Source organism: Leptonotus elevatus, chromosome 16 (genome assembly GCF_054856555.1).
Source record: "Leptonotus elevatus isolate MCC_2025b chromosome 16, RoL_Lele_1.0, whole genome shotgun sequence".
NCBI classification, from domain to species: domain Eukaryota; kingdom Metazoa; phylum Chordata; class Actinopteri; order Syngnathiformes; family Syngnathidae; genus Leptonotus; species Leptonotus elevatus.
Window position 1 is genome coordinate 18,225,026 of NC_141254.1, and position 256,955 is coordinate 18,481,980.

The window sequence follows — 256,955 nt, forward strand, 5'->3', positions numbered from 1 at the left end:
ACACTTCCAGCCAGAGTCGTGAGGCCGTCAGGAGACCCGAGGAAGGACCAAAGGAAAGAAAGGAAAGCGAAATCCAGCAGCGACCAGACATTTTGTCAGATTTTTATTTAGTGGGATTTTACAGAAGTGTGGAGCTGCCAATGTGGTGTAAACATTTTTGCCTGGCGAGTATGTGCAAACGTATTTAAATAAGTTCAAACGTATGTGCAAATACGTTCAAACCTCCTCTCAAATTGGCTACGTTCGAACATATGAGTAGCCTTCATTCAAACGTACTTTGTATTTTTAGGCTAAATGCCACAAACATATAATATTTTCCCATAATGCCACGGGGCATTACTACATGCGCAAGTCAATACCCCGTGGCATTATGGGAAAAAAATGCCGAACCTAAATCGTCCACTGCAGACATAATAATAATAAATCATAAAAGTTATGAATAGACAATGTATTTAATTACATTTTTGAACTTATTGGTACAAAATCCACTTGTGCATGTAATAACCCTGTTGGCATTATGGGAAAATATATTTGTAGCATTTAGCCTACATTCAAACGTGGAGTATGTTCCAACATATTTGCGAGTACGTGCAGAAGTATTAAAATGCGTACTCTGTATTTAAATATGTTCGAACGTGAAAAGAAGAAAGAAAAAAATATATATGTTCAAACGTACTTGCCAGTCAAAACTGTTTACTCCAAATTGGCAGTTCCACGCTTCTGTGGAGTTGATTAAAAATTTAGGATTTTCTTTGCATAGGCTGGAAAATGGTAATCATGAAGGGAGACATTTATTTTTCTTGCGTCCTCTAAACTACACGGTTTGTAAATATGGAGAAGTGAGCGTCTCTTTGGGGAAAACACAACTGGAGGCTATTTAAAAAAAAAAAAAAAATTATTGGCTTATTCTTGAAAATGACACTTAAATCTAAACAAAATTTCCTAAAATATTTTAATGTCAGATGGAGACAATATTGCTCACTTCAATACGGTTCACATTTACTAAATTTGATCAACAGAAGTCTTCAATTTTGCATTTATATTTCAAATTGTGGGGCACTTATGACCTTATTTAGCCTTTTAACAGCAATTTCAAAACTCACCGAGATCATTGATTTTCATCCATTTAAAATAAATCTCATCTAACGTCTTTATTTAATTGAGTCCGTTCGGGGCCAGTTTGCAATCACAACATTGCAAATGATGGAAAATGCCAGCGAATCATTTAGCATGATCAATTCCGGTTGCCCTTGGCGACTTGCCCCCCCGAACCGCATCCCGCGCCACTACAATCCCCCTGCCAGTTTTGTTCCAGGAAGTGACTATCCCCGCAGCGGGGGCTCGCGCAAGATGAATTGCATAAAAGGGGATAATGGATTCAGGAAATAGGCGGAAGCCGAATTTCAGGTTGGACTGCTGCAGGGCCGAGACGCGCTCAGCGTGATCGCGGGGCGTCTCGGAAGCAGGGATGAAGCCGGCGAGCCGCTTTTTATTCCTTCGTCGCTTGCTATTCTGCCGTGAAGATGCTCTCAAACTCTGCCATGCTGAGAAACTTCACACGCGCGAGGGGAATCTTTCCCTCGACGTGTCCTGCGTTGTGATTCAAAGCAGCCGTTGGGAAGACATTTTTGACAATCAGCTGAGCTTCGCCGTCTTGTTTCATGGCCGATCCCTGCCTGCAAATTACCTGGCCTGCGAATGAAGATTGACATGTTGCTAAGATACCCCGACAGAGTTGTTAAGGCAGAGGAAAAAAAAGGGGGGAGGGGGGGAGTGAGGGGGGGGGGGCAGAAGACGCGGCGGATAGGATTGCTGCCACAAAGCAGACGCGAGGTGAAAGATTGTAAATGTCACGCTCTCAATAATGCCTCAATCAATAACGATAAATCGCAAGGCGTTAATCGAGCCTGTTCTTGATAAGCGAGTTGGGAAATGAGCCGACGTGACGTGTTTGTGTTCGGCTTCGAGTAGCGATTGGTGGTGCACGTGTCAAAAAGGCTTAGTCAAGGTTGACCTTTGAGGGGTCAAATTCAACGTTTAATTTTCTCTCTCCGTCTCTCTCTCTTTGCATCTCGCTTCCTCTCTCTCTGTCCCTCTCCCCCCCTCCCTCCCCCTCTCTCTCTCTCTCTCTCTCGATCTCTTGCTTTTTGCATCTCTCTAACTCTCTTTCTGTCCCTCTCCCTCCTTCCCTCTCTCTCTCTCTCTCTCTCTCTCTCTCTCTCTCTCTCTCTCTCTCTCAATCTCTCGCTCTTTGCATCTCTCTACCTCTCTTTCTGTCCCTCTCTCCCTTTCTCCCTCCTTCCCTCTCTCCCTCTCTCTCTCTCTCTCTCTCTCTCTCTCGATCTCTTGCTTTTTGCGTCTCTCTCTCTCTCTCTCTCCCCTGATCTCTCACTCTTTGGATCTGTCTTCCTCTCTCTGTCCCTCTCTCTCTCTCCCTCTCCCCCTCTCTCTCTCTCTCTCTCTCTCTCTCTCTCTCTCTCTCTCGATCTCTTGCTTTTTGCGTCTCTCTCTCTCTCTCTCTCTCTCTCTCCCCTGATCTCTCACTCTTTGGATCTGTCTTCCTCTCTCTGTCCCTCTCTCTCTCTCTCTCTCTGTCCCTCTCTCTCTCTCTCTCTGTCTCTCTCTCTCTCTCTCTCTTTCTCTCTCTCTCTCTCTCTCTCTCTCTCTCTCTCTCTCTCTCTCAATCTCTCGCTCTTTGCATCTCTCTTCCTCTCTCTTTCCCTCTCCCTCCCTCCCTCCCTCTCTCTCTCTCTCTCTCTCTCGATCTCTTGGTTTTTGCGTCTCTCTCTCTCTCTCTCTCTCTCTCTCTCCCCTGATCTCTCACTCTTTAGATCTGTCTTCCTCTCTCTGTCCCTCTCTCTCTCTGTCCCTCTCTCTCTCTCTCTCTCTCTCTCTCTCTCTCTCTCTCTCTCTCTCTCTCTCCCTTTTGTGTTAAAAGAAAGACAAAAAAAGTGAACTGATGACCACAGAATGCGTTAATGGCAAGCCTGAAATAACCGAAGAAGGTTTCAACTTTTTACCGTAGTGAAAATTTCACAACCAATGATGTGTCTTATCAATTTCTTAAAAAAGAAATAGATTTATTTAGCTTTTCGGAAAAATGGTTTTGTTCAGAAGAACATATTTAGCGTTCGAGGGCGGTATGCAACAAGACCTTTTTTCACTTTATCAATAATAATGTCATTATAATTGTGTTTCCTTTTGATTTCATTATCACCATTTTTTTGTGCCGTGGAGGAATGCCGCCATTTTAAACACCCCAGCTCCCAAATATGGTTCCATGGCTAAAAGTAAAGTGATCTGAGGGAGAGAAAAAAGAGAGAGAGAATGCATAATCCAAACGAGCGTGCATAATTTCCCACCTCTTCATATTTTGAATACTTCATCGGACTTAGTATGTGTGTGCGTGTGCGTGTGCGGGTGCGTGTGTGTGTGTGTGTGTGTGCGTGTGTGTGTGTGTGTGTGTGTGGCACATTCACCCATGGAAGAATTTATGTAAAAATTGCGAACACTCTTGACAGGCAGTGAGCGGTGGCTGGCACGAAGGCGTAGCGTCACCTTCCCCCGCCGTGGCAGCGTGGTGCGAAGGCACCTGTTGCCTCTCTCCAAGCAGCTTGACAGGGGTTTGACTCGAGGTGAGAGATGCTGCCTTTTGATTAGCTTGAAATAACTCCCGAGTCTCCCCGCCGTTTCTCCATCTTCCTCTTCCTTAAGGAAAAAAAACCTCATGAGTCATAATTTGCCATTAAATCCAAAACAATCTGACGACATGTCACACATTGTCGTTGGACAAAGGCCTCACATATTGACGCAAGATTTGAGCTCATCAGATTGTCTCGAAGCGCAGCAAATAATCCCTCAGTTGGGTCTGATTTAGCAACACCTGTTGATAATCAGCCATGACGTGCAGATATTAGGACTGTGACAAAACCACTTATGTCAAAACGTGCGTCTAACCCCAATTATACAGGCACCATTAACATCCATGTACTGCAATCAAAAAGGCTTCCTGTGAAAGTGGAGCAGTTGTTTGTATATGGGAAAGAGGCTTATATATATATATATTTTTTTTTATATTAAACATTTTTTTTTTCCTTCAATTTTTTTCTTTTGTTGTACATTTTCACCTGACTGGAAATCTGACCGCTGTAGCCTTGCAGTGTTATGTTAGCCTGGCAAGCCACACCCACTTTATTTTTCAAAGAAAGTGGGTGTGGACAGGCGGCCATAGAAAACAGGCCGGCCAATCAAATTCGTCTATTTGCGTGACGTCGTCATCGGTGAGCAACGTCACTCTTCAAGTTTTTCCCGCAACAACGACATAAGTCATTCACGACTGTCTCTCTTCGGCTAATAGCCATGTTGGATTTTTACTCTGTTTCCACGAAAAAAAAAAAAAAAAGACTTCAATGAGTCGCTTTTCTTTTATTTATTTTTTATTTTTTTCTCTAAAGAGCTCAGTATTGTTCATTCGGAAATGTCATCATCATTGCTCTTTATTTAATTATTTAATTTTTTTATTTTTTTATTTTATATATATATATATATATATATATATATATATATATATATATATATATATATATATATATATATATATATATTTTTGTATGTGGGTGAGAATGTGTATGTGCGTGCGTGCGTGCGTGTGTGAGTCACTTTTCTGACGTCACGTCTGCTCTTCACTCATTGGTTCATTCCGCTGTCTGTTAGCTCAGGTTTGCCCCGCCTCCAAAAATGCGACTGATAGGACAAGGCTCACTAAAAGCCGCGAGTGAATCCGGATTTCCAAGCTAGTTTTTTATTTATTTATTTTTTGTTATGTCAATACTGCGTGAAAATAGGTTCGATTGAGTGACTCAATTTCATCCCACTGCACTTTGTAGTCAGCTCAACATTTTTTATTTCATTACTGATGTCTCTCAGACCTGTGAAATGTTTGGGAAGATGACATAACCACAGTTGTTAGCTTTTGTTAAGTGTTTACTCTTGTCATGGGTTCAGCGTCAGCGCAGACATTGATGGACGCCCGCGCGTAACGTTGTAATCCAGTGGTATCTAAACTAAGGCCCGGGGGCCATTTGCAGCCCGCCATCCATTTTTTTTAGCGGCCCACAACATATACTCAAAATGACATTTAAAAGAGATGGTGTTGAAAAACTAGCCACCACTACTACTACTAAATTGATATATATACTGTATACTGTCGAACCTTTCTAGATATTCAAAAATCAAAAATAAACAATGACTAAAATAACAACACAATTTGTCTTCAAAACGCTGTGGTGAAGAAAGATGATTAAACATTTAAAAGCAAAAATTTCTGCTCTGTGTCAAGGTCCAATTTATAAACATGAATGGAACCACAAGTAATTGATTTAAAAATGGTTATGTTACTACAGTTTTTGTTCTTAATTTGGAGATGGGAATTGGTCGCTTTTCAATGCAGGGGTGAAACCAGTCGGGTGGGATACAGGGCCAAGGCCACCCCAAAATCTTTTAAAACCCTTTAACTAACCTTTTCTCAAAATAACTACAAAATATAAACAATATATAATTTCTTGCTGGACTGATTCATTTCAGTGTGTAATAAATTTAAGAATTTCAAATTTCGGCCATTGCAGAATGCGGGCGCCCCCCCCCCCCCCCCCCCCCCCCGTTCAAGTCAATGACAAAATAATAATTGAGCTATTTTTTATTTATTTAAATGTGTTAAATTAGCGATTTATGTTATTTCCTGAAAAGTATTGTTTTTGAAAATGCGGCCCAATAGCGATGATATCATACTTCTTCCTATTTAAGCCGTTTTGCTTACAGCCCATCAGTGGGCTTTTTTCTCACGCACACTGACAATGTGTGCGCCTTTTCCGAAACATCAAAAAACAACATATATGCCGCCAGAATGAAATGTCATCTCCTCAGTTGCACATGCTCATCTGCAACAATCTCAGATCACACCCACAACGGCATCACAGACACTTTACACAAGAGCTACTTAAGCTGCCAAATGTCAAACAATTTCCTCTAATAAACATGCAAATTTATGCACCTAGGTGCTCCAAAACCTCATCTCGCCGATAAGAGCGGAGCGACTGTTTGTGGTGGTTTATTGTTGTCGAATATGCAAACTCGCATTGGACTGTAAGCACGGAACACAAAATGTTCATTACGTAAGGAGAGGATTTCATAAAGAAATGCCATTTAAGATGATATATGTGCAAATATGAACGGCAAACATACTGCTTTTGTGTCAATGGCTCACTTCCAAGTTCTAATTTCACAATCATTTTCCCGTAGGAAATAACATCCACCGGTAAGTCGTTTATTTTTTTTTTCCAGTCAGCTAACTGTCATAAAATCCTTATTAAACGGACGGGCAATGTGTGTCGCGTGAAAATTGCTTCGCACCAAAGTCAGCGGTCGACTTCAGCGCGCCACAATATGAATGACAACAAATGCTATAGCTAGCATAAAAAGCTATTTGCTGAAAAGAAATAACTAATAATAACGGGTCTGTTTAAGCTTTTTTGTGTTTTTTTTCCTGTTATTCTCTAACATACCACAAGATGGCGCCAAAGCCCTGGCTAATAGGAAAGTAGTAATTGGCATCAAGGAAGTATGTGCGATCTTTCTATGTCTGTCAAGTTAGCTTTAGCCTGGGTTGTAAGTGTGTTTTATGGAGATACATATACACCACTTGTGCATGATTTGGCTTTTGAGTAGCTTAGAGTTGCTAATGGATTTAGCGGAAATGGCGGGGCTTGACTGTTTATGACTGTATTGTAATATTGCCTGTCTACATGTGTTGCTGTGTGTTTGTGCTCAAATATCTACTGCACTGAAAAAATGAGTGATATTTACTTGAAAAGGCCTCGTAAACTCAGAAATTCGAAGTACATTTTACAAGGAGTTTAACTACAATTTCTGATGTGAAAAAACTTTACTGGATTTGTTCAAGTTAATATCAATCCCCATTTTTTTTCAGTGTGTCTAAGGGGACATAACCACCGCAAAACTCATGCTATTTATTAGCCTGACGATATTTTACTGGATAGAGCAGCTGGAGTCTTACTTACTTTGCCAAAAGTTCCATTTCTGATTCTATGGTTTTCATCACACTTTTTCCATTCGTCATCCTTGGTAACTCAAAAGAAGCAAAATAGGCTTTGGACATTTTTTTTTATTTTTTATTTTTTTTACAGCTGCTTCCAGTTGATTTTGGTTTAATTCCACATTCTGGACTTTAGCGGGTCCACTGTTCAATTAGTAATCCATTATGTAAGAGTAAAAAAAAAAAAAAAAAGTCCATGTAAAGTCCTAAAGGCATATCAGCGATTACTGCAGACTTAAATTTAATAGTCATTTCTAATTCATTATGTGAAAGAAAACGCAATTTGTCAATGCCACGAGCCAATTTGATAGCGCCGCTCAATGTCTTACACGCTTTCATATGTTGAACACCCACACAGCTAATTATTTTAGCCGCCACGTGACTTTTGAAAGTGCCAGTATCACATCATTCACACGTGCTGCGGTGTCGACAAGGAAGTTGTGCAAAACTCACACAAACACACACGCACACGCACACAACACACACACAGTAGCCCGCACGAGGCACATAGAGCAAGTCCTGCACGCCGTCCTCCTCATTAAGGTGGAGCTTTTTTGCAGCTCCGGCCTGGATATTGTGGCCATCTCTAACAAACAACATCAGTCAGCCGTCATTCTTTTCATCTCACTCACGGTGTGCGACATAAGTGCACACTAAGTTCTTAAGCGAGCGTGGGCGTCGATGGCTGCAACAGCTTGTGACCAGTCGGGATGCTGGAATGTTCGGTGTGTGCGTTTACGCGTGACACGCATTAGGATTTTTAATTAAAGAGATGAGATTTTCGTTCGGATTGAAGAATTCATGAAGGTGGAATCTCAGAAGTAATCAAAAGTTTTTTTTAAGGTTGTGCGATTTTGAAGCGTGTTTTGAGGGGGGGGGGGGAAATGCCTCAAAAGTTGCAGGAAAAGCATCTCGTGAGACCTTAGCTCAGTGAGCATGTCAAGGAAATGAAATATATATATATATATTAGGCGTGTGAATTGCCTAGTACCTGGCGATTCGATTTGCATCACGATTCATAGGTCACGATTCGATTCGATACTGATACGAATCTATAAATTGATTATTGTGATTTTTTTAAAACTCAATTTCAGAAAATACTAATCAGTAAACTTGTACATGTACACTGTAAGATTTGTATGAACATTTATTTATTTATCTAAAAACGCAGACTTATAACCGAGCGACTGCATTTAGCAAAAAGGTTGCAGTCTGTTTCGTGTCTGAACAGCACGGAAATCAAATATTAAGGCTTAACGTTCCATTAAAATAACATTCTTCCATGCTTAATGTGGGAATCCTAACCCTAAGTAAGACGTTTTGTTGAATATTTCCATAAAAAAATTGATGTTTAAAAAAATCGATCCGGCCGCATATCGAATCGATTCGAGAATTGCGCGCTGTAATATCGCGATATATTGCCGAATCGATTTTTTCTAACACCCCCAATATATATATATATAGTGTTTTTTTTATGCAAACATATCATACGGGAAATCAAAAAAATTCTACTTTCCATCATACTTCTACATACACCGACAGATTAGTGTACGTTTGAACAAATAAACCGCTGTAAAGGAATATAATAACACAGCATCTGATTTTGAGTTTGCAGTTTTCTCAAGTCTGCAACACCTGCATTCAATCTTCATTCTTCTATTCAAACTTTTAAATGACTTTCTTTTTTAGAAAACTCGAGGACTTCACATTTGTTTTCATTTTGTGTTAAGGACATTCCAAAAAAGGGGAAACCTTTAAATGTCCTCCAAAAGTAAACACACCAGCAAAAGTGCCATTTCTACCGTCTAAAATGGGAAGCGAAACAAAAAAACTCGTATATTCACTGCATGTGTGTTTTACGGGCACGCAAGCAAGAGAACGAGCGTGAGCGCTATTACGCTATGTATGAAGGAAGGTTCTCAGTGTGCAAACAGAGAAAAAAAAAAAGCATCTCGAGTCGATCTATACACAAATAGATGAGAGAGCGCAACGTTTGCTTGCCGATAGGATTTCCCCCAAATGGTCTCCACAAAGTTGTAAGCTTTGAATTGTTCAAAACGTGTCGCTAAACTGAAGACTTAAAAATGTCGCCCAGCCTCTGATTGACGGAGTCAAATTTGATGGTCCCCTCGGGTCTCCTGACGGCGGTGTTCGGTTTAGGTGAACGGTATGAGATTTTTTCTTTTTTGGTGAGCTAACAAATACACGCACGCACGCACACACGCACGCACGCACATACACATACTCACCCACACCCACACAAAAAAAAATAAAAATAAAATATATATATATATAAAAAAAAAAAAAAAGAGCAATGATGATGACATTTCCGAATGAACAATACTGAGCTCTTTATAGAAAAAAAAAAGAAAAAAAAAAAGAAAAAAAATTTGATGGTCCCATTTTGCACCATTACAAAAGTCATCAAACTATAAGGCCCCGCCCACACAAAAGCCAGTTTCAATGCATCCTCACAAGTTTCTTACCGTTTAGGCCGTTCGTCCACACGATGGCGCCGTTTCGGAGCTTGAAAGCGATCACTTTTGAAAGCCATGTTTTGTTCTGTAGATTGCAATAAAGTCTTCTTCTACTACACTTTCCGTTAACTCCCTGCGGGCTGCGCCACAGCGCCACCCCAGACTTGGCATGCGCATTACAGCCTCGTCAAACTCGTCCTCCGCGTCTCGAAACGCTTCTGTGTGTTCGAGATGACTTTTTGAGGAACCAAGCCGGCCTTTGCTTCCGGTCGGGACGGGGGGGGGGGGGGGGGGCCTAAATCGTTGGCCCCCCCCCCATTTCAATTAGCATCCTCGCAAAAGTGGTTGTTGTGCATCCGCAATTCAGCAATCTTGGGCAGCCATCTGTTTACTGTGTTGAGTGCCCAACGAAAGCCCGTTCACGCAAAATGGGAGTGCGACGGATAAAAAGAGCGTCTGAGTGCATCTGAAAGGCTCTCCAGAACCACTTTGAATCGCTGCGCATGGGACGAGACCGCGTTTGCCTTCGCTCGCTTCAACGGTACGCGCCCGACCCCCCGGCAAATCGCAAGGACTTAGCCGCCGATGATTTAGTTCAACCGTCAGCGCAGACTTAATGGGATATTATTCAAACGGCAAGACGGGGGGGGGTCAAAGGCAGCTCGCATCACAAGGTGTTGAAAGCCTGCGCGCGGAAAGGGAAAAAAAAAAAATGTTGGTGGAATGGAATAAAAAAGGAGAAAATGCGAAGTGCGCAGGAGCACGCTCCGATTTCTGCTTGACTGCGTGTTTGTGAAGTGTTGTGATGTTAATAAGCAGGGGTTCGACAGGCTGACCCGTTTCACCTGCTGAGCGAGCTTCAGCTGCTCAGAGGCCAAATTGCATCGCCTTTGGAGTTGTTAACGCTGTGTTTTTATTACATTTTTTAGCACCTTCCTTTCAGCAGCAATATTTGATTCACAAAAGCGCTGCAGTCTTAGTTAGCGGCTGTGAATTTCAAATAAAACTGTAAAAAAATCAATCAATCCAATGTGAGTGCCGTCACTTTCTGCATGCTTTGAATGCGCAATGGCTTGCGTTTTATCTTGGTGACCTTTTGGTTTGTCATCTTCTGGCAGGGATGGAATATGAGCTTGGTGTCTCTTCTTTTCTTTTTTTTTCGTAGGTGCTTTAAAAAAAAAAAAATACTCTAAATTCATAGTCCTGCAATGCAGGTTAAGTTGTGAATTGCTAAAAAAAAAAAAATGTCACTACTGTTATGTAATTGTATAACAGTCCAGTTTCCATGTTTCTCTCCACCAACACACCTGATTCATGCTCAGGCTTCTGCAAGGCTTGCTGATGAGCTGATCGTTGGATTCAGCTGTGTTGGAGGAGGGAGACGTGGAAGACTCTCAAGGACCGGACTTGGGCACCTCTGCTGTATAATCATGGATTATTATTATTATTATTATTATTATTATTATTATTATTATTAATATAATTATTATTATTATTATTATTATTATTATTATTATTGTTGTTATTATTACATAGCAATCCACATTCCGCAGAATGATGCAAGACTTAAACATTAGCCATGTGTTTAAAAATAGCACGATGTAATATCGTGCTCCATAAAAAAAAAATGCAAGACTTGTCTCAGGTCCTCGCAGAGGATGACTGCGAGTACTGCAATATGATCTTTTGTGTTGCTACTTATATATCGTAACTTAAGTGAATATACTGTTTAAGCATTATAGAAAATGGTGTTCGCCATTATGCGTTAGCATTAGCATTAAACTAGCAGGCCAAACCCTTCAGGCCATATCCCACATGGATGTTGCGGATTTCACGTCAGGATTCGTTCAAGGTCGGTAAACGTTCTGTAAACAGTCTTAATGGTTCTCTTAACCGTCTTAATATATATATTTTTTTTAATTATTATTATTGCAAGGAAATTTCGAAAAACCATTAAGGCTGTTTTGAGAACTATTAAAACTGTTTACAGAAACGTATTAATGGTTCTCTAAACAATCTTAATGGTTTTTCAAAATTTCTTTGCTACAAGAAAAAACGTTTTCCGTGTATTTTTCTTACATTTTTGGGTTGATTTTATGACCTTGTTTCTTCAGCTCCACTATAGTCAAGCACTTAAATGTTTCATCAAGGCCTTTGATACATTTATTGACTATTCCTGTGTGCTCAAATGGCTTTAAAAAAAAAAAAAAAAAATGCAATTTACTCTTATTTTTCTGAAAATCAAACTGATTACATTTTGTGGCGGCAACATTGTGTTTGGATAAAAGATCCGAGTATCAACATTTATAACCATAAAGCGGAAAAACTGCACGACAAAATAATAGCCAAATACAATATTTATGAATTTCCGATACAGACCCAAACGAGCAAAATCAAGTGAGATAAATAGATGAAGGTGTGGGTGAAGAGAAGAATTGCAGACAAATTCCAAATGCTAAAAGACGTTGTTAACTGGAGCGGCGGGGGAGAAAGCGAAAGGGGAACGAGGAGAAAGAAGTTGGCAGACAAGGCAGGCGGAGAGCAGCGATGAATGCTGAGGGTTCGGGAACGGCAGGCGCGCAAATAAGCAGGCTGACTATCAGCCGTGCAATTATTCACTTGCGCAGACAAGGATTCATTTAGTGGACCAAACTGCTGAAAACCGCTTAGAATACACAATGATGACGCCTGGAAACATCTCCCGCCAAATACTGACTGGACTTGATCTGGATTTAATGAAGCATGGAAATGGATTGGTGGGGGGGGGGGGGGGCTCATTAGTCATACGGATTTACATGTTTCAATTGTATTTGTTTTTATTTTCAACATTTGTCCGTTTGGTGATGCTTATGTCACAGAAAAAATGTGCTGGTTTTGATAAATATGTTCCTTGCAGATATAATGAGCCAATGGTGTGTGTGTGTGTGGGGGGGGGGGGGGGGGCACACACACATATTTACACATAAACAGGGTTGTCAGCTAAATTAGAGATGATAGATGAACTATTATGAGATTGCTATCCAGACCAATTTAAAGAGTTGCGTAAGAATTAGGGATGATACTTTTCATAGATGGGATGTTCTTTGAAATGTTCCAATCATGACATTCATTTAAAGAAGTGCCTTTCATTATTGTTATATTCCAAAAGGGGGGGGGGGGTGAAATACAGTTGAAAGACCTCATTTGATATATGGATGAATAGCACTTCGACTTCATCGAAAAGGTTAAAACGTCCCCCGAGAGAGAGAGACGGACGGACGGCGAGGGTGATGGAGACGGAAGTCAAAAGTTGCGAAATATCTTTCAGCTCAGCTCATTCACATCTGGGTCAGTTGCCACCCAGACTGAACGTTCCGCTCTGCTTCACTGCGCACCCGAGGTGCAGGCAGAAGTAGGCTACGGGCTTCTTGTGAAAAGTTGAGACTGAGATACAGTTTGTCCTTAAAGTTGCGGTGAATAATTGGAAGTGTCCCCAAAGGCCAAGCGGGGCTGCAGGCAGACAAGAGTCCTCACTTTCTTTCAGGTCGGTTCAGGTTTTTATAAGAGTTTGGATTTAAGATTACATTTGGAGTTAGGACCATCTCATTTTAATGCCCGTTCATTTCCCCGCTGTGCCGGAAGTTAACCCAAAGAAAAAATTAATTTATAGGGATAGACCGGCCGATAATCAGCGCCGATATTTGGCATTTTGACAGATATCGGCATTTGCCTTTTTACAAATCTGAAAGCCGATAAAGCTGGTGTCTCACTGAGCGGTGAATGTTTGCGAAAGTAGCGAATTTCGGGGTTTTAATCAGCATCTGGAAGATGTTTTGACTTGTCGCAGAGACATTTCGAACATGTTCAGTTTTTTACTGTCCGTGAAAATCTTTTGAAACCTTTTACGAACGCTGACGAAAATCCCACATTAGCGACATTCGCATTTATTTGTCGCTCAGTGAGATACAAAGAACTTTATTTTTTTGGGATTTATTTAAATTCCTACTTTTTGAATTAAAAAAAATAATGCTGACACTGGGAACTCCCCACACTTTTTATTTTTAAAAACTAAAAAAAAAAGTTAAATAAAGAAATTGAATTGAAAAATGTTGCAAAGCTTTATTTACAGTGGAAAACATTAGGGAACTATTTACTTGCTTCGTTATGAATTTAGCTTAACACATGCTGATTTTTGGTATAATTTTTAAACAAAGCTGTCAATTCTTTACATGTTTAAAAGTAAAAGAAAAAACAATTTTTAAATTTTTTTATTTTGAGCCTAATATTTTCACTTTTACTGCAAACAAATATCGGTTTAAAATATCGGTTATCGGTCTCCTTGACTGCTAATAATCAGTATCGGCCTTGAAAAATCCGTATTGTCTATCACTACTAATTTGCTTCCGACTGGCGAATTTTCAAGCAAGCAACAGAGCAGAGTTGCTTTTTTTTTTGTGTTTCGGTCACTACTGTATGTGAGCAAAGCATCCCACTGTGATGGCGTGAAACTCGGGAGCACAGGTCATCTCTTACAGATGCACCCCCCCCCCCCCCCCCCAGCCTCCAAGTCCTGCTGCCAGGAGCAATGGACACGCTCCGTCCCTCCCCCCGATGCCCTGGGGATCGCACTCCCCATTGAGCAACAAGCCCATGTTGACTTAGAAAAAGACATCGGTGGCGGGTGCAGAACGAAATCTTTTATTTCGGAATTTTACTGAACCTGATCCTGTTCATTTTCCGTTCCCACTGTTAACAAACTAGCATCTTGAGTTTGTCCTCACGTGGAGCTCACGCGGTCTTGAACACCTCTCGACTTGTCGCACTTCCCTCCGTTGAGGATCCAAACTTGGCAACGTCTGCGCCGACTGTCAGATTATGTGCCGCGCAACGCCGGGGACTTGGCTCAGAAGACTAATAACTGTCAACTCGCTTCAGACGAAGCCGCGGTGCTAATTTCATTATAGACACACAAGCCTTTTGTCCCCAATCCGATATTTCTATTATTAGAACATACTAAACATTTTTCTTCTATCCACTCTATTCTCAGCCTTTTGTGCACTTATGCTAAACATCTCCGGGATCCGGCATCTTCTTTAGAATTTGATCGCACCGTTGCCTTGTAGAAGCGAGAGTTGATCGACTCCAGCAGAAAAGCTGAACTGATTTTTATTACAGATTTCAAAAGAGGTGCAAAGGAGACGCTGACTCCAAGGACACCTCATCTCACACTCTTGGATTCCATTACTTAAATATAACGCCGGGGGGGGGGGAATCCTATTGCTAGGGATGGAATCCATCTTGAGACAATTGCACTGTTTTAAATCACCTTTCAAGACCCTTTTTTGATGATTTTCCCTTTTACATATTTATGGAAGTCTTTCTGTTTTGGAACCGGCATCCCTCGATCAAGCATTCCCGATGGCCAAAGGAGGCTGGAAACGGAGAGCGGAGGCCTTTAATTGAACAGCAAGTCATTCATAATTTAGCAGGCAGCTAAACATTGATCTATAGCTTTTAAAGCAGATAAACAGGAGTGCCAACATTCTGATATCAGCACAATGTTTGCTTGCCGATAGAAGTGGAAACATTTGGGGGAGTTTGGGGGGAGAGTTTTCCGAAGTTTCTTTTTCAATTCTGTAGTTAGTAGAGCCGAAATAGGAACTATTTTTAAACCCGTCATGAGTCTGTGATCCTGCCTTGGGTTCTTACCCAGTAGCTGTCAGGGATGGGCGGAGCCTCCTGCAGGCATCGGGTTCTCCTTGCAATCAACTTAGGTTTCTAAGCGTTTTTTGTTTTGCTTCTATTTTTATAACGGTATTTGTATATCATTTTTTTCTTGTGCTCCTTTTGTTAACGGCTGAGTCTGTCTGTTATTTGTCTTTCTTGTGCTTTTTATATGTCTTTTCCCTCTAGTGCAGTTTGGAATCTGTTCCTTTTCACTCGACTTCCACCCAGTTGCTTCAGGGGTGCCCCAAGGCTCTTTCCTGGGGCCCTTGCTTTTTTTTTTTTTTGTCTACCTCCTCTCCCTGACACTCTTGTCATTGAGGTTTTATTTTTCTGTATATATATATATTCTGTAATTATTTTGCCACCAACTCTTAGTTTTGTGCTTTAGTGTTCCAAATGTGATCGAATGTGCCGTAAGAAAAGCAAATTCCGTTTTTTTTTTTGGGGGGGGGGGCATATTCTGTGCAATGTACAGTTGTCTTCAAATGGATTGGTGTTGAAGCTGCTTACAGATCTGGCACCAAAAGTGAAGTGTGGGAGCTTCTGGCTGCACTTGATGGTTTCATGGTGGGTGGTACTTGTACAGCGTTGCAGTTTCACTTGAATTTGTAATCCAAATCTTAGAACATCTTGGTAATGGCTCTCCTGTGATCCTCTTTTTTGGCACTACAGTTTTGTTCCATCATCTCAGGCTTGACCGGATGATTGTGGATGCTAGGAACATATTGGTTGCCAAGTTTCTAGTCCTATATCCCTTTTTTTGTTAGTCATTACACACACAAAAAAAAGAGGTGAATATTTCGGATAGAAGTTGAATTCATCAGATTTATTGATTCCGAAAAAAAAAATCTGCAAACTTTTCACACTATCGGGATGGAGCATAATTAAAGGACTTCTATGAATGATGTGGACTTTATTGTTGATTTATAATTTTCTTGAAGTCGCTACGTCTCGTTGCAAACGAGTTGCCAGCTGGTGAATGAATAAAAGAAGACACGCCGCTCCTGCTTCTTTATTCAGATCCACACCCAAGATTCAATCGATTCTTCGTTGGCTCAACTCTCCACAAAGTTTCAAGTGATAACCCTAAAAAAAAAAAAACGAGCACAGAAAACGCTCACGTCCAAAAACATTACCGCCTTGGCGGAGGTAATACAAAACCCCTTCCATCTGACTCGGCTCCCAATCAGTTTCTACTCCACGCCCTCCAAATTGTTCGGTCGAACCAATTAGACCGGACAGGTTTCTCCCTTTGTGTCCTTTCGGATATAAACAGCTGCCTCTCAACTAAGCGGCTCCAACATTTACACCAATTAGCTGAGCCGAAGAAAATGGCTGCAAGAGCGCGTGTACAAACCTCCGCAAGGGTGTAATGGCCATTAAGGAGAATTCATAACATTTAAGGCACAAGTGCTTTTCGAGCCTCGATTGGCTGTTTTAATTGTCCAAAGTGGTGATGCTGCCTAAATTTTGTTGAAGAAAAAAAAAATGCTTTTAATGAACATTTGTAGCGACTATAGCTTATTTACAGTATGACACGCACTGGTCACTTTGTTAGGGACACTCGCACAAGTTATGACATCCAGTATAAGTTATCTAAGAAATTAACGTTATTATGGCCATTATTCTTTTTCTTTTTGTGCTAATTGTTTTGGCAAGTTTTGATGGGCATATTTAGTAAAATAATTTTTAACCCCACCACAGTTCCAGTATGTTACAATATAATATACTAAATGTAATTTTATAACATCATTCTTTCTGTTAGAGAGGATAGTAATAGTAAATGCTTAAAATAGTATGTTTATGTTTTAATTACAAAAAGTCGACTATCAAATAACTTTTTAGCCATGAAAAGGTAGAATTGTCAAATTTTAAAATTGTTTAACATATGACATTATCACAATATTAGTTACATTTTAAATATTGATTTTCTCCCCCCTAAATGTAATCATATTTTCATTCATTCACTTTACTTTTTATTCAGAAAAAAGGCCTATTTTATATTTAAACTACTTTACATTTAATTAAAGTACCATTCAAAATATAAAATACTGTCCAGCATCATTATAAGAGATTTTTTTTATTTTGAAAAATAATTAATTTGATTGTAAATGTGTAAAATATAATTTAAAGAAACAGTGGGGGGGGGGGGGGGTGCTCTATCATAGCAACAGCAGGGGCCACAATTCCGAACTGTGTGAAAAAGTGCCGAGGCTGTGTCGTTTGCATATTGATTTCTGTCGGAAGTCTTCTCCATCTCAGTAAACCTCTGTAATTACATTCCAACAGAGGGAGGAATTAAAGTCACTTCCGTCTATTTGGGATGATGGATCCGACAGCGAGCAGTTATATAGTCCTCATGTCTGCAGACAAACACACATAAATCGCCACCTGTGTCTGTGCTGCTCGGAAGGCTGTGTAATTAAACATTGTTATGTGAGAAAGTGAACGAATCTGTAGTCTGCGAAGGTGCCCGTCGAGATGCGGCTGATGGCGGAAAATGTCGGCGGGAGGATGATTTAGCGGGCCGGGCCGGCCGTATGGAATCTGGGGGGATTCAGTCACAACAGCGAGGAGAAAATGAGAATCATTTGGAAGATTCCTAAATGATTCTGCCCGTTCTCGGCTCCGTGACACATTGATGGAGCGGAGACGGCGGCCGTGAATGAAGAAAACGGCACCGATTGGAGAAATGTCTTGCTGGTGTCCCTGAAATGTCATTTCTTCTTTCTCAGTGAGGTCTTGGGATTACTTTATATTAAGGCATCGCTAAGGAACTTTCAGTTGATGTTGATTATGGCGGCACCATATGGACAAAAGCGGTAATGTTATGTCTGCGGCAAGACCACATTTCCCATGAGGGCAAGCGTATTGCGCCTGTGTGAATGTCCGTTTTTACAATTATTATTGCGTAAGACCAAACCGTATTTGAATACAATTATCACAGTCCGTTGGTTTGCATGTGAGATATATGTGTGCTGACTGACTTGTTTTTTTATTTATTTTTTTCGTCAGCAGACGAGAGAGACCTACGGGAGCCAATTAGAGGGTGTAATGTTAGATATGACAAAAGGGAGTCGGTTTTGGTCATGCCCACTCGTCTCTGCCTTGTAGTAGCCGCTAGCTTTTATAGCCAAACAGAGGTTTAATAAGAGAGGTGTCTGGCGCTCCCATCTCCTCTCTCCGACACACAGGAAGCACAGTGGTCACAGAGTTTGGGTTCCGATGAGGTCAGCGCCCCCCGCGGGCTCAGCTGCAAGGGAGAAAAGACGGCGAAAATAAGCTAACAGGAGACTCGGAGAGCTGCGGCGCGAGTTACGGAGCGACAGCCGGCTGCTTCCCCAAACCCGCATGGAATAACCAGATATGAGATCGGACGACGCGTTTGCCCCCGTTATGACATCCATCCTTTGAGCAGGACCACGACTGGAACTCGCACACGCAAAATCAATCTGCAGGGGGGGATTTTGTTGGGAGGGAAATTGAAACGAGCATTTTGAATTCCCTCAGGAATTGCATTTGAAAGGCCAAAGCGCGGTGCTTTCTTCATTTGTTTTTTTTAGTTGCTTGGTCGGAGCATTTTATTTATATCAAGCATTTATTTTCACACCGTTTTCGTTTGAAGAATTTGCATGTAAAAAAAAAAAAAAGAGAAAAAGAAGCCACGCTGGAGTCTTGTGGTGTGTCAGCGTTGCTCATGTGTGCTTCTTATTGTATAATTATAAAAGAACCTAAAAAGGTAGATGCATTTGGTAAAAGAAGTGCGTTTGCTCAATCTTGGTTTGTTGCTTATATTGTGGCAGAACACAACGTTCTGTCGGTTTTCAAATTTGAAAAGTGCCATTAAAACAATCAGCATTAAAGATGGCTGGCGGCGAAAGAACCAATTTTCCACTCAAATCGATCTTATTGGGTTAGGACTAAACTAAACAACGACATTTGATTGCATTGTAACCAAGACTTGTGACTAAAAAAATTGCAGATTTTTGGAGGACTATTTGCAGAATCCGGTGGTCAAAGCAGCCTCCAAACAAGAAACTAAATTGCTCCAGCTACTCTTATTGTTGTCGTTGCCAAGGTAACTTTTCTCATATTATGTAAGTTTCCCAAATTTGAAATCCTGAGAACGCAGTGGCGAACCGCTGCCAGCTTTTCTGCCAGTCCATCCTCAAAGATTTCACTTCTTCGTTGTTCGATTGATATAAATCAATGAATATCGCAATTGATACTTGTTTTGATGTACAATCATTTCAATCAAATTCAGTTATTTATCGAATGCGTCAAAGTCCAATTTGCAATTTTTATTTTCTTTAGAACCTTTGGTTTTGAGTTTCTTTTGTTTGGTTTTAGAGCACATGTTGCCTTCAAGGAGCGTAAGGTACTGAGAGTTCTCTGAGCCAGTGTTTTGTACATGGCATGTATAATTTATTAGCAGGCAAAAATGTTTCATTTGAAATGCCGAAATGGAACTCATGTTGTCACGTTGCTTAGTCGACATCTGCCGACAACGCAATAACTGCTTTCGACATTTCGGACTCCCAAATCGTACCACAAATGCAGCTTGCGACCTTCAGTGTTGCAATGAATAACATATCGTCATTTTTATCTCCATGATTATTTTGGACTTTTTTTTTCAACGTAGCTACTATTAGCATCTCCGGCTGTGCCGTTTGATGTACCCAACCAACGAATGCAAAACATGGCATATTTATAAAGCGCATCTCGTTTTCCCTTCCAGCGCTGTCCTTCAAACAATGTTGGACAACGTGAGAAATGAGCGACAATGACGAGGTCAGCCAATCACCGTCACTTTTATTGATTCTTGCGACAACCTTGAAAAAAAAAAAAGAGCAGATGATTAAAAGTTAACGTCATTTCTACGGCTAATTTCCTGGTTTCAATGCAAAGTGTCAAGAGAATGTTCTGATGACATTGTGAGCTTTGTGAAGTGTTTTGTTTTTTCAGTATGTCTGCTTGAAAATGTGCTAAATTGGTCTCATAATAATTATGCATATGGTGCGTTCTTATGAAGCATGTTGAAACACAGAAAACAGAAAAAAACGTTTTAACCTTTTTTTATTTATTTTTTTATTGGCCAGTGAAGATATAACAGCAACCCCCATAGAGACCATGTAAATATGCCCACTGGGAACAAAACAGTGATTATATAAGATCAATCTGATTGGGAGCTCATAATTGGATGCTTTGTGCAGGGATTCGCAGCCATTGTAAGATCATTAGGTGTGCCTTGGGAAATTACACTTTTTTTACGTTTTTGCATAACATTTCATCACAAAACACTATTTATTTACTAAAAATAATGTACACTCTAAAAACATGTTGGGTCAACTATGGGTCAAAAATGGACCGATCCTCTACTTGGGTCAACTTGACCCAACTTTGAGTCAAGTAATGGGTCTTTTAGTGTGAAACAACTCTTGGTCAGATCCTTTACTTGGCTCAAATTTTTTTATCATTTTGTATAATACAACCAAGAAAATGGACCGGTCCATTTTTTTAATCCATAGTTTTGACCCAACTGTTTTTAGAGCGTACCTTTGTTCAGCTATCTATGGCATTGACATATAGTGACACTCGATGGCAGAAGGTACATTAAGGCTTTATTTCCACCTGTTGCCATTTGTTAACAAAATAATCGGTGAGATTTCACTCTGTTAGTATATGTTTAAGCAAATTGAAATCTCTGAGTCTCCAAAGTGAGCTACGATAAAAAAAAAAATTGCATATTTCATTCAGGATGTTTAAACGTGATGATCAACGCTGCTATTATTAGGTGAAATGAAAATAAAATATGAAATAACCCCAATTTCAAATTAAATCCAGCAAATAGCGATCTCCATTTGCCATCTGAGCAATCTGATTGGACGTTAGTACTTCATTTAAAGTCACAGCAAGACAAAAACGTGAGCGATTAGCGATTAGTCGATGTCATTGCGAAGTCGACAAATCAACAAGTGTTTACGTCCCAAAAGCTTCTCGTTTGTCAGTTTGTCACATCATTCTGTATAAAATTCAACCTTTATATAGAATGCCATTTCAAATATGTGCCTTAAATCTGTTCCTTTGTCACTTGACCTTGGTCGCTGAACATCTCATAAAGACGCGGGTGACTTCAGGATACAAAAATTTGCCTGGTGCTTTCGAATGTGCGGCCAAGCAATCGGACAAAGCACCATTTCACTCACCAGGATGGGAACAACACAAAGCTCAAAGTGTCTTATAAAACGGCCCGCGTAGGCTGCAGTTGTCATGAGTAACTGTCTCTCCAAAAAAGGACATTGGTGCCTTTACAGCCCTTTGAATCTCGTACAATCGCCCGCTCGCTTTGAGTGTGACATAAATGCCGTCAGGAATCCGTTAGAGGTTTTTCAGGTGAACTTCCTGCTGTCTGCCTGCTCGGATGACACATTGTACGAAAAGGAAATGGCAGCAAAATAAGTGTGAAAGCATCGGCGCCACTTGCTGACCTTTTGGAGATGAATGTTTTCTTTTTGACTGGCTTGTTTTTGGGTGTCTTTTAGCAAAGTCAGCAGTGCCGGCACGAAAGGTTAACGTTAACTTTTGCTTTGTTTGTTTTCACATGAAATATGATTTCCTGTTGTCGTTCTCTGGTTTACAAGAAATGTACGCACCAAAACACTCTTAAGTGTTTAAAATAAGTGCATAAAGCTACAATCTTAAACATGTTTTGTTAGTTGAGTCACCGTGAGTGCAAGCTAGCAACCAATGTTAGCACATGTTAGAGTAGATAATTTTTGTATTCTACTCTTTGCGTGTTCAATTAACTGAATGGTGAGATTCTGGTGAAGAAGTCCCTTTGCAAAGGTATCATTAAAACAGAAGCTTCTGATGACAAAAACTGACGACACTCAAATCGTGGTCTGTTCAAAAGTGTACCCCTCCTCCTCCTGCACATCATTATTTATTGACAAGTGGGTGAATACGAAAAGTCTCCTCCCATCAGCAAGTTCAGCAAGTTCCCAGGAATACAAATCAGATTAGAGAAAAACAATAATACATCAGCCTGTTTCTTCCGACCGACGGAGACCGGTACTAGACTACACTCCCTTCTAGATAACAGTGGAAGAGAAACCCGTTGCCCTTTTCTTCTCAGGCGAAAGAGACAGATAAGAATGCAATAGACAATTCTATTCATTGAGCTACACAGCTATAACTAAATCCAAAACGGCTAAAATATAAATTGAAACTGAAAAACAATGTTAATAATTCAACACACACTACCTCTAAAATTCACTCACTGCTCATCTAAAAGAGATATCAACACATTTAGAAATATTTTTATGTTATTTATGTTTTTGTCCTTATGGAAAGTAATTTGGTGACCACCGTCACTAGCGAAGCGGTGCCAGCTAGCTTGCGTGCTAGCTGTGTGTCGTAACCTCAAAAATGGATGCCAAATTGCCAATACGCTTTCCTCTTTATTCGGCTATTGTTGTTCGTCTTCCGTACAAAGTGAATTGGAGGAGTTGCGGTCTAAATCTGAATTATAACACTCGCGGAAGCCAACAGGGACACAAGGATTTAGCATACCCGCATTACGCAGTTAACATGCCGCGACTTTCCCCAAACGTGCAATTTTTTCCCAGCTTGGCCTTTTGTCCCGTACTCCCTAAAGTATTTCGATTACCCTAAAGGCCACGAGCTGGCTCTCATGACATTTATCAATCAAGCAGGTCAGCGCCAACAGAGAAAAAGTGGAGTTGCACAGCAAAAAGAGCACTTAGCCCGGATAAACAGGCGGCTGGCCCCATGGATCACTGCACCGCTAAGCCAAGCCACCAGCCACCAGGCACCAGGAGAGGAGCTGCGACATGGAGGAAGGGGGAGGAGGAGGGGGGGGGGGGGGGGGGGGCAGGGAGAAATTCTGGAGTCTGTGTGTGACTGACTTGGAGGCAGGCTTTGGGGGGAAACACAGGCCTGGTCAAAATGTCATCAGCGTGCCAGCTTATAGCAGCTTGAAAGGCTTTGGACTTGTGATATTTATCCTGTGGGCTTTTGGTAGTGAGGTGGACTGGGAGAGGAAATATCTATAATTTCATGGTGTCTTCAGGGGAAATCTGATTTCAGACGGCTGGCAGTCTGATAAATGGGGAAGTGCCGTCTTGCAAGCCCTTCCTGCAGAGAGGCCACGGGTGTCCTGTATGTCAAATTTGCGTCCGTTTACAAGCAACGTTTTTTTTTTTTGTGTGTTTCACCACTAGAGGGAAGCACTTTAGAATTAGCTGCTCTGAATGACTGGATTGGATTGGATTGGATTACCCCCTGGGCTGCGCACCCGGCATGTATTATATCCTTCAAAAACACTTGTTGGAGTTAAAGAAGGTCAGCGATGGTTTCATCTCTGCGACTCGTCCAAACCGGTCCCGCTGTGCCTTCACTCGTTTCTTTTCTGGGAATTACCGCCCCAACATCCTCGCCATCCCGCCATGAATTTTTAACAAGGAAATCGTATCCTATTAATTCAATACAGCCCGCTAAAATTCAATATGCTGTTTAAACAATTTGATTTCTCTGCCCATCATTTATCTGTGTTTATATTTAATGCGATTCCTCGCGCAGACACCCGAGGGGCGACAGAGGAGAGGAGGAAAGAGAGAAAACTGTCGGAGAGAAGAAGTTCTCATTTGGTGACGCAACCCGAGTCCCACAAAGGCTGCGTTCGCACTCGCTCATTATAACTGAACTCAAGTTTTCCCCTTTTGATGCCGTTCTTGATACTCAGGTGTGAAAATTCACACATACCTTCCACACTTCCATACTTGTGTACTTGAACTTGTAGATATTGCAACACCTTCCTTTATGTTTTTGCTCCCCTCTCATATCTGCAACGCGGAGTGCGTCCTCGTCAGAAAACATGCGCGCGCTTAATAAAATGATTGGATCAGCTTTGAAGCATAGAATTGTTGGCGAGTTTTGAAAGATGGGATCAAACGGAGACAGTTTTCGGTTCCATTAAGTCACGTCATAAAATCCATTCATCTGCTTATTCCCATCAGATGGAGATAATGACGGGCGACGGGAGGGCCTACTTTTATGCCAGGATATTCCTTCCTTCCAGGATATTCCATTTTTAGTATGGTTTAGTCAAGAGGTTAGATTTAAGGCCTTTTCACACTGCACTTAGTGAGAAGGAGTTGAAACTTGAAATGACGCTTTCCACAAAATGCTAACGTAGCAGCCTAGGAAGAAAAAAATTCAAAAGAGAGAGAGAGAGAGAGAGAGAGAGAGAGAGAGAGAGAGAGAGAGAGAGAGAGAGAGAAAGAGAGAGATTTTGCCGCTGCTCAGACCACACATTGTCTATCGATCATTGTTGCAAAACAAAGGTCAAGGTCAAGCTTTATTTATATAGCACATTTAAAATACAGTGACACTGCCCAAAGTGCTGCACATGTTCAAAATGCTACGATAGAAGCAATTACAAATTAAAATTGTAAAAAGGAGCTGCCCAGTTCAGCTAGCATACATTTAACTCATTTGCTCCCAAGAACGTATAAAAACATTCTATTTAAAAAATTGCCATGGTACCAAAAACTATATATATATATATATATATATATATATATATATATATATATATATATATATATATGTTATTATAAAATATTTAAAATATAAAAATGAAATAAACACATTATTTTTGTGGTGGCTAATCCACAGATTTGTGTCTCATAGGAAAGTAGTAATTGGGGTCAAGGAAGTATTACGTGATACAGCTTATGACTTGCTTCTTTTTTCTTTCTATTCACGACAGGTCTAGAGATAGTTATCGTAGTATTTGATTGGAATCTTAATTTTCTTCTGCCAAAAAATGTCAATAACAAGATGACAAAAAAGCAGACATGTAAGCCACATATGGCGCTCTATTGAAATTGGTGTGCGGACACCTGATATTCGACACAAAAGGGAACAGCGCACAATGCGCACGAACAAAGGCCTTGATATCGCGTTACACAACGAGTCACCTCCGCACGGACGCACAACATCCTTTCCCCTCAATTGTCACACAATCCCAGCATATCATTTACTTTCAACAAATCTCCAGGTCAATTGCAAAGTGTGAAGTTGCAGGGGGGGGGGGTTGCAGGGGGGGCACCCACCCACCCGGGCACCCGCACAATCGCAGGCTTTGATGCGAGCCACGGCTGTAATGATTACGGCTTTTGCTCATCTCATTTCCTTGATTGAAGCTGTAGTGCCGCATCAATAATTCATTCTCATGTATATTTCAGAGCTTCAAATCATGTTTTTAGGTTTCAGTTTGATCAGTCAATTCCAAACACATGTACACCTTTGCCAGGCCTTCTGTTCTGATGCTAATTCTATTTGGGACCCGGGCCCTCTCTGCAAGGCTGATTTCCCAACTGCACGGCATCCGCCCGATCTGACTGAGCGCGCTTCTTCTCTTCTGTCGCCGTCTTGAAATGTGAAATGCTTCTTTAAATGTAACACCAACATTCACAGAGAACATTTTGTCACTTGCAAGATGGAGGAGTGCGCCTTAATAGCGAAAAAGGAGCAACATTTTTGAACGGAATGTTACATCCCATTTACACTCGAAAAATGATCAAGCACTTCATGCTTTTATTACATTTGACAGAGCCATAAAGAATTGAAACTTGTAAAATGGGATTTTCCATATTAAATATGTGGCAGGAGTTAGGCGGAACCTTGTACACTGTAAAAAAAATAAAAATAAAAAAGTGGTTTGAACTCAAAACAAGTCAATTCTAAGTTGATCAATTACTAAATATTTAAAGTTTTCCTGTTGTGAAAATTGGCTTTCCCACATTTCACGACCATGAAATGAGTTTACATAATGTAAAGATATAAGTATTGTGCTAACACTGTTGCCATAAATTGTTCCAATGTAAATGACGGTTTTAGCCCCCCCCCCCCCCCCCACAGCACCCTTCAACTATTAGCATTACGTGTGGACCGATAGCTTTGTGATTTTTTTTTTTACCAAATTGTGACATCGGAGGTTTCGGCCCGACACCAGTAATATGAAGTGGTACCTGTATTATTTATTTATTTATGTACGATCAGGAAGTAGAAATTTAAAAAATACAAAATTGCCATTAATTGCATGCAATTTTAGGAAAAAATGCTATATTGGGATATATACCAGTAGGTTTTACTTTCAAATAATCCGATCATAGTTTTTGGGTGAAATTTGATGTAAAAGTACTAATAGTATTGGTACTTGGTATCGGCATCAGACAGCGACAACTCAAGAGTTTACTTGTCCTGGCGTTGGTCTGAAAAATGTGGTATTGAACATCCCCAATTATTATTAGTTATTTTCTTTTATTATTTGATTGTATGGTGTACTGTACCTTCAAAAAAAAAGAATGATATCTGCTGGATCAGGCTTAAGTATCTACAAAATCGTATCCATTTACTTCGCATCGGATAAGATTTGACCCGATATCAACTTTATCATTTCAGCACCTTCAACGTGTGGATTCAAACCAAAAATGCTTTCAAGAAACACTTCCTCATTGTAACAGTCTGCGTCGTTTCACATAAATAAAACAAATCAATGCCGATGGAAACACATTTCCTCAAACGCTGGCACCCTCTCTAATAGATGCCATGCCTCAATTAATCACTGGTTTACAAATAAATAAGTGCAACAAAATAACAGGTGGCGCAACGAGGTAGCTGTAATTACCTTTACTCTGACTGATGCCGCCATGTGTTTGGTGTTCGACTTCATTGCGTTACCACATTCCACGCCACCTGAAAAGCAGGACGCAGCGAGAGAGAACGTGCCGCGTCACGCAGCAAGGGGGCGATGCTGAGCAAAAATGGGGCTTTTGAGATACGAGTTGCTGTTAGAATTTGCTTTATTTAAAAAATAAAAATAAAAAAGAGCAATGATGATGACATTACCGAATGAACAATACTGAGCTCTTTAGAAAAAAATAAGAAAAAAAATAATAATAAAAATAAATTAAATAATTTGCTTTACCTTCTAGGAGCAACAATTTGAGATGGATGGATGGATAGTATACTGTCAATGAAACAAACATGATTCATGCTTCTCCTCTGGAGAGGGACTTTCCTGCGTGTGTGTGCGTGTGTGCGTGTGTGTCCAAGGTTCTACCCGACTGGCCAAGTCGCCGGGTACAGAACGGTCATTCTGTCAGCACAGATGGACAGGAAAAAGCCCAGGGGGGGGGGGGGGGGGGGCAAGTGCCACACCGCAAGCTCTGCATTCTGCATCGTGCGCGCGCATGTGTTTGCGTGTAACGCTCGCGGGCGCAATGCTCCGACTTGTGTGTGTCGTCGGCAGGCGCCAAGCCCCGCCCCTTGGCCCTCGCATGCAACAAATGGCATCCCGATCTGCTTGGGTTGCCCTCCAACACGCCAGATCGCAAAGACGCGTACGCACGCACTCATGGAGATCATCTCAAGTGTCAGCGGACGCTGTGATCTCCCGTCACAATTGTAATATGAAGTGAAAAGATAAGAAACATAGCAGGGAAGGCGCGCTTGTGCGCCATCGCAGTAACGCGGCAGAAGCGCCACGCTGCTAATCCCACAACAGGCAATTAGATGCGCAACAATCTAATAACGCAATTTTTCACAGACCGGGCCGCGACTCCTCTGGTCGTTTATCCTTTTATTTTCATGGTTTCATTTTCTTTGGCACGTGTGATTGTGCGGAGTGTGAGTCTTTCGAAAGATACGCTGTTCTATGCCTTTTTTGATACGCAAATATGTTTAAGAACACTGATTTAAAAATTCCTTCAGGTTGATGCGAATGGTAAAATACAATATATGCTAAATTGCTCACAACATGTATATAGTGTCATGATGAATAGAAGCCCCACTGCCAGTCTGAAGGTGGGATTCCCCTTTTCCACATGATTGTTATCATTCATCACGCTTCCAATTTGGTTGTCTTGTTAATTGTCTTGCGATCGCCGGTTATGCCGCCATCCGTTGCTTGTGAACGTTCAACAAGAGTGTTGTCAGTGAAGTTTTGTTTCACAGATTAATTTGCTCCCATCTAAACTTTGTATTTTTATTTTTATTTTTTTGTTATTTTTATTATTTATTTATTTATTTATTTATTTTTATTTTATTTTATTTTTTTTGTTTTTGTTTTTATTTTTATTTATTTTTTGTTTTTTTTGTTTTTTTATTATTTTTTATTTTTTATTATTTATTTTAATTTTAATTTTAATTTTTATTTTTATTTTTATTTTTATTTTTATTTTTATTTTTATTTTTATTTTTATTTTTATTTTTATTTTTATTTTTATTTTTATTTTTATTTTTATTTTTATTTTTATTTTTATTTTTTTTTGTTTTTTTATTATTTTTTATTTTGTATTATTTATTTTAATTTTAATTTTAATTGTAATTGTAATTTTTATTTTTATTTTTATTTTTATTTTTATTTTTATTTTTATTTTTATTTTTATTTTTATTTTTATTAAAAAAAAAAACATTTTTTATTTTTTATTTATTTTTTTTAATTTTGTTATTTTTATTTTTATTTTTATTTTGTTATTTTTATTTATATATATATATTCCTGTACAGCACTTTGTATGCAGCAAATGGTGGTTTTAAAGTTCTGTATGAATAAAATTGAGTAGCGTTAAGAATTGTATTGACCTTAACCTTTGCTTAATGTTGAAAAAACACACACACACACACACACACACAAAGAACAGTACAAGCAAGCGAAACCGGACACGCACACACATTTGTATATTATGGATCAACCGTCCACAGACAAAAATAATGAGAAGATATTGCCATTTGACTGTCACGGAAGGTAATTACCATATTTGCGCACGTCGTGGCCCGGTTATTCGGCAGCTGCATTATTCGCTCGACTGACTGGCAGCTCATCAAGTGGGCTGCGTTCACGCCCACAACAGTGCAAAAACTTCGACGAGCCCGTCTCAATGAAGAGTTAACAGCGAGACTTGCGCTGGCACGAATGCGGAGCGCTTGTTATTATTTCTATAAGTAAAAGCTTCCGGCTCGCCAACATCTTACCCCAAAGACCTTTTAGTACACTTTTTGAGCGAATCATTTCTTGAAGCCAAGATGTGGAAATTCAGCAAACACGTTGCGTTTGAGCGCTTTTGTTGGCCTTTGTAATGCGGGAATCAGCGGAGATGCCAAGCGATTCCCGAGCACAATAAAACACAACAAAACAGTGTCAAGAACATATCAGCACGTTCTCGCAATGCTTCCATCCGACCGATGCTGGTCGGGTGAGGCCAATTTCGACTTCTTAAAATAACATTTGTTCAAAGGCCCCAAATACTTTTGCCCTATTGTGTCCAATAAGCGTACTTGCAAGAAAACGGTTTCACTCCATTTTTGTTGTTCAGTATTGACATTGGACATTTCAATGTTCTGCCAACTTGTGCTTAAGCTCAAAAAATGTTTGGCTTCTCCGTTATTTTCTTCTTTGGCCGTTATGGAACCGAGCAGTCGATGGCAAGAGGATTGATTGATGACTAAAATGATCACTTCCAAAATGATGGCTAAGCCCCGCCCCGCCTGACACCGCGCTAAGCATTTGTTTCCTATTGAAATCACTCCACGCCAAACGGTAACGTGGCCTTATTTTTTTAGACCGTTCACACTATTGACATGGAAATCACACTCAAACTCATACAAAAAGCTTTACCTTCACTGAAAGACCTTGTGATTTTTTTTCTCTCTCCCTTCAAAGCTCTACAATGTTCGCTTTGAATACTAACTTTTATATTGAGCGCCTGCTGAAAAGCGGCACATGAGCTTACGGAAAATGCAAGCATTCTATATGATATGTTTTCCTCCCAAAAAATCTAAGAACATTCTTAAATATCGTAGTTATGGCTCAAATAATATGCTTGTGTGTGCGCGACAGAAACAATTAATACAGCCTTTGAACATACAGATTTTTTTTGGGGGGGGGGGGGGAACATAAATAATTCATAATTTTTTAGCTTTAAACTACGTTTCTGCCAGTGAGCTGACAAGCGTTTGGCGTTTCATGCTTGGGGGCTGCACTCGCCTCAGGCTGCTGGCGGGTTCCATTCAAAACCATTTTGTGTCAAGTGTGCAGATTCAGTCACATGGCCGATACAACTCAGAAACCTTCTGCTTCATTCTGTGTTGTAAACTTTCTGCCTAAAGTACATTGAGCCATTGCCAAGGTCCCGAAAACGTATTTATACGTTTTTTTAACGTTTATTTTCTGCTAGCTAGAGCATACAGAAGGCTTTGATGCAGCCTCTGACCTGAAGAGGTCGCTTAAAGCAATGGTAGTTATTACAAAAAACGGCCATCAGGTGGCAGCAGAGTATAAGAGATCAACCAGGGCCATGTTGCAACAAGCTCTTTTTCCCAGTGTTTTCAACAAGTTTGTGAATAATGATGAAACTTAGCTATATTCAAATGCTAATTGCTTCAAAACTGACGAAAGAAGAATCTTTTGATAGATTCCATGTTTTTATAGCAATAGAACGCAATACTCTGTGGGATTTGCAAAATCGGTCAAAATCCAGTAAAACAGCTGGGAGCAAAGGGGGTTGCTTCAGTGAAAATGGCTGCCAGTGAATGAGTTAATTAGCATAGCTACTGCATGAATCATGGGAAACGTAGTTCTACTGCTGCGGTCGCTGTTTCGCAAGCCGAGCTTTTCTGCCGGCATATTTAACAATGTCACAATGCGGGAATGGCGCGAGGTCAACGGCACAGCCAGCTTCCAATAGCTGCCGGGACTGAGCAAAAAAAAAAAAAAAAAAAAAGGTTGGATCATGGTGAGTGCATTGCTAGTTTAGCGCTGTTGAACTGGCAGCCAAGATAGCATTTAGCATTTACTTTACAAAGACAAATGAATGTCTATTAGTAGATATCAGCTTTTCCTCCTCAAAATAGAAAATTCCGTGTTCTCCTGGTGTTCGGTTTAGGTGAACGGTATGAGATTTTTTTCTAATAGGTTTTCTGGTGAGCTAACAAATACACGCACGCATGCACGCACGCACATACACATACTCACCCACACACACACACACAAAAAAATAAAATTAAAAAATAATAATAATAAAAAATAAAAGAGCAATGATGATGACATTTCCGAATGAACAATACTGAGCTCTTAAAAAAAAAAAAAAAAAAAAAAAAAAAAAAATCCGTGTTGACGTGTGAACCACAAACACACACAGAGATGGCATCTGTTAAAGTCAAAGAGTCAAAGAGAATCAACATATAGTGTCGTGTCTGGAATCTGTCCCTGTTACGAATGCTGCCTTCATCTTCTTGACATTGCCAGCTGAACATCTCCTTCATCTCTTATCTCACCCCCCCCCCCCCTTCTTTCTTTTTTCTATTTTTTTTTATTTCGACAGACCCCAAACGCACAAAAGTCGCCACATCCCCCCTGAGAGCATTTCTCACAACTTTGCAAACACTCCTCGTTTTGATGTGTGTGTGCATTTGTGGAGTGTCTTTTTGATGACGCGGTGCGTTTCGCTGATCAAGGGCACTCGCGGCGAGGACAGTAAAGGTGAACGGATAAACACACATGCGCGCGCGCGCCCGCTTTTGAGTTGCGTGCCAAAACACCTGCGCGTTTGAAAAAGAGGCAGCAGCACAAAGCTCTCCTCTTCTGCGGCCGCGAGGTGACACCGCATTGTTTTCTCTCTCTTTTCCTTCCCCTGAGCATTTGGGTTGGGAATAAGAACGAGAGCGTGCCCAAGTGGCCCGGTGATTGCTTTCAATCTAACGAACCGCATTGATCCGATTGCCCTTCGCACTCGTTGACCGAGGAAGCACATTGTACGAACAAGCGAAGCGTGGAGAGTCTCTGTCGCCGAAATACACAGCTGCAGCCGATCAAAACATTGCCTCTGAAAATATCAATTTCCTCTCTATGGTGATGTTCTTCTTCCTTGACAATTGCACCATGTTTTTGTGGTTCATAGGTGTGACCGGTTCATTGTTTAAAAAAAAAAAAATGTTCGATACCGGACTCATACTCAGTACGAATACTCAACTCTTGAGTAGTCACCGATACCATTACTAAATATCAATACCACTGATACATAACATTCCCAAAATAAACAATGACAGATCGTTTTAAAGAAAGATCGATATGTCCCCAAAATAGCCTTTTTTCCTTAAAATTGCATGAAATGAAATGTCCAATTTGGCAGGACAGCCTGTAACTGCATATGTTCGCATGCTTGAACAGACTTGACGCCTTGCGTCGATAGCATTAGCTCGATCTGCCATGCATTCAAATGGCAAGTTGCAAGAAGCAAAGCGACGTTTTTCGCTGTGTGAGGAAGACAAAGCGAGCGTGTTTGCACTGTAAACATGTTGACGTATCAACAGGGCGTCTGCTTCCTTCTGTCTTTGTGCCGGCGGAGCTGACTTCCAAATGAATCACACACGATGAGATGATTCATCTGCTTATTGTCTCCGCTCTCCGTCGACCGGAGACATCCGTCTGTCCTGTCCTCATCGACGGTCTCCTCGTCTTCCTCTTTTACGTTTGAAAGCGAAAAAGTGCGAATGTTCAAATTTCCGTTTTGTAGGCTACGAGAGTTTTAATATTGTTTCCCCACAAGTCTATCAAAATTCGTATATAATAAATAAAAAATAAAAAAAAAAAGTCTATCAAAATTCATAACAAGCCCAGACGAATAGATGACTCCGCAGGTATGTTACAAAAGTGCCAAGTTGACATTCAAGGCCAAGGCGACGTAATTAAACATGTCTGCTGTCATGGGACTCGGAACACGTTCCACTAACCTTTTCTTATAGCGCGTCTGTCAAAGTCCATACATGAACATGAATGCCTCTGATGTAATTAACTTTTCTATTAGCACGTTGGCCTCAGAGGCAGACCGAGCCTCGTTTTGAAAAAAAAATAAAAAAAAACGAAGAGGTCCTTACATTTTCAACCTCATTAATGATCCGGCGCTAATTAAAATGCAGACTTTGACGCGGGTGATCTTTCTTAAATTCTGATGCTTTTTTTACGGCGAACGTGAACTCATTTCATTTTTGAAGCAAAGCAGAAAAGCAGATGTTGTTCATCATTTAAAACCAAGATTAGTTTTCAAACTTATAAATGAATTATTTTAACATGAATAATATCCTCTTCATTGGGTTACATAAGGTTTGAGGAGGAAGTGTTTGCAAACATGGTTGCCACCATAAACAAAAAGCGGATTAACTCCTCCAGTGGATACAAAAATAGTTCACCGTTCTGATGTTTGCATATTAACAATGAAATATGTTTCCGGGTATTCTTGATCAAAGGTTATTAGGTGTGATTATCTCACGATCTATACTATCTTCTACTGACAATTTATTGAGTAATCAGATTCTAAATTTCTCTGAAGGATTTTACATAGTATCTTCGGGTTTTGGAAGGATCCAGATGGACGTGCATGGTCTAGACTTGAGACAAATTCTTCTGTCATATTTTTTTTTTTAAACGGATCAAATTTGGAAAGTTCCACTATCCGCGTCGTCATAGGAAACGAACCAGATTGGATTTGTTACTTCCACACATCAATGCTAAGTAAGTGACTTGTATGCATGGGTTGCTATGGCAACAACATAGTCATCCGGTGATGCCACATACAGTACAAGCATGAACGTGTAAATAGTGTGAAAAATACAAACCCCGTCTTGCCTTTACTGCTAATTGGAAAGCTTTAAGCCAAAGATTCATCTTGTTGCTTTCAGTGGCAGAGTTCAGTTAAGTTGTCACTCGGTGTGTGGCCGACTTGAGATTTGCTTGCCTGTGTTTTCTGAAGACCTCCACCATGTTGGGTGCAAGTAATGTAAACACGGCTCCAATATGCGATTTGGAATCTGATTTCCAACCACTTCCCCATATGGTTTTTGAATTCGGATGAATGCGATTTTAGTCGATAATAACAAAAATCAACAAGGCCTTGGAGAACTGAACTGAAGTCTGCTCTCTTGCAAACAATAGAGAAATGAAATGACACAATTCTTAATGATGAAAACCCATCCACATGTGCACATCATTTTTATAATTTTTTTATTTAAATTTTTTTTTAATCTGGAGAGCTCAGTTCATTCGGCAATTTTACCGATTTGACATCATTTTTATCTTTATGGTCAACAGACATCACGTCATCATCTTTTATCCCCCCCACCCCGCATAAAACCTTTACACCAGCGCTGCTGGGCTTCTTACCTTTTATGCCAGGGTCAGCTCAATTGCATCAGCGAATGCCAAATGAAAAATCTATATTTTATTATTCCTAGCGCAAATCCAAAAGGCCAAGTATTATCATATTAATTCAAATGACGGCAGCGTGGGAGAGTCGTGAAAAGTGTTGCCGGGGTACACGCTAATAACGACGTTATTTCGTAGTCATCAGTGAAGCAAAAGCAAAGCCGGTGAAATCATGCAATCATGGATAGGATAACATGCTAAAAACATGTCATCTACTTTTTACTTTCCACGATGACCGATACATTCATCATTCATGCGTCCATCCGTCCATTTTTCGATCCTGCTCACGTGGTTCACGGTCACGGGGGAGCCGCAGGCTGCCCCAGTTGACTTTAGGCGGACTACAAGCCGCCGGACTGGTTGTCAGCCAATCTCAGGCCTCGCATACTTTAGAGTCAGACGACCTTTCACACCATCACCAAGGGGGGGGAGCTGAACCAATGTCGGGCGAGTGACCCGCCGCACCAGCAATGACCTCCCGAACATCGACTTCGGAAAAAATGCAATTGTGTATTTTCTCACGTTTTCCTAAGCAGCCACAGTGTAAGTTCTGTTCCAGTTCCACTTATTTGTCCATAAGTGAAAAAGCCACAGAAAATGAAAACACCTAAAAAGGCACCTGCCAGGTTGGTGACACAAAGTAGGCGGCATTAGACCAGATAAAAGCAGGTCTAAGTTGTGGTGCAGGTGGATGCTTGTCGCAAATGGACATGTGATCGGGGATGGAAGGTGGTCTCCCAAGCGCCTACTTCAGTGGTTCTCAGGTACCCCGATTCAGCCCTGTTTTCCATATCTCCCACAATCAACACAGGTGTTTCAAACGATCAGCTCATCAGCAAGCTCTGCATGAAGCCTGATAACGACCCTCAGCTGTGTTGGCTGTTGCGACATGGAACACCGGCCTGGGTAGGGGTACTCGAGGGCCGGGGCTGAGAACCAGCAAAGGAAAGCAAGTCGGATTTGAATTTGAATTGCAGAAATGAAACTTATTCTCATCACATATCAATGAGAATGATAAAAAAAAAAAAAAAAAAAAAAAAAGAAGAAGAAAAAAAAAAAAGAGAATGAATAAGTGTATTCCAAAACGTTTGAGCAGCCATTTTAAAGACTTAAAGCAAAGTATTCTGGGAAATGAAGTGCTGTTATAATACAGTATTGGAGCTGGAAGGGTTTTCAAAAACCGTTCACATTTTGTTTGCATTCCAATTTGGGGCATTTGATTATGAAATGTTACCAAAGAAAAGCTTGTTTCCTACTTTCCTAAAATCTTACTCACATCTCTCGAGAACCGGTGTAAAGACTGCATGTTGGCAAGCTAGCCTCTTCTTCTTGGAATAATCCCAAAATGACTCGACAGTCGCATACCGTACAGATCAGATCAAATTGCTCGGACAACACAATCACACATTTAATCGCCTTTGAGTTGCGACGCCATGTTGTTGTCTCCTTCTTGGCATTGCCGCGTCTTACACACGCCGACCATTCATTCTCCGTCAATGGTGAAGCGACAACGGGCGGCGTTCATTTGAGGACGGACAAACTCGCACTATTGATGCCATCGTGTCTCGGCTCGTCGAGTCGTCCCCCACTTCCTCCCTCTTCTCTTTCCACTCTTGGTAATCCTGTCATTGTTGCGGCAAACACTTTTTGTGTTTCCGACATAATTGGATGACGCGCCGCCGTCCAGACGGGATTGGCACAACAATTGTTAGCCGTCACTCTCCTTTTTTTTACAGACAACTCGACTTTGTGTCCATGCGAAGAAAAGGGAAGCAATGAATGCCTTCTCTAAAACGTAAAAAGTGACGATTTTCAAAAGAGAAATGTCCCGTTTCGAATGAAAAGCGCATTTGCTCGACTAGAATCTTGAAAATTGATACGGCGTCTGGTGTCATTATCACAAACGCGATCGTTGAGGCTGAACATATTTTTTTTATATATATTTGGTTCAGAGACGTTTATTTTCCGTCGATTTCAAATGAGATGCTTGAGACAGCTGAGCTCAAAATTGAAATCATTATGTCGGCTCCACAGCGGTGTTATTTTCACCTCAGTTTGTCCTGCGACCATTCATTTTGGAGTTCTCCGCTTGCCGACGATCATCCCTCGGCGCATCAGAAGCCAGATCGCCTTCCATTTTGAATATCAGATCCAAAAAAGGCTTCTTTGTAACTAACGTCTGTCGGTCACAATTTGGAACGATTTCATCACTCCAAAAAGTTTTTTCAAAGATGACTGAGGCCTTTGATTTCAAATCATTTTCACACAGTGGTGTGAAAAAAACAACTGGATATCCTCAAAAGTTACAAAGTTGGCGAGTAGAGCTATAAGTTGAGTCCTGTACAGCGGACTCTGTTTGCCAATTCTTGATAGATTTGCTGAGAGACAAGAACCGTGTCACCCGATCCGAGATGCTTGAGGTAGTAGAGGTCAAAGTTCAAGAGCCAACCTTTCCTTTATCAATCAGATTTAGGCTGTTTTTTTGCTAACATTTGTATGCTAGGCTACTTTCCAGCAACAGCGCTTACTTGATCAAACTTACTTCTTTGAATACATAACCACAATCCCCACTCAAAAAGCTAATACAATAATCCGGACGATATCTCCCGTCGCTTTTTTTCCGACTTTTCCAACAATTTTCAAATCCGCACCTCCGTCCACACGCCGGCCTTCAGTTCTGACAGCCGCCCTTTTTTGCGCCGTCATCTGTCAAGTTGACGGAGGCTTATGGAAACACAAACGTCGACAATCTATTGTGTAAATATCATTATACTTTGTGTCTGATCTTTTTTGTTTAGAGTGTCAGTGGCCTCCATTTTGGCGGCGGCGGCGCTCATTAATTGGGGATCCATTCGAGCCCGAAAGAGGAAGCCAGTTAAGGAATGTTTCGACTTGAGGGTTTCCTGAATGGCATTTCAAATGTCAGCAGCGCGCAGCCCATGAAAGGCTCTTCATCTGTAGTAATTAGATGAATATTTAAGTGGCGCATTATCTGTTCCTGGCAGACAAAAAACAGGCGAAATAGACGGGCTCGCCGCATTTATCACGGACGCTGGGAATCATTACCGCTATTGTTTGTTTGTGTTTTTCCCCCCATTACTCAAAAGGTGACAGTCCTCTTGTTGTCATTTACACACTTTTCTGGAACAATGCGGTCATTTAGCTTCCCATAGTCAACAACACCTCCACTTTTCAAATGTCAGTTCCCGACGCCCTTTTTCAAATGCTTTTTATGCTAGATTAATATTGCGCGGGCTGTATTTCCGCTAATAATTACCGTCCCTCCAAGAAGACGCTTTGCCATAATTAGTCAAGAGTATGTCATCGCCAAAATAAAGGCCTGCCTCTAAATAGAAGGTTCCCCTTTCACCTTCAGAAAAAAACTATGGAACATGGTAGTTGCTCGTCATATTATGATTTTAGTAGTTTATTTATTTAGTCGTAAATGCTGAGCCCATTTGAAGTCTGTTTTACCCAAAACGGCTGCATCAAATCACACAAACAGTCTCAAATGACCAGAGCGGTGAACTAAGAGGAGTTTCAATACTACTTCATAAAAGGCAACCCTTTACATTAAATAGCAAAACAATTGATCCAGAATGCATATGCATAATCATCCGTGGTGGTAATATTTAACAAATCATACCCAATTGTGATTGTGTATGCTCATTGTAAAGACAATATTGCTATGATGCACACACTTTTTTCCCAATCTCTATTTGACCTCAGACATCCAGTGATTATTATTTGTCATCCGTCACCAGGGGAAAGGATAGCGGTTAGCGACATGCACTTATTAATATTTAGGGATGGAGTGGGGGGGGGGGGGGGGGGGTTGGAGGGACCGGCCTTTGTGAAATACCCGATGGCCAGTCTGCCCCTGATTTATAACACAATAATCAAACGAATCTAATCTATCTGCAAAAAAATAAATAAAAAATAAAACATCAAAATAACATGAATAAAATAAATATAAATCAGGCAAACTCTGTCTTCTCAAATATTAGCCGTCCTGTTTTGTCGCAGGTCAAATCGACCCGTTTGAAAATTTTTGAGAAAAAATAAATAAATAAAAGCACTGTGCTGGCTTCTGTTTTTCATGTTTGTTTATATTTCGTATTGAAAAAAAAAATGCAATGGGTTATGTGATAAAAAAAATAAAAAAAATGTAAACAGAGTGTCACATTGACCCAGCCTCAAAAACGTACAAAAAATGAATCCGCTTTGTGTCGTTGTGCAGTTTTTAAGCCTGCGCTATGAATGCGAAAGATTAATGTTCCTCGTTAGCGTGTATCGTTTACATGAGGTAGCAAAATAATCATGCCTGACAACGGCGGAGTCGAGTCTAGTGGGTTTAAATGAGATGATGGGAAACAACTTGAGCTCAAATTTGTGTTTATATTCTTCCGACAAAACTGCCCCAATTCTCATTTGAGGAACTAAAACCACCCTCAGCCGCTATTTGTGAAAATAAGGTATACAAATAATATATTTATAATTTTTTTTATTGTTTGTATTTCCCAAAATGTATTGACTTGGATGGTCCACTGTCTCCCGATATTATCAGTGACCTTTTAGGTAAACGAGGATTTCGATGTTGTTATTTCTGTCCTCTAATTAATTTTGTTTTTTGATTGAATCTAATTGATGTTGTGCTTGTTTTTCACTGTGCGCGGCCTTTGCCATTACAAAGCACTCCTTTCTAATTGGTTGCAATTCAATTGGGAAATAAAAGGGCTTTAATAAATCTGACCTTTTGTGTGCGCGTGTCTGTGTGCGCGCATGTGTGTGTGTGTGTTAATTGAGAAAAACAATTGCAGTTAGGGGCGATATTGAAGCGCTGCTAATTTTCACTCAAATCAATATAATGAACACAATCAGCCAATGCAAAAATAGTCGCAGACACCGCAAATGGTTACATAACATATTTCAGAGAGAAACATTTTGCAATAATGCAGTTCATGAAAACTGGAAAGTGATGCTTCAAGATGACAAGGACACATTTACTTAATTAACTCAAGGCGATGTTACTAATAAAGAAAGGGAGGAGAATTCTCGCTTCCATCCTCGTGTCATGGTGAGCACAATAATGTTGCCTGTAGGGAGTTGCTACCATACTGGAGGTCTTCATGAACGGAGCTTAGCACAAAATAAGAAGAATTTTCACATTGTGCTCGGGATTCTGCATTGCTGGGGCCCTCGTTCATCATCAGTGTTTAGAATTCAAGGGGGCGCCACACAAGCTGGAAGAAGCGCTGATGTGTTGTCAGGCGGCAACTCGGCAAATGAGAGCCGGCGACGTAGACCGGGGGAATAAACACTGTGTGAATAAGTAATCACTTGATAAGATCGGCTTCAATGAGACGAGCGCTCATCCCCCCCCCCCCCCCCCCCCCGCTGAGCTTCCTTCTATCCCGAGACCACGCGGGTTTTCACGCGCCGAGAAATAAATTAATAAGTACAAACTGTGAGCACGGGGGTCAATGTCTGAGAATGTTTTGCATACCCCATGATGAGACGCTGGCGCCGGCTGGCGAGCGCTCGGCCCCCGGGTAGGGCGCTTCGTGTGACGGTTAGCAACGTTGTGTACTCGCGCATGTTTACGTTTTGTGATAACACGCCTGCTCGGACGCAGCAGGATGACAGACGCTTGCATTGATTCCAAGTAACACTGACGGGAGGCTCGTTTTTTTTAGAAAGGACAGTCTTACATGGTAGAAAGGAGAGCCCGATTCCAATTTCATGCATTTTTCTGATGTATAGAAAGACACCAAAATGAAAGGTTCCATAGTGTTTACAATCAGAATCAGCTTTAAAATATATATATAAAAAAATATATATATATAAAAAAATAAAAAAAAGAGCAATGATGATGACATTTCCGAATGAACAATACTGAGCTCTTTATAAAAAAAAAAGAAAAAAAAAAGAGGGGGCACAGCATGAACCTGGAAAAAAAAACGGCACGTATAGATAGCCACAACAGAACTCTTATCTTTGCAGGTGGGCAATAAGTAAGTAAAAATGCCCCAGATGGCACCCCATAACATATTGTCTCATTGCCATGGAGACGGCTTCGGTTGCCTATTCAGGAAAACAAAGCACCGGAGAAATGAGGGTTAACCATTTTTCAAAGGCCATGTTGTGCAATAGGCTTTGCTTTGTCATTTCAATGTCCTTAAAAAAAAAAAAAAAAAAAGGAACACACAACTCTATTCAGCATCATCTGGCTCTCAATATCTGCCTCATTGTTATTCATCTTTATGGTGCTCCAATAGGACATAATACCCTTTTTTTTTTTTATCTTCATTTTGAACAAACGACAAAAATGCAATGGGGAAGAAAACCCAATAACTCAGCAACCCAGTCTAATAATAACATTTCCTGTATTATAACTGTATTATTGTGTTAAGGTTACAGTAACTAGTGCTGGTTAGTAGCAGGTCGAATGTGCCCCATCAACCAGGCCAGCTCAGTAAAACTGGCCGAGCACCACCACTGAGCACCGCTGCTGGAATCGCCATTAATTGCTTGAGAGGGGAAAGTAATTACCTCAGGTAATTATTACTGTGAGTAGAGTGAGGAAACTCGACGCGCGTTTCCGGTTGCCTCCCCTGCAGAGGGAAGTTGCCAGATTCGGCCTTTTAACGCAGTTTAATTACAAGGAAAGAGTCCCCGCTTTGAGCTCTCCTGCCTCAAGGGCCAATCACGTGCACGTATCCTGCTGAGCACACAGATTAACACGCCCGCCGGACACTTCATTAGGTACACCCGCATAATGAGTTATTCATAGTACTATAAAATTGTGCTTTTACAAATAAGATCGTATGCGTTTATAGTTGTCATACGCTTGTTAACATAAACGTGGGAACGTCTTCTCATCATCATCTTTTAGTGATTGATACAGTAGTTTCATAATAATACATCAAATTGAGTTAAAATTAAAAAAGATCTACTGTACTGTAAAAAACGAGTGTGATATTGATTTGCGTTGAGGTCATTTTTCTGCCACTAGATTTATAAGATGTTGGTTTCATACTCTTGTTAACATAAACGTGGGAACATCTTCTCATCATCATCTTTTAGTGATTGATACAGTAGTTTCATAATAATACATCAAATTGAGTTAAAATTAAAAAAGATCTACTGTACTGTAAAAAAACGAGTGTGATATTGATTTGCGTTGAGGTCATTTTTCTGCCACTAGATGGCATAATTGCATTTATAAGATGTTGGTTTCATACTCTTGTTAACATAAACGTGGGAACATCTTCTCATCATCATCTTTTAGTGATTGGTACAGTAGTTTCATAATAATACATCAAATTGAGTTAAAATTAAAAAAGATCTACTGTACTGTAAAAAATGAGTGTGATATTGATTTGCGTTGAGGTCATTTTTCTGCCACTAGATGGCATAATTGCAATTATAAGATGTTGGTGGCAGCTCCGTGCATTTTTCTTTTCATATTAATATTTAACATGAACTTGTGAAATTTTGCGCATTTAAAAAATTGCAAAATACAACTTTTGACCCCCGTCGTCACAAATATATGCATTATTACAGTCATCCCTGCTAAATGTTGACATGGTTGAGTCTGCTGCGTTGCGACGGGAATTCCCCCCAGTACAGGGTTTTCCAAGTAAGATAAAAACGAGTGGCGTTAAAAGAAATTTTAATGAACTCAAAATGAACGCACCCATTTTAAAGACAGAGCCATCCTCAACTCTCAATCAGCGCGGCTGTGCGTGTGCGTGGGAACGCCAGTCGATGTGTCACTTAAAGGGTTTTTAATTGCGGGGCGGCGTCCTTCGCCATAAAGCAAATGGCACTTGTGAAGAAGAACGAACTTGGGCGCTGTGAAAGGGGATCAAGGTTGCGTAATGACAGCCCAGTGCGCACGCTACCTGCTGTGCAGCAAACATGCCAGTCAAGCGGCAGGTGGTCAGCAGCCTGCAAGGACTTGACTTCTGCAAGCGTGCAAAGGTGCAAAACCGCACGCACACACATCGAATTGTTATTTAAAGCAAGCAAAGATGAAAGTGCGATCCAAAATAAGGTCGAATGATATGGAGGACCAAAACTGCCAAAATTAAAAGTAAATAAATGGATAAAAGTGAAAATAAAAACGGATATAAAATTATAAATAAATACAAAAAAATTCTACAAATGTAAATAAAAACAACAAAATATATATAAAACCCTAAATAAATGAATACACATAAAAAAATAAAAATTAAATAAAAAACGAGATTCAAAAAATTTAAATAAATTTAAAAATAAATGTTGAAATACATTTAAAAAAATAAATATAATTAAATATCAGTCAATAAATAAAAACGCTGTGCTCTCACACGTAATAATCTTCCTTCTGCGCACCTTCTTGGGAAATGGATCTTGCCAGAGGCCAGCCCTTCTCTAAGAGAACTTCCCGCTATTATTATTATTACTTTTTAAATGTGCTAATGTGCTTGATGAGTACACTTTGCCAAGTCAAAATCAATGTCATCAATAACCCGCGACACACATGACTGAGGGGGAAAAGAAGAGAGAGAATTTGAGAGGATTGCACTTTTTGTGTTGTTGAGAAATGGGCGCGATGCGGGAGAAAACGGATGGAAGAAGCGGCGGCAGCTGCGGGAGGCCGTGCGCAAATATGAGGAGTCGTGCTGGGTAATATTCTGCTGATAGAAGCAAACTGTCGTCTTTGCATCCCGGGGAGCGGAGTCTGCTTCTGGCCATCCTCGAGTAAGTCAAGAGAAGAAGCGTGCGCTTGCGTGCCGATTCACCGCGTGCACTGTATGCACTTTAATTAACGGAGGAATGACAACAGGAAGGTAGCTCTATTTACGGTGACATGAGGAGTCCATAATGAAGGATGTAAGTGGATGAGGAGAAAATACTAATAATCACAAGTGTTGTTGTTTTAATTAATTTCTTTACACGGCAGTCGTCTTGCCAGCCAAGCAATAATTAGGCGGACGTATACAGTTACTAGTACTCAAAACTAATTACACCGACAGGAGAGGTGCTGCTTGAGCAAGAGGATATTCGGTGAGAATCTAGATTGAGGATGGACCGATACCACTCGTACTTTTGGCCGATACAGATACCTTGAAATAAGGCAGAGTATTGGCCCGATACCGATAACGGATAACGGTGATGTTCGATCTCTTGGTTTTAATTTATAATGCTCCTTTTGTTGTGCTTTTTGGATTATGTTGGATATTTATTTGAAATGTCGTCGGGCAGAGAGAGGTTCGAGAAGGGGTAGACAGAGAAAATAGAAAAATAACAGAAAACTAACACGACAACAGTAGAGGAAAACTATTAGGGGTAAGTCGGAATTGAGATCAGCCCCAATTTCGTAAATTTGGGGAATTGGCAGATCCTTTAAAATAAATGCACCAAATACTAATAGGCTTTTCATTTTTTATTGAAGAGAACTACTTCATATGCAGTTACAACAACCCGTTTGTATGTTTTACAGTAAAACACGATTGGAACATTGAAGTTTTATACTGCTTGTTATGAAGAAAAAAAAAATCAGGTCAGACTTTTTAAAGATCGCTAAAAGCATTTTTAAATCCGAGCTATAATTTTTTTAATATTTTTTTACAGCGTACTTACTATAAGGCAGTGGCAAGCGTGACCGCTATTAATGCAGTCTTCAATAAAATCATATGTCCTCTATTATACAATACCTTAGTTCTACTGTTTTGGTCTTAAATTCCTGTATAATTTGTCCTGTTTTCCTCACGGACAAAAGCCCCAAAACAAAACAAAAAACTATAGCTAATCCTCACCATCTAATGGTAGTTTACTCTACTTTATATTCGTAATGTATGAGCATTGAACCTTTTTTTTTTTTCATTTATTAATTGCAGCTATCTACACTGAAGTGAGATTATTCATGCCATTTATAAAAGCATGCACATATATTTGCTTCCATGCTTGCCTGCGCATAAGTCAGATTAAAATATAGCAATTCCTAACATTAACATTTCCTACTGGCCTGCTTAAAAGCGGCTTATTCAACGCAGGAATGGTGCTATTTAAAAAAAAAAATACAAAATGCAATCAGCCATTGTTAGATTATGAAAGCGGCAAAGCATTGAAATGTATATTAATGCTCTTCATATGGGTTTTTGATCCCTCACATTAACCGGCCAATTTATCTGCTGTACTGTACAAGCTGCTTTTCAAATGACTCTTCAGACAGAAATTATAAGCAGCGTGTTAATATGCAGCCCGTTCACTTAGCGGATTTTGCATAACGCACCGAATTCCACCCAGGTAAGCAAGCGCCTGGTTTGGGATTCACCCAACAACCCGTTTTTTGGTTTTACTGCATGCTGTGGATATAAAAATGAAAACAATTTCAAGTGTATCTTCCCCCATTGCAGTTGTTTGGGATACGAGTCATGATTTATTCAGTTCAGCAGCCCTGCACAAACCTTTTAAGGTTTTCAAGTACCGCCTCCAACATGACATCAGAGCAAGCGCACTTCCTGAAATTCTTCCGTTCCGTTCCTCCTTTGCGGCTTATAAAATTCAACCTTGCGGCCATTTTTTCGTGCCCAACGCCGTCCAGCTGTGCAAATAGGTTTGTTTTCTAACTTTTTTTTGTATTTTTCTAGGCTCTTCACTGGTACATCCAATCCAACGATCAAAGCCTTTCTCACATTAAATCGAATTCACAGAGCGTCACTAAACTTCAAAAATATCAAAAGTGTCAAAGTCACTGCTGTGCAGAAAATGCATCTTTTCACAAAAAGCTCGTTTTCTCCTTATCTTTTCAATTTTCGCTCAATGTCACTCAAACGATTTTCAAATGGTGATTACTAAAAAACGGAATAAGGTAGAAACTAAATACTTGTTTTCTAATGAAATTATGGAACGCGTCTTTGTCACTGGCCGTTCCAAATGTTTCAAAGTGCGAATGCTTAACATGATATGGTTCATCTCTGCTAAAGCGATTACTATCTCCTTATTTGAAAATCCGACCGAAAAGTATTGACACCAAAAAAAAAATTCTAACGTTTTTTTTTTTATACGTTGCCCTAATTACGCTGTCATAAAAAAGGCAAAGTTACAGCGCCTGTAAAAAAATAAGTAAATAAAGCACACTTCGAAGCTAATTTCCCCCAACATCACTTCCTGAATCTTCGCTTGAGTCTTTGTTCATGTTTACATGCGTATCGCAATGCATATTCATGTCAATATCATTTATTGTGCGTTCAAGTTGATGTCGCATCAGATGCAGTTGGAATGAATTTCTAGGCCGAAACATATGCAGATGAGACGTACGTTGCACGCCTGCGGTTGCGCCGTTCTGGCTGATTAAGCCAATTTAAAAATAGCACGCGGCCCGTTTTTCTTTTTTTTTAATCTTTTTTTTTTTTTATTAGCCACTCTCGAGCACACAAACAAACAGATCGGCGACTAAAAAATGAAGCCGGGTAGTCTTTGGGCGAGTTGGCGTGACGGCGCTTGACTTTGCCGCGCACTTCCTTTCATCACTCAGCCGTTCTGGTGACTTATCAAGGAGACTGTGATCTGCCGCAGCTCAGACTTTTATTTTGATGTGCCCATTAAGGCCTTTAAGTGTGTCATGAGCGATAATTGGCTCCGTCTTTGTGTATAGGTCTCAGGCAGATGTTCATAATTTGCTCCCAGCCCGCCGCCGCCGCCGCCGCCGCCGCCGCCGCCGCCGCTCTGTCCTGAATGTATTATTCTCAGATTAGCCTAATAAAGGGGAAGAATTTAAATGTACCTGCATTCATCACTTTTAAGTCATCTCAAGCATGATTTGCATGGAGATTCACATTCATACATTATACATCGAAGAAGTCGACTAGCTTACACTTTCGAGGTGAATATGAAATGAGAGTAAACTGATTTTGTGTCACTCTCACACTGAATATTTCATGAAAAGCAGCGTATTCCCGATTCGTATTTTGCACGAGCTCCTGTTTTTCATCGCAGCATGTGTATGAATTCACAATAAAGCAAACAATGTTACGTGAAGCGGCTGTTTAGCACAAGCGCCGTAGCATCCGGTCCGGTCTCGGTTGAACGCGACGCGCTCCCTTTTGGCGTTCGTTCAAACAAACACACGCTAGTAACGAAGCAGAGTTCGATGCTAATTTAAGGCTAACAATAGCCCGCCGGTATGAGGACATTTCCATATTGTCGTTAATAATGATGAAAGACCTCTCGGGTTTGATTAAGGGTTTTCTTTTCTTACAGTGTGCTTGGATGTAAATAGATGAGCGGAGGAGGTGTCGCATTTCTCAGAAAGTTTTACATTTTTATTACCAGTAACTTCACATTTCAGTGCCAGAAGGGAAACAAGTGTTGCCATTTTTTGTCCTCCCGTGTAGTTAGTTTCACTTTTTGGGGGAATAAATATATAATTTACACACTCCTGCGCAATGGAATAATGCAATTCAGTGTTGACAAAAATGATGACGCAATCATGTTTATTGTGTTATAGTAGAAAATAGAAATGCACTGTATTAAGCTTTAAGCTATGCATTCTTGCATTTATGTGCTTTTGGCAATGAAAATTGTCTTTATGTCCTCCTAATAAAATATATATGCAAATTGAACATTATTTTGTCAGTTGGATCAGCCTAGTAGACTTAATAGTCTTTTAGAAATAGTAACTTTTCGTGACTTAGTTAGTAGTCAGAACCAATAGTGATCATTTGAAATGTTGTTTGAATGCATTGTAGAAGCATTGAACATCGGGGTGTGCCAAAAAATCGATTCATCATCATTCTCAAAGATTCTCATTTAGTACGATTCAGAATCGATTTTAAATGTCCCCAAATCAATTTAAAAAATATATATATTTTATACTGTTTTACCCTTGTTTGTGTGTGCCTTTATTGGGAGCACTGTTCATGTTGTACCCCTAATTGAACACACCGTAACTTCATTTTACCAGGTAACTTAGTAACTTTGAGTAACTTAGTAAGTTAGTAGTGAGAAAACCACTTGTGTTCATTCATAATGTTTGAATGAAATGTAGAAAGATTTAGCACTGTAACTTAATTTAACCAGGTATTTTAACCAAATAACTTAGTAACTTTCAGTAACTTAGTAGTCACAAAACCATGTGTTCTTTTGAAATTTTGTTTAAATGAAATGTAGAAACATTGAACACACTGTAACGTAATTTAACAAAGTAACCAGGTAATTTAATCAGGAGACTTTCAGTAACTTAGTAGTAGTCAGAGAACCACTAGTGTACATTTGAAATTTTGTTTGAGTGAAATGTAGAAACGGTTAACATACTGTTATGTAATTTAACCAGGTGTCTTTCGATAATTTAGTAACTTTCGGTAACTTAGTAACTTAGTATTCATAGATCCAATAGTGTTCATTTGAAATTTTGTTTGAATGAAATGTAAAAATGTTTAGCAGACTGTAACATAATTTAACCAGGTAATTTAACAAGGTAACTTTCAGTAACTTTGTAACTTAGTAGTTACAGAACAAATAGTATTCATTTCAAATTCAGTTTGAATGAAATGTAGAAACGTTCAACACAATGTGAACGTAATGTAATTTAATCGTGGAATTTTAACCAGATAACTTTGGGTAACTTTAGTAACTTAGTTTTCAGAGAACCAACAGTGATCATTTGAAATTGTGTTTAAATGAAATGTTTGAATAAAATGTAGGAACGTGTAGCACACCGTAACGTAATTTAACCAGGTAACTTTCAGTGACTTAGTAAGATAGTAGTCAGAAAACCAATAGTGTTTATTTGAAACGTTTGAACGAAAGATGGAAACTTTGAAGACCCCGTTGAAGAGCGCACGCCACATTTTCACGAGGAGCTGAAGCGGCAGCCATTTGTATCTGGAACGATCACGCAAATAAGTCTGTTATCGTTTGCTTTGCGTTTGGTTGAGCGTACTGACAGAATTCCCAAGCTTGACTGGAGTCCAGTGGTTTCCAGTGGTCCCAGTTCATTTTGGGGAAATGAGCTCAAACATGGAAATGATTGCTGTTTTTCCTTGTACAAATTTTCAGTAAAGCTCTCCTGGGCTGCCCTATCAATTTACAGCAAGGCAGCTTAGCTCAGGTTATTTCAAGCATGACCAGCAAAGTAGCGCACAATGGAGTCAATTCTGCACAAAAAAAAGACAGCTGGGAATAGCAACGCACGCACACACGCACACACACACACGAAGCACACATTCACTTTGGTGAAAGTTGGCTCGCCTCATAAGTTCACACGAGGAGCAAATAAGAAAATCATTGGAAAGCGTCCCAAATGATTGCGCCATAACTATCGCTGATGAAGTGGTTGACTCGTAAAGGCGGAACGTAAATCGACTTGATTTTGACAAAAAGGGGCTATTACAACAACGTTCATCTCACAGCTTGCTCTCATGTATTGATGCGCCCCCCCCCCCCTCCCCCCGCGCATCATTTTCAAAGCTTTCATTTGGATGCGAGTGTTTTATTGGAGCGCCTCCGATTGGAAAGTAACAAAGTGGTTGGAGTTGGATGCTCATTAAAGGGCAACACCAAATTAAGTAGTTCCTCTTGGTTCACTTTTTAAAGAGTTTAATGATTAAATTACAATCTCTGCGTTATTACTGTTTGGAAGCTTTGTTATTGAGGAGTTCGTTGCTATCTGACAATGGACTTCAATTAGTTCCTGTTATTTCCATCATAAAAGCCTTTCATGATTCTGATGCAATCCGCGTGTGCGTGCACACGATTCAGCTCCCCAACTCAAATTGAAAAGTGACTTTTCTGCTAAATGGTCCAATATTCATCAGGCCCTTTACTTTAGCAAAGTATAGTTGACTTGAGGTTATCGCTGCCAAAGGAGGCGACACCATTTGTTCTTACCAAGCGTTTGTTTATTCTTGCAAATGAGATGAAGTTCAGACTACAATTTATCAACAATTTATGAATAAACTTTCCAAAGGGTTCACAATTCTCCCGTCATATTAACTGTAACGCTTTATTCAGAAAAAAGTTTACGATGAAGATTACCTTTCTAATTCATAACTTGCTTTTCAAGATTATTTTGTTTATGTAGTATCCCCAAGCAGCTTATTACTATAAGAGTTTTTTTTTTATTTTTTGTTATTAATATTATTATCATTTTGAAAGGCTTTATGCTTTCGACCAAACTTCACTTCACTGTGTACTTATACCACTTAAATACCACACTACACCAAAATTAAATGCATTTTTTACACATCGAATTCATATTTATTTATGTCTTGGTCACATTTAACCAAATGCCTTAAACATATTGTAAGAAAAGTGGGAGACAAATGAATTAACAGAAACACTACAAAAAAATGTGTTTTATATCATTTTGTTTATTCGCCAGTGACATTACCTCCTTCAAACCAAAAAACATATAAATACGTTTTTTTATACTTTGTCCTGCACTCCCAAAAACGTATTTATACATTTTTTTATGAGTTTTTTTTTATGCTAGAGCATACAGAAGGCTTTGATAAAGCTTCTGACAGGAATGATAATTATTACAAAAATGGCCAGCAGTTGGCAGCAGAGTATAAGAGATCAAACAGGGCCATGTTGCAGCAAGCTCTTTTTGTCACCAGGAATGTAAATATTGATGAAACTTAGCTATATTGTAATGCTGATTGCCGCAAAACGGAAAAACAGATTCAAATATTATTTTTTTCCTGATGAAAGAAGAGACTCTAACCTTTCTTTTGGCAGGTTCCATATTTTTACAGCAACGGAAAACAATATTCTGTAGGCCTTTCAAGATCAGTCAAAATCCAGTAAAACAGCCGAGAGCGAAGGGGGTTGCTTCGGTGAAAATGGCTGGGAATCACTGAGTAAAACAAAAAACAAAAATGTCTCTTCTATCAGTGAGCATTCGTCGTTCATGTCAAAGTAGAAGTAATAGCAAGATGCTCACTGTTTTGAAAAATGCACTGCTGTAATCCTCGAAGTCTTTGAACATGCCAATTTGTCAGCCCTCTATTGATAAAACACGTGTCACCATTCTTTTGTTTTTTACATATTTTCTCCTCCCAGCAGGTCGCCGCGCTCCGACCACCGCGCGCCGACCGACCGACGAGCCGCAGAGACTTTGCGGCGGGGGCGGAGAATGGATGAGCAAGACAAAAAAAAAGCAGGTGAGGATTGCGAAAAGACGAGTGATGAATGAAGGCAGACTTGACGAAGGGGGTTCGAGCCGCGGGACGGCTGCGAAATGGGCTGAGAAGGGTGAAAATAGGTGAGGGGAGATGAATGGCCGTCACCCGAGTGCAAAAAGGGGACTTATTGATAACGCATAAATAATGACGAAAGCCTGCTGACGGGGACAATATGGATAACGTAGTGAAAATGAAAGCACGGGAGCAAAAGATCAAATGTCGGTCCAAAGGAAGGACGGCGCTGATGTATGAATGCCGGCTTTATTATTAGAACATCTTCATCATCCTTTGTCTCACTTTCGCCTCATTTCTTTTGCTCCTCTCTCGTGACATTTCCTTCAGTCACTTTCTATCAGTTCAACACAATATCGCGGGGCAGCGCATTATGGCCGCCATTGTCTGTATTACTGTAACTGCCTCCCCACTGATAACAGTAATCAATTACATCTCCCAGTGTCATTAAGTACTTTAATACCACTGCGCTTTTTTTTGGTCTCACTGTTTCAAGCACCCCATTATTCTCTTCGGCTCTCTCTTCTTTTTTTCTTTTTCTCTCGCCGGCTTGATGAAGCCATTTCTGTTTGAAATCCGCTCCCTTACGTCACCATATTTGAAAATATTATATAATGAATATTCTGATGAAGAGAAGCTGGTAGAATCGAGTTTGTGTTTTGATAGCTCCAATTTATGAGATGTATTGAATTTTAGCTGGTCAAGTCATTCATTGATCCATTTTCTGTATTTATCCTGTTTAGGTTCACGGCTCAGTTGGAGCGTATTGACTTGGCAAGAGACAAGGTAAGCCCTGAGCTGAGATTTGAACCCAGAACCTTTTGGTTGTTAGGCATGCTAACCATACAAAACAACTCATGTTAATGGTTGTAGCAATTTGTCAGTTGTACTCTAAATGCATAACGCAGCACATGTTGCTAACTCGTGCCCTTAGCATTTTTGTGCTTACCATATTTTTTTTCTCGTTTTAATAATTATAACATTATCTTTTGGGGAAGCCCATTTTTACTGCCTGCCTGCCAGTCTGTCTATCAAAGTTTGGTATGGATTAGGATCATAAGTGCAGGGTGTACTGAACAAAACAATGTATTACCAAAAACAAAAATGTTAGCCAGGGCAGGCAACTGAGGAAAAAATGAAAGATCAACAAACGCAAAAAAACAAACACACAAAGTAGCACCAAGAAACAAAACACTCACCACTAAAAGTATCACAAACAGAGGAGACGACGAGCAACTGATTTGTAGACGCAAGGAAACTGGTCTGACGAAAACAAGTGGACAAAACACTCAATCTGGTCAAAACCAAATCAACAAATCATGACACTTTCCACCAAGTGACTTGATTGCTATTTTCTTCCTAACTACAGTATTTACTCGGGGTGAAACCATAAGTCAACTTGACTACTCTGCATCAACGTTTAGCTTGTGATAGTGGTAGCATAATCGCTAATCAAGTCTTTTTAGCATCTCGTCTTCCATTCCACAATTTTGCCAAAGACTCGTCTCCGCGTGCGACCCGACAAAGCTAACAGTCTTCAAACGTCTGCAGTTCTCAGAAAGAACGACGGTAAGATGGTTGTGGCTGTGAATAGCGGTTAGCTTGGCTAGCTTTGGCTAGCTTTGGCTAGCTTTGGCTTGTTCCATTGCTGCTGGTCTGAAAATATTCATATCAGGCTACTGGCTGTGAATAGCGGTTAGCTTGGCTAGCTTGGCTAGCTTTGGCTAGCTTTGGCTTGTTCCATTGCTGCTGGTCTGAAAATATTCATATCAGGCTACTGGCTGTGAATAGCGGTTAGCTTGGCTAGCTTTGGCTAGCTTTGGCTTGTTCCATTGCTGCTGGTCTGAAAATATTCATATCAGGCTACTGGCTGTGAATAGCGGTTAGCTTGGCTAGCTTGGCTAGCTTTGGCTAGCTTTGGCTTGTTCCATTGCTGCTGGTCTGAAAATATTCATATCAGGCTACTTTTCTTTCTTCCTTCCTTGTTACAGGGCATCGAATGAAGAACCTTGATAAACATTTTTGATACATTGATGTGAATATATCGTCCGCAACATTGTACATTTTGACTACATAGTTAAAAATGGTTTGATGACTTAAATTTAGACTGGAGTCGACATTATTTGTTCCATTACGGCAGTTCCGATAAGGGCAGATTTATTAGGTTTAATACTCATTTATCGTCCGCCGTCCGTTTTTTATGAAATGATCTTACGTACATCATTTGGTCTGGAAATGAGCTGCTGTTCTTATCTGTTCTGGTCCATGACACAATCTCGGGAAGCGGAAAAAGCCACCTCTAATCGCAGGCTGACCTGTGATGACATTTCCTTTTTGCTGAGTCACAAATGCCCAAAGTAATATTCCCGAAGACAACGGCTGACCTGGAATAAACCAAGCGAGGAATTTTGAAAAGTTTCAAGTATCAGGCTTGTTGTCACTGTCGCGTCTTTAACATTGAAAGCAATACACTAATAATGTGAATCCTTTCAAGGTATTCCATCCTTTCACATCAACTCTGAATCATTTTTTTTATGGTTAACCGTGAGAAACACTTCATCTTGCTCTGAATGCTTTTCGTTCACCCCTCCTGCAGCACAGCATGGCTACGGCAAAGGTCGTTTTTTTATCCTTGCGCCGCGTTTACGGCAGCAGCTGGTCCCGGCTGGACAAAGCGCAGGTATTTTCCCCCGCTTCTGTGCACAAAATGTGAGCGCCGATCGTACAACGAGGGCCTGTAAAGTCAGCCAGCCTGATGAGCGGGGACGTTTGCCAGCGCCTCCAAACACTCGAAGCCGAGCGCGGTCATCTGGACGGCTGTCATAAAGCAAAGGTTTATCGCAGGTCGGAGACTTGGAAATGCATGGCGACACCTCCGTCTTAAAGAAATATTAGAAGGGATTTGATGAGGCTCAAAAGTTAAAGGGTCCCCCGCGGGGAACGGACGTCCAAGGGTGGCGCGTTAAGAATTCGCCGGTGACGGAACGGCATAAAAGTTTTATGGCCATGGGTATGTTTTATGGATCCAGATTGCACCAATTTGTCTAATTTTCACTCAGTGTCAAAGATACAGGTAGATGGCGACAAAACGTCGGCTTAATAACTTCATTTGAGGTTTTTTTTTTTATCCTAAAATGGCTTACCTTAACCAGAAACCGTGTTATAAATGTCACAAATGGTTAATGATGAAAATCCGCGAAACAATGAACATACAATAATTGAACCACGAAGTAGCGAGGCAACACTATAGTTGGATAATAGAAGTTTGCTCATTATTATTTTTCAACTCTTTTCTCCATCAGAGAAGCCATTGTGTTTCTTTTCAGGATAGCCATTAACAAAGGTGTGCCACAAGGCTCATCTTTAGGTCCTCTTTCATTCTCTATATTTATCCATTTTATTTATTTATTTATTTATCAATAACCTCTCAAAAAGTCTGTTCTGACTGTCAAATTCATCTTTACACTGATGACACAGTAATATTTTTAAATTTCAAAATCATTATTATCGCCATCTCTGGCCGCATGCTCAAAGAGATTCAACATTTTGGAAAAGCTGCCTGGATGACATTGACAGTAAAAGAGAATTTTTAGGAAAGTGAAAACATCACTCTTTGGTTATTCTTGAATTGTGGTTGTACTTCTGCTTAGATTGAACTTATTTGCATTCAAAATGTTTTTTTATATTTATGTCTGTTTAGACAGCATTTTTTATTACAATACAGTTTGATTGAATCATTATTCAAGTCCAAATTTTCCTTTTCCTGTATCACAGTGTGACTGTTCAAATGTTCTTATATTAAACCCCCTGCTTTGTTTTCTCTCTCTCTTTAATTAACACTTATCCCTGCACCGCACTCCTGTTAGTCATGACTTGGAGAGCCAAGTATTTTTGGTACTTGGTATAAAAAGTTTGACAACCGCTTCTTAATACCAAGAAGCTACTCTGCTCATTTCCTTTTTCCAATTAAGTCAAGTAAGTTACCTACAGTGACTCATGCATTTCCAAAAACAACAATGCTAGCCCATTAATGCTAACGCCCGAGGCTAGACCTCGCCAAGTTTGAAGTTTAGTTGAGCAGCAGAAAATGTCTCTTTCCTCTTTGTCATAAACACGGCTCGGGAACGTGTCCTCATTTCACACGCCGCGTTTGCGTCCTTAAACGCGAAGCCACCGTCGGAGCAAAGCTAATGCACAAATAATGACCTTCGATCCAGACGTTATTATAATGCGACGTGGCGCTGCCGAGTGGATGCAGAGCAGACTGAAATGCGCAGGTTGATACTTTGGATGGATTGGACACATGAAAAGGAAGAATTGGACAAAGGGTTATATTCAGATGGGATTTTGCTCGTTTTCGTTTATGAGGAAGCTTTTACCGATGACAACAATATCAGCTGACAATCGGATATTTCTTCCCGTTTAACCGTTTCCCTCCCGCATGTCGTACTTGAACAGCGAGTCTACACAATAACAACTTTTATGCTTGAATATTACAGCGCAAGCTTGAGTACATTTGACTGCATAACATTTGAAAGCTGTCTTCTCTAATAACAATTTACAATCCAACCTGAAAAAAAATGTCACAGTTCGGCATTCCATTCCTATTTTTTGGAGTATCTCTTGAATTCAAAATACGAGCAGCTGCGTTTGGCCGTAAACACACCCCAAAAAACATCAAACTCGCTAAAACTAAACTAACTTTAGCAGCGGAAGGCAGAAGGTCAACGTGTGTGGGCGGAACCTCCTTCCCGAACGCGCTCGCTTTGCTCCCAGCCACCGATTCGCTTACCATCACAAATCGAACAGCAGCGGTGTTTGATTTGTGATGGCCCACACAATATTGTGTTCTATTGCTAAAAAAAAAAAACATGGAACCTACCAAAAGAAAGATTAGTCTCTTCTTTCATCAGGAAAAAAATACATTTGTATCTGTATTAGAATATATCTAAGTTTCATCATTATTCACAAATCTGTTGAAAACAGTGGGGAAAAGAGCTTGTTGCAACATGGGCCTGGTTGATCTCTTATACTCTGCTGCCACCTTCTGGACGTTTTTTGTAATCCCTACCATTGCTTCAACCATTCTCTTTAGGTCAGAGGCTGCATCAAAGCCAAAAAATAAATAAGTAAATAAATATATATATATATATATATATATATATATATATATATATATTTTTTTTTACGTGTTTTTGGGACCATGGCAATATTTAAAATAGGACTTTTTTTATACATGTTTGGGAGCAAATGAGTTAAGAGTGTTGTTAAAAAGCATTTGAAATGCTATTAAAGTATTTTGGGATGATAATTTGTGCTATATTTATGGTTTAAATTGCAATCACTTTTAGGCCGTTCACGAGTGAGCTACGGTAAACACATTTTAAAAATTAAAATACAAGACACTAGAACTTTACTCAAATCAAATAAACAATAAATTCTCACCAGGAACTATTTATAACAAATTTAATTGCGAGTCATTCTTTTTCTGTTATTACTGTAGCTAATGCTAAATGCTATCTTGATTGACAGTTAAGCTATAAATAACTCACCATTATCCAATCTTTTTTTGCTCGGTCCTGGAAGTTATCGAAAAGTGCCTATGAAGTTTACCTCGCACCGGTCCCGCATTATAACAATGGAAATATGCCGGCAGAAAAGCTGCGCTTATGTTTTCCGGCTGGGATATTTTCCTCCCGGCCTGGAGGATCACAAGGACGGCGAGCGGCGAACGCTCGCGTCCCCGCCTCCTCCGGTGTGTGCACTCGCTGCGGCGGGAATTAACAGCTTCACCGCGGCTCATCAACTGCACCAAACACGTGGGCCGAGGAGTGCGGGGGCAGCGAGCGAGACGTCACAAAATAAAGCGTAAACCAGGGAGCGCGTGTCCAATTCCAGTCTTGTGCATCACGAGGATGTAAAAGAGAATGGTAGAAAGCAACAAGGGGGCATGAAGACAACAGAAAATAACAATTAGAGGCCGCTGAGTCCGATTGGCCACGGAGCCCAAATCTTCATTTTGGGGACCAAACAAATTGCTCTGCATTCAAGTTTGAGAGCAATGTTTTGTTATTTTTATCCTGCCTATTGTTCATGGGCCAACCCATTAAGTTATTATGATTATTATGATTATTATAATTATTAGAACTGTCAAAATTAGTAATAAGTAATCGATTATCAAATTAATCGACAAAACCAAAGGAACTATTTTATTAATCAAGTAATTTTTTTATTTAAAATTGTCCAATTTCAGCATATCAACAGTATTTGCTCACTGATTTCTGTAGTCCTTCATGAAAGAATAGTGATTATCTTCTATATTTAATCAAAATAAGACATTTGAAAACATCTATTTTTTATTTTGGTTATGACCAAACCGGTTACATCAACGGTAACATCAAACCCCCTTTTTTTTATTTTTATCACTATACGAATACGAAGTATGAAATAAACAATCACTGGTTAACAAACAATAATCAGGGAATTTTATTTTCTTTAATACACTTTTAATGCAAAATTAAAATGAATCCGATTAGTCAATTAATCAATTGAATGATTGATAGATTAATCCATTCTAAAAATATTTGATATTGACAGCACTAATAACTACTTATTATATTATTATTATTATTAATATTATTATTATTATTATTATTATTGTACAACTTACAGGCTTGGCAAATAATAATAATAATAATAATAATAATAATTATTATTATTATTATTATTATTATTATTAATATTATTATTGTTATTATTGTTGTTGTACAACTTACAGGCATGGCAAATAATAATAATAATAATAATAATAATGCTAATAATAATAATAATTATTATTATTATTATTTGCCAAGCCTGTAAGTTGTACAATAATAATAATAATAATAATAATAATATTTGTTGAACTGCGTCATACATGAGGGCCGTTTGACTTTTTGATCAAGGTCCATTTGTTCTTATCTTGTGTCGTTCCCTTATATTTCTCCTTTTCTTTTTCTGAGTAGGAGGACGGTAGCATCTCTTTAAAAAAAAAAAAAAAAAAAGTCTGAAAGAGCTGACAATGCCTTGAGTGTCAGCAGGCAGCCAAGGTAGCTCCCGTGAGTTATTGCGTCTTGATCATAGAGCTTTAGCGGCGAGCAAACCCACACCGTGTGGTGCCCCGATCGGATCAACCATCTCTGCCAGCCTCATCATTTACTGACTATATTATCAGCCCTCTCTGACCTTTTTTTTTAACAGCAGCCTTCACCTCCTGGGCGGTCCCAGACCCGACACCTTGACTTCAGGCTTCTCTTGAAGGTTCCGTGTTCTTTGCTTGACCTTATACGAGCGCGCAAAAAAAACCTCTAACATATGATTTAGTCACTTGTCAGTGTGTGTTTGTGCCAGGCAGAATCCATCGGGCTCAATTTCAAATGGCCAATGAGAAAATTGCACATTTCAGGCTACAAAAGGCTGTCGGAAGAAAAAAATGTCTGCTGAGAGACGGCCGCTCAGTGGATACGAGAATACAAATGCATTTGTTGTCAGTATAAAGGTTTGTCATTGTGATCCACTTAGCTGTAAAGTGTCATGAAATTCGGTTAAAGGAGCTGCATAGTTTCTTACTAATAGAAACAAAAAAAATACATCCAATTCAATTAGTACCTTCCTAAAATAGAAAACTTATATTTTTAGGTAAGGCAAAAAAATCTCTACATATTGTGTGAAGTCTTGAGTAGAGAAACAGGATTAACTCATTCACTGCCATTGACGGCTATAGACGTTAAAAATTCATTTGAACTATTTCTATTAGTAGTAACATAAGTCGTTTTCCCACTTTTGTTAACAAGAGTATGAAAACCTATATATATATATATATATATATATATATATATATATATATATATATATATATATATATATATAATTTGTGATTAATTGTGAGTTAACTATTCAAGTCATGCAATTAATTACAATTAAAAAAATGTAATCGCCTGACGCGATTAAAAAAAGAGAGAAAAGATTATTAAAAATGAGGGGCGTCGGGCGATTAATTTTTTTAATCATAATTAATCACATGACTTCACTCGTTAACTCACAATTAATCACAATTTTTATATCTGTTTTAAATGTACAATAAAACAAATCTAGGTTTTCATACTCTTGTTAACAAAAGTGGAAAAAAAAAAGGTTAAACTAATAGCAATCGTTCAAATGAATTTTTGACGTCTTTAGCCGTCAATGGCAGTGAACGAGTCAACGTCTATCCCCACTGACGAGTATGAGGCCCCCCAGGATGTGACGTGACGTCACTCGCATTGACTGCAGCTGACGGTTGAACGTAAGCAAACAAGATGGACGCAGGGAACCGATTCAAATCTGTTGCATTCACTCTCTGGAACTTGACTTCACGTTAGCTCTCCTCCCTCTCCTCATCTCCTCCAAGTTGCGCTCCTCGCTAACGGAACCCCTGCCGGGCTCCATGCTCGAGGCAAGGCGGTAACTTTTTGCAGCTGCAGATGAAGCAAAGTAAACAAGATGGAGGCCAATCCAATAGCAATTGATGTTGTCTGGAAAAAAACATCTTAAAAGAAAGGAATAACGAGAGAGTGTAAATCGGAGCTGATGCAAATGGCGGATGACTCTTTTAATTCAAATCATAATAATGAGTCATAACGATAAACATGCTAATTCCGTTATTTCAGTACTGTAACTCTAATGACCAATTATTTAATTTTATATATTTTTTTCAATTAACACATTTTCACAATAACTATCTGCTTAGCCAATTTGAACTCGGCCGCTGACCAAAACAGCAGCACCTTCCGAATCTCGCAAACCGTCTCTCAGGTTAATTGCGGGAATGCTTCCGGCATTTTGCCAAGAAACAACTCCCGCGGAATACAAATCGGATTTACACCGTCCAAACTTGCTTCCAAAAATTCACGCATTCCGGGGTTCTTAAACGATGAATGTCGGATCTTATCGGGCAATCTGCTTTTTGAGCGGACATGTTCGCGTTCCGTTGAGCTCATCGCGTGTGCTTACATAACCAAAGAGGAGAACTATTGGCGATACGCATGAAAATATGCGTGAGCGCCCCGGATCACCTGTCGATCAATACGGCTGCCGCAAAGAATTTAATAAATGTAAATCCCAATATTAAACTGCAATGTTGTGCAAAGTAGTTAAGATAGAAAGCAAAAATAACAGCTTAGCTCAAATAAACAGAGGATGATTATTCATTCAGGGCTGTTCGGCATTATCAGGAGACAAGGACGCACGCACGCACATTTGAATCCATAATGAAGGTGTTTGAAACAAAGCGGGCGCACATCAATGCAAGTACAAAGCAAAGCTATCAGTGTCGGATGAGGGTGCTCCATTTTGTCGTTCCGTTTCATGATTTTGTGAACAGACACTTTTTTTTTTTTCCACCTCTCTCATCGATGTGCGCACGCTCGCTTACACGCATTTGATCATACGTCGCTTTGTAAACCGCGAATTCAGGGAAGGCCATTACAAAAATAACGAGATGATCAAAATCAATTAAAAAAAATGGTGCTGCAGAAACATGAATATTGCAGAGTGCACATCAAATTAAAACGATGATTGTAAGTGAGCAGCTGGAGAAAAAAAAAAAAAAACGCTTACAAAGATGCTACCGCAGCATCAATATTGCAATTAGACAAGAGAGTGTCCCAAATATACAAATAGCTTCAAATGTTACATGGAGTCAAATGATTGCAGTGTCTTTTATATCAAAAATAATTGCTAGAGCGATTTTTAGCTGCGTATGCACTGTATTGTTTTTTGTTTTAATTTCAACTCATAATATATATATATATATATATATATATATATATATATATATATATATATATATATATATATATATATATATATATATTAGGGGTGTGAATTGCCCAGTACCTGGCGATTCAATTCGTATCACGATTCATAGGTCACGATTCGATTCGATACCGATTAATCTATAAATTGAATATTGCGATTATTTGATTTTTTTTTACTCAAATTCAGAAAATACTCATCAGTAAACTTGTACATGTACACTGTAAGATTTGTATGAAAATGTGGGTTTTTTCTCTGAAAATTCAGGCTTAGAACCGAGCCGCTGCATTTAACAAACGGGTTGCAGTCTGTTTCGTGTTTGAACAGCACTGAAATCAAATATTAAGGCTTAATGTTCCATTAATATAACATTCTTCCATCTTTAATGTGTGAATCCTAACCCTAAGTAAGACGTTTTGTTGAATATTTCCATAAAAAAAAATTATGTTTAAAAATCGATTCGGCCGAAAATCGAATCGATTTAAGAATTGCGTGCTGTAATATCGCAATATATTGCCGAATCGATTTTTTCTAACAGCCCTAATACTATATATATATATATATATATATATATATATATATATATATATATATATATATATATAAGGGCCTTGTCCAAATATGTGACGCTTACAGATTGATCACGTAATGTGTCTCAATACTTTTGTCCATCCGAGCATCATTCCCAGTCCAAACCCTTCATGTCAATAGCAGTCCTTTGTGTACAAGCTTATTGAGAAAATGGCAACCCCCCAATCCCCCCCCCCCCCCATTAAAATATCAACACATCAAGTGGTCTTTTGGGAAGCCGGTGAGCGTGCAAACGAAGTGAACAGCAGTGTGAAGCGATTCCTTTTTGGCAACGGCTTCAAAGTCACAACAAGTAAAAATACAAATGGTCTCTCTTTCTTACTTAGGTCATAAATTTGCAGACGTGGCAACATATCTTTTTTTTTTGTTGTTGCTGATCACACACAGTTAAATAAATACATCAATCCAGGAAGTATTTTCAAAAAAACACACTCAACCTACTTTGAGCCACGTAGCATCATTCGGATGCGATTATGACACTCGTGGCAATTAGTCACAAAGTTAATTGACTCGACGATGCACGCATCATTACATTTCGCAATCATTGCAACAACTGGAGTTTTTCATCCCAAAACAAACAAATTAATTTGCATTTGTGTAATGTCTTTACTAATGAATGATCAGGCTCGGAGGACGGCGCTGGTAGATCGTCGTCGTGTCAACATCAATGAGTACACGGTAACACGTTTCTGTAAAATCCACGGTACAAAATGACAGCGAGTGTTTAACTGTACGCAGCAATGCATTATGGGAAAAACAAAAGTATGCATGTGGATTGCAGGTTAATACTGTAAAGATTGCCGGATGAGTTACGCAGCAAAATCCAGCCCTTTTTATCCATCTCAGGGGGGCGGCCATTTTGTCGCGTGCTGTCGACTGAAAATGACCTCGCAGCTGCTCAGGTGTCAGCTAACAACCAATCACAGCTCACCTGCTTTGCTGTGATTGGGCGTTGCCCGAGTCAACTGTGATGTCATCTTCTGTCGACAGCGAGCGACAAAATGGCCGCCCCCCCTGAGATGGATAAAAAACGGCTGGAGTTTGCCGCTTAATTCAAATTCCACAAATGTAATATTAATCAGAATGTCATGTTTTCGACAAGAAACGTTGACTTCCCCTCTAAAAATGTTGCAGACTAAACAAACCAACAAATGAAGAGGAAGCGATGACACATTTAATCACACGTTTCTATTTCTGCTCTCCAGACGATGACGAATCTTTCTCAGAATTCTTTTTTTTTTTTGAAAGGCTTGTTTTGTCAGTCAAAAGGTCTCCGACGGCGGTTTATCGTCCACCTGTATTGTTTTCATGCAACTGACCTCGCATTCTTACCTAACACTTGCTCACTCACGTGAAACGCACGCACACAAACTTTTGATCGATTTACTTTTGACGGACAAGAGTTTACACAATTATGGAATTCACTTGGAAGTTCAACTAATACAAATATGTGCTTGAGTTTTCAATGAATAATTGTACTCACTATGGTGGACAATTTCTTTACATTTAGAAGAAATGACTAGAAATGATCAATTAGAAGAATGGAAAATGACCATTCATTTGTGCAATTTGAAGGAAAATTCCTTTTAAAATGATCTATGATTGTTTTTAAGGGGGTACTTTTTACGTATCAAAAGTACTTTTTTTTGACTATTACAAATTGTATCTACCTCACCCCGAGCGTTTCAGAAAATGGATGAATAGATGTGTCGCGAATAATTGCTCTAATTATTAAGCAGCTTGCAAGTATTCGCGTTTGCTGTCGAAGTTGCTTTTGGAATTTTTTTCTCATCTAAATCCAACAAATCAAAGGTGATAATCCTTTATCCTATATGATAAATATGAATAAACTTTATTAAGAATGTCGTGTCCTATTATGTGTTTATGATGAGCCTTGACTCAAGTGGACTGAAACCTCGAGATTGTCATTAGTCAAGAAGACTTTCGATGGATTTTTATGTTCGCTTCACGCATCTGTGGCCATCTTGAGTTTAGGCAATTTAATGAGTCATTCCGTCCAACTTCCTCTTGGCGGCGTGTGTGAAAGGTGACATTATTATTATTTATTTTTTTTTTCCTTTTTTTTTTTCTTCTTTAAGAGCTCAGTATTGTTCATTCGGAAATGTCATCATCATTGCTCTTTTATTTTTTATTTTTTTTATATATATATATATATATATATATTTTTTTTTTTGTGTGTGTGTGTGTGTGGGTGAGTATGTGTATGTGCGTGCGTGCGTGCGTGCGTGTATTTGTTAGCTCACCAGAAAACCTATTAGAAAAAATCTCATACCGTTCACCTAAACCGAACACCAGGAGACCCGAGGAAGGACCAAAGAAAACCAAGGAAGGTGAAATCCAGCACCGACCAGACACCCCCCACCAGAACTCCTCCCCAGCCCAAGAAACATCCAGACCTTGACAGGGACCGAAAAGTTATTTGTTGTTATTGAGTTGGAAATGAAGCCGACCATCCCTGCAAGCTGACAAATCCAACTGCGCCTTTTTTTTTGTTTGGGTTCCTTTAATATGACGAGGATTTGCATTTTCACAACATTCACGTTGCCTCTAAGATGAACTGCAAATTTGTAGACAAAGAACTGCAAATCTGTAAAGCAACTGTAAGACAGTCGTGTTTTTTTTTTTTTTTTTTACCTCAAGCGCTGAGAAATTCTTACTTTCTGGCTTTTATTTTTCCTTCCCGCCTTTCTAAATGTCAGCGTTGCCAGATCAGTGTGCCGCCGTTCCACCCCTGAACACTCAGACGGAATTGAGGGGAGCCAAGAGGAACCGGAACAATTTGGCCTGATAGCGCACCCTCTGCTCAACATTGCTAAGCGACCACCGTGAACTCAATTTCGTGAGCCTTGCCTTGCCTTACCTGCAGGGCTGCGACTGGCGTGCGTGCGTGTGCGTGCGTGCGCGCGCGCCAGGTGCGCGTGTGTGTCGAGACTGACCCCTCGACTGCATCATTCCACAATCTGGCCAAGTTTTGCTCTGCTGAGGTTCAGTAAGCTCTTTAAGTGCACACGCGCGAATGTGCGTGCGCGTGTACACGGTCCTGCGGTTCTGCATGAGTGAGAGGTCTCTGGCCCGACTTGGTAGCTCAGCTGTGGGCAGTCACATTCATATTAGGAATAAATTACAAATGATGGCGCTTGTCATTCTGTTGCTGCTGGCGGCTGCGTGATTCACGTCGCGGGTAGAAAAGCGCTTTTTTTTTTCCCACCCTTTTTATTACTGAAACCAGAATTGCGAGATAAACTACTGTATTTACTTTGAAAAATAGCTTCGACTTCCTGGGCTGATGTTGTTGATGATGTACAGTAGAAAAGCCCTGAAGTCATAGAGTAGAAATGCATTTTATCGCTATGCAGATTGGTTCATCAGATGTCTGCCAGCCTTTAGGTCAGAGGTCAGCTAGCGAAAATCTGTTAAAAGAGCCATTTTAGGCCCGATAATTCATACACAAAACATTTGAACATTGAGATGACCAAAGCAGTGTGCTCGTGTGACACTCATGTACTGACGGCCCAAGAGCTCGTTCGAGCTGCGCCACGAAAAAAAAAATATGCAGCAACCAATGCTTTGACATTTGTTTTCGATTTTTTTTCTCCCATACTTACATACATTTTTAGACTTTTCTGACTTTCTGTCAAATTTCTGACATTTTTGGCAATTTTATGGACATGTAATGTAATATATATATATATATTCTGACTTTTTTGACAATTCCAAAGATACTTTTTGGTGATTTTCTGCCTTTTTTTTTGTTTTGCGCATTTTATGGTTACTTTTTGAACATTTTGTTTTCTGCATTTTCTATTTTTGGCATTTGACATTTTATGGTCATTTTCAGCTTTTCCTCTTTCTTTTTGGACATTTAACAAATTAACACTTGCCCTTAACCTTTAACCTTTCATCTCTCTCTTTTTCTGACAAATTTTGACTGTGACATTTTTTGAATATTTAATATTTAATTAATTTAATTGTTAATTCATTTGAATAATATTTTATCTAAAAAATAAAAACATTTTTTTTTTTAGAGAGAGAGATTGACATGAAGCAACAGGAGAGAGACTAAAGAGCCACAAGAGAGCGGCAGGTTGCAGACCCCTGCTTTAAGTCATTACCTTGGCACGCTTCTAGCATAGCATAGCATAGCATAGCATAGCATAGGTTTTGCTTTTTATTTGGCTTTTTTTTTTGCCTTCTCTTTTTGTGCCTCATTTTCTCAACAGTTTGTTTGTATTAGGTCCCTGTTTCTTGTAACTATGTTTTGGGTTGGTAATGCTGGAATGTCAGTTCCGTTTGCGGTTACTATGTCCCTTATGGCGATTAACGTTGTCAGCTGCTATGCAGTTATTATGCCACTCCTGTTTTTCTAGTCATTCTCATCATGTAGGTTTTTTTTTCTAGCCAGAGATACTGAATGAGACTTTTGTCAGTACGTCGAGATTCCTTCGCCAAGGTTTTCTCGAAGCACGTCGAGGTTGACTTTTTTTTTAGAGGTCGTCTGAATCCAGCCCTGCTCTATTGATGTAAATGAGGAAAGATGATTTGAGATACAATCGCTTTAAATTACGAGTGTGATCATAGATGGCACTGCTTTACTTTGTTGAACATATTTTTGGCAGTTTTCCATTGTCTTCCGTGACGTGCTTTTTTTTGCCTGCACGCCGTCAAACTTGGCATTTTTCTCATTTTTGAGGGCAGCGGGAAAAAAAAATATGGTGTTGTTAAGGTGTCCTTGGCTGTCATAATACATATTCATTTTGACTTTCCACTTTTCATTCCTCAAATCACTTTATAACGACTTGCCTCCATGAGCTGGACCACGTCTTTTTGGCACGTCAATTGTCTTCTCTCTCGCACTGCAGATAAAGCATCAAAAAGCCATTTCTATTCATTTCATATAAACACCCTAACTGCTCATCATATTGCATTCAGAATTTCCTCTTTCAGACTTCAGCCCCCCCCCCCCCAGCCCCCCCCCGCCCTCACATCACAGTGTGCTCAGCAAATTAAAGCACTGCGAGCCCTCCATTTAGCGCTTGATCTTGACTTGCTACGCCGTCACTGGCATCGCTTAACTGAATATGGCAATCTAAGGCGGAAATGTTACTTAAATGGACTGGCTAATAATTTATTCCAGGCTGCCAGGAAACAGTTGGCGCATTCACTCCTGGCGAGATCCCTTCAGACCAGCGCTTGAATGTACTGTCCGCAGTCCAAACACAGACGGACACAGGAAGGGGAGAGGAAATAGATTGAAAATGTATCGCTCACGTCAAGCTGGTGCGTGTTTTATTATCAGTCTGCACAAACAAATGAAAGGACGACCGTCTTTTTTTAACCAGAGGAACAAACAGCGCCGCAAGGTCTCCCCAGCTTTAGATGTTCTGTATTTAAATCACCTACAAAATAAATAGTGTATAATTCGCAAAACTCGTTGTTTTTGCCCAAAATAAGTCCACCGCGAGTTTATATGTCAGTAATTGCAGCAGGCGGGCCCACATGAATCCAACCACTGCATGTTATTTATCATAAATGTGCTCCTGATTGGCTTGTTATCGTCTGCGCAATTGCTGGGGAACACGCGCCAATGTCGGAATAACCAGCCGCGCATAACGTGACATTTCGCCAGCAAGGAAAACATGCAGAAAGTGGCAGTTGTGACCTTTTTACTTTTCAAATGTATGCTTTTAAATTGTTACTTACCTGCTCAGTAAGTAATGGCATTAAAAAAAAAAGTTAAAATGCAAGATGGGTGCAACTGCGTTTCCAATAGTCACATGCAACATAAATTGCGTTGTAATTACGACTTCTTTCAACCTCCGATTACTACTGTGCAGATTTTAAAAAGTGTATTTAGTGCAAGTTGGCATCGAAACTGGATTTTTAGCGCCATTCAGGCGAGATGAAAAAGAGATACGGCCATTTTTTTCCCCCCACCTTTTTCATACAGTCTGCACCCGTTGCCATGGCGGCAGGGCTGACCTGCATGAAGAGATTAGTGGGCGTCGTCTTGGTGAGGCGAGGAGAAGAACATTTGAGAAAGTTGCTGTTATTATTTGGGAGAGTTGTACTTTCTGCTGTCACAAGCAATTTCCGTGCTCTTCGCGTTCCCACGCAGCAAACGCCCACTCGCAAAGCGGCTCTGAATAAACCGTTTTGATTGGCCGAGTCGTGTCACTTGGAAGGAGCTGCAATGCATGTGATTGGTCTGTGTGTAAATATAGTATGGATTTACGAGGGTCGTGACAAAATCAGGTTTTAATACTTAAGGGGTGGTAACAAAAACGGATTTGGATCAGGAACGTGGTTTTGACTTGATGATCTGAATCCTTGAATTGTATCGCACCCAACAATAACCACCGGCCGTTTTACCAGGCACCAAAATACGACCAAGTGTTACACATTGTAGATTAGCGGCCTCTGTCGGCCATGTTAAATAGCAAAAAAAAATTACAAAACGGAAGACCGACTCGAACCCAGATCGTCTGGTCGAAAGACTAACGTCTATCTTACTGAGCTAACAGTCCAGTAATGATCGTAGTGTTCATTTTTAGTGTTGACATTGATGTCAAATCACTGTCGGACTAATGGTGTGGGTTAGCATTAGCATTTCAGCCTTTGAGGTTGGACAGGACACGTTACGTCTTTACAAGCGTGGACACGCTCGGTTGAGATTAGGAAAAGGCAGAGTGAGGTTGCAGATCGTTAGAAAACACGAAGTCAACACTGTAACGGTCACTGGCCAAATAGCTCAGTCAGATAAACACTCGTTTTCCGGCCACACAGACCGGGTTCGAGTCTCACTTTTGGATTTTTGCGCTATTATTGCGCCGATAGAAGTCGCTAAACTAAAATTTGGCACCTTTTCAAAACGACCAATGTGGTCGTCTTTATTGGAGGACTGTCTCATCGCATCGGGATCGAGATCGAGATCTTTTATGTGTGATGCACATCAGGTATAAATTGGTCAATTGATTAGACGTTGCTGATGATTTGTTGTTTTTTGTTGTTATTCATCAACCTTTCGTCTCTTTTTCTGACAACTTAAGAATGTGAATTTTTTTTGAATATTTAATTACTCTTTTTTTATATATATATATATATATATATATATATATATATATATATATATATATATATATATATATATATATATATATATAAAATGTTTTAATTCATTTGGAGAATATTTTATCAAAAAAATAAAAATGTCAAGAAATATATAAATTTTTCTAGGGGATTTGTTGTTTATTTGAATGTAATTAACTTGGATAGGCACATAGTTGCATGTTCCCAAATTGCCAACAGGGCATTTGATGACCAGTTGTTGTATCCCGACATGTGAAAATCCACCTAAGCCTATCTGCCTGATCATCCATTAATGTTTGGCCATTTTTTTTGTTTTACGTTGCAATTTGAATGCGTGCGAGGGTACTTTTGACAAAATAACAGGTTGTCCATTTTTTGGCATGCTGACATCCCACAGTGACATTTTTACAAAAGGGCCCCCGGTTGAATGGAATACTTTCATGACAGCTTTGGCCTGTTTCGACTTCACACTAAAAACCATTCATGTGGTTGTCTTCTTGGCAAAACAACCAGCGGGTTAACTCATTTTGTGAGATGACCTGCCAAAAAGCACATCTCCTATTAAAAAGATAGTTATTTGTGGATTATGCGGACGGCAAAAAAAAAAGGCCAATAAATGACAAAGGCTAAATTTACAGAGTCCTGACGGTAAGGTTTAAATGTGCATCCGTTGCATCTTCTTGCTAATTAAACCCAACCATGTTGCATTTGGGATTGCTGGGAGATTCAGATTTATATTCACACAAGTTTATTAATTCCATGAGACAGCGCAATTTGGTTCGAACAGCTTGCGCACGTGATGGATACTAGCATACCGTAACATATAAGGCATAAATATAGATTTTAAAAAGCACCATAAATAACAGTGGAATAATAATACAAAAAAGGATTAATAGGCTTGTTCAGCATTCAGTATTTCTTGCCAATTTTGGGGGTGCTCAAGCGCCGCCGAAATTGAATCCCAGGACCCCAGAAAATTTAGAGGTGATCTTTTTTTTTTTTTTTCATGTACGTCCTTTTTAAACAAGCGAGAGAAGTTTATTGACATACAGCACTCTGTTGAAATGTAATATTTTAACATCAAGCCAATTGCATAGCCTTCAAATGAATGCCTTATTCATAAAGTCAGGGTACATTGATTTGCCTAAATTCCATCAATATTTGCCTAAATTCCATCAATAGTAAAGTGTGACTTTTCTTAACTGGAGATTTGAAACAAAATGAGAGGTTTTCTCATGTACAGTTGAGTCGACGGGATTTTTCTCATGAGGAAATTACAAACTCAGAGTGTTCTATTCGAAAGTAAACAACAAAACATGGCTGACGACTAAATATCCAAATGTTCGATGTTTTAGTACTTTTTGCACAACATGCTCTTCTCTAAGAATCTGAACGGCAAAATTCGCAAAAGGTCTGGTTTTTTTTGTTTTTTTTTCTTCATTTATTTCCAATACCAACATCCACGTATACGCCTTGTGATGCTTCCAGTCCCTTCTGGAGTTTTGTTGCAAACCTCTTGATGACATTTTAAGATCAGCGAGCGCTTGTCTCTTAAGAACATCCCTGTTTGAAGGCTGGCAATGGCGATGGCCTGTTGATACATTCGTAAGTGTCATCTTGGTCTCATGTCAAAATGGAACCGGCCTGATCAAGACGACTGTTTGAATAAATACCAAATATGGTTGAGCTCGAAAATGTATTGTTTGATTCATCCATTTTGTTTTAGAGGTTGACCGAGTAAGACGACACATTGGGCAGGTTTAGATATGGAACGTTGCCAACAAGACGCCCTCCTCAGGTTATTGAATCGGTGGAGGCTGGCTGGTGTCTGCGGATCTCACGTGGCTTCGTCTGTCCTTCCTTCCTTTTCTCGGTCTCTCCTTTGGTCTCTTGAGGCCTCCCTGATTTTATGTTTTTTGGATTTGTTGGGGTCTGGATGTTTCTTGGGCTGGGGAGGAGTTCTGGTGGGGGGTGTCTGGTCGGTGCTGGATTTCACCTTCCTTGGTTTTCTTCGGTCCCCTCGGGTCTCCTGGTGTTCGGTTTAGGTGAACGGTATGAGATTTTTTCTAATAGGTTTTCTGGTGAGCTAACAAATACACGCACGCACGCACGCACGCACGCACGCACATACACATACTCACCCACACACACACACACACAAAAAAAAATAATATATATATATATATATATATATTTAAAAAAATAAAAATAAAAAAAAGAGCAATGATGATGACATTTCCGAATGAACAATACTGAGCTCTTTAAAAAAAAAAAAAAAAAAAAAAGACGCCATCCTCTACAATCTACCTGGTATTTTTTTTGTCATTTAACCAACTCTTATGGACGGAGGCAATCGTTCAAAGTGCCGCTGCGTTTTGGACGCCTTTGTGTTTTTCCCGGCGAGCCTCTCCTTGCGGCATGGCAGCCCGCTAGGCCGCCGCTGCTCTCTGTGGCACTTAATGGTTGCCAAAAAATGGAGGCCAAAGGTCATTTATACTACAGACGCAGTGGGAGGGTGCATACGCGCGCAGGTGTCTGCGCGAGAAGCCCCCTGCGTCATCGCCGGAGCTTGGAATCCATTTTGGGGCTGGTGGGCTATCCCTTTCTTCACATTGTTTTTCTTGATCTTTGCAGAAGAAAATGCACTCATTTTGTTGCTTATTTTCTGCCTGCACTTAATGCATCTTTTTAATGGACGGTCATGTGCGCCTGCATGGCGGGGACTTAACTAACACCTGCTGCACTCGCTGTGGTTTGAAATCAGTCATTTCATGCTTTTCATCCGTTCCATATCACAGTTTGACTCATTGGCAATGCTAACGATGCTTCTTTGATTGGAGCCTTTTGCCAAACGGGAAGCAGGAGAGCAACGCGCGCACGCACGCACACGCGCGCACGCACGCACAAAAAGGATCATCATCACACTGGATTCACTCGCCTGCAAAATCTTGGCAACAAAAGCATATTTGCCCAGATGTCACTTTGCAAACTTCTTAGCTTCACCAGATGTCATCAATTCAACGTGTGAAGGAAGTGTAATACCGAAATAGACTGCATAAATACGTTCTTTTGTTTTTGCGCCCCCCCCCCCCCCTCTATGCAGATATCACCATATTGAACTTTGTACAATTCACTTATTGATGGTAATTTCGGTAAATTTGAACAAAAGTGAACATAGACCACATCAGTGTCTTTTATTTTTGTATACTGGTTGAGATGCAATATCTTAGTCAAGATGGCGGCAAAAATTTAAAAATTAATACATAATAATGATAATGATTACTGTTTACCAGAAACGGTAGGCAACTATGAAATATATAAAAATAAGATCATATTTAAAAATAATAATAATTATAAATTCAACAAGTCTGTAGAAAACAGAGTATTGATACTTAAGCTCTGTCTGATAGATCTCAATGTGTGAAACTAATGGGGGTGTCCAGTCAGACTATGTGCCTGTTACCAAGGGTGTCCCTCAGGGGTCAATTCTAAGTCCTGTGCTTATTACTCTTTTTATTTTATTTGTATTTAACAATATAGTGTCTCCAGACCTTATTTTCTATTGTGTAGCTGATACTGTTCCAAAAATAAAAGACATACAAATCTTGCAACTGTCTTAATGTGAGCAAAATGTAAATAAAAAGCGCTACTGTTTCAAAGTGTGAAATTTATTCCGGTCCCAATTTGTTTTCTGCAAGGCTTAGAACTACTACTACAGGCACGCAAGAGAAAAAAAAATGTGGAGTGTAAAAGGTGAAACGATTCATGTTGTGTCTTACCCTGTTCCATCGCAGCATGGTGGGCCGCTCTCAGCTTGGTAAAATGTCAGCCCAAATTAGATGCACCGATGAGCAATGGTCTCAGCCAGGAGCAGGTGGTGGTTACTTGAACCTTTGGGAGGGGGGGTTCGCTTCATGTCTGTGAGTATGGGACGGGGGGGGCATGGAATTGGTCTATTTGCCATCTGGAGCACCAGGACCATCCCAGGTGAGGCGGAAACCTCAATGTGCTGTTTGTATCAGTCCACACATTGGCTTCCATCCTGAAACCAAAACACTTTTTGGAGCCCAACCTCGAGCCTCTTTGCCATGCCCCTAGTGAGGGTACACACCAATTCGGAGGGTGTGAAATGAGCCATTACAAGGTGTGCCGCAGCCCTCCCCAGTAATGCCAAGTGACCCAAATTCAAGAGATCAGAAGGCCAAGCGCAGTTTTTTCATACAGAAAAATGTTATAGATGGATCCATGTCAAACCAGGAAGAACTTGATCATATGTATTTGAGCAAACAGAGGGACATTTGTCTCAACCTGTCTTTCTGTACAGGGAATTTTGGAGGAATTGCAACCTTGCAGAAGTGCTGACTAAAAATCGAACTAACACATTTTTGCATTACTCCAGGATAAAAAAAAAACAAAAATTTGTAACTAGCAAAACCAATAGTGAAAAGGCATTCAAAGGCTGTGAAGTGAATTCCAAGGGAGTTGTTGACTATATAATCACCAATTATAGGAGCATTTTAGCTAATAAGAAGATGGAAGAAAATCTTGAAAGATTCTTAAAAAGGTACTACAATCGCATCAATGGGAAATCAAGGAAAATTTTGTGAGGGCTAAAGCCCCCCGAGCCCTGGTGTAGCGCCATCCCTGGAGGACAGGCGCAATAACAACAATGGGGAAAAATAAATAAATAATGGCTTTAGAAAATTGTCATCCTGGTGGAGAAAATTACCCTTTTTTTTTTCTTTTAAAATAAGGTCAAAATACATAATAATAATAATAATAATAATAATATACAGTATGATCCGGGTAATACATGTTCACTTTTAGGCCACTCAAGGACACCTTACAGACGTTCAAATAATAAACAGCAACATTGACTTCTTTACATGAACCAAGGAAAGTGCAATACGATGGTTTCGCATTTCTTTTTTTACGACTCGCGATTGTCATTGTATAGACCTGACATGAAAGAGAAACCAGTCAAGTCGCTGTAATTGTGTGTGATTGAAAAGAAGCTGGGATGTGATCATTGTATATACCGTACAGTCTGTGGGGTACTTCAAAAAGAGCGCAGCTAATTTGATAAATAATGCATAGGGTTCTGTTCCAGGCTATCTCCAAGTCAAGCTAATGATGCAATTAAAGGCAAAGGCTTCATACAGTATGTATGGCGAGTGGAAATAAACACTGCAAATGTTTATATCTAAATATATCTTTTTAGTAATACTAATCTCGTGCCCCCCGCTGTTCTTTCACTTCCCGTGTTATGCGGCCTTTTCCTCTTAAGACTTAAGAGTGTTTTTTTTTCCAAAGGGATCTTTACTGCTTCACAACCCCTGACCTCCCATTCGCCCATACATTCGCTTGCTAGCCCACTCCAATCCTCGCCCAACCTCACCTCTCCACCCCCAACAATTGTTCTTGCCGGGAAATCTTCTAAGCCGGTTTGCTTGTCACCATTAATCCATTACAGTCCTTGAACCGGAAGAGTTGAGATCAACGTAGTCACCGAGCGTATGAGTTAGTTGGTCTGTTTTGCATTCTCTGCTCATTCTTCATGTATACTCCAAAACAAAAAATCTCCATCTCACATAGTAGTGCATTAAAAATACATTTAAAGAAATTAAAATGACATTAATTTGCTTGAGTGGTCCTGACAACAGGTGAGTTTTTCGTAAACCGTAGCAAAGCAGCCTCGTCCTGTTTGTCAGTCAGTGTTCTTTCTCCGTGTCAAAAAAAAGACACAAAAGTCTCACTTTAACGCTCAATCACACAGGTGAAAAAAACAACACGGAGGCGAGGAGCGAGCAAAGAACGCGGCCGTCCAACTGCTTTCCTGACGCCTGTCTGGTGGATTCACCGAGGCGGACAACAGCCCCACAGGGTCACTGGTGACGAGGGGTTGAATACCAATGTGGCCAAATTAGTGGCAAGTTTTTTTTATCCTGCAAAAAATTGTGTCGTACTGCATTGTGAGTCACGCATCGGATTCATGCCATTCATTTATTGCTTGGGTTTGTTTTAAAGAAAAAAGAAGAAGAAGAAGAAGAGAGAAGCTTGAAAAAATGATGGAATATTTAATTGCAATATTAAGGAATTGAACAACATTTGAAAATGTGAATGAAGCAGCAAAACCCACCCATGTTTATCCACCTCACGGGGCGGCCATTTTGCCACTTGCTGTCGACTGGAAATGACATCACAGTTGAGTCGTGATTGGTTGTTACTGAGCAAATGTGATGTCATTTTTACAGTTGCCAGCAAGTGGCAAAATGGCCGCCCTCACCAACTTACATTGAGTTTTTGTGTTTATAAAAGGTAATTTTTCCTCATTATCTACTTGTACGTGTCCAAAAGCTGTCAATTTTTTCTGATTTTATAAAGTATCTTGCTTTTTCAATAGTTGGTTTTATTTTGTTTCGCTTCTATATCCTTTGTAACCTCCCTGGCATGTTCTATGAAGTTGTTTATGTTGTATACAATGTCTATATTAACATTTTCTGTATTTTTTTTTGTAGTCGGTTAAATAAAGTTCCATGTTTTAATTTTTTTTTGTTGGATATAGGGCGGCATGGCTCAGTGTCAGAGTGGCCGTCTCCCAACGCAAAGGTTGTGGTCCTCACCGCTGATGACCAAGTTGAAGTGAGCTGGACACTGAATCTTCTTTTGCCGCTCGTGAGTCCTGGCACTGGTGTATTAATTTGAACGGGTCAATGTGATGTGTTGAAAAGCGCTATGAGCACCATATGGTGTAGAAAGTGCTATACACAGTACAGTAAGCTCAGAACATTTACATTTAAATTCCTATTCCACAAACAGAATATTAAACATGCCATGTTTGGATTAGTGGGGCCACGTAGAACATATTAAGGTTTTTAAAATTGGTTTAAAATGCCCCGATCAAATATTATTTCCTCATCATAGTTTAAGTTCATAGATGCTGGTTGCTGGATAAACCCTTGTTTTGAATTTTAGGGAGACATTACAGTATTTTTTTATGGAGGACAAAAAAAATGCAAAAATAAATACGGATATTAAAAATATAATTGACAAATTAGATTAAAAATATATATATAAATGGAAATAAAATCAACAGCAAAAACATATTTAAAAAATAAACCCTTGTTTTGAATTTTAGGGAGACATTACAGTATTTTTTTTATGGAGGACAAAAAAAATGCAAAAATAAATACGGATATTAAAAATATAATTGACAAATTAGATTAAAAAATATATATATAAATGGAAATAAAATCAACAGCAAAAACATATTTAAAAAATAAACCCTTGTTTTGAATTTTAGGGAGACATTACAGTATTTTTTTTATGGAGGACAAAAAAAATGCAAAAATAAATACGGATATTAAAAATATAATTGACAAATTAGATTAAAAAATATATATATAAATGGAAATAAAATCAACAGCAAAAACATATTTAAAAAATAAACCCTTGTTTTGAATTTTAGGGAGACATTACAGTATTTTTTTTATGGAGGACAAAAAAAATGCAAAAATAAATACGGATATTAAAAATATAATTGACAAATTAGATTAAAAAAAATATATATAAATGGAAATAAAATCAACAGCAAAAACATATTTAAAAAATAAACCCTTGTTTTGAATTTTAGGGAGACATTACAGTATTTTTTTTATGGAGGACAAAAAAAATGCAAAAATAAATACGGATATTAAAAATATAATTGACAAATTAGATTAAAAAAATATATATATAAATGGAAATAAAATCAACAGCAAAAACATATTTTAAAAAAGTAAAAATAAATACAAAAATAAAAATGGTCCTCCATATTTTTTCCCGACATATTTAAAACAAAAATAGAAGCTCTTGAAAAAAAATGTGTCATTTTAATTGTTTACAGCGGAGTGTCGGGCTCGGAGCCCCTCCCTCGCAGCCCCCTTCTCCCTCTTGCCGATTGGCTAAAAGCTCACGTCAATCACAGCCGTGTGGGCGGGACTTGGTCGACTCCCTCCCGCTCCACACTGCGAGCGGGGCAAGGCAGCAAGCAGTACATCTTCAGTTTACCGGAGGACGGCAGTCGTCGGTCGGCGAAGGCTCACTGTCTCCACAACTGAACCTCGCCGCTGTGCCTCAGCTCCTGTAAACAAAGCAACATAACCACCGCCACAAAAAAAAAGCCGCGCAGTTTTGGGGGTCGTTTTCTAAAACCTCGCTCGACTTCAAGGACTCGGTTAAAAAGTGTACCTGGAAACGGAGCGGGTCCGGTTGAGGGGAGCTACGAGGCGGACAAACTACCGAGCGAGCACCAGGTGCGAGACAACCAGAAGACAGGATGAATCTCAACAGTCGTGCCATCTTCACCCTCTACGCTGTTTATGGGATTCTTCTTAAAGGTAAGCTTTTGTTTTCGAGTTCTGGGCGGCGTGTGTTTTGCGCGCACCTTGCATGCTAACAGGGGCGAGACGAAGAAGGGTCAAGCGCTTTTCTGTATGCGTGTACATGTGTGTGTGTGTGTGTGTGTAAGTGAGGAGGGGGCACCCTGGGGGTCTTCTCACTATAGTGGCCAGGAATGAGTAAGGTGTTTCTCAAATATACCACAAGGGCGCCTCTTCTTCTTCTTCTTCTTCTTCTTCTTCTTCCTCCGCATCTCCCGCCAGTGGCAATAAAAACATGAACGCGTGCCTAGGAAGAGGAACAAGGGAGGCGGACACACCTCAACGTGATCCATGCAGCCCCCCCACCCCACCCCACCCCCAACTTCCACCCACCCCATCCCTCAATGGGTGTTTGTGGACATGCAGCTTTCTGATGAGTCACTGCTGCGATGCAGCTGATGCATTTTTGATCAACGGATGTATGTTTTTGTTTGTTTAGAGGTGCCTTTTATGTGGGTGGGGGTGGGGGGGGGGTGGAGTTGCAGGAACAGGTGCACCACCCCTCATTTCGCCATATTGTGTTCTGTGTGAACTGAATACTTGGAGGTATAGTGAGGTTGGAGGTCAAGGTCACATGGTTTAAAACGCCTACAGCGGGGGTGCATGCATGCATACTGATGTTTTAAATGAGAAGCCCCGCACGTGATGTGGTTTTTTTATTTTTTATTTTTTTATTTTTTTTGGTGCTTGCTGCTCTTTTTGTGCATGATGCACACAAGACATCAAGCCCAGCACACCAAACACATAACATATCAACTCCAACAATCCAGAGTCTTATACCCCAAACCAGATGGCTGTTGTAGTGCCAAGACTGACCTGTGAGAGGCAGCACAATGCTGCAGGTCAGCTAGACTGCCAGTTAATACAAAGAAGAAGAAATGGGGAAAAAATTGTTAGCTTAACTGGTAACTACAACTAGCTGGGTCTCGCGTTCTGTCCGATGACAGTGTGAGCTTCAGGTCACATCCTTATTAGCTATTTCTGACCTTGGTGTTCTTTTGCTATTTTAAATATTTCATAGTCGAGGTGCAGCGATTAATCAAATATAGGAGTAATCAATTGTGATTTTCGAGAATTGATTATTCTTATAGCGAACTGGTTTCATTTTAAATTGTCCAAATCCTTGGAATTTCAGCCTCTGGGTTTTGGCAACAACCTCACGATACAATGCGTATCGCGATTCAGGGGTCACGATGTGATATGTATCGCGATACACGTGCATCCCTACAAGGCTTTAAAGCAATACGTATCCAAATATTTGACATTACATACATTTTTATGAAAACTGTCATACGTGTATCTAAATGATTTTGTCATTATGATGGATGGCAATTTTTTTTTGTTCTTCTAATGTTTGTGGCACTTCCGGTTTACCAACCAACGGGAAACTTTATGAATGAATGCGTAATATTAATATTGATTCTGACGGCTCCGTATCGATATGTATATTGTAAAGAGGCCCACAATGAATGATATTTTTCTTTTCACTATTAAATATTTTTAGATTTTTTTGTAGTCCCCAATGAAAACACGCTGATTACCTTTTGTGTTGTTGCTTTTACTTTGGTAAACAATGAGATACATTTGAATCATTTTCTAACTTATTATGGACCAAATCGGTAACAGAATCATAATTATATTTTTTATTCAATTTCGAATAATGTCCTGTTTTTGAATAAAGGGATGCAAATTAAAACATGTTTTATAAAAAAACACACAAAAAAAACCAGATTCAGATGTGGCCTGTGTCCGTTTTCTAAGCAGAACGGAGAGGGGGGAAAAAATACACTTTTAACACACCCCACAACACAGAAGAAGTACTCAAGATAATCTTTTAAAGGCATCAGAGAATTGGGCCAAACTCGGTTCGGTTTATCGGTATGTTTGTACCCCACTTTAGAAGAAATGCTGCTGAATAATTGTTAGCTTTTGTTTGATTGTTGCATCATATTTGATGATACTTACGGACCTGGTGGACTGACATGCTCCTTGATAGGACAAATGTCCTCCATTTCTGTTTTATAGCTTTTGCTGTAGAACAGAACCTTGTGGAGTTTTCACCTGTGGGGGTGGGGACAGGGATGACGATGGTCCATCTTAAGTTTGCCATATTTTGTCGCCGGTTGCTAAGCGACTGAACTGGAAGTGTCCTGGTACCTTTTCCCAGTTGTTTGGATTTGAAGTAGGAGTTTTTTTTTTTTTTTTGCAATCTGTATTTGTCACCTTAACAAAGAAAAAGCCCTGGCTTGTGATTAAGGGCTATATAAATAAACTTGACTTGACGGGCTTTTACTGAGGAGGCGGCGGAGACGATGAGCAGCAGCAAGAAAAAGGGAGTTCAGGCTCCTCCGTGAGCTGCAGCTATTTGGAGACCGCTTCGAGGTGTACTTCAGGCTTATTCAAGTTTTTTTTCCCCTCACTAGAACATACAACAGCGCCAAATGCTCTTGCTGTTTTTATTTTGAAATCACCACCACAATCTCGCCCATTCGGATGTGGTGTCAGATGTTGCGACCGCTTAGCGTCTGATTTCAGTCTGGGTGGCATTGTCGTGGACGACCACAGTACGACTTGCTGCCTATGAACTAATTTGCTCCCAAATACGTATACAAAAAACGTTCTATTTTAAATATTGCTATGGTCACAAAAAGCGTATTTATACATTTATGTTTTTTTTTTATGCTAGCGCTTTGATGCAGCCTCTCAACTGCAGAGAACAGGTGAAGCGATGGTAGTAATTACAAAAAAACAGCAGGTGGCAGCAGAGTATAAGAGATCCATCAGCGCAATGTTGCAAAAAAGGCTTTCCCCCCCACTGTTATAAACAGATTTGTGAATCATGATGAAACTTAGCTATATCCTATTCTATATTTTTTTTCCCCTGACTCAAATCTTTCTTTTGGAAGGTTCCATGGTTTTATAGCAATAGAACACAATATTCTGTGGGCCTTGCAAAATCAGTCAAAATTTAATTAATTTTAATCCAGTAAAACAGCCGGGAGCGAAGGGGGTTGCTTCAGTCAAAATGGCTGCCAGTGATTGAGTTAAAGGCACTGACACCACTTTATTTTCTGTATAGTTAATGTTTTGTGTTTAGATGTCTTAAAAGTGTGTGGGAGGGGTAAACACCCCCAATTGTAGGCTTTCTCCATATTATGGATTGTGACAGCAGCTTTCCATATTTTACATATCGGTTGTAAAATATCAGAATGATTGCAATTATGATGGCAGGTCTGAGGGCCTTCAGACAGTTTTTTTGACCACAGTGGCCAGTGAGAAAGCAATAGATTTAAAAACACAAGCGTGACGGTGATGCCAAAATATTGCATATTTCTTATATTCCAGTATCGATGTGCAGATATCCAATACTGGTACTGTCACTGTATGATGAGAACCAATTTGTTGACTTTGTGGCTGGTGATGCTATTTTAAGACTACGGTATTTGGATTTGGTTTGCCCACGTATTCCCTTCATCATATTCGATCTTCTTCCTATACTTCATGACGCGATGTATCATGATACTGCAAAATGTGTTGACAATAGGGTCTGATAAATTAATTTGTGATTCCCTCACCATTATGGCAAATACCTCTCCACTGTTGTAGTCTGTTAAATAAATGAAATCTGATGATTATTTATTCATGAGCTGGTTTCCGTAGGAGGTTAAGGCCTTGCTCACTTTGTGATCGTTAAACATGGAAGTGGGACCTTTTTCCCCATCAGGTGTATTTTTAATATTTGTAAATTCAAAGTGCCATACTAAGTACACCAGAATAACAGTTGTACTTGTTTAAAAAAAAAAAAAAAAAGTAATTTTATAGTAGGCCAGCTCTTAATGCTATTGTGGACCATTTATGGCCTACAAGCCATAGGTTGACCAACCCTTTTGTTAAGTATGTATTGCACGCCCGAGGTGTTTCCTATTTGATTCTATATTAATCTTTAAGATCCCCAAAGGGCAGCACACATTATGTTCAGTAGACTGTGTGTGTGTGTGTGTTTACATCTAATCCTGCGAAATGTGTGCTGTGTTTGCATAGCATTAGCTTCGGGAAGACCGAAGCAATTGAGAGCAGAGTGCACGTCGGTCTTTTTTTCATATGATGCCGGCGCACGCACACACGCACACGCTCGCACGACTGCGTCACACGGTCTCGGCAACCGTGAAGAGGATAATGCTAGGCTGCTTGATTTCAACAGTCATTTCCCAGCGCAAGGCCTATTATTGTATAGGTCGCACGCAGCAGGCAGGTCAGCCTCCTCCTGAATGGAGTCGATATCACTGAAGTCACATACGAGCTCGCCGCCGCCGCCGCATACGGCAGCTGGCGTGGAGATTTCCACAGATTACATCTGTGCAGGTGGAAATGCAAATGTGTATTTATAAAAAAAAATTGTGTGTGTGTGGGGGGGGGGGGGGTGTGTGGGGATTGTTGCTGTCGTTGGCGCTTTCGTCCGGCATGTGCCCACGAGCCGGAGAAAAGCGCCTGTTATGCAAATGCGCCTCTTACGCAAGAGCCCGGGGCTGTGAGCGGCTGGCGTAGCAGAGGGCAACGGCGGAAGACGAGCTGATGTCAGAACAATATGGGGAGCGGAGCTGTGTGGAGGAGGAATGTGCAATCTCCCGACGGTGCGAGTGCAACGACCGCACTCTGCGCGTTGTTTTGGATTCGTAGTTTATCTCGTATGCTCGCCAATCCGTCTGTTTCGAACCCTGATCTCGTTATTTGGCGTCGGAGCCCCCGCCGAGGCATGTTTATCCCCTCAGCGAGTCTTAAGCTGCTGAAGGCTGACCCTCCATCCCTCTGCGCCTTCGTCCATTCCTCCCTCGCTCTCGTCCGCCGGTCCTGGCGCTGGCGCTTTGCAGCGGCAGCGTGGGAAAGCTTCTGATAACAAGCGGCCTTGTGTGTGTGTGTGTGTGTGTGTTTGTGTGTTTGCAGAGCCACTGATTACATGGCAGAAACAACTCTCTCTCTCTCTTCCCCTCCCACTTGTGCATCCGTTATCACGGCCGTGCTGTGACAGGTACAGCATATAAGGTGCTCTGTACCTTGTGTTGATGCCATAAAGCCTCAAAGCTTGGAATCGTCGGCGGAGCAGCGCCGGACCGCTGCGGCGGCGGCGGCGGCGCGCGCACGCATGCACAGAGCCCCACTGTGGATTCACTGCTGCTCTGCCAAAGGATTTCCCCCCCTGATCAAAGCCCGTCTTTTTGTTAGTCCAGGTGTTAAAAAAGTTGAAACAGAGAGGAGGAAGTGGCTGCAAGGGATTGTGGTAGGATTCAGAAGCTACAAGCTCTTCCTGGCACAGCAGAAATGCTACCAGGGCAGAAGTGCTGTGCAATTTCACACCTGTGGTCGATTCTCTCTCTCTCCTCAGTTGACGAGTTTATCTTTGCTTAGGTTTCCTTTCACACGGCTGGAACCAACAAGGGCCAACAGCCTCAATGTGAACATTGAGTCTTTGTTAAAGGCGGTGTCACCGGGTTGACGTTGGCATGATACTGAGGTGAGGGCACACCTCAATTGACACGTCCTGATTTAGGATATTTATTTACAGTGAACTCCCATATATCACAGTTCTGAGAGATTACTATTAGGGGCGCACCGATCGATCGATCGATCGATTCATCGTCCCCGATTTCCTTAATTTCGTGGGATCGGTGATCGGCCGATCCATTAAAAATAAACTGATCTCCCTCCTTAAAGGTCTGAAAAAGTCAGTCGTGCTCCTTTGCTGAGATGACTAATAGGTTTTTTATTTTTATTTAAGAAAACTACTTTATGTGCAGTTAAAACAACACGTTTGTATTATTTCACAGATATTTTCCAATAAAAAAAGATTGCGACACTGAAAGCGTATGCTGCTTGTTATGAAAAAAATCGGGATCGGCAAAAATCACAATCGGCAGGTCAGACTGTTTAAAAGATCGGTGATCGGCCGGGAAATTGTGATCCGCGCACCCCCTTAATTACTGCAGCTACCGACATTCTGTGGCGTCCACTGTATTTGGGTTCGCCAACTGATTGCCCTGTCAGCCGCCATAGTGAAAGGTTAGACTGAGTAGGTATGTATATAGTGGATGGGCAAATGTAGTTTACACTAGAGTTAGACTGATACGTTTTTTCAGGGTTGATACCGATGCCGATTATTAGTAGTCAAGGAGGCCAATAACCGATATTTTCAATTTGATTTACTTCCTGTGTCAGCGAATGACGAATAGTAATTACTGGATGTCAGTCAGCCGGTGCCCCATCCATCCATCCATCCATCCATCCATCCATCCATCCATCCATCCATCCATCCATCCATCCATCCATCCATCCATCTCTGTACTTATCCTCTTCAAGGCTAGTGCAATCTACATGAAAGTTAGCCATGAGTGTGCCTCTAAGCTACCAACGACACGGCAACTTCAATTTAGTTCAGTGCCGCGTATTTTCTTAAGTGGTATCCAGAACACAAGTCAATACTTGGGCAATTTCTCAAAATAGTAAGTTCAGAAAATGGAAACATGGGAAGGCTCTGTTTTCCGTTATGCTTCTTCAGTTATGATCCCCGAGTTTGTTCACTGAACTCCGATACCGAGGGCTTCAGCGCTTCTTGGCAAGTATTCCCTGCAAATACAAGACTCTGGAGTAATTGGTGGTATGATGGCAATGACGCTCCGTCATGGCTGGTTATGGTAATCACAGTACAATAGAAGCATGCTCGTCATCAAACATCCAATTAGGTTGTCGGGCTTACATTCAAACAGCATGCTGCATTTTTCAGCAAATCATTTAAGTCTGATTAATTGTATATTACTAAAGCACAGTGACGAGATTGCTTATGCTGTGTACTAATGCCTCCCTGGCTGCGAATGCATGTTATTCGTGATTGAAATTCACCAGGAAAAAACATCTTTGTCTGGAATATATTGTGGCTTATTTCCTTTCCAAATTGGCAGTGCAGCTCTGCCTCATATTCTTCAGTTAAAGTGTGTGAGAGAAGACGGTAATGAAGCAGTGAGTTTTCAGCCCCAATAGGGAGCAAGCTTTGTTTATTTTATTGTAAACAATCCTGTTCTTCTTATATAAACCAACACGCTAATTGGATGGGATTCATCTTAACTTTAATGTACAAGTGACTTTTGTTACCATTGTCACATTTTGCTGGTATTCTAAAAATGAACTAATAAGAAATCATACATAAGGTTAAGCACTATATTATGCTCAAACTAGCGACTGATACATGGCTGCCTGCCTGGGAATCTTGTTAAGTGGGGACTCCAAAATAGTCAACAAGCCACGGACAAATACAAAATAGGGGACCGACGAAACTGAAAGCCAGCCTTCAGTGTTTTTGGGATTGAAGATTTTTAAGATTTCTGTCCATTTTTTGGTGTTGATTGAATATTGACTAGTTTGAATTCTATTGAATTAGAACATGGCTTCAGATATGCGATTGCAGCATTGCCCTTCTCAAGATAGGAGTTCAGAACCGTTAGAGTGAGGTTTGCCCCCTTGCTGATAAATCATACGGACACAAAGTCGTTTTGTGTCTCTTGACGTGTGAACATGTCTGGGTGTAAACACGCATGTGATGTCTCTATTAGCGTCAAATTGGAGGGGATTAGCATGTGGCTAATCTCACACTCCAGTCTTCTGCTTAGAGAAATAAAGATTAAGGAAGATTGAAAAGGGAAGTAAGTCGTCGAGCTCCTATGAGGATTTTTGTATGTTCTTCCTCCCCAAACTCGCTTGCAAAGGAGCAAACGAATGAAGTGGGCTAATGTAGCGTGCAGTTGAACCCAACGTGCTCTCCAGGTTCATGTATCGCGCTCCTTCTTAACAAGCCTTATCCTTGATAATGTTCTTTTCATGTTATGTGCCCTTTCATCTGACAGCTCCTTTTCATACAAATCCCCGCGGGCCACAGTCGAGAGACTCGCTCGCACCAAGTCACAGTAATCATTTTCTCGAGCCCGGATAAAGATACGGTCACAACGTGGCCCTGCCTCCCTCCCTTTTGCTCTGCCGCCCCGTCGCCAATATTGTTTGGGGACTCCGCGTCGGCGCCTGACAGAAATGAATTCGGCCCGTATTGCTGCGCAGGCAGCCGGCGCCTTGATGTTATGTGTGCGCCACAACGCGCCGATAAATGCAGCTGCACACTTTGCAGGTTGTAGACACGGCGGCGAGAGGGACGCAGGACAAATCCTCTTTTGTTTGGAATTACATTCGCTCGGATGTAATGGACTGTAGGGTGCTACTGTTTTGTCCACATCTTCTCAGTCATCCTGAGGTGGCGAGGAGAGTGCGCTCATCGCAAATTCATGGATGCTGAACGTTAGAGAAAATGGAAAAGAAGCAGGCTTTTCTCTCCGACTAAAACTCCGAGGCCTATAAATATGTGCACGGCACAAATTTTCCCCCTCTCCTCCTCTCTAGTGCTTCATTGTCTAAATTGTTGAAGGGAGCATCCATTCAGTGTCTAAACAGGAAATGAAGCCAAATCCGCACATAATCCCAAGGTTCCCACCACCTCCCCAACCTCACGGCGCCAATATTCATCTTTACTAATCGCGGCTGTAATTCAACAAACTAATTCCTAAAATGAGAAGCATCCATCTTTACGCTGACGCTGATTTCCCCCTCGTGGCGGCGAGGCAATGGATATCCAGTCATGTATATTATTTTACTTTAAATTTGCTTCTAAATGAATGTACAGTAGCTGTGTTGGTGATGTATGCAAATGTCATTGCATATGCATATGTTAGCCCTCGCTAAATGTTGTGGCCCTCGTAATATATTACAAAATAGGGATTTAGAGCTTAATTGCCCAACAAGTTCCGACACATTATTAAAATGGAGTTATGGCATGATACTAATTGAAAAGTGGGATTCATGGCACAATCTGCGCTTGTTTTAGCCTGGAAGTAGCAAAAGCTAATTGAAATATAATTCCCCTAAGACACATGTTCATGTTAATTGACTTTCTGTGTGTGTGCGTGTGTGTTTCCGTGTCTGTGTGTAGTTGAGTGGGTGTGGTGTTTTTTTTTTTGTTTTTTTTTGTTGTAGCCTGAAGTAAGTTGCTAGTCGCTTGTCTAATCAACAGCTGGAGCTCCCTGCTATTCCCTTCCCCCTCTCCACCCATTTTTTAATTCAACCTTCGAAAGCTATTAGGCTCTGTTTTGCATGTGGCACATTTCTGTGCACACGTTAATGTAATGAAATGATCCCGTTATAATGTGTTCAAATCAGATTCAGCCTATCCCTCCCGGCTCCGCTCTTGGTCCTCCATTTTTTCAATGGCTCAGCCTAAACGGTGGGAAAGTGCCCAACATTGGAGTTTCGGACTAGTTTACTATGAGTTAGGGACTCTTTGTCTACTACTTAGAATTACAGACTGCAATTAAGGGATTTAATTTTGTGAGACACGGGTGTGATATTTCATCAAAGTGAAAAGGTTTTCCACCAATCACCACCCACTATTGCTGTTCTCCAGTATTCACTTGACATGGGAGGATATTTGATGGGCTACTAGTCGAAGTATGCAAAATAATGTACTACTTGAACCCTGTCCCTGTTTTGTTCAAAGCTGATGAATGGACTGTTGATTCATTTTGTCTTGAAGCAATTGATGCAATAATGGAGTGCGCTACTTGGCCGCAACCTGCGGAGGAGCTATACATTCAGTCTCAATTAGTTTACAGTCTAAAGGAGATTAACATGACATCAGTTATAGGAAGTAGATTTTTATCCACGCGGACCTCCCTCCGCTGGGCAGCTTTACTTTTCTCAACACAGAGCTGGCATCGAAGCAAGCATTTACAGCACTCGGAGAGAATAAGACAGCCAAGTGCACTTCAAGATGACATCTTCCACAAGCGCGTCCTCCTTCATAATGTGAGAAGACCACATCCGCTTACATGCTGAACTGATGCCATGTTCACCAAGTCAGTGTTCAGTTAGTTTGGTACTTTGGTCTGGACCAAAGTACCAACATACGCCCACACACTTGTGAATGGAGGCAGGCCACAGGGAGACAGCGGTTCTGACTTGGACTGTTATAAATTGGTGATTTCCTTGTTTTTTTTTGCCTTTTTATTTTATTTTAACTATGCTCCATATCTTTGGTCTGGGCAGAGTTCACACTTGAGCTGATATGTTACACAGCAAAACGCGCCAGAGTTCAATGGTAAGTTGACTGAGATCACCTCGCCGAGATTTTTCGGCAGAGTACGGATGATGGCGTTGCAACACACCATCACAGCAATCATACCAGAGTTTGCTGTAACCACAAACCAAACACGACGCGTGAACACAAACAAGTCAACAACCTGACCCCGTTTAAATGCTAGCTACCCGCTACCTCTTTACTCATGTGCGTTGCTCAGGAACGAACCTCTGCTTTCTCAGCACTTTGTCTCTTTGTGTTTGAACGAGTTGATTTTGTCCGCTACAAAAAGTGATTACTATGTTTACATCTGACTATTCAGGATGGAAATCGAAACGGTGAGGTTAAAGTGTAGTGTGCCAAACATGTAGAGCGTGGAGTCAAGTGAGAACATTTAAAAACCAAAACAAATGAACTGAGACTCTTTAGTTCTGGCGAGCAATCGCCTCCATAATGTGCCTTGGAGCATCCACGTTATACTCTGTGTCCAAATGTCATCCCTTCTGCACCATCTGTCTTTTTTTGACACATTGCAAATCCATTATAAGGATCCTCAACATGATTCCTCCTAATTTGAAGTAGTGCACTCCCCCGGTGCTTACTGCCCGTGTTGGATCCCGTGGCTTGTTTTGTATTTGGCAGTCACGTCTCCCGAATACGTTTTGTGCAAAATGAATCGTCCGTAGTAAAAAGTAAAAAGGCAGGCCAAGCCTCAATTTCATTTTAGGACTTGCCATGCTTTCGAATAGGTTAAGGATGATGATATATCTTGCTTCTTTAAATTTGTGTAAACCCACCGTCAATTGTTCGCATATTAGCATGCTGCTTGAACACAGCAAGACACACAAACTACTGAGTCTCACCAGGGTTCGGCTCAGTAGTTTTATAGCTAACTCATCCCCACTTCTAATCAAAATGACTCTCCAACCCGAAACCTCCTGCTGAGGAAACAAATAAGCTATTATGGGTTTAAATGGTCTCCAATTACAACTAATTTCGATGCTTATCTTAAAGATATTTGCTTTTCTCTCCTGCTTTGCTTCAGTTGAGTAGCACAAGAATTGTGATATGGATCATAACCAGACAGACTTGTTAAGAGACAACATATGCATTCTTATTACAGAGCAGAAGGCTTTCTGTTTTTCGTCAACTCTCATCTTTAGGACGAAGAAGCACAGTTTCTTCTTTATCTTCATCATTACCGTCTATCTCGCAATGTACTCAATTACTCAAGCCATCACTCCAATAGCCTCTAGTCTAAACAAATGTGTATGGAGACCAAAGTGAGTGATGCATTTGTAACTTGAGTCCAATCCCGTACTGGTTGGTAACAATCCAGAAAGTTTTATGTCGATCAATTTTTGGGGTTTACGTAACAGAGTTAGCCGATTTATTCCCCCCCCCCCCCAGCCCTAGTATGCTGTAGTACATTCTCATTCTTTCGGGGGATATAATGACAAAAGTTAGCATGTCGGATTTCTTTAGATTCAGATTTATAATGTGGGCCCTTTTATGTTAAAAGGTGAACCATGTTCATTCAAGAATATTTCATTTACGAGTACAATTAAACAATTCGGAGCATTCCATTTACAGTATTTAGATAGATTTAATCTTCTCTTTTGACACCTGCATTTCCCATTGGGCACAAGCTACAAGCTACGTTTTGTAACAGGAGCTTAGACCATTAAAAGCAAACGTTTTGCAGTGGCGTCATTTGTACAGACAGACAGACAGATATGCTGCCTAGTGACAGCTACTCCCGCTAGCCTGCTATACAGTACACATATCCATGCAGTTCAAATGGACCAGCTAATGCTAATCTGTGCTAATCCCCTGAGAAGCACCCATGGAGCAAAATTATCACACCACTCTGTCGTTGGGATGGATCAAGAAGTAGGGGAAAGGGAACATTGCGAATGACAACATATTCAAAGCAAATTCAATCGCAGCAGCTTGTTTGTACAAATCCTCACACCAGTGGTCACTTTTTAATGCCAGCTCTTAACACATGTTACGCAGCGATAGACCTAAAACAGTTGCACTCGCCTTGTAATTATTAGCATGCTCTGTGGGACTAAGCAATGGTCCTAAATCCTTGTTTTAAGCGTACAGGTCATCTTAATCCTGACCTTTATTTAAAGTGTAACCATACATTTGGACTCCAGTAGGTTCTCATTTTATCTTGCCTTAGTCTAGACAATTTTTAAGAAGGCAACCCAAGGAGAAAACCTTCACACCACCTAATCCTTTCAACACCTTTAACCTCAAAAGGATTATGATTGTTTGCCTGAAGATTCTCTACTTGCGTAGCCCTGACAGATTTAATTTGTATTTATCGGCCTTTTGGTAAACCATGAATTCATTTAGCATCCTCAGAGAGAGCATGGAAATACTCATTGTAGATATTTTCTGCATATGATTCCTTCAATACAGAGTATGAAGTATAAAGTATAAAGTGCCCCGTGGCTTATTGCACATGGCAGCAAGTAATAAATTGAAGATGTATGACAAAAGTCGGAAAAATGTACTGTCAGCAGGATTCACATCCTGCACATCCATACAGATTCCGCTCTAGAGATATCTAATGAGCTTTCACACAAACTGCCTTTGGTCCTTACGTCCAATATTGAGTAATATTATTGTAACAGTTTCTCAATCATACTTTTCTGAATCACCGATGCAGCTTGCAATAGATATTACAGCTAACTGTGTTTTGCACATTTTTTTTCAAAATATAGTGGAACCCCCATGATAATGTATGAAAGGAATACAGCAAAAGTGTTTGTTTTTTAAATTGTATGGGGTGGCATGGTTCAGTGGTAGAGCGGTCGGCTCCCATCCGTGAGGTTTTGGGTTCGATCCCTCACCCCTGGTGACCTTGTCGAAGTGTCCTTGAGCAAGACATGGAACCCCGATTTGCTCCCAGTGGACCTGGTCGCGCCCTGCATGGCAGCAGCCAGCAACCGGTGTGTGAATGTGTGCATGAATGGGTGAATGTGAGGCGTTGTAAAGCGCTTTGGGCACCATATGGTGTGGTTAAAGCGCTATATAAAAAGCCGTCCATTTATTTATATATAAATGAGCGGTCCCTCGCAGATATTCACCGATTGCGGGCGATCTTGAAATGCATCCCACGCGACAAAACAAGGATTCACTCTCTGTCCAGTTTTGCTGATGGCTACTTGTTATGGAAAGAAGCGAACACGCCTCAGATGAATAACAACAGGCAAAAGTCGAAGGCAGCGTGATGCATCCGAGACGCTGATGGGCTGTCTCGAGATGTCTCGTAAGTCTAAGTTGTTTCCCGCGGCTTGTCTGGGATGCTTTCAAGACATCGACCTGGCCGCAGCCCAGCCCAGCCCGAGCTTCCCTGTGATGAGATGTGATGAGACGGCGATGGGGCTAACGGCAAATATCGCATGCTGGAGTGTCATCAAGGTGTGGAGGGATGAGAGATGTGGTGGTTTTGTTTGGGGTAACAGGGAGGCATCTGGGGACAAAGGGGCTTTAAAGGAGTTCACATCTGCTCCTTTCACCACAAAATATGAATTTGGAAGTGAGGCAAGTGACCCCACAGTGTTTGAAAGGAAAATAGTGAGTTAAAAACGGCTCAGAGGGGAAAACAAGGAGCCTAAAAACAACAGTAGCCAAGCATGAAATATTGAGTAAATGAGCCTTGACATTGCTTCAACACAATCTCTAAAATATGAATAATGCATCCAAAGCAGTTGGGATAATTTATTATGCATGGAGATATGATCATAGATAAAGAGCAACGCTGAAGAATTGACACCTGAGTATTTTATTTGAGAAGTGGTTGGAAAACAAACATCAGTGTGTCATTTTGTTGTTGCTTTTATATCCCCAGCTGCATCTCCCAACACGAAGACTGGTTTTCATTAGGTCTTCCTTTTTCACTTATTCTCGGCATGTTTGTCTCTCTCCATCTTTCTGTGACACTCCGGTGCCTCTGTCCTCCCTCTCTGTGTTTCATTTCTGCCTTACCCCCCCTGACACCTCGCCCCGGGGCTTTCATCTTGGCGGGGCGCTCTCTCTATGAGAATCCTCCAATTGGCAGACAAGCGCCCTTGTCAGACTCCATTCATTGCACTTGCATAGATATGAAAAGCGTTTGAACGAGCACCGCCGAGTCTTGCGGCGCGGCAGAAAGTGCACGCCGTTGCAAACGCTGCAAAAGCAGATCTCGCAGACTCATTTAAAAAGGCACTAAAGTTCGGAAGCCCCTCTTGTTGACATTCTTGCAGGCAAGATGCTCCCAACAGTTTAGAAATGGCCATTTATTCATCATGGGAATGGCTTGGACAAATTGAAACGACAAATGTCCAAAGGAAAGAAAAAATGCTGTTTGTTGAACTTTGTGTTTCGCAATCTTATGATGAATAAAAAGTTGCATGCTTGCTGCGATCTCAGAAGCTGCTTGTCTCGCTGTATAATTTCACAGTGAGATACATCACTTGGTAATCGGTTTGTGCGTGTGCACGCTCTCTGGTTTTAATCAATCACACGGTGCAGATGTCGCACATGTTTTAAAATACTTGGGAGGCTCATGCATATGCCTTTCTGTTGACGTGTCTGTGCGCGCACCGATAATTGCAACCCCATGAAGCCTTTAACGCCAAGATTAATTATTGATGAAGCATTTGCCCCCATTCTAGCCTCTTCAGCCACTTAGAAGCATTCAGAGTTAGTTTCAGAAGAATATACATTAGTGAGCCAGAACATCTCTTCCGGGCTGTAAATATCTAATTTCGTTGTTGCTCTTTCTGATCCAAATATGAATAAAGTGAGGGGGGGGGGGAGTAGCTTGATCTTCCCCTGCCAGTTAGGGCAGAGAAACTAAGTGGCTTAAAAAAGAGCCCATGTCATGGTGAGTGAGTGTTCGACATCCAATGTACAATGATCTGAGCCCCTAGGATACAGACTCTGAAAATATATAAAGTGCCTGCTTTATAGACCATGACACATAATTTCCTCTCTACACGACGGCGCACACGGCGTTTCCATCAGAATGCACCCATGCCGTTCTGATGGAACTCACCAGCGATATTCTCTGCATCTTGTACACTGGCTGTAACCCGTCCTGTGGCTTTATTTTTTTGCTAAAGGTTATATCATCCAAATGACTCATCTGTCAGCCAATGTTAATATTATACAGCATGTAGCAAGTATATGCGGCGGACAGTAAAGATCCTGGAGGTTAACAGTTTTTCGACAACTGCCAGAATATTTTCAAGTTTGAGTTGGGGCTGATTATTGATCATTCTGTTTGTTAAGGAAATTATTCTTTATTCATCACAAATTGAAAACGGCTGAGGCAAAAGCAGGAGTGTCAGCTAGTTTGCAGTGTAAAGAAGACCATGTGATTAGAATTACTCTACTCTTAAAGAAAAAAAAAGAAAAAAGAAAAAAAAGAAGAAAAAAAAGAATTACTCTACTCGATAAACAACTTTGGCATTGAAACAGGATTTGAGAAGAATCAGAATAATCATTATTCTTTTAACAGTCTATCAAGGAAATTTACCTCAATGTACTGGGATTATCACAAAAGATTTTGAGCAGGATTTTCTTTTTTTCTTCAAATAATTTGTTATTCACAAATACAGTACTGTATGCTTTAAAAACAAAATTTGGGCTTGTCATCTTGTTAAGACTAAGCTGTCTTCAAAATTGAATGTAAACAGGAAGAGGGCACAAGTGTAGCATTTTTCCCATACCAACTGTATCTCGTGTGAATGGAATGGGGTTCCCAAGTCTGGCAAGTTAGCACATCAATAAGGCTGCACACTGAAAATTGTTAAACAAGTTGGGAGCTATTTTGTTTTCAAATTTGCTTGTAAATTTCAGTGAGTAAATTTAGTTTTCAGCCTCAAGATTTACAATCTTTACAGTTAACTGTTATTTAAAATGTTGTCTTTTCAATCATTGAGGTTTAGTGAGATTTCATTTGATAAAACGTCTAAAAACATTAGACTCACCACATTGAAAACCAATATCTAAAAATAATAGAAAAAAATGAATGCTGAATGCTTAAACCCTTCATCTTAAAAAAAATGCACATTTGCACACACTACAGGAAGACTGTGAGATGTAAAACGGCCAATCTCTTGCCTGCTTTGCTCATTTGAATTCTAAAATTCTTGGCTTTAGGATTCGCTAGGGTTTAGTTTAGTTTTTTTTTATCTCGGCTGCGTTAATTAACCGCAAAATGTGCTACCAAGTACCCCAAAAAGTAAAATATTCAAGCTGTCACTCTCGTCCTACTCCTGCTGCCACGATGCCTTTTAAATATGGCGCCGCGACACTCGGCGTGCCATTGTGTGCTTAATTGTGCTCCGTTCCGCAGGTCACAGAGACACGTTTTAACATAACGGCTTCATAAACCTTTACAACAGACAGTGATGCTGATTTCGGCGCCTGCCGAACAGCTGCAGGTAGGCTCGTAATCCTGACTTTGCCTCGCTGCTCCTCGCTCATCATCCGAAAGGGGAAAACGTGACTTGTTTACGGTGTTCCATCAGTCAGATCATTCAGAGGGCTAATTGGGGCTAGCGCTCCCATTAGCTGTCTGCCCGCATCTGCTTTGTCGGGAGCCAGACTGATCAATGCTCAGCCTGACTTACTGTAGACACTCAGACGGATGTACTTTCAAGAAGTATCTGCTTTATCGCGCGTGGTTTTATTTCAACACTTGAACCCTTTCTGCACACAACTTTTTGTATGACAACGGAAATGAATAATAATGCAGTTTTCTTTCTGTGATTTGAAACGGTTGATAAACAGTTTGTGAACCCCCCCCCCCCTGGATTCACTTGGCATTGCGCTCTTCTTTTGTTGACCCGAGTGGTTTGATATATTAGCCAAATGAGTAAAATAGTGGACAGAATCTACTGCCAAACTCTCCTTTTGTTGATAAGTAAATATGCAATCGACCAAGCTGCAGCACACCAGCAAGTAGGAAAATGTGCTCCTAAGGGTGCAAATTATCCTTCGTCATGCTGGGAAATGAAGACATTGGTAATCGGTTGCATCTGTTTACTGCCTTATAGTTAAGTCACCGTTCAACCTGATTGTTTTACTTCGCAATTGGTGCCAAACAAGGTTGGGATCGTTTTTGCCTGTGGCGACTTTGTTGGTTTGGTGGGTACAAGAGCTCGAATATTGTGTTTGCAGCTGCCCAAACAAAATGCAGCAGCTGGGAAAATTGACAGGTTTGGGTGCTTTCACCATAGCACGCGCTTTAATGCAGACGTCCATCCATTATTCCAAGCACTTTGCCTCTTTTGTAAGGTTCTTTTGGACAATTGTGAACCTAAGGTATGAACCCGTCAGCTGATTTTGATCAGATGTGACTTATCTTCTCAAATTAATCGGCAAACTCTTTTAATAATTCAGTACTTGTTTATAGCCATTGTTTATGTTAAAATTAACTCAATCCCCTGATTTCATCCTCTCGACGGTAATTAGTCACTGATTTTTGTTGATTGTATTTTGTGTTTTAATAAAAATTAAGACATTTGCAAACATCTTTTGAAAACAATGACGGAACCAGTAACTGAGCCAGTTTTGAAAATATATCAAAGACAAGACGTATATAATAGAATAACTTCAATAGATCTGGAAGCACCCTGACACCGAGACGAATGGGAAACTCTGAGAGTCAAGCCGCTCTCCCTTCACGGTTTTGTAGCGTAAGAAGGAATCTGGCTCTTCCCACAGTCTTGGCAAACTCCGTCTTCCCAAATCCTTCTCCCACTAACTCTGTTGTCCTGCCAACGGTGAGTAAAAGCGCACAAGTGCATTATGGGCCGGTCATGCATGAGTAACAAGAGGCCCCTCTGAACTGCTGCGTGTGTTTTTACCCTCTACTTTTCGCCTGCTTAGAAACGTAGTGATTATGCAGCGGTCCAAAGTGGCCCTAAGTGGCCCTTCGCACCGCAATTATCACGCACGCCAACATGAGGGTGTACATGCGAAAACGCACACTTGAGCGTTCATTAGACGCGAGGATCTGAGCGTCACGAATACTCCCGCCCCCCCTCCCGCCGCAGCTTCTCCCTCACCTTCCGCACTTCTGCATTTCCACAAATAACCCATCTGTAGCAGTCAGGCTTTAACCGTAAAACACATTTTTACGTGGGAACATGTTGTGCTACGTTTCTGCCGCTGTGGGCAAGCCAAGACAAACCTGCCGGCGTTGGTGTAAACCAAAGTGTGACAATATTCCGCATGCCAGTGAGATATGATTTTGCGCCGTACCTGGCAGCTGTGTGGATGCAGCGTTGTGAGGATTATGGTGATGCAGTTAGAACAATCTGTGTTGATCTCGCAAAGCGGCAGACGCAAAGCCTTTGGTCCAGTGTGCCTTAGCAAAGCTTTGAAAACCTGCACACTGTTTGCTTTTTTTAATGCGTCGTCACTATCAATTTGATCTATATACATGTTCTTACAGTGGGCCACGAATGACCTTGTAAAGGTTACAAGATTTTCAAACTAATATCGGCTTTGCGCTATTCCTAAGAAAAGTGTTTATTTGTATTTCTGCTGTCAAAAATAAAAGCATTAACTCTGGAGATTAATTTTAATTCTTTAAAGCGTTAACAAAAATGAACTCTGTTAACTCTAGAGACTGATATGGGTTTTTTTCAGGGCCGATACCAACTATTACTAATCAAAGAGACCGATAACCGATATTTGGAGCCGATGTTCAATTTCAGTGAAACGGAAAAAAATATTGGCGTATTTTTTGTTGTAATGATTTAAAGCATATATTTACTGAACATTTTTTCAGATTTGCTAAATGTCTTCTTCTTTTTTTTTTTTTTTTTATCTTAGACAATCGTCAAATGTGTTTTAAAATTCTAACAAAAACTTCAGAGAGCGTCCAAGAGTCATAAGTCATCCATCCATCCATCTATCCATTTTCTGTACCGCTTGTCCTCACAAGGGTCGCGGGGGTTGCTGGAGCCTATCCCAGCTGGCTTCGGGCAGTAGGCGGGGTTACACCCCGAACTGGTTGCCAGCCAATCGCAGGGCACACAGAGACGAACAACCATACTCACAATCACACCTATGGACAATTTGGAGTGTCCAATTCACCTGCCATGCATGTTTTTGGAATGTGGGAGGAAACCGGAGTACCCGGAGAAAAGCCACGCAAGCACGGGGAGAACATGCAAACTCCACCCAGGAAGGCCGAAGCCCGGACTTGATCTCACAACCTTTGCACTGGGAGGCGGACGTGCTAACCAGTGAGCCACCGTGCCGCAGTCATAAGTCAAGTCAAGTTTATTTGTATAGCCCTTAATCATACAAGAGTCTCAAAGGGCTTCACTTGCCCTCCGTTGACAAATATCAACGACATCGCCTAATCAAACCACAAGAGGGCAAGAAAAAAAAACACCAGGTGAACCCCAAGTATGTCTGAAAAACTAAATAAAAACCTAAACAAGTAAATGTCATAGCTCTGTATAGTTTTCTACAATAAGGGGGGGGGGGGGGGGGGCTCACAAACACACTCCCATGACCTTGGCTGATGTGGATCATTCCAGTGTTTTGGTCACATACGGGTCAGATGGAATCGGTGCGCTTTCACTCTCACGCAGGAACATGATCAAGGTCATGTGTAACGCATTCGGCATGCTGAGGTGTTTGCTGAAGATACGTCACTCCAGCCAAGCCATCCTCCTTTTTTCCTTCTCATGATTTGTTTGCGTGTGTTGCATGCGGAACTTGTGGCATAATATCGCTTTATTTCATTTGTTGAACGTAAGCGGGGAGCATCATCATTTATGCAGTTTTTTCCACATGAAAACCTTTATCAACTGCACAAGGAATGTTTTTACACAGCACAGCTGTCCCAAGTATACTTTAAATAGAAGGTAATTGCTGAATAATTGGAGCACAAAAGAAGTACATCATTTTGTAATAGAACTAGCATGCATTAAAAACAATCAACCTTTCAATACGCCTGACTAACAGAAAGTGGGCTACTTTGTTTTTGGATATCTCCGGACAGTTTAACGCTATTCATTTGTCATTGTCTTTTCAGCAACATGCTATTTAAGATAACATCTGCTTGCTCTAATTACTTTTTATTTGCTAATTAATTAATGTATTGCTCATATACCCATACTATACTGAGCACTAGATTATTTCATATTTTGCAGTCTGTTCCATTTTTCCCCCCCATTGCCGTCTTCACACTTTCTGTTTAGTGTCAGTGGTACGCTTCTGTGGTGCCGTCGCAGAAAAGAAACGCAAGAGGTGTACACCCTGGATTGGTTGCGAGCCCATTGCAGGGCATGTATAAACCCAAACTATTCTGAGGCAAATATAGTGTTTTTTTTATGGGCTTGTTTTGTGTGAATTTTGAGGCTTATTACATTTGAGAAAATTTAGATTGACGAAGCGTTTTGTAGCATTTGACTTCAGAGGTTCCTCGGGTACAAACAAATTGGACGTCGACCAGCTTGCGAGTACATTTTGCGTTTGACCTTCGAGATTCCTCTGTAGTTTACTTTGTGGCGTTAACTCATAGGCAACAGCATCTAAAAGTTAGAGTTTTAATTTGATTGAACTCATCACAAGCCTTTAAATTGATTCTATGCTGCCATGTTTTAACTGTGACTTTGTGGGTGGTAATTGTGAGAGCAGCTCCGCCTTGACTGCTGGTTTGTGCTCGCGCTCATTCTCTCGCTGTGTGCCTGCGGATTCGACTGCGTTATGTCATGTTCACCTGCAGGGTGTGCAGGCTTCGAGATAGTGCGTGCTTTAATTGAGTAATAGTCGCACACAATGATTGCAATCATATTAAACAAAAGATTGCAACACAAAACCAACAATGGAGGAATTGGTGTGTGCATGTGTTTGTTTGTGTGTGTGTGTGTGTGTGCGTGCCCATATTGAGTGTCATTAATCAAGCGGAGTTTTATTGTTTTCAGCATCTAGCCCAAGTCTACACATTAACATTTTAATGCCATTACCGTCCTATTAATCTGCTTACCACCGCTTCCAGCCACTGGCGCAACTTATAAAACTATCATCGAAGAACTTTGATGTAAAAAAAAAGAAGGGAAAACAAGGCCATAAAAGGGAGAGCGAAAGAGCAGTAATTAAAAAAACTACTTCACTGAAAGAAAACTCATAAACAAGAAATAAGGGTAAACGAGTGGAAAAGTGCCTCAGCTGCAGTTTGGAATTAGACTAAAAAAAATTGATTCGGAGCTTAGAAAGTGTCTGCGTGTGGCAATACAAAGCCATACTGAAGGCCTCCAGCTTCACTTGCTATAATTCTAACTGCGCTGCACTGCTCTCCCCCGAGACTAATCAAGATAACTAAATTAAAGACATCAACATGCTGCCGTCTGGATTTAGCGTCCATCCAGATGCTTTTTTTAATTTATTTTTTTATTGTCTGCTTCCCAAAGTAAAGCGGCGGGCCTTCATCTCTTTTGCGACACTGACACACTGACTGGTCTTCCCGCAACCGTTTGCTGTGATGGACCTCGGTCAACACACCTAATGAGTGTGCGGAATTCATTGACATGGTGGGCTTACTTGCATCAGTCTTGATGAAGGGCAAGCGGGGCCAATCGGGTGTACTCGCATTTTTTCCCCCCCACTTCACTTTTTCAACTGCATTGCATATTTAAGTAACATCTTCCTTTTTAGTGGGTCTCCACAGATGCCTTATGCAGAATTGTTGTTACAGTATCTAATTGGACAAATAAATATTGCTGGTAATGTTCTTATTTTGTGTGGGCGGTTACTGCAAACATTTTTTACTGTACACTGTTGTGCTTCCATTTTCATCATATTATCATCATTAGCCTATTTTAATAGCAACATTGGTTAAGTGGTTTTAAAACCCAATATTTAAATTAAGTAGACTCCTCTAAATTGTTTTTAAGACATGAGACATCTCATACAAGTTAGGGAAAATGAGATGTCGTAGAAGAATAAATGCAACAAGCTAGGCTAACTGTTTGGCAGGTACACTACGTTTGCCTCTGTTATTTTTATTGTGATTGCAACCCAATATACAAGTATAAAGTAAGTTTACTTCTATCAAGTGTTTTTGAGATATCCCATACAAGTCAGGAAAAAATTGTTGTGGTAGAAGAATAAATGCAACAAGCTAGGCTAACCTTATGTTTAGCAACGACGTGCATCGCAGTTCCAAACTTGCCTCTTTCATTTTCATCGTGTTGAATGACTTGCGAGGCATGTTAATCCAAACACGCAACGAAACCGGTTGCTCCTGTATTTATGTCAACAGTGCGAGCGTCACGTTGCTTTACAACTGACTATGGTTCCCGTTTCACGTCATTGCCACGGCGTACGTGGTTCGTCCAAACTCGAAGTTGACCACACCGATGAGGATTTGCACAAATATATTCCACAGGTTTGCCATTGCCGTGCTCGGCCATTTTCTGAGAAGGGAGGGAAAAAAAACTCTCTGGACACCATCATCACCGTAGTCAATAGATAGATAGATAGTCGGTCAAAGTAATCTTTTAGAGACATCTAACAATTTGCCCTTTGGTGACTTTGATAGTAAAGGAAGGAAAATGCTTATATTTCACCTGATTGTCGGTACTTTGTCTGAAGCAAAATGTTGACCTTAACTTTGTGATCAGAAATGCCGTAATCCCGGTTGTGAAAATATTATTTAGTAATACAACACATGGCTTTTACCAAACAAGTTCTCAACCTTCTCAGTGTTTTTTCACATCACAACAGATCTTGAGCGCATTTCTAGCCTGAGCACAGTTCAGCTTTTCTTGTGTTAGCACACCCTTTGCAATAATAATATGAATAAGTATGAAAATAATCCTCACAAGTTACAAAAATACAAAAGCGCTTGGCCAGATGAAATCCAATTATTAAACAAATAAAACATTGTAATATCTTCTTTAAGCCCGATTCGGCAACCCTACCCATGCCCATGCACACCGCTCAGGCATAAACACGATTTTTCTTGGCTGCCGGTAGCACCAGTGAAACGATTCAGAGGGCTGCTGGTTGCAATTGTGAACGGTAGACGTACTTTACGAGTAAGTAAGCCCTCGTTTGGTAAAACCCTGATCCAAGTCATTAGGATTTACTGCCCTTGTTGTTGACTGACTAAAAATTCATTAAAACGTCTTTTCCAATTGCCATGACTCTGTTTAGACATGTTTTATTGTCCGTTTTCCCCATAAAGGTTAGGATATTGGTGCAAGTGGCAATTTTACGATGGTTTTCTTCGACCTCCGACATACGAAGGACGGCGCCGCTTAACGGCCTGGTGTGATGTTGTCAAGGAGCCCAGCCTTGATTAACTACCAGCCATCTCACCATCTATTTTAGTCCCGCGTGGTGGTCAGAGCGGGCGATTAATAAAAGTCAAGTTCTTTGATGATTGTTCCACAACGGCCGCTTCAGGCGGCAATCAGTCCATTCTCTGCACTGGTTTGAAAAAAATATATATTTTGGCATAATGATTTTATGTAACGCCAAGGCCCTTAAACCAATTCAAGTCCACACGATGTTATTCAATGTTTGAAGAAATCAACTGGCGGCCATGTCAGTCTTTCTTCATGCGTGTGTGAGGAATACAGAGATGGCAGACTGCCTCGCTTCCTACGACACAGGAGACAGAAGCGTTATTTGGGATTTGGAAAACAAAAGACATATTCTACGCTTGATCAATCGCAGGTTTGCTCAAAGGCTTAAAAAGATTTCCGAGAGACTAAATACGTTTAATAACAGGAGACCAAATAGTTTCTGTGAATGCTATTCAAAATCCCCTATTGAATGCATCGCCTTTGATAAAAGGCTGCTGCGTGAACAATTTGTCCACACAGGGGTCTCCTCTTACCTCATTTCCACTCTGGCTTTCAATGATGGTCATGTTTCAGTGCAGGAAAAAAAAATGGAACAGCCAAGTCTGCAAGCGGCCAATGAAGTATTTCTGCTCATTATGAAAGACGTGCGGTTGCAGTTCATATGACCGCCGCCCCTTGAATTTGACTAGAAGGTTGGCTCACTCTGTGACTATTTCAACTGGGTTTCAATGAAAGTAATAGTGTATATTAGTTATATGTTTTAGAGAACATGTAAGATATTACATTTAATGAAAAAAACTGAACTCAACTAAAACTGAAGTTCAGAATGTTACTAAAATATGCACCAATCATCTCATTGATTGCTATAAAGATTGACCCAGTAGTTCAGTTCCTGAGATATAAGGGTTCAAAGGAAGGTTGGCCATGCCCCCCTTTTGCCGTTGATGTCAAAATTTGCCGGGCTATAGCTCCCAAACGCCTTCTCCGATTTGCTTAAAATGAGAGATTTATTGTCGTGCGATCACTATCATCAAGTATACCAAATTTCATTCAAATCAAAATCTGCTTAGTTAATAAACCCACTGGGTTATTTGGCATGGAACAACTTTTGTCCTTCTTCAGGGATATCGATGTATCCCGATATCACATATTACATAATACGCGTATCGTTGTATTACCAGGAGATTATTTTGATACTATGATATTGCAAGTCATTCGCTCATTCATAACCCCTCGTGTGCACAATTTTGGTATCGATCTTAGCCAGAAAGGCTCAAATAGATATCATGTAGTTGACATATGGGATTTTGGCTTGGTGGGCCCATGTCGTGTCACACCAGCCTTTGGCTCATTGGTGCATGAGTACAATTCTTGCTTTAAGTGTGAAGAGGTCCCAGGAAATTCTACACATGCCCTTCTTTTCTAGAATTTCCCAAGGGATTAATAAAGGTTCTACCTAAACTAACCTGCTTGAGGTGAAGCACTCTGGCTATAAATCATTCTATCCTCTTTTTCTATTCGACTCCTCTCTTCTCTCTGTTGATTTTTCCACTCTTCAATTGTGTCTTCGTGTCATTTGCCTTCGATACGCAGACGCTCCGACTGGAGAACGGATTCCTGAAAGTCGCACATCGGAAGCCCCAAACGGCCTGTCCAAGAAACGGTCTTATTGGCTTATCGTGTGCTGAGAAGAAGACCATTCCCATAATCCTTAAGCAGCCGGAATCCAGAACATCCATCCCCGTCAGCCATTGTTCAGCTGCGGAAAATGGATCGCGTGCGTTTGGCTGCAGAGGCTGGCACATGCGTATAAACGACGCTGCCTACTGGCTCATGCTGCCATGTATCATTGTTTGTCAAGAACTGCTGCTATCTGACTGGCTGCACATGTGTATCTATGCATGTGCGTCACCAACAGTCGCGCGGGAAAAACGTCTTTATTTCCATGTCAGCCAAAGGAAGCTTCAAAAGGTTTTCGGTCGCTGTTGTAAAATCAACCAACGGATTGCCAGTAATCCAACTATTTCCATTTCAAAAGCAGACTTAAATGACTGATGGACACAAAAGTGTGCTAATTATCTGCCATTTTGTGGCTATTTGATCAAAGGACGGCGTTGGTGAGCGGCAATCATCACTTTGCACACTCGATCAAGTTGTGATTGGGAGTCGGTGTCGTGCATAAGAATGAAGCGACACACTTGTAAATTAGGGCAAAGTTGTTCTCTGCTCTTAACTCATTCACTCGCAGCCATTTTCACTGAAGCAGTCCCCTTCGCTCCCGGCCAGTTTACAGGATTTTGACTGATTTTGCAAGGCCCACAGAATATTGTGTTGTATTGCTATAAGAACATGGAACCTACCAAAAAAAAGATTAAAGTCTCTTCCTTCATCAGGAAAAAAAAAGTATATTTCTTTCTGTTTCCGTTTTGCAACAATTAGCATTAGAATATAGCCAAGTTTCATCATTATTCACAAATCTGTTTAAACTGTAGGGGCAAGAGCTGTTTTTTAACATGGCCCTGGTTGATCTCTTATACTCTGCTGCCACCCGCTGGCCGTTTTTTGTTGTTGTAATAACTACCATTGCTTCAGGCATTCTCTTCAGTTCTGAGGCTGCAACCAAGACAAAATGTATAAGTACGTCTTTGGGGCATGGCAATGTTTAAAATAGAACGCATCTATACGTTTTTGGGAGCAAACGTGTTCATGTTGTGTGTGGGGGTTTGGGGGTTGTTCCTCTGCCAGCCTGACCAGGGTCAGCATGTGACACGGTTTCAGTGGGTGATTTGGCTGCCATATGCAAATGAGGCCAGTGCCGGCCTTCAGACATTAGCATGAGTGAGCTTTTGCAGGATATCAGCTATTGCCAGTGGAAAAGTAGGTCATGAGAGTGAAAGACAATAGAGGCAAGAGTGCAAGCTTTTTGGTTTCCTTCATCTTGAATTGCTGTTTAAATTCCTAATAGGCGAACTGGAATAGCATTTCTCACTGTATGGTGTGAAATTGATTGTTAGCAACCTGTTGATGCAACCACATCTACTTTGTGGTCTCAAGAAGAACATGACATGGCACAGAATCCGCCTTTGAAAAGATGATGTCATTGCTTTGAAAACATTATAGCTCCACTTAATGCTGATTTTGACCTCTTACATAACCTGCTTCTCTTGTTTGGAGCCATACAACAACATGCTAATAGCATGTTAATGAGTGCTCACAGCCATGGAAGAGAACCACACTTTTATATATCTGCCTTAATACATGATTAATGCAATAAAAAATTTTTTTTATTAATTAATGAGTTAACGCTTTAACTTTGACAGCACTAATATAAAGATATTCATGCCACACAAATGTAGGGTCAGCTAATTTTTGTTGTTGTTTTGATGTGAAGCTTACAAAAATGGCTACGAAAACCTCGGGTTACCCCCAGCGCTTTATAGGCCCATACACACGGGTTGCATCAGACATTGATGAACTTCCCTCAACCTGATTGGAGTAAGTGATGATGATCAGTTCCAGAAGTGACATTATAAAGCTAATGTGCAAAACATTTAATGTAGTCAACGTCAAGTACACAGACTCACTGTAGCAAAAAAAGAAAAAGAAAAAAAAAGAAGCAATTTAATCACACTATTTTACTCCTAGCATATTTGCACGCGCTTGCAATTTGTCTCTAATCAGCCCCTCACACGCCGAGCTGTGCTCTGGAGATCAGAAAGCCCGCACTTAACTATCCTCCTTGTGGCTCAGGTGTTCAGATTCCAGCAGCCCCCCCTCCCCCTCACCCCTGCCTCTGCCTTTATCTGTGGATTGCACTGTCCCTGTAGCTCATCAATTTCTCTGTTTATGTTGCACCACTGCAGCCTGCTATTGTCTCTGGCGCTGTGCAGAGAGACAGTCAGCTGAAAGTGAAAATGATTTCGGATGAACACACCATATTTTCTCTTTTACTCCATCTGTGTCTCTGGGTTGAATCGTGAGCTGTGGCCAACGGACAAACATTCTGACTACAAATCCAGCATGCTATTAGCTCATTTTCTTCCAAAAACGTAGAAATACATTCTCGTTTAAATATTACCATGCTCCCAAAGACATATTTATATGTTTTTTAATGTTTTTTTTTTTTTTTTATGCTAGAACATACAGAAGGCTTTGGTTGCAGCTTTGGTTGAAGCAATGGTAGTTATTACAGAAACGGCCAGCAGGTGCCAGCAGAGTATAAGAAATCAACCAGGGCCATGTTGAAAAAATGCTCTCCCCTCACTGTTTTAAACAGGTTTGTGAATCATGATGAAACTTTGCTATATTCTAATGCCAATTGCTGGAAAACAGAAACAGATAGAAATATACATTTTTTTTTCCTGATGAAAGGAATCTTTCCTTTGGTAGGGTCCATGTTCTTATAGCAATAGAACATAATATTCTGTGGGCCTTGCAAAGTCAGTCAAATGCATCCTCATCAAATACACCTGTTGACACAGTAATAGTAGAGACACACTTTCATTTTATTTTTGACTGCACGAGGTGCATTCGAAGACCACTAACAAAACATGAAAATAAAACGGCAAACAGCTGAAGTTTTCAGCAAACAGAGGATGGGTCACACAAAAAAAAAATCCAAAAGAATACAGAGAATTCATAAATGCAGAAACCACGAATATGCCAGGGTTCGCTGTATAAATGTTTAAGGATCTTGCAACGGCAAGGTAAGGGTAGACGTTTCTTTCCCGTCTTGGCTCTTATGGAAAGGAAACGTGCTTTTGTCTACGTGGAATACTAAGAAGAGCACTGAAAGCTGAACACTGCGAACATTCAAAGGCTGTTTCTCTGGAGATGCTACAAAAGGAATCTGCAATAGGAAGCCATCTTTTCCCTCAACTCACCCACTTCTCACCTCACTTTTCATTGTCTTCCCGCCACATCCTCGTCTATTCAGCTCCATCGTCGATTGAACAGGTGCCTGGAGTGAAAGCTTACGCAACATCATCCACTTCACACATGCACACCTACACAAACAAAATGTGTGCATTTTTGCGTATGCACGCTGCTTTATCAAAGCAGATGCAATTGAAAAAAAAAGAAAAAGAAGTTGGCTAACAATATATCAGGTTTTGCTTCATGGAATGGCAATGAATCACATATTTGAGTTAATAATAATATAGTGTATGTGCCCCCACTTGTTAAAACATATATATATATATATATACATATATATATATATATATATATACATATACATATACATATATATATATATATATATATATATATATATATATATATATATATATATATATATATATATATATATATACATATATATATATATAATATCAAATACCACATGGCATGCTGCATATTGTGACCGGGCCTATCCCCTCACACTGCTTTTGATTTGCTGAGGGAAAGGATAATAATTATTTCACCTTTAACTTGAAATTTATTATCAGAGGGAGACGGCGACAAGACAGGTAAATGACAGGTAATTGCTTCTGAGTCAACACCACTCCGTTTCCAACGTTGCCGGGGCGAGATGTGAGGCATAGAGGGAAAAAAAAGCACGTGAAGAAAGCAAGACTGAGATGAAGTGGGAGGAATTGAGACGAAAGGGCTAATTTCCATAATGGAAAGGTAATCATTTGTGGTGTTAGTGTTAGTTTCAGTCGAGTGTCTACGACGTGTCAGCTCCTGGCTCGAAGGTCATTGTAGGCCACCAGCCATGCATGCTAATTCATTAACAAAAACCGCACCCGCGCGGCCTGCCCCTTCTCCAGAATGTCACTTTCACCTTCCTCCTCTCCTCATCATACCAATCATCCATCCAACACACTCCTTCCTTTTGCTCGAACCTCTCCGTACAGTAATCAGAAGTACACAAGGAGTCTTGAATCTGGCACACTTTTTCCTTTCTAAAATTCAATAGCAGCCCCGCAAGAATACAGCGCACGCACGCACGCACGCACAACAAACACGCACAATGCTCTCCACCCGGCGCCATGAATGATTTAGGAGCATGCACATTGACTATCTGCCACCTGCCATGGGCTCGGATCAGGCGCACCTAGCGGCTGCTGGCCCTGCATGTTAATGGCAAGTGGATACGGACTTGCATGTTAACATGTCAAGACACTCGGCCAGCTTGAGAGAGTGACAAGGGGCTGACATTATGCGCCCTGAAGGCTCAAGATAGCACGCAGAGGGGAAGCTAACCGCCTTTGAGTGGCTAGCAACGGTGATCGTGGAACACGCTCAGGTAAGCTAACCGATGGGACGCCGTACAAAAAGTACACGTACACACACACACATATATATATATATATATATATATATATATATATATATATATATATATATAGGAGATGTTTGCCATTGTTGGATGAAATGTGCAGTCAGGAAGTGCGCTGCTGCTGCGGCTGCTGTTGCCAAGTGACTAATTGAAACAAGTGCATTTCCTCTTTGCTGGCTCAAAATGGACTGTTTTCTGTTGTCTACTGCAACCTTGTGTTTCTGTTTTAAACACATTGGTGATGTTTGGGGAAACGGGAATCTGCAAATGTCAATGACAATTCGAAAAAATATGTTTTTGTTTTATGTTGTAATAGTGGCCTCACATGCGTATCCCAATTTGAAGTTTCCGTTTATTTGCATACTGCAAACGTGTTGTGCTTATGTCTGAAAAAGGGGAAAAAAAAAAAAACCTGGAGCAAACAGATTGTGCTTTGTCTTGGTTTCCACAGGCTGCCAGTGTGTGTTTGCAAGCTAGCGTCTCAGCTTAGACAGCGAAGGAAAGTAATTGAAATTCAGTGTTTGTGTACGGTCACTTTCTCCCCATTAATTTTTGTTTCCAACTCACTTGCTCCTCCAAATAGACTTCATTCTTTTTCAATTCCAAAACACGTGCTTGAAGAATATTAATGTGTGGCTTGCCTGCGACTGTCAAGGCTTTGAATACATCACAGGTTTGGCGAGAGTGCTTCCTGCATATTAATTAGTGCATTTCTTAATCGAGTAGAAACTATTTTGAACGGATACTGTGGATGGGCTTGTCCTCAAAGGCAGACGCATTATTTACATAACGTTAAAACTTCTTTTGGATTCCGTTTCACTTGTGAATGTTACAGTGAAATCTATGGAAAACTATGCCCCCCAAAAATGCTAAAATATCAATTCTTTATTGTAGTGCAGTCAATAACGACTTCTTTAAAAATCGAGTCGCCTATCGATTAATCGACTAATGCCCCCCCCCCCCCAAAATACATATAATATATATAATTGTTTTTTCTTTTTTTAAAGTCCACTAACGTTGAATTCAGTGGATATAAATACTTATTGTTACTTATCTTCTGAACACATATTACACATTACACAAACACCAACAAAATTAGCCTGCGCTAAAGGATTAACAATCGCGATTAGCATTAGCCTTGAATAAATTCAAATCACTTACCTTATTATACTTTTCCTGAAAATAACTTCATAGTCCAACATATGAAAACCCCAATTTGATCAAAAATATTAATGCACTTAAATAAAGCTTTATCTTCATCATATGTTTTAATAAGCCTGACGTATTTGCTCGTCTCGTTCAAACGTATTGAGTTGTCGAAAGCCTACAATATGGCCATTGATGCAGCATACTAACGGTACCGCGCACAGAAAGCTTTTTCAAATAACTCACTTTATGTTCCGGGATCCCGTGCTGTCAGCCTGATGTCATTTCTTTGGTTCCATCCCATTCAAATACATAAACGTCACGAAGCGAGTTCGTTTCTACCGCCAGCGTCAACAACAGTGTTGCTAAGTGCATTGTGGCCAATAGGGGTGCAACGGTTTCAGATTTTGGTGTACGATTATTGTCTGATACTTTGGTCTGGACTTTGACCCAAGGTATTTTTTTTTTTTTCAATTATTAAAATAGCTTTGACGCATGCATTTTTGCATTGACCAATTCGTCGACCCAACCGACTTGGTCGACTTTTTTTCCCGGCCGTACTTTATTGGTGAAAGTCAACCAAGCGTTATGCATTGGACGGTGCTCAATTTTGGATATTCTACTTCAATCTTAAAACAATAAATGGAAGAAAATAGGCTGTGGAGTTCTCCTCTGTTGGAAGATATGCTGTTCGATTCGGTCTTGAATGTGTTTTCTTGGTGATAATGTGCTTGGTGCATAGCTGTATAACAGGATTAACCCAGATGGGCGGAATATCTCTCCCCACCATCTCCCACCGGCAATGCGGAGAGTGTCAAGCTGAGGAGGCTGTCAGTGGGTGGGCGACATATTCCACACAACTAGAGGGGGATTTTATGGAGTCTGGCAACTGCTACAAATAGGGCACAGGCTGGCAGCTCCCTATCCTCCATCCACCACCCTCTGCCGTCTGGGCTTGTCACTGCTAAAAGGGGAACAAAGCGCAAGCAGCTCAGGGATTTGATTGTTCTTGTTTGCGGGAGGAATGTGTTGTTGGTGCGTTGCGATCACTTTAACAGGTTGTTCGGCAACATCCCCGACATGGCTTTTCGAGCAAAGGTGTGCAGGAAGTTAAAGCTGGCTCATCAGAAAATCTGCTCGCTCCACATTTCCTCTAGGTAAACACCTCGGGGATATTCACATTTGCTTAATGGGAGGGGGAAATATGCTGGCTCAGTGACATTTAATCCCACGCCCCTTAAAGCATGGAGGCAATATGCATGCAAAGGTATCGATGGCAAATATCAGCACTGCCATATCTATGACTGATGTTCGGTATTAGGGGGATTGGACGACCAATAATCCACTGAAATGTATGCAATAGTGAAAAAGTCCGCCATTATTTTTGAAGTCCTTCTTCAATGTAGAAATCAAAACGGGCTGGATTGGCCCTTAACTCATTTGCTCTCAAAAACGTATAAATACGTTCTATTTTAAATATTGCCATGGTCCCAAAAACGTATTTATACGTTTTTTATATAAATGCTAGAGCATACAGAAGGCTTTGATGCAGCCTCTGACCTGACAAAGTCGCTTAAAGCAAATGGTAGTTATTACAAAAAACGCCCAGCAGGTGGCAGCAGAGTATATATAAGAGGTCAACCAGGTTGCAACAAGCTCTTTTCCCCAGTGTTTTGTACAGGTTTGTGAATAATGATGAAACTTCACTATATTCTAATGCTAATTGCTGCAAAACGGAAACATATAGAAATATACTTTTTTTTCCCGATGAAAGAAGAGACTCGTCTTTCTTTTGGTAGGTTCCATGTTTTTATAGCAATAGAACACAATATTCTGTGGGCCTTGCAAAATCAGTCAAAATCCAGTCAAACAGCCGGGAGCGAAGGGGGTTGCTTCAGTGAATATGGCTGCCAGTGAAGGAGTTAACATGTTTATTATTTATTTATTTTGATTCAACACAAAGATAATCAGTCTGCTGTCACGGATGAATATTTACTGTTGACAAGATGACAATCTGAGGATTTGTAGAATTTCTAATCCAAAAGGTATCTAAAACCATTGATCGGTTACCAAAAATAAACATTGATTAATTTGATAATCTTTTTCACCTCTAGAAATATTTTGCTTTTCATGACATTAGAAAAAAGATTTGAGTTAAAATTAATTATTCATTTGACTTGCCATTTTTTTGCTAAGCGTAAAAAAGCTCATTGTCACGCATCCACTAGTCTGTGAATCATTGCAAGACAACAAGCGATAATTTACAAGCGAAAACAATTAGCATTCCCAACGTGACATGAAGGAACTTTTAATTATAACCCCCCTTTGTCAGACCCATCCCAACTCTTGTCACAGTTGATACAAGAAGGCGATCAATCACGTTGGTGGCTAGGAAAGAAAAAAAAGAGCAATTTCCTAACATAACAACAGAGGCAGCTGCTTGTGCACACATGCAGATGCATCAAGTGTTGTTGATTGTGCCTATTAACATTCATAAACTGAGTGGCTAACATCAAGTGAAGCAGTAATTGTCATCCCACCAACTAACCCTGACTATTTCCTCGGCTAAGAAATGAATTATTTGGCCTGTAAAATCAAATCTACCAGAGAAGATCTCGCTTTCTTTTGTTTTCAGTGGAAAAGCTCCACCTTTATATTTAATGCAGAAGTGTCTGACGAGTATCAGATGGGCGGGTTCACAATGGAGCAGTCAAGACAATGGCTTCCGATGGTTCCATGTCGGCCACGGAGGCACGGATGAACAGTTCGCCAGCAACAATAAGTGGAAAAGACGGAGGTAGTCTGAGTGTTCTCTCTTGTCGTTCCTCTCGTCTCATTGCTGCTCGTCTCATTGCTGCTCGTCTCATTGCTGCTCGTCTCCTGCTCGCACAGAAACATTCGAGATTTGTTGCAAATGACACAAAAAAAGGAATCGCATGGAAAGAATTGCTTTAGTATTGACAATAACTAAGAAGATGAAGACGCAAGGTCTTTTATTCCAGTTGCGGCTCACACTTAGGGCAATCTATTGCCTCTGTTACAGAGAGATCCTACAAAACAAACACATCAGAGCCGTAACAAAAGATCCAGCATTTATCTGTCTTTACATTTCAGACGGAAGCCAGCCAAGCGGAAAATTGCCGCAACCGTGTGCACTTTCACATCCCACAATCAGACATTTACACTGACAATATCAGCGTCTAATGTAAGGTGTAATATATTTGTCTGGTGGTGACAGTTTCAATACAGCAGGAGGTTTTACCATCGCGGTCTAATCGGTTTTGTTATTGTCACAATAATTCCGCAACTTTTCTTGTGCCTTAAAGACATGTTGGGGTGGCCCTGTGCTTTTCCTGTTTTTCCTGAAATTGCCTGTTGTCATCGTCAACCTTTCTCTTAAAAGTAGATTCTGGAAAAGTACATGACTGGGAGTTGGTGACAGGATCTTTTCCTTCCACTTGGTGCCACTTCAGAACTACATTTGGCTGAATGCTGAACGTCATGAGCCTGAGCTATCAGTCATATAAAAGAAAGAACAACCACGACAACACAGCAAAAACCAGAGGTGGTCAATCTGTCAATGAACGTCCATTTAGTTGACGATTGATGGGAAAGAAAGCTTTGATGGAAGGGTTTTTTTTGTCAATAAAATCAATAATCCGTCAATGACAGATGACGATCGACGGAAACATTGCCGGACGCTTATTTTTGCTGGGCAATCGACGATTGACGGTTCGGCTTGAAATTCTTACGGATTGACGATGACGAAAGGGTCTCCCGACTGTTGATGATTGCCGAATGACGGACGCTCAAAATTAATTGACAAAAAAAGGTGTGTGCTACAAACCTTGCTCTGCAAGCTGAATTCTCGCGATGTTTGTGAGTTCACAAAACTCCCCAGAATACATCTTGCACACCGAGCCCATTGATTTCCACCGACCGGTGGTTCGGAACCAATCACAGAGCGACATTGCGTTTGAGGCGTGTTATGCAGCTGTGACGAAACCAGGAAGCCAGCGCCGACGCCGGTGCAAACAAACAAACCTCGGGTTCTAAACAAGTGCCCTTCTTACACATCTCTCACGTGAACAGGCGGCCACTACTCGAAGTCGTATCCTTATCCGTGCATATCCTGTATTAACCTATTAGCCCTCTGCTCCCGAATGACTTCCATTCACCCTATCCAGTTGTATCTATTCAGCTATGGTGGCGCTTTCTCTGCTGGTGGTAATCTCCTCCCTCCCTGGCCATGTCCCGGTTCCTAAGGTCCGTGTTGTACACAAAAACACCTGCGGCCATTGTCGAATAATAAATTCAGTGATTATATTCATGCTGCTGTGATGTACGCGACTCAAATGGACACCGGGATTAGAAAGCCAGCGTGTCATCTGTGTTCAAAGCTCAGAAGCGACGGGCCTTATCTCTCTACAAGGGAGCACACAAACACTAATACAATTCTGCAAACAATTCGGATTCACTGAATTATGAATGTAACGGTTGATTATCTAGACTGGCGTGAGGAGTCCGATTGTTCCCTGCTGCATTTTAAATGCAACTACACTCTTGTGTTACTTTTGTTACAGACTCTGAAATATATGGAGAGCATTTTAAAAGGCCGCGAACTTTCCATGATTTGGGCTCTGTTCCGGCGCGCAAGCGTAATTGCACTGCCAGTTGGTAAACAGACACACGGCGCGGCCGCAGGGGTCTGCGGAAGGGTACGCTGGCTGCTCGGGGGGGCAGCAGCCATTGGCTCCCTTGAGGTCACTGATGAGGGCCACATCACCGGGTGCCACATGCCACCCGGGTCGTCATGAAAGGGTCGCCGCCTTGTCTGGACCCGCAATTTCATTGTCGAGCGAGTTATGTTCTCAGACGTTGGTTTTACTGGGTTTTCTTTGTGCATTTACTTGAACGATGCTGTACATTTAATCAACTATCAGTTATATAAACATTTTACCAAGAAGTAGTTGTTTGTAGAAATAAAAGTTCATCACTATAAATTAGGGATGTAACAAGAACCGCAATATTGTGAGATTGCGATATTAAATTTGCCACAATATCGTCGTTGTCATAAAAAAATATATATATTTGTTGTTTGATTCATGTTTAGCCATTAGCACAGTGGCCAAGTGGTCTGCCTCACAGTTGAGATTCAGGGTTTCAGTTTCAGTTCCGGCCTTTCTGTGGTGAGTTTTATGAGTTGTGTGAGTTTTTTTCTGGGCATTCTGGCAACCTCTCATGTTCCGCAAACATTCTTATTAGGTTCGTTGAACTCAAAAGTATCCGCTGTGAATGTGAATTGTTGTTTGTCTGTATATGCCCTCCGAAAGACTGGCGACCAGTCCCTGCAAAGTCAGCTCACCCGAAACGCTAATGACGTAAATGGATGGATGGATGGATGGGTAGTTAGTTGCAGGAAATCAAGCCAGAGCTGGCCATCTTGTTTACAGTAAACGCCTCCTCTGTACCGTTTACCAGCCGCTTTTGTTTCAGGTATGTTTGTAACCGGGTTTCTTTCCATCCCATGTTTCCGTGTCAGGCGGTGATGAAACATTGATGCTATAAGGAGCCGCAGTCTTGATTGGAACAGATGTGACATGTTTGTTGAATGACCTACTTCTGTCCCTATTATGAATTAAAATTGTATGATGGCGACTAGAGGGTGGGGGTGATACACGGGTGGCGGGGGGGGTGGCGGGGTGGGGGGGGGGGGGCCCATGTGGGTGGGGTGGGCAGAACAAAGCCGACGGGATGTGTTTATTTTCTTTGGCAATTATAATGTACAATCATATCTCACAGCATGTACACAATAATTATTGCTGCACAACAAATTGCATTAATCCAGAGAATCTCCACATATGCAAACGAGTTCGCTGACCGACACGCCACCCACTGAGCAGCAGCACTAATGGCTCTTTAATTAGTTGAGTGCTATTGCAGGGAGGTATTTGCAGACAGCTGTTCTATGGCTCTGCTCTCCGTAGGAGGCGAGAAGGGGCTCTAATGGTCTGTGCATATGGAACTCGGACTTGGACTCGTGGTTGGAGACGCAGCCTGCTGATCTGGCCCCTTTAGCGACTTAGCTGCTGAATTAGTTAGCGTGGGACGACTGCTGGGAGATATGTTTCCACATTTTGGTATCAGACCGTGTTGCGCGCCCACATCAGCAAATGTATCCGCTGCTATTTGTAACACTTCTCTCGCCCCCTTTATGGCAAAACAGTTTTTTTGAGTGGGATGTTTATATATATATATATATTTATATCCTCCTCAAGAAAAGTTTTACACAAGCTATTACAAGTACCCAACAGGCCTCCGATTTATTTGTATTCAGAATACATTTGTACCTTTTGGAGATAATCTGTGCCAGGAGCAAAATACACATCTTCAAAACTCTATTAATGTTCATTTTTTTGGGAACAATCCATCCAGCCCAGGTAACTTTGGGTGAAGGGCCGACTACTCCCTGGACCATCTCAGGCCACCTTTAGATAGTATTTACTGACGTCACGGGATCGCGAGTCCGCTTCTCATGAGGAGTCAACTTTCCAGCGGACTCAGCTATGTTTGTATTGAGTTTACGCCGGACAAATGACGTCATCCGAATTCTATCTATACAGACACATAAAGCTAATTCACACTCTACCACTATAACTGAATCAATATCACCATAAGATGTCTCGACACTTAAACCTTTCATCCCCCCAAAAGTAATATTTTCCATCAGACTTATTATTCACTGTATTGAGTAAGAAATGCACCTTGGTTAAGTTCCCAATCTTTACAAATAAATAAATAACTACAAGGAGATGATGTACAATGGTTGAGTGGATGATGACAGGGTGGACATGTTTCCGGCTAATTTAACGAGGACATGGTGGACCTGATTTAACAAGCTGATTGTATCACTAGTAATAATAATAAATATGGAATCTCCGAAAAAAAATTCATTGCTAGTCATAACAGACTTTACAACATCCAACTATACACAAAATGATGAAAATTATGAAACATGAGTAAATCTGTGTATATATATATATATATATATATATATATATAAATAATGTGTGTGCCCTGCAATCCAGTCCAAGAAGCACCTTGCCTCTCGCCCAAAGTCAGCTTGGACAGCCTTTAGCTCACCCGCCACCCTAATGAGGAAATGGATGAATGGCACTGTATTGTTTTCCCCGGACCTTCCTTTCTTTAAATCCTCCTCCATTCGTCTTTCATCACACTCTCTCCATCTTGCATGCCCCGTCCCCCAACCCTCAGGCTCGGCGAGGCACAACTGTGTGTCGTAAGAGATCATATCCTCTTGACCTTGCTCCAGGAGTTCTGATATATTTCATTTCTCATCGATTTTCCATCCTCTGCCTTTTTCATTTTTTCTTTTTTTTTCAACCGACTCCCTCTTTTCCATGACCATCCTTCTTCCTTCACAGAGAATCATTTTCATCTTTCATCCCATACAAACACACTTACAGAATTTCTATTAGTCAGGGAAGAAAAGAAAGCAAGGAGACCGGACAAGATTGCATTTTCCATCAGAGTGAGCTCTGAGGAAAATGTCCACAAACAAATAGAAAAATACAGGTGTGCCGGTGAAGTGAAGATGAGAAAACAGGTAGAAAAGAAAATCAATAAACTCCCACACAGAACTTGTGTGTTTTATGGATGGTCCCTACTTACACAGTGGCCATTTACTCACAGTGCAATAACAGCAACACTTGTGTTCCACCAGCTCTTTTATAAAAGCTCTCAAAACAACTTCTTGCGACCTTGAAGCCCTTGCTAATGTGTTTTGCCTAACACAGTCTGTGCCATTAGCATGCATGCTGTCGCAGGCCACGGGGTCGTCCGCCGCATGCTCCGATAGCCGGGGGTTCAGGGTCGTTGTTAAGTGGGAGGCATCGCCATCATGGTTAGTGTCCATGGAGATGACCTGGCTCACCATTCGCGACCCTTCTAGCATATGGACCCTCGAACATATGGAGCTAAGCTAGCCGTGACTTTTTCGTCACCTTCTATGCTCCTTTAACCTTTTAGAAAATACGCTCAAAATATTGTAATCGCCGTTCCTCGTGTGTATGATCAACTTTTTTTTTTTTTTTTTTTTTTTTAGTCTTCAGGGAAACTAGCACGCGTGTTTTAAGGATGGGAGGAAGCCTGAGGACCCGGTAAAACCCAATGGGTCAACATAGCCCAGTTCCGAACCCTGAACTTCATAACCGTGTCATAGACTCGCTAAAAACTAGCAGCCCACCATGCAGCCCTTCTTTACCATCATTACGTAAAGGTAAAAGCAATTCGTACACGTTGGCTATTTGGCTAATATAACTTAACCGTCATGCAAATTTTAAGGGAATTTAGCTGTTTATATAAAATGTGGGGGGGGAAATGACTTACCCTTACTTGCCCCTTCCACCTCCTCACACCCTCTCTGCGCTGTAAGAAATAACAAAGTAAAAGTGACGCCAGTCTCGCTTTGGCGCGTTCCACACCTTGTTAAGTAGCAGATCTGAAACATCGAACACCTTTCACTGCCTTTGGGGGTCATCGGAATTCAGTAGAGTAGCACAAGAAAATGTCAAACGCTATTGTGAATGGATTTACCCGATTTAGCAGTTCATTATTTTGAAAAAAAGGCAAGCTAAAAGAAGTCTTTATACATGTATTTGTTAAGTTATAATCAAAGCAAGTCCCGCTGGATGGATGAGCAGCAAGAACAAGACTCCCTATTGCTGTGTTTACGTGATTCAAAACAGGATTATGCAACATCTCACTCCATCTTCCTTATTACAACTAATTAGTCTCTAATTTAGCCATCAAGCATCTTGAGCCTGAATGCGTTGCTCATCCTACACTTATGTAATCAGATCAGTTCATGCACTGCCAGTTATAGTTATGGTTACGGAGATAACAATCTCAAGTATTTCTATTTCCGGCTTTCCTTTTGGAAAATTTATGAAAAGGGTGCTTGCGTAAGTCTTGGCTCACTGCCTTATTACACTGATGCCTTTTTATGCTCGCGAGGCCGATGGGACAAAAACAATGTCGGTCTGTGTCATCTTTTGAATCCAATTTTGACACCTAAAAATACGCAGCAGAATAGGAATTGTGCGCGCGACCACTATTGCTCGGCAAAAATTTCCAAACTCCGTTATATTAAGTACCTTTAAACACAGTTTTAAAATTCAAAGTTTATACTATTTACGGTATACATAGCTATTTACCTATCTGTCTAGCTATATATAAACCGGGAGAGGGTGTCAAATAACTGATTCAATTCTGAGTAGTTTCACTGTCTTTGTTTGCCCATTGTTGCCCGAGAGACATTTTGATGTAATTGATACACGTTCTATTGTGTCTGTGCAGGGAAAGACGCTTTCTGTACGATAATGATTCCTCCCTCCTGCCGTCCGAGAGAGAGAGTTAGTTGCGAATCCCTGTTTAAATAAGACAAGACAACAAAGCAAGGGAGCCATTTTGTATGCATGTTGAATGTCTTATTGACAAAAGAACTGGAAGCAGAACAATCCCAACAATGACCCAGACGGCATTAGGAGTAAGAAATTTGTGCAAAATCAATATGAGTGCTTTTGGCATGTGAGTGGAGGATGTTAGAATTTACCAACTTCATCATAACATGCAGGAAAACTGTAAATAAAACTATAATGACTGAAGATATAAAGAAACTTCACAACTGCGTAGTGAGAGCCAGCGTTTCCCCGAGTGCTTTTTTTTTTTCAGGCCAAGCATCACACTGTCACGTTGTCATAAAAAGTATGACTTTTTGTCACGTTCTGATCTGATTTAATCGCCACAAATTCAATTGTCACGGGTGCATTTAATTTCTGCGGCTGTGCTTTTGTGGCCTCACCTAACCCGACCGTCCCATGTGGGAATAACAAAGCGTGGTGGAAAACTTGACCTTTTTGTGTATTTTCACGGTTGACTGCGCAACCCGAGTCTATGCATCCCTCTGGAGAAAGACATGAGTGTTGAGTGCATGCCATGACAATCTATTCCCTGTGTGCTGCTGGTTGGCCTCTCGTGGACGGCCAGCTTTACATCTGACATTTGACCACAGCTCACTTCAATTCCGGAAAAGAGGAATGGCTGATCCAATTGATCCCCAAGTGTGGAATAAACATGTGTGAGAGCCAGAAAAAAAATCTGCACAGTAGACTTTTTTTTTTTTTTTAGGAGATATTTAAATATTCATGCACAAACCAAGCTTCAAAATAAACACCATTTGGAATTGTTGCTAATATTTACATTCCTCAGACTGTAACACATTTTCTACTGGATCCATTTTATTCATGTAAAATTAATATAGCAACTGTCAATTTCATCATCACAAGGAACATAGCAACTGTCAATTTCATCATCACAGGGGACATAGCAACTGTCAATTTCATCATCACAAGGGACATAGCAACTGTCAATTTCATCATCACAAGGGACATAGCAACTGTCAATTTCATCATCACAAGGGACATAGCAACTGACAATTTCAACATCACAGGGCACATAGCAACTGTCAATTTCATCATCACAAGGGACATAGCAACTGTCAAGGTCATCATCACAAGGGACATAGCAACTGTCAATTTCATCATCACAAGGGACATAGCAACTGACAATTTCAACATCAAAAGGGACATAGCAACTGTCAAGGTCATCATCAATTTGATCAGAACAAGGGACCTAGCAAATGATATCGGCACTGGGGACTGCATAACAACTGTCGTCAGCAACATCATAGCAAAACAATGACCCAACCCCAAAACATAGTCATAACAGAAACAGTCATTTTGGAGATGGGACGTTTCCTTCTCACAGGGACAATATCAATTGTATCAACTAATTATACACCTGTCCTTATTTTATATTTGGCCTTAAGGTACTTAGGAGCGTGTTTGTAGAAGAGTTCTTGGTTTACATGTGCTCGGTTCATTATAACAAGTAACACTGAGACATTAACAAATGTGAGTCTGTCTATGCCGAACGTGGAACAGGAAGCAGCTCATTTAAATGTTTCACACCATTAAGTGCACGGAAGACGCTCTGTTGCTCTCGCTGCATCTTGCGCCGTATTATTCTTTAATGCTGACCTCATTGTCTCTTCTCATTTTCTCTCGTAGGTGAGTTGCAGATCCCCTCGGCTGCATGTGGTGGAGAAGCTCTTGTGGGGTTTGTCGTCCTTTAATGGACTCTCTCTTCCTCTCTTTCAATTAGTTTTTTTGTCCTGAGAGACACTTGCTGTGATTCTTAACGGCATGTGTGCTTGACTTCTATAAGCGACACCTCCTGATCGACGCAGGAGTGACGGTAGACAATCATTATCCGTACGCAGCGATGGATTTGGAGAACAAATCCATCGCTGCCAATATGTTTGCGCTCACTTGCGTAATGGCTCTTATTTTGTGCGCGGGAGAGAACGCGGGGATCATGTGCCAGTTGCGGAGCCGTCCGTCTCGGCAGCGCTTGCGTGTCGGCGCGTGCGTCGCTCCATTATCTTTGCGTCTGAACAGTTTTGCCGTCCCATGCATCATCCACCCCCCGTCTGTCTCCGCGTCAGGCCCGATAACGCCGCCTATTGCCCACCGAGATGACTAATCAATAAAGCACAACAATGGGAACAACAGCTCGCATACGCGCGCACACACACCGACGGGCACGCAAAAAAATGCGGAAATATTGGCTCACTGTCCGCAAACATTGCATCGGCTGATGTGGGAGTGGAAGAGTGAAAATCTGTTTGTTTTTTTTCTTTCTTTTTTTTTCTGTTTTTTTTCTTTTCTTTAAGAGCTCAGTATTGTTCATTCGGAAATGTCATCATCATTGCTCTTTTATTTTTATTTTTTTTATTATTATTTTTTTTTAATTTTTTTTTTTTTGTATGTGCGTGCGTGCGTGCGTGTATTTGTTAGCTCACCAGAAAACCTATTAGAAAAAATCTCATACCGTTCACCTAAACCGAACACCAGGAGACCCGAGGGGACCAAAGAAAACCAAGGAAGGTGAAATCCAGCACCGACCAGACACCCCCCTGATGTGGGAGTGCAAGAGTGAAAATCTGTTGTTTTGTGATTTCGGATGTATGGACTCTCACACTTCCGCAATCCTCCCACCATAAACCGCTCGCACGCCGTATGTTTCCCTACAATTAAGAATAAAACATACACATGCCGGCTTATCTGCAGCCAGACGCGTAATGAGTCACGCCTGTCAGTGTCTGAGCGTGTGATGCAGTGGATGTTTCTTTTCATAAAGATTCTCCACTTTCCCGCTCATTGCGTCGCATTAGTTCCTCGTGGGGGAGCACGAGGACGCGTGTGCTTACTGACTGACTGGATGCTTGTCATCTTCAATCAGGTGTCCCCGTCCACCAAGACCAGCAACAACAAAAAAGAAAAAAAAAAGCCTTAAAAGAGATGAGGGGAAATGCGAGTCTACCTCTCGCTGAGGTGTGATTCCCGTGGACAGACATGCCAGTAGAAAAGCTTTGTCTGCTGTCCTGATTCCACCCCCGAGGTGCCATTCTGACCCAATAACTCCCTCGTTCCTCTCTCCTTTTTTTTTTTTTCAGTCTTCCTCCCCTCCGTCCCCTTCCTCTTCGCACTCGCTCTCTCACTTGCTCTTTCTCCCTCCGGTGGCCACAATGCTGTAATTGAGTTTTTATTCAAGTCAATTAAAAGTGCAAGCCCCAGCCAGAGACAAAACAAGTCTGCGTCGTGGCTTTTTTTGCCTCGGGTCTTCTCGTTATTTATTCAGTCCGCTCTTTTATACCACTCAGTAGCCAAGAAAGCACAAGGGCGGGCGCTTTCATTTCATGTGTGTCATTAAATAGTTTTGACATTGTTTGCAATGTAATTTATCTTTTCTGTATGATGCCCCGCCCCCACCGCAACAAAAAAAAAAGCCAATCCTATTTAAATGGTAATTCAAACTTCCATTAAGTTGGGGGCCTTTGTGAGCGCCGTACACAAGTCGGGCCGAGACATGATTGTTTACTCCCAAAAAGACAAATAATCTTGAAACTGAAATATTAGATGTGTTGTCTTTCGCCGATGATGCTTCACCTTTGCTCGTTTGGAGTGACTGAAGCGATGCATGATCATTCGAAATTGGCTGCATAGGTCTATTTACACGTTTGGTATTCAAACGCTATGCCGCTGGGCGGACCCCAAAGCAGACACCGGGTGGAGGGCGAGTAACTCTTATTCCAGTAAAGTACAAAAACGAAAGGTGCTTCTGGAAAGTGGACTTCGTTGGAACAATCACAAAGTTACGAAACAAGAAAGCTTGTAAACATAAAGCGCCGCTAATGAGTAGAGAAAATTCCATTAAAGAAAGTTCAATAATAAAAGACTAATAAAGAAAGAGGAGTAAGGAAATTACAATGTATGCACAAAAAGACTATAATCAACTTTATTTCTAAAGCTTTGCTTTATACAAAGTGCTGTAGATGGAACAGAGCAGTTTTGCAGTAAAGAAAAGTAAAACAAAACAAATATTTTAAGTAAGTTAAACATAAAGTTACTATCAATAAATTAACAAGATGAAGGTGAGTGAATAAGTCAATAAATACGATGTATTTATAAGCATCAATTTCGTAACACGGAACACAGCACAAACGCACCGCAACAATGCCAAGTCACATGACCACAGCAGTCGCAACAAAAGCGAGCCTCGTCCATTTTTTAGGTGATCTTGTGCCGCTTCCCTCTTGGGACCGCGTGTTACATACATTTTCACCCGGACAGTCGCGAGGACACGAATAAGCCAGGAAGTGATTGATGTTTCTTGCCTGGCTCCCATAAAGGGAGGAGCTTCGTGTCGGCTCAATACTCGTATCAATAGCGGTTGAGGTGATTGTACTGTAAGCGATTGGCTTCATATATACCAGGATAAATGCGAGCGGAGGTAGTGTTGCGTTTGAAATAACACATTTCTCAATCGTGTTTACCGATTGATCTTTTGCTTTATTTTTATTTTTTAGATCCGTTATGCAGGGGTTAACAAATTCCTTATTTAAGTTTTGTTTTATGATGGAAACAGTTTTAGTCTGGACTCTGGGTGTCAGCGGGCCAGAATTTTGCTCGCCAACTGGCAACAGTCGTGGCGCGGGCTCGATCCCCAACGCTCAGGTAGAACCTTGTCGTTATGAGTTCATTTGTCGAGTAAGACTTCAAAATGTTTTTTTTGTAGGGATGCACGATAATATCGGTGGCCGATAATTAGCGCAATTATCGGCAAATTTGACGTCGTACGGATAAACCGGATAATAAAGAAATCGGTCGATAATTATCGGCAATTATTGGCCAATTTGATGTCTTATGGATAAACAAGATAATATAGACTTGACTTGAAAGTATATTTGTATTCAAGTGAATTGTGCAAACAATTACCGGCTTACTTATCGGTTATCGACATCTGCACTTTCTAAATTATTGGTTTGTTGGTATCAGTTGAAAATAGCATTTTTGTCCATACAGAAGAGTATGAAAAACTTAGTTTCAACTCTTCCCCGAAAAAAATTGTCAATGTTGAGCGATCATGATTTTTTTTTTAGCACAGTATCTGCCATTTTGAACAATCACGTGATCCTCGTGACGTGTTGCGTGCACGATAATGACAATGCACGTATGTATGTTTTTATCTTAATCGGTTTAAGAGAAAATTCAGGTCGTAAGATGCCAGAGATATTTGCACTTTTATTCTTTATATACATAATGGCTAATCCAATGCTGGAAAATGAGTTATGAGTCTTGTATCGCTTTAAAATAGTTGTATGAAATCTTTGGGTAAACTTTCAGTAGCATTTACGCATGTGGAGGCCAGGGCAAGTGTCTTCTTTTTTTGAAAACAAAAACAAAATAACAATTTGGAAGTTAACTGGCGCCACAGAAAGGAGGTTGTGTCGAGGACACAGTATTTCCTCAAATAATGGCCTCCACATTAGACGCCTTCTTTTTTGCCTAAAGAAAGAAAAAAGATGCACGCGTGCACTTGCGACATTTCGCTCGGAAGTGGGTTGCGTCCGTGTTTTCAAAAGCCGCGCAAGGCTCCCAATTTAAACTCCCATTTTTACAGCACAAAACGTTCCCGTTTACTTAAGGAACATTGACACACTAAATTATTTAACTGCGGTAAAAGGAACAATAATCTTTTTTTTGCTAAGCTTTTTGTGAATTGGCACAAAGAGAGAAGCACTTATGTAGAAGATGAATATGACGAAAATGGACTTTTCTGTTTTCCATCATGAACAAAATGTTGCTGGAGAACGGGATTAAGTCGTTTGGCCCAAATGTGAGGAACGTTGTGCTCTTCTAATGCGTTCTGTTATTATAAAATGGATATCCAAGGTGTCGAACCTTGAGTAAACTCTGCATTCTTCTTGTTATTTTTTATTATTGTCTCTCTTTAAAGCCTTTTATCCACTCTGAACGAATATCATCAGTAGCTATGCGACATGACGCGGCGCGTCTTATTGCCAGAAAAGTGATAACACTGTGGAATATAGATTGTGAAATCTGCATTAGGGACAACTCCATCGCTCTGTCTAACGTTTTATCTCCATGGCAGCGCAGTTCTTCCTTGTCTTTCTCGTTCGTTTCGCTTTTTCACTTCTCTGTTTCCATGGCGACCGAATGCAGGTACAAGTTGATTATACACTTTAGGGTGCTCGATTAGGACTCAACAATAAACATATTCTGATGCGGTTTCCCTTTTCCAGTCAAACGCGTTGACTTCATTTGGCTGGAAGCGGGCGGGATTATGTTAGGATGGCTCTCGGGGCTCTGGCGTAGCCGCCGCCGTCGCCCCGCGTCACCTCGTGTCGCGTTGGACCAGCCGAGACACCTGTCATGTTGTATTAGCGCTAGCACCTTGGCTAATGTTACTGTTGAGTTGCGTGCAAACCTGGCGTCACGCTAACACCAGCAGACGTTTATTTCGAAACCCTTTGATAGAACCCGGGTGACTTTTTTTTCCTGGCCGCCGTTAGCTTTCGAACCTATCCTTGTTGCTTCAATAATTTACGGTTGCAGATTGAGCGACTTTGAGCCAGAGTGGCTTACGCGACACTTGAGGCCCAAATATTTCTTACGTTTAACAATTCTGGGTCAAATGTTTGTATCCGCTTTAACAGTCCAAGTTTATTTCAGTGTTTGACTGCAGTTTCTTGTCTCTGTGGATTCCCACGAGGTTCTTCGGCGCTGATTCGTTTTGGGTCGAAGTATTGAATTTGGCTCTTTGTTTTATTGGTTTCTGGACACAATATTCTTGTTTATTGGCACATGTATTGTTATTGGAAACAAAAAAATATGATTTTGGACGCTCCCAACAGAGCGTCTTAAAAAAAAGAAGAAGCTTTTATTAACACAATTCAACACAACTTTACATTCTAGAACATACGATCATATCTTGCAAAGATACCTGACAAAATCTTTGTTCATTTTAAAGACAGTACAATACATGGGAAAAAAAATCTAATAATAGACATTTCACATGAACATCTTTGGATATTACGCATCATAGGAGAAAAACATCCAAGAGATTTGACTGCTTTTATTATTGTTTATTATTAATTTTAAAGCTTTGAAAATGGATTTCAATTCCACACACACAAATCTGGGGTAGGACTTGGAAAAATGTATGTTTGTGAATAAAAAAATAAAAAAAAGCGTAAAAAATTAAATACATATTAAAAATTGTTGTCTTCTGAGTTACTATAGTAGCAAATTACATGTTTTAGATTAAGACCGTAAGGGGTTTTAGAGGCTTAAAAAAAAGTCACTAAATCACGCCAAAATTGTTTAGTGATCATATACTCATAAAATAAATGAGGAATGTTTCAAATGTCCTTGCGACAAGAAAAAAAATAACATTAAAACTGTTTAGAGAAGGCTTAGCGAACATTTAGCAATCGTTGCAACCTTGAACGAAATCTGATCTACACAACATTTAAAGGATGCTTTACAAGGCTCTAAATATTTGGGGGGGGGGGTTTCTTTTGCAAATCAATGACTTCATTTTTTGGAGCAATTTTGTTGTTCTGAGGCTAGCTTAGCAGTTAGCATGACTTTTCCGTCTTTCCTCGTCATCCCTTTATGTGAATGATCCTTAATGATTACTGACTCGGGAGCGAGTCCACAACGTGTTTAGCCACACTCGCAGCCAGCAAAGCTTGTTGCGAGCTAACCGGTAAATAGCAATGAGCTAGCCTCGATCGCGTACGTCCCATGCATAGGCGACGTAAGCGTTTTGCGGCAACGTTAACATGCATGCTAGGTTTAGAAAAACGTTGAAATCTGCGATTCACAGTTTTGCTATTAAAAGTGTTTGAGTTGCAAACTGCAATGGCTAACCGCTTATTTTAAGCCAAGCTTTCATGGATTGTCTTGTAGCATCCGGTCACGTCCTTCGCAAACGCATTCAAAAATACGAACGCGGTGCACGATGAGGCCTGGACATCTTTGTCAAACTCATCCTAGCAGGACGCCATGATATTGATGGCAGGAAGTCATTGTGGAGGACGTGTATCGCGGCAGGAAATGGCGTGGATGAAACGTGTCCCTGACTTTGCTCATCAATTCTTTAGCGAGCGGCTGTCACCTCGCTCGTCCTCCTCCTCCCTTGCCTCACTCTCGCACCTTCTTTGTCTGCATTGGCTTTGGAGCTCACTTTGCCTCAACACGCAAACGTGTCAGGACGACTCAACCTGTGCCTCTGGTGATGTTAGCTGAGCGACTTTATGTAATCAACTCTTTATTTTTTTTTAGGCACCGAGCGGTGTAAAGAATACATTTGTGAGCCGCCGTAGTCAGTTTAATAAAACTGCACCTGTAAATACCAGTGTTTCATGTCACGCACTGTATTTAGATAATAAACTACATATTCCGTCAAAGCTGTTTATTTAATCAAAGCAAGCACCAGGTTTTTTCTTTCTTTTTTTTTTTTATTAGAGGTTGACACTTTGTCATCCACTCCCCAAAAACGTATTTATACGTTTTTGTGTTATGCTAGCGCATTTAGAAGGCTTTGATGCAGCTTCTGACCTGAAGAGGTCACTTAAAGCAATGGTGGTTATTACAAAAAACAGCCAACAGGTGGCAGCAGGGTATAAGAGATCAGCCATGTTGCTTTTGTTTCCAACAGATTTGTGAATACTGATGAAACTTAGCTACATTATAATGCTAATTGCTGCAAAATGGAAACGGAACCTTTTGGTAGGTTCCATGTTTTTATAGCAATAGGACACAATATTCTGTGGGCCTTGCAAAATCAGTCAAAATACAGTACAACAGACGGGAGCGAAGGGAGCTGCTTCAGTTAAAATGGCTGGCAAATATTTATTTATTTAAATGAATTTCATTGTGTGTTCTATACAAAATATGTATTTTATGACCAAATGGAAAAAAAGACATTCCTGCTGTTTATTATTGTATCGAGGCATCATTTTTGTTCCGCATATTTAGCGTCATAGATGCCCTACCGTGCCTGAAAGCAACAACCACATATTGTTATTCCAATAACTCTACAACAACCAATGTGGTTTAAATTAGACTGAGAATACAAGTTTAGCGTTTCACAGTACAAGATGATCTCTCGATGTAATCCCAAAGACACACATTTGGCTGTTTCTGCAAGCAGGGAGACGAGAGCCTTAAAGGGAAAAAGAGGGTTTGCGTGACAGCAACCTACTGGAAAGTTTCAGGAATTAAATTGGAAAGTTTACAGGTGGTAATTTGACTTGCACGGGGTTATCTTACCTGCACAACACCGCAAGGTATAATTGCACAGACCTGGCCATTCCATGCGCTGTAATGCGAGCGCCAAATCACCGCCTGCTGCCATCTGGATTTAAATGCCAGTAGAGAAGTTCCGCCCAGGTGTTAAATTGTAGGCAACGGTGGCGCTTTCAGGCGATTAAAAAGCAGACTTCACCTGCTTGGAACATTCTCAGGTGCATTGAAATGCAGTATTTGTTTGTGTCGTTTTAGTGTCGTCACCTGCATCTAAACCATTGCCGAGGTTCGCAATGCTCTCGGCAAACTGTAATTTCACTTTGGTATTAAGCTCACGCGCCTGCTATATGTTTTTTTCATTCCCCTACTTCCTCTTCACCCACTTGGAACCCTACACATGATTGCTGTGAAGCCAATGAATGCTGCGTGCGTATGCAAAGTGTTTCTAAATGTGCTTTGGAATCATGTCTTGATAGCAGATGAAATGTTGATACAGGTGTTGTGTTCATGTGTGAATGTGAAACGATGGTGTTGAATTTGCTTCCTGAAAAGTGTGGTAGCAGCTTCCGCGCTCATATTTTACTTTACCTTTTTAATGGCCTAATTATAATATATGGTGTTGCCTGACAGGTTTAAAAAAAACCCAAAAAAAAAACCTTCTCCCCTGTATCGCACACCGCGTGCGTCAGCGTCTCCCGCTGAGTCTGGAAGTCTGGCTATTACGTCGAACCTGCGAATGTGAATTAGAAGCTCTGCAGTGAAGCAGGCGTCTCATTAAAAATATTAGAGCTCCTATTTGTAGCCCAATATTCTTTTTTTTTTTTTTTTTTTTTATGTTTTCAATTGAAAAGGGTTCGCTGAACTGACTAGCGAAAACACATTTTATGATGCTCATGTACTGTACCTTTAAACAAAACTAAAATTATTCCAATATCCACTTTTGATTAAAGGAGATGTATTTTTCATTTTTAAGCAGGTAACATGTGTTTTAATATAAAGTAAGGATGTGCGTGTACCGATACCAGATATTTGATCTGACCTTATCTCAAGGTTATCGGTACTTGTGACGGCGGCCGATACTCTTTTGGCCATTAATGAGCAGCAACTCGAAATTAGAAGAAAAGTAAAATATAAGGCAAAATGCTATATTGGGATATATATGTCTTTTTGTGGGAAATGTTATGTATAAAAAAACAATAATTATATTATGTATATAATTATCAATTATTACAGAACACATGACAAACTCTGATTGAAATCGAAGATGGAGCTTACAACGGAAACATAATGAACCAATAGTATTGCTAACTTGGTCGCTATGTGTAGCAAAACATTTTCTAAAAAAAACAAAAACGAGCAACTCAAGACTTTTTCAAATGTTTTTGCAAACTTTTGAGACTCGTCCTACAGACCACATGTTCCATCTGAGTTCCGACTGCATATTTATTGCTCTTGTGCAAAACTACCACTCCTTTAACCATTCACAACATAACTGACAAAAAAAAATAATACTAATAATTTTCAGAAACAGCCAGATTGAAAAAGATTTGCTTTTCCTTACACTCAAAAGGATTTGCGTTTGAATCTCCAACTGGGGATTTGATAGCTACAGAATGTTGTGTGAAATGATTTAGTATTTACTGAAATGTTGTCAACCTGCTCTGGAAATCTCTGATGCGGGTTTTGATTCCTGGTCAGTCCCAATCAAGGAAATGGTTGCGTTAGAAAAGGGAAGTTGGCGTAAAATCGATCCCAAACAAATCTTGCGGCGGTGAACCTCTGAAAGTCAATTTCATTGATTCGACATTATAATATATGCATATATGTCACCGTCAACTTTGACACGACATTATTGATTCCAAAACAATATCTGTTTCATGACCTTAATTCAGCCAGCAAGAGTAGACGTTGCACATTGTGGTCCTGTCGTAAGGCTAATTCCTTCCCACAATATGTTCTTAGCAGCTCAGTGATATCCAGATCACAGCAAGGCTGTAAAGCGATCACATGGTGAATGAAACAAGATTATGTGCATTGTATGTGACTGTTCATGGGCCATGCGTGGCGGCTGCGTCTCTTGCGCAAGAGACGCCGTCGGCTCGTTCTCACGCTCGAACCAAGGAAGAGTTTTTCGTGGAAAGCAGCAAAATATTGCTGCGGTTGTTTTCGCACAAGCGGTCTACCATTTGAAAAGATAAATTGCTTTTGTTGATTTTGCGATTTGTGTGTATCGCTGTCTCGGTTGGTTCGCTGACACAAAACAAGGAGGCGGTACAATGTGGCATTTAATATTATGGGATAATGGATGTCTTCGGGCCAGGTAACAAGCGCCTTTCTTGCATGACATTAGAAACATGCCGACTCCTCATTGTTCGTTTCAATCTTATGAACAAATGTTCGTCCAAAGCCTTTATTTTAGACACTTTAGATTCATTTAGGCCAAATAGGAAAATTAAAATAAACCTTTTGCCTGTGGAATAGCTCTCCTGCAATTAGAATGGGTTCCACTCGATTCAAATATTTGCCATCTGTAAAAATAAACTATAAAAGAAAAGAAATACAACTTGAGACATCTAACTCTCAAAACCACACGTACAAACTTCCCAATTAATTGTAGTTAAAAATATCACACTTGTTCGACACCATCCACTGCCACACTTTCCATCCGTTGGCCAATAAAACATCTGGTAGATGTTACAAAAAAACGCCGAGTCTGGAAAGTGTCTGCCAGGAAATGAAATAAGTTTGAGAATGGCGTAGTATGAAGAAAGCACTTTTAATTTCGGTGACTCTGGGCGGGTCACATTCAAATGTTGATCTCTTTCCCCTGCGGTTGTTGTTCCGAGTCAAACAGTCTTCTGTGGACTTACAAAAGCAGCCATTAGTTGACGGCGGAAGCAAAAAAACAGCCAATGATGTCATCGGTACAAGTCTCCACTAAGTGTAAGAAACTTGTGAAAAATAATTGTAGTGGACTTTGTACTCATCCTTTATGAAACTGAGGTCAAGTGGAGTTGTAGAACAACTGTGGAGATTATCTTCATTCGTTTATTACTATTACGTCGCTGCGGAAAACATTGACACATAATGTAGTTCATTAATATGCTTTTAACGGCATTGTTGTTGATGCCTACTGTGAACTGTTTTCTGATAACCTCCAGCAGGATAACGTAACATCCTCATCCGACCAGTTGTTAGGACTTTTCCTCATTAGTAGTAAAAATCGTCATTCTCATTTAGTACGATTCAGAATCGATTTTAAATGTCCCAAAATAGATTTTATTTGAATTGTTGTATACTGTCTTACCCTTGTTTGTGTGAAGCAGAAATCATTGCCAATCAAATCATTTTGAATAAAATACCGATTCCTTATCGAATCGCAGCCCCAAAAATCGCGATAAAATCGAATTGTGAAACCGTCAAAGATTCTACTCATTGGGGTCCACCAACTCTGACCATGTGCTCATACGCGCTTCCACATATGCCGCATGACGTCGGAGTTGCGGCGCTCTCAATCAGGCGCGCAAACACAATCTCACTTTTACCTCGTCAGCACTTGCGCCAGATGCGTCCTTGATGGCTCCAACATCCATTAACACATTAAGCGTGTCTTTATCCATGTCAGAGCAGCTGCTACCTCCTTCAGGGAGACCCGGCCGGGCGTGTTGCATCCCAGACTCGTGTTTTTAACCGCGGCGATGCAAACGTCGAGCCGCAAAGGATATACGGAAAATGCGTTATGGACTGTACCGCAATAAAATGGTTAGTTCACTGGGAAAAGCTTGCGTGCGTTTGAATTGTCTGCGCTGAGCCGCTTTTAGAATTTCATCTCGGCCCATTTCACTGCCTCCGTTTAATTTTCAAAAGAACTTGAAATAAACACCAAAAAGCGAAGCCAAAAAGGTTTCACCTCAGCGGACCCTCATGAAAACCTCAGAATAGGGCTCCGTTCCAATTGTTGGCAGAAAGTTATTTTCAAAGGTCTCGCAGTTCTCGTCTGCTTTTCTTGCCAAGAGCCATCTCGCTGATGCATTTTCACCTGCAGTGGAGACCATTTCTGTTCTTTGAACATGGGTTAACCTCGGGAGATCACGGCGTAACATTTAAGGAGTAAATCAACTTTTGTAAGGCCTGGCAGGCCCAAGCTGCTCCCAGTGTCCAAATGCAGGAAGTCAATCATATTTTCCTCAGCCGCCCTCCGAATGCATCTTTCGAGAATCCATTTGCGAGCTGCCCTTGGCTCTTCCGTTGCTTGGAAATCAAAATCACCGGAGTTGCTGAGCCAATCCGTCCTTAATCTGTCACATTAGAACTTAAAGTTCAACAACGAAAATAAACAGCAATTTTCTGTTACGCTAAAAAAATTTTTTTTAAGATGAGTTCTTTGTACCTAACATTCTGCCACATTATTCATTTCTAAATAAAAGCAGCACTTATTTACACCACTAGTGAACATTTACTTATGTTAAAAAAAATAATAATCAATTTCACCACTCGATCAGGTGCATGAATGCAAATCAAGACCGTTTCCAGTCAAACGACTGGAGGCAAAAAGAGTCTGCCAACAAGAGCTGAAGGGAACAAATCAGACTGAGATTCCCAACTGCATCCCTCACAAGCCACCGGAGGCAACTTGTAAATAATGAATGATTTAACAGTTGTTATTAAAATAAACACGGTTTGACAAACAACAGTTGTGCAAATACAGATTTGGGCTTGATGATCTGCACTGTAATGTTTTTGCATTTATCACAAGTGCACACCTCCAATATATGCAAAACAATTTCCCCCTCACATTTAAATATATTTATTTATGACAAAGCAATAATGGTCGAGCAATAAGAATGCAACCATTGGTTGCCGCGGTGGCTCAATATTCCTATGCGGCTTCTTTTATCAAATGATGCGATTGAGCTTAATGTTAGTGCAAACGTACGTTTGCCATTGACATTCAACACCGAGATCAATTTGATTACAGCCGACTATTTCATTATCAGTTGAGCCAAAACAATTACATGATGATTTATGAGCATTGCGGCAAGTTCCCCCCCCCCCCCCCCCCCGCCCCCCCCCCCGCTCGACCTCTGCTCGCCAGCCCGATGGCGGATTTAGTTCAGAACACTTATCTTGTGCAGACGGCGCAACTTCACCATTCCGCAAACCCAAAATGGACCCAGTGGGTTAACATTGGTCACAAAATGTATCAGGTCAACTTTGACCAGTCACGGGTTTTGCATACACTTGCTCGAGAGGAACTTGGGTTTCTGCCCTGCGTCTTCAAATTAAAATCTCTTGTGTTGGTTGCCATGCTTCTGACAACGCTTCTACCAGTCTGCAATGCGCCATCTGATGTCGTGAGGCGTATCTTCAGGCTGTCCGTATGCACTCTTTTAATTGCAATAATAGTCCCCTCATGTTTGCGCGGTGACAGCTGTTCAAATCCTTTTATTTGCTGGGGTGGATTAAATGAACAACAGAGTCCAATTCAGGCTGGACGTCGTTGAGGACTTCACGATTTGATTCGATTTTGATTGTTTAGGTTGCGGGGGGGAAAAAAATCTAGTAAAGGAGCGCAGGGAGTTACTTCAGTGAAAATGGCTGCGAGTGAATGAGTTAGTTGAGGGCATACATCATTTGCGCTCATCTCGCAGAAAAATGCAAAGTTGAGTGTCAAACTCGTGGCTCTGTGGACCTTGCTTGTTCCATAAGACAATTATTTCTTAATGTAATTATACGCATAGCGTGTAATTGATGGTAATTACAAAATAAGGGAATTAAGGGCGCATACTCTTGCCAGGGGTGTTCAGTGCTCGAGAGCCGCTATCCAGCCTGTTTTCCATGTCTCCCTCTTTCAACGCAGCTGAATCTAATGATCAGCTCATCAGCAAGCCTTGCAGACGCCTGATAACGATCCTGATCACAAATCAGGTGTGTTGGTGGAGAGAAACATGGAAGAAAGCCTGGATAGGGGCTCTGGAGGACCGAACTTGGCCACCCCTGCTCGACATGTATGCCTAGCCATGACCCCCGGCCCCAATGACCTTCTCGCTCACTGTCAAGTGTCAGCGCCGCGATCCCAAAAAAAAATCTTTGTTTAGCTCAACAATGCATTTTTTTTTTGAACGGAATGAAATCAACACAATACGCAGATTAACGAAGCCAATAGAGGCAAAAATAACGGCATAAGTCAACATTAGCGGAAGGATGCTCTCGCTTCGCTGTCCTCTTGGGACGATTGAGGAAATAATGGGCTTGAGATCAAATCAACCTTATCAGACTTTTCACTTACTGGAATGACTCCTCCATGCACTCGTTCTCACAAAAGCGCACACCCGCGCCTGCGGCAGTTGATATTTTCTCCGTTTCATTCCTCTTCTGCACTATTAGTGCCCTTTTGCATCGTCTCTTCCCTCAACCCGTGTTTAAATATAGACGCCGTGCTGAACTCCCAGCAACCCTCCTGCAACCTCTTTCATGCGTTCTGTCCTCTGCCAGGACGCAGACATTCTGCAGACATGCCCCCCCCCCCCACACACACACATACACACATTGTCCTCTGCCTCCTTTTAGATGGTCGCTGTGAACAAAAACACAAACTCCGAGAACTCTCTCTGGTAAAGCATTGGGCAAATCAAGCAAACTTTTCATCTTGCAGAGTAAGCCTTGCGACAGAAATAGCAAGAACTGTAAAAAAAAGAAAAAAAGAAAAGTGAAGCTGTGCCCCCATCTTTGTTTTGATGGGAACTTTTAGCGAGGAGCCCACCATGGTGCAGTGAATCTGGTGCGCATTAGCTCAGTATTACTCATCTGGGATGCACGCCTGTCCCAGCACTGCAGGCCCTTCTGTTTAGCGCTTTCTTAAGTGGTTACTACAGTCACGGTTTAGTGCTTTGGCTTTCTCTGGAAGCATATGGAATGAAACGTAAAAAAAAAAAAAATAGTGTAGCATTATAGATTGCTAGCAGTGCACCAATCGAAAAAAACTAACAAAATTACAAAAGCATGAAAGAAAGGTTGGAAACAGGTTAACGACTTGGGAGAAAATTAATATGAGGCTTGTTGAAAAACACAGAGAGCGAAAATAACCTGTCAAGTGTCAAACGTGGTCAAGAGCTGTTTAAAAAAAAACTTTAAAAAAACGGCACACTCAGAATGAATCATTTATAAAGGATATTTAATTGTCATCTTATTTCAAATGTAACAGTCTGCACAGTAACAGATTAAAAATTGTATCACTGATTTTTAAGATTTTAATTTCTACTGCATATAAAAATGAGTTTGCACGGTATCTGATCGGCTGGATCGAGATCGGACGGTATTGTGCGTTTTATGCAAAATCCGCAATCGACTGCGATGTCATAATTTGATCGGATCCACAAAATAAGACATGACCACAAAAACAACCTCGTTCACTCTGGAGTCTTTCTGTGCTGCCATAATGTATATTTGAACCCGAAAGCTAAGCTATTTTTAGAAGTCCCGCCTCCGTGCCTTCCGCCATTCAATCACAAAGTACTAGAATTTGTGCGTTGTTGTTATTTTACTGGAAAAAAGTCTGAAAACCGTTGTTTTTATTTGTGACATTATGTGTGTTGGTAATTTAATTGTAACATTTAACTCAAAATAAAGTTGGTTTGACTTAGAAAGTCAATACAGTTTGCTTCGATAGCCAAAACACTTTCACTCCGTGTCCTGTGCAGAATAAACCTCACAATGATTGATGCTGTCCATACATTTTATTTTCCACTTAAGTCATAGATGTTGTAAACGTGTAAACATTACATGTTGTATTTAATGTTTTAGTTGTTTTTAAAAAAATATATATATATTTTTGGGGATTTCAATGGGTGTCAATTATACGTAGATTTTCACTGTGGAGGAATAGACAAGATATATTTCTCCATCCTCTGTTTGAATCTGTGATTCTCTTTTTTTTTTAACTTGCTGATTGACCCCAAAAAATCCTATTTGCATAAAGTTATTTTTAAAATATATACAGTAAATAACAAGCTATTTAGATAGCGCCATGGTATGACCCAATCAGTGATTTTTTTATTTATTTTTTTACTCACTGATCATGATCGCGATTGGCCCCCAAAATCCTGATCGCATTAAATCCAATAAAAATCTATTTTGCATTTGCATGATTTTCATTGGCTGCTGATGATGAATAGCCGTTTCTCATGCGTGTACTTCACATCCCGGAGGGTTGCGGGGCTTCTTCCTCTGCTCTTTGCTTCAGTAAATACCACAAATTGCCCTAATTTGCATAGGTCATTGCACAAATATGCTGCTTGTGAGGATCTGCGGAGAGAAAACCTTCCAAGTTTCACATCTCTACCTTTTTTGGCAGCTTATCCACTTTTTATTTCTCTTGAGATGCATCACAATCAAATCCTCGCTCACGAGCATTGATTCTCGACGCTTGCCGCCGCATACGCCAGGAGCCTGCATATCCCTTTAGCCGCGCGAAAACCTCAAGTTATTGGCAAAAAGCAAAGCCAATGGAACAGTTGGCCTGCCTCTACACAAGCAACCGAGGAAGACGTTTAAACAGAAGAGCGAAAACGTGCCGAGCTGCCAACCATGACACACAACAGCCGCTTCTGTTGCACAACTGTTGAGAGGAAAAAAAAAGTCGTCAATTCAAGTCTCGTGTAAAGCGAAACACGCCGGCGACTTTGATCTCGCTCCCGTTCATGTATAAACGTCCAACGCAAAATAACTTCATCGTGTGGTGCGTCGATCGTCGGGTTGCTTATCCAGTTCAAGACGCGCTGTGATGAATTCACATACTTTGATTCGGGATAAAGACTTTCGGAACGCGGTTTTTAAACCGCTTTAGCTCAATTTGGAGTTGCAAATGGGAATTCTTTTCAACTGCAGTTTCATCAGCATGGTTGAATTTTGTACAGCGCCAACCGTCAAACATCAGGGGATATGTTGCTGTCATGTGACATGCTGTCATCATCATGTCGGTCGTATGTGCTCGACACGGTAGCTGACAGTAAAGAGTCGACATCAAATGCATGTTAGAAAGCAAAATCACAATGTGAGCATGACATCATGACAAGACAAGCCCAAAAGGCATCTGGCTTCTCATGGGAGCGCTTTGTGGTTAGGCGGGTTTTTTGTTTTTGTTTTAACGCTAATTTCATATCCTTATAAGACTCTTGTGAAATTTATTAATTTTGAATAAAAATTCGCACAATATTTTACTGAGCCTTTGTTTGATTCCGTTACATTGGCATTAAACTAGAGGTGCAACAATCGAATCATCAATACTTATTTTTGATAATAAATCGATGAGTAGTTTATTGTCCAAATGTTTGGCATTTGAGCTCCACAACATTAAATATTCTCAGATTTCTGTAATCCTCCGTGAAAACGGAATAATTATCTTTGTTTTGAACCCAAATTTTGTCCAGTCGTGATCTTCCACACCCAAAGCCAGAGTCCTTCTTTACAGATGAGCGACTTTGAACCCTGGTCACCATGGTGACCTTCTTTTCTAATATAGAAACATTGTGTGTGTTTTCTAAAAGGGAAAAATGTCCAAGAGCTGATTGAAAACCACAGAAATAAAGCATGTGCAGTTGTTAATATGGGCACGCTTTGACGATGTTGCTCACAAACCCACAAGCGCCGTGCTGGTTTTCTTTTCTTTTCTTTTTTAACATACACAATGAAACCTAGTGGAGTCACTTACAACCAATTTCACTTTTAACATGATATGCTTTGCCTGAACTGCGCTAAGTTGCTTAATGCTAGCATGAATCCTGTGTTGCGTTCCTATAGGTCTTGAGGTATAAACTCTTGCGCTTGAGCAGAGGGTATGGAGACACGCACACCATATTTCTCCACTTGTTTACCTTACAGCGAGCCCCCCCCCATTTTGTGTCCCAGATGAGTCGGTGGATCTAAAAGTGTAGCGATTTTGGGCGGTTTGGGAGGGAATGTCAAACGAAGTGGGATTGAGTGGGAGGGTGCTGCGGTCTGGGGTCTTTGCTTTGTTGCCGTTAAATATAGGCTGCGGAAAAGCCACAAATGTCGAACCCAACCTCTGTATTAGATCACTCAGGCCCGCTGGCACTCGGACACGTTAATGAGAAACACACGGTCGCGCCGTATGTGCGCACAATAATTGATGCTCTGCGTGTCACTCGCAGCAAACGGGAATTCATCTGCGATGTTATGGGAAGACTGGAAAAGATGAGTTAATAGACTGAATCACAGGGTTTTACAAAAAAAGCCAACTTTGCCCGGATGGCGCTGTCAAAACCAAAGCTCCCAAAATAGATTTAACAGCAAGAACGTGTTTTTCCACAGGTCTCCCTATTTCTTTTGTACCAACCTCAGCTCAAACACGGAACCGCTCCGAGTTTGACCCGGAGGGGGCAGGGAATCTCACCCGGGGGATTTCGTGTGGACCAAGTGAGAGCCAATAAACACTTCAGTGGGAAGGCTTGCTTGCTTGGGGGGGAGGGGCTGCCGTTATTTTCTGCATTTCTCGTAAAATAATCTGACAATGGTGCCTGTTCGTGATTAAAGTCACCTTTGGGAGGTTGTGCCTGCAATTTCACACGAAGCAGAAGATCCGCAGGCGGGTAAAGATCAAAAGTAACACAAAATGGACACTTTGGGAGCGCCATTGAAAGCGACTTGGACGCATCGAAAGGATGGCTGTTTGATAAGGTCGCGCCGGGGTTGAGGAGAAAGCGTTTAGCGGAGGAGGGTGAGGAGGAGCCATTAGAGAGGTTGAAGGAGAAAGCTGAACAAATGTCCTTAAGTTCTATATAACAGCGCAGGTACGGGCTTTTTCTTTGGAAGTCTTTTCGCTTGAGTGAGAGTGTCGGCGGTACATCGCATATTGCGGAAGGCGAGGAAGGTTGTTGGATTCATTTGTGATGCGTACGTTGACTTTCGGCGCTACGTTGTCTTTTTGCAATATATCACTGATGATGACACCTGCGAGAGAGCGCCGCAGAATAATATGTCACAATGTTGTTGTTTTTTGTCTCATAAATAAATACATATATGAGTACACAAAAGGCACGCATGCATACGTTTCTCCAAGGTGTAAACATCCACTGTAAATAAAGTAGGGCGCCGGAAGCTGTGATGTCATCAGGAGGGAAGAAGCGAAGGGAAAAAAACAGTGAATCATGTTTGTTTATAGGAGCTTATTTAAAGATGGGCTACTTTATTCATTTTTCATCCACTTTGGTTATGCAACAACGACGACCTGGTTCTGAGTCGTTAGCAGGACGTAGGGTGTTCAAAACATTGACGTTCCTGCAATATTGTGTTGTTTGTACCTGGCTTAGTTTTCACAACGGTTGTCATTTACACGCCAAATGTATATTCATCAAAGTAGATGAAGTTGAGATAAGTGGATTGAACATTGAATTGCATGCTTGGGGTTGGTTTGTGAATTTGCGACAACTCGTCAACTTTACCAGGTCGTGATGATGAGTTGAGCTGGAAGTCACTTTATTGTCACTTTAACCTCAAACCGCCGGTTAACTTCTGAACTTAATGTTAGCAAAACATGGTTAGTCACGCGGTTAGCAATTGTGGCGCCGTCAATGTTGTTAACGTCACTGGTTAGCACCAATATATCCCACAATTCCTCATTTTGTTTATTGCCTGGTTTGCTGGAAAAAAAAAAAAAATATATATATATATAAATGAACCAAAACCACATTTGCTTTGCTTTTTCCATTTCTTTCAACAAAACCCAAAATAGCATTCTTCCAAAATAAAACAAAAACTTCTTATAAAAGAACACAGCCTGGACCAGAAAAATGTCACTGAAGCATATAGTTTCCGGAGAATCACTGTTAAAAAGTTAGCAGCTTGCGTGTCAATTTGATGGTCAAGGTAGCAGCCGGTTAAAGTTAACCATTGGTTAAATCTACTTCGAAATATGGAAGTGAGCTTTGACCATCTGGGCACGCGCGTTTTGGCTTGAACACAGAAATTTGTCGCAGTGCTTCCACGCTATGATGAAGCTCATTTCACTGAAAAACATACCACTTTTTTTTTTTCCATTCACTTTACAGCTTCACTGCCAGGAAGTCTTCATTTCCACTCCAGCCCAAGTTGTATCAATATAAGAAGCGTATTGTATTAGTTTATTGACAACCCTTTGATGTCAACCTTGAGTGGTGACCTTATTATCTGCTGTTAAATGAAGCAGTTGCCATCCGGTTACTGTATGAGTGAGGCATATTGTGTGAAGGAGAAAAGGAGAACAGGAAAGGGGGGGTGGGGGGGGGAGCCGCCCAGGAGATATTGACGCAAGTACGGTATACAATATACAGTACAATGCATTCGAAACGGCCAGCGTCCTTTCGCTGCTTGCGTCGCGTCACGCTTTTCCCCAGAAGGGATTGGAAGGTGGAGATGCGGCAACCTTCGGATTTGACCTTCACAAACACACAAACTCATAACCGCGCCCGCGCCCTCAGGTCGCTGGTAACAAACGGATGTGTTTGGGTGCACTGGAGTACAGAGAAAGTCGACACACCCCTGTTGGAATGACACGTTTGCCACCAATCACGATTTCCGTGGAAAAGTCAGTGATTGGCATATGTTGATCAATGACTTGCATTGCCGATCACAAAAAGTGTCACCTGCAGCCAACTAGAGTCCGAGCATCCCCGCCTTGATGACCAGTTTGATGGTTTACCGTGGTTTTAAAATGTTTACTAATCCTGGCTGTAATGAGCTCTTCTTTTCTTTATTTGAGGGGACTTCAAACAAGGTGCAATATGATTGGCTGCTCTCTTTGCCAAAGACACACTACAAACATGTATGTTAATTAATGTGCATTCAGCTGGTACTAGTTAGCCCCAAGGACAACATGAGTAGCTCATGAGTCTTTTCTAAAAATAGCCCTCAACATGTTTCTTTTGCACCGAATATTTTGTTTAAAAATGAAATATATTGTGTTCCGTGGGGAGAAATGTTTTTATTCATTCAAATAGATATATTTTTTCTTAAGTGTAATTTTTGTTCATGGTTATCATACGTCAGAATTTAATATCGGTCCTTGCCAATAACTGAATCATAACATATTTTTACATATTATCTGCAAAATAAAATTTAAATTATGTCCTGCTTTTCTAAAATAAAGGGATGGAAAGTTTGATCCCCAAAAATAAATAAATCTGATTGATCAATGAATCAAAGAAATATTGGCATATTAATCGTTTGTTAAAAATAATCATTAGCGAGCAGCTCTAAATTTGAAAAATGTAAAGCTAACGTGTGTGATCGGTATCGGCAGCATCAAACGCATTTGTCCGTATGGTGTATGCATATATGTATTTAGTGTTGCGTGAAAAAGATGTTGATAATCCTCAAGCTTTTTGAAAGCTTTTCAGTCCATTTCTCATTTTCAAATTTCGATATGCACTTCAGAAGCCATTTGTGGTTTTATACTTTTCTTCAATGCACTTACCCATGCTGAGAGGTTGTCGGGCTGTGTGTGCATGTGTGTGCGTGTGTGTGCAGCTGTCTTAGTTCTGTCTGCAGCTGAGGAAATATGAAAAATGGACAAAGACAACTTCTTTGCTCCCGGTTCTCGTTTAGTTTTGCGTTTTCTGCACTGTCATCCTCCCCACTGAGGCCCGTCCGGTCCTGACATTGCAGCCCGACGTGCGCACGTGTCCGGGGCATGTGCGAACACACGCGTACCTGCTGCATTTACACATTTTCCGTCTTCGCTATCACGATAGCGCTGAGGTGAAAGCCAAGCGTACTGATGTTGCTGCAAGTGGCCAGCTGGCTTTTGGCTGTCCGCGTGTTGTCGCGTCAACACGTTTACACCCAAGGGAGCGACAGACGTCCCACAGTCCTCTGTGCCATATTGAACCTTTTTACAGGCATTTTATGGGTCACTTAGTCGTCGGTGTCTCCTTTCTTGATGCATACAGTATGTCTCGGTTCGGCTTCCTCTCCCCCGTCGGCTTCCGTTTGTCTGCGCAACGCCAATTACGGCACCTCTTACCGTCGTGTCGATTGATCCCCGTTGGGCGCCTGTCATCCCTTTTGGCGACTTTAGGCCCAACAGCACCTTCGTTGTCCTTTTGGTTTTCTCACTTGTTCATAAACACTAGTTTTCGAACCCCACGCCATTGTAGCCTATTAACGCTGCACCAATACTTTCCTGCCACAAGAGGGCGTGTTCAAAGAATTAGTCACGTGACGTCCGCATCTCTATTGATTTTAAATATCTAAGATCAAAAGCCGTTGACATGCCATTTTACAAAACCGTATGTTTAATCCTTTTGGTCAAAATGCTATATAATAAATGACATAAAAAAAAAATCATTTCTGTAATATTTTAAATGTATGTCAGTCCTTAGGCCTTGGTGGGCCGGCCCACTCACTTCTGTGTTTATGTACCGATTATCGGAAGCCAACACTGATAATGTGTGTTCATTCAAACGTACGCATCCAACACTCTGCTTCGCTTTTGGCCGCGATATCATGAAGTGTTTCTCTGCAGTCCGGCCGTCGCATTTGAGGAAAAAGAAAATGGCAGCTCTGCCAAGCCAAGTGTGTAATTTCACACTTGATGGGCGCGCAGACACTCCAGAGACCCGACTATTTGTACACAAGCAATTAAAAAGTCGCTTTTCCATAAGTTGTCCCCTCGAAGTTTCTCTTTCCACTCGCACAGCGTTCCTTGTCAGCGCCCAGCCAAGCAGCATTGTTTCTCAGGAATTCTTCTCTGCCTGCTTGATTTCCTATTTGATTTCATTAATATGCCTCTTGGAGCTGATTTTAGAGTGATGATTGCCAAGACATTACTGAGCTAAGCGACATATTTTTTTTATTCTGTGCAAAAAATATAATTCTTTCATTCACTGCCATTGACGGCTAAGATGCATTTCTTTACTGGGCTGGGAGTGAGAAAGGTGTTTTCAAGGATATTCTCAAAAAGTATAAGGCAAAAAGACCGTCCTACCAGCTCTCCTGCTCGTCCGTGGGAAACGCCCATCAACGTGCGAGCTCATCTTCATCATCATCATCATCATCATCTTCATCAGTCTCTGCTGCCATAGACGGATGTCCTCGCAGCGACAAAAGATCCTTGAATACACCTTTAGTGTTTGAGTCACTTACCGTCCTTGCGAAACTCTTCTTCAGTTGCGTCTGCATGTCTGTGTTATCCTGCCCCCTGGTGGCCAATATGTGCACACCAAAAGGAGCACTTGGAAAGGAATAATGGCCATTTCCGTTCATTCCAGTTGGGAACGTTGATTTGAGGTGCGAGAGCTGTCAAAATTAATTGATTAATCGACAAATAATCGATTATCAAATTAATCGACAACTATTTTAATAATCAAGTAATCGTTTGAAGCCACATTTTAATTTGTCCAAATTCTCTCATTTTCAGCGTAAGACCAATAGTTCACTGATGTCTGTAGTCCTTCATGAAAAAAGACTGTCTTCTAATATCTTCTATAAAAACTCTTTTACTGCCACACGTTATCCAAAAAACAACCCTCAGTGCCAGCCGATTTCGAGCGTTTTAACTCATCTTTCAAGGCAAACACAAGATTGTGTGCTGTGACTACATAAACATGGTGGACATCCGTTCTTTAGTAATCCCCGTTTGAAAATGGGTAAATTAGTGACGTTGGGCGAAAATTGAAAAGTTAAGGAAAAAATAAGCTTTTTGTGAAAAGATACATTTTCTGCACAACAGTGACTTTGACACTAATATTTTTTTGTTTAGAGATTTATTGTGACAAAGGCTTTGATCATTCACGTCATCCTTGAAAACGTCGTATTTCATCAGATTGGTCATGTTTCATTGTAATTTAATACAACCGTCTGCCATCTGCTGGCAATAGTTATTGGCTGTTTTGGGATTTTACAACCCCAATGACAAGGCAGCGCTGCACAGGCGTTGCACTGCCCATTGAGGAAAAACAACAACGTAGTAAACGTCAATTAACGTTTTTGGCGGCATTCATTTGGATTTTAGTATACATCATTAAACATTTTTGGCGGTAAAAGAGTTAATCAAAATAAGACAGTTGCAAACACCTTTTTTTAAACCACTATACAAAGTGCAAAATAAACACTAATCACTGCTTAATAAACAAAATGCTCTTGTAACACATTTCAATGCAAAATGAAAATGAATCCGAATAGTCCAGTAATCGATTCTAAAAATATTCAATAGTGACAGCACTAATTATCATGGAAAGAAATTCATTATTTTTGAGACTGGAGTCACTTCCTGTGTACATTTGACTATCGTAGCAGGCGTGCCGCAACATATAAATCAGCACAAGCACACACTTGGCTGATGGAGCATTTTAGCGCGTTGGCTCCAGCAGTTTTGGTTTGTACACGGCGGAGGGATGCAGCATCTTGGGTCAGACGTGCACCAAATACATTCCTACAAATACAAATCAGATCTGCACGTCAGGTTGCATACACCAAAGAAAGCATCCGTATCTGCATCTGTGCGTGATTGCGCGAGGGGAAAGGCGTGTCAAAATGACACTTGAAAGCCTTGTGGACGGCGACCAAAGTGGAGTCCGATCGGGTCCCTCAGCTGGCGCCTGCTACGTGTGCTGCCCATCTATTTTCATCTTACCTCTCACCGTGAGTCCTGCCTGACCGGCACGTGATCAATACGGGCAGACGGCCATGTAATTATGATAGATTGGATTTCTCTGCGCGTGAAACTGGTGACACGGGGCAGGGGGATTGCGTGACACGTTTAGTGAGATGTTGAGGTTTTTGCTCATTTAGGCGGGGCTTGCATTGTGTTCTTGCTTCCAGGAGGAAGTCGGGATCACCCGTGCGGAGAAGACCAGACTAGATTGTAGGGGTGGGAACGATACCGTACCGTATGCGGTACAAAGCGCACGATGACCGTTACCTCACGATATATTGGTCAGGAAATAAGTCCGCGATCGTCGGTGTTAGTAAATGTATCTAAATTGTTGCAGTCGTCGAATTTGAATCATTCTGCCCTCGCACAGTATTCAGCAAAGCAGCAAAGATCCGCCATGTTCTTTCTGCGCAAAATGGCTGGCCTCAAAGGTTCCAATGTAGTCATACTCTTAAAATTGCTACCTTGTGAATATCTGACCTGACTTTTTGGCCCTGGAAAATGTTGGGATTTATGGGATGTTGTCATTTAATTTTCTACTAATTTCCTAATAGTAATCATGGCTTGCTATAATAAAAATTCATTCAGTGCCTAGTTTTTTTTTTTTTAATGTATTTTCGGAATCCAGACATTCAATAAAATTAATTCTATGCCAGGGTAAAGAATGGCCTGAAAATGGCTGCCACTGGTTAATTGTCATAAGAAAGGCACGTTTTCCAAATGCTAAAAAGCAGCAGTGGGCTTGAATTGGAAATCCCACCAAATTGCCATTCCAACACAGCGCCACAAAATGAAAGCCGAGCCTTGTCGAAATACACATTTACACTCTCGCTTTCTGTTTTGTTTGATAATGAAACAAACAAACATCGAAAACGACTCCCCGTTTTCTGTACTGAGAAGCAAACATGGCTGAATAAGTCAAGCAAAGCGTTTGCCAATCAACACAGTTGCGCTGGTGAAAACATGCAGATGATTTCATCTGTTTGAGTGGACTCCAGCGGGCAGGCACATTTGACGCTGCGTTGGCGCCGCGCGCGTCTACCCCGCCAATCACGCGCCAGTCACGGGTGTATAAGAATTGCAAATCCAATTTTAGTTGTCACTCACCAGCTCCCAAAGCAAACAAGGGCGCCACGCGCTGCTCAAATGCGGGTTTCCAAAACTCTCTTGACTTTATTGCCGCAGTCCCTCAACACACGCCGACCATCGAGTGCCCACGGGTTGCGGTTCAACTCCATTCTTTGCAGGACATGGACCGACTCCTGATTTGGTCGTATTTCACAACAGTTTGTCCCAAATAGGGAACATTTGGCAATTGATCGATCTATCATGCTTCAATACTCAATGTTATTTAAATTTTTCATTGATGATTTTTTTTTTTCCAAATAGGAAATGATTACTATCTATTACCATTTTGCAGCAATTAGCATTATATATATATATATATATATATATATATATATATATATATATATATAGCAAAGTTTCATCATCATTCACAAATCTATTTGAGAATTGTGAGTAAATTAGCTTTTACTTTTTCAACATGGCCCTGGGTGATCTCTTTTGCTCTGCTGCCACCTGCTGGCCGTTTGTGTAATAACTACCATTGCTTCAAGCATTCTCTTCAGTTGAGAGGCTGCATCAAAGCCTTCTGTATGCTTTAGTATGAAAAAAAAAAAGTACAAATACGTCTTTGGGACGCTTAAAACATTTAAAATAGAACACATTTATATGTTTTTGGGAACAAATGAGTTGCTGCTGTTTATTTGGTATTGCTGAATATCACATGAGCGAGATTGATGTTGTAGCCACCAATCTTGTTGAAACTGATTTGGATACTTGTTGGTTATTGTTTTTCAAAGTAAAAGCAGTTATTTGCAAATATATTATCGCTATTCAATTCCCAAATCCAACAGCCTGCTTTCACGAAGCACTTCGGCACTCAGAGAATAATTACCGTTGAGAGGCTGAAATCAGAGGATTTGGACTACTACCACTTGAGCTGGCCAACAGCGTGGGTCTTAAACGTAGGTGGCCAAAACATGGCTAATTAAAATGAAGCTGCACCAATAAACTAAGCAACAATTTAAAGGTCATTTTGGCAATATGGTTGAAGCATTGAATATTGTCATTATACGTGCTGGGTGGACGAGACGAGATGATACAAGTGGCTGCCAAACTGTCGAGCTTGACCTCGGCGTCCCGCTAAGAGGGCAGAGGGTGCGACTCGCTGTTCTCCCGCCTGACTCCATCGCTGCCTCCCTCGCCGCGGGAGTCCGCCACGTGTCTAATTACGGCGGCTCCTCTTCTCCGAGATGCGCCGCTGAACGCTGATCGTCTCAAACGCTCATTTCCATTCCGTATGCAATACTTGTAAATTCCCGCTTTGTTTGCCTGCTTACTATAAAAAGGCCTAAAATTCATTTTGGGGAAGAAAAAAAAAAGAGAGCCTGCTGTTTGAATCTTTTGTTTTCTTAATTACCTGCTGTGTGCAAAATTCACGTTTACGTCACTGTTGAGAGCCCGACTGCTGAGCCTTTGTTGGGGATTTTGTTGTTTAGTTTCCTGATTATTATTATCCCTGAAAAAAATATAATTGCCATTCATTTCATTCAATTTTAAGGAAATGTACTATAGTTGGGGTATAAATGTCATTTTGAAAAATATCTGTCATTGGTTGTTTTGTTTTTTACATTTTATGTATCATAAGTACTAATGATATTGGCACTTTGGTATCGGTATCTGTGAATACTGAAGTATCGTATCGATATTGGTCCAAAAAAAAAAAAAAAGTGGTATGGAACATCCCTAATTTCATGAGAGTATGTACACCTTTTGGTGTGGTTTTTCTGTGATTTATTTACTGAGTCATCAGTAATCAGTCACATGTTCAGTCAGGCAGCATAAAAAAAATAATTTAAAAAAGCCAGAAAAGATGATTTCGAAGATGAGGTCTCTCGTCCATCTGCTGCTTATTTGAAATCCTACCTACAGCATGTTCCTCATTTCCTCCCTCGCTGATCCACGCACGCTGACCTAATGGCCACACGAAGGAAGTAGCAACCGAGTTGAGGGCCGCCGCCCCGCCCCCACGCCGCCCCGCCCCCACGCCGCCCCGCCCCGCCGTCTAATTGCACATTTGAATCGGGATCAACAGTCAGAAAGCTGTCACCGGCTTCTCCGAATCCTTTCGCAATTCAACCCCCTGTGATGCATATTTGGTTCATTAAATTGGTGACAATTACACCTAATGATCATGCAATTTTATGGTTGAATCAATCAGTTCCTTTCTAAGGTTTTTTTTTTTCTCCCCTGGATGTGTCATAAATATGAATCGGAAAAAGAACAAGCCAAATGTGTTATTAGTATCTATTTATTCCCAAACTTGTCATTCCCACACTTTCTGCATAATGAAGCTGTCAACAGGAAGGAATGAGTGACGGGTATAGTCATCGAAAAAGCATATCAACATCGGAGGAAATGTTTCACCGTAATAATGCAATTATAGGCTCATAGTTGGGCCTAAATACTAAACAAATACTATGAAGAAGAATCTAAAAAAACAACATTTGATCCACTAAGGAGAGAAAATTCAAGTGTCCCCCTCAAAACCAACAATAAGCATGTTGCGCTTTTTAATAATTCATATTCTCGTTGATTGTCTAATGCATGAAATGAGAAGGATCAGTGTGTTAATTGATTGAGGAGTCGTTCATTTACATGATAATGTGCTGGAGAAAAATACAGCCCCCTGTGACAGATGATGGATGATGATAAGCAAGTCAATTGGCGGGTAATTGCTGGTGAAGGCTTCACAGTCTGTAAGAGATTTGCAAGTTTTGCAACACATGGACGCATCGGCACTTCAGCTCAGGTGACATGAAAGAAAACTCCGCATTCAAGTAGGAGTTTTGGCTCCAATTATTTTGGCAAAAAAAAAAGTATTGGGTGAACTGTAACATTTAAAGTTTCTGACTTTTGAAAAACATGGAAACTGCCAAAATAAAGATTAGAGTCTCTTCTTTCATCAGGAAAGAAAAGTTGATCTGTATCTGTTTCCGTTTTGCAGCAATTAGCATTAGAATATAGCTAAGTTTCATCATTATTCACAAATCTGTATAGAACTGTGGGTAAATGAGCTTTTTTTTCAACAAGGCCCTGGTTGATCTCCTTTGCTCTGCTGCCACCTGCTGGACGTTTTTGTAATAACTACCCTTTCTCCAACTGTTCTCTGCAGTTTGGAGGCTGCATCAAAGCCTTCTGTATGCTCTAGCATAAAAAACAACAACAACATATAAATACGTCTTTGGGACACTTAACTTAACATATTTATAAGTTTGTTGGGAGCAAATGAGTTCATATCCCTGCATTGATAATCAAATAAGTGTTGTTTAACCTTTTACATTAGTGCAGCAGATACAAAATGGCCGCCATTTCTTAACATAGCCAAGTTTTAACACCACACTAATGTTACTCTGTGCTGTCTGCTTTGTTACTTCAAATGGAGTCAATAAACCAAAATAAATTTTATTTCTGTTAACCATTTCATATAGCGTATAAAAACAAAAATGGCGTCCAATATGGCTGTCAAAAACCTTCACCGATCGCGTCTCAGAATTCAGTAAGCAAGGATCTGTGGTGATTTATTCACTTAACTCTTTTGTACCCAGGAAAACATTTGAATCGAACCACATCAGCGCGTCTACGCTGGCGCACACGTCACTCACCACACCAGTCATTCAGTCACGGCGGATACTTCAGTATACATACATATAGTCAAGAACTTTTCTTCACACCCCTTTTCTTTTGTAACTCAATGAATCCGATTAATCCAAAAACGAATGGACAGATCAATCAGTGACTGAAACAATGGCGAGTTGCAACCCGACTTAACATAGCAAAACGCACTGAGTCACGTTGTGAAGCATCCACCATGTTTGGCAGCTGGCAATATATTTCCAATGAATGTTAAGACAGTGAATAAGCGCATTCATCAGTGGACGAGCTCGCCAGCACTCCCTTATCATGCCTTCTCCTCCGCACAAACTATCGAGCACGCCGCTTGGCCCGCAACGCATGCGTCGAAGCCCCCGCCACGCAGAAGCAATCATTCCGGCCAGGCAATGCCATCCCTGGCGAGCCGCATCAATAGCAATCATCAAATTTGTGATGGATTTTTATGCCATTCTGCCCTCATTACAGCCCAGTCTGACGGCTTGGCTGAAATCCGATCATTCTTAACCAAACTGAGAGTTGCAATATGCGTTGCCATTACTGGTAAACATTCATCCATTATGGCGTATACCAAAAAGAATGCTCAATTTCTCAAGTAATGTGCTATGAATTGTATTGACGCTCATTGCACTACCTAAATAGAGGAACTAAACGGTGACATATGCACATACTGTTTTCTACCGTTATGTTAAAAATCGCCACACACAAAAAAAAAAATTCTCATTTAAAATATGATGCCGTATTAGGCGTCTGAATTTGTCATTTGGGCCATGAAAGACACATTTATGTGATTAAGCACCACGAGTCAGGTTTACATCCAATTGTTTCAAATTCTTGAAGGGAATTTACTGAAAATGCGCAAAAACGGACGTGCGACTTATGCCCGTTTCCACCTCTTCTTCTTTTGCGAATATTGAAAGTGGACTCCGGCGATGTAGGTGGCGCTATACACCATAGAGATGTGATCCAGCAGTACTATAAAAGGAGAAGAAGAACAGGAAGCGATAAACCGTAGCGTTTCTTTGCTGTTTTGCATCTAAAATAGCATTAATATTCGCTTCTTTAATTATATACTTAATTATATAATTAGATACTAATTTTTGAGTTGTTTAAATGTATACATTTGCACCTTTTTACATTTTAAAATAAGTAATTTGATCAATTTTGTTTCATCCAAAAGGAACTTGCATAATTACAGCGTATCAAAGACTTTTGTTTGTGTTTTAATATTTTTTACGTTGGAACATTTCCTTGTTTTGTACCAAAAACTAAACGATCGTCCTAATCGTAATTTCAATTATTGCCAAAATAATGGCGATAAACATTTTCTTGATAATCAAGCAGCCGTTCCAGTTGCCTTTCGTATCTCTGTGGTGACATTTTTGGCCCTCAATTGTTGAACTCAGCCACTCCAAAATCATTTGTAAGCCTTTTAGAAGTTGAGTTTGAAGCCGTTATCAGCGAGTCGTCCAGGTCCTGAAGTAATAAGCCGCCCCAGACCGTCACATTGCCGCCGCCAGGCGCGACACCCGATTCAAGTGCTCTCGACAGACTTTACAATTCAGCGCTGAGAGAAGCCAGCAGGTGACAATTTTGTCAAATATGCGTTGGCTTGATTTCCTTGAGCTTTCTCCTCTTCAAAGCGTCCAGCACACTGTTTGCGATGCGCCGCCGTACGCGCAGCAGCTCTCTCGCTATCCATTCCAAATGAATCCTTGTTTGGCGCGAGTGAGCCTCCCTTTTGAATCAAACGTCATCAAACCCAGTAGACGTTTGCCCCCTCGTTCGAAAAGACACGGATCCTTTTATGTTGAGAGTTGAGTTGATTTGCGCGCAGGTTTCAGACCGTCGTGTTGTTTCCAAGGGAACCGCTACGCCGAGCGTTGTTTTGCCCAATCGGAGGGCATTACTCGTGGTTATGGTCTGAAATTGGCTGGGATACAACGGGATAACATCTAATCTCTTCAATTAGACCCAGCGGGGCGCCTTTCCCACTGTCGCTATATTAGCTTTCATTATTTTTGACGTGTTTGCGTGTGAACGAATATATGCGCGCGCCACTGGCGGGGGGGCTGGAAAATACAAAATATATATCCGCACGTATCGTCCGCTGATTGTGAAGCACAACGGTGCCGAATGGTCTTCAAAAAGGCTTTTGTTCTGTCCTCTATGAAGTGTTCTCTTTAATCACGAATCGCTCTTCCTCCAGCCATTAATGTACTTTTTTTGCACACACTCTAATGACCGTGGAGGTACGTACTCAATACTCTTTATGTTAGCATACATAATGTATAGCTATCTACGCTCGGCGCTCCTCAAAGCGTTGTACTTCAACCGATTTCCGCTCTCATTCGTCCCTTTCCGCGCCGTCCCCGAGGCTGCGCTCATCTCTCGTGAGGCGCTGTTCTCCCTTTTGTCACTCGACCGCTCTCATCCCTTCAGTATGAGTAAAAATGGTACGACAAAGCCGGCAATTGAGAGGGCGGTATATCAACTCGGACCCGCAGCGTCCTTCCATGCTGGAGTCTGTCTCTTGCGAGGATTCTTATTGTCTTTATTTGGCCTGGGGATTGGGTAATGATCTGTTTAATGCTCTAAAACTGGGACCTTCTTTCTTTTTGTTGCTTCCAAATGACTTGGCAGCAAGGTGGAATGTCATGACGACACTTCCGCTGTGGACAGTTTTCGACTCGAGTACTCCAGAGTAGCTGAATGGGGCTTTGCATCATGTGCCTTTTTTTTTTTTTTTAGCAATCCCTGCGTTTTGTCAATATAACTTTTTGAGGGGGTATCATGTTATGTATCGTTGTAAATAATCTCTGTCTATTTGGAAAGTGTATGCATGTATCTGTCAACTAAAGGATCTTAAGGAAAATTATATTAATGGTATGGTGTGCAATTGGGGCCCAAACACAGACAAGACACAGGAGTTAGGAAACAAAAATACAAAGTAACGATAGAGAGTAGTGGCTGGATTCAGATGGCCTCAAAGAAAACACTTGACGGAGAAACTTTGACTGAGAAACCTTGATTGAGAGAGCAGGACCGCATAAACATTAAAAAACGTATAAATATGTCTTTGGGACACTTAAAATGTTTTAAATAGAATGTACATTTTTGGGAGCAAATGAGTTCATGGTTAATTTTTTTTTTTCTCTTAATAGTTTCAAATCCGTTGTCAAAACTACCAAGCATTGCATTGTATTCTCCAGTTGAAAGCGGTTAGCATAGCATCCAGCTTTGTTGCGTTCCGATCACGGCAGATAAAAGCTATTTTTTGTCGTTCAATACAAATTCACACAGCACAGTATATTGTATGTGGAGCCTCCAAACCTGATGCAAGGTATCTCGTTTTTTCTGTTTTGTAGCACGTTGGTCGCGTTAGTCGCGTTGGTCGCGTTAGTCGCGTTGGCATGGTGCTCGGTGTGGCGAACAATTGTCATCTGTATTTTATTTGCAATTTTTTTCCGAGACGGTCCACAGTTGTGTCCCTCGGCGAGCTGTGGGCCTTGTAATGGACTTAAAGTACCTTTGGCCTGACATACTTTTTATGTCCTGGCAATATTTTATATCCATAGAAAAATGGCACAGGTTATGTTTCAAATTGTCTCCCAGGAATTGTTCCGCTTCCCTGTAAAGCTTTTGACCTTTAAGTGTCGGCTAATCTCGGTTTGCCCGTCTGCATTGCTGGGCCTTAATCCACTGATTTACTCCATTCATCATTCAGACACTGGGGGACGTGTACTAATCTTTATTTCCCAACAAATGTTACGTTCGGTTTGTTATTCTTCGACACATTCAGACATTTGCTTGATTTTCACATTTCTTTAGCCTAACACTTTTTTTTTTCTTTTCACCATCTAATGTGTGCATTACAGCTTTCAAATCAGTGAAAGAATCAAACAGCCTTGCGTGTTAAAAAAAAAAAAAAAAAAAAAAACTCAATCTGATACAAAAATCATATGGAAAGTTTCCAGCCACACAAGCTCCATTGGACAAAACACATCCGATGAAAGTAACAAATTCTGCACTGATGCACTCCACAAACGTAGCCACATTTGCAGGAACACGTTCCACACACGTGGCGGATATGCTACACTGAGAACATTCTTTTCTGGGAGCCAAAGTGTACAAAATTCATTAAAAGTCGAATGCTTTTTTTTGGCAAAGCATACCAATAATATCGCAAGAGAAGAGATGGAAATACATCGCATTTCTTTTCAGTTTAGAAGGTGACATGAAATGCCTTCTGGTCATTGTAAGGAGCTTTTTAAGTGTGGTAAAAAAAATAAAAAAAAATAAAAATAAATTCTCCTAATAGATGTCAAGGCAGTAAGACAGCGATATTAACTTATGGGAAAGAACGAGGTCCGTTAGCTTGCAGGCTCTGTTGCTTTGGTAATGTGATTGTGTGATTTTTTTATTTTTTTATTTTTAAAGCAGCTGTCTCAGACAATAACTCAAACGGAGAGAGATTAATCTGCCCAAACTACCCAAAGGCAAAATAATACTCTCATATCTTGCAATTTCTTCAAAAAAAAAACAGGAAATTGTTTTTTATGAATCCAGTAAAATACACAACTGCGGGATACGTTTATGAGCTGTATCTGAAAATCTGAAATGGTCACACTTGTCAGTACTTACTAACTATTTGTACTTGGGTAGTAGTATTCCCCCCCCCCAAAAAAACCACTTAATTTATTTAAGTAGGTTTTTTTATGTCCTGGTTATTATTCAGTAGAAGATTGCCCAAAACCAGAGTGACGGGCTATAAATAAGCAGTTTTTGCTGCAAAATACGATATATTTCGAAACGGTAATTATGTATTTTCTTTTATGTAAAGCCAAGTTAAAGAGAAAAATGGTATTACAATTACTGTCATACTGATGAAGACCACTTGAAAGTACCACTTAGAGGGGAACGAAAGGGGAAAAAAATTTACATTTATGAAAAATGATATCCTTTTATTTTTTGGTTCAAAAAAAAAAAATCAGGACATCTTATTTATCATCATTATTTATCCATCTGCTTTCAGCTTCAAGGTGCTTTATTGTGGGAGATTTGATTGAATTGATGGATGACAAAATAACAGGAAGCAAAAGAAGAGATGAAAGGAAAGGCTTCATAATTATGTCAATTCACTCATAAACAAAAATGGAGACGTCATTGAACAGGCATCCTGTCCTCGCACATTTATCCGCATCCACTCCAGTTAAGTACCTGCCGCATCGCTCCGCAGAGAACAAACTTTTGCTATTATCTATTTTTGCGCATCCTGAAGGCTTCGTTTTTTTTAATCGAGTTGTTCATCTTTACATTAATGGCTAATTGTTGTATAGAAAAGAAAAACCTTTATTGACTATCCAAAATAATACCCAGCTGAAAAAAAAGAAATACTTATCAATATGTTAGCCCTTAGCTCTGCGTTAGCCTCGGACCGCTACAGATTCGCACCGCGACACTAGCAGTCTATTAAGGAGACTGAAAAATAATTTATAATTTAACATACTGAAATCCCAACTGGGGCCAGCGCGATGGAGTAACGGCTAGCACGTCTGCCTCGCAGGTTAGAACCTCGACTCGGGGACTCCCGTGTGGCGTTTGCGTGTTCTCCCCCCCGTGCTTGTGAGATTTTTTTTTTTTTGCGGATACTCGGGTTTTCCTTCCGCGCCGCTCAAGCATGCATATTTGGCTTTAGTGAAGATCTATATTGTCCGGTGAGGTGAATTCAACTGTGAACACTAGTTTGTTTATATGTGCCCTGGGATTGTCTGGTAAACAGTCATTTCTGTTCAATTTCAATTGAAGTTATCTATTTGTTGAGTAATAACACACCTGACAGAGTCAGATCAATATCTATAAACAACTAGACTAAGTGCAATTTCTGCAGAAATGCTTATGAAAGTATCCTCCATTCATTTAGATGGAAAACTGGAACTAATGATATCCAACGGAAAAATACCAGACAAAAATAAATAAAAGACTCAATAGCGCCACCTAGGAACGCAGTACCATCCATTCATTTACTCACTAGCTCCAGAGTTGTCCAAGCGGGTTTTGAATCGAGGTCTTCCGGTGTGGCAAGCAAATAAATGCTCAAACCGCTGCCACAGAAGAAGCTGTGACATTTTATATAATTCTCGTGACTACGTAAGTATGTACTGAAAGCTTGCGTTGAATTTGAATTTTGAATATAGAATGCAGTAAAAACTTAATGATGACAAATAACAAGTAATGGAAGTGAAATAATTTGACACTGATTTGTACTCAATATTGCATTTGTACACAAAGAGTTGTCCAAGCGGGGTTTGAACCCAGATCTTCCGGTGGGGAAGGCAATTGCGCAAACCACTGACCTAATGTGTCTTGTTCAAAGTCATATTGAAAAGTGTCAACTGATGCTGAAGGGACACATGCTTTTAATCATTTCAGTGAAATTCTAATGCATTTCCTGATATGATAGTCATTTGGTTAGCATGTAATCACTTAGCATAATTGCTTCCAGCATTCCCACAATAATATATTCTGCAATGTACATTTTCATCTGTCGTCGGCAGATATTGTACACTGTGTGTGTGTGTGCGCGTCCACTTGCTCTCTTAGCTGCTCTCCAAATCAATACTTCACATTCTCCAGGGTTCCCTCGCCCTGTTATTGAAACAGTTATGAATTCTGAAAACTCAGCTCACTGGCTCTCTGACCCTGAAAAATGCCCGTTGAAAAGAGATGGAGGCTGCCACCATTCTGCCTCCACTCCAACCCAACCTTTGTAAACAAATGCAGAATGGATGTTATAAAAAATAAAATAAATAAAAAAGTAGTGATGCCTTTCAGTGCTTTTAATATTTGATTCTGTTGGATGACCTCAATTCCCAAGAGGTCTCGAAAAGAAAAGTCTCATTTCGAAATGATGTGCAAGAGAGAAGATAAAAAAATAAATAAAATTTAAGCATTCAGATGGCCTTCATTTGAAGCTAGCTTTCTTAACGTTACTTAAAAAAAATAATCTAATAATCGATATTGAATAAATGTTCCTTTTCAAGCATGATATTGATTCATAAAACCATGAATTGTATGTTAAATCTGTTTTTTTAATGTATCCAACTGCTTTCTTGAAATTTACTATTCACATGAATTTAAGTGTTTTCTTACATTGGTGGGGTTTCCATCCACCCATTTTTAATTCAAATTTCCAAGAAATGCGAAACTAAAACTGATTGGAAACGCTAGAAATTCAAAAAAGGGCCCAAAATTCGCAAAAACTTTTTTACACTTACACTATAAGGAAAATGCGAATTTTGGCTAAGGAATTGCGAATAACCGCTGGCAAGACGAGACTGGCATTTTCAGTAAATTTGCTTAAACATTTTTAAAACAATTGGATGGAAACCTGACTATTGATGAAAGACCTGACTTAATGACAATTCAGAATCTTCTTCATTTATTGAATTAGAATGATGCAAACATTTTCATCTCATCCATGCTGATGTTAATGTTTGTGTAACACACTAAAGTGATTATAGCACGTTATTTTCATTAATAAACAAATCATTTCAAAAATCGGAAGAAATCGAATCAAACTGAACTCTTGTGAATCGAAATCGAATTGATTGAGGTCATTTGCATCGATACCCAGAGGTGGCGAATCCAGGTCCAGAAAGTAGGCGTTAGCCCCTTGTGCTAGCTAGCTAGCTGCCTAACAAGCACCCGGGTGCTAGCTAGCTAGCTCCCTAACAAGCACCCGGGTGCTAGCTAGCTAGCTAGAGAGCTCGCTAGCTAGCACCCGGGAGCTAGCTAGAGAGCTCGCTAGCTAGCACCTGGGGCTAACGCCAAACTGTGGCAGCGGTTTTACTTTCTGGACCTGGATTTGCCACCTCTGTCGATACCCAGCCCTACTAATAATCGGCAGGCTGTACTGTCAGTGGAAAAACGTCATCTGAATCCAGCGATCGCCTGTAAATTCCGGGTTCGGCAAGATGGAGTTGAGTTGATGTCAAATTGACGGGATGGCAATCATCCTTGCCCAAGTCGTTATTCTGCCTCTTCACCTTTTTGCTGTCGATGGAATAAAGAAGCCGCGCATGCACACGAGCAGATCATTAAACGTACTCTTCGCAGGCAACCGCCTTCTGTTGCCGTGTGATCATCAAATACACTCTGCCTACACTCTGTGCGCGTCGCAGTGTGTTTGTCTTTACTCATAAATGTGCGTGCGTGTGTGCACGCCTGGCGCGGCTCGCTAGTTTGCCAGATAAGAGGAGCAGTGGGAAGCCTATGAAAACTTAATGTTCAGCTTCACATTTAAAAGGAAGTGCATTAGGAAGCGGCGCAGTCTCCTCACAGCGTCCCTCGCCCCCCTGCTTGCGCAAATCCCACACAAAAACCAGTCAGCCCCAGCTTGCCCACTTTATACTCAGGACCCCCCGCCCAACCGCCCCCACCAACATTTTACAGTCATGCCATTCCGTCTCCAATGAATATGTACGATATTTGGTGCGGGATTTCCTCTGCTCGGCTTGAAATATGCAATGCGAATGAACAGAAGTGGAGCGCAATGACATTTTGGAGTCCATTGAAAGATGTGAGGAATAAACAGTATTCAGTGAAAGCGCAGCAAAAAGATCAACAAAGTCAACTGCTTTCGAGCTTGTAAAGGATGAAATGCGTTAACGGCCCGGGCATCCTCTTAAGTCAATGTCTCGTCAATGTATTTAGACGGGTTTTGAACAAAGCAATCGGGTTCCAATGCAATGGCGCCTTGAGTTATTTATGGAGGACCCGACTTGATTTTTCTTTTGATTCGTCATCTTGAGTTCGTCACTCTATAGTTTGGGATTTTTCATTATAGTTATTTTTTTATTTCATTTTGACTTTTATTTTTTAAATGCACTTCATTTTAATTAGTTTTTAGCACAAGCTTTTGTTTGAGTTTAATTATTACTTTGAGCTTTTTTTTTGTATTTTTAAACATTTGCTGAATGTGTTGAGTACAATATAAAAGCAATTTAAAATAATAATAAAAAATATTGTGTAATAAAGTACGGCAATCTATAATTCCTTCTTCTGTAGCTATAAATGTGCAGCAAAACCAATGATACCAATTTCATAACTGTCCACTTCCTATTGCACAATGTTACAATTGTTCCATTCAGAACAAATCCACACCCAGAATTCAAGCCTTCCTTTCTTGGCCCATTCTCCAGAAATTGGTTGAATTCCTAATCACGACTAACAGTAAAGAAAACAGCTTCTGTGGCCGAGCTTTTGAAAATAATTCATAATCCTTACCAAACTGAAGAAGTGAAGCACTGACATGGCCCCCCCAGCGAATATTTCTTCTACTTGAGAGGCTGGAAATACACTCTGCATAATAGAATAATGGATCCTATTATTTGCTTCCAATTTTGCTCCCGGCAAATTCTGCGGTCGGAACTAATGGAAATCGAAATATATTCACAATGTCAAACTGGCATGGATTAACCGTTGACCAATGTTGTGAACATTCTTAGTTGTGTGTGTTTTCAATGACAAACAAAGGATCATTTAAAAACATTTAATCTGCAAATGGATAAATCAATTGGAAAATATGTGGAGCAACGTCATATATTACGCCCTTTTCCCACATCTCTAATTTGTCTGCTCGATTATGAAAAAATATTCATCACGATTATTTTGGTAATAATTGGAATCACGATTAGGACAATAATTTATTTTTGGGCACAAAACAAGAAAATGTTCAAACGTAATAATTCTTACGACAAATAAAATTATAATTGTGCAAGTTCCTTTTGGATGAATTAGTTATTTAAAATTTTGAAAAAGGTGCAAATGTGTAAATTTAAACGAGTCAAACAACTCAACTTCTTTTTTATGATTAGGCTGATTTTGTAATTGTGTAGTGTAATAATTGCAATTGAATTCCGATTAAATGCACAACCCGACCAGAAAATGCCGTCGACTTCCAAATTGTACGACTTCAGGGCTTTTCTCTTACATCACACGTTTGGTGGGGATAATTAGCTACCGAGTTGTCTCGTCCAATATAAAAGCAAAAGAAGTGCTAATGAAGTCCAAACAAACTGGCCATTAGAAGGCCGTGTAATTAATTAGCCATCCGATCTATTTCAACTGGTAGCACGTTGGCTGGCGCCGTTTTGTTAGAGACGCTTCAGTACACCTTGATGGGGAGGCGTTTTGACGCTTTGAGACTTTTCTCCATCACTCGCGCAGACGCACGCCGTTTACAAGTTGGCGCCCGCCACGGCCGCCGCCTCGGTCCTGCCTGCATCTCAGCCGGTCGCTCGCACGGCGTCGCCGCGCTTCGTTAGACAACAAAGGCTCATTTGGAGGCATGTCACTGAAGCTAATTTGCGACACGTGGCTAGTAGCTCTTTGAAACGCTATCACACGTAGCGTGCCGGGGCCGCCAATGAGTCAAGCTGGGAGGAAAACGGCTCGCTACTTTAGATCCCATTAGCTGCCTTTGTTCCTCTTTTGCGTCCCATGTTTATTTGCGCCATGAAAAACGTCGCTTAAGAGGACGGTATGCAAACTTGTCATCCGCTGATTTATATCCAAGGGATCTTGATAATGGTCATTTATTGGAGTGGAACACAAGCTTTTTTTAATTTTTTTTAATTTTTTATTTATTTATTTATTTATTTATTTATTTAATTTTTTTTTTTTAAGAGCTCAGTATTGTTCATTCGGAAATGTCATCATCATTGCTCTTTATTTTTATTTTATTTATTTTTATTTTTTTTGTGTGTGGGTGAGTATGTGTATGTGCGTGCGTGCGTGCGTGCGTGCGTGCGTGTGTGTATTTGTTAGCTCACCAAAAAACCTATTAGAAAAAATCTCATACCGTTCACCTAAACCGAACACCGCCGTCAGGAGACCCGAGGGGACCAAAGAAAACCAAGGAAGGTGAAATCCAGCACCGAGCAGACACCCCCCACCAGAACTCCTCCCCAGCCCGAGAAACATCCAGACCCCAACAAATCCAAAAAAACATAAAATCAGGAAGGCCTCAAGAGACCGAAGGAGGGACCAAGAAAAGGAAGGAAGAACACACGCTTTTAATTGTGTGAAGACCAGGTCTCTTCTCTTAATTGCTACTTTGCAGCTCATTTGAACCTTGTCCGCTTTAACCACACTCAGCATTTGTTGAAATATTGGATTTGTTGCCAGAAGCTCATGGACACAGAATAGCAATGTTAAAGTACAATAATGACATCAACAAAAGAAAAATCATTGAGCTCAGCAAGCATCCAGTTCTCTCCTCCATAGTGCTCGGCAGCATCTATTCTTCCTTTGGATCTCCCCATTCGTGACCTTCAGCGCTTCAGCTGCTTTATTGCGCCATACCTATCTGCTGTGAGTGAGTGAGTGAGCGAGCGAGCGAGTGAGTGAGTCACAGCAGGTGTCCCAGGCATAGTAAATAAAACATCCTCCCACCATTGGTGAAAAACTGAAAAGAAAAAATGCTCGTCTTGCCAGAGGCAGGTGGGGTTTAGGGCTGGAGGGGTGACGGATACAGAAATAGATTGGACTGGAGCGTAGTTCTACGCTTGAGTGTATGTGCGCGAAAAGATGGGGAGCGATGGGAAGGAAGTAAGAATTAATAACGGACTGCTTTATGTTCTGTTTCTTGCCTGTATTTGGCCGCTTTGTATATTTGGCACGGGCGGTGCCAATGTACGGATTTCATTACCACGACGGTGCATACCCCGACCCCAGACTTGCTGTGGTGCGCAAAGCCAAACACAAATGGCCGTCAACATCTTCACCAAGCATGAAGCTTGAAGCTAAACCTCGTTCTTAGCTGATGCTATTATGTGAATCCAACAAAAATCAATGTGGCAATTCTTACCTTTTTTTTTTTGGACAAAAGTTGTGTCTTGTGAACTTGGCACGTATGGACTCACTGAGAAGCTAGCTAAATAATTCTAGAGGGAAAACATTACAAACGTCAGCCATTTTTGATAGCAGCACGAAATGCATCTTTTCCCAGCCAAGTCTTCACAAGTCACCATCCGATGCATCCGGGTCTTCCGTACATTCTTGGTTTACATGTACTTTATTGTTTTATGCGAACAGAACTTGGGCCACGACTGACGACGTTTCACGAGATCACAAGGACGTAAGAACGGTCGAGAGCGGAAATCGAAAAGCGGCTATAGTCTTTCAGGCAGTGGAATCCGACACACTTAGCTTTAGCTTTAGCTTTAGTGGTGGCTTTTTACCTAGCCTAGCTCATACGTCATGGGCCGGAGAAACTGGGCGTGTGGGTGAATATTATTAGCAAAATGACAACAGTTAGCTTACAGACACATTTTTCGGAAATAGGCTGCTTAACTAAGATTGATTGCTTGTTTAATTTCACACTTGGCGGAACTCCAGAGATTCAACAATTTGAGTGCAGTCAATCAAAATTGATGTTCTATGTTTCAAAACGTTCGAACCCTTGCAGAGTATGAGGGAATTAGTCTGCTTGAATCCTACCTTCTGAGTTGAACAGAGCAAAAAGAATTCATCTTTATCTCAAAGTCCCAAAATAGTCCAGTGCTCTTGGTGTCATTCACAGCATGTCTCAGTGCTCTATATTATCTCTCTTGCTGCCATTTCTGTCCCCTTCTCCCTGCAGTTTTCCCTACAGCCCCCCCCCCCCCAGTTTTATCTGATCTCCCACTCACCTGCGCACCCGTCCATCTCCCCAGTCGCATCCCCCTCTATAAACCCAAATCAGCCCACTGCTGCCTTTTGTTCCCCTCCACGGTGTCTCCATTTTTCCAGCCCAAAATCTTCTTGTCTCCCGGGTTCTGTCCCCACTTCCTGTCTACCTGTCCCTGACGTGATTTGTTTACTTCAGCCTGACTGACCACCTCCCACTCCTGCGCATATTTTAGTCATGCATACACATTGTAGTTTGACTCACTGTCGTGTCTAAAATGTGTAATTTCGGCAACCACTTCCTACGCGTCACCACGGGACCGCATACACTAATTACTGCTGTTAAACCTGACACCCATCCAAAAGCGACCTTACATTGCTAGCCCGACTATTCTAGTAGCCTCATGTTTGTGTTGTAATTGATTGTTTTTGTGTGTATTTAACTCATTCACTCCCAGCAGTCATTTTCACTGAAGCAACCCCCTTCGCTCCCGGCTGTATTACTGGATTTCATCAGGAAAAAAAAAAGTATTTTTATCTGTTTCCGTTTTGCAGCAATTAGCAGTAGAATATAGCTAAGTTTCATCATTATTCACTAATCTGTTTAAAACTGTAGGGGAAAAGAGGTTTTTAATCTCTTATACTCAGCTGCCACCTGCTGGCCATTTTTGTAATAACTATCATTGCTTTAAGCGATGAATTGACAACTAATCCATTATCAAATTGTTGTTGATATTTTTGACAATCAATGAATTCCTTAGATATATATATATTTTTTTTTATGAAATTTAGGTCGTAAACAATAAATATTGTCAGATTTATGTTTGTTTTGGACCAAAATAAAATTAACCTCGGAAAACTATGATTTTCCTCACATTGTAGATCAAACCAGTAACTGAATCAGAATTGATTTGTTTGTTCTGTCAATTTAAAATAATGTCCTGTTTTTAGAAAAAGTGATGGAAATGGAAATGTGTTTTTTTTAAATCCAATTCCTCGATGAATCAACAAGATAATCAACAGATGAATTCATTACAGAAATAAAGTTAGTTGCAGCTCTATTTGTTAGTCCTCTAAATGTGGCATCTCTTTCAAAGATAGATTTCTCCAATAAAAGGTGATTTGATAGCTATCCTGATATTTTTAAGTGGAACGATTAGTTTGTTTGATTTCATGCACTCGCAGTCTATTTTCTAAATTGAATCGTTTTCTGTCACACCCCTTGCACTTTGCATAAAAAGCCCTTTGTTTTGCTCACACAATACGTCAAAATCAATTTGCCCCATTGGAATAGAATAAAGTTGTCACATTCGGCGTTCAGTATTGGCAAATTCACATCGTTTTGGTTGTTTTTGGGGCGGAGCATATCCTCCCATCTGGTGGCGTATTGATGTGTCGCCGAGCCACCTACGTTTTACTGAGAGACGAGCTTTAACGAAGTCTTGTTACATTCTTCACGCAGAAGATCCCATACAGGAAAGTGTGACGCAAGCAAAACAATCATCTAATCCCTCGTAATTAATTCGAGAAGTCATATTGCCAGTTTTAGTGACAAACTGATTGCACTGCTGTTGTCAGCACGGACTGTAAGCGGAGCTAACGACGCGAGATGTGATGTTGCAGGACAGAGGTCGCGCTCCGCAGTCCAAATGGAAGTCGTTAAAGCGATTATCCATCAGTGGGAGCGGGCTGGCGTGAATTTTCCAAATGCAGCTTGCAGGGTGGACACAATCAAGGGGGGCCGTCAAACTCCAAACTCATCTCGGAGTAGGACATGCCCGGAACACCTCCCCAGGGAGGCGCCCAGGAGGCATCCGAACCAGATGCCCCAGCCACCTCAACTGGTTCCTCTCAACGTGGAGGAACATCACTTCCCATACTCGTTTGTTACGCGAAGGCTGACAAGGCTGATTGGCGTCCGCGTGAGACCGCACAGCCGAGACACGTCGGCCGCAGTTTTACTTACTGTATAATTGCTGGCTTATTCCCAATCCATTCGTTACGGCGTTTGTCACAAGGGGATTGATAACGCGGCAAAGTGCAATCTTGGCAGACCAAATTTTCGACTGTTTGGAAACATTCCTAAATGTTCAACACAAACAGTAGAAACAACTGGACATTATACTTTTTTTAAATTACTTTTTGGGGGTCACGGGGGACTCATTAAGAAGCCAACAGTTCCAATAAATACTGGGCCAATATTTTGTAGAAAGACACATATTTTCATTCCTTTCAAACAAAAATCCTCGAAATGCACTGATTGGATTCACAAGAAGAATATTTACATGTTTGCCGTGAACTCGAAATACTTGCGGCCACCTGCTCATCAACAAAACTTCTAATGACCTCACAATATTTCGACCTCGGGATGGAGCTGTGCGTCCTCGTTTTAATCCCCATAATAGACACAAATGTAGACGCACACGCACACCTAAACATCTGTTGCTTGTGTTTGTTTTCAAGTGTCCAACATCTGTCCTGTGCTTGAAAGCCGCCACCTGGTGGGCGGGATCTCGATGACGCGCGATACCCGTCATCCTCGCTCGGCCTGATAAGTACAACTGACGTGCTTGAAAACAGAAGAGTCAATATTTAAAGACTCCGAAAGAAGTGTGTTATATCACTTTAATAGTAGTTATATGTATATAAATATATTGTGTGGTTTTAGGGATAGATTTTCGGTGCCGATATTCTGCATTTTGTCGAATATTGGCATCGCCTTTAAAAAAAATAAAAAATAAGACTGCTGATAAGAGATCAATTTAAAACTGTTAACTTCAGGGAACTCTTTATTTAAAAAAAAAAGAAAAAAAGAGTTAACTCCATAAGAGATTCTACAGTGCTGAACCCCTACACCCCCCCCCCCCCCACCCTTTTGTTTGTATTTGAAACTTAAACAAAAATACAGTAAGTGAAAGTTTCTGTTATTTAAACATTTTGGAAAACTTGTCACATAATATATCTTTAATAACATAGTTACAACATATAGGTCACACTGTTGAATAAATGCTTTGCAATTGCTAAACGAGTAAATATGGGATAACTTTTTTTTTTTTTCTCACAATGGGAAATGCTCCTTTCCATGCAGTTTGCCCTGCATGCGACCTACCAAGTTTAAGTGGCAGCAACAGTTGCTACGATAAAAAAAAAGCCTGACGACTACTTTAAAGTATCATACCAGTTTTTTTCCCCCTTGTCAGCACACGGCGGCAAGTCGCGACATAAGCTTGTCGAGTGTAAGATGGAAGTGACGCTGATGAAGAACACGGCGAACCCATCACGAAACCGTCGGTGACCGCTTAGCCTTTCCATCGTCTCGGGAGACGGGAGGAAATGACATTATCTGTTCCTCGCCAAAGGAAATAGAACGGAGGCGCGAGGGTATTTGCCAACAAGGTTGCCGATGCCAGTTCCAGTCGGCGCCGATAGAATTACTTGGGAATGGCAGTTTTGAAGGAGAATTGATTACATTTCCCGCTCGAGCACTGACAAGTTTACTTTTCTTCTTCACTGACGCGAGCTTTCACCCTTTTTAGATCAATGTGTGCATGCAAATGCACGGCGTCCATTAGTGTGCGTTTGCCATCACGCACACTCTAAACCCTCTTATCCCTCCTGTGAGGGCACAGCTTAGTGTAAACAAAGGGGAGCGGCAGAGGGAATTATCGTCAATCCGGGGGAGATCTGCGAGTCATTTACAAAACATAATTCATTTCAAGCATATTATCCCCACCCCAAAAATTAATGGACTTAAACACGGCGACTGTTGACAGATGATGACACATCGCAGTCCATTAAATACTAATAAACGCCGGGGTGTCACTGTCGTTTGCCGTATAGCTTTCACTCTGGTCTCACAATCTCTGGAAAGTTATTCTTGACTCATTGACCGGCAGCCATTTTCACTTGAAGCAACCCCCTGCGCTCCCGACTGTTTTACTGGATTTTGGCAGATTTTGCAAGGCCCACAGAATATTGTGTTCTATTGCTATCAAAACATGGAACCTACCAAAAGAAAGATTAGAGTCTCTTCTTTCATCAGAAAAAAAGCATTTGTATATCTGTTTCCATTTTGCAGCAATTAGCATTAGAATATAGTTTCATTATTATTCACAAATCTGTTTTAAACTGTGGGGAAAACCGCTTGTTTGCAACATGGCCCTGGTTAATCTTTTATACTCTGCTGCCAACTGCTGGCCGTTTTTGTTATGACTACCACTGCTTCAACATTTTATTATTCACAAATCTGTTGAAAACACTGTAAAAAGAGCATTTTTGCAACATGGCCCTGGTTGATCTCTTATACTCTGCTGCCAACTGCTGGCCGTTTTTGTTATGACTACCATTGCTTCAACATTTTATTATTCACAAATCTGTTGAAAACACTGTAAAAAGAGCATTTTTGCAACATGGCCCTGGTTGATCTCTTATGCTCTGCTGCCAACTGCTGGCCGTTTTTGTTATGACTACCATTGCTTCAACATTTTATTATTCACAAATCTGTTGAAAACACTGTAAAAAGAGCTTTTTTTGCAACATGGCCCTGGTTGATCTCTTATACTCTGCTGCCACCTGCTGGCTGTTTTTGTAATAACTACCATTGCTTCAAGCATTCTCTTCAGTTTAAAGGCTGCATCAAAGCCTTCTGTATGCTCTAGCATAAAAAAAACATAATAAAAAAAACATAAATATGTCTTTGGGAGAACGGTAATATTTAAAATAGAACATATTTATATGTTTTTCGGGGAGCAAATGAGTTAACGATCTCGTTTTTTTGGCCAACAAAAAAAGGTATTGTGGTATTAACGTCACAGGGCTTGGGATGACTGTGAGTGAGAATCAATCGCTGCAGCTCAGCTCAGATCTTCAGGTTTTGCCGCCTTTCCAAAGTCCACTTTTGCTCCTTTTTGTCTAAACAAGGCACTCCAAGATTAAGATTCCGATGCGGAAAAGCACATTTGGGCGCATTGCTGTACAGTGATGTGAAACAATGTTATCCCGCTCGGTGTTGATCTTAAGTCGCTCCCTGAGTGAGGATGTTTGTGTATCACTTTGACCTTATCTGGTGATGGATTATCGCAGACACACAACGCCGTCCTCCAGCTTAAGAACAGAACAGAAGAGAAGAAGTGTTATAAATATTGTTTCACCTTCCGTCTGTTTACGTTCGGAGCACTTTCAGCTTGACTAATATTTTCTTTTTTCCCATTTTGTCTTTCATTTCCGGACCCTTCACTGACTCATGTTTCCTCATCAACAGGTAAGCACACAACCTCCTGTCCATCATATTTGTTTTTCGTGTTGGTCCTTCACCTTGAACACTTTGTACCACCCCGGCCCATTTTCTTCTGTGTTTTTTCAAATATTTTCAAGTTCATTTTTTACAGATGCGAGATGTCACTTTGCGGTTTTCGGATACAAGTGTGCTTCAATTCACATTGGTTCATAGAAGTCAAACAAGGAAACAATGCATTAGTGCACTCGTGTTTTGGGGGCGGGGCCTGGCGCATTAATTGCATTTTGATTCATTTCAACGGGTGACAATGATTTGAAATCCAAGCATGTTCATGAAAAGCCTTCTGTATGCTCTAGCATTAAAAACATTATTATTATTTTTTTTAAATATGTCTTTGGCATACTTAAAACATTTCAAATGGAACATATGTATACATTTTTGGGAGCAAACGAGTTAATCGACAACTAATCGATTATCAAATTAATGGACTTTTGATAATCAGTGAATCATTTTTAATAAAAATTGTCCAAATGCTCAGAATTTAGTCTACGATTTCTGTAGCGAAAGCAGACTGATTGTCTTTGTTTTTAACCAAAATACATAAAGCAAAATTGCATTACAGACCAAACCAGTTACTGGAACATTAATTTCTAATGTTTTTAAATAATATAAATTTTATAAATTTTTTTAGAAATCCGATGAATCGGAAAAAAATATGACAGATTAAACAATTCTTGAAATGATCATGAGTTACAGCCCTATATGCATTTAAGGAAAAAAAACTAGTTGTGATAATCATATTAATAATGGATACATTTGTAAAAGCTAATTGCTATTGTAATATATGTAAAGCCTTTTTCACTCCTCTGATGTAGAACTCGACGATGCAAACTTGCATTGATGAGTCTGGCCAGACTGCCAGGAGCGTCAAAGCGCATTCAGAACGTGTCGTCAGTGCTGCCGTTGTGTGACTCGTCCCACGGGAAAATCCAAGACGGCCGCATTAGTGGCCAAAGCGGTGGCGTCTTAGCGGGATGCGGTGCGAATAGTTAGTCTGAAGTTGGAAAGCTTTCAGGGCTCGTGTCACCGCTTGTGGCCGTGCTAAATTATCGGTAATGGCCAATAATAAACAGCGAACATACGCCGGCGGGCCGCCGCTAATGTAAGCGGAAAGCAAGATGCTGAGTCATTCTAATTGCGTCCCAAAAGGACAATGTCGAGCGCGCGCCAAGCATGAAAAGCCACCGAGGCTTTATGTCTTCAAAACTGCGCACGTCCGGAGAGATTTGCCTCATAAGATCCCAGCATGCACCGCTGCAGAATTCAGTCCTATGAAACGCTGGTATTTGTCCGCCGTCGGCAGTTTTTACTCTTCCACGGACGGTGAAGACGCGCAGTCGTGGTGCAAGTCCTTTTTGTTATTTGTAATCATTTGTACTCCCTTGATGTGAACTGCTTGCGACAGAAACATTTTGGGCAAAGTTTTGCAAAATGAAAGCCATCAAAGTACAAAATAATGTCGAGTTCATCTGCTTCCGTACAAAGAAAGCTGTGTTTTTTTTTCACGTCGCATTTCTCCATTAGTGCCGCTTTTCAATTGCGCGGTACTGACTCCATTTTCGTCACTGTCTTTGAGAATTCTTTCCTCAAAATACCCCAAGGATCAAACATTACAGCTATTATGTTCCAGAGTTGGGCCTGTTTGATTTTTTTCATTCTTTTTTTTTTTTATCCCTTAATGCTTACTCGGGCTGTAACGATAATGGCAATATCGTGATATCGCCATGTTTAAAACTGCCACAATATATCGTCGTCGCCGTCGTGTCACGATATTGAAAGCAGAACATCTGTTAAAAAAGTGGATTTCCATTGGTGCAGTTCTAGCACCCTCTGGTGGCTAGTTTTTGAGTGCGGTAAAAAAGTGCTAAGTAGCACAACACTGACCTTGTGCCGCATAACAAAATAGTAAAAACAGGCGACCTTCGTTATGATTGATGCGTTCAATGTGGTGTGTTTTTTCCTGTATCCTGCATTCTTTTTTTTTAAGTGCAAAATGGACCCAAATGGGTCCAGCGCAGTGGAAAAATAACATTACAGCTCGCATCTAAAAGCATTGTAGCAACAGCCCCGCTAAACTAACGCGCGCGAGTGCGTGTGTGTATATTGATCATTCAATATGGCCGCCCTTCAGTTTTGCGGTTTCCTTCTGTGGCTTCGACGTTTCTGGCTTGGCAGCCACTTGTGCAGGATTACCGTTGAAGTGGGTCAACTCTTCCTTTCCCCCGTACTCGCCGCGTTTCCCTCTGGCGGCGTCATTCGGCGAACGCGGCGGCATCGGCGCTCAAGTAGGCAGGTCGGGACGATGGCGTCATACTCGCGCGGGGGTCAATCGGCAACGCAGGAAGGCAAAGAGAAAATGACAACGATTATCCGAGTTGGTTAAAGCGGCCACCGCGCGCGCGCTCGCTCGCTTCGTCAAGGTTTAACGGTAATCCCAACGTCGGCGCTCTCGTCAAACATGGCTTCCGATGCACTCATAGACCGATCCGCCGGAGACTGCGGAGGATAAAGAATATCTCCGGCGGCACTCGGCTAAAAGTCAACCGTCGTCCCCGACAGATGTTTGAGCTTGGAAAGAGTTTTTTTTCTCGGCCTGTTTCTTGCTGCCGCTGCAAAAAGATGCGCTGACAAGCGAGAGTGTGACGAGAAAATGTGCAATTGTCTCAAAGGATATTGAAGGAGGTCTGCTTAAACCAATCAGTGAAGGTCAGTGATTGCTATGTGGTCCATTCAATAGATACTTGACTCTTTGAGCCATTTTCAGCAGGGAAAAAAAGAATTCATTTGATCACTTCATTGTGTTTCATGTACAATTAATACCTTTAAAAACACATTTTTCAACTGAAGATGACATCACCCGCGCTCATGACCAATCGTGGCAAACAGGTGAGCCGTGATGGGTCGTGGGAAATATTTTTTTTTAAGATATTAATTGTTCATGAAAAATAATGAAGTTATCAAATTTATTCGAGACAAAATATAACTTTTTTTTTTCTTTTTTTTACTTTGTGCTGATGAAAAATGAGTCAAGTAACCCTTTAAATAAAGTCTGAACTAAGGCCGTCACTATGGAATATTTTGGAATCGATTTTTTGCATCGATAAATCGACTCATTGGATCAAATTAGATTTTGTATCAAAGTGTATGATGATACCATTTTTCTTTTTAACCGATTACTTTTTCTTAACCATCGATCCATCCATCCATTTTCCTAACAAATATCGTTTTATTTGGTATAGTTCCATTTTTTTTTGGTGCATTCTGATTACATAACGCCGGTGCATGTATTCCGTTTCTCCCCACATTATGGTTTATGCCTATTCCATCTGACCGCTATTGCCGCTCGCCTCGTACCGTTGGGTGTCGATGCTGCCCCTCTCATTAGCTTGTACAGATGTAACAACGGCAGCCATATTAATGCTGTGAAGATTCACAAAGTAAATATGTGACAAAATGTGTGACAGCAGCACAATACACTATTGTTTATCCTACCCACTTGCATTTTTTTTTTTTATTATCAGGTTTTTAATAAGTAATGATTACAAGCTCTGGCTATTAGCCTGTCAAACTGCATCTCGACTGCGGCTGCAACTGCAAGGTGACAGCGTGTCGACGCCGAATAATGTTCCCTAATCAAAATACACTCGTCCGCATTGTGCGGCAGATACGTCAGTCAAATGGGAATTATGCACCGGCAGCAGGTGATCGTCAAATGCGGAGGTGATAGCACGCACGCTAACACATTTCAAATGAGGCTTCGGCTGGAAGTCAATTCTTGGGATTGTTATCAAGCAAGTGTTTTATTGTACACGTTAGGGCTGCAAATGACGATTATTTCAGTCATTGATTAATATGCTGGTTATTTTTCCCATGAATTGCTGAATCTGATTTTCAAAAGAAGTTGAAATCGAGAAAAAACTGTAGGCAACAATGTTGATCGTTGTTTGCCAACGTAAAAATCATTTGTTTTATTTTGCTCCAACACAAAGATAATCAGTCCACTTTCATGGAGGACGACAGAAATCGGAGAAATTATTTACCGGGGATGGACGAGGAGCAATACCAGGTATCCGGTGGCCATTTTTACTTTTACAATCATGAGCGAGAAATGAGTAGAATAGAAAACCACACCTCACACCCGGGTCCTTACCCCACCAATATATTATTTTTGAATATAATTATGATGATTAAACTTCCTAAAAAGTAAAAAGTCATGTCATGTACAGACAGTGTGCAATGCCTATGAAGCCATCACTAATTAGCAGTCGGGGACATCTTTTGCAACTTTCAACAAGTTGACCTATGACTCGTTACCACCTCAAATGAGTGCGCATATCCGCCAAAGTTGAAAGATTCCTCTCAGATTTCTGTCAACGTTTTAAATCAGACAAGAAAAGATCAATTTTAATAATAAGATTGCTTTAAAAAGCTTAAAACATTGCAGCGCTCATGTCATCTAACATTGTGGAGCTGCTATGCTAACGGAGAAGACTTTTAACGTAGCACAATGGCCTGCATAAAAAAATGGCGACGCTCGAGCCTTCCAATGAGATATAATCGCATGTCTGCTTCTAAATAGATGGAGGGTGTGAAGACAAAATCATTGTGCAGCTGCCCGAATGCCTTTGGATGTAATAGCCTATTAGATTCCTGCTTTATTGCTTGAGCACTGCGGTAGTTACAGCAGACACAACAGCTTCTCTCCAGCAGACTTCGCATATTCCGACCACGACGACGACCTTGTGTTCCGTTTTGGACACGTTTCGAAAACAGTCTGTTCTATAATAACATCCATACATTAGGGATAGTCCGATTATCCACGCAGATATTCAGAATTTTGATGAATATCGGCATCGGCCATTTCGAAGAATCATACGACTGATAATGGATCCATTTAAAAAAAAAAAAAGTGTTCAGAGGGAAAGAACATCATTATTTAAATTTGTATAGATGCTCCTGACCCTGGGATCTCTCTGCACGTTCTGTTTTTGTTTGAAATTAAAACTAAGATACCAGTAAGTATAATTTTAATACTTTATATATTATAGATATTTTGAAATAATAAAAAACAACAACTTTATTTACAATAGCATACAATAGGGAGCTATTTACTTAAGTTTTTATTTAACTTTTGAAGACATGCTACTGCCTCTGGAAGATCCCTGAACCTTTTGTTAGATTTGTAAAACAAAGATGTCTCTTGACCAAGACTTCTTTTTTTTAACTCGAACCCTAAACATTGTTCAGTAAACATGCTTAAAATAATAAATAAATATATAAGAGCTAAAGTTAGTACTTTTTAAATATTTGGTGCCAATATTTTCCCTTAGTGAAAATGTGAAAATGAATATCGGCTCCAAATATCGGTTATCGGTATCAGCCCTGAAAAAACCCGATATCAGTCTATCTCTACACGACATACATCTGAATGATTATAAAGTATGAGGCTAGGCTAGGCTAAGTTGGAAAAAATTAAGCAGTTAACGCCGTCTACGCTGTCGGCTAGCTGATAGCACGCTCAACTGTCAACAAATACCTTTTTACTACGACCTAGAAAAATGCTACATGCTAAATGCTACAAAAACGCTGCTTCGGCTATAGCATCTTTTTTTAGCTCGACACACGTTTGAGAAAAACATTTTAACATTGTATGCAGTATGTCTAGAAATGAGTAGATCGTAGTTTTGAGCACATTTTTTTAGAAATGATCTTCAAACATGTGTAATGTATTTCCAAACTGTACTGTTCTATCTTTTTTACCTGGTTCTTTTCCCTTTCATTTTCCCACTCAGCAGCTTCAGCGGTCATTCTCGCTCTTGTTCTACAGTATATCTTCCGTTTGGATGCATCCCAACGGGCAACCGCACAGACATCCTAAATACAATTACAGTCCACGGCCGAATGGAGAGGAAGGGTCCTCTGGGACAGGTGCAAACAGTAAATGGTCAAGAGGGTTGGACTGAGGAGGGAACAGCAAATCCCTAATTCAATTGGCTGAACCTTGGCAACAAGCCTCTGGTGACTCCTCCTGCGGAATCAGTCGAATCAAACAATGCGGCTCGAACCGCCCGGAGAGATTTCCAGGCACATGCGCAAACGCATACTGACAAATTGACACAAATGCATCGCATTTCCCCGTGCACATAGTTTGCTTCTATTTATAGCGCAGTCCTGTAACGGTTGATATTCGCCACCAAAGGAAAGAGGAAATATCGACTCACCCTAAAGTATTATGCTGAAGTGAGGCTATTGTTAGTATTTATTCCAGACAGAGCCCAGCAGTTCTTTTTTTTATTTTATTTTATTTTATTTATTTTTATTTATTTTTTATTTTTTTTTAAGAGCTCAGTATTGTTCATTCGGAAATGTCATCATCATTGCTCTTTTTTTTTTTATTTTTTTTTTTAATATATATATATATATATTTTTTTTTTTTTTTGTGTGTGTGGGTGAGTATGTGTATGTGCGTGCGTGCGTGCGTGCGTGCGTGCGTGCGTGTGTGCGTGTATTTGTTAGCTCACCAGAAAACCTATTAGAAAAAATCTCATACCGTTCACCTAAACCGAACACCAGGAGACCCGAGGAAGGACCAAAGAAAACCAAGGAAGGTGAAATCCAGCACCGACCCGACACCCCCCACCAGAACTCCTCCCCAGCCCAAGAAACATCCAGACCCCAACAAATCCAAAAAACATAAAGAGCCCAGCAGTTCTATTGTGCTTAACAAAACAAAACCGTCCAAAGTTACCGCACATGCTTTTGTTGCATCTCCCATGATGCTGCGTCGATACGGTGGCCTGTGTCGCGACCATGCTTGTGTGCAAATAGCAATATTAGGCTCCATACCGTTGGAGATAATTGGAACAAAGCGGCGGATCGATGCAGAGGGCGCACGCGTACATGACAATATAAACAGCCGCGTCTTCCAAACAGCCACGTTCACGCACACTTTGTGCCGGGCCACTCCAATCGATACGAGTCAGAGGCAGGATTTTCCTCTTGCTTTTCCAACACACTCGCACATACAAAACTGCTCGGCTTGCTTCTTTGTGTAACAAATGAGTTGACTTTCTTTCAACTTCACGTCTGGAAAACGTCCCTAATTGGAGTCCGAGAGCGAACGACGCCAAATGTTCTTGTATGCATAAAGATGGATGGCGTGCATTGTGTTGTGTTGTGCTAAATGCGAGCGCTTCTCGTAAGGGAAGTCAGAGCAGCCAGCTGAAAGTAACGGGCAGCCTCTGCGCAAGCGCGCTGATGGGCTCTAAGTGGATGTGTGCTGATGTCGGACGTTACCGCAAAGCATTAAAACACGCAAGATGTTTGATCGTAGCCTCCAGACGTCCCGTTTCGCCCGGGGACAACTACTCCGTTCAAGTCTGCGGTTAAAAGTCTCTTGTTGTCGCCGATATAAAGCCAAAACATTTACAGAAAGGAAAAGGCCATATCGCAGTGGTTCTTAACTTGGGGCTCATTCGAACCGCAGCGTTTTCAGGTGAGTCAGTCTGAACTGAAGGGGTTCAGCGGAGGTCAAGGCACACGGCAGACTCAAATGATTCAGAAAGATATGCCATGCTTGGCCATCTATGTCGAGCAAAAAAAAAAAAGAAACGGAACCTATGGTGTTCCACAGGGTTCAATTCTGGGGCCTTTTCTTTTTTTTCATTGTATCTGCTGCCCCTGGGTTCCATCTTAAGAAAACATCTGTGGTTGTTTTTAAGTACTCTATAAATGTAGAGTTCTGTGGTCCTAAGTGCACCATTTGCAAGGGTACGAACCACTGTCATAAACCCTTTGCTGTCAATTCGATATTCTTAACATGCAGCAAAGCTTGTGCCGAGAACAGAAATGCTCACGATCACAAATGGAGTATGGATAGGCATAATAAGTGACTCAGTTTGCTAAAGTCGATTGTGTGACACTGATAATTATTTTCACGAAAGTGTTACTAGAAGTTATAAAAAAAAAAAAAAAAGTTTTTTGGGGCATTTGTTCACTCGTACTTGGCAGAAGCAGCAAAATCGGATATCAAATACCGCATCTGCCTCACAGTCGGGAAATTCAGGTTTGAATCTCTGTTGGAACATCTCTCCATGGAGTTCAAAAGTAGGACTAGCGGTATAGAAAAAGGATGAACGGATGTTTGGTCAGAGGAAATAATTGGAACGCTACAAACATTCAAGAAAGGACCCTAAAAATAAATCTGTAGAAATAAATGTCCTTTTTTACGATAAACGTCAGAACGTAGCTGACTCAAGGGCAAATGATGTGGCGAAGCGACCACTGTTGTGAGGTGTACAATGCACACATTAAAGTCTGTTGGCCATGTATGGCTTGTGCTGGTTCGTGCGGTATTTGCCCGGATTGTGTAAGCATCAGCTCAGACTTGTTAAAATTCAGCTTGAGGTGGTGAAGTCCATACGGCACACGTCAGCCACAAGTCAAGTCGACAAGCCGGAACGTCCGCTTGAACTGTCAGAAAATGGAAGCGTTAGGTGTAGTTGGAGACTTGGAGAGGCAGCGCGAGGAATTTGTGGGAGGGGCTATGTCACAGTCTATCAGTTTCATGTTAAAGGAAAAAAACAAGAAGGGCCCAGGATAGAAGCCTGTGGAGTCTCTCGAGGAACGCGGACGAGGCTGACACTCACCGTTACGCCACCAGCTTATATCGTATATATCGAGATCTTCAAAGATCTTCTGAGAGGACTCACAAGGTTCTACAGCCACCAAGTGAGTTTCTTAACTGCAGCTGCCTAATGTGGTTCCATGCCCCGATAAAAGGCTACGCGATAGCCGTCAAAAGGGGTTGACAGGTGCGATTGTACCGACGGAGTACTTCCCACAGAGGATGAAAACATATTCCATTGGTTAAATCCCAACGGCTTGCCGGGCTTTTCCCCGGAATTTCCGTGCCGACGGACGGTGGTTAGCAGGCGGTTATGAGAGCGCGGCTACGTGTCAAGTCACTGACACTCGAATGGCCGCCCTCACTTGCCGTGCGGTGTTGGGGTGTCAACACCTTTGTCCGGCTCTGACAGCAAAGTCGGCGCTGATGGATGTGACGTTGCCACTCCTTGACATTTTAGCGCGCGCTGGGAGAGTTCCATAGGAATCCAAACCTAAAGATTTAAGATGTCTTTGTGTGGGACGTACAAAAAGTCACTATAATAAGGCATTCGTCCTCCGAGTATTGAAGCAGCCTTTGTGTCCCGCCCATTAAGCCGGCGATCTTTGAGATGTCCATGCGGATACTTTTGTTTAGTTCATTGCCATCTGTCAAAAAAATGGACATACCAATTGATTTCTGAATATTCTGATGACGGGTGGGCATTTGGTATGATTTACATTTGATACCTTAAAACAAGGCCAGTTATCGGCCTAATACCGATACCTGCCATTGGTCCTCGCCCAGCCCTAAATTTTGAGGCTCGCAATGTCTTCTGTCTTGAGTGAATTACGCTCAAGCTACCGTTGCTGATTATTCAGGTAAAATAGTGCATCCAGCTGCCTTCGAAATTCTGCTCAGTCCGTGTTGCAAAGCAGCATGTGATCCAAATGGTGCAGGGGGGATGCGCCGGGTGCGTCGCGTGGAGCGCTGAGATGTTGTGGGCGGACGTTGAACAGATGGAAGCAGCCACCTCCCAAGATAGTCGTGTTCAATTGTCTGTATCCAATTAGCACCTTGGGCCAGAAAGACAAAAGGGAGAGTATTAGAAACTTTCAATCGACTCACGTAGACACGGAAAATGTGGTAGTGGGTGTATTAGCAATAAAAAAAAAAATGTATACGGTAGTAGATTCTTCTTTTTTTTTGTTGTGGCAATAACAAGCCTGTGCGTATTGTCCTCTAGAGGCCACGTGGGCTCGACACAGCTGCGTCCTCCGCATCCCGCCCCTGCTGCATTTGCACACGTCCCCCGAGTGCCTCCGGATAACACAATTGGAGCATGTCGGGGGTCAGCTTTAATTTGACGGGCAAGGAAAGCAAGTCGTCGACTTATTTATGTCATGCAAATTAGACGACTCCAAAAGAATTAGTTCCATTTCTGTCCATGATGCAGACCAGTCCACATCTGTCTCGAGTAATTGAACACAATCTTTCTTTTGTTGATCTGTACGTATTTGCATGGACTCATCAGATTAATTTTGTTTAATCAGCGGCAATTCTGCCGGCTGAATAAGGAAAGAGGATTCCAGATGTGAGTTTTGTATAAAAAATTGACTTTTTTTTTTTGTTTTTTTTTTTGTTTTGTTTGTTTTTATGTTTTTTTTTTAATTAAATTAATTTTTTTGACTTTTCATAACGGCACATACATGTAAACTGGGATTCTTTTAGGTTGCCACCTTCAGACGACAGTAGGGATGCAACGATTCACTCGAGCCCGATTTGATTTTCACTTGCCGATTTTCCTTTCAATTCACTTTTCAATCATTTTGACTGTTTAACTCCATTTTTGTCTTATCAGTGCTTCGTGGTTTACGGCTGATATTCTGCCCTTGCAACGCGTTCTCAGCTTTGTGCAGTGAGACGGATAAAACATCTGTCTGAAGAATGAAGCTCTATAAGCTTTATTGAGGATTCTTGTTGATTCTTTTCCTTCACAAGGAGTGTCCTAAAACTTTTTTTTAATCTTCTAAAATGTATTGAAATACTTTTGAGTGGGGGGTGTCTGGTCGGTGCTGGATTTCGCCTTCCTTGGTTTTCTTCGGTCCCCTCGGGTCTCCTGGTGTTCGGTTTAGGTGAACGGTATGAGATTTTTTCTAATAGGTTTTCTGGTGAGCTAACAAATACACACACACATGCACGCACGCACGCACGCACGCACATACACATACACATACTCACCCACACACACACACACAAAAAAAAAATATATATATATATATATATATATATATATATATATATATATTTAAAAATAATAATAATAAATAAAAATAAAAAATAAAATAAATTAAAAAAAATAAAAATAAAAAAAATAAATACTTTCGAGTATGTCTTTATGGATTTGGATTTTAAATCCTGTAAATTGCCGCATTTCCACCGCAGGACGTTTGGGTAGGGGGAGGGGGGAGGGGCTTTCACAGGAGCCGGCCCACTTGTGGCGACTTCGCCACTGCGGAGTACGCCTGATTCCGACCGACACGTAAACGCCGTGCGATGGTTTCTCCCGTCACGTCACCCAAGCGCGCGCGATGAAAATCACGAGGAAAGAGAAAAACTTTAGGTGGTTACGTTTTTTTATTTTATGTACTTGCCGTGGTTGGATGGTTTGAGTGAGAGGAGACGGCGTCTCGATGAAGAATTTGAAAAGGCTAACAGTAGAGTGGAACGAAAATAGGCAAAGGATTATTAAGAGAATGTTTTTGGTGGAAGAGAATTAAGCCGAGAATGCAACATCGTCGCGCATGAAGGTAGGATCTTTTTTTTATACGAATTTTTTTTTAGCCAATCAGCACGGAAGCCCGATCGGGAGTTTATCGGGCCGGCGGAGTACCTACCCTCAAGTAGGACCTCCGCTCGTCCCCGGTTGGTGGGAAGGCTCCTGCAGTGCCGTAAATTTACCCCGAAGTTCCTGCGGTGGAGACTCGGCTAATGTGTCCGTCCCCAAAAAGTGTCCAGCTAGAAACGATGAAAAACTGCGCAAGGCATAACAGTTAACATGGCGTTGGAAATCGATGCTTTTATTTTTTACATCGATGCATATTTTAAAACATCGATATTAAATCCATTTTCGATACATCGTTGCATTCCATTTTATCTTGCGGAAAAACACTTTTTACCAGCTGGATTACTGTGAATGACGTAAATGCGATTCGAGGGGCGAGAGCAAAAGACCAGCAGCCAAAGAAGCTGCTGGTTGTCGAAGCAAACGATCCTTGCTTGAGCTTTTCTCGAGCTGCTTGTTCGGACTTCCCAAAGGAAATCTGAGCTTCATTAGGAAGAACCGCATCACTTTCCCATTTTGGTTTGTATCCTTTGTAGACCAGCGTCCGCAGTCTGTTATTTTATGTTTATATTTGGACATCAGATCAGAAAGAAACTAAGCAGGATTTTGAAAGGGCTTCGACTGATTGGGGGTCAGGGGGCGCTTTACACTAGAATTTGTCTTAATGAGCATGCACGCATGAATATGCATTAATGAGATAGGAATGTGTCCAGAGTGAAATCGCGCTTTGCTGAAAGTCTCCTGGGAGGCACGATTTGAATCGGAAGCCCCAAAATGAGACAACTCTAAATACAAGTTTTCAATATGTCGGCTTGCTTCTTGATCCGTACAATACAGTACAGTAACAAAAGCGAAAAACCTTTTGGCAAAGTGGTTAGGTTTTATCAAATTAATCGACAACTATTTTAATAGTCCGGTAATCGGTTGGAGCCATTTTTTAATGGAAAACGGTCCAAATCCTCTGATCCGTTTTTGTAAGGACTACCATTGCTTCAACGTTCTCTTCAGTTCAGAGGCTGCATCAAAGTATGCTCGAGCATAAAAAACATAAAAAACGTTTAAATACGTAAACTCGTAAAACCCTTAAAATAGAACGTATTTATACATTTGGGGGAGCAAATGAGTTAATAAACAGTAATCGTGGGAAAAAATGTTTTTGCAATCCACTTGAATGCAAAACGAAAATGAACCAGATTAGTCGATGAATCAATTGAATAATCGATAGATGAATGGATTGTAAAAATAGTCGATAGCGACAGCACTACTCTCGATATGCAGCAAAGGGCACCCGATGCCATAAGTAGAATCAAGGTGATGGTTTGAATCTGTGCGCTAAGAGGCGCTCGCTGGCCTTGACTTGGAAGCGCTAACAATCGCAGCGCGCTGGCCCCTCGCGTGTGATGCCAAACGCTCCCTCGAGGCGGAGGTCACCTGTCAGCTCCCCCATTGAGACACATTGCCAATTTAGCGCCATTCTCGCCTTTGCAATGCAGCATGGCACCCGCCCGCCTTTGTTCGCTGACCTTTGAATAATTCAAGCCGGCAAAATGCTATGACACATTTTTTGATCAAAAGACACGATCAAGAGGAGGGCGGGGCCTTCCGGGCGGGTTACGTGTTTTATGTCATGGACGATGAACGGTTTCTGGAGATAATAAACACTGTCAGTCCCGTGAGCAGACATTTGTATTTCTTTTGATGATGATGACTTAATTTTATTTTTTATTTTTTTTATTTTTTTATAAGTACCGTGTTGCTTTGACTTACAGCTTGTCATGCAATTTACTTAAAAATAAATTGTCTTTATTGAAATGATTTGAAATGCCATTAATCAACTGCTTTTCTCTGTTGAAAATGGAGTGAAATACTAAAGGATAAATATTTTAACCGATTTCCATGAAAATGTTTGTGTTAATGCATGGACCGATTACATTACGTTTTGGCGCAGAGCGCCGCAGGAGTAAAAATGCTCCGGACTGAATTAAGCCTTCTTTTACCAGACGGTATATTCACGCTGTATTGAATAGCATTGTGGGCGATGCGCTGCTCTGGCCAACTGAACCATAAATGTTGCAAAGATGAAGTGATTTTCTGTCCCTGAGATGGAATATAATTTCATATTTGGTTTATGGTGGGAGCCTCGCCAGAAGGAATGAGATCATTCATTGGCATTGCCTTTGAATGATTCCTCACATCTCATCCTTCGAGGAAGTTGACCTCTGCACAGGGTTAAAAAAAAAAAAGAAAAAAAAAAGGAAGATTGTATTATCTGTTAAGTTTTCCTGTCCCCTCGCCCTCTGATGAATGGCGGCAGATTATGGGTTGGCGACCAATCCGCCTTTTGCTTCAAAAGCTTTGTCTCCAGGAATGCTTTTGTTAAGCCTGAAGGCATCCATCACAATAGAAGTTCACCTTTTAAACTATTCATTTGAAGAAGCAGCGGAAACAGAACGCATTTGCTGAGTTATGGGCTCTACCTGCGCTGTACATCATCCTCCGCCAGCACCTGTTTGACACTGCGTGTGCGTGCGTGTGTGTGTTTTTGCTGCGTACGCCATCCTGCTGCAATTCCTATTAGACTACTCTTGTTAGGGTGATTCATGATTTCGATATCCCTCAGGGTTTTTTTTGTAGAAATGGAAATGTGCTTCTCAAGCTGAGGGGGAATCTGGAGTCAGGCCGTAAGGCAGCATTTTTATGAGGTGTCTGTTTGTGTGTGTGTGTGTGTGTGTGTGCGTGTGTGCGTGCGTGTGGATCTGTTTATTTTTACTGTCGCACTGCATTTGTTATGTTATTTTTTTAATTCAATGAAAACTGTCCTAAAGATTTCTAGTTTTTTTTTTTTTTTTTTAAGAGCTCAGTATTGTTCATTCGGAAATGTCATCATCATTGCTCTTTTATTTTTATTTTTATTTTTATTTTTTTTATTTTTTTTGTGTATGTGTGCGTGGGTGAGTATGTGTATGTGCGTGCGTGCGTGTATTTGTTAGCTCACCAGAAAACCCACTAGAAAAAATCCCACACCGTTCACCTAAACCGAACACCAGGAGACCCGAGGGGACCAAAGAAAACCAAGAAAGATTTCTAGTTTTATCCTCATTGTTTGTGCTGTCCTAAACTGTACGATGTTGAGTGTTGAAGATTTATTGTTTTGTCTTGCGCTGTCCCTTTGTGCCTCGACGATGTCGCTATTGGAGAAGCCGCTCTCCGGTGTTATCTTGCACATTATACAGAAACTCAATGTCAAAGCTACTACCAAAAGTCTGCATTTACAAAGAGAAGGAAGTCAGACGGATATTAATTGAACCATTTTTTTATTATTGTAGGGGCGCGGTGGTCGAGAACTCGTTTTTCTAATAATAACTTAGCACCTGAAGTGTCTTAATGATGGAACAACGCCGCGGTGAGATTATAGAAAGCACATTACAAAGACTCATTTTAAATACCTGCAAATCTCCCTCGAGGAGAATCCATTGTAAAGCAATTGACATGTCTGCTTGACGGGAGAAATTGAAAGGAAATTGATTTGTCTTTTACAAAGTAATTCCCTGGCAAACATAATCAAGCGCGTAAAATGCATCTTGTGGATTTTAACCATCAAAATTCACAGTTTGTACACAAAGATACTGAGCAAAAAAAAAAAACTTAATGATCGTTATAGTCTGCAAAGATTGATTTTGAAAATCAGGTGCGTCTTCCTGTCAAACCTCTCGATCTCGGTCATGTGTTACCATAGCAAAAAAAAAAAAAAAAGAGGAGGCCCACAAGCTAGCAAAAAAACGAGCAAACGTCTCAGGAGAGTTTCTTCGGAAAGGAGAAAAGGCCAAATGATGAGACATAAGAAAAGTCGACAAGTTCCAAGAAAAGAACGCCGCAAGAGATGATATCAGCAGGCGACACGCGCCGAGCCCGCTCTGCGTAAAATGCGGAGAAAGGCTCGCAAATGTGACAACGAAGGCTTCAAAAGGGCTTTAATAGATTGCCTGGATTCAAAATAGGGCAGACGATTGAGAACAAAATGTCAACATGACTTGCTTCGAAGTCGAGCCTCTTCAATTGTGAAGACGGTGAGCGGTGAGTGCATATTCTGGGATGGCGAGAATCGATAGCTCGGAAGCCAGATTGCGCGTCGCAGGCTTCGCGAGCGTCATCGTTTACAGATGCTAACGCACGTCCGTCCTCGACGGGGCGACGCACGCCTCACTTGCGTGCGTGCGCTAATGATTTTAAGGAGTGGGAATGAAAAGATATGAAGTGACAAAACAAACAGATGCGTACCCCCCCCCCCCCCCCCCCCCCCGTTATCGTGAGGGAACAATGAGGGATTTAATAAAGCAAGGCAGCATGTTGGCAATAAGCTGCGTTAAGCAAGCTTGATTCCATCTATTAACACGGTTTACCGTCGTCTTTATTGCCCCGAGATGAATTGCGAGCGTTAGCGTAAACTGGGCTAAATAAGACGCATTTGCCCAGCATTTATTCCGAGCTGTTGTAAGACTAACAAGAAATAAAGTCATCACGAGTTTATGAATGACTCATTGAAAATGTGACGCTGCATATGTTGGCCTCGTTCTTTTTTTTTTTTTTTTTTTTTTTTTTTTTGTGTGTGTGTGTGTGCGTACGTGCGTGTATTTGTTAGCTCACCAGAAAACCTATTAGAAAAAATCTCATACCGTTCACCTAAACCGAACACCAGGAGACCCGAGGGGACCAAAGAAAACCAAGGAAGGTGAAATCCAGCACCGACCAGACACCCCCCACCAGAACTCCTCCCCAGCCCAAGAAACATCCAGACCCCAACAAATCCAAAAAACATAAAATCAGGGAGGCCTCAAGAGACCAAAGGAGAGACCGAGAAAAGGAAGGAAGGACAGACGAAGCCGCGTGAGATCCGCAGACACCAGCCAGCCTCCACTGATTCAATAACCTGAGGAGGAACGTTCTTTTTAACGGTTGTGTGTACGAATACGTTGTACTGCCAAATTCTCCGGCGATAATAATGCGGTGGAAAACACAGACGCTACTCTGCTGAAGCTCTCCGTCCTGACACGATGTCCACCCGTGCACTGCTCACTAATTGCACCTGGTTGAGACAAATTGGACAAAATGTAGCGAACCTCCCCCCCCCCCCCCCCCCACCCCCGACTGAAACCTTTTCTGAATGCTGATGGGCAAACGTTGACGATGTTGTTGCATGAACGCGGACCTTCGTACGGCCGGTGCGTCCCTTGTGCTGCGTCGTACCAGGCTGTGACTCAGTTGTCCTCTCCTTGGTATCCGCCTTAAAATAGTACCGCTGAGAACTCTTAAAGTGTGTTGAAGGCGTTATCAGATGAGTCACCCGTATTTGCTTCCCGGCATGTAGCCATGGGTAAGGAGACTAAGCTAACGCTAGCCTTTCTTAATCCAACGTTTCACTGAGAGTCTTGAGGGATCAGCTCGACCAGTGAGGGACTCGTTAGTGAGCCGCGTCACCTTTGTAGTGTACCGGTCGGTAGTTTGGAACTCATTGGGGTGTCTGGTATTGCCAAAATGTAAAAATTCTAACTTGAATAGCAAGTCACAGTGAAGTGGAAAAGGGAAAATCTCTACCTACCTACCTATTTTTGTTTTAAGGCTTGTATGCTGACAGCCTGACGCGCTTGTAGTTCGAACTTCCTTCAGATGAATTTTTCACAAACCAGACTTAGTCAAATGTGGTCTTCGCTGGCAAAATCTCTAAATCTTTGACGTCACTTTGCCTCGTAACACAAAAATATCACTAATGTTTCTAGAGTAGAAAATACAGCTTAAACTTTGGAGGGAAAAATGTTGATTATCTAAAAATAAAACTGATGATTACGTTTTTATTAGAATGCTAGATTTTTCGATATTTTTTAATAGGATATCCGAATTCCAAAATATTTAGTAGCTACAGCCCTACTTGTCTTGTAAGATTTGGTTCCATCTACTGCATCTGGTTGCTCATTTGGCCCCACTTCAAGTGGACTGTAGCAAGTGAAAGCTCAAATTTGTGTACCTCCTCCTTTAATTGGATTACATTGGCATGTGTGTGACTTAAAGTGGCACTCAGGAACTTTTCAACCTTTAATTAAATATTAACTCTTATGATGAAACACTGACTTAAAACTAGTCGAATGATACCTTTAGCATGACTTGAGGGGGTCTGTATCATTTTTACTGGCACTAAGCAACTCTGAAGAGGATGGTAGGAATACTGCCACACAAAAAAACTACAAATGTGCTGAATACGTCACCTGCCCGTTTCAGACAGAAGTCAATTTGAATGTCGACGCATGATTACTGCTTTCTTGGCAGGAGCTGCAAAAAAAAAAGAAAAAAATTTGTCTGAGGAGACAAAAAAGAAAAAGGGAAGCGACCCGGATAAAAGGACAGTCAAGGATCAACGAGGATTTCGTGAGCTCAAAAACGACGCGATGCGCTTGTCCTCATGGGAAATGTGGTCTTCTTTCAGACATAACAATACCGCTTTTGTCCATATGGCGCCGCCATAGTCAACGTAAACTGAAGGTACCTTAGTGTTGCTTTAAGAAATCCTGATCACTGACAATCAGGCAAACAATAATGTTAAACAATCTTCAAACGACCTTCAAACTTGTTTCCTGATTCGCATAAGAACACACCAGCAAACAGCGATAAAGTAGACTTTTGGTGCTGCCCCATAGTGGTGCTTATTGTAAGCGTCCCGTCAGATCGCTCTGATGTCATCGCTAACTGCTTCCCATCTCTGGGAGGCATACAGTATTTTCATATGATCTGGATCTTGCTATATGATATGCTGTGAGGTAATAACCAAGCGTTATTGTCCTTTCTTTGTCGCACCGAGATTTGACTGCAGGGCAAACTTGCCTCCTTGTAAGAAAAATCCGGAGGAGGAGAACAAGATTGAGCACAAAAAAAAAACGTAAAAAAAACAACAAAACTAAATAGTGCTCAGATTTAAAAAGGCAGTTGTGCCAAGACTGTCAAATGAACGCTGGTCCTCCCAGGAGACCTTTGCCCTCAGGGGGCGCTGTGATCACCGCGGCGCCTTGTGTATGCGGATGTGAGTCGCGGCAGGTGGCGCCTGTATGAAGCATCACACAGTTTATTTATGACAGCTCCCCTGCTGACGCACGGAGATTGAAAACAAGCTGCTCACAAGTCTGAGCATCACGTTTGTGACACCAGACACTCGCGCCCTCCGACTGCTCTCCCGAGCACGAGCGCGTTTTGTTTGCTCACAATGTTAGCCTTGAAAGCCACCCTGACCAAAGTGTTGGATTGCAAGCGTGCGATCATGCTCGTACCAATACTGCCATGCAATAAGATATGCCTTTAATTCGTTCCGTGACGACGACTCGAATCATTGTTCCCCCATTGAAATGAATGGCGGGCTACCAGGGGTCGAAATCCCCCATTGAAATGAATGGAAATGCCATTCAACACAAATGTCTCTCTTTACTTACCTCATCACAGGTCTGTAAATGAGCTTTTCACTCGTCAGACATGCCGCATTTTCCACACCCCAAAAAAATCCAAACATTTTCATCAAGCAGATTTTGGTTTTCATGAAACTTGATTGTGATGGCACAACAATAAATCGTATATTTTTTGTCAGCCGGAGCAGGCGTCTGGGAGCTACGTACCGCCAAATGTTGACATTTGTGGCAAAAGGGGCGTGGCCACTTTACTTTGAACCCTTATAGCACAGGAACTATTGGGTCAATCTTAATAATATGTGATTATATCGAAGATTAGTCCATATTTGAGTCACCTTTTGACCCTCTAAAACCTGTAAAACCTTCAGAACTGTTATTTCAGCAGGCCATAATTCCCAAACCCTTTCTCCGATTGACCTGAAATTTGAGATTTAGCGATGTACTTTCACTATCAACAAGTGCGCCCTATTTTATTCAAATCAAAATCCACTGGCTGATTTGGCATGGAACGGCCCACTCCACCCCCTGCTGTTGGTTAAACCACCAAATTAAATCCCTACGGGTGTAATTTAAAATGCGTTTTTGGAGACCTCAGTTTACGACCGTCCCGACAAGACTACGGCACATAAAGTCGCCATGGTAGGATTTGAAGTCTGACGTAAGCCGAGGACTCCTTGGAGCCAAATTGTAAATCCTAACTTGTAGTGCATTGTGTCCAATCAGGGGCATGGCACAACTTGTAATGGGCGGCCATTACAATCAATCTGCACATGGCATGTGAAAATGGAGGACTGAAAGAGAGCATAATGAAAAGTAGCTACAATATCAGCTTCCTGGGACTTGTGGAACTGTTGTGCCGGTTGCTTAGTAACTGTAATACTCCCAGATACAACCGCAGAGTGCACCGCAAGTAAGCCTTCCTCCATTTAACGTACCCCCCCGCCCCTTTGCATTCTTGCTGTTATTTCACTCAAAAGCATCTTTTTGCATAATCTAGCAACAAGATGATTGATGTCCTTAATTTGACTCTTTCCTCTCCGCGATGGAAGCAAAACGAGTTGGCTAATTTGCATGCAACAGCTTTTTAAAAATGCTGCTTAATACAAATAAAAGTATTTTTTCTTTTGTTTTTAAATACATGCAATCTCTTTCTTCTTCCTTTTTTTTATTATTATTATTTTTTTTAAATATATATATATATATATTTATTTTTTTTTAAATACATGCAATCTCTTCTCTTCCTTCTTCCTTTTTTTTTTTTTTTTTTTTTAATATATATATATATATATATTTATTTATTTATTTTTATTATTATTATTTTATTTTTATTATTTATTTTCTCTTCCTTCTTCCAATGCTGTCCTCTTTTTCAGGCACCATCTCTTTGAGGTTTGCAGCCTCACTGGAAGCATTCCGATAGATCAATCAATTGCGCAAAGCCGCGTGTAAAAAAAAAACAAAAATAAAACATAAGAGTCATTCCCTCTGGATACACGCACATAAATAGACAATATGTTGTTTGTTTCACTCGCCGCTGTCTCTGAGGCTTGCTTCTGTCCTCTCTTGTGGTTGTGTCTTTTTTTGGAGGGGGGTGCGGGGTGGGGGGGGCACATATGCATTTCAGCGAAGCGCTTGTCGGGCTGCCTCGTGTCATAACTTATTTCTTCTCGGAGGACAGTCCTGTCTGGGCCTTTCGCGACTGATTACACCGCTGTCAGTCACCAGCGGGTGCGAACCTTCAGCGCCGCTTGCGCGGATGATTGCTCGGATGACACGCAACGCTGACTCATCAATAACAAGCAGCCCTTACAGGATAGCCAGATTGCACGATGCCCACGTTGCGGTGGATTTATTTAAAGCGGCCGTGTCGTAAAAACTCGCTTTTGAGGGACTCTCGCTAAAGCCTTTCCGACATCTCATTTAGAGACACGCTGTTGTTCCAACAGTTGTCTAATCATGTATTCTGTCTTTGTCCCTTTTCCTTCTGTTTTTTTCCCCCTCTTCCTTCTGTTCAACCCCCCGTTTTGTCTTCTTGTGGACACCAGTGATGGCTTCCAAAGGCAAAGTCAGAGGTGAGTGGTGGCCATGTAGGATTAGGATTACATTTGTGGCTTGTTAGACTGGATTCCAACAAGCAGTGCAGTTCATGTGGGTGTGCATATTTCCATTGTAAAGAGAAGCCAAATCTCCAACCTATCCTGTCCCACATTTCATTACCTTTTTTTGGGGGGGGGGGGTCACAGTGGTTCACTTGGGTTTGCTCGTTGAAGGTGAAGCTGGACACTCTGTCATTCATTCCTTTTCCCATGTTACAATAGAAGCCATTAACTCATTCACTCAAAACATGGAACCTCCCAAAACAAAGAATAAAGTCTCTTCATTCATCAGGGGGGGAAAAACAAAACTATATTTCTATCTGTTTCCGTTTTTACAGCAATTGGCATTAGAATATAGAAGGTGAATCTTGAATATTCACATTCCCGTTGAAAACACTGTCAAAAAGAGCTTGTTGCAACATGGCCCTGGCTGATCTCTTATACTCTGCTGCCACCTGTTGGCCGGTTTTTGTAATACTACCATTGCTTTAAGCCACCTCTTCAGGTCAGAAGCTGCATCAAAGCCTTCTGTATGCGTGTGCATAAAAATATATATAATTACATTTAAAAAAAAAGTGTAAATACGCTTTTGGGAGTGAAGAACAAAATATTTTAAAAATTTGTTTTCGCGTTTTTGAGTTTGAATGAGTTAAAATAGGAGACTGAAACAATACATTAAGTTTCAAAATTAGGTTAAGTAGTAAATCGAGTGAAATTAACTGGCTAAATGGCAAAAAATCCAAAGATGCATTTCCACCAATTAGCACAGTTTGTTTGAAGTTGGACTTTACCTCACTAGGTTTGTAGACGGTTTGAAACTGAGGAGTCATTTGGTCAAGTTTAGTGCTAATAAAAGCTTTCTGTCTTAGTAGCAGACTAGCAAGGCGTAACCACACGAAAAAAAAAAACGACTCGGTGGCATCTCATGACTTGCTCCGTGTGGCCAAAATGTAGAGATGATTTTCTTCCAATTGATAATGTTGGAACGGCCAATTGGCGGCTAATCATTTTCTAACTGGTTGATAAGCGAGGTCTCTCATTCTAAATCCTCTCTCAATTCATGGCTGATAAGAAGAACCTCTTTGTGTGAAGTCATGGAAAGCTTTGCTCGCCTTCTAATGGAGCTGATTACCCGCCCCTGTAAAACGCTCTCCATACAATATTGCAATCTGTATTGTAATCCAAAGTGCTTTGAGCAGGTCGAAAGTTTCCTTCCCACATTTAACCTTCCCCATTCCTTTTGTGCCATCATCACATTATCATCACCAACAATACTGTAAATGCAATCTCATGTCTGAGGCCATTACTTGTCATCATGCCTGATATCGGCGTCCTCCTGGAGTGAAGTGTGTCAAACCATTTGCAGTATCCAGCGGCCACAATGTGACTATAAGCTGGCTGTCATTTTTTTCTGCTTTAAGAAATCCATCCCGCTTCAATTAGGGCGACAGATGTTGTAGAATTGAAAGTCAAGCAAGCACACATCTCCCTTTGGTTTCGCAATATTTTTTTTTAAAACACACAATTTGCCTCCCAGGATCCCCTACAGTTTGGAAGTTGCCTTCTTTAAAAAAAAAAAAAAAAAACCTTTATAAATCAAACTTGACAATGGGAAATCTGCATTTGTTCATCAAAGAGGCAAGCCTGTTTATAGATTGCTGATGTATAAATTATATATCTAACGGACAACTGTGTGTCGTTGTAAATGGAGGCTGTTCAATAAGCTACTATTTTTAAAAGGGACGGCATTTCATTTAAAGAACACGTTCTGATGGTTTTTCTCAAAAAGTTGCGCTCAAGCGCCAAGTGAGATCTTCAGTGTCAATCAAGCAAAGTTGCAAACTTACTACGTATATGCAGTTTTTTTTTTTTTTCCCCTCCTTAAGCCGTCTGCCACACAATCTAAATGATGAGAGGTGCTTCTAAGAGGAGCATTTTCCCCCTTTGGGACACGGCAAATTTCTTCAGATCACTCCGAAATGAGCAGAATCTGTCAACATATCAACACACATTAAACACTCACACGAGGTCGTGTTGATTCGAGCGATTTGGGAGTTTGAGCTTGGCGATTAGTCTGATTTCCCTCGTGAACATTACCCGGAGATTCGGCTCATCTCTCTTTTAAAAGAAGCAATTTCTCTTCTGTATCACTTGCAGAAGAATTTTAGAATTCCAATACCCCATTTCTACCGGATTCCATTGACCTTATGCTTTTATGACATTTCATTTACAAAACCAATTAAGGCAGAACGCGTGCGAATGGTTGCTAATGCTGCTCTGAAGGCCTCTCGGCGGAGGACGGTGCTGAGAGGAACACCGTCCTCGTGGGATGGAAATAGTGGGAAATGTGTTCTTTTTCTCTTGGAAGGCGAAGTGATCAATTGCGTGCGCCTGAAGTTGTGAGAACATACGGCAGTGTTTTGCATCATGCACTTTTTATCTGTAGCAGAACAGTTTCAATAATAAATGTATTTACGAGTCACATGATTCCCACAAACAAATATTTTCAAAAAAACATGATACCAGATACAGAAAAGGCCTGCTTCTTCTCTACAAATGTTCCGTGTGGAAGACGACAAGCGTATTCCCATTTTACTCAAAAAGGACTGTCACCTTCAACAATCTTGGGTTCATATCTTTGCCCTTGAAACCGGTGGCCTTGAATGAAGGGCAAATGATTATCAATTTCCAGTAAGAGAGCCTGGCCGCGATATTGGCTAGCCTGCTTTCAGTTGTATTTCAACACCAAATCAATCAATTGATAGAAATCTCATTTCATTTCATTTTGTTTCTACTTCAAAAAGGAAACAAACTCTTTGGTCTCTTTTGACATTTTTTTTTTGGGGCTGCCACGTAAGCTGACAATTGAAGTTGGGAGAACATTCCTTAGCGGGAACAACGCATCGTGCTGACCTTATCGAGTGGTGCAGCCCTCTTCATCAGGGCCACGGCTGTGAATGGTCCTCCATTATCCCGCCCGGTTCTGTCAAAATGACACACAGGTCATTGTTAAAATAACATACAGCAAGTCAAGATGGCTGGGGATGTTTGCTGAATCTCGACGCTACCGTTTTGTTTTAGCTCAACAGTACCGTAAAAAAAAAAAAGAAGAGAGAATTTGCCCTCTTCCCTTCCTGATCACTTTTTATCTACATAACCCAAGAATGCACAAGTTGATGACCTGATGTTTTGGTAGACAACAGAATTCATTCATTACAGCAATTCGTCCAGTCCCTGGAAAGGCAAAGCAGCCCTCGACCAATAAAAGCATCATCAACATGGTAGATTATTGTATATGTTTTTTTTTTTTTCGTTTTGTTGTTGGTGAAATGCTGACATTTTTTTTGTCAGATGTAAATGTGCTGAAAACCTTTCAGCGCTGTCTTAAAGCTGTTTACTTTGGTAACACTAACAATTAATAACAAATAAGGTGCAATTTCGATGTCACGGTGGATTCTGCTGGCTCATTATTGGCGCCAGGGGGTGTCATGGCGTCTGTGGTTGATTTGCAGACACAAAAGTGTGACGCATGAGGAAAGGCACGTGTTTTGGACGAAAAGTGCTTTCGGTAGCTGGTAGGAATAAAGAACAAAAAGATTGTAACTCCATTTTGTATCGCTGTAACACGCTTCTTCTTCTCTTACCAACAAATGTTTCTACCAACTGTCACGAGTTTGGCTGACAGTTTTTGTTGATGGAATAAGCGCAGGCGTGATGATGATCTTTAGAAATCCTTGCATTCTTTCCCGTTTCACTGCATTTTGTCAACTTTGCCACAAACGTCCTTTTTGGTCTCAAGGATGAACCGATCAGGTTTAGTGGTCAACGTAATTTTTTTTTTGACCTCACATTCATCAAGTGCTTTGTTCAAATTTGGCACCGGCGGCTGTTGGAGATTCGCGGTCAAGGTCAGTGGGAACTCACAACAATATTTTTGGGGCAATATCTCAAACATACATACACGGAATCTGACTTCAGCCTACTGTGTAATAGAAAATGTGCACTTTTTTGTCGAAAAAGGTCAAACTTACCATTTGCAAATGTATACCGGGGTTGTTTTTATGTTTTCCAATCTCAGAAAGTCACCAACATTATGCAACGGGAAATTCTCAAGAGATTTGTCATCTCAATCAGTGGAGTTTTTAATTTACTGTCATTGAAAAGGTTCTGAGCAGAAATGGTGTGCTCTGCCTTTCATCCATTTTCCCGCGGTTATACATCATCGTTGTACAGCTCAGCTGAGCTCCAGCCCTGACATAAAGGTCAGCAGCTCCAGGCTGTCTGTCTGTCTGGCTGCACTTCTCCTCTTTTTTCAATGCCTCCTGAATGCCTAAATAAGGAAAGTTGGAAGACTCTCGCTCGAAAGGTCATTGCCGCAACACCGGACGGAAGCAATGTGCAATTCTATGACTTCTTAGCTGTCCGCTAGTTTGCGTTTTCCTTCAGCACTCAGGCGGCTCATAAGAAGAAAAAAAAATACATCTTGATGAAGTATTGACACGGTGTGTGCGCTGGTTTGGCTGTAATGAGTGGCAGGGAAGGCGCAAGTCCAAATGATTGCCGGGAAGCTTCGCGGGCCGCCTTTTTGATTGTCCGGCGAACGTGCGCTCTTAATGCTTGAGTTGAGGAAATGGATGATGATGAGTGAGTGAGTGCTTCCATTTTAACATTCCAGTCAGCTGTTGTAGAATTAAAACACGCAGAAGAAGAAAAAAAATGTATTTTTCCATTTGATCAGGGACAATGTTAACCTTCAGCGCTCCATCCGGAACAATGTAGTTCTAACTAAGTGATGGGAAGCTAATTTCCCTGTTGCATCGCTCGCTAATGTCATGCAGATGAGGAAGCTGTTGACCTGCTTCGGCCTTGGCATGTCATTCAGATTGTGAGGGCAAATAAACTCCGCCCCCCCCCCGCCATTCCCATCCCGTGCTCCTCACAAGCACAATGGAGAGCAAGCACGTCAGTAAGGATCAAGATAAACGCAAAAGGAGCTGTGAGGATATGAAAATAAGAGACAAAGAATGTGGAAAACGCAGCCTTCGGGGATCAACTCCCAAGAGGAAATGAGCGACGGAGCCAGCGATTGGGGCGAGCCGGGGAATTGAGCGGCGCCGTACGTGTGAACTGGAAAAAAAAAAGTAGGGGAAAGCTCCGAGTTAAAGAGAAGATCTAAATTTAGACATGGAAATCAGTCAGGGGAGAGCAGCTGCCTCTTTTTCCTCAGGAGATGCATTTAAATCAGGTCCGGGTGGGCAGAAGGGAGGACCGAAAGAAGCTCCTCCACCGGTCAATTAGGCGCATAGAGGACTTCATTGTTCTAATGGAACCATCATGGCGGCCCCTTTGGCCCTTTCAGTCCCAGCGGACTGTTCATGCAGTGAAGTTCCTGGATGTCATTGGGCCTCCTCCTTGTGCAGCAACTTGTTGCTTTGGGGGGGGAAACAGATTGTTTTTAATAAGGAATGTAAAAAAAAAAAAAAGTAGGCCATTCTTATTCAAGGTCTTTTCGAGGTTGTAGTCCACCTTTGAAGGCAAACTTGGACCTCCACCAAGGCACTAACTTGTAGAGCTGTCAAAATACATCGATAATCAAATTCATCGACAACTATTTTAATCCATCCAGTAATCATCTGGTGATGTTTTTTAATTTATAATTGTCAAAATTGTCTGATTTCAGCATATCAACAGTAATTGTTGGCTGATGTCGAGTTGTACATAAAAGAAGAATCAAAATAAGACATTTGCAAACATCTGTTTTTATTTTGGAAAACAATGACTGAACCGGTAACATAGTACAACATCAATCCGCCTTGTTTTTTAATCAGTGTACCGATTAAAAAAAAGTATGAAATAACCACCAATGACTTTGGCTTTTTTAATACAAAAAAAAAAAAACTGTCAAAATATTTTTATTATAAATTTTAGGCTGACATAGGCCTTGTGAAAATGATTTTCTGTCGGTATATGTTGAATTAATCTCTTTCTTTTTTTTTTTTTCTTTTTTTTTTCTTAAGAGCTCAGTATTGTTCATTCGGAAATGTCATCATCATTGCTCTTTTATATATATATATTTTTTTTTTATATATATATATATATTTTTTTTTTTGTTGAATTAATCTCTATTAAACATGAGTTTAGCTTTTTTGAATTGAACTGCTGAAATAAATGAACTTTGAGATTCACCTGTATGCATGCACGCAGTATTATTATTACAATAACTACTTGACGTGAATATTGTGTCGTCGAATACCCGACCGGAGAGAGAAAATTGCGCAAAGCTAGCAAAAGCACGCAAATAAAAGCACAGACAGATTTCGAAACTCTTTTTCACATGGGAAATAATGGGAACCGCAATAATGCCGTTAAAAACTTTACAGGCATTTTTTTGTTACGAGGCATTTGTTGTACAAGTATAAAAAGAAAAAAAACTTGAGTTTCATCTTTAATGATGAATGACTGTTAAAGTGTAAAAACAAAGGATAAGTCCAATGTTTTGGCGACTCAAACATCATCTGCAAGAACCATCAATCCAAAAGTTTGACTTCCCCTTTTGTGGCCAGAGCACAGCAAATAAATCCCATCCCGCTGGGCTGAAGTGTATGAACGAGCAGCTCGTCGGCGCAAGTTGGCGGGAAAATGAGGCAAAAAAAGTAAGTGATGTGCAGAGTGGAAGCAATAAAAAGCGCAAGGACGGCGGCGAGGAGCTGCTAAATCACAGGGCAGCGCACGCCTCATGCAAAAAGTGGCATGAATAAAACATATTTCTCTCCTCCCAAAGCTGCCATCCATTTGCCGCCTCCTCGTCTTGCCTCGATCTCCTCCTCCGTGCATGATTAACCTTGGGGGAGGCCTTAATCAACGGCGGGAACGAGCCGTGCCCTTTGACTTGGCCTTCACCTCATCCCAACAATCTCCCACTTCAGCTGCATTTGCGCGTTTTGTTTGTCACACCTCGGCCGGGAATCACTTTTATTTTCAATGTGCCATTTTGGCAAAGAAATTCATCATTTCTTTCCCCCCCTATGTGTGTTTTTTTTTTTTCTTCTTCTTTATGATCCTCTCCTGGGGGGGTTAAGATGAGAGTTAAGTCAGGGATGAATAATCTTCCTAACCTAAGCCTTTATTCACACAGCCTTTAAAGCCCGTCCTCTGGGGACGGCAACAGGGATAGATTGATAGTTATTTTTATTTACTTGTTCCCTCACATGGAATAAATCACAACACAACACAACACATATAAAGGAGCAGCGCGCGGTGCAAGAGTGGTGAGAAGGGAAAGACCGACCGGTGCCGATATTCAGCATTTTGACGAGCAATCGGCAATCATACAGTCGATAATATATATATTTAAAAATGTGTCAACTTCAGGAAAGTACTTGTTTAAAATTTTAGTTCACGTTGTAGGAGATATTGTTGACCCTGGGAACTCTCTCTCTTTTTTTTTTTTTATAACTAAGATAAATACAATTTGAATATTGAAAGCTATTTACTTTATTTGACTTTAGAAGATATGCTACTAGCCCTTTTTATTCAACAAAAATGTCTCTTGACTAAGTCTTTTTTAAGTTGCTCAATAAACATATGTTTAAAAAGTTAAGAGCTGGACTTTGTATTTTTTTTGTAAATTTTGATGCCAATATTTTCCTTTTTAGTCAAAAATAAATATCAGTTCAAATATCAGTTATTGTAGTCCTTGACTACTAATAATCAGCATCTTGACGAGCAATCGGCCTTTTTGAAGAATCATACAGTCGATAATGTATATATTTAAAAATGTGTCAACTTCAGGAAAGTACTTGTTTAAAATGTTAGTTCACGTTGTAGGAGATATTGTTGACCCTGGGAACTCTCTCTTTTCTTTTTTATAACTAAGATAAATACAATTTGAATATTGAAAGCTATTTACTTTATTTGACTTTAGAAGACATGTTACTAGCCCTTTTTATTCAACAAAAATGTCTCTTGACTAAGTCTTTTTTAACTCCAATATTTGACAAATCCTACAAGTTGCTCAATAAACATGTGCTTAAAAATTTAAGAGCTGGACTTTGTATTTTTTTTTGTAAATTTTGATGCCAATATTTTCCTTTTTAGTCAAAATAAATATCAGTTCAAATATCAGTTATTGTAGTCCTTGACTACTAATAATCGGTATCCGCCCTGAAAGAACCATCTGGGTCCATCTCTTTTGGTTAGCACGTGTCTCACAGCTCTCGGTTTGAATCCGGGCCGCGGCCTTCCTCTCACATTCCCAAAATTAGGGACAACATTTTCCGTATGTGCCGCTGTCCGTCGTGCTGAAAGCCCGCCGCCCTCTCCGTGGTGCTGAAAGCTTGACTTTGCAGTTCCAGTCTTACCTTGTCTCTGTGTTTTTTTGTCCTAGCGCCACCCACACATGCGCACGGGTCCCCGGGGGAGCAGCTTTTAATTTGTTTTTCTCCGCGGAGCGAGCTTTCAGGGTCGCCGCTGCAGGCTAAATGCGACCCGCCGTCTCCTGCGCCGCAGTCTCGTTCCTTGCGCGCCATCGTGTGTGTTTTTTCACACGGATCCCAAATCCCGTAGCGTGCTCAACCTATTCACGCCTATTTAAGAAATGAAGTCTCATGCCTTCTATTGTCTTATTGTGTGGCAGGCATCAGCGGTCAGCATCCTCTGGTTCAGAATGTCACGGTGACGGAGGGCGGCACGGCCAACATGACATGCCGCGTGGAGTACAACGACAACACCTCCCTCCAGTGGTCCAACCCGGCACAGCAAACTCTCTTCTTCGGCGACAAGAAAGGTGAGTTGGCTCTGTTAAGTAAACACAGGTTTTATTTCATGTGGAATGATTTTTTTTTTTTTTTTTTTTTTTTTTTAGATCATTCCTTCCATTTTCTGTTGCGCTTACCCTCGTTAGGTGGTTAGGGTTAACCCTAAGATTGTTTTTAATAAGGAATGTAAAAAAAAAAAAAAGTAGGCCATTCCTATTCAAGGTCTTTTCGAGGTTGCAGTCCACCTTTGAAGGCAAACTTGGACCTCCACCAAGGCACTAACTTGTAGAGCTGTCAAAATACATCGATTCATCGATAATCAAATTCATCGACAACTATTTTAATCATCCAGTAATCATCTGGAGATGTTTTTTGATTTATAATTGTCAAAATTGTCTGATTTCAGCATATCAACAGTAATTGTTGGCTGATGTCTCGTTGTACATAAAAGAAGAATCAAAATAAGACATTTGCAAACATCTGTTTTTATTTTGGAAAACAATGACTGAACCGGTAACATAGTACAACATCAATCCGCCTTGTTTTTTAATCAGTGTACCGATTAAAAAATCTTAGGGTTAACCCTAACCCTAACCCTAACCCCAACAAAAGTGAGCGCACTCCTAAGTGAAAACAAATTGTGCCCATTAAGATTTTATGTAGCAGTTCTTGCTCAGGTGCAGTTTGCGATCATTATCGTGCATTAAAGTATAAGGTAAATGTAGGAATTCTCCCTTTATTGCCCTGAACTCTTTCAACTTTTGACTGTCAATGTGTTTGTCACAAGCTAAATAAATAAATGAGCTCCATTTGCCCACTCAAGTTGGCAGACACCCAAAGGGTGTTCTTCCATTAGTGTCTGACCCCCCCCCCCCCCCCCCCCCGTCACAGTCCCACAATATACCCTTCAAAAGCCCAAATTAACCTTAGCGGAACTCCAAGTGTTTGAAATGCATGGAAACACAAGTGGGCGTGGTACAAAGCCGCCAGGGTTTTAATAGCTAATAAGTAGAAAAGGTTTATTTCTGACCTTTTACACTCTCCTCAGTTAAGTCCCCCGTAAAGAGGATTCATGGATGTTATTTTGTAGGTTCAAGTCCGCTGACTGATTGCGCGCCGCGCCGTCTCTCTCGCCACCATTAGTGGAGTGTAATAGAGTATGAATCACACTCTCTTGTAAGTGTCCGGATTAAGCACGTATGGGATTTACACTTCTTCCATTATCCTTTCTCTCTGCCCACCGGCTCACTTGTCAGCGAGTGCGCGCTTGTGTACGTCTGCACTTTTTTTTTTTTGTCCCGGCGACTGCACGCACAAGCACATTTCCGTCCGCTTCCCGTCAGAGCGGCCGTAAAAAAAAGCAGCCCTGAACATCAAATTCAACAGTTGATGTGCTCTGCAGGTTATTCCATATCGCATCGGGGGAGGGGGGTTGAGCTCGGGGGTGTGTTCCGTGGCATTTCCAATGCACAGCTGTGCCAGATAGGAAATGAAAAAGCACCCGAAGACTCTCCTATTATCAGCAGAGCTACTACTGAGACTCTGGAATTGCACAACAGCTTCTTTTTCTTTAACTTTTTTTTTCGGTGGTTTTGCCCCGTTTGTGTGTGTGTGTGTGTGTGGGGGGGGGGGGGGGGTTGTCCTGCTTGACGTGGCATTTCACATGCACATGCTGATGGGCGCGCTGAGATGCTGAGTGTTTCCAAAGTGCCATTGGCAGTCGAAAAAGATGTCTGAGCGGAAAACGGCTGTGAGCGCAGTCGCTTGCAGATTAATGTTTCTTCTGCCTGCTGGGAGGAAGATGAGGATTAGGAGCAGGCGCACTTTTGCTCAAATACACAACCTCGGTGTGGCTTTATATATTTTTTTTATTTGTATATATATATAGCCACATTTAGGACCCTCCATCCATCCATTTTCTGTACCGCTTGTCCTCACAAGGGTCGCGGGGGTTGCTGGAGCCTATCCCAGCTGGCTTCGGGCAGTAGGCGGGGTTACACCCTGAACTGGTTGCCAGCCAATCGCAGGGCACACAGAGACGAACAACCATACTCACAATCACACCTATGGACAAATAGGTCGGGTCAAATAGGTCATTTAGGACCCATTTGTACCAATTGCAAGTGGTTCGGAGGCAACAGTCCACCATCTCTATTTGACCACCATGATCCGTCTCACGGTTAGCAACTTCCCGTCACATCGCAAAGAAGGGAAAAAAAAGCCCAGGTTTGAGCTTTTTCCGTTCTTTAGTTACAAGCAGTAGAATGTGGATTGGTATTGCCAAACACGGCTTTCTGACCAAAAAGTCAGAGAATTCTTTTTGGGATTCTTGAAAGTCGTAACAGTGAGTTTGACGCTAATATGTTTTAATTTTGTAACGTTTCAAAATGTAAAAGAACAAAAACAAGCCCGAAAAAGGTCTTAATAATAAAATGTATCTATGGCTTGAAGACCATCTGTTTTTTGTTTTTTTTCCCCCAATAACTAAATAGTGACGACTCAAGTTGTCGTTCTTTCCATGCCAGACGCATCCTGAGAGTGCAGCGAAATCAGTTTTTCCTAATCCTGCTAACAAACAAACCATCAGAAAGCCAATATAAAAAAATAAAAAAAAACTCTTTAGCCGTTTGTTTTTCTTGGTGATAAACAAATCAGTAGAAAATCAAAGAGAAAATTGAGATTAGAAGCAATTGTGAGGACAAATCAAACAAAGTGACCTTGAAATCAAAGAACGGAGGTTGTTCTTTTTAACGCACAAAGATTGCCACGCGCTTCCTCCGTTTAAAAGTCGGCCGCCTGCTTTCTTAAAGGCAGACATTGCGATCAACGCCTCCGCCAGTCCTGTGAGCCTCCGCCGTTGTTTTGAATGTCACGGCTGGCGATCAGCGAAGACACTCAGACGGGTGCGAGGAGACTCCTCTTGTCACTCGTCCTTGCCGAACGCTTGGGCTGACTGCAAAAAGGGGCTTGTTTGAATTTCAAATAAGTCATTGGCACAAAAAGTAGCCACTTTGTCCTTCCCATCACGACGCCACTGAGGGACTTAATCTGCGCCTCGGCAGCACGAGAGAGAGACGAGCGCCGGGCAAGAGGGATTCTCTCTTTTATAACACTCAAAAGAGGCCAATATCCTTTTTTTACAAATTGCCCTTTTGGTTTCGCGAAACTCAGGACTTGATAATAGCTTCAGTTCGTGGAAGGCGACATTTTTTTGTATGATCTATAATTACAATATCTTCGTTGCTCCCGCAGCATAGCAACCGATGCATAATTACTTTTGCAGGAACGATTTGCAGGCATCTTCTGCACTCTCATTGCGTACGTTCGAGCGCCGTGTAAGGGAGAACATTAAGACCGTGTATTCCGCATGTCATTCATTATCCCCTTTCTTTTCTCCTTCCAAAACATTTATAATTGCATTTGCAATTTGAAGTGTCTCCCCCCCTTGATACGTTGCTTGTAATTTGGATTGACCAGCCTTCAAAGCGATGTGAAATTACCTTTTGTGTTTATAATTAGCAGAGCAGAACCTATTCAGACAAAGCACTCCTTGGACACTTGAATGTACTGCGCTGACATCGGGGGCTGCTCTTCTTCCGGAACTGCATCCGGTTCAGAAGGAGGAGAAACCAAATACACAAGGACAAGATTTACCGGCACAGTCATTCACTAAATCTGTCACGTTGAGCTGCGGAATTTCTACCCAAAAAGCAGATAGGACACGGAATTGAAGAAGAGTCTTAAAACAAGGAGCAGGACTGGATGCAGACACAAAACTACAAAGTAACAACAGAGAGCCAAATGTTACAACAAAGTCAGTGTTGTCCAATTTACACGATCAAACATAAATAGTGAATAATCTCACGGGAACCCTGGTTAGAAATCCTTGGATTATTTGACCAGTACATGATCTGATGATGTCAAAGAATCAGCATTTGCAGCGAAATGTAGCGCACTGCTCAGCTGAAACTGGAAAAGTACTTTCTTCAGAACAACTTTGCCCCCAAAAAAAAAATGCCCTTGGATAATCGATTAGATTTGCACCGGGAACATCTGCTGACTGATTGAATCTGGTCGAACATTAAGATTAGCGTTACAGGTGAGCAGCGAAGGGCCAAGTGCTCCTTTTTAAGCTCCAATGTGCTGATTATGAAAGTGGCCCAAATCGATGTAGCTTGTGTTGGTGTCGGAGTGTGTTTATGCTACGCCCACCAGTGCGCGTGTGTGCTGTGTGCCAAAAGTCTCCAGCATGCAGCCATGGAAGCTTTGAAGCATTCCCAGTATCTGTGCCGAAGCAATTTAGGGAATTGCCTTGTGAAAGTTTTCCAAAGTAAAAACGAACACCAAAAAAATCCCACGACCTATTTTTTTTATTATTAAAAAGATTACAAAGCTCTTACCTCAACTGTAACAGAAAAGGTAACTTTGGAGATGGTTTCCTTTTCTTTCTCTCTTTTTTTTTTTTTTTTTTGCTGTTTTTTTTTTTCCATATCAGGCCAAAGATTAAAGTGTTGCCTGTAAATCTCTGAAAATCCTTAACAAGTCCCCTTTCTCCAAGACAAGCACCATAAACCATGAGGGAAGGGGGGGGGGGGGAGGGAAAGGGGATGTGGGCCTCTGTGGGATAAAGGCGAGGAATTAAGGAGGCATTTTATGGGAGCTTTCAGACACAGTTATCACCTGTGAAAGACACAGACAAACTTTTTCTTTGACCTTCAACAACCCGCCACCGCGTTTTCCTCCTGCCACCCGCCCACGTGCACGTCTTTATGTTCGATCATATTCAGCTCTTATTGCACAAAAGCCTTTTTCTTGCGCTTTATATTTGTATCGCATTTAAGAGGAGCTCCGCTTCTCTTTAATTTTTGCCGGCAGTGAAACGGGAGTTTAAGATCCGACCACTTAGGCTTTGCGAGGTGACGAGACAAATACCTGAGGCCAACAAAAAATAATGAGTTTTCATTTGAAGGACCCACGCATGCATCATTCGCTTCTGTGAGAAACTTCCGGAGCTCAAGCACACATTTAATACATCTTAACTCACAATCGAAAATATATATTGTGACTTTTTAACCAAATATGTCCTGATTGTCCTCCATCTATTTTCTATCCTTAAATAAAAGTATTTCACCAAAAGTGTCCTTTAAACTCAGTCGTGAAAAATCCCAAAACATTCATGACAAGAGTCCCTCGTTGTTAATTTGCTGTTGCAAAGCGCTGATGACGTTGGATTTTCAACCAAATAATTTGATGCATTCATTTCCAATCATTAATTCAAGAAACAAAATGTTCCAAAATATAACACATTTAATCACGGTTGTATTTCTGCATTCCAGGAAGCAGCAGGAGTGCTAAATTTCTACGACAGATCAGATTCTCAGAATAGTGAGAGAATAAAATATTGAAGAATAATTACACACACAAAAAATGAGTCACACAAATCCCACCATTAACCGCTAATCACTGATGTTGTAGCACGCTTGTGGATATTCTCATTTGTCTTGTTCTCGTTCGTTCTTTCTCGGGGCATTGAATCAACCGCAAATGCTGTTTAGCGATGTTGGGGCGTGTCTCCTACTTGGTTTATAAATAGTTGGGTTTTCCACATCAACTCAGGCTGGTATGCATCGGTATCAGACCCATACCCGGTTATTAATTCAAGCTATCGGCGTTCTTAACTCATTGACTCGCAGCCATTTTGACTGAAGCAACCCCCTTCGCTCCCGGCTGTTTTACTGGATTTTGACAAATTTTGCAAGGCCCGCAAAATATTGTGTTCTATTGCTATAAAAAACCTACCAGAAGTATATTTGTATCTGTCAATTAGCATTAGAATATAGCTTCAAAGTGTCATTGGGATTTATAGATCTTTTTTTGTGGTGTGGGGGAAATTTTACGTATCAAAATGCTTGGTGGCGGCACGGTGGCTGACTGGTTAGCACGTCCGCCTCCCAGTGCAAAGGTTGTGAGATCAAGTCCGGGCTTCGGCCTTCCTGGGTGGAGTTTGCATGTTCTCTCCGTGCTTGCGTGGGTTTTCTCCGGGTACTCCGGTTTCCTCCCACATTCCAAAAACATGCATGGCAGGTGAATTGGACACTCCAAATTGTCCATAGGTGCGATTGTGAGTATGGTTGTTCGTCTCTGTGTGCCCTGCGATTGGCTGGCAACCAGTACGGGGTGTACCCCGCCTACTGCCCGAAGCCAGCTGGGATAGGCTCCAGCAACCCCGCGACCCTTGTGAGGACAAGCGGTACAGAAAATGGATGGATGGATGGAAAATGTTTGGTGGTGTGGTGGTATCGGTGACTATTCAAGAGTTGAGTACTCGCACTGGTGTAGAACTGAACAAAAGTGCCATTGAACGTCCCTATACTGTAGCTGATGTTATACAGTAAAAAATAATCTGTAGAAGTGAGCCATCACACTGACCCACTTCCTGGAAGGACCCTACCGACCTCGTGGCTCTGATGTCAGCGTCCCGCCGGAAGAAAGTCAAATCTCCGCAGGCCAATTATTATGTGGCGCATTGTCGGATGTTTCCATTGTGAAAACCTCCCCAAAAAAATGGTGGACCAGCGTGCGCGATGCATCATCTGCATTATTCAATAAACATTCCATTCTGTTTGCATCAGCCTGCCGCCCTTCCCTGGCGCTTTGGCATGCACGCCGCCGCCGCCGTTCACGGCCGACAAAGTCAAGTCCCCCTGATGAGTTGTTGACAGGAAAAAGAGAGCCGTCGCTTCCAGACGTCGGCGGGCTGAATGTATATTCCGAAAATTTGCACTTTTCTCATTATAAAACTGTGTCAGCTGAATGAGCAAACACCTGCCAGGGTTCTATACGCATACGTGCGCTCCCTGGAGAGATGAAAGCGGCGGGCCGGGGATGGCGGCGATGAGAGGGAAAAGGGCAAGGCGACGAAAAGGTTGTTGGGCCGAATGTGCAAACATGACAGGCTGAAAGTGAGTGAATTTAGACGACAAGCTGGTTTGCCTCGACGCTACCCTAATGTACCGATACGCAATTATCTACCTGCTCGTAGTTTTCGCTCACCTGCTGCTTTTTAATGGTGCCGAGTTGATGTGCGGGCCAACGCCGGCAGAAGGAATGCAAAAGCAAGCTTTGTGGGCGGTGCGTCGTTTTCCCACTTTTTTGGCCACAAAACAAAAGAGAAATGATTGCCTGTTTTCTAGTCGGGTTCACAATCCGAGTGTTGGGAATTTGGAGGATCTCCGGACAGTTTGGCGGTCTGGTGTCATCGTGCATGAGAGGATAATGGTCATCGCGGTGGAGCGGCAGCCATCATTATTTTGGGCACCCAACCACAAGATCAAGCCCCCATCGTGTTTAGCGTGTGCGTGTGTGTGTGTGCGTGCGTGCGTGTTTGAACGCACCACAAAGCAACCATCACACGAAACCTCGTTAGAGCTCCGATCGGGAGAAATGTAGCGCTTGTAATTGGGAAGTATTGACGGAAAACGCAACCTGCACATCAGCTTTTTTTTTTTTTACGAATCCACGTCCGTGGGTCCCAGAATGCATTCGCATTCATTCGCTTGTTCGATTCGACAAACGGTTCCAATTTTAGAGATGTGTCGATATGATACCTTTTTCGCTTTCGGTGACTTGAACGTAGCATTGAGTATTCACATCACACCGTCCGTTTGCGTTGAGGATTTTAAGCTGGCTGAACATCCGGCATAAGAGACAAACGCCACTTCTGATGCTAAAAGCGAGCAAGACAACGTTGACCTTCTGGCACAGCTTTCTTGCTAACAAGAAATCTTTTCTCTTTCTGTGAGTTGTTGTTTTTTGTGCCACACTTAATAGATCGACTCTGCTCTGCTGCCCGCTTTGTGTGAACTGTTTGATGTTGGGAAATGTTGCGGGTTTGCGGTACGGCCATTGAATGTCAGATGCGTGGTCATCTACATGAACATTATGCCGTTATGCGGGGTTTGGTCAAATTACTTTTTTTTTTTTTCTTTTTTTTTTTTAAAGTCAGAGTGATGTCAAGGCAATTTCAAACAGCCTAAATAAGATGATGTGTGTTCGCGTCAAGTTCAGGGCTTCCACCAAGACTTTAAAAGCATGGTGGGACGCCCCCCCCCAACCCCCCCCCCCCCAAGCCAACCTCCCATCCGGATGTCATTCGCCATTCCAATAGCATAAATGACTGGAAATACTGTTTGATAAAACGCACCAAACATGCTAACATGGCTAATTACACTTTGTTGTAACACTGACTGCAACTCCGTCGACCAAACAGCGGATGGTAATGTGTCTCTTCAACCGTGCTCGAGCATCGTACAAACAGAGATCTCCTCTCTAATAAATGCCCTACTTCAAATAAATATACCCTCTGCAGCTGGTTAAATACAGCCTCCGGCCACTATACTTGAATGCGTTGAATGTCCCCCCCAAAAAAAAGAAAAGGCTCTCAGTATGGTCCAATCCCGTGATCTGAATTGTGCACGTCTAAATGATTCTTGAATATATCGCACGTAAAAATAAGCAATAAAAACGGGTCATGACATAAATAAATACGGCTTAAAAATGCTGTGGCAAAAACCCGTCCAAATGTACAATTCAACCAAGCGGGTTTTTTTTTCTGTCTTCCTGCCACCATAATTCATTAGCAAGGACGATTTTTATGGCTAAACTCACAGGATGCTTTTCATATTTCTAAATGCAGCCTGAATCCGCCCTCACAAGGAAAGTGATCCTGCTGCTTTTTGGCGTGACAACTAACCACATTGACGTGCCTGGAAGCACGGAACAAAACGCATCAACAGCACTCCCGGCTTCATTAAATGACTAACCCATAAAGCCAATGATCCAAATCAGCAGCATTTTTTTTTTTTTTTTTACACCTGGTCAATGGCACAGGGATGCTGGAGCCTATCCCAGCTAAGGTGAACCACTACACTGCTAATGCACTGCTCGTACAAAGATATGTGAAATTGTATGGACGTGGGCATAATTCAACTTTGTATGACGGAATTGATTACAGCATACATGACTTTGTCTACCATTGATTTTCACAGTAGAAGGATCGTGTTTAGGTAACACCCCCCCCCCCCCCCCCCCCCTTCCTCCTAAATGTGTATATTTCACACTAGCGACGATCCAGGTCGTTTTGGGAGCCATGTACGTTGTCTCGTTTGAAAGATCTCCCAAGCAGCCGTCTAATTTCAGCCAATCCATTTCAGCTCCCTCATGTTGCCAAAGTCTCATTAGGGCTCTTTCACAGCCTCTTATTGCTCTATTGATTTCCATTGATGTCTTTTGGAGGACGGCGTCTTCGTTTAAGTAAAACTTTGTGCAAAGAGACGATGCGCCGCATTCGTTTTCTGCACGTTTGATGTGGTTTTGGAACACGCGCGGAACACGTCGAGCGGTCGTTTCGAAATAATAAGGGGCAAGATTGTCACGGAAATTTTGCTGGCAGCTTGTGCCTGCGCTAACAGGCCGTTCCATTTTGGTGAGAATCTGGATGAAGGTGAAGATGTTGCTTAGTGATTAAATGTGTAATAACTTGAGGTTGTGTAATAGCTATTTGGGATCTTTGCAAATCAGGCTTAGTTTTCCCAAAAAAGGGGGTAATTTGTTTTTGTTATTTTTAATTTTTTATTTTTTTTATTTATTTTTTTTATTTTTTTTTATTTTTTTATTTTTTTATTTTTTTATTTTTTTATTTATTTTTTTTGTTATTTTTTGTGGTGGGGGTCCCCCCACTAAGGTCCCCCCGCTTAAAGTTTTCCCAAAAAAGGGGGTCATTTGTTTTTGTTATTTTTTATTTTTATTTTTATTTTTATTTTTATTTTTATTTTTATTTTTATTATTATTTTTATTTTTATTTTTATTTTTATTTTTATTTTTATTTTTATTTTTATTTTTATTTTTATTTTTATTTTATTTTTATTTTTATTTTTATTTTTATTTTTATTTTTATTTTTAATTTTATTATTTATTTTTTTATTTTTATTTATTTATTTATTTGTTTATTTATTTTTTGCGGTGGGGGCCCCCCCACTATCAGCCTTGAACTGAAACTACTACAAAACTAGACCCGAGCAAGTAACGTGTGTCTTTTTGTGTCCCAGCTTTGAGGGACAACAGAATCGAGCTGATCCGCGCGTCGTGGTCGGAGCTGACCATCAGCATCCATGACGTCACGCTGGCCGATGAGGGCATGTACACCTGTTCTCTTTTCACCATGCCCGTCAAGACTGCCAAAGCCTACCTGACGGTCCTTGGTGAGTTGCAACTCTTCTTCTTCTCAACTGTCGCTCGATATGAAGATGGATGTGATTTAGTACGAAAAACATATCTTCGCTGGGATGTTTTGCAAAAATATCCATAAACATAAAGGACATTTATTCAATAATTGTTTGAATACAGTCAGTAGATTCAAATCTATAACATTTGTTATACCTTAGTCTAAAAGTTGAGCCAAAGTACATTTGCATGTATAAAAGATAATACAAAGCTTTTTGCCTTTTCTAATTGTTTTTTGATTAATGTAGAAAAGGATTCAAATCCCGGATCTTGTTGAGCAATTTTGTGGTAACACAATCTTTTAATGAATCCTGGTAACTTCCAGCGTATCAAAAGTAGGGATGGAAAAAGTACGGCCTGCAGGTGAATAGTAAATATTTCATATTTATTCAATGTATTTATTATTAATTTAGCATTTTAAATAACACTGATTTATGATTTATTGTGAATAATCAAATATAAACATATTAGTCAAATAAATGTTTTATGAAAAAAAAAATAATAATGGTTAATTCATTTTAGAAAAATAACAATACAAAGAAATGTGTTTCAGTTTCTTTGTTTTGTGTACTTTTAATTGTTTCATCAATTACAAGTAGATCAATTACAAATCGATAGACTAAAATGGGCTTGCATTATTATTTAATTATTCAAATAAATGATTTTGCATAAAACACAAAAATATTAGTACATATATTCGATACCACTTTTTCAGTCCTCAACTCTTACGGCTTCACCGATACCAAGTACCGATACCACTAGCACATTTGATTCATAGCATTTCCTCCCAAAAAGACAGACCCTTCAAATTAATGGCATTTTCTATTCTTACAATTTCTAATTTCTAGTTCCTGATTGCAAATATCGGTCCGATATCGGTACCCGTCCATCCCTAAATATGAGTAAAATAAGCAATTTACTGATACTGTATAATTCATTTTATTAAGCAAATGGTTAATAAAATATAATTCAACCCAACACAAAAGTAAGTTTTCTTCTCATGAGTCCTGCTCGATTTCGATTCATATTCTCTCTTAAGTTGTTGTGCTGCAAACATCGCAGACAAATAAATATGTTGTCAATGCGCAAAGTTTGACAAAATTGACAGTGAAGTCCATCAATTAAAGTGAAAAAGAAATCAGTGGCATTCATTCACCGTCATTTGCAAAGAAGCTTTTTTTTTTTTCCTCCTGGTTGATTGGCACGTGAAGCAAATGTGTGCTGCCACAAAATGCACATTTTGTTTATAAAAAAGCTCAAGTTCAAAACCAAATGCTTTTTAATGCCTCAAACTGTTTGTTTGGCTTTGACACTTCCTGTCTGTGTTTGTTTTGTTAATAGGGCAAGCGCATTTAGTGTGCTTAAAAATGGGACCCCCCCCCCCGAGCACACACGCACGCACACACGCACGCACTCCATTTTACTAATGTTTGTGATCATCGTCCTGCACAAACATTGTCTCATTTCTCGCCACTCGCCTTATTATCTCGCCAATTAGTTTTTTGCTAATGTTAATAGATGTGCTTGTGCACTCCAGGAACATTAGCTGTCTCTTTGTTAACAAGCATTCCGAGAATTACAGAAATTAAGTAGGATCGCTCAGTGGGGAGACGGAGAAAAAAAAATATTTTATTATTATTTTTTGCAACACTGAGCAATAGTTAATGGTGCGCACCAATGTTTTAGGACAGTGGGTGGATGAAAAACAGCGCTTGAAAATGACCGCGAGGAGGCTGAACACCAAAATGGCTCAATCTGCTCCAAAGCGGGGATTTGCTTTATCCATTGTTCAAATCCGAAATCAAATGTTCTTCATTGTTCCTCCCTTTTGAGATGATTTATATGATGAATATATGATGTGTAATTGTCTTTATGTTGCTTTCGTTTGACTGTAAAATTCAACTTGGGAGTGCTCGTAACCAGCGTGCAAAGCGTTCGCGGTCATTTGAACTGCATTCCGCACACTCGGGGTGGAAAAGTCTCCAATATGACAGGTTGCTATCAGCTATCGTTTTCTTCCCATGCATTGTCAGAAGTACATTCCAGAGAAGAAGTTTCTGAAACTGAAGAGGATGGGGGGGCGGTGGGGGGGGGGGGGGGGGGCAGACTGAGTCAATGTCACTGACGGGCAAAGCTTTCAGTCTCTCCACTTGAGGCTGACAATGGCAGATGCACTCAAAGTCGTCTTTGCAGCTTTTAGCGCAGGAAGAAATGCATTCAAACGACTGGTGGCGCTGACAATATAGACGCAGAAAATATGCATCAAATGTATCACAATTAGAAAATATTCATCTTCTACGACTACTTTAGTGGCCAACTCAGATGTAATTAAATGGAAATGGGTCAAGTTTAAAGCCAACCCGCATTAGTATTGGCACTATAGGGTTTTTTTTTTTGGTATAGTTTTACACTTCCCAGACGTACTTTTCAAGTATTTCTTAACACCTGTTCTCAGACTCTCCCTCACAAGTCTGCTTCCAATTGAAGTTTGCTGTATAGATGACAAAATTGAATTCATATCTTGGAACACCTAAATATTCAACCAAACCATGTCTTTTTTTTTTCTTTTTCTTTTTTTTCTTTTTTTAAGAGCTCAGTATTGTTCATTTGGAAATGTCATCATCATTGCTCTTTATTTTCTTTTAATTATTTATTTATTTTTTATTATTATTATTATTAAAAAATATATATTCAACCAAACCATGTCTAATGTACGCCCGCTAGCTTAATGCTAATGTATAATGTGGAACACCATTGACTGGCTAACTCAAATTAGCCCGTTACATAACTGCTACTTTAAAGGGATAATCATTGAGCCATTTTCAGCAGTAAAAAGGCAATATTTCGTCCAGAATTAATTTGACAATTAATATCTTTAAAAACACATTTTCCCACTTGCCGTCGACTGAAGATGACATCACCTGCTCTGAGGAAATATTCAATCGTGGCTCACCTGTTTTCTGGCTTTGGTCCGCAAACTGAGCCACGATCGGTCGTTAAATATTTCCTCAGAGCAGGTGATGTCATCTTCAGTCGACAGCAAGTGGGAAAATGTGTTTTTAAAGGTATTAATTGTACACGAAACGTCATGAAGTTGTCACATTATTAATGATAGGCAAAATGCGATCTTCTAACGCACAAAGCGGCGACCGTTATAAATAGTAAAAATGGCGAAATGCCGCACCGCGTTCAACGAAACCCGACTTGATGTTTCTGCAGGCATGATTATGTTTTCTCCTTCATGAGGTTCGAACGTTGCGTGTGACTTGATCTCCGTCCTGCAGGCGTGCCGGAGAAACCCGAGATCGAGGGTCTGATGAAGCCCGCCTTGGAGGGCGATCACATCACTCTGACCTGCATGACTCACGGCAGCAAACCTGCTGCCGACTTGCGCTGGTTCCGAAATGAAAAGGAGGTCAAAGGTCAGTCTCTTCTCTGCAGCTACATCTGCAGCCATTCTCCGTCTCGTTTTCATTTGAGAGCATTTCGTACAATTGGGATATTTCAAAATTGATAGTGGTTGATTTATTTGTTCACATTTAATGTTTCCGTTTCATTTTTTTCCAAAATCAAGGCCTTCGGACCCGCATTTTTTTTTGTTGCTGTTTTTGATTCTTTTCCCCACATAAGAACAACATGGAAATTTTGGGGGCGGTGTTTTAATTTGTTCTCGTGGACGCCAGGATAATATGGCGGTAACGTGTTGTAAACTTAGCAAGCTTATTATATGCAACATTTTTAACATGAACATCATGCAAATCAACTTGCGATTGTGACGTGATGTGTTGACATCATCCAAATGATGCGTTTTATTCATTCAGACACGCAAATATATCACGTCCATCGGGACCTTCTACGGGTCGGAAGGGGTTTTAAGCTTCAAAAATCGCATCTTAACTCATTCACTGCCATTGACGGCGAAAGACGTCAAAGTTCCATTTTTATTGGAGTGGCAGTGAATGAGTTAAAAATGTCAGCCTGGCATGAGGTGAGAAAAGCCTGGCGGCCCGCCAGGCCTATAAAGCACTGGGGGAAACCCTGGCGTTTTCTTTCTTGTTGTTAACTTGCATAAAGTGGGTCGCATTTTTTGCAACGAAAGGTAAATGCGAGTCCCTGGATGACAATAGTTGAGAAGCGCTTGCTTTTGAATGCACGCATAAACCCTCGGCGTCAAGCACTGGAAATAAACTGTCGTTCCGGGGGGCTCGAGTGCACTTGGCGGGGGCTTTATTGCATCTCAGGTGCGCTTGTGGGGGCTTTACGGCAGCTCGGGGGACGCTTGGTGGGGGCTCGGCTTCTGCTGGCTCTCCACATATTGCAAACCCCGGAAATCGGTTCTTCCTTGTTTAAGCACATTATGCTACACCCCCCCCCCCCCCCCATCACTTTTGGCCTCTCACTCAAAGGGACCGTCTTGACAAAGCAGCGGCTGATCATGGGAGTTATTGTCCCGATTTCTCGCTCTATTGTGACCGAGAGACGCATGCGAGCGTGCATGTGAAGTGCGTTGAGTTCGATGGAATCGCGATGGAAATTTCTTTTCTCGGCCCTCGTCAGAGCGCTTTGGTTGCAGTGCTGAGTGGCTGCAGCAGATGTCACTTCTTATCAGAGTCAAGCATCGAAGTACGTACGTCATGCAACACCCTCCAGAGGGTTCGCCCCGTTTTTTTTCCCCCCCAGCATGTCAAAACAATGCCACCGCAACGTTGTCGACTTTAAAGCCATTTATAGTCGCTTGCCACGGGACATTTTTGTCTCCCTGCCACTTGAACTGTTTTTATATAGTATATGATTTCCCAAAGAAAATAATGATTCATAATTGTATAGAAAGACCGATATATCCAAATATAGCATTTTTCTTCAAATTGGATGAAATGAATGGCAATTTTTTTTTATTGTTCAAATTTTTTGTTCTGCCCAAAAAAATATTGTCCGCCGTCGCGAGTAATGATACGTGGTATTGGTTCTTGCATCCCGATTATTGACAACTCACATAGGATTTCATATCAAAAATATGATGTCAAAAGCATTTTAAATAAAACATGTTTGGTTTACTTAGTTTAAAGTATGTAATACAAAATTAACTTAAGCATGCGAAAATTGTGGTCAAATATGCTGTAAGTACAAGATGGCCACCATGCTTGTGGAGTATGTTACACCAGTACGCACAAATTACACGGTGTTTCCCACACCATGTTAATACTTGGGCGAGCCACCCAAGTCAATTGGCCACCACCCAAGAAGTTTTCAAGAAAAGTTTTTACAAATATATTTAAGGAGGAAGAAAAAAAAAACGTGTTGCGACAGGATATACCGCATGTAACATTAGTTTGCCCATCCAAGTAGATTTCAAATCTGCGGAAAACACTATATTATGCTATTTTGTTGCTGTATTTATTAACCAAAATACTCCCAAAAACGTATTTATACATTTTTTATGTTTTACAGAAGAGCATACAGAAAGAAGGCTTTGACGCAGCCTCTGAGCTGAAAAGATCACTTAAAGCAATAGCAGTTATTACAAAAAACGGCCAGCAGATGGCAGCAGAGTATAAGAGATCAGATAGGGCCATGTTGCAAAAAAAGCTCTTTTTGCCACTGTTTTCAACAGATTTGTGAGTCATGATAAAACTTAGCTATATTCTAATGCTAATTGCTTCAAAACGGAAACAGAAATATACGTTTTTTTCCTGATGAAGAGACTCTAATCTAATGTTTCTTTTGGTAGGTTGCATGTTTTTAGAGCAATAGTTAAACACAATAATCTGCGGGCCTTGCAAAATCAGTCCAAATCCAGTCAAGCAGCCGGGAGCGAAGGGGGTTGCTTCAGTCAAAATGGATGCGAGTCAATGAGTTGAGAATTTCTAAATAACGTCTGGTGAGAACACATTCATCATCTTTACGTTTTTGGTAGTGGAATATCAAAATTCAGCAAAGAGTTCATGTTTGACAATATCTGTTTAACAATGTAATCAGTGACATAAAAAGCACGCCGCCACGTGCAACAAACGATAACAAAACTTGTGAGTCGTTCGAACGGTCGTGTTCACAATTCAGTGCTGCAACAGACATCGTTTCATTTAGCAGCCGTTTTGTTTTCCCTGTCGGAAAAAGGGGAGGCGTCAACTTGAGGCAGGCGTTGATTTGTCTGAAGTGAGTGACGCTCCGGCGACTGATTGCTTCGTTGGAGGGACAGACACGATTTGAGAAAATGTTGCTTTCACACTTGTTATGTGCCCCCGTTGGTGATTATTGCATTTCCCGAATAAGAAAAGAAGAGAAAAGAAGGGCGGGGCCAATGAAACAAATGCAAACACATCCAAGACACCATTTTCTCTTAAATGACCAGCAAAGGTTAACAAATGCAGAGACGTTCTCCGAAATGTTTTTTAGCGCGTCACAAAGGAAGGTCAGATGCGATGATCTATTCCTGTAATGTTGCTTGAGCATCTTTTATCCTCGATCTCCCTTCAACTTTTTTTCTATTCATATATTCCAGTTGTTGGCAAGCGTCTGCGTGCGAACGCGTCGCACGCCGCCTCGCCTCGCCTCGCCGGCCCCGCCCGTTCCAACGCTTTTCAAAGCTTTCAAACCAGGAGGCAGTTTTCATTAAAAGAACAAAAACAAGAGCATCGCTATCACGTCGGCGTTTTTCTCCTGGTAAAAGAAATTGCGGCCGCCAACAGAAAGCACCTTGAGAGACTTCATACCAACGTCAGATTAGAAGATTGCTGTCAGCTGCGCTATTGGACTCGTCAAGAATTTCGATCGGGGCGATGTTGCAGCCTGCGTCGGGTGTCTGCCATCACGTCGTCTCTCTCTCTCTCTCTCGCCGAGCGAGCGGGCGGGCGAGTGAGTTTAAGCCGCCGCAGCTCAGCCTGCTATCTGTCGGCGGCGCTTCCCGGGGTCCAGATAAGCCGGCAGATAGGATCAAATCGATGCTTGTTTTCCGCACAGTTTTAAGCAAACATCGTTGCATATTTCCTTTTAATGGCTTGTGCTCAGGAGACGATATTGATAGTTTATGTATCAAAACTACTAGTGGTATCAGTACTTGGGATTGGTATCATTGAGTACTTTTACTGGTATCGGTCTGGGAAAAAAAAAAAAGTGGTGTCAAACATTCCCAGCAAAAATTAGTAAAGATTTATGAGAGACCATTTTGACCCCAGAACATTTTTTTTTAAACTGTTGAAGTCACGGCAAACTCTTGCCCTGGTTTTTTTCGTCACGGCGGAATAAAACATTGATTTCCAGATTTGTTGCTTTCAATGCTAACACAATTGTCACAATTTAACGACAGGAGGTCAAACGTTTGTGTCCTGACTTGAGCTTATCAATGTTGCATCTTTGTCAAACCGCAAATGCATTTCCACTGCTACCCCCCCCCCCACCCCCCCATTTATAAAAAGGTGTGAATTATTTACACTCCAGCCTGTGTGACATTGAGAGCGCCAGTAACGCGAGTTCAAATAAACGATGCGACCTTCAATGTTGAAAATCAATCAACACATGAACTTCAACTTCATCAACGATTAGCAGACAATTGAATGTAAATCGTGAACGTATATCGGTGCGCTCGGGGGGGTGTTCATCATGGTGACGAGCGGGCGTGGGGGGGCGGGGCTGCTCGCTGTGAGAAGTCACCTGATGGCAGAAATAGCGTAAATGACAATTCTGACATATTGTTGAGGGATCTTTGGGAATAGCCGCGATGATATGAGCCGCCTGTCACCCATCGGCATTCATTTACGAGACAACCTATGCTAAGTGTGTGTGTGGGGGGGGGGGGGGGGCGGGGGGGGTTGGGGGGGGGGGGGGTGAACACAACAGTCAGATTGAGCATATAACCTGCATGTAAAGTTTATGTGCGCGGTGGCACAAAAATCCAATCTTCTGATTTCTTCCCTTTTTTTTTTTTTTTTTTTTGTCCCTTCAGTCCCCCAGCAAGTAATGATATTTTTGCATCTCACGAGACCCGGCGCCAGTACCGGCGCCATGTAGCACTTGTTTACACACCACTGAACCGGGGGGGGGGGGGGCACATGAAATGAATATTTATTCCAAATAGGGGGCGGCTGCGTCGGCAACGGGTGAGTATTATCATGCCGCGTGACCCCCAACGGCGGAGGTTATTGTTTTGTGCTGATATGTGACGGCTCCATTCCTAAGAGGGCGCGGAGGAGAAAAACTGATTTGATTTCAAATCTCGCTCGCAGTCGCAAACTTGTTCTATTGTCAGAGTTGTTAGTCATGGACAAAAAGGGAAAGGAGGGTCCGTAATGATTGCGTTGGCGTTAAGGCGGTTGGCGATATCGTTTGGTCCCTTTTTCAAGCTAGCTTGAAAAGTTAAAAAAAATAAAAAAATAAAAAAAAGGCTTTTCATCAGTTTTGAGTCTCTGGACGACGTTCATCGCAGCAAGAAGCCACCGAGTGAGCCGGATGGGATCAATGAGCGTTAAAGATGTCATTCCGAGATGGCGCTTGCCAGCCACGCCGGCAGGCATGAATAAAAGATGCACGCGCACAAAAAAAGCCTTCATCCGCCCTCTAAATCACGCCGCCCGCTTAACAATGACGACGCTAACAGTACATTAATTGAAATCAAGGCCGCGGTGAAACTCGGGTTTACTGAATGAACGGCGCCATCTTTCAGCGTAAGCATCGTTTTTCATGACGAGAAACGCTCACCAATTGTGCGTCGATGCTAACGCTAATGCAGTTTGATGGTTTTTTTTGCATTTCTGAGATCCGATGCCGATTTTCCCGCAATACAAGCAATGACGTCAGAGAAATGAGTTGCCGTTGTCACTTTATTGCTTTTCTGTCTTCTTGCTGGAAAAAGTCCAATCATCCCAACTGAGAAGTCTTTGACTTCCATTTAATGAAATCAGATTCAAGCAGTGGGACAACAAAATGACATTTTCAATGTTGGAAATGTAAATATTCTTACAAGGACTAAACAGTTGCCAGTTTAAAGTCGTTATTAACACTTACAGGCAAGCGTTCAAACTCCACCACATCGTAATGAGTAGAACTTTTTGATTTGAGCATTTTTTTTTAAACATGAAAAATGTTAGCATAGCATAAAATGTACTGTAGCGTAGCCACACATGCTTCACTTCCTCCTTATTATTAATAATTCGATTTATAGTGCAGATTTAATTCCGTTGTGACCACGTGACGTAAATTGCCATGAATTTCATGAACACTTTTATGTATCAAAAGTACTGGTGGCGTCGGTTTCATTGACTAGTCAAGAATTGAGGACTCCAACTGGTATCGGTCTTAACAAATTGAACATCCCAACTTCCAACTGCGCATTCTCATCTTTGTACGGACTGAATATTTGATGCCGATGCCATTTTCCCGGCGGTCCTGATGTTTTTCCGACCGGTCAGTACGTGTAACGCGCGGTGCTGACACTCGCAACTCGCTGACACGACATCCGAAGACGAGGGCGTGAGACTGCGACACTCGCCGTCTCGGTCCATTAGGATCAACATGGCGGAGGTGGACAGCCTGCCGCGGCGCCGATACCCGGCGGACCCGCGGCTGTCTTTGCCCGCCTGCCGCGGCGCCGATAGAACCGTGCGACTTTTAAGCGCGCTCCGTCGGCCGTGCGCCAATGTCAAGCTTGTATGAGCGGTCGCGGGACACGTCGCGACATCCAAAAACAAGCCGGTTGATCGGGACATGTCAGAAGCAAAAAGTCCAGAAATACAAAGTAGAGGATGACATTTCTAATTGAACCAACGGTGTGCAAGAAATGGATTTTCTAAGTACTTTTCGAAAGAGTCGTTCGTGCCCACCTGCCGCTGCAATTCCATCAGTGGGTTGTCCGTGATGTTCTTCCGCCATCTTGGCCCGTCCGTCTCCGTCCACATTTCAAGTCGCTATTTACATCGTTTAGCAGGTGTTGGATTCATTTTCAAAACAAAATAAGCACAATTACTCAACAGCGAGATTGAAATCGAGGAAATGGACGTCTTGTTAAATACGCCAACCCTGCTGGCTACATTCACAAACTCAAGTGTTTAACAAACAAAACTTATTTGCATTTCACTTTGTTTTTGTTGCTAATTCCATTTCAATTTAGGTCTGATGCAAAAAAAAAAAAAAAAAACTCATAGCGCTTAGTAGAGTTGAGGCTAATTAGCGCACGATGCCGCACAACACGAGAGAATCTGAGACAAAGAATTTGCCGAGTAAAGAAAAACAAGGTTTAAGTGATTTTCATCACTGGAATAAATTCATTCATTTGTAAGCATTTCAAATTCTTCTCGATATACCTACATATAAAAACAAACTTTAAAAATATAAAAACATTTTTATTTGTACAAAATCCAGCTCTGCCATCAGCTCTATGCGACGCCATTACCCAAGGTGTGTTTACCTGCAGCACCCTTAACGCCCTTGGGTCCAGGATGTTGGCAAACGCACTCATTTTATTATTTGATCAATATCACTGCAACAGATTGATGTGCAAGCTTATTTTGTTTTGGTGGGAGGCAAACGCTTGTAAATCCTTCGCGTCCTCACTTATGGCTGCAGATTCGTTTTCGAGGGAACGGCATGAGATCCGCAAGGATAAAGAAAAGAAAGATGCTTTATGTGTGTTTGTTTTTTTTTGAATATCACAATCACGAAGGATGAATTGGATTCATGACTATAAGCACAGCACACACAAACACGTTATTGCACGTTCTGTTATTGGGGCTGTTCAATACCACTTTTTCAGAACGTTACCAATCAGTATTTTGATTATTAAATTTATTATTAAAATTAGGGATAGGTGAGTACCGATACCAGGTTTCAGCAGAGGTCCAGAAAGTTAAAAACCCTACCACAGTTAGCTAGCTCCCACGGTGCTCGTTGACCTGCTATGGAGCTAGCTAGCTAGCTAGCATCAATGGCTAAAGCCAAACTGTGGCAGGGTTTTTCCTTTCTGGACCTGGATTTGCCATCTCTGGGCATCAGTATCGGCCGATAGCAGGCATTATTACAAGGTATCGGTACTCACGACCAAAGTCGATGCCAGTATTGGATGTTTCTTGCAACTGTTTTACAATCAAGAACTAGGAATGAAAAATTTGAAGAATTGAAAATTGCTTTCCATTTCATGCAATTTGAAGGAAAAATACTTCATTGGGATATAAAGGTCTTTGTGGGGGTTTAAATAGCGGGTGGGGAGATTTTGATGTGTCAAAAGTATTCATGGTAATCAGTACTAAATTTAAAAAAAATCATTTTAGAGAAAGACCTGTACATCCCAACAACAGATTTATTTCCCCTTAAAATTGCATGAAATCAATGGTCATTTTCGACTCTTCCAATTTCTAGTTCCTGATTGCAAAACAGCCACAAAAGGTTTACCGATGCTGGTATCGGCCTGATACGGATACCTAGTATCGGTACTCGCCCATCCTCTAATCGTTACCTTGCCAAAACATTAGGTACGCCTGCACAATTGTTTCCAAATTGCACAGGTGTACCTAATATTGTGACCCGTAACCATCCAGCCGTTTTTGTTTTGTTTTTTTCTCACCCGCTCTCTGGATGGATGCTGCAAACACTGCAGAGCTGTCAGTCATTCATCTCAAGTGGGAGGCGAGCTGATTGGCTCGCGATGGGGAAGTGACGGAGCAGAATTGTTGACTGACGGGGCGGACGAAAAAGAGAGAGCGAGGCGAGACGAGACGAGGCGTCGGAGTCTGGTGGGATGATTTGGAAAGTGGAGCAGATGAGCGCGCAGTCGGGAAGCGCGGGGAGAATAAACAATCTCTTTAGGAGAAGCAAACAAAAGGTGGCCTGCACGAAGGGAGGCGGGCTGGCGGGCTGGCGCTCCCTCCGCTGTGCTCGGAATACACAAGTAGGACACATTTTTTTACAAAAGGGAACAACAACAAATGAAAGATAATAACGGCTCAACTCAATATACACTTGAGCGGACGCTACATTAGGTACGCGATCAAATGAGATGTTCGTCTGAGCCACGCCGTCGACTTTGGACTTTTTAATTTTAAATTTTTTTTTAAAGGAGCGCCGCTTTAGTGAAATGTTCCTGCTTGCGTCACACATTGACACTCTTAAGCTTATGTCACCACACAAGCAGAATCTGGCCGCTGCTCGAGCTTGGTTTAAAAAAAAAAAAAAAATCCAATAATCGATATTGAATTGATTTTCCGTTTCTAGTCTATCAATTCATAAAACCATGAGTGATTATATTGATATCTCTTTTTACCATCAATTCGTGAGTAAATAGAATCTTCAAGGCCACATTTTTTTGTTTCTTACTGTTTTCTTGCAATTTACATACAATTTAAATTCGCACTTTTCGCAATTTTCTTACATTTATGAAAAACCGTATTGCGCAATTCCACTTATTGTCTCTGCAAAATTTAGTTTAGATTTTAATGTTTGTGGAGTTTTTATCATAGCCTTAATATTTAAGAAGAATTGATGTTCCGTATTTAATCAATATTGGATTGAAGTGAAGCGAACCCACACAAAAAAATGAATCAAATCACACTGAACTCTTATGAATCGAAATGGAATTGACGAAGGAAATCAAAATCAATTCCCATGCGGCCCTGGCACGACACAGGCAGGACTCGAGGCAGAAAAGTAGTTGACATTTGTCGTCCAGCCCTCTTCGACTCATTTTAAGAGTCCTTACTTGAAGGTCGTGCAATCTTTTTCCCGCCCTCTTCAGAGTCATATTTGCTTTATGCATGCATCGGCAACACATCGATTGTCACATGTGCCAACAAGTAGCACTTGTTTCGGGCCTCGCTGCAACATGAGCTGAAAAACATTTCTGTTCAACGATATGATGGTCAACGCGCTGATAGTGTAGTGGTTCACTTGCCTAACAGAGGCAATATTGCGTCCATATCTTCTGCTCCTTTTCTACATGCAAATATTTTAGAATTTCAGTCCAAATGTAGCACTTCAGCATACTTCCTTGACACCGATTACTATTTGTCCCAAAAAATACAAATTGGGGGCGGGGCTTCAGTGTGTGTACATTATTGCGCTTGTTTTGGCTGGATTGGCGGTGGATGCCGACGCGTGTGCTATAAAAGCTAGCATGATAGAATCGTTCTTGCATTAACATCTTGCTCGCTCGTTCCAATCGGCTCAACGTGACTTCGACTAATTACATTAGCAGAGGAGCACGTGCCGTATTTATCTGTCTTTTAGATAACATGTCGCCGCTTTTTGCGCACGCAGGCGCCAAGGAGGTGAACGCCAGCGGCAAGACTTTCACGGTGCGCAGCTCGCTGCAGCTGCGCGTGGACCGGCGCGACGACGGGGTGGCGTACACCTGCCGAGTGGACCACGAGGCGCTCTCGCAGGCGCCGCAGCAGACCACCGAAGTGCTGGAGGTCCACTGTGAGTGTGAACCAAGGGGGGTATTATAGTTTGGGAATTTGCATTTGAGTTCGTTTTTTTATTCCGTTTTGAGTTTTGTTCTTTCAATTGAATTCGTTTTAACCCCTTAACTGCCAGAAAACCAATTGATTGTATCGTATCACCACAAATGACCATCGTTGTCGGTATCTGCTGAATGTCATCTAACTTTACTGATGACTTGCTTTAGAAAGTAACTAGGTTTAATAACAAGTTACTTTAGTAATCATTTACATTCAGCAGACACCGACAATGATGGTCATTTTGTGGTGATACGATACAATCAACTGATATTCTGTAATTAAACTTAATTTCTAAAGCAAGTAATCGGTAAAGTTAGATTACAAATTACTTTAGTAATCAATTACATTCCGCAGATACTGACAATGATGGTCATTTGTGGTGATATGACACAATCAACTGATATTCTGGCAGAAGTTTTTAATTTGTTTTTCAGGGTGTTTCTGTTTTTTTTTGTTTTTTTATGCTTAGATTTTGTTTAGTTTTAGTATTAGTTTTAGTTTTTTAATCTGTATTACTTGTGCATAATATTTAATAAACACTATGGTAAAATGAAACATCACTTGAGTGTGACACACTTTCAAACATCTTTATTTCAGTTAATATTGAAATAAATATACTTGAAATCATATTTGAAATCATCCCCAAAGGCTCATGTGTTAAATTAATTACCAAAGACTAAAACAAATGACTTTTTCACTATAATTATAGTTAGTTTTAGATTTGTAAACATAAAATTTAGTTTCAGTTAGTTTTTTTTTTAGTTTTTTTTAGCATTTTCGTTTTACTTTAATTTCGTTAACGATGTTGTTTTTAAAATTGTAGTTTTCGTTTTTTCGCTCGTTTTCGTAACAAAAAGAACCTTGGTGTGAACGCGTACGCGACGGCGTCCCCGAATGAATCCTTTTCCTTGACGTTTGTGCGTGTGTGTGTTAGATGCTCCCCGGGTGAAGATCGTCCACTCTCTTGCCGTCCCTCAGGAGGGTCAGTACCTAAAGCTGGACTGCGTGTCCCAAGGAAACCCTTCGTAAGAATGTTTATAATTGCCTTTATTGACTTTCGTCTATAAATATAGCACAAAACGAAGCGTTTCCGGTTTGCTTGTCTTTCCAGGCCGGACCCTGTGATGTGGACAAAAGACGGCGCGGAGCTTTCGGACCTGGGCAGGGTGATCGTGGAGGGTCGGGAGCTGACGTTCACGTCACTCAACAAGACGGACAACGGCACGTACCGCTGCGAGGCCAGCAACCACCTCGGGACCAGCAGCGCTGAATACGTGCTCTACGTCTACGGTGAGTCCTGCGGGAAACGCGGCGCCATACAAAGGAAACTTCCAGGGACCTTCGATACCACAATTCTCACAGATACCGATACCTCCGTTACTAATGCTACCGAAAATTTCAATTCGCACAATGACAGATAATTGATGGTTCGTGATGTCAGATTATTTTTTCATCATGTCTAGCAAGTTGGATTAACCACAGAGCAGAACTGTTTTCCACCAGAGAACGATTGATAGACAACCAGGTCGACAAAAAAGTCCAGATTTTTTTTGGGGGGGGGTACCCTTTATAATATAAAAGCATTAAAATTAGGGATTTTCTATACCACTTTTTTTTTTTTTTTTTAATCAATACCCCCCTCGCAAAAATAATAATAATAATGACATAATTTGAAAGGACCTATGTATCCCAATATACACTCTAAAGACAGTTGGGTCAAAAATAACCCAATTTGGGTCCAAATGCAACCGACCCACTATTTGGATCAATTTGACCCAACTTTCTGGGTTGCCAACTGGAGTGGAGACTAAAAAACAGTTGGATCAAAAATAACCCAATATGGGTCAAAAAGTGACCGACCCGACTTTTGGGGTTTTTCATTTAGCTTTTTTTTTTTTTCTTTCTTTTGGGTCAAAACCCAAACACTATTCGACCCAACTTTCTGTGTTGCTTTGTACAAAATGACGCAGACAGGTGGGTCAAGTTGTTCCAAGTAGAATGTACACGCTAAAAACAGTAACTCAATATGCGTCATAAACACAACTTTTTGGGTTATTCATTTCACCAAAAATGGGCTATTTTATACACCCCCCCCCCCAATTTATTTATTTTTTTTACCCATTTTAGGTTATTTTTTATACAACTGTTTTTAGAGTGTAGCATGAATGGCAGCGAATGGCAATTTTCTACTTTCCTAATTTCTAGTTCCTGATTATAAAATGGTGGCTCATATTGTTGAAAAAAGGTCGGGTATCGGGTCGATACCATCCTGGTATCAGTACTTGCCCATCCCTACATAAAAAAAACTCTAACCAAAATGTGGCTAAAATGATCTTATATAAATAATTGAAGTTTTGTTCAGTAAGCAAAAAAAAAAAAAAAAGAAAAGCAAGCAGCAAAGTGAAATGTTGCTTTTGGAGGCTCCCGCTGTGCACGAGTATCAGCGGTGTGAGTGATTAGTGGCAACATCGCTCACACGGCCTCGGGTGGCACTAATACCTCCACCAACGTCTTTCTTTAAATAAACCTGCGTCCCAGATCTTCCTCATGCATGCACATCATGAGGGGAGGAGCCAGTGCGCGTGTGTCGGTGTGTGCGTGTGTGTGTGTGTAATTTAGTGCTGCGTTCAGCACATCAGCACGGAGGAATAGTCATTGCGAGCAACGCCAGAGGAAGTGGAGGATGAAGTGAATCGGTGTCAAGGAAAACAGATCGCTCGTCCTCCCCGTTTTCTTGTGTTTCTTCCTCAGCCGTTCGTCTCCCGGCATTCGATCTCTCTCGCTTTTGTTTTAGGATGAGCGACAACAAGGCAGAAACTGAATTTCCCGAAGTGTGACAATAAATATTGCTTTATTATTACCGCTTGTTTGTATTTTGCCGTGAGCGTGATATTTAATATTCTTTGTCCAAATAATGGCGATATCGGCGATATCGGCGATATCTGCCTGCCTGCCGGCGGCGGCTCCAAAGTAAGAAGCTCGGCAGGCCGTTCAAGGACGCCAGCAAGGTTGCTTATCAATAGTTCATCAAGCGTCTGCTGCGGGTCGTGCTCGCGGCCGCCGCCACGTCAATGGAAATGCTTCCGTTGGTACATCTTGCTAAAAAGACGTCTTTTTGGTTACACGTGCAAAACATTGTTTTTGTAAAGAAACAATGTATTGCTCTGAATGTCCTTTTGAGAACATTTTGAGTGTCAGTCCATCTTTTTTGGAGAGATTTGATGAGCATGCTTGCAGCTCAGCATACCTTCAAAATGTCCGGCAAACCAGCAAAGTCAACACCGCAGAAAAGAGCAATCGGGTTCAAAGAGTCCGACGGAGATTCATTACGTTGCTTTTTGAAAATGGCACCCGCTTTTGTTCCCGGCGTTCATTAGCGGTTAGCACACATTTTAGCCTTTTACAATTGCTGCCATAATTCTTGGAAAATACCTTTTTTTGCGTGCGTCGTGTGCAGCAAGGAGACATTTTTCCGCCGGAGTCGCGCCAGCCGAGCTGTTTTTGTGACGCTCGGCCCGGCTGAGAAAGTCTCGCGGAGACAGCCGCGGGTCTGGCGGCGCGGGCCAATTAAAACGCCTCCGCAGCGTTGTGAAAAGCGGAGCGACACAAACAAGGCGGCAGCGTCACCTCATTAACGTTGTCAAACAAGGCTTCCTCGACAATCCCTTTGTCCACTTAATATTTCACCGTCGCCGTGGATGGAACGCGACGAGGAATGTCTTCCAGCTGTGAGTCCAAATATTTTTTTTTTTTTTTTTTCCTACTAATCGCTTCACGTTGTGAAAGCAACCTTTTTTTTAATATAATGTTTAAAAGTTGCTGCTTTCCTCATCGTTGTGGCGTTAGACCGCTCCCTCTTGTCCATTACTAGACTGGGGGGTCCCCCTGCCCCCCCCCCCCCCCTATTTCTGTAGTGTATTTTTATCCATGTGAAGTATGTTGGCATTTCCTTTTGTTTTGCTTCATTACTGAATATATTTTACCGTATGTGCACTTTCTGTATTTCTGCTTGTTTTTAACAATCATTTTCCTGGCTCGCTGTCATCTCTAATTTCTGCCCTTTTCAGTTGCATTTTTGTTGTCCCTTTTTGTTAATGTTTGTGTGTCTACCCCCCCCCGCCGCCACCAGAAGAACCCGCCACCCCGCCCCCATCCACCACGCCACCCTCCCTCCATCCCACCCCCCCAGACTCCACCGCTCTAGTAGACACCCACGCTTCAGAACCCGCAGCCACCGGAAACCGAGGAGGTACAGTACCGGCCGGCTTTCTTCCCAGCTCATTGTCGCATCTCACGCTTGTCTCGGTTTAATAATCACTCGTGCGTGCTCACTTCACTTCACTGTCAATATTCAAAAATTAATTATCAAAGAAGGTTTCCCCCCCCCCCCTTTTAAGATGCTTCCTCCAGGTACGCCGGCTTCTTTTTTTTTCTTTTTTTTTTTTTTTTATTCTTTTTTTTATTTATTTTTTTATTTATTTATTTTTTTTTCTTTAAGAGCTCAGTATTGTTCATTCGGAAATGTCATCATCATTGCTCTTTTATTTTTATTTTTTTTTTATTTATTTTTTTATTTTTTATTTTTTTGTGTGTGTGTGGGTGAGTATGTGTATGTGCGTGCGTGCGTGCGTGCGTGCGTGTATTTGTTAGCTCACCAGAAAACCTATTAGAAAAAATCTCATATCGTTCACCTAAACCGAACACCAGGTACGCCGGCTTCTTTTTTTTATTTTTTTTTTATTTTTTTATTTTTTTTTATTTTTTATTTTTTTTCTTTATTTTTTTTTTCTTTAAGAGCTCAGTATTGTTCATTCGGAAATGTCATCATCATTGCTCTTTTATTTTTTTATTTTTTTATTTTTTTATTTTTTTTATTTTTATTTTTGTGTGTGTGTGTGGGTGAGTATGTGTATGTGCGTGCGTGCGTGCGTGTATTTGTTAGCTCACCAGAAAACCTATTAGAAAAAATCTCATACCGTTCACCTAAACCGAACACCAGGTACGCCGGCTTCTTGTATTCAGTGCGAGTGCAGCTGTTTAAAATCCAATGCCCTCCTCTGACATTCCTAAGACTTGAGTCGTCCCATGCCCTGAAAGCGCAAAGAAGTAAATGTCATGTCCAACTGCAAATGTCTGCCCCCCCCCCCCCCCTCCCAGAGAGGACTCAACGTGACTCCTAATGCTGCGTTCAATCCAGGAAGCCTTCGCACTTGAAAAGTACCTTTTTCTGTTTGTTTGTTTTTTCAAACTTTCAGAGAGCGTCGTCGATATATTCGCTCGTAATGATATGAAAGAACGTGTTGTCGTCGGTCGAGAGGATTTCAGCAGTATTGTAAGGGAAGACTAAACGGCGATGTCATCGTTTTTGAAACGTCGACGACAGGCAGGGTCGTAATTGTAGATTAAAGGCAATTATCCGGGACGAGACGAGCGTGAGGACTATGTTGAGGACAAGTTCATTCCATCTGAAGTATTTATGATAAAATCGCCCCAAACTGTGCATATTTTCCAGTAATTGTTTCGAAATCCCGTTAAATTCTTCCAAAATGAAACCCAAGCCATAAATGTTGTACGAGCACGTAATTATTTTTACACACTCTGCCACGAGCGTGTAATCCAGTGTGAAGAGGTTCATGTGTGTGCGTGTGCGTTTCTTTAATCCTCTCCAAGGCTGACAGCGTCATATTTTAGTTTGCCATCTTCCGGCCTTCCGCAGCAGTCGCAAGATTGGAGTCCGAAAAAAGTTGCTAGCGTCCAATCACGGTGGCAACCAACGAGCCCGGAGACGCCAGAAAGATGCTATCGCCGGATGACAACTACTTTGCCAGAATGGGGATATTGTCGAGTGATACGAGGAACGATCGAGGGACTTTTGTTGAACCCTTCAACAAAATGGAGGAGGAGCTGACGTGGCCGAGCGCGTGAACTTCAAGTGCGGGTCAACAAGATGTTGCGGCAATAAGGCGCTAGTTGCACCGGATGTTTCCAGATATGGCGAACTTGGAGATTATCGTTCGGCTGGCTGATGTTGAACGAAGCACTTAAGGAACTAATAGTACAAAGTTCTTCATCACTCGCGCAAATGATCTAAGAGCAAATCCATTACGGAAAATGCACGGTCGGCGTTTTTTAATGTAGGGAAGTTTTACCAATTTATAGATCCACGGGCGGGGATTGCCTGATTGACGTGGAGAAGAATGGACGGGAGATAAGATGGACTGTCCTTCCTTCCTTTTCTCGGTCTCTTGAGGCCTCCCTGATTTTATGTTTTTTGGATTTGTTGGGGTCTGGATGTTTCTTGGGCTGGGGAGGAGTTCTGGTGGGGGGTGTCTGGTCGGTGCTGGATTTCACCTTCCTTGGTTTTCTTTGGTCCTTCCTCGGGTCTCCTGGTGTTCGGTTTAGGTGAACGGTATGAGATTTTTTCTAATAGGTTCTCTGGTGAGCTAACAAATACACGCACGCACGCACGCACGCACGCACATACACACAAAAAAAATAAAAAAATAAAAGAGCAATGATGATGACATTTCCGAATGAACAATACTGAGCTCTTAAGAAAAAAAATTAAAATAAAAAATAAAAAAAAAAGATAAGATGGACTGTTCGGTTGATGGAGACAAGAGGGTGAAGATCCTCATGGGACGGACAAATACAGACGACTGGACGCTAGATACAAATACGAGCCGATAGACCTGAGGGACAAACAAGTTGGGTGTGTGAAGGGATGGACAGATTGCCGCGCATACGGACGGATGGAAGGACCGCTAAAAGGACTGTGAGACTGACAGACAAACAGACATGATGGACTGTATGTACGAATGGAGGGGGGAAAGGAGAGCAATGGGCGGACGGACCAACAGATGGACGTGTATAGCCCAGCAGACGGAAAGACAGATGGACAGAAGGAACGATGCACAGTATGGCAGGACAGACAGACAGAAGGATGGATAGACAGACGTCCTGAGAGAAATGAAGTGTCTGACACGCCCACAAATGATGAAGTCATACAAGTATTTCGAAAGTCAGAAAGAAGCAAATGGAACGGACGACCGTTATTTGTCGGACTGGTCGTGTCCCTGGCGATTTTTGTCTGCGCCACAAATTCTAACGCTGACACAGCGACCGCGTCTTATATGCTAACACGAGACGTCGCGTTTGATTGACGTGTCAATTTCAAACGTAGGCGCTGCGTGAAGCAATATGCAAATGAGTCCGCCTGCCCTCAAAGTTGAAATCACCGTTTTGCTTTTGGTTTTGGTTTTGGTTTTGGTTTTGGTTTTGGTTTTGGTTTTGGTTTTGGTTATGCCGTCCTTTCTGCAGCTCCTCTTTTTTCCGTGTCTTTCCGTGTCATTGCGCGCGACACGTCTCTCAAGGCTTGCACGCAATGCTGAATATTCCCCATCAGCTTGTGATGTCTATTTGTGTTCTGCTGACACACAAGAGGGGGGGCGCAGGGGGGGGGGGGGGGGGCAGCAGCTTCTCCATGTATCGTGAGGGAATCTCGATATCAGACTCCTTCAACGCGTCCCCAGTCGCGGGCCGCTACGCTATCTGCTTTCATGTGTCGTCTTGATTTATTGCCGGCTCTTTTCACGGCCTCCAGATGAAAGCAAACACGCACGGCGCTCTTCCAGCCTCGTGACGTTTTGTCTTTTTAATAAAGTTGTCCGCCTGCGCCGAAGACGCATTGGTAGGTCCAAACGTTGGAGCTCGTAAGGCGGAATATTAGCATATAATACACATGATTATCTCTTTTATCTGTTCCGCTCCTCACTTTTTTGACGCCGTGCTACAATTTGCGGCGGAGAAAAAAACATGTAGCAAAAAATTGACAGGGGTTTACTTTGTTTGAAATATGTGTTTAATGGACTTACTCGGCAACGGCGATAACGATTCCCGTGTTGGAGTCACATCTTAGAAATGTTTCTTGGTATTTGCTGCCAATTCACGTCGTCTCACAGCAAGAGGTTCCGTAAACGCTGAACAGACGCCACATTAAAAGTCTCGCTTCCTCTGCTTGCTTGGAAAGTGCCAAGCAACTCGAGTTGTAGGCCTTCGACAAAGAACGACTTCACAATAACACCAACGGTAAATGCGGAATGTGGACGTTTCACTGATTTTTTAACACTGACTGGCAGCCATTTTTTTTTTGAGGAACAGCACAATTTCCTCACTTGTTAGTTTTATTCGGAACATTGCAGATTATCACTACAGCGACCATAAAATCCCATGATTAGCACATGTACCCGTCCGTGTATAATACGCCCCCTAAAATTGCCCTTAACTCAAAACCTATAGATACATTCAATTTTAAATGTTTTAAGTGTCCCAAAAGAGGTATTTATACGTTTTTTTTATGCTAGAGCATACAAAAGGCTTTGATGCAGCCTCGGAACTGCAGAGAACGGGCGAAGCGATGGTAGTAATTACAAAAAACGGCCAGCAGGTGGCAGCAGAGAGTATAAGAGATCAACCAGGGCGCTCCTATCCAGCCTGCTTTCCATTATTCCCTCCTGCAGTGCGGCTGAATCCAACGATCGGCTGATCGGCAAGCGTTGCAGAAGCCCGATAACGATCCTGATCATGAATCAGGCGTGTTAGTGGAGAGAAACGTGGAAAACGGGTAGAAGGGGCTCTCGAGCGCCGAGCTTGGCCACCCCTGCCCTTAGACCAACCGTATTAGTGGTTCGTGGATCAAAGGAGTCGGGCAGCGAAAAGGTGGCATTTATTCAAGCGAGCGGGAATATTGGCAAATAAATATTTGATAAAGCAGACTTGGTTCTAATAAATAGCATCATTAGCTGCGCCACGCTTGGCGGCGGTTGTTGACCTCTGGGGCGTCGCCGCGCCAAAGATAAAGATTCCTAATCTGCGGCGTGCGACTCCAGACGGATGCCGGAAGTGTCGCCTGTGATTCGCTGTATTGATTAAAGCGGCGGAGCGCGCGCGCCCGCTCAAGTCTTAATGGCAACGATACGTCTTTCGCTAAGCACCGAAGGTGCGCGCGCGCAACGTCATCAAAGTGTACACAAACGCATCCTCGCCCCAGCACGGCCGCTTACCTCCCCGCCGCCGCCGCCGTCTTCGTCTTCGCCGCTTTGCAAATGAGCTGTGACCTTGCTGAGCTGAAATTAGTAATCGCACACAACAAGGGCTTTTCTTTGAAATATTTACCGTCGGTTCCTCGCAATCGGTATTCCTTTTTGCCCCGTCGCCCGATAGCGCTGCTCAGAACGGGGCCTGCCTCGCCGAGGACAGCAATTATTCATGGCCTGTGGATTTGTTGGGGTCTGGATGTTTCTTGGGCTGGGGAGGAGTTCTGGTGGGGGGTGTCTGGTCGGTGCTGGATTTCACCTTCCTTGGTTTTCTTTGGTCCTTCCTCGGGTCTCCTGGTGTTCGGTTTAGGTGAACGGTATGAGATTTTTTCTAATAGGTTTTTTGGTGAGCTAACAAATACACGCACGCACGCACGCACATACACATACACACAAAAAAAATAAAAAAAATAAAATAAAATAAAATAAAAGAGCAATGATGATGACATTTCCGAATGAACAATACTGAGCTCTTATAAAAAAAATAAAAAAAATAAAAATTAAATAAAAAAATAAATAAAAAATTCATGGCCTGTGGAGGATGCGAAGTAAAGAAATAAAAGCACATCCAGCCTTAAAGTTATCTTCTCTTACTTTTTGGACCTGCGAGGAACGCAGGATCAAAGACGAAAAAAACCTGCGCAATGCTCGTACCCAAACTTGAGACGTGCAGTGAAATTGTCCGAAGTGATGCTCGGAAGCTGATAAGGGTTCGGTTGCATCGCCGTCCCCGTCCGTAGCGACGCGTTTCCACGCCAAAAGCGTTCGTGCTCAATACGGACAAACGTGATAAGCAAAGACATCCATTTTCTGCACCGCTTGCCCTGTTCAGGGTGAGAGGCTTTCTTTTTTTTTTTTTTAATCGATACAGTGCTTTAACTTGGATGAAGGTTCAGGAATTATACTGAAATAACACTTTCAATTTAGCACCTTCGAATGTGCGTCCCCGACTTCTTTAACAGAAAGCAAGTTGGCAAAGTTTTGTGTTTCCTCTGCGGACTGTGAATGTGTTGCTCCGTGTTGTCCACTCGAAGGGGTCAAAGGTGACGGGATCAATAACGGCTCGCCGCAGTGTGGCGGGGAGCGATCTTTACCTCGAGCCCGGGTGTGTTCGGGGATGCAACGTGGATTGCCGGAAGACTTGCAGGCAAGCGGCCGTTTAATTACCGGCGTTCCTCCGAGGTCTGCTCCTTGAGGGGGGGGGGGGGGGGGGGGGCTGCGCCGTCTGCATTCCAAGACGAGGGGTCTTTTTCCCTGCCATGAAATATTCATGACGCTCGCTCTTGATTGTGAAATCTACCTTGCAAAGTAGCCTGACTCTTAATAAAGGTTACAAAAAGTTGTGGAAATAACGAAAACCCAAAGAAGAATTGGCCGAAAGTGAGAACTTGCATTTACGCTGCATGCAGGAAAAAAAGTGAAATTTCTACGGATGAAGTTGCGTCACTGCTATGAAGTAACACAAAGACGTTTTTAATTAACTCTTCGTCAATTGCGGGGTTTTTTTGGGGGGGGGTTTGAGCATTAAGCTCGGAATGTCCATTTCTAATAAAAACACTAAAAGGTCAGCAGATGGCAGCATCGGGTCTCTTTTGGGTGAGCTCAAAACAATGTGGACGCTTGTGAACGTGCGTGTGTTGGAACGAATCCCAGGGGTTGGTGAGTCCGTTTCAGGGGTTCGGCGGAGGTCAAGACACACACCCGACACAAAAAAATAATAATAATAATAAAAAATAAAGAGCAATGATGATGACATTTCCGAATGAACAATACTGAGCTCTTAAAAAAAAAAAAAAAAGGACACACACCCGACTCATATGAATCCACGATGACGTCATATATATACATCATGTATAATGGCACGTATGGTGTTCCGCAGGGTTCGGGAATCTTTTCGGAGTTGTTTTGGTAGTAGCCTTGAAAAATCCGTCACAATGCTTTAAATTGGCTGGCACGCGAGAGGTTTTCTTTTTTCAAAATGGCCGCCATTGAAAAAGTTCACTTATGCTAACGTCGCAGTAAAATTACAATCAATATACGAGTGAAAAGCACTTATTTGCCATAAATGTGGAGCAAACGATGCCACGAGAACAGCGCTAACAGAATGGCTGCGCTAAACTTTTTGTGTTTGTTTCCCAACTTTGAGCGCGAAGGACAAAAAAAGTGCAGCGTGCAACTCCGCGGGTGCTCCTGTTTACCTTTCGACGGGGAGAGAAAGCGGTTGTGAAAACTCAATAAGCCAAAGGACAATTTTCATTCCTCGGAGGGATTTCAAAGCGCTTTGCTATCGATCTGACTTTAGCGCCGGGTTCGGACGCGTGATGAGCAGAAATAACGTTTTCTCTGGCGGCCGACTCGCGTTGAAAGAAAACGTGTCGTGTTCCCGTCGCGGCGTCCTGAGAGGGCTGAAAGATTGAACAGCCGCGGGACAATCTTCCCCCCCCCCCCCCCCCCCGCATGGCGGCGAGCGGCGCAGGACCAATTAAAACATAATGCAAAGGTCTTTGCGCTTATTGCGCTCAAGCTAGCTTATTGACGAGCTGTCACATTCGCTGGCTTCGGGGAAGAAATATGGCAACAATTTGGAAGTTAAGCGTCGAGTAGGGAGAGCCAAATCATTCGCATGCGATGAATTACACGTAATAAAGCGACACTTTGAAGGTCTGCTTTTGTATTTGATGGCGACGTTCGTCCCTCCGAAGGATTTTCAGGTTGTGACGCGTTGAACTCGGTTTTAATGCTAACCGTCGCGCTCGCGCCATTCGGACCGAAGCGGTTGAAGGCGCCGCAGCGACGGAGTCGTCGTCTTATCCCGTCGTCGCTTTTCGTCGCGGAGGTTATCGACGACGCCCGACACGAAGCCGCCGTGATGGATTGATTCTCGCGATTGGGCTTAATGAATTCATATGATTCATTCTCTTACTCTGATTATGAGTTCATTTTCATTGTCAGGAGGGAGGGAGGGAGCGAGCGAGCGAGCGAGGGATGGAGGGAGGGAGGGCGCGAGGGAGGCCGCCTGGCTGCTTGAATATTCAAGAGCGAGTCCGCCGCCATGTGAGGAGCTTTATTGAATGATTAGCAGGAGTAATTTGTTTTCAGAATCTAATTAATCGTCTCTGAGTCACCGAGCAATAATCTGCAAGGACGCGCAGAAAGAAAGAAAAAAAAAAAAAGTCCAAACACACAACGTGTCTCAGTGGCGACGTTTTGACTTTCTCCGACGTGGCACGTGTTGCCTTTCTTCGAATGTTCGACGCTCGTCTGTCGTTTTTTTGTCCTTCTGCCGCAGCCGCGAGCGGACTCCTCCATCTTGGCTGCGGAAGTCGGCGTGAGATGAAGCTCGAGCAGTCGCAGCCAAAAAAGTTGGACTTCATTGACTTATTGAACTGCTTGAGTCTGCCGGCGCTTTGGACTACTTCTCTGTTTAGCAACTGCGGCGACATGCAGCTTCCTCATCAAATCGGACATTCGTTGTCTTGTAGTCTAAAAAATGGCTGCATCTTTTAGTAATGTCATAATGATTCATAAAATGGAGATAAAAATTCAAAAGATGTACTGTATTGTAAAAACGAGTGTGTTGTTTATTTTTTTAGCCACGAGATGGCATCATTGCATTTGTAAGGCATTGCTGCATTAAGAGCTATCTAATATTTAACATGACGTCACTTCAAAAATTCTGCACATTTTTCAAATTGTGAAATACAACTTGATCCCAGTCTCCATAAATATATGCATTATTATTGCTGCTAAATTTCGTTGAAAAAATGATGGCGTTAAAGGAACTTTGAATGATCTCAAACCTTCCACACCCCTTATATGTACATATATGTGCGTGCGTGCGTGCGTGCGTGCGTGCGCGAGTGACAAAGGAGATCAAAGTAAAGGAAGAAATCCAGAATGGAAGCTTCTCGATCTCCACGGTTCCACATCACATGATCTTTTAATAAGGCCACATACCTTCTGTGTGCGATTTCAGATTTCAGGCGCGAGCGTAGCAGAGCAAACTCCTCCTTCAATATTTATGGAGCTCTCCTCGTCGCCCGGCCGTGTTGAATAAATCAAAGGCGTGCACGGCTTGTGTGACTCCAACCAAAAGTCTTCCTCTTCAAACCGCCAGCTTAATCCTCGTCTGATGGGTGTCGGCCTCCTTCGGGGGGGGGGGGGGGGGGGGGGGTTGGCGGGGGGGGTGGATTTGCTACCGTAACCCTCTAAACACAAGCCGGTTCGTTGGGATGACTCAAAGAAGAAAGCAACCTTACGTACACGTTTGTACAAATAAAGGGCTCGTCCCAAATCCACATTTTACTGTTGGAAGACGTATGGTTGACACACTGAACGCATCATGTACACCCGCGCAATCTAACGAGCGGCGTCAAAATGCCGCCTTTTCCGAGATGAGGCCCGACGAATGCAACGCTGACGGAGTCAAATAATGAAAGTGAAACAGCACATTTTTCTCGCGGCGAGATAAAACGGGACTTTTTTCAAGATTTCCCATCTTTTTTTTTTCCGTAACGCTGCTCGTCTCAGGTTTGAAAGTCACCTCGCAGGACGGCGTTGAAAGTGGGAGTCGGCCTTTATCAAAGTTGGGCTGTTGCGCATCCGCCGTCTTCGCGGAAAGAAGTTCAGGTGCGGTCATTGAGCAAACACAATCGTCGTCTGCGCTGGCGAGGCTTTTAGCGGCTCAGCCCGCAAACCGTCGAATGTCGCATCTCGCAAGTCCAACAGGCGCCTTCGACAAAAAAGGCTTACGCAGATGGAGCGTCCTTGAGCCTGTCCGTGTCTCAATCCGTCCATTTATATTTAAGACGCGCTCCAGTCGTACAACTGCATAATCTGATCAAACGTGAACAGTGATTTTATTCATTAAAAACTTTTTGAGCGCTGGCACGGGTCACTTCGATGGAGGAAATTGAGTTTTATATTCAAGTGAAATGAGTTACATGATTGGTCACGGGACAAACATTTTTGGGGGATTAGTTTGGGATTTCTTGTCTTCAGCGGGGGTTAGAAGAGTTTTTGAATTTTCATCAGACATTTCGATTTTGTTTTGAGGGGGTTTTTTTTGTTCGTTTTAATTCGTTTTTTAGAGGGTTTGTTTTGCAAGAAAAAAAAACAAAATCGCATTACAGCTGTTGTGTATGAACTCAAAATAATCTAATTCCGGTGTTTTCATCGTTTATCGCCGGAGACATTAAAAAAATACCCGCTTATGAGTGAAATCCGCAAAGTCGTCAGCTTTATTTCATATATGTGTTAAATACGTTTAAATCTGTAAAAAAAAAAATCTAACTCACCAAACACTTTTCTCATGAATATTTTCTCACATTTATCTCTTGTTCAAACACTGCCAATGTTCAAACCTTTACAATGCTTAAAAAAAAAAAAAGATAAATACACATCTGTAAAAATAAAACATGCAATCATATACAATCCTAATGTCTTTGTTTAAATATGGAATATTGCAATATTTTTACGTCTCCAAAGTGATTCAGCAGTCGGCAGTGACGCGTTCATGGCACGCGCGCGTGTTCCGCTAAAAAGTCCTCACTGTCGTGCCACAATGAGGTCGAGACGGCCATGCGGCCGACGTCGCGTTCCTCTTTGCTTCACTGACCATGCACAACTTCAGCACAGTGAAACCCTGCGTGCGTGCGTGCGTGCGTGCGTGCGTGCGTGTGTTTACACGTGTGTGGGTGTGCGTCATTGCGAACGTTCGTTTGTCCGCTGGGAGGCGGCCAAGTGTGAAGGCCTGGTCATTCACACCACGCCGGCTTATGGAGCGCATGCAAGCCAGATGTTCAATTGGGCCACGTGGGACGAGGAGGCGGGACCGACACGCATGTTGATATTTTTGCACCGTGAAAAAAAATACAACTCTTTATGCTATCGCATTTAAGATAAAGATGTCAATCTCCGTTTGTCGTGTCACATGTTTATATCATAACAGTATAATCATCCATACATTTGCATTTACATTTGTCAATATATTGCAGTATTTATAGTAGAGCTGTCAAACGATTATATTTTTTTATCAGATTAACTCATTTGCTCCCAAAAACGTATAAATATGTTCTATTTTAAATATTACCAAAGATGTATTAATAAAAAAAATTCTGCTAAAGCATACGGAAGGCTTTGAATGCAGCCTCTGAACTGAAGAGAATGTTTGAAGCAATGGTAGTTATTACAAAAACGGCCAGCAGGTGGCAGCAGAGTGTAAGAGATCAACCGGGGCCATGTTGCAAAAAGCTCTTTTTAGCCAGTGTTAAAAACAGATTTGAGAATATATTCTAAGGCTAATTGTTGCAAAACGGAAAAAGATAGAAATATATTTTTTCCTGATGAAAGGAGAGACTTTCATTTTTTTTTATGTTCCATGTTTTTTTTAATAGCTATGCCATGCTAACAGTTAGCCGTTTTGAAGATGAGATGCCAAAACCACCATTAGCAGTTTGTCAACGTTGCGCTTTCAATTTGAATTTTGTGTGCGACTTGTCCTCGACATTTTAGGCACGATCGATTTTGGGTGGTTACACCTTTGGTTTATTTTTTGGGGGGGGGTTGTTGAGTTTTTCCCACAATGTGAGCAGCCTCCTAATAAAAAGGCCCTTCTGTCAACCCTCAGTGCCGCTTTTTCGCACCCTTCTCCCTTTTGGGATTTTCCGTGTGATGATTTATTTACTGTAGCTTGGCGACAGCCCGCCCGGTTTGCATTTCGGGGACTCTCGCGACTCCACGGGGGCTTCCTGAATTATTCAAATCCCTTTTCTGCTTTTCCCCGACTCCCCCCGTCGTCGTCTTTTCACCTTGATTTTGCCGGCGGAACGCCTCCCTCCGCCTCCCTCCGTCTCCCTCGCCTGTTTTATTATTCCCGGCGAGATTGTGTCCGAAGCGTCGTGAGAGGGAGAGAAAGCCGCGAAGAAAATCCCTTCATTCCGTGTTGCGGTGTTTGCTCTTTCTCTTGACTGACGCCGGCGTTTTCGTGTCCCTGGTGTCTGTCCTCAGATCCCAACGCCGTCGGCCATCACGGCACCGACCACGCTTTGATCGGGGGAGTGGTGGCGGTGGTGGTCTTCGTCACCTTGTGTTTAATCATCGTCCTGGGAAGATACCTGGCCAGGCATAAAGGTAAGTTCAAAAAAAGAGAATAATAATAATAAAAAAAACGGACGGCATTTCTCAAAGCGAGCTCGCTGTGACCGATGAGACGCTCCCAGCGCTTCGCCGATTCCCAGCCGGCGCGGGAACGATACGCGCCGGCTGCCGTCAAGGAATAAAAGAAGACGTAGAATCGGTGCCGATTGGAATCTCTTGAGACGCGTGGGAGTGTCGAGAAATCCCTTTTGGTCAAAGATGACGTGCGACGACATCGGGGATAGACCGCTTCAACCCTGAAGGGGGCGGGGTCACCATTTTTCATCAACTCGATTTACGACAAAAAGGGGTAAATATGTGCAAAATGCGCTGTGAGCGCTTCATACAGTTCAATTTTCAAAATACGTTTCTCGATGGATTCATAAAAGATAAAAGGCTTTGAAACAAACAAAATAAGCTCATCGTGGGATTTTAGTTTGAGTTTTCAGTGCCAGAAAAATGAGAAATTAGAAAAACTCTCGAGCAGCAAACCAATATGAAGTGCAAGAATTCATTTCACATCAACTCCCTCAATTTTGTTCTACTTTGGAGATCATATGTTTTTTTTAAACCCGGTGCAAGGCAAACGATCTAGTGGCGAATGGTGATATTACAACTTTAGTGGATTTAGTGAAAATGCAAATATAAGTGACGCCCTTTGAAATGTATTAGAGAGAGAAAAATATTTTTGAAACAAAGAAAAATTGGAAAAATATTGGAAAAAAATCTGCGAATGGTGCCAAGCCACGAGTTCTTGAGGATACGTGTATATAATTAAAAAAAAAAATTAAAAAATGGTGGGTTACAGTCAGGTCAGAGGTGAGCACTCACACACGAAGGAGGAAGAAGAGCAGATGTTGCAAACATGGGTGCATTTTTGCTCTGGTGATTAATGTGCATTGTCCCAAGAGGATTTAAAAAAAAAAAAAAAATGGAGCCAGTAGGTACAAGTTGGCTCCAAGGACACCATGAGTAGCCCATGGGTCTTTTGTCAAAACATGTCATTATTTACACGTTGGTACACGTTTCTTCTGTACCAAATATTACAGATGGTGTTTTGAAATGAAGTTTTCATTTATCCAACCATTTTTATTTTTAGAGCTGTCATTTTTAATACCTGATCTTTTTTTCCCTCGTTTGAAAGCGCTGTTTGCTTTTGTGTGTGTGTTTTTTGCGCAGGAACGTACCTGACGAACGAGGCCAAAGGTGCGGACGACGCGCCCGACGCCGACACGGCCATCATCAACGCCGAGGGCAACCACGCGCACGCCGAAGAAAAGAAGGAGTACTTCATCTAGACTGTAGAGGGCGCTCCCCTTGCCATCCGTCCCTCTGTGTCTCTTTCTGTCTTGTTTTTTTTTTTGATAATTTGATTTTTTTTTTTTTTTTTTTTTTTTTTTTGGTTTCCAACCTGCGACCGCGGCGGCGCACAGACAGAGCGGACCCCACCGTGTTTGCCCTCTTTTTCGGCGTCATCTTTTCCCGAAATGCTTCGGCGGCCATTTTGCTGAAGTTCACTCGTGTTTTTGGCCCCTCAACCCTGGAAACGTGTCAATCGACCATGACTGCTTCTTACGCACGCCCCAGTCAGACACCTGAACACACCACCGCTCCCCTCACGCACGCACGCACACACACACACGCACACACACGTCACATCAACACGGTGCCTAAAAATGCAGACGCCATTGAACTCGTGTCAATGCCTTCATGTATCAGTCCGTAGCAATGTAAATGCTTTTGTGGTCGCCAGGACGGACCGTCAGCTCGTTGCTTCGCTCACAGCATCTTGTGTCTTCTGGTTATTCCCATTTGATTTGTGATTATTATTATTATTTTTTTTTTTTTTTTTTTTTTTTTTTTCCAATGACGATCTGTGCTGTTTGGCGCCCGCCTTATACACTCCACATCTCCGACGGTTCCCTCCTTCTTTAAATAGACTTGTAATTAAAATGTCCGGCCGTGTAAGATAAGAAGAAGAAGAAGGCGGCGGCTTCGCGTGACGCTCGTGTAGCGAGATGGCGCCGATACGTGTGTAGTTTGTAGCGCGGGGGTTGTGTCGCGTGCTGCTGCTTAGAGCTGAGAAATACGCGGCGAAAAAAAAATTAGCGAGCGTTTTCAAAATGGACGTTTTCTGTATATTGCCGAACTTCTTTTTGCGTTGCACATGATGGCTTCAGGTTCCACTCGTTGTATAAATTGTATTTAAGTTAGTTCAATCATTTATGTCATAATGAGAAGAGAGAAGAAGAAAAAAATAAAAGATCCCGAGAAATGTAAAATTAGCAAAATGGGTTTGAAGTTGGTTCCGTTCTGTACAGGAATTTTGTGATAAATGCATTTTATTTATGTAAATTCTGTTTTGATGTTCACGTCAACTCGCGGGTGGAGATTTCTCATTTGATGGACCGCAACTTTGGAAAACTGGCGTATTGGACATTTATAAGGTGCGACTGATGTGAAGTATTCACGTTCGGAGAGACGCACTTCCCCGAAAATCAAATTGCTTTCCATACAAAATCCAAGTGAAATTTCTCGCTTGATTTGCACGACGACGTCAATTAGCAAAGACGTCCTCGTTGCGCCGCCGTATCAAGCATTTATTTCCCAAATGATGAAAATTGCTGAACAAAGAGAAAAAGCACAAGATGGAGTCGGCGTGTTCCGTCGCAAAAGACTCATTTGCCTCGAAGGTGCTACTTTTGTCCAAATCGACAACGGAAGGGAGGACAAATGTTTTGTTTCCAAATCGTTAAATGAGAAGAAAAGTCCACAATTTTCCTTGGAAAGGTTTTCAACTCCCCGCTGTGTAATGTTTCTGCTCCAACGTGTTTGATTGTGAAAATTGCTCTTGAATTCCGGCGCTCCTGTTCTCTTTTTGTATATTAGCAATTGTTATTGTTGATTTTTTTTTTTTATGTCATTGCATTTCCTTTGGCCAATTTTTACGTTTTGTTTTGGCACAAGGCATGTAAATAATGTGTGGGAAAACTAAAGTTGGTAAAAACACACGGGCACGTTTTTGTTGGCCTCCTTTTCCTATCGAAATGATTTCAAGCGGTATTTAAGTGAACCGGAAGATGTTTAGTAACTCGTGAGCGGAGAACTGAGATGGCCTTTTGATCACATTTCCAAAAATGAATGAATGAATGTGAAAAATGACGATTCATCTTTTTTTCTTTTATTTTTTTTATATATATAATCTCTGAATGTTCCGGATTCAAGGACGTATCTTGATTTCTCATATCTGCTGCTGCAAAATATTTGTTCGGCATCCTTCATTGACGCCGCCAAACAAAAAACGGGTCACAAAAAAAGATACACGATGAATCAAAATGGACGCCATTCATCCAAAATGGATGCCACACATTTGACAGAACTCTAAATGATCGATTATTATCGCCATCTTTTGGTATGGAACTCATTTATCCGCCGATGAATTGATTGAGATGCCGCCGACGCGGCGGCGCCGTCTATTGCGCAAGAGACGCGAGGCCAGCAAGATGGAGGCAATTGTTACCAAGGGCAACGGAACAGTTGGCCCAGCTGTCTCCTATTTGGTGACCAATTTCCAGCATTATGCAAATACGCTCCGTAAAGTAATGTCTTTGTCGGCGCGTGAACTCGAACCCTGCCGCAGCGTCTCCTTGAGTGGAACGTAACAAACACTCACTTAACGTTCTCGGTAACGCGTGCGTGCGTGCGGGCCGACGTTTGCGTTCCATTCATCTGAAACGAGCAGGACGGGTTCAGGAAAAGCTCGTGGTTCCGGTCAGCCTGGTTAGCCCGATTGAAAGAAGAAGGCAAGAAATGCGATCACCCCCCGTGAATTTCGTGGCATAAGACGTGGAGTTGAACCTTTATCGCAAATTTCGTAATCGTAAAAGATTTAAGGCTGACTATTGGAAAAAACTTCTTTTGAAAAGAAGACTCAACCTTGAAAACCATATCAAAACCAATTTAAAGATTTGTTTCAAAATGTTATACATGTGAGAGAAGGTCATTGGCAAGAATGAAAATCGTACTCCGTTACGATGCTAACGCGCTAAACAGTTTTTCACCATTTCGGTGTTCCTGATTTTTGGGACATGATTAAAATAGGATCCAAACAATCCGCCACTTTTTTGTAACTTAGTTATAGTTACAGTCGGCTACTTGGCTCACCTCTCGCACGACAGCATGCGGTTAGCTTAGCTAGCTTAGCTATGCCTATAACCTGAAAATGCACAATTTACACATTAGCTTTGTTGTCACGTTTTGAAATTCCCAATCGCGAGACGCCGCAAACGAGCCCTCTGCGCCATGCTAGCCAAAAGAAGACCCGATTAGCTCGCTCGCTAGCTAGCTAGCCGGTGGCTAGCACTTCTGCTCGCGATGTGGAAAGCCGGGCTGGTCCGCCAATATTTATAGTCGATGATGACACGGATACTATTGCGCTTATCACAAGTCGGATTCTCATCATTTTCAAACTCTTTGACGGCACAATTGAATTGAATTGCGGCTTCGCAACGTTGTCAAAGAAAAAAGGCGCAATTGTGTCAAAGATGGCTCGAGAGCCGCAATTGTCTTTTCTTCGCCGCCTTTCTGTCCATTCATCAGCACGATAGCGCTTCCACGTGCGCATCCATTTTGTTGCGTGTAATGTTTTGGAGACGGGACAGGATGAAGTGAGCCACGAACGAGTTGGGAAACGTTCAATAAATCCGTTTTTTATCTCGGCCTGTCGCCGCCGCCGAGGCTTGTTGATTTAGAAGCGTCAAGTGTTGCTTTCAAACGTTGACGCGGCGTCGCTATCGCGCGCTTTACAGGCTGTCCGCGCGACGCATGTCGGGTTTATCGAGGATGTTTTTTTTTTTTTCATTCGGTCCTTTTTTTGAAATCGTGTCGCGTTTTTACAGAGCCGCGAAAGCGACATATGAGGGAAAAGTGAAAAAAGTTTTAGCAGACTGCGTGCTGGATGAAAACACGGAAATAGAAAAGATTAGCCTGATAGCGTCTTTAATTTACGATCACAAACGTTTTTGCAATTTTTTTATTCTTCGTCCTATGTCACGACAATTCACAAAAAAATGAAGTCATTTTTCTGAAAACGTTTAAACAAAACCGTTATGCTATTCGGCTAATGACAAGCAGCTTTTTTTTTATTAATTTTGATGCTTCTGTCACATGTAAATCTCCATTTCTGACGGGACTTCTTTAGTTGGTTTTCCTCCCGACTTGTCATTTCAACTCGCGCTGAACGTTGAGTGCCGTTGTGTCACATTTTCTGAACTTTGTGGCTTTTGAAACGAAGCTTTAAATCCGTTGGCCGTCGAATGCATCGTTTCCATTTGAGCCAAAATGCTGTCGTTTAAGCTCAAAGCCAAGATTTTATTTTGCAAAAAAAATACTGTTAAGTCTGGCACATAACGAACTGATATTATGTATTCTGTTCGTGATTTCATTATTAATATTATTCATTGTTTTTAATTTCACGGTACTGAAAAGTCATGGCCTTAAGATCACAACACATGAAGCATATTTGTCGTTTTGTTTTTTTAATACTTTTATTAGTCGTTGAATTATCATTCCCGTTGTTTTTGGCATCTCAGGAATAGATTGCTTTTCATTTTCGAGAATTTATTTCTTTGCTTAAAAAGACAACATTGAGAAAGTTTTACACGACTTCTAATAACTTCAGTATTTCTATTTTGCTTCCCGTCACTGAAAAATTTCATGACCCACAAGACGAACATCGTCAACTTTCTTCAGCGTTTTCCGATTGACGTCATTGTTGTCGCTCGCGCGCTGTCAAAACGAAAGGTCACGAGACACGTCAGCGGAGCTTCTTGCTGAAATGGCGACTTTTATGATTATGAATATTACACTGAGCCGCCATGACGGCGTGCGTCGCGCCACGACCCGGGTGTGTTTTCTCCCATTGTCTGTGGGATTGATTGATTTCATTTAGAGGTTCCTTCACATGTATGAACTTGAATTGTTGAATAAATAGTTGCCAAAAGATCTGCCTGATACTTTTTTTTTTTGTGTTACAGATGTTTTTATTCATTTTTTAACAAGACCAAGCACATGCTAACGTCGCTTGATTTATTGGGATTAGTTTTTTGTGGAGTTGTTGTTTTTTCTCTTGGCAAAATAGTTTTCTTCAGCCAATCTTATTCACAGACAGTCCGCCATGTTTTATGCCCACGGGCCTTAAATTTGGGAATAAAAAGTGGTTTCATTGCTAAACTGTGTCCAAAAGGGAAGAAAACATCTGCTGAACATGTGGTGAAAGGACGCAGCTGGTAATTATAGCTTTGGTCACTCGGTTGTACTCGCGTCGCTAATTGAGCTCGCTAATATCACGGAGGTCGATTTTGGTGGCTAATTTACTTCTTTGGCTAAAATTCAAAGGAAGCGCATTCGTGCATCGAAATAATTCCGAAAAAAAAAGGACATCTTGGCTGTCAAAACAGCGCGAGAAAAGAAAAGGCCAAAGTTGCAGGAAATAAAGAAGACGTCGCGACGTGTCGGCGTCTGAACTCGCCAATTTGGTCGGCCTTTTTGTTGCAGCCAAACAACGCGGGAGCGGAAGGCAATTTTGATTGATGCGTTCATTTTGGCTCGGGAGTGAAAAAAAAAAAAAGGAGCTGCTGTTCGTGACGACGGTAAACGCGCTGATAACGTCAAGATCCAACGATAGCAAAAGAAATCTCACCATCGGTCATCAGAGCAACAACAAAGCGGAGGTCTTTGCGTCGTTTAATTGGCAAAAGGTCGGCAATTAAGATGATAAAGCGCTTTGCCGGCGTCTCGGCGAAGCTTTGAGAGCCAAACAATGAAAACGCGGGCTGGCCGGCGAGGTGCGCGTGCGAAACCCAGCTCATTAAGTGTCACTCGCAGCTGCTGTCACGTCTTCCGGCCGCGAGAAGACCGGGACGCTCGCTGCGCTAACACGCTCGCTACGCTAACACGCTTGCTGCGCTAACATGCTCGCTGCGCTAACATGTTCCGCTCGTATTTTCTCGCCTTAATGCTGGGATGGTGGAAGCTTTACCATAAAATGCTATCCCACATAAAAATGGCCGACAACAAGCTCCTTCCGCGTTAGTGCCGTCACTAACCAATATGTTTGGAATCGATTCATCGATCGATTTTTCAATCGATTCATCGACTTAACTGAACTTTTCTCTTTCTTTCTTTCTTTTCCTTCCCTTTTCTCTCCTCCTCCTCCATTTCTCGCGGTTAGGAGCCGTTTTTTTTTCAAATGTTTATTAAAGAATTGAACATCCAGCCGCTTTTTACACGTAAAGAAGACTCGGGTCTTGCAAATGTAAGATTTCATCATGATATGCTTATAGTTAACTGTGGAAGGGCTGAAAATAGCAAGATATAATCTCTTTAAAAAATAATGATAATAAAGTAGATGAATGTATTATGTTACCGATTCGATCAAAGTAAAAAATATGTTTGCAAATGTCCTATTTTGATTCAACACAGAAGATGAACCGTTTTCTTTCATCAAGGACTACAGAAATCAGTAAATTTCTTACTGTTGATATTCTGAAATCAGGATTTGGACCATTTTCATTGGAAAAAAAAAATGGCGCCAAACGACGAGATGAATTTGATGAATGATTACTTGTCGATTCATTTTCACAGCTCTATTCCATTTTGCATTACTCATTTGACTTTTGTGTTTTTCGCCAAATAATTGAGCACGCCAAATGTTAAACAGTCCCAGTCCATCCTGAGACCGATTTGAGGGGACGGCTCGTTAAAAGAGCGCCGTTACCTCCCACTCATTCGGACAAACCACATTCTACCGGCGTTTTGGTGGCTCCGCCTCATAATGCTGAAATTTGCTTCCAGTTAAAATATTCTCTGTTGTGTCTTTAGGCTCATTAAAAGCGTCTGTGCTCAAATGATGGTTTTGAAAAGCAAGTCACGTTTTGGTCTCATTATCATATAAAACACACTTACATCTTTTTTTTCTTTTTTTTTTAACCAAGCATGTTTGGACTAATTTCATACTACGACAGCATATTAGGGCCACTCATTTTTTAGAGGACGGGTGCAATATTCCGAGAAAAAAAACTCGCAAATTTTTAGAAAGTGGCAGATTTGCAAGAAAAAAACTCCAAAAGTTACGAGAACTGCACGTAACGTACAACTCGACTGTTTTGCGCCGATACTTTTCGGTCGATTGTCATTGCTTTAGCAGAAAGTAACCATCTGATGTTAAGCCTTGGCCAGCGACAAAGACGCCTCGCTTTGCGAAAGTCCACACACCCATACGATCAAACAAGTTCATTTGTTAAAATGAACATTTACTTCCAAAATTATTATTTACACCTTCATACATTTTGGTATTTTTTTTTTTTTGTACAAGTATCTAAGTAGATGTGTCGAATCTGCTGCTCTCCGTCACTCACCTAAAGTATGCTAGCATCCGATTGGTTGTTGTCAGTCAGCTGATCAGGAAGCGTCGTCGCTCCAGCTGCCGCGTATGACGAGTAAAGTTTCAATTAAGAATGAATCCGTCGCCATCATTTTATAAACAATGTTCCATTTTAACCACCAACGAATTCTCATGTTAGACTAAAGCTACGCTCGCAAATCTGCCACTTTATAAAGTGAGTTCAAATCTGCGGGGGGGGGGGGTTCATTCGTGGCCCTAATACGCCGTCGTATCATACTATCTTTTTTTTATTTATTTTTTATGTCGTGTATTTTTATTTAATTTTCTATCAAAATTGCATTTAAATGAACAACTAAATAAGTGAGAACCGACGTGGAATTGTGCACAAGCAAGTCCGAGCCTCCGAGTGGACGAAATGCTGGCCTGTTATTCAAGAGAGCCCCGCTTCGGAGCCAGTCAGCGGGGACGGCGTGCTGGGACGCTGTTGCCATGGCGTTGCAAAAGAAATCCTTGCTAATGTTCTATATTGTCCTTGTGCACAGCGGCTTCCCAGGGCGAACCTCGATACTTGACTTCTTTCATCAATATGTAAACCGTTATGCACATTTTTTTTTGGTCATGATTTGTGTGAAAGGCATGAAAACAGTGTTAAGTCAGTTGGTCTATTTTTTATTTTTTAAGTAGTTCTGACATGTGCCATAAAACAGGGAAGTCACTTTATTATGAACTGTCACGCATTTCAAAAGAAATGATCTTGACCACTCAACAACAAGTGACAACATAGCATTGAGCTAGTGAGCAGCTCGCTAGCTGGCTAGCTACAATTAACATTAGTTTGATATGAACAACCCACAAGTTGATTAAGAATAAAAGTGACCACTGTAAATATTAGTAGCTATCTATGTTAAAATAATAAAAAATACACCTTATCACGAGCTTTCACATTTCACACACATTTAAAATAAGTTAATTCCAGTACAGCAGCTAGCCAGGTAGCGACTAGCTAACCAGCACGTTAATTTATTTATATTTTCTAATCTATTTTTTTTAACATCCTTGTCACGCAGGTTTTAAAATAATTTAACGACCGTTGATAAAAAAAAAAATGTCTCTAAACTTTAATATTAGCTCTCAGACTGTTTGATGATAAGTGACGCTAGACGAAGCTAGCCTCTCTTGCTAGCTGAATTTGTCTTATTAATGAAGCTACAAGACGTCGCGTTTAGAAGACATGGAATGTCATTTTCAGTTGTGAATGTTCATGCTAAATACACTCTTGTCCTACAAATGAAAGAAAAAAAGAGATAAGCGTTATTTTTACACCAACTATTAAACGTTGAATACGTTTACTCAACTCTCGATAACATGATTTAGCAGACAGACAGTTGGCGGCTAGGTAGCTAGCGAGCTAATGTTAATTTGGAGACAAAGATGCAACACAGAAATGTGCTTTCTATTCCCACAAATGTAAGAATTTTAAACACTGCGAATAATAATATTCACATTTGAATGTCCCTCGTTTTACCTTCTTTTAACTTGAGGAAGCTGTTTGGGATTCAGATTTGGAAAAAAATACAAAAATAAACTCAAGGAAATCACTCATGAGATGCTCACACTGCAGGTCTATTTTTCTCGCCAGCCGGAAATGCAAATGACCTTAAATAAGAAGGCCAAATCTCAAAAAGGTCAATTACGTTGCCAGAATGGCAAATTGTCTTTTGGCGAGCAAAAACCAACATTATCGTGTTACGCTGGTCAGCCATGTTTATTGTTTACTCTTTGAGGTTTGACAGCAGGATTTTTTTTTCCTCCCAACGACGTCGTTTCCTTGAGTGCAGCATTTCGTCTATGAATATGAATGGGGGGGGGGGGGGGTTGCGATGAGTCACGGCCATGATGGGATGGGGGGGGGGGGGGGGCATTCGGTTTTTAGATAGCTCGCTCCGACTGACAAATGACGTGTGGGCAGAGCCGGAGGGCACGGAGGTAATTGTTCACACTGAATAATGTGAACGTTAACGAGTTTGGCAAAAGCCCGCCAAAGCAGAAGTTTCTGCTCTTGGGTTTGGAAGAAGTTGCGGTCACCTCCCCCTTTTGCTTGAACCTTTTTTAAGGGCGGACGGCTGCATTTAGGATGTCATCTCATTTATGGCTTTAGGCTTTTTTTTTTTCTTTTTTTTTCTTCCCCGAATGGAGCGACTGCACCATTAAGGAAAGAGAAGCCGCCTGAGGGCGAGGAAACGGAGTTCGCGGCAGTCGGGTCATTTATTTTTGATAGGACGCTTGAAATTCAGCCAATTAAAGATCGGTTGGATTTGAACCTCGATCAATTGTTGAGGGGGAAAAAAAGAAACGTTCAATTACTTCCAATTGTAATGTTCGGTTGCGTCATTACCGAGTTATCTTGGTCGTTTGTCGAAATTAACTCATTCACTGCCATTGACGGCTATAGACGTCAAAAAATCATTTAAACAATTTCTAGTAAGTTAACATTTTTTCCACTTTTGTTAACAAGAGTATGAAAACCTATCTTTTTTTTTATTGTACATTTAGAACAGATATAAAATTTGTGATTAATCGTGGGTTAACTAGTGAAGTCATGCAATTAATTAAAAATAATAATAATAATAATCACCTGACGCCACAAATTTTTTATAATTTTTTTATCGCGTCAAGCGGTTAAAATGTTTTATTGTAATTAATCGCATGACTTCAATAGTTAACTCACGATTAATCACACATTTTGTATCTGTTTAAAATATACAATAAAAAATTGTTTTCTAGGTTTTCATACTCTTGTTAACAAAAGTGGGGAAAAAATTAAACTTCTAGAAATAGTTGAAATGATTTTTTTGACGTCTATAGCCGTCAATGGTAGTGAATGAGTGAACGGAGGGTTCTGCTTGATTATAATTAAAGCGCTTTCATGTACAACAGAATAAAGGGGCTCATCCGTCTACCACGTTTCATTTCCTCCTCTGGCGACGGAACTGTTAGTTCGCAACGTAATCTGTACTGTATACGTACAGTAAGTCGTGAGTGGTGAAAGGTTCGATTCCCAGGAAGTTAACCAGCGTCATCTTTGGAGGATCCGCCGTATGTTGGTCTGACATTTTGACACACCGTGCGACACTGATAATAAGCAGTATTGCACATAAATTACAACACGAACGTATCCTTCCGCCAGACGCCATTAAAGCCGCGCCCGCCTATTACCTTGAAAAGCGGCGCAAGCGCAAATCAAACCCACACAGGAAATGAAACGTGTTTTCATGACGAGTGTTCATTTTTGAAATCTCGCTCGGGCTTCCTCTCAATAATGACGGCCAATTAAAAGTGTTTTCCAGCGAAACAACGCGACGGGCGGGCCGGCAAGATATTTACCGGCAAAATTCTCAAGTCATGGAAATGAATCACGTGTTTGCCGCGCGATATCCGCAAACGTCTCAACACTCGACACAAACAGTTTGACAAAAAGCTTCACGCTGTTTCTTGTCACTCACTAAATATAATACACATTTGGTCTTTTCTTTAAGAATGGCTTGCTAGCTTAATGCTAACACACAATGGAACACACCGTTGACATGTTGCGGTTTTAGAACCCATAAGTCATGTTTATTTGAACAAATAAATGGTGGAGGAGCACATACAATTATATTCACAGGCGTAGATTCTTTATCCTTAACGACGGATGACTAACAACAGCATCGAATTACGTCGCTTACAGTCGTAGAAGAAGAAGAGACGCTATTCTTCGTTTGTGTCCGCACACATTCTTCAATCAATTGTTCTAACATTCAGTGTGGCGTAAATTATATATTTGATAAATGCGTGCGCGCGTGTGACCAAATAAATGTGCAGGACGCCGCCTGACATAAAAAAATGTTGCATTTTGAATTGTATTTCCTGGATTATCCCTAATAATGCTAATAAGGCTAATGCTAATAATAACAGTAACAACAGTACAATAGCGTGGTCGATTATATTTCTGTGTTCATGTCGGTGCAGCTTTTGAGATTGATGTCAAAAACAATTTTCACTTTCCGCACGCGCGCACGCGCGCACGCACGCACGCACGCACGGCAAATCCTTTTTGCTGAGCCATCTGGCGGAGGCAGTTTAGTGGGACAGTAAGTGCAGACACGAGGAGGCAAAGGGAGGTGAAAACGGGGACAAGTGCACTTTTAAGTCGACAGAGAAAAAGGATAATGAGCTTGTGGTCACCTTGTCGTGAACTTCATTACGCCTTATTACCGCCATCCGTCCTCTGCTTTTAGCACTCGGCGGCGCGACGCGTTCGCCAAACGGCGACACGAAATCTTCTTTTACATACTCGGTCGATTTCGATGCGACAACTTCAGGTTCGCTTGAACTTTTAATTGACTTGTACGTTTCAAAGTCCGAGACTTTAAAGCGATAATATTTTGTGTGACAAATATGTCACGTGACCAACGTAGCGGTCGTGGCTAACGGCAGCTTACTTACAGTTCTATGCTAACTTAGCATTGCTCGCGCTGTTGTTTTGTTGATGCCCGATACACGATCTTTGCGACGATGACATACGTACTTTCATAGTCCATTGTAAACGGCCACGTTTGGGTCAACAAAGACTTGGGTTGGACTAAACTCCATTATTGTGATATGAAACGGAACAATAGCAAATCGCTCGTCGCAACGACTTGTGTTTGGCTCTTTGTCACAAAAAGTATTTTCCACATAAAAAAAGACGACGAGTTTGAAACCGCATTGTAGCTACTTTACTACAATTCTTTCTTCTTTGTCTTCCCTGACAGTCTGGATGCCATGTGGCACCGTCCTGCCTCTTACAGGTCAGTCTTGGTACTGCAATAGACGGTCTGGTTTGGGGAGGATGCTAGCGTAGCAATTGTTAAAGTAGCACTAAGGAACTTTGCGACCTCAATCAAATATTTTCATAACTCTTCTGATGAAACATGGACTTAAAACTAGTAGAATGGTCCGAGGGGGTTTGTATCATTTTTACTGACACGACGCAACTTTGTGGAGGATGGTAGGAACACTTCCACACAAAAAAAACGACAAATGTGCTGGCTGCTTTATGGCATACGTCAAAAGCTACAGCGGATGAAAGGACAGTCAAGGATCAACGTTGGTTCGGATTCCAGCAAAAAAAAATTGACGCAATGCGCTTGTCCTCATGCAAAATGTGGTCTTCCTTCAGACAATACCGCTTTTGTCCATATGGTGTCACCATAATCAACGTCAACTGAATTTTAATGTTCACACCCACACAATAAAAGCAGTAAAAACACACAATGTGTTTCCCTTGTCACGTATATTGTAGTTTGTCACATAAAAAAAAAAAAAAAAAAAGATTTTCCCCTAAAATATTTTTCTCATTCAAACTGATGATTAGGCAACGCCATCCATTCCAAATCAACGGCAAGTGATTATTGATTTGCGCAGTGTACTTACAAATGAGTATCTTTATCATGAGGCAATTCGGTCGAGTTCCACTTTGCCCTTCAACGATCGTTGATAACGTCGTCGGCGGCAACCGTCACTCACCAATTCAGCCTCGGCCCGCAAGCCCAATTTGCTCGCCACAACAATCTATCAGTCAGCGATGTTATCTGCGAGTCTCCTCCATTTGTCTTTTGTGGATCCCGCCCCAGCCCCCCCACACCCCCCCCCCCCGCTCCCCCCACCCCCAGTCAGGAAATTCAGCCCCGCGTCACTCTTCAGTATTTTTGGGAAGGACCTCACAAAGGAATGGAATGCGCTTGTGGAGCCTTTGCATATCGATGACGTCTCCTTCCTGACAAGAAAAATGTCCGCCTGTTTCCGGCGCACGGCCTCTCTCTCGCTGACGTGATGAACGAGGCGCATTTAGCTCCGGCAAACTTTGAAGACGCGTCGCTGATATGACTTGATTGATGGTCAAGTGGCTACGAGCCGGAAAGCGACGGGACAGGCGGAATCTCCTCGACGGGCCTGAACGCGAAGAACGAGACGGCTGCTCGAGTCGATCGTCTTTCTCAGAGATGAAAGAAGGGAGACGAAAACGCCTCCATTTGTGTGCGCCGCGCTCTCGTTTTGGCGTGAACACAATTGTTTGCGGATTGCTATCAAGATGTCGGCGATGGAATCAAGTCGCCGCGTGTTAGCGTGTTGTTTACGCTACCATGCTAGCTAATGAACCTCAAAAGTGAAGGTGATTTGTTTGCGTTGAATCATTTTACTGGATTTAGTTGAAGTTCATAATTGCGTACATGATAGACGCAAGGTGTTGATGCTTTTGATTTTGACGGTAAGTTATCTATGCATCCGGCTAACTCGCTAGCTAGCAATCCAGCTAACTTCTGTTAAGTTATTAACATTGTTTTTCAGTTTCAATTTATATTTTAGCCGTTTTGGATTTAGTTATAGCAGTATGGCTCAATGAATAGAATTGTATTATTATCTGTCTCACTCTCATGAGAAGGGCAACAAGTTCTTCCACTGCTATCTTGAAGGGAGTTTAGTCTAGTACCGGTCTCAGCCGGTCGGAAGAGGGGAGGCACAGGCTGATGTATTATTGTTTTTCTCTAATCTGATTTGTATTCCTGGGAACTTGCTGAGGGGAGGAGACTTTTCGTATTCACCCACTTTTCAATAAATAATGATGTGCCGGAGTAGAGAGGACACACAATCTGAACGGACCACTGTTTGAGTGAGTTCAATTGTTGTCATCAAAAGCTTTTGATACCTTTGCAAAGGGACTTCTTCACCAGAATCTCATCATTCAGTTAATTGAACACGCAAAGAGTAGAATACAAATATTCAATACTCTAACACTTCCTAAACATGTTAGCATCGTATGTGAAACCACCACCAGCTTCCGCAATAACCAGCACATGAGCATCGTGTCCTTTAGGTATGGATTTATCATTTTTTTTATTCCAGCGACGTCCCAGTTTAGCGGACCAAAGACTCGACTTGAATCCATCTGCGACGGTTCATGTTCCCTTTGCATCATGGGTAAAAACATCTCTGTGCGAGTTGGCGGTCCTTGCCTGGGAGCACGTGCTATCATATGTAGCAGATGTTAAACATAATCAGAAGCGCGTCGTAATAATAATGGAACCTGCGGGTCATGATAAAGTGGCATTGAAGCGCACTACAGCGAAAACGTCCACAAACGCTGACGAGCGGCTTTCAAAGAGGATTCGCCGATCCAAACGAGTCCCGTGATCAACTCAACTGCGGCTTTATTATTATTATTCACGATCGGACAAAAAGGTTCATATCGTTTTTGAAATGAAATGCGAAATATTTGATCATGTTGAATTTATGATGATTCTCTGGTGGGGGCGTCAAAGCCGTCCTTTTGTCGCTAAATGATTTATAATTGAATTCGATTGTCGCTCCAAGTCGGTGTGTTCAGCGGGTGCATCGAACCTCGTGGTCTTTTTACGCTTCGATGTGGCGCTTCGGAGAAGAAGCGGTCCTTCCGTCGGCCGCATCTTGTCCAGCAGATGTCCGTCAAGCTCGTCCTTGCCAAAGTCGTCTCCTCTCGCCTGCCGTCCGCAAACTAATGACTGTCTTGTCTGTGCGGCCTCGCCTCGATCCTCATATGTCCGCACAGATTTCTATCTGCGTGGGAATAAAGTCATCTTAGCATGGCATGTTTTTTAATACCCCCCCCCCCCCCCCCGGCGCCCCCCCCCCCTATAAATATTTATTAAAGATGTACCATTAAGATGGGCCAAAGAGGAGCGCGAGCAAACAACTCTTTGTTTAACTTGACTAATACATTTTGTGTTTGGAGGTTAAATGTCAACGCGAGGAAAAGAAGCGGGCCTGCTGCGGAATTTCATTTCATGTCAAGGACACGCCAGCAGATGAACAAAAGTCTGAAAAGAATCGGGGATGGTGTTAATTGTCTGTTTCTTTTGGATTCGACCTCATCACAGCTTTTTTTTTTTTTTTTTTTTTTTTTTTTTTGCAATTCAATCGGAATTTCATCAGTCCCGTTTCATTCGCCCCAAATGAGATCAATGCAAACCCGCAGACACAATCGGAGCCGACTACGTCGCGCCGCGGTCCAACTTGGAGTTCGTTGAACACGGCCATATGCTTGAATTAGCGCTAGGTCTGGCATCTGCTCCTTGCTGGCATTGCGGAAACCAATTTGAAGAACGTAAGCTGGAGTTTGTGCGCAATCAAGTGATTAGTTAATCAGCTAAGTAGCGACATTCAATCTGTGGCTTTTCCCTTCCGAGATGGCGCAATAGCATCGCTGCATAAACGCCGCACGTATATATTCTTACGGACGCACATAAAAAGACAATTGCAGACAACACATGGATGTTTAATGTGGCCTTGATTGAGTCGTAAAATGACCTCGTCCATTAATTGTTGTGTGGCTGAGGCGCGAGCGCACAAAGCGCTAATGCTAATTTAGCATTTTTATTCCTACTTCGCGACATGAATACTGATTGCAAGACTGCTTATTCAACGCCATGTTTTTTTCTTTGCATAGATTGTGACAAAATGTAAATTGTAAATATGATTTTTTTTTTTAATATATATATATATATATATAAATATTTTTTTTTATAGAAAACAAAAGCCTTAACATACTCAACTCAACTTTATTTATAAAGCATTTTAAAACAAACATTGTTGTATACAAAGTATTGTACATGGAGCAGAAATCAGCCATGCAGTAAAGATAAGTGAAACAAGAACAACAAAACAAAATATAAGTATACAAGTCATTTTTTAACATAATAAAAGCTTTACTATATGCATTGTCATTTTTTTTTTATAAGAAAAGAAAAAAATAAGCAATAAAATACATTTTGATGGGTTTGCTTATTTATTTATTATTGCATAATAAAAACCTTACTACACATGATCCTTTGTTATAAAAGCCTTAATATCTCTGCATTGTGTTTGTGTGATTGTTGGTTGTGTGAAACTCTTGGTTTCCTACAAAAGCACAACACGACGCGCGCCGCTCATTTCCGACGGCCGACTCGGCGGCTTCAACTTGCCGTTAGCATTATTAGCTAAGAAGCTAATAGCAAGTGCAGAGCGCCGTTGAGCCATTTCCTCTGACAAGTGGAAATCGCTCCAATGGCAAAAAGAACACCGTCACACCATTACTGTACATCTTTTCTTTCCTTTTTCTTTTTTTTTTGTCCAGTCATTTATATTCTATGCCTTTTAAAGGCCAAGGTCAGTCAAACTGCAACAACATGACCTGAGAGAAAACACACTCGTCTCATTGTGATGCAACACAATGCCGGCAAGAATGCGCTTAAAGTATGTACTCGGCTGCATAATTTATACGCGGCGCTCGTAAAGCGGAACGGCGGCCTTATTTAGAGTGATGCACTCGCTGACATTAAATGCACCTCCTTTCCATAAATCAAGCGGCACAACATACTTTTTATGGCTTCTTTAAAGGTGCGCTTCAAGGCAGAACATTTCAATGGCGTTATTTGAAAGCACTTTTTGTCAATTGATGAAAGAAATAAAGAGGCACCGTAGGAAGGAACAGCGCTGATGACTATTGCAATCCATGTTTGTGGAATGTGGATTTAGCAGCAAAGTCATTGTCGGAGCGGCCATTTTGGCTAAACCTATTTTTTTGGTCATGTCGACTGGACTGGCCATCTGGCATTAAGGGCAGATGCCCGCCAGGCCTGGCGTCTTTTGGCGCCGATGGGGTACGTGAACATTTTCCTCAGTTTCATCCCAACAGACCCGCCCACAATTTAGAGGGAGCAGCCCATCAATCCATTTACAATATCGATCGCTAATTGGACCATTCCAAATCAGTGGCAGAGGTACGTGGGCCGGGCCAGGAGACCTCGTTCATAATGCCAGGGCAGATTGTTGCTTTTGTTTGTCAGTCCATCAAGGACTTGTGGTTGCCTAATTTTCAATTCAATGAGAAATTGATGGGGGCGGGGTTTTAACGCTCCGGTAACGTGAAGTCAGAGATTTGTTTCTAAATTCATCTTTGAAGATAATTGTGTGCAAAGACTGAAAAATATGTAGTCGTCATTTCCAAAGATACAGAATTCAACCGTTTTTTTGCCATTTCAGTTTTCATGATTTAGAGTGCCTCATTGTCTGCCATGAGTGCATGGCAAAAGAGGCGGGAAGGGGGAAATCGGGCAGAATGGATTTTATAGTAGCCTTCTAGTATTTCAGATATTATTACTTTTTTTTTTTTTTTTACTCATTCAAATTAGGCAGGGTTTGTAACAGCGCTAAAATTTACAAGACCCAAATTTCCCGGGACTTTGACACAATCACACGATGCTGCCTTATGATTAGTCACAAGCATTTAATTCAAGACGCAATGTTTTAATTATATTATCCTCATTATATCACACAACAACGCATTTAAGTCCATTTCACCGCATTTGTAATTGTATTATAAATGAGTTTTGAAAAAAAAAATGCGCTTCCAATCCCATGAAAAGCTTCCCAAACGGCGGGAATGACAACAAATGAAGACGCGAGTTGATCTTTAAACAACAGCGGAACCAAATGAAGTTCTGTTTAACGAGCTCCCAACAACACGTTTTATTGGCCGCGCTATAATCCAGCGCGCTATCGCGGCGGGACAGCTGTGCCGTGCGCCGCGCTGATGGCGCAAGCTAGCACAGTGACACTTTGCTAATTTGGCTGTCAAGCATGTTCGTCGCTGCCGCAGCGGAGCAGACCACGCGCACGCGCACGTGCGCGCGCACGTCGTACACGTTACAGCCATGACAACGGCTCTCTCTTATCTTGCTTAGAGCGGAGAGAAATAGTGCGCCATTTTTTTCCCCCCTTGGTTCATCAGTAAAGGTCGGGAAATACCGCTATGGAAAATGGATGGATGTGAAATGACTTCACTTTTCCACTTGTTTGAAAATGAACTTCTGTTAAAATATGTGTTTGCGTGGGCGTGTCCTTGGCCTGAATTGAACGCGCTTCGCTTCAAGAATACACGAAGAATCCCGGAGGAGCTCAGCGCTCGCACAGTCGGGCGCATTTTCCGCTTCGCAGCAAACAGCGGGACTCCACTTTTTGCAGCTTCGACGCGAGCCCCTCAAAACGGCAAGTCCAACTTTGTAATCTAATCAGCGTGGCCGGCGTGGCCGTGCGGTGCACAGGACACGCCGCAGGACACTCCTGGGCATACAAGCAATTAATTACCTTAATTGCATGGTTAGCTTAATTGATTACCTTGTTATTTTTTTGCTCGCAGCGATATGGCGCTCTTGCACGACATTCGCCCGTCGGCAGATTCAGGTATCGGACTCCAAATGCAAATTGGGCTGCTCATTAACGCGGAATTATTAGTCCCACTTCAAAAGCTTAATTAGCTGAATGTATTGGCCGTCAAGCTGAACACCCGCAAACCAGCACAAGGATGGACGCACTGAAAAAAGTGAAACGACTTTTTTTTTCTTCTTCTTTTTTTTACATTGGTTAAATTTGCATATTGCGGTTTCCAGTTCCAAACTGTTGTGCTCACTTGGACTGAAAGCAAACTTCAACCCAACTTAAACAGCATTGTCACCTCGGACCAAAGATTTTTTTTTTTTAGGTCATGTGATCACCAGATCAATTATGGATCTCATTTAAAAGCTGCGTTTGAAATGATCAATATCGCCGTGCACGATCGGCGGTTTAAAAACAAATGCCAAGTCAGAATTGTTGTATTCGAATCAGAACGGTTACGTAATATGGAGGAGCAAAAAAGGCCAAAAAGTACAAATAAAAACTGATGTAGAAAATGTTATTCAGAAATTAAATACAAAAATTACTATAAAAGGAAATAAAAACAACAATAAATAAATACACAATAAAATATAAAAATAAATGTAGAAATAAATACAATAATTACAATAAAAGGAAATAAAAACAACAATAAATAAATACACAATAAAATATAAAAATAAATGTAGAAATAAATACAAAAATTACAATAAAAGGAAATAAAAACAACAATAAATAAATACACAATAAAATATAAAAATAAATGTAGAAATAAATACAAAAATAAATATATAACTAGAATTAAATGTTAATCAATCAATAAAAACGCTCCGCTCTCATGCAGACACTGTCAGCATGAAATGCGTCATGAAATGTTATTTAAATGAGGGGGCGGTCCTAAGTGTGTCGCGCTGGTACGAGAAAAATACCCTGGAGTGCAGACATTGGACAGGATACAATGAAGGATTCAGAAAGTTGAAGTAAAACATTTTAAACCAAAAAAGAAAATGTCTTCATCAATACACGCACATTTTGGACTGAAAGATAAAGTATGACTTTGGATTGGGGTCAAATCTCAATTGAATCACAATCAATCGAAATCCATGAAGTTGTAGCAACTAAGAATAATCTTTTTGAAGTCGTCTCAAAGTATATATTGACGCCTTCTTAAAATATTTTTTTCCGTGTGTACCAGGCGGCAGAGGGTACGAGAGCGAGTGTGAACGATGACAGCACGGCAGCGTCGCATCCATTCACAAAGCCAACCGCCATGTTGCAAAACAGCACACGGCCAATAACACACTTTTTTTTCCTTTTTTTTCGCAGTCGATTTCACCCAAATAAGTTTAGTTAAAACTCCGAGATTTGGCCTCAGTCGCATCGAGCCTGCTTGAGGTCGGGGCACGTCGCCCGCGTGTTCGCTCCCTTCGCACTCCCCCGCTCGGGTTCTCCATGACCCCCCCCTGTCCGTCTTGACCTCATCTCCCTCCCAGCTCCCCGCCCCATCTCCGTTATTTTCGCAGCCTCACACGCTCCTCCGGTCTTCTTGCTGCTTTTTTTGTACGACGAGCGACGCTTCCCACTCGGCCGAGTGTTTTGGCGCCCCCCCGCCTCCAACTTCCCCAACAGTGTCGGATTGGTTTTGTTCAACTCTGGGAGTGAGAAAACGTGCGCGTAAATACTTGAAAACTCCATGTGCATCTTTTTCATCGAAAGTACCGTTTTGTGAGCGTTAGAATGAATGTACATAAGTTATCCCATATTTACTCTACCCAATAAAAAGAGGAGATTGTAATCCGCGCACATCTCTGTTTCCTGGTCTGTTG

At 41.4% G+C, this 256,955-nt stretch overlaps 1 protein-coding gene across 3 annotated transcripts; it reads left to right on the forward strand.

The window, feature by feature from the left end:
- The first annotated feature begins 76,315 nt into the window (after positions 1-76,315).
- On the forward strand, positions 76,316-241,478 carry cadm2a (cell adhesion molecule 2a). Of its 3 annotated transcripts, XM_086098058.1 has the most exons (11): positions 76,316-76,680; positions 186,717-186,743; positions 195,403-195,552; positions 205,630-205,782; positions 209,089-209,226; positions 219,041-219,202; positions 220,178-220,268; positions 220,355-220,533; positions 223,373-223,492; positions 235,347-235,469; positions 236,655-241,478. In XM_086098058.1, the coding sequence occupies exons 1-11, from the start codon at positions 76,620-76,622 to the stop codon at positions 236,771-236,773; spliced, it is 1,323 nt and encodes a 440-aa protein (XP_085954184.1). In that variant the 5' UTR covers positions 76,316-76,619; the 3' UTR covers positions 236,774-241,478. The 3 variants fall into 3 exon arrangements, with proteins under 3 accessions (XP_085954184.1, XP_085954186.1, XP_085954185.1); XM_086098060.1 differs by lacking the exon at positions 223,373-223,492; XM_086098059.1 differs by lacking the exon at positions 186,717-186,743.
- The last annotated feature ends 15,477 nt before the right edge of the window (positions 241,479-256,955 follow it).

Bases quoted from the DNA above. Each gene is read 5' to 3' on its own strand.
- cadm2a (XM_086098058.1), top strand. From the start codon at position 76,620: ATGAATCTCAACAGTCGTGCCATCTTCACCCTCTACGCTGTTTATGGG. The intron at 209,227-219,040 runs GTCAGTCTCTTC...TTGCGCACGCAG, and splicing joins AAATGAAAAGGAGGTCAAAG to GCGCCAAGGAGGTGAACGCC. The intron at 235,470-236,654 runs GTAAGTTCAAAA...TTTTTTGCGCAG, and splicing joins ATACCTGGCCAGGCATAAAG to GAACGTACCTGACGAACGAG.